Source organism: Narcine bancroftii, chromosome 11 (genome assembly GCF_036971445.1).
Source record: "Narcine bancroftii isolate sNarBan1 chromosome 11, sNarBan1.hap1, whole genome shotgun sequence".
Lineage (NCBI taxonomy): Eukaryota > Metazoa > Chordata > Chondrichthyes > Torpediniformes > Narcinidae > Narcine > Narcine bancroftii.
The window spans coordinates 95342143-95630500 of NC_091479.1; the positions used below are offsets into that span (position 1 = coordinate 95342143).

General features: G+C 40.4%; 1 protein-coding gene and 1 long non-coding RNA gene across 6 annotated transcripts; one reads left to right on the top strand and one right to left on the bottom strand.

Annotated features, from left to right (window-relative positions):
- Positions 1-209: 209 nt before the first annotated feature.
- On the top strand, positions 210-220319 carry tmem117 (transmembrane protein 117). 5 transcript variants are annotated; one of them, XM_069904123.1, is made up of 8 exons: positions 210-265; positions 1297-1605; positions 49720-49852; positions 91477-91576; positions 149205-149302; positions 170823-170982; positions 216145-216274; positions 218835-220319. In XM_069904123.1, exons 2-8 carry the CDS (start codon positions 1326-1328, stop codon positions 219524-219526), a joined length of 1593 nt encoding a protein of 530 aa, XP_069760224.1. In that variant the 5' UTR covers positions 210-265; positions 1297-1325; the 3' UTR covers positions 219527-220319. The 5 variants fall into 5 exon arrangements, with proteins under 5 accessions (XP_069760224.1, XP_069760222.1, XP_069760221.1 ...); XM_069904121.1 differs by lacking the exon at positions 210-265 and adding an exon at positions 478-615; XM_069904120.1 differs by lacking the exon at positions 210-265 and adding an exon at positions 1041-1157.
- Positions 129152-130054, bottom strand: LOC138745726 (uncharacterized). The gene is made up of 2 exons (XR_011346452.1): positions 129936-130054; positions 129152-129314 (listed from the first exon to the last, which is right to left on the bottom strand). It is a non-coding gene; the product is annotated as an uncharacterized lncRNA (long non-coding RNA).
- Positions 220320-288358: the final 68039 nt, after the last annotated feature.

Below are 288358 nucleotides of genomic sequence, written 5' to 3' on the forward strand. Positions count from 1 at the left end.
ATTTTCTTTCAGTCACAAATTTTAAAAGTTTTCTGAAAATATCACAACTTGATGAAGTGGATTTGTTGGTTAAATGACATTATTAAGTAAAACATTTTGTATCTTTAGCCTCCTGCATGAATTTGAGTTGACTGGATGTACAGGACATCAGCTATATTTACACTGTATAAATACATATCAGATAACCACACTTTATTTTTGTAGCTGTGGTGCAGAGATTCGGCAGCAGCTTTTGGAATAGTTTGAAACTGGGTCAAATTTGCTGGTAAAACTTTAACTTATCAATGACATAAAATTTGCTTTACATTTCACTTTGAAATTGTTTTTAAAGGCTATTCATGGGTGAAAAACACTGACATTGTTTGAACCCCTGTAACCAATGCTCGTAAAACCTGCTGAGCTGCTTTCTCTACAGATAGGTATAGTTTTGTCCATGCAGATGAGGCAGCGCCTGATTTTGTTTTCTCTTGAGTGCCTGCTTGACTCCCGGTTTTAAAGCATTTACACATCATGCCATCTCGAATTGTACATTGTGTGCCGTGCTTTTCATTTTAGAGTGTGCTTCTCATTTGAGTCTGCAGCAAACATGAGGACAAGATGGAAACGTATAACTGGGTAAGATTGGCAGTAAACAGAGAAAACTTCAGACAGTGGGAGTAATGCTTAACCTACCATTTGGTCTTTCCAATGTATTTGTGCAATTTCAAATGTAAAATTACAAATTGCTCTCGACACCAAGACATTTGCTGAGGCAGATAATTTGGAGATCACATTCTGCTGTGTTGTTTGTTTGACTGGTGAATAGCATTCAAATTCATGATTAGTGCCTGATTTTAAAACAAAACAGCTTTGTTGTGGTGCTTGCTATTTGAGCTATGTGGAATGCAGGCAATCAACGGGTGTAGACCTTCAGGGGTGTAGACCTTCAGTGAAATTGGAAAAAAACTGGAATTTTCCACCCAAGAAAAGCTCAGTAATTGGTTACTTTAACTTCCTGTCAGAATTGTCTTTCTGTTCCTGAATGTTTTGTGTGACGTGAAGGTTCTAAAGCAGTCTGCTTTCATCTGCTGTCAATTGCCACAGAGCACTCAATATGTTATAATCTGTTGTTTATCAACATTGAGGCAATTGCTAAACAGAAGTACAACCCAAAAATGGTATCTAACAAAATACTGATCAATTTAAACCTTAAATTTGGTTGTGATGCAGTTTGATTGACAGCATTGAAGGTAATGAAGTCATTGTTTTCTCAGAATTAGCTGATAATCATTACATTTTTTTCTCTTTTTCATACAGAGTGCAAGTTGAAGGGACTGCCCGTATGCATGAGGATGGTTAAAGCTTTTCGTTATTATTTCCAACATCCATGGAGTCGACTGATTGTGGCTTACTTGGTGACTTTTTTCAATTTCCTCATTTTTGCTGAAGACCCCATTTCTCACAGCCAGACTCCAGCCAACGTAATTGTTGTTGGAAATTGCTTCTCCTTCATAGCAAACAAATACCCCGGAGGAGGATGGAACTTCCTGAAGGTGCTGCTGTGGTTGCTGGCTATTGCCACTGGTCTCTTTGCAGGAAAATTCCTCTTCCATCAGCTCATGTTTGGTAAGTCAAAGGCAAGTCATCTTGAAAGCTCTACAGTTGTTATGGAGACCAAACTGGGACCCAACAGGTCTTCTTTTATGAAGGAAATTCTAAAAAAGAGAACGGCAGTTGCTGCACTAAAATAAAAGCACAATGTTAGTGAAACTCAGAGGTCAACAATTTTAAAAATAAGGGTGCAAATCAATCCTAAAATGTGAGTTGAATTTGGTAAATACACAAAAATGCTGGAGAAACTCAGCAGGTCCCTGTAGAGCTCGTCAAAAGAATCAAAGGCTTGTTGATCCAAACCAAGGCTTTTATTAGCAAAAGACAGGAGCTCTTCACAGGTGGCCGACCAGTCCGGAATGATCCGACCTGGCTAGGGACACAACCCTTTAAGGCCCAGACAGTAGGCGTGGCTTAGCTCTCAGCCAATCGCTGTACTATCACAGTCCCGCAGCATCCATAGGAGATAAAGATATATAACCAACATTTTGGACTGAGCACTTCGTCAAGGTATGGTAAGAGACCCAACCAGTCCCCCTCCACCACCACCTTCCTTTACCTAGCAGAACTTGTTCTCACCCTTCATAACTTCTCCTTTGACTCATCCCTGATGAGTTTTCCCAGCATTGTGTTTTAAATTCCTTCACGGTGCCTGTAGACTTTCTTGTTTTACTGCAGTTGCTGGACATCAGGAATAAAAATAGAAATTGCTGGCAATACTCAGTAGGTCAGGCAGCATCCAACCCCCTTTTAAACTGCAGCACCTGGGTAGCCCTCCTGAGACCTGAGTGCCATTACTGGGGCAAAGGTGCTGCAAAAGTCACTTTATATTCGGCAAACAAGTTGATCCCTTTTTTATGGCTGTCCAGGCCTTCCAACAACAACCCCAAATTTTTTAAAAACACACCAATTGCAAAATAACAAAGCTGTAAATTACCGTAAGCAAGTTTTAAAAAAAACTTCAGCCTACCGGGCAGGAGCGGGAACCTCGGCCTATGTAGTAGGAGTGGCAGCCTTGTTCTCTGGAGCAGGAGTTGGAACCTCGGACCTATGTGGCAGGAGTGGCGGCCTCGTTCTGTGGAGTAGGAGCAGTGGCCTCGTTCTCCCGGCAGGAGTTGGAACCTTGGACCTACATGGCAGGAACAGTGAGCTCATTCGCTGGAGCAAGAATGGCGGCCTTGTTCTCTGGAGCAGGAGTTGGAACCTCGGACCTACATGGCAGGAACAGTGAGCTCATTCGCTGGAGCAAGAGTGGCGGCCTTGTTCTCTGGAGCAGGAGTTGGAAACTCGGACCTATGTGTCAGGAGTGCGGCCTCGTTCTGTGGAGTAGGAGCAGCAGCCTCATTTGCCCAGCAGGAGTTGGAACCTTGGACCTACATGGCAGGAGCAGCGACCTCATTCTCTGGAGCAGGAGCAGTGACCTCGTTCTCCTGGCAGAAGAGGCAACCTTGGGCTCCAGGATAGGAGCGGAGCCCTCAGGTTCTATAATTGTAGAATGTCGGGGTGGTTATGGTAGCGCCTGTCACATTTGTGGCCCGAAATGTGAAGTTAATGAAACATTAAACACAAGTTTTATCAGGTAAACTTCTGAGTGTCTTTATTCTCCCGTTTCCTTTGTTCTCCTGCTTGTGTTCTTATCTCTCTCTCATACCACGTGACTTCCGGTACATCTCATACATATTCATTATCATGACATCCCTCCTTTAATCAGAAATAAACTTTACTTTCATTTACCAATATCCCTCGGAAACTTACAAACATCGTAACTAATGGTAATACTATAACTCAACTACATAAAATTTACTTCCTACAGCACTCATACATGCACTTTAGGATATAAGATTAAAATACTGTCCCAAAGTTCTTATTAAAACTATGGCACAAAGTCTTCGTATCGTTTGGGCACTTTCCGGTTTCGTTTCGGCCTGCCTGCGATATTGTCGTCGCTTCTCGGTTGTTCACTCTCAGCGTCGGAAATACTGCTCGCATCGGCTTCGGGTGTTTCTGGCGCTCTAGTCACTTCATCAGGAGTGCTGGTAACTGCCTCTGGAACATCATCAGGTCTCTCAGTTTCAGCATCTCGTATTGGCCTTTCAACCTCTTCACTCGATGTATCTCTGGACTGGTACCTTTTTACACTTGATACATTTCTCTTATACAGGACTCCAGTCGGAGACTTGACTGTCACCATACTGCCACTTCTGGATACGACAGTATAGGGTTGATGGTAATAAGGTGTGTCTAGCTTACCACCAGTTTCATGCCTCACTAGAACATTATCTCCTGGCATGATGTCTGAGTACTTGGCTCCACGTTTCGAATCTGTGTACAGCTTTGCTGCACCTTTCTTTTCAGCATCGTGGTCCCTCATCTCCTGGTCGTCTCGGATTTCCTTTATTTCTGGCATTTTTGTGTGGATTTTTCTCCCAAAAAATGCTTCTGCAGGACTTTTTCCAGTGGTTGCATGAGGCGTTGCTCGATAGACAGCCACATAAGATAGCAATGCTTCTCGCCAATTTTGTCCTTCTGCGTGTGCAATCTTCAATCGTTTTTCAATGGATTGATTTTGTCTCTCTACTTCTCCGTTGGCTTGCGGCCATTTCGGAGTTACTTTATGATGGTGGATACCTGTGGTCCTCATGTATTCCGCAAATGTCTCTGAAATGAATTGTGGACCATTGTCAGAGTATAATGTAACAGGTAATCCATATCTTGCGAATATCTCTGCTAATGCTTGTATTGTTTTTTCAGTGGTTGTGGACTTCAACACCACGTACTCATAGTATCTGCTGTAGTAATCTATCACTACCATAGTTGATTCACCCGTCGGTAAAGGTCCAAGAAAATCAACAGCTACGTCGATCCATGGTCCTGTCGGAAGTTGCGTACTCCAGATCGGATCTGGCGGATTACTCCTACTTGTGATTTGACATCCGTGACAAGTTTTAACAAATCTCTCTGCGTCTTTATCACAACCTGGCCACCATACCTTGGTCCTGAGGTTTTGCTTGGTACCAACAATACCTAGGTGTCCTTCATGCGCTAAGGATACGATCTTCGGTCTCAATCTTTGCGGAATCACCAATCTGCAACCTCTTAATACACACTGTCCGATGCAACAAAGTTCGTCTCTAATGGGAATGTAAGCCTTGTGAGTACACTTGTCCCATTGTCCACTCTGTATGCATTCTATTACTTCCATGAGTTCTGGATCACGTTCGGATTCTCTCTCGACTTCCTTCGTAGTCACAGCTTTCGGTGTCGCCTGAATAGCTACGAAGCGTACAAAGCTCTCTGTTTCTGTTCCCAATTCTGACTTGGATTGTGGACCACCAACCTTCACCAATCTGGACAGCGGATCAGCAATGTTTGCTTTCCCTGCAATGTGGATTACTTTATATTTATAGGGTTGTAGTCTGAGTACCCATCTTTCTATTCTGGCACATGGTTTGGATCTAGGTGCATAGATCACCTCTAATGGCTTATGATCTGTGATGAGTTCAAATTCAATAAATATGCATGGATCCTCTCACAGGCCCATACAAGTCCGAGTGCTTCTTTCTCTGTCTGAGAGTATCTTCTTTCCACATCTGATAACGATCTGCTGGCATAGGCAATGATTCTTGGTCCTCCATCATGCATCTGGACCAACACGGCTCCTAAACCAACCGGGCTGGCATCCGCTATGACTTTGGTTGATGCCGCCGGATCGTAATATCCAAGAGTTTTTGCATCTGTCAGGCTTTGCTTCAGCGCTGTGAACGCTTTCTTCTGCTCAGATCCAAAATGAAATGGTACACCTTTCCTGGTTAGTTTCCTTAGTGGTTCTGCCACTGTAGCGAAATTAGGAATGAACTTTGCACAAAAATTGACTAATCCCAGGAAACTCCTCACCTCCGTTGCGTTCTGAGGTGCACGTGCCTCTTTAATAGCTTTCACCTTGGTCTCTGCAGGGTTTAGTCCTTTCCGTGTAAGTCTGTGTCCCACGAAGTCCACTTCTGACACACCAAACTGGCACTTGTTTCCATTCACGGTAAGGCCTGCTTCCTGTAGTCTAGATAGTACACACCTCAACCGTTTGTCATGCTCTCCCTTCGTTGGTGCATGGACTATGATGTCGTCAGAAATGTTGGCAACTCCAGGAATGCCTTGAATCACTCGATGGATTTCATACTGGTAGATCTCCGAAGCTGCATTAATTCCAAATGATAGTCTCTTGTAATGATACAAACCACAGTGAGTCACAAATGTAGTTACATCTCGGGAACCTGGATCCAGCTCTAATTGATGATAGCCCCATTTCAGATCAATTTTTGAGAATACCTTGCTGGTAGTTAGTTCTTGAAGTATTTCCTCCACTGTTGGTATAGGGTGCCGTTCTCTAATTATAGCTTCATTGGCCATTCTCATGTCAACACATAGTCTTATGTTACCCTTTGGTTTGGGCACAATCACTACGGGACTGACCCATTGTGTCGAATGTTCCACCGGTTCAATAATGTCTTGTTCGATCAATTCTTTAATTTTGGCTTCGACTTTCCCACGAAGTCCAAATGGAGTTCGGCGCATTGGTTGTGCCTTGGGTTTGACCTTTTCATCTACCGCTAGCTTCAATTGTCGACCTTTCAGCTTTCCTACTCCTTGGAAGACTGCGGGGAATTCTTGCTTCATATCCTCGTATGACTGAATTGAATTGACACAAGCTCCAATATGAAGTATTGCCAGGTCTTGCGCTGTGCTTCTACTCAGCAATGGTTCTCCCCTCTCTTCTATGACCATAAACTCTGCTTCGGTGTACTTATCTCCAGCTTCAACAGTTGCAGTAAAACATCCAATGGTCTGCAATGGCTTGGTTGCTGTGTATGGATACAGTTTCTTGGAACACTTCTTTGAGGTACAGATGATCTTTTTCCTTTTCAACTTCTCCCATAAATGTCGATCAATCACATTACTGTCACTGCCTGAGTCTACAATGACCTGCACTGTCACTCCACCAATGATCACTGGGACCTTCTCATGATGTACTTCATTCAACGTAAATTGGTAACAACTCTGTCCCTCCTGGGTATCATCATCGTCACCGTCTATCTGGCGAATGGTATCTTTCTTTCCAGGATACTTTCCTTTCCCCCAGGCTTTGCCTTTGGAAGTTGTACTCTTCCTCTTCTGGTCTGCATTGGACTTGCTTTTGCACTTCTTTGCAAAGTGGTCCTTACCTCCACACTTTCTGCAAACTTTGCCTTTGGCCGGGCAACATGGGTCTTTTCCAAAGTGACCTCGGTTTCCACATCGATAACACTCCACGTCCTGTGTCGGTGTATATCTTGGCTGGTTATGGCGATGTGAGAGCCTCTTAATTTGCTGGCTTGAGTTGTCTTTCAGGGTCATGGTATGAAATTGCCCTTCAACAGCCTCTAATGCAGCAGCAATGGTTAAAGCATCGGTGAGTTCCAACTCACTCCCTCTTTCCAGTAGACGTCTTCTGAGTTTATCTGATCTGCAGTGCTGTACAACTTGATCCAATAATTGGTTGTCCAAATCAGTTGGCATGTAATTGCATCCAACAGCTAGCTGGCGTAGTCTCGTCATGTACTGAGCAATTGTCTGGCCATCTTCTTGTCTCGTTCTCCGAAACAAATGGCATTGAAATGTAGCATTTGGTGTCACTACATAGTGTGCATTTAATGCATCTACCGCTTTCCGGTACTCATCCTTTCTTCCAGTATTTAAAAGTGTCTTAAATGTTGCTCGAACAGCGGGTCCTGCAGTGAAAAGAAGTAACGCCCTTCTCTGCGCTTTTTGTTCAACTGTACCGGTATCTAGAAATAGGCCATGACTGTCGGCGTAGGATTCAAATTCTTCCAGCCATGCTTTCCACTTCACACTTACAGTACTTGCATCACCAGTCGGGTCAAAATGAGCAATCCCACTATGTGTTAGAAAGTCACTGTCTGCACTAGCCATGAGGAAATATTCCAGCCCCAAAAGTACTGAGACAAAGAGAAAATTCTTATCACCTTGAAGTTGTCTGTAATCCTCTGTAATCTTGTTTAGTCTTTAATTTTCTTCAAGCTTCTTTCATCCTCGTCGCCAATGTCACATTTGTGGCCTGAAATGTGAAGTTAATGAAACATTAAACACAAGTTTTATCAGGTAAACTTTTCCAAGTCTTTTTATTTTCCAGTTTCCCTTTGTTCTCTTGCTTGTGTTCTTATCTCTCTCTCATACCACGTGACTTCCGGTACATCTCATACATATTCATTATCATGACAGCGCCTGGCAGTGGGGAGGAGTCAGGGAAAGGGAGGTGCTTCCAGGGTCGACTAATATACCAAATTGGCGATTCTAGGGTCAATTCATACACTGAATTGGCGATTCCAAGGTTGACATACACTGCATTGGAGTCAAACAGTTTTTGACCTGAATTTAAGGTCTTAAAAGTATACCTGGCATACAAGTCGACCCTCATTTTTTTGGAGTGATTTTTGAGGGTTTTACGTCTCGAGTTATATGGTGAAATATTTGGTAATTTAAAATTGCTTCAATTAAAATGGTTAGTTGTCAATTAAGAAGTAAAAGAGAAAATCTGTAGACACAGTGGTTGAAGTAAAAAAACACAAAGCTGGAGAAACTCAATAGGTCAAATAGTGTCCTTTATGTAGCAAAGGTAAAAATACAGAACTGGTTTTCAATTAATTTGTTAATTGAAAAGAAAGCCTGTAAGTTGTTAGTTATTCTGAGAACTGCATGGAAGCTATACCATGTTCAATTACCCAGTGTTGGTGGTGTGAGTTTTAAACATGTACCAACTTTTGAACTTCTGTGTTTATTCCATTACATTTCTAAGTGGGCCTGCATTTGTATAAATCAGTTTGATATCAACAAATCATATATATTTTTTATATTTTTTGCAAACATCCATTTGGTTCATTGATGCTTGAGGAAAGAAAATGTATCATAATTTAAAAATCTGTAGATACTGGAAATTTCAAATTAAAACAGAAATGTGATACAGCATCAGTGGTAAAATAAATGGAGACGTGTGAAAAGGTATGGAACTCTTGCTTCTTTTTGAGTTGGAGTCAGGAGGGTGCAATTGAGTTAATTGATAAGGGCTGGGGAGCAATTGAGATAATAGATGAAGACATATAAAAAGAGGGACAGCTGTTAAAGCAGCCAGTGATGGAATGGCTCAGAGAGGAGTGTTGTGGCTCTGTTGAGTTGTGGCTCTGTTGAGTTGTGGCTCTGTTGAGTTGTGGCTCTGTTGAGTTGTGGCTCTGTTGAGTTGTGGCTCTGTTGAGTTGTGGCTCTGTTGAGTTGTGGCTCTGTTGAGTTGTGGCTCTGTTGAGTTGTGGCTCTGTTGAGTTGTGGCTCTGTTGAGTTGTGGCTCTGTTGAGTTGTGGCTCTGTTGAGTTGTGGCTCTGTTGAGTTGTGGCTCTGTTGAGTTGTGGCTCTGTTGAGTTGTGGCTCTGTTGAGTTGTGGCTCTGTTGAGTTGTGGCTCTGTTGAGTTGTGGCTCTGTTGAGTTGTGGCTCTGTTGAGTTGTGGCTCTGTTGAGTTGTGGCTCTGTTGAGTTGTGGCTGAGGAGGTGTTCACTCCCAGTAAGAGTGGTAAGTTTCTTTAATTAACTGAGAAATTGGGTAATGGTGGCAAGTCAGGGACAACACATTTGCTGCAGCTGGATGAACTTTGGATCATTTGGCAGACAGAGACCGAGATAGAGAGGAGTTTTAGGGAGATAGTCATGCTTAAGAGCCAAGAGGCAGGCAACTAGGCAGGTGACTGTCAGGAGAGGCAAGGGGAAGAGGCAGAAGAAAAAGGAGTAGAGCACCCCTTGTGTCTGTTAGTAGTAGGTAAATTATTGGAAGGAGTTCTGAGAAACAGGATCTTTAGGTACTTGGACAGCCATGGGATGATTAAGGACAGTCAGCATAGCTTTGTGCATGGTAAGTCATGTTTAACAAATCTGGCAGAGTTTTTCAAGGAAGTTAACAAGAAGGTGGATGAAAGAAAGGCTGTGGATGTTGACTACATGGACTTTAGTAAGGCCTTTAACAAGGTCCCACGTGGGAGGTTGTGGTAGTGGATGCTTGTTTCTCAGACTGGAGGCCTGTGATGAGTGGTGTGCCTCAGGGATCTGTGTTGGGACCATTGTTGTTTGTCTATATCAATGATCTTTGCTGATGACGCAAAGGTAGGTGTAGTGGACAGTGAGGAAGGTTTTCAAAGTGTGCAGAGGGATCTGGACCAGCTGGGAGAATGGGCCAGTAAATGGATGATGGCATTTAATACAGACAAGTATGAGGTCTTGCATTTTGCAAGAGCGAATCAAGGAAGGATGTGCACTGCAAATGGTAGGGCATTGAGGAGTGTGGAGGAGCAGAGAGACCTGGGAATAGAGGTACTTTGTTCCCTGAAGGTGGTGTTATAGGTGGATAGGGTTGTAAAGAAGGCTTTTGACATCTTGTCCTTTAAAAATCAGAGTATTGAGTATCAGAGTTGGGATGTTATGGCGAGGTTGTATAAGACATTGGTGAGGCCAAATTTGGAATATTGTGTGCAGTTCTGGTTGCCTAGTTACAATAAAATTGAGAGAGTGCAGAGATTTATTATGATGTTGCTGGATCTTCAGGAGTGGAGTTACAGGGAAAGATTAAACAAGTTAGGACTCTATTCCTTGGAATGAAGAAGAATAAAAGGAGATTTGATAGAGGTTTACAAAATTGAGAGGTGGAGACAGTAAATGTGAGTAAGCTCTTTCCATTGAGATTGGGAGAGAAATATGAGAGGACATGGTTTTAAGGGGAAAGGTTTAGGGGAACATTAGAGGGAACTTCTTCACAGAGAGTGGTGGGCGTGTGGCACAAGCTGCCATCTGATGTGGGTGCAAACTTGATCTTGAGTCTTAAGAATAAATTGGATAAATACATGGATGAGAGGTCTGGAGGGTTGTGGAGTGGGAGCAGGTTATTGGGACTAGCTGAACAATCTTCAGTACAGACTAGAAGGGCTGAATGGCCTGGCTTCTGTGCAGTAGCATTCCATGGCTCTAAGTCAGAAACCTGATTTAAGTTGTCTTTTCCCACAGATGCTGCCTGACGTGCTGAGTACTTCCAGCATTTTGTTTCTTTCAAATTTCTAGCACATGCAGTTTATATATTTTATTTTCAAAGAAATCTACAATCCTTCCCCATTGTGGGCTAATTCTGCAACTGGCAGACTGACAAGAAACAACAAAACCATTTGCCATCTTTACGCATTCTGACTTGGATACAAGTTTGTCAGTGTAGTTTATTCAGTACAGAGGGACCTGGGGAAGGAGGCAATTGTCAGTTTTGTCTGCAGAATCACTGAAAAGAACAGCATTGCTGGATTTTGTGTGTGTTAAATGGACAATTCTGAATTCATCACTGTGTTTGAATGAGCTCATTGTTGTCGACAGAACTAGAAATGGGTCCTTCAGCACAACATGTCTGTGATGCCCATCTACACTAAACCTCATTTGCCTGCATTAGGCTCTATTCCTTTCCTATTGATACCTGTTCAAATGCCTTTTTTTTGTGTTAAAGTGGACTTTTGGTTGTTTGAAAACAAACACGAATACACTTACACAAACAGATTTGTAATCACCTTAAAGCGCAAGAACTTCTTTGCAGCATGAAGCACTAACCATTAGCAGCTTGTTTCACTGTCCACGTAGTTTGCCTCATGGTTTACAAATCATGTGTTTTTGTACCTTCAGACTCCTAGGGTTCTAGAGTATTCATACAGACTGCTCCATATCAGTACATATTCCTTGGAATTCTCTTGGGATTTGTTAATCAGGATTGTGTCCCTTACCCATTGGTTAAGTCTTTTACTATCTTACCAAATAAGGAGTTTCAGCTGATAACAAGAAAGAATGGATTGCAGCCTTCATCTGCGTTCCAGTCAGTATTTTAAGTTATATCCTCACTTGTATCTGCCTCCACAACTTCCTATGGGAGCTTGTTCTAATTGACCATCACCCTCTGCGTGGCTTTCAAGATCTTTAGATTCCTCCCCCCCCCTCCCCCCAATCCCCGCCTCAACCTCAGGAAAGAACTCTGGCTATTTGTCCTATCCATACCCCTCATAATTTTATAAACCTTCAGGAGGTCACCTCTTGCCCTCCTACATTCCAGATACTGGGAGAAACTTTCAGATTAGAATAAAAAATGTTCAATTAATTCAGAGTTAAAATGCAATCACTCTCTCGCCACCATATCCCTTGCCTGGTCTTTTTTTAATCACATTTCTATGGTTATCAAATATTTTGTTTGAGGTGCTATGTGCAGATTAGAAATGTATGGATTTGTTGTTTACTGTTTAGAATGGAAACTTCTAGATATGCTTGCATTGTTGTAATATAGCTCCCCCAATTTCTGGCCGTATTATTGTTTAACAGTGTTAAAGGCAGGAGACATGCAATTGTATAAATTTATAATTGCAGTATTAATATTTGCCTAATAATTGGTAGATTTTGTCCAAAAAATTAATACCATGGGTAAATAGTACAGTGCTGGAAACATCAAACCCTTTTCGATTGGACAGTATTGCTAGAGAGACTGAGTTTGTGTTTCAGGCTATTGGTCTTTCATCAGAACTGGAGATGTTGGATGTTGGGGCAGGCTTCAAGCAAGAGCAATGCCAGAGTAAAGTTTCAGTGAAGAACCGATCTAAAGGGAATTTTTGTGATGGGTTGAAATATTCTGGTTGACCTGATAAAGATCCTCCTTGGAGTACAAGTGCTCAACTTGTGGACAACCCATACATATAAATGAGCATTTAGGAGCCTGGTGGATTGGGATTCATTTGCTGGTTGGTTTAGAACATCTTCTGCCAGTTGGCGAGGGGGAATTTTGCTGTAGCTTTACTGATCTGGTGCCGGATTCCAGTGGAGGACAGCTGGGATGACTGATGGCTCATTCAGTGAGGCCAGTTAGCAGGCACTCATCCTGTGCCTGTTCATTCTCCCATCACAGTTGCTCCTGTGAACCTTTCATGTGCACGTTTTGTTCATTTCTGACTTGTGAACAGTTCCTGGGAACAGAATCCTATCATAATCTGGGGACTTCTGGTAATTACTCAAGATTTTTTTATTGTCACATAATAAAACAGATCTAATGTTACACAAAATTTCCTTTATCCTAATGTAAGGCAGACAAAGATTCGCCATCAGTAGAGATTGCCCTGCCCCCCCTTACAGTCAGAGAAATAGAGGCAAAAGAGTTCCCCCACCCCCCTCAACGGTAACTGAGCCGCAGAGACTTCAGTCCAAGCCATCAGCAATCCGAGCTCCAGATCCAAACCTTTGTCAGTAAGCCCATTCCAAATTTCCTGGTGTCAAATTGTGGTCTGTGGATTGCTGTTCATTAAATGGATTCTCCTGGTGTAGTACAAATCTGCAAGGATCCTACCTGAGGGAAAATGCACTTTGGGGTCTTCCATGGGCCAAAGAAAATAATGGATGCCTTGAGCTCACCACTGGACTGGACAGGAACCTGAGCAGCTACAAAGGTTATGATAATGCAGGAGATGGCAGAAGGAGTTCATTCTGGATAAGTGTCGATGATGCATTTTAGAAGGTCTCACCAGAAGGCTGAATATAGGGTTAATGGTTGGATATTTAATAACGGGGACCTTGGGGGGGGGGGGGGGGGTCCAAATCCATACATCAAGATTGCCACGCAGGTCGGCCTCTGCTACTGGATGAAATGTTTTTTTTTTTTGCAGAGATGTCATTGATTTGTGCTTTTGAACATGATTCTGGGTGGAGGGAAGTGATTTAAACAAAACCTGCTGTCAGTTGCTCATTTAGCTTGGTAGATTTTCATGGTTGTGCTCTATTTGTTCTGAGGCCGCAATAAAAATCATCAGGAGCACATAACTGAGCCAATTGGCATCCCACTCATCCACTTTATAGGTTGCCATGACAGTGACAAAGGTTGTTCTTTCGAATGCCTTGAGGTACCTGCTGTTCTGGGAATTGATCACAATAATTCTGCATTGAACAATTCTAACGTGACACCTGCAGCAGGTTTGCCCATTACAATAGGTTCTGGATTGTACTTGATGTATTGTTACACAAAAATGTAATCGAGAACAATTATTTAATCCTTGAATTGCAATTTAATTTAAAAAATCTTGCATAATTGTGCAGATAATGAAAAATTTATCGTATACTCGTGTAAAAGTTATCTCTCCCCCTGCCCCCTTATTTTTGGCCAGCCCTACATCTCATGTCAAAGGTCGACTCTAGTCTCTTGCCCTGGCCACCTGCCCAACAGAGCTCCCAATGCCTTGGTTGTGAAATCACACCTTAGCTGCCCACTGATCAGAATTCCCAACATCTCGGATGCTGGTACTTAGCGCCGTTCCCTCTCTGTGGTAGGATGTGTGTGTTTTGATGCACAGATTATTATTGCTTTAATTCATTGTGTTTTTGTTCTTTATTCTTTGAGATAATTTGGACTTCTACTGATGTGGTGTTTGGATTCTAGTCTGAATTTCAGCCCTTCTAAAGTAACATAATGAGTCAATTATGATTAAGTGGTTTTCAAACTTTCTTTCCACTCACATACCATCTTAAGCAATCCCTTACTAATCACAGAGCACCTATGGCATAGGGAATACTTAAAATGGTATGTGAGTGGAAAGAAAATGGTTGAGAACCACTGGGCCTGTTGCTTAATTGCGCAGGCCACAAGTTCTTACTCTGGTTAATGTGTGCTTTCCATTAATAAAAATGACTTTTGCTTAGATTGTGAAATTCCAGCAAAATACTAATTTGGTTGATTTATGGTTTTGTACCCTTGTATTGATGTTTGCTCTGCAGGATCACCTGGTTGCTTCCAAACTAATTGCAGGTCATTCTGACTAATTTGCATCTGAGGAATCGATTGATAAATGATTTGAGTTCACTCTTTTGCTGATATTATCATATCGATTACGGCAATAATTCTAAAGGAGATAGATGGAACTGAATGTTTCCCCTTGGGAGTATTGTGTTTCATTATCCAGTGACTTGTTTGTGGACAAGTTGAGACCTGTTGAAATGCTATGAGGGTAATTGATGGGTATATTTAGAATGTTAACTGTAACTTCTGGGGTGAAGTTTCTTTCCTTTGTTCCTCACTTAAAATATTCTGGGCTCTGCAAAATATCTGTTGTGCCTAAAATTAAAGAACTTTGGAATTGAGTGTAATAGTATTTAATGACATTGCTTGCATAAACCAAATAGAGACTTCTTATAAACTAACAATCCAGGGTCGGCTCCAGAACAAATGTTATGGGTTGGGGGGGTGGGGGGCACAGTGCAATGCTTGTAAACTCACTTTTGCGGGGGTGGGGGGGTGAAAATGCTGGTCCTACCTGCTGACAAAAGTTGACGTCCTCTGTCCCTCTGATGGAGCAGATCAAAGCTTGGATTTATTGCGTCAAACATCACAAGCTTTAGATGCTAGTGACGGAGCCGGGGGCAGGTCTGATAGTTGTGACTTTGGGGGTGGCGGGTGGGGGCAATGCCTGTGGATGCCCTCCTTTGGGGCTGACCCTGTTACAATCCACTTGTTTTAGGAACCATTATAGATTGGATGCAGGCCCTTCAGCCCAATATGTCCATGATGACTAATTTGCCTTTTTGAGCATTTGCCAGTACTTGGCCCAAATGGCTTTCATCCTTTTTTAAGTGTACCTGTCCAAATCTCTCAACGTTGTAATTGTAGACACCTTTCTTCCATAAATTCATCACCTTCTGTGGAAAAGTTTCTCTTTGTGTCTTTTTTTTTGCCTCATGTGCCTCACCTTAAACCTGTGTCCTCTCGAACTAGACTTTCCTAACCTAGGGAAAGGACCATTACTCCTCTGGCTGTTGAGATGCATCAATTGAATTGGAACTGAAATCGAGGAGATGTTGAATACATTCCCAGAACTGATGGAATGTATATTTAAACCTATTGAAATTGGTGAGAACTATTTCAGATATGCTGATTCTTATCTGACTTGAGTGCAATTTTAATTCCAGGAGATTTTTTTCCTGATTTCTTTCAGGAGAGAGGATCAGGGCATTTTCTTGTGGAATGGATGATGAACATTTGGGTCTTCCCTGTGCCATTTGGGAGATCAGGATTCTCTGAGAGACCGTTGATGGTGGAATTTGGAGCAAAAATCATTCTGCTGCAGGAACTCAGTGGGTTGAGCAGCATTTGGTGGGTTGGGGGTAGGGTGGAGTGCAGTCAACATTTCAGCCCGACTATATTAACAATCGTGTTTCCCACCTCACTGCTGTGCAACCTGCTGAACTCTTCCAGCAGATTGATTTTTGTTTCTTCCTTCCAAGATTTCATCTCCCTCATTTTGATCAGCAGCTGTTTCTCTCTCAAATTGGTGCTTCTGTCAACTGGCTGAGGTACAATTCCTGATGGGCTTAAGCCAGTGTCTAATCTTGAATGTAAAAAAAAAAGTCTCTGTTGGATTGAGCACGTGAATTTGTTGTTCGTCACGATTTGAACGTGCACTGAAGTTAAACGGAGGCCTGTAATTGCTGCTCCATGGAAATTAAAGTGCAAGCACTATGTACAGAAAGTTTGTTGCTCATTATTTTTTTGAAACCAATTGTTTTTTTGTTAACCAGTACCAAGGCGCAAACTCAGTCTGACCATCTGCTGAGGACCCTTTATGGAAATGGGAAGCTTGCCAATTTTTAAACCTCTGTGTACTCTGGCTATTGGGCACTGCCTTGTGCACCCTGATATGTTAGTGATAACACCAAAGGTAGTTGGCATTTTAAATCTATGCTTCCAAACCAACAGATGGTACTGATAATTTTACAATTTGAAGTTGCTTGAGCATTTTAACGCACGTTTAATTTAACTGCATGAGAGATGGCTTTGTTACCATGTCAGACTCGTTTGATGAAGGTTATAAAAGACAATGGAAATTGAATCCCATTGTATGCAAGACTGACAAACATCTTTGGGGTCAGAAATGTTCTATTAATACTTTATTTACTATTTCTGATTTATTTGAAATTGGTATAACCTCACAAATGTTAGCATTTATTTTTTAAAAAAAACCAAGCATATCATAAAGATAAATGACATTTGATGATGTGCTACTTTGACTTTAAATAAGAACATCTATAATTCTCCAGCTACTGTGAAAGACAGCTAGCTGTTCATTGTTCAGCAAGCATCTCTTGCTAATTTTAGGAGAATTTATAAAGAAATCTCCCTTGTGTGTTGATACTTCAATTTCCCCATATTTCAACCAGTACCAGCTGGTGCCCTGACACTTTCATCTGGTGACCAAATGCTGCGTAGAATCTGTTTAAGCTCGTCACTGCTTTCCAACCAATACCTTAAAGATGTGTATGTGTTGCATTGTTATGTAAGCATTTTTAGCCCAATGATTAATGAAACCTATATTGCATGCAAGCTTTTATGATCAACTTAACTGGCTTTTAAAAAAAAAAAATCTGGAATTCAAGCAACTGACACCCTCAAGTAACCAGCAAAAAAAAATGCTGAAAATAAATAAGTAAAAAGTATGGTGAACTTACAGCAAGGTATGCCAATTTTAAACCCAATCAAGCAACACAAAAATTCATGTACCCAGCATCTACCAGATACCAGGGTTTTTTTTACTGTAAGTGCAATATTTGTAGGTTTAAAAAAAAAATGGTATCAACAGCGTTGGTGAAATTCTGGGATGTATTATCAGCGAAGCTTATGTTCCTCCAACAACCATCCAACTATGCTGTTCTCATTATCAAGGTATACCCTGCTTTACGAATACTTATGAAAATTCGCTTTTATGATGAAGCCTGTGTTTGCTTTTCCGAATGGATTTAAATGGGTTTTTACTCTTGAAAAATAACCTCCAATAGTAGTGAATGGATCTTTGCTTTGTGCCATTTCGGCTTGTGAAAGGTTTCCAAGGAACGCTTATGGTTTCATAAAGCAGGGTATACCAGTAAACTGGTATCGACAACCTCCCTCATGCCATTTATAAAAGCTCCAAAAGAAATGAGTTGTTGCCTACTTGAAAATAGTAAATACACAAATACTCAGCAGATCCCACAGCATCCATATGAGGCGAAGATGGATATGTAACCAATGTTTCGAGCCAAGGGTGTGATTCATAAATCAGTCATGCAATATCTTTTTATGGCTACAGTTAAATTTTTGAAATGAATCTAAACAAAATGGTTGTTGACAGGAGGCAATTAATCTACAGACATCTTTGAGATACAGAGAAAGACCATATCATATCAGAGAATATATGCAAACGCTACACACAGTATCTGAGGTCAAAAATCAAACTAGGTCCTGGATCTGGGAGGTAGCAGCACCAACTTCTTCACCACGGCACTAAACTATAGAGGAAATGACTAGTCAGACTACAAACCAGTAACGCTGATTCACATGCAGGGAATGCTTGTATGTACTGTTGATATGCTGCAGAGGCTTCTCCCACAGGGTGAGGGAAACTTGTTCACGGAGAACAGGGTGTGAAAGGGTCGCCCTACTTATGAATTCTTGGCAGAAAATAGCCTGGGAGGTTTCTGTAAGAGCATGAATGGCCATGAAGAAAACCTTTTTGGAATCCTGCACTGCATCCAGCTGTCCCTTCCAAGAGCGATTGCAATTTGTAGCATAAATCAAAAATGGAAGGTTACACACTTGCTCAGGTGAACTAGTTTGAAACCTACAAACAGAAGTCTGAAATTCCAGACTACTCGGGGATGGGTTGATCTGGATTCTCATGCAGTACTTTTAAAATTCAAATTTGAAGAGTAAAGAATGAATGAACAGATAAAATTTTGATAGTTTATTCATTAGCAAATACAGCATGCTTAATTTATCAAAATGAGGAGTTTTGATAAAGTTGTCGCTGTGCATCTGTGGCACTTGTGTACACACACACACACACCTGTTAAATTGAAAAAGTTTGAGAGTTTTCGAGAAGTCAGGATTCTCAGGTGGTCTGGATTTCTGGCATCTGGATTTTTGGACTTCCACTGTACAAAGTGTAGTTTATATACAATACATCCTGAGAGGAATCTGAGGCAAGCCTTCTGAAGATGGTGAGGCTTTCTTAAACTTTTTAAAGAAAGATATGTGGGCACTTGTATGAGTCACCATTATCTCCAGGTGTTTTGTCCTTAAAAAATTAGTGGGCTGAAATACCATAGGAAATCTGGGAAACAAAGAGGTGGTACTAAAAACTTTTCTAGTCAGAGTTAACACCTGTGCCCACACCTCATCCCTCTTCACCATTCAGGGCCTTAAGCAGTCCTTCTGAGTGAAGCAATATTTCACTTGTGAAGCTGCAGGGGTCATCTACAGCATCCAGTCGGTGCTCCTGTTGTGGTCTCCTTTACTTTGGAGAAACTGGGCGCAGACTGGGAGATTGCTTTGCTGAGCCCCTCTGATCTGCCACAATAGCATGGATCTCTCAATGGCCACCCATTTCGATTTTCCCCCGTGCCATTCCCTTGCTGACATGTATGTCTGTGGTATCATGCTCTGCCAGACTGAGGACACCCAGGAATTGGAGGAGTAGCACTTCTGTCTGGGAGCCCTCCAACTGGATGGAATTAACATCAGCTTCTCTGGTTTCTGTTAACCCTCTCCCCTCTTCTTCCCCTGTTACCTTTCCTGTTTTTTCTCTCTCTTCAATTTTCCCTGTTTCTTTTCACAGAACCAAAATCAGTTCTCACCTCTTCTATCCAATTAAGACCTTTTGTTGGTCTGGACTCCTCCCCCTGTCATTCTGATACCTTTCTGTTCTTTGCTTGTATCTTGAAGAGCTCAGGCCCAAAACATCAGTAATATATCTGCCTCCTATGGAAGCTGCAAGACTGGCTTAGTTTCTCAAGCATTTACTGTGTTTTTACTACAGTCACAGCGACTGGAGACTTCATTGGTAGGCATTCTGTAATCAACACCTTCTGCAGCTATAATTAGAGCTGGAGGAACTCGGTGGATAATGCAGCATCAGCGGGAGAAAAAGAATTGCCACTGTTGTGGGCTGGACGGTCAACAATTCTTTCTCTGACACCGACCCGCTTGACTTGCTGAGTTCCTCCAGCTGATTGGTTGTTGCTCCAGATTCCATCATCTGCAGTCTCCTACGTGATTTCTTTTTGCAAAGCTGCTTCTCAGCTAAGGAGCTCAAAACTGCATACAACATTCCAGATGTAATCTCACTGAAACCTGACTTAGTTCTCCAGATCTGAGGCAATTGGAGATGGACAATAAATGCTGGTGTTTCCATCACATGCACCTCTTTAAGTACTTTTTCACTAACATTGGTAGAAAGTGTTGAGAATATAATTATCTATTCAGTGAATGACTTGGGATTTATTCCAAATTCAGTTTTAGTGACTGGATTAAAATGAATGAATCAAGTGTGCTCAAATGATTACCTGTGAATCATTTCCTGTGGGTGGCATTCTTAGTGTAGCGATTTGGGCAACAGTATTACAGTACCATCCAAATGTGTTCAAATCACGCGCTGTCTGTCAGGAGTTTGTATGTTCTCCCTGTGTCTGCGTGGGTTTCCTCTGGGTGCTCCGGTTTCCTCCTGTCCTTAAACATACAGGAGGGTGTAGGTTAATTGGGATATTTGGACAGCATGGACCAGAAGGACCTGTTAAATATTAATGGCATATTTTCATTGATGTGCAGAGAGTTCTAATGCCCTGACTGATGTTCATCACTTAATTTAGTTTTGATAAAATTATGTAGCATCTGTTTCACTGCTTTGCACAACCATGCTGTGCACAGGTTGGCTTCAATGTTTGCACACTGAGCCAAAGAATTTAAATATCCAATTAATTAATTTGTATTGAGCAATTTCAGATGCCATGTGAATATGAAAGGTGTTTTGGCAATGTAATGCATTTTCACTTATGTTTCAGGGTTACAAACTGAATTGAGCCTTTTGATTATTTATTACCAACAGATGAAATTATTCAGATGATATTATTGAATGAGTTTGGGCGGGGTGGATTTGGTTAGGGCAGTTGAATAGGATAGAAGAAGGAATATGAAGATGGTGTAGTGTTGATAGCTTAAAGTCCAGCTAAACAAAATAATTTGGTAAAGTGCTTACATCGCTCATATCTGACAATCTAGTGAATATGGGCACAGTGGAACTTGTCGTGCCAGAGATAAATATATAAGTTAACCCAATTACAAGCAACATCTAAGATCTCCACTGTAGAGTTTTATAAAATGAATGAACTGGCACAATGTTCTTTACTGTAAAATTAAATTTGCAGCCTTAAACTGTATGTAGGCCAAAAAGTATTGTATTTGTTCCTGTAATGAAAGTAAATTAGTATTGTTAGTACTTGCATTTTTTGATGTTTTGCTGCAAATTCAGTCTTTTTTTTAGAAAGATAGTGTTCATCCGATAGAAAATGAATTTAAATTAGTTCATTGGGGGGAAATTAAAAAAAAAAAAAATGTCTTAATGGAGCAGAGACGCTGGCCACATTAGCGTTTATTTTCAATCCCTAATTGCTTTGATGTAAAGGAGTTGGTGGATCTGAGCTGCAGGCCAGATCAAGTAAAGACATTAGAAATAATAGTGAATCCAGTGATTATATTAAAAAAAAATTATTGAATAGTTTCATGACTTATTTCTGAGTTTTCCGAATGCTAGTTCAGTATTTTTCCCCAAAGCCACCCGCAGGAATGGTCTCGTAGCATCCATGGGAGGTCAAACTATATTACTGACGTTTCAGGACTGAGCTCTTCTTTGAGGTATAAGCAAAAATCAGGCCTGAAACATTGGTAATGTAGCTTGACCTCCTCTAGATTCTGCAAGATCTGCTGAATCCCTCCACCATTTCTGTGTTTTGACTCCAATCACAGCATTTGCAGACTTTCACGTTTCACCCCTAAGTCACTCATCAGACTTCAGTGGCTAATGAAGTTTTGCTTTTTTAAAAAAAAAATCTTTGTACACTTCTCCTGTACAGTCATTCTTTCAGGAACCGCTCACTTGCAATACATTCACTAGTAATTTCACTAATTTATTAACAGACAGGAAAGCTAAGTCAGGAAGGAGATATTTTATTTGGATTGCAGTCATTTTGTGCTTTTAGATGTTTCATGAGTTTGCAAACATTTATTTTTGCAGTTCTAAAATCTAAACTTTCTCACTAACGTAAATGTTATTTGATGCATGTTGTATTCATGAGGAAGTTAAAATAAACATCATTCCCTTTAACTTAAAAAATGAATATCAGTACAAGGACAAAGATATGTGTTGGAATAACAAAAAAACCCTAATTCTTCATTATTTGTAGACACAGCTTGTGTAACAGTCAACTGATCTATCTGACTGTTATTAAATTATTATTGTATTGAATTATTGCCAACAACTGAGTCACACCACAGAGAAGAGGTGGAAAAAGTCATGAAGTGGTGTGACAGAAACAACCTGAATTTCAGCATTGGCAAGACAGAGGAGATGATCACTGACTTCAGGAGGACCAGGAACAACCACGCTCCACTACACATCAACAACTTTGTAGTGGATAGAGTGGAGAGCGCCAAGTTTCTCGGAGTTCACTTAACGAGAGACCGCTCATGGACACACAACATCTCCTCACTTGTCAGGAAGGCGTAACAGCAACTGCACTTCCTAAGAAGACTGATGCGGGCAAGGCTACTGGCAACTATCATGTAAACCTTCTACAAGAGCTCTTTTGAGAATATCCTGGCCAGCTGCATCACAGTTTGGTATGGGTACTGCTGAGAAATTGATCGGAGATCCACAGGACCATAAGAGCGGCAGAGTGGATCATGGGAGTCTCCCTCCCTCCTATTGACATGATCCACTGGGATCATTGTCTGAAGAGGGTACACAAAATCATTGAGGATCCCTTCCAACCCACACAAAGCATCTTTTAGCTGCTCCCATTGGGAAAGAGATGCAGGAGGATCAGAGCCAGTACCACCAGGCTGAGGAACAGCTTCTTCTCACGGGCAGCAAGGATGCTGAACGACCAAAAGAACTGCTCACATTTACCATCCAAGAGTTTCATGTTTTTGAAACGTTATTTATATTAATATTTGACCTGCATATGTATTGCTTGTCTGTATGAATGCTATGTCTAGTTGTGTGTCTGCGCATTTGCACCGAGGATCGGAGAACAGTTTTGTTGGGTTGTACTTGTGCAACCAGATGACAATAAACTTGAGATGCAGCTGACAATCTCAATCAGAATGCATTCTTTCCATTGCATCTCTAAAATGTATGTCAGAGAATTACTTTGACACAATAATGTTCTGTGACATTTAAAGGAAGAATTTCTTGCTCTCCAAATAATGAAGTGAAATATTTGCCATCCAGATTTTTTTTTTTGTCTGATTATGGTAATCACCAGATTGCAACAGGGCTTTTCACAAAAACATGGAAGATGAAGTCCTTTGACATCAGTATGTCATAGGCACCAACAGTTGGGTTTGTCAAGGGATCTTGGTGGAATGTTGGACTTGAAGCCTGTGTTTATTATGCTGAAGCAGATGAAATGAAGGGCTGACAACAGGCTAATCCCTAAACCAGATGGTCTCAGTGTGAGCATGCAAAAGAAAGCTACGGAGGACATCTGTTGTGTACTGATGAGAGTAATGAAAGATTTATTACGTTCCAATAAGTTTCTACTGCTATCAGAATTATGAATCTGAGGGAAACTGAACTTGACTAGATTGGGGTCAATGTAGAATGTCTTAAAAGCATCAATTTGATGGTAGCTTGACTTCTTGAAGACATCAGAAATAAAACAAGTCTCTGCCAAAATGCTTATGTGGATAAACTCCGTGTGAAAGATTAATCATTAAACTGTAGTCCTGGGATATGTCGCATTTAGACAAGGCAATGGTTCAGCCATAATGAAAGTACAGCCTGTCGTTGTGGCTGACGTGTTGTACATTGCTCAGGAGTTTTGTGGAGAGAGTTTAAACATCTCTGCTCATCAGAGGTTATGAGGCGTCCATGTGGATGACATGAAGAGGGCAATGGAATGACTTGACTTGATTTCCCAGTTGGCATGGCAAAGATGTGGCAGCTGCTGTCTTGAGAACAATCACTTGCATTGTAGAGAGACAAATTTCATGTTTTATTTTTGATGTCCCCCTGATTTGGTGTCAGCATGGAAATGTAGCGGCCGTTTAGTACGACAACAAAAAAAAAAGCTACAAATGCTAGACTGTGAAGTTTGTTTGCTTTTTCATACTTGTTTAGTAACACTAAAGGCTGGTCGTCGTCTTTTTCAAAATGACCAAATTTAAGCTTTAACCATTGGCTGAGAAGCAGGATTGGAGGAGCAATCTTCTGGAATGTAATGGAACACTTTTAGATGAACGACCGAGGCAGAAATGACTGGATCACTTGAAGAAGAGACCAAATATTTAGGCTTCCGGAAGAGAACAGACTGTTCGGTTAATTTTGGATTATTTGGATTTTAATGTGCCAAATGGTTGCCTTTTGTTTTGAACGTAGAAGTCTGAAAATCCGAGGATTGGATTGGGTTGGTTTGGATTCTTGGGCAGTACTTTTAAAATTCAAATTTAAGGAGGAATAAAGAAGAGATGAGCAGGTAAATGTTGATAGTTTATTCATTAGCAAGCACAGCATGCATCATTTATCAACATGAGCAGTTTTAAAGAAAGTTAGTCAACAAGTGCTGTCGCTTGTTGCCGCTGTGCATCTGTGGCGCTTGCGTGTCCACGCATGTAAAAGCCCACTAAATTTTTTTTTTTCTTTTTAATTGAGAGTTTGTGAAAAGTTGATTCTCAGGTGGTCCAGATTTCTGGTATCTAGATTTTTGGACTTCTACTGTAGAACTCAGTCTCCTTGATTTCCCCAGTGACTGGGCACCACGAATAAAATGGAGATATTCATAAAAAGAAAAAAACCCTTTTAATGTTTAAAAATAATGATCTAAATACAAAGGGCCCAGAAGCATCTAAAGGGGGAAGTAACACCAGGATTAGAATCTGTCCCATTAATTAATTTTACATTATTTATTTAGAACCTTGCCACTAATCTTGGTGTTGGAGAAATTGCAGATGTCAGTGAATCTGATTTATTGGGTTTTATTACTGAGCTACCAGTTCCAGGATTAATGTTTCATCAAAAATAAGAATAAAAATAGATGAAAAATCAGGTAAAATAGGGATAACTCACTGTGACAGCAACACTACTGAATTTATTTTTCAAGTTTAGGATGACCAGAAACTCATTAGCTTTGGAGGCGCCATGAATATATTAACAAGGTGAGCCCTGTATCTCGGTCGTCCGTGAATGATTATTGTATGTGCCAAGGTACACACTTCAAACACATTTTTCAGCCATTTTGGCAGGAAGTTTTAATATTTAACCTGATGAAACAGTTGAATTCACTAGGAGATCAAAGCATGCAATTGTCCATTAATTCCACTCATACTAAATGCTTCCATATTTTTTTTATTGTTACTAATACAGATTGATCCACTGCTTTGCTTCCCTTTGAACTATAAGGGGAGGAAACTTTTCAACTGGGTCAACTTGGTTGATCCAGCCATTCTATGGGATGAAAATCAAAAAAAAGTTTCCATCAATTGTGTTGGCAAAGTGGAGGTCAGATTTAAAAAAAAAAATGAAGCAGCAAAATTTGAACAAAGCGCAGCTTGCTGGACCGTTACATTGTCAGCAAATTTTAAGGGTATGGAGTACATCTGATTGAGCTGCAGCCTCAGACTTCCAATAGCCCAGGTTCAATCCAGACCTCCTGGTGTTGTCTATGTGGTTTACATGCTTTCCCTGATATTTCACTGTTTCCTCTGGCTGCTCCAGTTTCCTCCCACACCCCAAACACATGCAGGTCAGTTGGATAGTTGGCAACTATGTGCTTTACAGCTCTGTGGAAATAATACCACTGTTTATATGGGGAGAGATGAAGTACTGAGCTACAAAATAATGTGAAAGGATTATTCGCCGAAAGCCAGGGTTCAGCTGGAAGATGTCTGGATTACTTAATTTTAGGTTTAAAATGTTAGTAGAATTTTATTTTGCATATTTAGATAGAAATCTGTGACTATGATTCTAATACAAGTTTCTAAGATTTACCAGAACAATACCAGGAAATGAAAGGGTTAACACATGAGGAACACTTGTTGGCTCTTGGAATGTACTCGGAGTACAGAAGGATAAAGGGGAACCTTGTAGAGGCTTTTCAAATGCTGAATGGCCTGGAACAGAGCAGATGTGACCAGGATGTTTCCCAGGGTAGGGGAGTCTAGGACAAGAGACTGCAACTTCAGGATAAAATGGTATCAATTTAAAACAGATGTGGAAACATTTCTTTAGTCGGGTGGGGTGGGGGGGGGGGGGTCATGAGTCTGTGGAACGTTGCCACAGGTGTGGAAGCAAGGTCATTGGGTAGATTTTAGGCAGAGATAGGCAGGTATTTGATTAGCCAGGGCATCAAAGGTTATGGGGAGAAGGCCAGCAAATGGGTGCACGGATCAGCTCATGATTAGGATGGAGGAGCAGACTCGATGAGCTGACTTCTATAATCTTGTCAGTTAAACAGCACAGAAACAGGCCCTTTGGCCCAAATAGTTAATGTTTGTCAAATTGCCTGCCTGAACTAGTCTCTACCCTTTGATACCAGTATTAGATTTCCAGTTAACTGAGGAGTAGTGAAAATAAGGTTTTAATAACATTTCTACTCAAGCAAATCTGGCCAATTCTCTCAATGACTTTGCTGAAGGGTGTCTCATACCATGGTATAATTCACCCAAGCCATGAGAACTTTGAGTATGAAGTTTTGACTCTTGGCTCTCGAGGTAAGATGTAGACAAGGCCCTTCAAATTTCTTGAAACGAAGGTACTCTGCTGATGTCACTTGATTGTGGTGTTAACATTGAGATCTGTTTAAACTATAACTTTAGCATTTTGGATTTGCTCCAATGTAATCTAGTTAAAACATCATGATCTGACCTTGCAATGAATTGGAATGAATCAAGCATTTTAAATTCCCTCTCTTTGAAGACCATGCAAATCACACTGTGATTCAGAAACAAAATGATGAAGTGAACAGTTTAATTAAATTAATGGACGGATAACAATGAGCTGACACGAACAGAAATTGATAGCCATTCACTTTTAATCATTGAAAATTTAAGACACACAAGATGGCATTTGGCTGATTGTTTCCTCGCCATTCAACAAAAAGTGACTCCACCAAGCCCATCTCTCCGCACTTCGTCTGCATCCTTGCTAGTCCTGATATTTCAGAAACCCCTTGGGGCACTCGTAAAACGACTCCATCATCCTTCCTAGGCTGAGTCCCGAATGCTGAACACTGGGTATAAACCTTTTCCTCATTTCTCCTGTGATCTTTCTAACAATTAGAACAAACATTTTATGAGGAAAATAGAACAAAATAATTAAAGTTATACAAATAATTGAGAAATAAAGACACTTTATCCTTTGAAGGAGTTGCAGGAGACTTAGTGAAAACACGATGCTGGAGAAACTCAGTTGGTCAAATAGTATCCTTTATATAGCAAAGATAAAGATACATAACCAACGTTTCAGGCTTGAGCCCTTCATCAAGGAATTCATCAAGACTCAAGCCTGAAACGTTGGTTATGTATCTTTATCTTTGCTATATAAAGGACACTGTTTGACCAGCTGAGTTTCTCCAGTGTTGTGTTTTTACTTCAACCATGGTGTCTGCAGACTTGCGGAATTTACTGCAGGAGTCTTAATTTAATTGAATTCCTTGTTGTGCTTGGATGATTCCAATTCTTCGAGAATGAAAACAAATGTAGATCTGTAGAACGTTTTGTTTCAATATTTTAATTCTATGCTGCATTTCTTCATTTGCTAGAATGTAGAGGATTGGGTCCAAACAGGCATTGATGCTGCAAACCATTTCAGATAGTTCATAGACCGTAAGAAATGCGTTGAGATTTTCAGGTCTCAAGACGTGGCCCAGTCGCGAAGCAATCATTACGAAAGACATAATATGGTACAGGACAAAAGAGATAATCAGAACAGCTGTTGCAGTTGACATCAACAATAAACTTCTCGCTGATTTCGGTCGTCTCTTGCGGTTTTTACTGAATTTTCTGATTGTGCAACACGTTCGAAAATAGCAGGCCAACAGAATGGACAGTGGAAGAATGAACCCAGAGAATAACCTGAATGTGGAAAATGAAACAAAATGGCCCAAGGGATCCTGATTCATCTCTGTGCAGCTGATTGAATTCATTGATTTTTTTTCAATGTGACAAGCTAAAGGAAGCCCGACAGAGATTCGATTACTACGAAGATCCAAGCACAGATCGAAATGGGTTTTACTTTTCTCAATGTCCACCATGTCGTGGATGCAATGGGATGAACTGTGTTTATATAGCGATCAATGCTGACGAGTGTTAAGAAGAGAATGCGGCCGTGTAGATTCACATAGAAAACAAATCTTTTAACATGGCAGAATGCTGCCAAACTGTTGCCTCTCATTTTGTATGAATGCAGGTAGATTGTAATTGGAGCAATGAAGGTCCATGCAAGAACACACAACACAAGGTTGAACAAAAATATATTACTCCGGGGTCCATGATTTTCTGTAACAGATGTAACTTAGAAATGCTGACCTGTTTCCAATGAAGGCGAAGGCCAGGCAGCAGCTGCACAGGATATCCAGCAGATGGCAGTACCATTCCAGAGCATTGTCGTTCCTGCAGTCGTTTAAATTGTAGGAAGGATTCTCTGTCATCTTTATCATCTCTGTAAAGTGGACATGCTATTCGTTTGTAAGTAGTCCCTGTCAATAGTTCCATTACAATGCAGTACAATGAAAGCATGCATTTAGACTAATTTTGAATTAAAATGTATTCAAGCTCATTGAAATTGGGGTGAGAGGGATGAAGGTTCATGAAGGAACATCAATTTCTTCATAATGACATCAGGAAATGTTGAATTATTTGTCCAATTATGCTGCAAAATAAAGGGCTATGCTTTAGATTTCAGGTTGAGATGAAATATTACTTCTGACTCAAAATAACCAAATATTCTTCTGTGGTTTCAATGTCTAGAAGATCTGTCCACGTTGTCTATATGCAAACATTTCCAGAGACTCTGACCTTGACCAGCCACTTTGATACAAAGGTCAGGAAAGTGTGCCAATACCTCTGCTTTCTCCAGGTTCACCGGCAAAGGCATACTTCCTGGATGCATCACAGCATTGGGATGAGAACTGCTCTGCTCAAGATTGGAAGATGTTTCAGAAGATGGTGAAGGCAACTCAGAACACCAGGCCAACACCTCCTCTTCATGGACTCCATCTGCATTTCCCACTGCCTCGGAAAGGCAGCCAACACATTGAGGGACCCATCCCAGCCATGTCCTCCCATTGAGAAGAAGGCTCGTGTGAAATCATGCACTAACAGACTTAGTTCCTTTCACACCGCCATCAATGAACCCAGCAACAGTGTCTCATGCTGTCCTTTCTTGTTGCTAATTGATCTTTACTTCATTGTATGTCTATACTGTGTAGGTAGGAAATTTCAGGATTTAAACTCCCAGTAATAATGAAGTAAAGGTGATCTGTTTCCAAATTAAGGGGCTGTCTGAATCTTGGGGTGTCATGCGGACAGGAGCAGGACCTGCAGATTGCAAAATTCATATTCCTTCTTGTGGGTTGAAGTTATGGGTTTGTGAGAGGGTTTCAGAATAGCCTTTGTGGAAAATCTGCAGTGCACGTTAGCACTGCAGCCATGATGTGCTGGTGGTAGCAGTTCAACTTGGCAATCGAATCAGAATTTCATTCTTTTCAATGGAAGTCTTCTGGCATGGGCTCAAGAGAAGAGGACCTTCTGTGTGAATCACATTAGAATGTATTGTCAAATCTATTTTGGTAGGATTGATAATGCGTGTGATAGCAATGTGGAAATATGCTCCACCTGTTCCTTTAGTTAATAACTTGAATGCGATTTCTCTGTGAAATCCGCTTCACTCATCCAAAATTTCTCTTAAGGTAGTCGGTCAAAAAAATTGTTAAATGTTTAAAAAAAAAAATCCCTTGAAAATAATGCCCTAGAATCCCTGAGTCAAAGGTTCTTGACACCATTTTTAATCCCATTAAGGCTCACCTCTTATTTATGATGATTTGTCTGATCAAAGACTCGCCCCCCCTCAGTTAAAATCCAGAATGCCTGGGAACAGGAATGTAATCTTTCATTGTCCAATGAGCTTGGTACTCCATTTTTAATTTAATTAAATCTTTTTGTTTGCTGGAATTTAAAGTGGTACACAGAGCACATATGTCTAAAGTTAAATTGTCTCATTTCTATTAAGACATAAATCCTCTGTGAGAAATGTAATATAGGTGATGTTTTTTTTTAGTTCATATGTTCTGGACTTGCCATGACTTAGTGTTTGAAAAACATCTTTCCAATATTCTTCTATCGGTAATTCTTAAGTTAAAGTGGGAATCTTGTCCTTTAATTGCTGGATTACCTCAATGTTGATGTATAACAGACTTCAATACAAAGCCGAATTTTATCTCTTACATTGTTAGCCAGATGGACAATTTTCACTCCACCTACACATGCACAATGGTTAAGGGATATTATGTCTTGTTTAACTCTAGAAAAAAAAATAGATATGCTATCAAGGATTCAAATGTAAAGTTCCAAAAGACATGATGCCCATTTGTGGACTATTATCATAATGTTAAGATTTAATGTTGTTCTGGAATTTTGGCACCGTGTTGTCCATCTCCAAGTTGATGTCACTTGATTCATACACGTCAACGTTCAAACTTGGAGGAAGGGGCTTTGAAATTTTGGGGTTATTTTTGTTGTTAAATCTTATTATTGATTGTCCTCTGAATTTCCTTATTGGAATATTGTATAATGTTTTACATTTTCTTTCTAATCTTAATTAGGTCTTGTCTACAAAAACTTTCTTTCCTGTTCTGGTGTTTTAGGTTTCATAAGGAAGTAGGTTCTTTTATACATTCTACATGGTCAACTGGTATGGACTCGAAAGGCCGACATGGCCTGTTTCCGCGCCGTAAATGGTTATATGGTTATAAATTGTATAATTGTACTGTTTAATTGTTTATATTGTAAAACATCACAAAAAAGGGAAAATAATATCCCTGCCTGAGCAAGGACCATTCTTGTCTTTGATCTCCAGGTTGTTGGAGACTGATAAATTGATATTATTTAATTAGTTTCTGGCACTATCTACTCTCCAATGAGAAGCAATGATATCTATCAATAAGATCTTGTTTGTGGAACTCCAAAACCAATAATACATGATAAATTAAACCTTTTAAATCATTTTACTTGGTTAAGTTATCTGGATCTAGGAAATTGGGCCAGTAAATGGCTGATGGAATTTAATGCAGATAAGTGTGAGGTGTTGCACTTTGGAAGAGCAAATTGGGGCAGGACCTACACAGTAAATGATAGGCCATTAAGGACTGCAGAGGAGCAAAGGTCTGGGAATTCATGTATATTGTTCCCTGAAGGTGGTGTTACATGTAGACAGGGTTGTAAGGAAAGCTTTTGGCATCTTAACCTTTTATAAATCAAAGCATTGAGCATAGAAGTTGGAATGTTTTGTTGAAGTAATTCAAGTCATTGTGAGGCTGCACTTAGAATATCGTGTGCAGTTCTGGTCACCCAGCAACAGAAAAGATCTCAATAAGATTGAGAGAGTGCAGAGAAAATTTACTAAGACGTTGCCAGGTCGTCATGAGTTGAGATACTGGGATAGGTTAAACAGGTTCAGATTATACACCTTGAAACGAAGAAGAAAGAGGGGAGACTTGATAGAGGTTTATAAGATTGAGGGGTATAGACAGAGTAGATATGAGTAGGATGTTTCCACTTAGATTGGGGGAGATAAATATGAGAGGGTCATAGCTTTAGGCTGAAAGGGGACAGGTGCAAGTGAAACATTAGGGGAAAGTTTTCCACAGAGTGGTGGGAGTGTGGAATGAGCTGGAGAGTAGGTCATTCGGATTAGCTAATTTTATTGGTCAGCATAGTCTGGAAGGGTCAAATGGCCTGTTTTTCTGTGCTGAAATGTTCTATGGTTCTATTTTGTATCGTAAGTATCAGCACTGGAAACTTGTTAACTGTTGGAGACACTGGAGACTGAAACTGGTGGTCATTGATATTAATGTGTAAATTCTTAATGTTTTCACCCATCATTCATAAATTTTATTTTTAAAATGAAGGCATTGCTACATTTGTCTAAGATTGCAGGTGATACAAAGGTTCATGGAGGGACAAGTAGTTAGGTTGAAATGGAGAGGCTTCAGAGTGATTTAGATTAGGAGAATGGGTAAAGAAGTTCCACATGAAATCCAATATTGGGAAGTGAGTGGTCCTTCACTTTGGTAGAAGGAATAAAAGGGGAGACTAATATTTGAATGGGGAGAAAATTCAGAATTTGGAGGTGCAAAGGCACTTGGGAGACCTCATGCAGGATAACCTCCAGGTTGAGTTGGCTAATGCAATGCTGGAATTTGTATCTCGAGGAATAAGATACAAGAGCAGGGTTGTGATGTGGCTTTTTAAGGAACTGGTAAGGGCTCATTTAGATGTGGGGTATATTTTTGGGCTTGTGTATGAAAGAATATGCTGGCATTGGTAAAAGTTCAGAAGATTCACAAGAATGATTCTTGGAATTGAGGGATTAGCATATTGGGAATGTTTGATGGCTCTTGGACTGTACTCCTTGTTCAGAAGAATGAGGGGGTGGGACCTTGTAGAAGAATTTGGAATGTTAAAAGGCCTAGACAGAGTAGATGTGGAAAAGTTGTTTCTCGTGGTCGGGAAACCAAGGGCAAGAAGGGCATCCATTTTTGAAGGGCGCCCATTTCTTTAGCCATAAAAAGGTGAACATCTGAAATTTGCCATTATGGACAGATGTGGAGGCCAAATTGTTGGTTATATTTAAGGAAGAGGTTGATAAGTATCTGAATAGTCAGGGTATCAAAGGTTACAGGGAGAAAGCGGGAGAGCAGAGTTGAGTGTGGGGAGAAAAGGATGGAATGTCAGAGTGGACATGATGGACTGAATAGTCTAGTTCTTCTCCTATATCTCATGGTCTTGTGCTCTTAAAAGATGTTCATCGCAGATATTCCTGTGCTCTTCTGTTTTCTCTATTCTATGTAAAAGATGGTCCGACGCTTACCCTTGACCACCATTGATCATAGATCTAATTGGACCTGTTGTGTAAATATCAAGACAACTAGAATAGGTCAGAGGATTGGTAACTCACCTCCAAGACCCTTGAATATTTTCACCCTTTCCATCATGGAAGATGAGGACTTGATGGTATCTCCACCTGCCTGGATGAGTGCAGTTAAGGACACTTCCTAGAAAAGAACAGGTACATAATTTGCAACTAAGCACTAATCTGAATCCTCTTTCCCTTTATCCACAGTAAATTGAAATGTCTAAGAATGTATTGTCTACAAATGCACAGCAGCCACTCACCTAGGCTGCTTTGACCTCTCAAATGCAAGATGATCATCACCAGCAAGGACAAGCAGATGAGGCCACCAATGCCTACAGTTGTTCCTCCTTGTCACACATCATTTTAACTTGGAAATATTTTGCCCCATATTTTTCACTGAGTTCAAATCGTGAAATTCTTTTGTGGTCACCAGAACGACCTGTCCTTCAGAAAGGCACCTCACTACCATCTTCTCAACTGGCAAATCAGGATCAGAGATAAATGATAGGATTTATTAGTGATGATTTCATTCCATAAATGAATTCCATAAATGTGGATTATATTGACATTCCTTAAAGAGATGACAGGCTGAATAGCTTTTGATTCTTGCCTTCCCCTTTTCTGAACAACTGTGGGAAACATGTCAACAGGAAATGCTTCCTAATACATCAATCATGAGGTACATTATTAAGGACCCCCAATCATCCTGGTCAGAACCTCTTGTCATTGGTATCTTTAGGTAGAAGGCATCTCTAGGTTCAAGAGCAGTTTCTTTCCAACAGTTGTTTCCAATAGCTTCCTTTGCTATTTTAATGGTTGCTCCAACACCACAGAAAGATTGTCTGCTCTATTGCAAAGTTGCTTTTTGCACAATGGTAACTGAATAATTCCTGTCTTTCTTTTGGGGTTGTCCCTTTTTAATCCAATTAAGTATACTATTGTAATTTTTTTTTTACAAAGTACCTATTAAGTAAGAATTTTGATGCATATGTACATTTTCATTAATGTCAAATCCTGTTGCAGCGGGTATCTATCTGTGCTGTCAAGAGCAATAGTCAATTGGTAGCGAAAGGAGAAGGAATGCTGGAAATCATCCCAATGTGGCACTGACCAAGACTAATTCCATTCTTTTGGTTAAGCGATCTAATCTGAGACCTGCTGTAGTGAATTACTCAATCAACTGGTTGGGACGATTGCGCACACAGTTAAACACAAAAAAACCAATGTATTTTGCTTTGTTTTGAACTTTATTGAGCAATTTAATTGCTGTAATCAAATTTAACATCCAACATTCTGAAGATGCTGTATTTATTCATTTTAAATTCTCTTTCACATAATTAGTGAATAGTTGGAAAGCAAGTGCAATAATTACTGGATATGCACATTAAATACATATTACAGGATTGTATCTTCATTGAAATGACAGCCCTGATACAGAATTATATTCATAATTATGCTAAACACCACATATCCTAATTGATTCACTGTTTTCATTAAAGTGAAAGATGCAGAAATATTTTACATTATGATTTTCATGTGATTTGAATCTGTTCAATACTGAAAGATAAGATGGCAGCCATGTTTTTCCAAGGCAATTAACTTTTTGGAAAAATGTTTTTCAATTAATTGCACTTGTAACTTGAAATTTAGGGTTTAAATTTGATACAGACTTCTCACATGCTGTTTTTACAAGCCTATGAATTTAGGATGTCATGCTCATTTAAATGGACTAGGTAGACAAATAAAATAAGTCTCCTTATACTGATTACATTCTCTGTCTATCTACTCTGCTGTTTCAGATATGAAAGACTGGGGAAATGTTTAGACTTTGGGTACAGACAACATTTTATTGATTTGACAAGATGATGAGAGAGAGTTTATTGTCATACATAACACCAATTCTTTCAAATAGTTTGCTTCCTGGGGAAAAAAAATTGGGGATTATGATGTTCAATTTCAAGCTGAACACAAATTTAATTTCAGGTTTGTTGCATCACGTTGAAAGTAGGAGAAATATTAAATGAATTTTTATATTTAATTTAGCATGTTTAATTGCATAATGATGGTGATACATTACGCTAGTTCAACTGACCTAAAAATGTTATGCCGTTGATTTTCATTTGTACTCAGAATCTGATGCCTCTCATGACGATGTCTAAAAATAGTTGGTCAGCATTGATGGATTTCAGTTGCCCTGATACCACTTTTCATGGTTGTGATGCCCTGGTGAAACCTTTCACCATGTTCGTCACTGACCAAGATCAGTAGGGAAGAAGTCCAAGTGCGAATACAGAAAATGAATTTTTAATGACACATTGGACTTCATGGTTTTGTCTGCCTGAAGCATGATGTCAATCAGCTGGATGTAGTTTAGTTGCCAAGAAAATTCTCAACAACATCTTTAAATGCCTTCAATGCTATTTCTTGTGTTTTTATTTGATCTATAGATCTGAATAACATTAATGAACTTTACACTTTAATCACCTTTGTTTCATCTTGCTGAATTTAAATCCAAGATAGTCTCGGCTAAGAGTAGCAAAGAACCAAGTGGATCAGTGATGGTGCACTTCTCAAAATTGACACTGGCTCTGAACCTAACTTTCAATCTAATGCAGCACATTTCCTTTGAGGCAAAATTTCCTATGGAAGCCTTTTCTCAATTCAATTATATTTGAATGAAATTCATAGGAAATAGCAGGAGGAATACATCATCCAATCCCTTATGCCTGTTCTGTCTTTCAGTAAGATTATGACTAATCTTTTGCTTCAATCCACTTTCGATAAGCCTCGATTTCATTTATGTCCAAAATCTATCAATCTTTGTCTTAAATATGCTCGGTGACTTGAGCTTTACAACCCTCTCTGGGAGTAAGTTCCAAAGACTCCCTCTGCTTTGAGTGAAGAAATTTCTCCTGATCTCTGTGAAATGGCTGGCTGACCTTTAATACTGCAATCCTTGATTCAAGACACTCCAGCAATGGGGTGGAGAAATGCACAGCAAATGAAAATCATCTGTCGGGTTAAAATGTATTTAATGCTTGCAAGCAATCTGCTTGTGGTTTTGTTTAACATTTTTATTCTCTCTCCAAACAACATCTTTGAGCCAGGGTCATAGCTCATTTCTCGGCTTGTAAGTTTCTTCTGAGAAATAGAAGAGCTGCAGAGAATGTTCTGACATTTCCTATTGACCATATAGTAACATTTTAATAGCTTGTAACAACATTTAGCAACTTGTAATAATGTTTAATATAATTTCATAAACTTTGAAAAACTCAACTTAACTTTGGTACTAATTTGTTTGAATATGTTATAGATAACAAGAAGATTCTTTTTATCCTCCAAGCAGCTATAAAGGAAAGTAGTTGCAGCAATTAAGTCAATAGGAAGTTGGAAATTGGATTTGAAATTTGGAATGGCTGTTTGGAGCATTTTGAACTCTGAGTCACAATTGTCAACAATAGCATCCAGGCCATTGCGAGCAGTAAGCCTTACTTATGGATTCCTTCTGTGTGTTTATTGCAAGTTTGGAGAAATAGCTGCTTGTCCTTTGAGGACTGTTTTGGTTTTGGAGTTATTGTTGAGAGGTGGTCAGCTGGATGGATAAGAATAATATGGCAGCCGCCGCAGAGGCTGTTGCCACTGAGAGGGTGATGTATCAAAGAGATGAAGGTCAAGGAACCTGGAGAGGAATTGCAACATCGGGACTTAGATGCAAGTAGAAACAAAAATGCTCTTCAAAAAGACTGAAAGAGGTAAGAGAAGGCTGATGGGAATAATTGCAAAAAAGCATCAACAGAATTGAAAATCAGCCACATGAAAATGGCTGAAGGTGTGTCGCAAGATGTTGATGTGGAGGATGGTCAAGAAAGACTGGAGACCGATATTAAGGCAAAATCTGACATACTGGATGATATAAAACAAAGTGATGGTGTGTCAAATACTAGAAACAAAAGAATTAAAAGTTCTAGAGCAAGCTCTGGAGCTTCCCACGCTTCAAATATTGCATCTGCACGTTTAAAGTTCAGGCCGACGTGGCTGCTCTTGAAGCAAAATAAGTTGGCCTTTAGAAAAGGAGAAGGAGCAGCAGCTGAGGAGGATAAAGGTGCAGCAATGGAATGAAGAGGAACCAAAAGGATCAGCTATGGAGAGAAGAGGGGAAGGTGCAGATAGAAGAGGAGAACCTAAGGAGGGAGGATGTGCAGCTAAATTGGGGACAGGATCGGCTGAAACTGGAAACAAAAAAAATTGCTGTTAATCAGGCCAGGGCAGAGGCACTAGAGCCTCCAAGCTAATTTAAAGTAAATTATCAAAAGCGTTGAATGTTATGGAGTCATATTTTGAGGAAAGGCAGCAGAAAAATGAAATAATTAAAACTAAGGCAGAGCCAGTGACATGGTTATGAGACTTGTATGCACCTGAACAAATTCTGTTAAGGCACAGTAGGGACAAACTTCAAGCCCCAGCGTTGACCAAAATGGACAGAATACCTTCATTCAATGCAGAATACTTGATGCCTCTGTCAGGTAACAGAAATCTGGGTGAACAAAGTAATGTGAGCTCGGGCATGAGAAGGCAAGATGAAATGGCTGCATCGTTAATCCAGTTACAGTCTCTTTCTTCTCTGCCCAAGGGAGATTCAAGCTTTTCAGTTCCCAGCGTTCATGAGAAACTTTGAACGCAATATTGAAAGTAAGAGCCGAAACTTGGAGGATTCTCTACATTATTTGAAACTGTTCATGAGCAGACAACCACAAGAAATTGTAAGGAGTTGCCATTATCTGCCCCCGAACAAAGGATTCGAAAAGACTAAGTCTTTAGTAAAGAAGCATTTTGGCAATCAGCAGAAAAATGCTGCAGCTGATATACAGAAGGCTCTTTCATGGTTGTCCATAAAACAGGATGACACAAGTTCTACAAGCTTATGCCTTTTTAAGAGGACGTTGCAATGTTATGGCTGAGATGGCCATCAACAAGAGCTTGACATGCCTACTAATATGCTAATCATTTAAAATAAATTACCCTACCGGATGAGAGAACTATGGAGAAGTTCAGTTGTTGAATACCAGAAAAAAATAGGATCAAACAGGAACTTTTATGGATTTGGTGGTCATTGAAGGGCAAGTGGACACTGTCTCCAATCCAGGAACAAACAGCAAGGAAAGAATCAGATGAAAGCAGTGTTGTTGCCTCAGTACAGACAAACGGCCTTACAGCTGCAAACTTTTCAAACTGTTCAAGTCCAGGCTAAGAAAGGAAGTGCAATTTGTGCATTTCTTTACCCAGGGAGCACTTTATACTCTGGGGCCTAATGAATAAGCTTAATCTTCAAGGAAGAAGGTTTAAAAATTCTATTGAGAACTATAGGTCAAGTTAAAATAATTGAAACCAGTGTTGGTTTGGGCTTGGGGATTGTTGGACTGGATAGGAACAATTTTTGTGACCTTGCAGGTGTAAACACTCAGAAAACTAGGCCTGTGCACAATGTAAACCTCTGTGCTCAAATACATCAACAATAAAACCTCAAAGTTTTGAACCTTTGTGGCTAACAGAATCACTGAAATTGCTAAAATCTCATCTCCACTCCAGTACAGCTATATTGACTCAGTTAACAATCCTACCAATCCGACTTCCCGAGGTTTGAAAGTAGAGTCTTTTCTGAAGAAAGAAATGTGTCCAGATCTTGACTGAGAATATTAATGTTCTGCTCATCAACATGTGACTTTTTCTTTATAATGGTAATTATTTTATTTAAACATAATAATTAAGGGTTGGTATTGTAGGGGTTAAAATGTTTCATGCTTGCAAGCAATCTGTTTATGGTGATGTTTAACATTTTTATGCTGTCTCCTAGCAACATCTTTGAGTTAAGGTCATAGCTCGTGATTCTCAGCTTGTTAGAGAGCTAAGGGTTAGTTTCTTTTGTTCTGCGAAACAGGAGCCACAGAACGTTCTGACATTTCCTATTGACTGTCTAACATCATTTTAATGGGCTGTACAACTTATAATAATAACAATGTGTAATGCACTTCAGAAAAACTCAACTTTAATACTAATTTGTTTGAATGAGTCATAGACAATAACAAAATCCTTTTTATCCTCCAAGCGATTATAAAGGAAAGTAGTTGCTACACCAGTTATGACTCTTTCAATGAAGTCCTCTTTCATTCTTCTAAACTTTAGGCGAATGGTTCTAGACCTACAATTACATACAGAACACCTTTACTTCAGGCTACTTTTAACAAACCCAAGGACCACAACATGCTTGAGCTCCTCCCAGACCACCAACAGGATTTCGTTTTAAAGGATTTTTGTTTTATCATATTTGCATTCCTGATGTACACATTACTTATTTATAATATCAGTAATATTTGTCTTAGTTGTATTGTAGTGGATCACCAGTCATCTGTGAACCACCGGTTTAGAAATGGAGGTTAAGAAAGTATAGTCTCATTCTACTTTCCTCATGGGACAATGCACTCTGGACATATCAATGGTCAGATAATCCAACAGTTCAGATAGAACTTGGTTGTCTAAAATGGTGGTGTGAACTTGTGCACCCCCCCCCCCCCCATTAGTACAGTTGACCCAACATATGTCTTTACTGTAATGAAGCAAAGGAATATATTGATGTTGTTAATTGAATACATTCCTTTGAGCAGGGGTGTCAAACTCAAATTCACAGAGGGTCAAAATTAAAAACTTGGACTAAGTCGTGGGCCAAACTAAATATTTATTGAAAATTTTCAACAACATCTGCATGTTTTCTTTCAACATATGTAATGTTAAACTTTTTCTTATTAAAATAAATGTTTAATAATAGTTTTGGTTAAACTCTTTCCAGAAGAAGCATTAACAAATGAGAAATAAAATATTCAATAAATAATATTTCTCTATAGCCTTTAAGCTCCTTTTAAATGTATTTTTTTTCCACAAGCCAACAAGTCAAAAAAAATAACAACTTGCTTCAATGACGAACAGGTTTGTCTTTTAAAATGATGAACATAGAGTCTGCCTCCCACCTGTCTTGAAAGGTCCTGTTTTCTGTCTTTCGTTAGCCATTTTTCGTAAGGGGTTTATTACATGTGAATTGGGCGACAGGTCGCAGATGCTAATAAAAGTAAATAGAGGAGGTGGGGGCGATTAGCGGGCTGATGGGCTGGCGCCAACGCATTTGCAAAGCATTCTGGGATTTGTAGTATTAGCTGTGCTGGCGCGGCGGCCAGCGGGCCAGCTCTAATACATATTTGATATGATCTTGCGGGCCAAATAAAATTATATCACGGGCCAAATTTGGCTCGTGAGCCTGAGTTTGACATGTGTGCCTTTGAGTATAGTCAAAATTACATCAGGCACTGATTTATAATCTGTTAGTGTGACAAATGGTGAATTTTTCTTCAGATTGCCTTGTTCATTCTAAAACAAAATTACGTATGGAACTTAACGGTCTCTTCTACTGCAATGTTATTAAGCTAAATCTTGTTACTCAATACTGGCATGCAGTGAATGTTCAGCATTCTGGTGATGCAAGCAGCACATCTGCTTCTAAGTGCCATAGTTCTGAACTTGCTGACAGATTTCTTCTGCAAATCTATCTATTCCCATTTTTGCCATCGATGCATAAACCTATTCATTTCGATGGAACTTTACTGATCTGAGGAAAAAAGTGCTTTCCCAAATTATTTGCATTTGCAATTTTTTTTTAAATAGCTGGCACTATTATGTTTTCCTTACCTCAGCAAAATACAGCTTTCGATGACTCAGCTTTGCACAAGGAAAATATTCCAGAGTTACTTGCAACTTGCGTTCATTTGTGCACCTGAGCTGCTTTCCATGGTCTAGCATAGAGAGACACTGTTTCTCTTGATGTTTGCAGTATTGTGCAAGTCAGGGTTTTGACATCATTGTAAATCCTGTGAATAAAACATCCTGATTTGACTGATTATTGGCTGGCCTGACTTTTAATAGCTCTGGAAACACAAAGGATGTGTCAACACGGTTCTGAAAACAAATACAGCTGTCAAGCAGAGGTTGCTATAATAATGAAATAGTGGATATATTATAGAATTTTCATGTTGTGTCCCTAATATATCAGTCCTGCTTCTGAGGAGGGAAAAATAAATTTACAGTGAGACTTTCTTTGTATCTTTTGTTAGCTTGATTCATTAATTTTTGCTTCATCTCCCACAATAGAATGTTTGAGCAAAATCTGCATGGTAAATCCCTCCCTTTGCAACTTGAGGTGGGCTGAGCTTTGCTAATTCTATCTGGAGCTGCTGCATTACAGCTGTCACTGCCTATTGACCAAACCTGGTTTCAATGTAGACTCAAGAGACTGCAGATGATGCAATCCTGAGCAAAAAAAAACAAACCACTAAACTAACTCAGCAGGTCAGGCAGCATCCATGGAGGAAAATGGCCAGTCGCCATTTTGGATTGAAACCCTGCTTTAGGTCTGAAAAAGGGGAAGGTTATCACAAGAAGTACCTCATTTGCACTGGCACTTCCTCCCTTACCATTCTGCAGAGTCCAAACATTCCTTCATAGTGAAGCAGCACTTCTGAATCTGTCGGGATTATTTACTGCTCCCGATGCAGCCTCTAAGCTTTGGGGAGACTGGATGCAGACTGAGCACCTTTGCTTTGTTCACTGCATCTGCAAGGACTTAGTGGCCAACCACTTAAATTCCACACACCATTGCCATGTGGACATGTCTGTCCTTGGCCTTGGGCACTGCCAAATTGAGGTCACCTGCAAATTGGAGGAACAACACTCTTATTCCATCTCGGCAGTCTCCAACCAGACGGCATAATTATTCAATTTCTGTTTACACCTTCCCCACTCTATCTTTCCCTCATTCCCCCTGACTCCCTTCCACCAACTCCCCTTCACAGGCTTCTATCAGTTGTACTTCATCCTCTGCTCTCTCCCCCATCACTTCTCAGTTTCTCTCTCTGCTACCCTCTGACCTGTATCCACCTATTCTTACCTATTAGCCTGTGATCCTGCCCTTGTCTCCAACACCTTTTCATGCAAGCGTCAGTCTGTTTCTCCCCCCCCCCCCCCCACCCCTCACTCTCAATGAAGGGCTCTGGTTTGAAATGTCAAAAGCCTTTTGCGTCCTATGGATTCTGCATGACCTGCAGAGTTTCTCCGGCACATTTGTGTACTCTGCCTGTGCTGAGCTTCTTCTGATGAGGAATGTGGCATGTGTGATAAAGGAGAAGGTGCAAGCCCACAGGTGATGAGGCAGTGACAACTGTTTTGTGTCTGTGATTAGGAATCATGACCTGTGGAGATTCTTCAGCTTTGAGTTGGTGTTGTCAGGCAAGACCCATTCTGGAGCTTCAATTGCTTTGCTCCTCCTGACCCAAACATTCACAGAACTCTCAATATGGAAGCAGGAACTAAAAGGGACTCAAGCTGATATCAGCCTCCCCATACCCTATCTATAAACTACTCGAGCACCATCAAAAGATCTGTCTGCACTATTGAAATATCACTTTTTTCTAGCATTATAAAAATTTCTGCACACACCACTTCAGCCCCATGGGTCCATGCCACCCAATTAACTTACACCCCTGGTATGTTTTTAAGGGTGGGAGGAAACTGGAGCCCCTGGGGGAATCACACACAGATATGGGAGAATGTTTAAAAATTTCTTACGGACAGTGTGGTATTTGAAACCTGCTCCAGATCGCTGGTGCTGTAACGGCATTACGCTAATGGCTACGCCAACCAAGCTGCCCTATCCTTTTTGTTTTTTTTTTTGTCTTGGTAATTTAATTTATACCATTGTGGCTGCTGTATCTTGCATAGCTGTGTGGCTGAAGCAAATAAGAATTTTGGTGCATCTCAAGTTCAAGTTTATTATCATCCAATAGTCCAAATACAACCTGATGCAACAGTAATCTCCAGTCCTCAGTGCAAAAAATATGCAAACATGCAACACACACACTGACAAGTGATACGTATGTACAGGTAGTACCAGTATAGAAAAATAAATAAATATGATAGTAGTTAGAGGGTTAGTATGAGCAGATCATTCAGTAATTTCACTGTCTGTAGGCAGAAACTGTTCCTCAGCCTGGTGGTACTCTTGTATCTATTTTCCAATGGGAAGAGCTGAAAAATGCTGTGTGCGGGGTGATAGGGGTCCTCAATGATTAGATCATGTCGATTGGAGGGGGGGGGGAAAGAAAGACACCGGGGATCCCCTCTGCTGCTTTATCGTCTTGTGGATTGACCTCTGTACCACACTGTCATGCAGCTGGCCAGGACACTCGTGATGGAGCTCCTGAAGAAAGTTGACAGGATGGTGGCCTGCCTCGGTCTTCTCAGGAAGTGCCATCGCTGTTGTGCCTTTCCGATAAGCGAGGAGATGTGTGTCCAGCATAGGCCACTTGTTAAGTTGATTCTGAGGAACTTGGTGCTCTCTACATTCTCCGCTACCGAGTTATTAATGTGTAGTGGAGGGTGGTTGATCTTGGTCCTCTTGAAATCCATGATCACCTCCTTTGTCTTGTCCACATTGAGACTCTGGTTGTTATTCTCACTCTGTACCACGAGATTTTACACCTTTTCTCTGTAGTGCGACTCATCGTTGTTACTGGTGAGTTCAATTACTGCAGACTTGGTGACTGGAGCTGGAACTTGTGCATACAGCAATAAAATCTCATCATTCTGATAATTACAGTAGTTACCAGTTCAAATACTGTGTGTATTTTCACCATTTCAACTTGTCCAGAGCTCCAAAACAATTGCCATTTTTGAGCATGTAATGAGCCCTTCAGTATCATCTCTTGCTGTGCACTACTGTAGATATAATTCTGTCAATTTCTCATTGTCAGCAGACCATTCCCTATTGACCAATACCTCCAAATCGAAGGCCTATTGTTTCAAACAATTGCCACCCTAGTGACTTCTACTTTTATCAATATTGTGCCACTACATCTGCAGATACCCCAGGATGCCAGTGGCTTGAACAAGTTACATTTCCTAATGATCCCAAACATTGACAATGATCAGTTTAGCTGTGACCATGTTCTGTAATTTATGACGTAAGTCTTAACAATCCTGCAATTCATATTCTTCCCTCCTTGCTCATTCTCTTGCCTTCTCCAACCAAACATTTTGTCATCGTTTGGCCATCCGAGCCTTTCCCGATGCCTACAACTGATAAGAGACCAACGTTGAATCTCAATACATGACTATATTTTATTGCTAAGAATAACAATTTGATGGCCCAGCTTTATTACTGCAGCACTTGACTCCATTCAGAATGCTGGGATCTGAAAATTCCTAATAACGTGGGACAACAATGAATATTAATGTTCTGCTCATCACTCATAATAGTCAACATGGTATAATTTTTAATAAATGATTGTTTTTGCAAAAAAAAATCTAAAGTAGAAGAACCGGTCAGCTAAGAATGTAAAACTATCACGGATAGGAACTATACCATACATGGAGGCTGGCCACTTCTAGTGTAGAAGGAGGCCATTCAGCCAATTGTGCTCTACTTACCCTTTGAAATATCAGTCATTCCCATAACTTTTGGATGAAGCCTGTAACCTTCTGAACCTCGCTCTTACGATTACCTCTTACATCGGCTCCCATAAGTCAGCGACTCCTTTTATTTGCAAAAAAAATCATTTCCTTATCTCCTCCCTAGACCATCTGGCTATATTTTAGTTATGGACTCGCTTGGCAGAGGACGTCGATTGTTCTCTATCTAATAAAAAGCCTCTCTTCGTTATGATAATATGGTGTTGAGGCTTTTCTTAAGAAAGATAATTCTTTCCTGCTATTTCCTTATTTATTGGAAGATGCCATTGGGTTCTTTCTAAAGCAGAGTGCCAAGAACTGTGCAGCTAATCAATGATTATTAAGTACCAACACAATACTTGATTAGGCCTGAGGTCGCATAAACCTCTATTCAGCAGAGAATCACCAACTATGACCTTGTCATAAATTAGCTCGTGTAAAAGTTCACAGTGTAGAGGTTGTGAATGCATTAGAGTGTACCGCTGGATCCTGTAATGTGACCAGTGGATCAACTTGGATATGCTTGTTATCTGCCTGTTTAGTTTTATACCAACCATTACTCTGGGTCCATTGAGAAATGGCTTTTGCCAGAGCATTACTGTATATACTTGTGTAATTGTCGATGCCATGTAAAAGTCACCCTCTGTCTTTTTTAGCCCCAAAATCTGGAGTTTATGTATGACCCCTTTAAAAGTGACAGTGCTGCCGGACCCACTGTAATGGCAGCACTGCCGCTGGTGCGGACCTATGGGGAGCAAGGAGCGCAGATGTCACGCTCCCGCGGGGTCCAACCGCCCAGTCAACTGCTGCACAGGCTTTAAATAGCCCGTTAAAGGAGCCGATGCCAGTTTTAATTAAAATCTTGTGACTGCGGGGTCTGCATCCAAGATGGCCGTGCCTCTGATCAGCCATGAGGGTTGCAGACTCCAGGGGAGTGGAGGACTGGATGGAGCAGGGCACTAGAAAATGGGAAGACCATCCCCTGTCTGAGGAGGAGATGACCCACAGGATGGCGACCACAGCGGCGGACCAGTGAGGAGGCTCTGTGGCTGAAAGACTAATGCAAACAGCAGGCTGCTGGAGGTTGGCTCGAAACTGGCTGAAGGGGTTCCAGGATATGAAGGGGTGCTGAAGGGTTCCTGACCATGACAAAGGTTCAGATCTGGACTCTGTGGAAGTGCTGAAGGCGAATCTACGGACACTCAGTGATTCGGTGGGAGAGGGGGTGTGATGCGTGTCAAAAGAACCAAAGACTTGTTGATCCAAACCAAGGGTTTTATTAACTAAAAGACTGGAGCCTATCACAAGTAGGTCGACCAGTCCAGAATGACCTGGTCTGGCTGGGAGCAATCCTTTAAGGCCTGCCAGTATGTGTGGCTATGCTCTCACCCAATCAGTCATTCTACACTACCATCTGTACATATGTACATATACACATTGGTGATAGAATCTGTACTATCACAGGGGGGGAATCTCTCTTTTGATTCTCGTTCTTTGATTGTAAGAAGCACTTCAGACAATTTCTACTGAGGTCAAATCTGTTTGCCTTATAGCAGGCAAAAAAATTTTTATGTAATGTACTGATTTATTACAGTGACAATAAATTGAATCTTGAAGTCTGGCCCTCCCCCCCCCCCCCCACTTATTTTTGGCCCTGACTGCCTGCCCATCCGAGCTGCCAATGCCCCAACAGTGGACTCTGCTCCTGACGCCCAGGCCATCCGCCCATCCCAGCTCCTGACTGTGGATCCTCATCCTGGGGCTGCCTGCCCATCTGAGCTCCCAATAGTGGATTCTCACTCTGGCCTGCCCGTTTGAGCTCACCATGCCCTGCCCATCTGAACTCCCCCTCACCATGGCTCCTGACCATGCATCCTCTCCCTGACAGCCTGCTCATTTGAGCTCCTGACTGCGAATCCTCACTCTGGCTGCTCACTCATCCAAACTCCCGACACCCTGGCTGCCCGGCCATCCGAGCTCCCGACTGTGGATCCTTGCCCCAGCTTCCCACCCTTCTGAGTTCCAAATGCCCAGACACCCGCCCAACTGAGCTGTAGATGTTCCGACCACTGACTTACTTACTACCTGGTCCCAGCCTTCTGAGCTCTTGAAGCCTTGATCAACGCAGGTACTTAGGTCAAAAGTATGACCCTTGTAAAAATTGATTTAGCCCCTTCCTTGGCCTAAAAAGTGGTCCAAAAGATTCAATGATTTCTCGAGTATATATGGTATGTGTTGCCTTCCTTTCGTTAAATGCATGATTAATCTTCATCCACTCCTCTGTAAATGTCCAAAGCAAATCTCATTACCTCAAACATATTGGATTGACATCTTCCCTTAACCGAAATAAATTCCTTGCATTAAATTCCAGCTGCCAAGTATTCATCCATTGGATAATCTGTCTGTGTCTTTTTGACCATGTGCCTCAATTCAGAGTTTTGGGTGATCTGCCAACTTTGAGGTCATTAATGTGGATCAATGAAAGCAGTGGACCCAACACTAATGCTCTTTACGACGTGCATATTTTCTACGCTTGGGAACATTAAAGAAAAATTGTGATTTGATTGTTTTGAAATTGATAAGCCTTGGATGTAACTGTTGATAATTATTCTCACATCTAGAATTCTGATATAGTTGTGTAGCAACTGTCAAAAGCTTTTACAAATGATCTATGTATTTCATATAGTTTGCAGGTAGAACACCATTTGTTCAAGGTTTGATCTGAATTTGCTCCAGGCATTTGTATTAAAAGAAGTAAATCCATTTCTCCAGGTTGATTGCTGATGGTCAAAAGAGAAATAAGAGGAATCGTCATCAGGTTCTATGTCAAGAAATCAAGAAGTATTAAAATATCCCTCATCCACAGGGTTTGATGATTAATTTTTTTTTGGTGTGTCCCAGTTGTAATTTTTGTCTACAGGACAGTCTCAGGTTTGTGCAGTTAATTTTCTGCAACAGTGAATGAGTGCATGTCTGAATAATGCGTTCTTGATGAATTGGTTTGAATGGTCAATAATGATGAGGTCACAGAGAACACTGCACTTTAGACTGTTCTGTCTGCAAGATTGTTCCAGCTATGGCTTCAGTCTGGATTTTGATTATTCACCATCAGATTTCTATTGAATCCGTGCAACTCAATATTGGTCAACAGTGTAAGTGGCTCTCTCTGAGAATCCGATCCGAATGCTTGTACTTTAAATAAACAACAACTCTTTATCGCTCATGTTTAATTCAATTGTGCAATGTTGTGGACTTGTGAAAAATATTTGAAGAAATGCCACATGATAGACTTGTTAGTAAAATTAAAGGCCATTTAGTTAAAAGATAGTGCATCTGGGGAAAGGATGGAATCAGTGAGTTGTGATAATTGGAGGGAAATGTGCTGTTGCATCTCCCATGTGTTACCATTGGAACCATTTTTTGGTGAAATTGCATTGCCAGATGAGTCAAACTTGCAAAATATAGAAAGCAGGCAATTTAGATAGAGTCTTCAGGGAGACATAGACTGGTGAACTTGGAGATCATATTGCAGATGAAATGTGATTCAATCAAATGATTAACTTTGGTTGGAAGAATAGGAAGAGGAACCAGGACACTGATTGCCCACCATCAGCAAGTGTTTGAGATGATTGATCTTGAAGCCATGCAGCTTTGCAGATACATTGCTGGTTTCATTTGTGCATTATCAGCTCCTATGGGACCCAAAACTTCCTTTTAGCTTGTCAAGCGCATTGCCTCATCCAATGTGTTCAAGAGGTAATAATGTTTTCCATGCTGCTAAACCATAAGGATGACCTAAAATAGAAATTTAGTAGAAATTTTGAGCAGGAGGTAAATAGTCATGGTCTTTCTCCCAGGGTTGGGGAATCTAAAGTTGGTGGCCATAGATTTATGGTGAGCGAGGAAAAATTTAAAATGGACATGAGAGGTAGCTTTTTCACACAGAGGATGATGCGTAAATGGAAAGAGCCACCAGAGGATGTGGTAGATTTAACGTTAATTTAATGTTCAAAAGACATTTAGACCGATACATGGAAAGGGAAACTTTAGTGCGACATTTAGTGGTTGGGTTGGGGTAGATCAGTTGGACTGTATGTCCTGTATCAGTGCTGTAAAATTCTATGACTGGCAAACAACTTTTATCCAAAAATTCGCGATATTCAACAGAAGCAGTTTCACATGTCGCCAGTCAAAATTGCTTTTCTGGTATCTACTGGATAAACATTTGAAGAGCAAAATGTTCCAGTACAACAAAAAGAATTGGAGATTGCCCAAAATTGGCTTTCAATGTCGAATGTTTTAATTTTTATTTTGTAACAAGTGTATTGTCATCTGATGGTACAAATACAACCCAACGAAACAGTATTCTCCAATCCTCAATGCAAAATTCGTAGACAAACAACCAGAAATAACACGCATACAGACAAACAATACATATGCAGGACAAGTATTCATGGGTACAAATAAATAAATATTGTTTCATGAATATGAGGGTCAGGGAGGGCCAGTGTGAACAGTTTTTTTGGTCGTTCAGCATTCTCACTCCCCCTGGGTACATGAACATATTTAAAAATAGTCAGTGATAGGAAATCAGGGCCGTGGTGAGGATGGGTCCTTAGGTTCATCCCTGAGGCCAAGCCATGCCATATACCAGATTCCACCTCGCAGAGAGATGACTCAATGGAGTTCTATAGAACTATAGATTCCATGGGTGCCACTCCAGGTGAGAATAGTCATAGGATTAGTTTGGGGGCAGATTAATGGTGGGTTAGGACTGAATATGATCTGGGCCATTGTATCAACAAAAATAGAGGACCTGTTAAAGGGATTAAATGACTTGACTCATCTATCCCCTAAACTAGAGGGGTGATCAAACAACCTCATGTCCTGGGGATCTGTTGCGTTAACAGCAGATCATCCTACACATCGAGTGCTTGTTAAATTTACTTTTATTTGATATTAATTTTAGTTCTTTTTGAGCTGCCTTTTATTGCAACAATGTTATCAGCAAAAGGGTTCATGAAAGACCATTTAAAAAAAAGTAAACAAGGAGAATGCATGTGCTGGGGAACTACTGCAATATGCAAAATTGCTGGAGAAACTCAGCAGGCCGTGCTGCATCAATGGAAAGCAATAGGCAGTCATCAACTACTGCATGGCTTGCTGAGTTCTTCCAGCACTTGCGTGTAAATTTCTTTTCAAAACTTGAGGCAGATCACCATGGTGTTGTATGAAGGAGTAACTTTGTTAGACTGAAATGAAGTAAGCTTGCCTTAAATTTTTCTTGCACCAGGTCAGTTACTTCGTCTAAAGATGTTCCGAAAAGATCACGGCTCCTGGATGGTGATGTTTTTTTCCACTATTCTCTTCCTGTTCATCTTCTCTCATATTTACAACCTGTGCCTCTTAATCGCTGGAAATATGAGGTAAGTTTGGCAGTTTTATATCCGATTCAATCACCCTCACGGTACTCAAACTTCAGTGTCGGATCAATAGCATTGAGTAGAAACACCTCTGCAAATGGAGACCCTCGCTGGTACAAACCCAAACTTGGGTTGGGGCAATAAAACCTTTTTGTTTTAACTGGGAATTGCACTAGTTGTTAAGTTTAAAAATCAAGTTCTGGCTAATTCCAGAACAAGGGCCGACAAGTCTTCAGAAAAATGAATAAGCCAGTTAGGACTGTGATGAGGAGAAGCTTCCTCTCTCGGAGAGTTGTGAATTTGTACAAGTCCTACCACAGAATTCTGTTGAGGTTAGTTCATTAAATAAATTCAACAAAGACCTTGGATGTGGCCTTCATGGCTAAAGGGATCAAGGGATATGAAGGAAAAGGGTTCTGAAGTGTCATGATCAGCCATGATCATGGTGCTTGAAAGACTGGGTGACATTCTCTCTTTTATGAAAAGCAACTGTAGGAATTGAAAAACAGAAAAAAAACACCCCCATTGGAAGCAGCTACCTGCTTGCATCTGACATTTCAATTTTCTTTGCAAACTTTTATCTTTAACCAGTTTTCTCTATGGGAAACAGGTACTTAGAAAGATGTTTTATTGAGATTATTTTTCTTGTATGTGGGAATATATTTTGAGCTAAATATCATAATCAGTCTTGCCCCAATCTGAGAAAGGACTGCAGAAGGGAAGTTGTGTCGCTTTGCTACTCTACTGTTGAGAGGAACACCGATAATAGAGCTTTATAATTCGGGGTTTGTGGTCCTAATTGTGTTGCGGCTTGATTTTAATGGTCATATAATGGAGAACCTTGCTGTTAGTCTTCCTCTGCCACTTTAAACCTCCAACTGAGTCACGAAGTGTAATTTGACAGCTAAACTGTGACAACTTTTCAGTTTTACATCAGCTGGGCTTTGCTACTGTTGTTGATTAACAGCTACTGAATACATTTGGTTTTAAAGCAGCTAATTACTTGGATTTTGCAGCCTGGTTTCCGCTTTTAAAAAAAATTTATCGAGCAGTAATCCAAGACGGTGATAAATGTTTCTTGGCATGTATTATACCGCATTGCAGGATTATTGAACCAACTTCAGTGACTCTGACTACAGATCCCCTCCTTTTCATTGGAATAAACTAATCCCATTAGAGTAAGATGGATTTAACAATGCCATTGATCTTGCTTTGAGCTAAACAAGAAATTCTGCAGATGCTGTGATTGCAGTTTAATACACAAAAGTGCTGGAGAAACTCAGCAGGTCGTGCAGCATTCTTTATGTAGCAAAGAGACCTAACCAATGTCTCAGGCCTGAGTCCTTCAGCACAGTCTCACAGGCAAGAGGTCATAGCTGGATATGGGCAAGGGGGCAGAAGAGAAAAAAGATGGGAAGTGATGGAGAAAGGTCCTAGCTGTGCTATGTTGAACAATCCACACTGCAAGCCTACACAGGCAAGGCTCCTCAACTCTTCTTCCACTATGTTGAATACCACACTTAGTGCTGCCTCATGCATCCATGATGAGCTCGTCAACTTTATCCACTTTGCCGCTAACTTTCACCCTGACCTCAAATTCACTTGGCCCATCTCTGACAACACTTTCCCCTTTCTCAATCTTTCTGTATCCATCTTGGGAGACAAACTCTACAGACATTTTCGAATCTTCCTTAGTATCCTTGACTACACCTCTCCCCTGTAAGGATTCTAATCCTTTCTCTCATTTCCTCCACCTCCATTGCATCTTCTTCCAGGATGATGTTTTCCACTCCAGATCATTGGAGATATTGTCCTTCTTCAAATACTGTGGCTTCTCCTGTACTACCATCAACTCGGCCCTTACTCGCATCTCCTCTCTTTCCTGCATCTCTCCTATCTCACATATCTGTCCTGGTTCCCTCCGCCCCTAAACACAACGATGACCTTGTCCTCACCTACTACCCCACCAGCCTTCGCATTCAACATATTATCTTCCACATTTTTCTCCACCTACAATGTGATCCCACCACTAGACACATCTTCCCCTCTCTTCCCTGCTCTGTCTTCCATAGGGACCACTCCCTCAGCAACTCCCTTGTCCACTCATCCATTCCCATTAATTGCCCCCTTGATACCTATTCCTATGACTGGACTTGCATCCTCACCTCCTCCCTCACCACCATTTGGGGCTCCAAACAGTCATTCCAAGCGAAGCATCACTTCACTTTTGAATGTGTAGGGGTCATTTACTTTATCTGGTGCTCTCATGGTGATTGGATGCAGATTGGGAGATTGTTTAATTGAGCACCTCCTTTCAGTCCGCTGCAATAGAGGGAACTTCCTTGTAACCAACCATTTCCATACCGCTGCACAATCCCATGTCGACTTACCTGTCCACGGTCTCATGCATGGTCAAAATGAAGCCACCCTCAAATTGGAGGAACAATACCTAATATTTATTTTCCACAATTTTCTGATTGCTTGAGGCTGCCGGTTGGTTGAATTCCAGATAATGGGCATTTTGCTGTATTTATGGAAGAGTAAATATTAGTCCTAAAATCTGAAAAAATTACACTTTGAGGTATTTTAGTCTCCTTGAATGAGCAAACTGGACCTGTTTACTATTATAATTATAATACTTTAAAGATTATAGTCACAGTCAGACAGAATGGATGCAAGTTATTTAGCCCACCATATGAAAGCTGACCCGTGGGCACCCAGCCATATCAATCCCATCTTGCAACACTTAGTCCATATGCTTTTATGCCTCGGCAATTCCAGGACTTGTCTGGGCACTTCTTCAATGCTTTCAGGCAGTGCAATCCAGGTACTCACCAGTCTCTGAGTGATAATGATCCTCCTCAGATTTTCTCAAACCATTGTCCTCTAATTTTATTTACCTCTGACATAGGGATATGTTTCCTGCAGTCTATCACATCTTTTCCCCTTGTCATTTTATGTACCTCATTCATGTCTCCTCTTAACCTCCCTGCTCCAGGGAGACAGTCCCAGCCTCTCCAGTCTCTCCTTATAACTGAAATCCTGCACCCCAGGCAGCATCCTGGAGAACCTCCTTTGCACCCTATCCAGTGCTATCACGTCCTTCCAGCGGGGTGGTGACCAGATCTACGTTCAGTACTCCAGCTGAGGTCTGGCAAATGTTTCATTAAAAATTTGAACAGAACATCCTAACTCTAGTATACAGCATTCTGACCAATGAAGGCCAGCATTCCACATGATCTACCAGTGATGTCACCTTTAAGGATCCATGGATGTATACCAAAATCCCTCTGATGCTCAATACTCCCTGTGCTGTTTCCAATTTGGAGAAACGGAACAATAACTAACGCTTCTGGCCCAAGCCACCCGCATGCACCCATTTGACCAATTAACTTTCTAATCCCATATATCTTTGGAATATGGGAAGAAACCAGGGCACCTGGAGGAAATGCACATGGACATGGTGAAAAGGTGCAAACTCCTTAGAGACAACGCCGGATTCGAACCTGGGACACTGTAATGGCTAACTGCTACACTAACCATGCCACCCTTGTCCAGTATCTTCAGAAAGCAGTCTCTATCCTCAAAGACCTTCACCACCCAGGCCATGCCCTCTTCACATTGCTACCATCAGGAAGGAGGCACAAGGGCCTGAAGATGAACACCCAGCAGCGGAAGGACAGCTTCTTCCCCTCTGCCATCAGATTTCTGAATGGACAATGACTCACAGACACTATCTCACATTTTCTCTTCCTTTTGCTCTAATTTATTTATTTTTTAAAATGTAATTCATAGCAATATTTGCACCTGTGATGCTGCCGCAAAGCAACGAATTTCATGACGTGTTCATGACAATAAATTCTGATTCTGATTCTTGTCCCAGCTCAATTAGTTCTCCGAAAATGCATCTCACATTTCTTAGGATTTAACATCTAATTCTCAGCCCATTTCATGATGATATTACACTGTAGTGTAAGAAGACCTTACACCAGTGTTTCTCAACCTTTGTCTTTTCACTCGCATACCACTTTAAGTAATCCCTATGCCACCGGTGATTAGTGAGGGATTGCTTAAGGTGGGATGCGAGTGGGAAGGGAAGGTTGAGAATCCCTGCTCAAGATCCAATTGTGACTGAAATATCTTGCTTGAGAAAAATTGTCATTGACCCATTTCCTTTGGAGTTCTGAAACCATGCACATAACAAGTCAATGAGGTACAATTCAAACAGTGGTTTTCAAATGTTTTCTTTTCACCCACATACCACCTTAAGCAATCCCTTATTAATCACAGGGCACTGATGGAAAAGGGAATATTTAAAGTGGAATGTAAGTGGAAAGAAAATGATTGAGATCCACTGCCTTACACACTATCAACAACTCCACCAACCTGATCTGCTGCAAACTTACTGATCGTGCCTCTAACAGCCTTATCCAAATCATTCACATATATGACAGCCAGTACGAATTCCAGCAATGATTCTGGCGGAACATCTCTAGTCATAGGCATCCAATCACAAAAATGACCATCTCTTATCACCCAAATACATTCTGATCCAATTTACTAACTTGTCCGGGATGCCTAACCTTTGAGACCAATCTCCCATGCAGAACCTTGTCAAAGCCTTGTGTTACATCCACAAAAAAATACATTTAGATCATTCAGGATCTGACCGTGACAAGGCTATCTCAAATTAGTTCCTGACTTTTCAAGTGAATATTAATCCACCCCCCCTCAGAATTTTTGCCATAACTTCACTAATATTGATATTAGACTTACCAATGTATGATTACCACACCTTTCCCTGATTCCCTTCTTGCAAAGATGGGGGCCACATTTGCTGCCATCTAGTCATCTGGTACCTCACTATGTCCAGCAAAGATTAAAAAATCTCAGCCAGAGCCCCAGAAATCTCTTCCCTTGCCTGCTATAGCAGCCTGGAGGAAACCTCAGCCAGCCTTGGGATGCATCCACCTCTAAGTTTGCTAAGACTTCGGTCACCTCCTCTATTTACAGAGACCTGCACTAGACTTTCACCTACACCACTGAATTTTTCAACTATAAAATCTGTTCCTTTTATGAATACTGATTTAAAAAAAAATATTAATTTAAGCCCTTGCCTGCACATTCTGACTTCACACATAGATTGTCCCAAATGGACCCTACTCTTTTTCTGGTTAATCTTTTTCCCCCTTTAATTCTTTGCCCCTCACCAGCCTCCTGGTTTTATGCTTACCAGGTCTCCTTCCCAAATTAGTCTCAACAAGTAATCCCAACCCAAGGTATTGACTGACCATTTCTCTATTTTGATGCTGTCTAACCCATTAAGTCCCTCCAGTTTCTCATTCCCTTAATCCCATCTACTTGTGATGTTTTGTGATCCCTCTTTACATTCTCAATTTTCAAGTTCCTCCCTACACTCTGAACACTTGTTGAGCCTCCCCTGTCTTTACCCCTTTACCTGCCATGCACATTCTTTTTTCTCCTTATCCAACCCTTGACATCCAGGGTTGCTTGTACTTGTTACCCCTGGTTTCCCCTTTTACTCCTTTGAATGCGTCCCATATACAGATGCAGGTAAACCTGAAAGAAGATGCTTCCATTCTGAATTGTAATGAGATTTACCGTACATATGCGTGTAATAGTCGAATTTTGTGGACCAATTTTTAGGGTAAAATTTAGGGGGGGTCAACTTCATGACTTTTGACCCTGTAAGAACCTGCATCATTGTTTTGGGCAGATGGGCAGGCGCCTGGGGCCTAAGTGTGAGACGATGGTTGGGGCATTGTGATCTTGGATGGGGGGGGGTGTGGCCAGGGTGATGGGAGTCTGGATGGTTGGGCGGCTGGGGTTAGGCAAGAGTCCATGGACGAGGCATTGGGAGTTTGGATGGGCAGGCTGTTGGGGCCTAGGCAAGTTTGTGGATGGGGTGTCAGGAGCTTGGATGGGTGGGTGGCCAGGCCAAAAAGTAGAGGTGGGGTGTTGACTTTTCCACGCTATATATATATATATATATATATATATATATAATATATATAGAAATACCAGATATTTTGGCCAAAAAGTAAGAGCATCAACTTTTACGTGGTATCAACTATTACACACCTATATACAGTATCTTCCCTCAATTTATGTGTTGAATCCATTTAGTTTAAGATGAGAATTTGGAGAAAATTTGTGTAGAAGAAAATGATTTTATGGAGGGAAAATTTAAACAGGAAGTTAGGTGAATGACCCTCCTTGCATTTTTAATTCTACTTCCTTATCATTGTTTAGAGCATGCAGTTTCAAACAACACCACGAGATGGTAGTAAAACATCTGGTTTAATATTCCTTTGTCATAAGACACCTTCAGTATGCAATAAGATTGGAAGAGGCTATAGACTTTTTTGGACTCCTAACAATTAAGTTTCAATGACCATACATTAGACATTCTGTTTTATTTTGCGGTGTTAGTTTGGAATCATTATAAAGAGAGGTTTTCAGAAGGGGGTTATGTTTTAATGAGTTCACAATGTGAATTCCTCATTCCAAGGCACACAGGAGAGGGCAAGTATTTGAATCTTGGAGCACACAGGATCTGCTGAAGGAAAACAGTGGGGCAGGCGTTGGGAGAAAAAGTATGATCAGCATTTTGGGAGAGAACCCTTCAAGACTGAAATGGGCAGTATATTGTGGACTGGGTGGGAAATGTTGGACAGGGACCAGTGGGTTTGGTGAACCAAGGAAGGGTGAAGGATGATGGACAGAGGCAGTTGATTGGCAGGTGGAAAAACACCCCCTATTCCACCTGGATGGCCCAATAGTATAAATATTGAATTTTCCAATATCGCATTGCAAGCCCCCTCTCTCTTCTTCTTAGCCAGGTACTTCCATTCTTCCCTCTTTCCCCTCCCCATTTTATCTCCTTTCCCAAAAGTCAAGACCATTGTCATCTGATTGCACAAGCACAACCGGTCCTTGGTGCAAAACACGCAGACCCACAACCAGACATAACATGCATACAGACAAACAATACATATGCAGGACAAATATTCATTTGTACAAATAAATAAATATTGTTTCTTAAAGTGTGAGCAGTTCCTTTGGTCCCTCAGCATTCTCACTGCCTGTGGGAAGAAACTGCTTCTAATCCTGGTGGTGCTGGATCTGATATTCCTATATCTCTTTCCCATGGGAGTAGCTGAAAGATGTTTGTGGGGTGGAAGGGGTCCTCAATGATTTTGCATGCCTCTTCAGGCAACGATCTTGGTAGATCACATTGATGGGGGGTAGGAAGATTCTAGTGATCCCCTCTGCCAATCTTATGATCCTGTGGATTGATGTTTGATCCATTTCTCTGCAGCAACCGTACCACACACTCTGATGCAGCCAGCCAGGACACTCTTGAAAGAGCTCCGATAGAAGATGGACATGATGGTGTCCACTTCATTCTTCTCAGGAAGTGCAGTCACTGTTGTGCCTTCCTGACAAGTGAGACATTGTGTGTCCAGGATAGGTCACTTCTTAGGTGGACTCCAAGTACTTGGTGCTCCCTTCTCTCTCCATTACAGAATAATTGATGTATAGTTCCTGGTCCTCCTGAAGTCCATGATCATCTCCTTTGTCTTTTCTACATTGAAACTCAGGTTGTTGTTCTTGCACCACATCACCAGATTTTCCACCTCTTCACTGTAGTGCGACTCATCATGATGCTGATGAAGCGAACGACTGTTGTGTCATCTGCCCACTGTTGGAGCTGGTTCTGGCGATGCTGTCATGGGTCAGTAGCGTGAACCCAGAGTAGGCTAAGCACACAGTCCTGAGGTGCACCAGGACTGATGGTGCTTGACATTCTGTTGTGTTGCTTATCTGGACAGACTGTGGTCTTTCCATTAGGAAGTCCAGAATCCTGTTACAAAGATGGGTGTTTGAGTCCCAGCGAGGATAGCTTCCCCACCAACATCTCGGGATTGATCGTATTAAAAGCCAAGTTGAAGTCGGTGAATAGCAGCCTGCCGTTGTTCTCCAGGTGGGTCAGGACGGAGTGAAGGGACAAGTCTAGACATCAACAGTGGAATGGTTTCTTCTATAGGTGAATTGAAATGGGTTCTGTGTCTCTGGGAGCTGATCTTTGATGCTTTCTGTCTCCAGGTGGTCAAAGCATTCCATAATGGTGTGCTACGGGACTGTTATCATTGAGGCCTGTCATTGTTTCCCTCTTTGGTATCGGGATGATGGGGGTGGGGGGGGGGGGTGTCTTGAAACCTGCAGGGACAATGAACTGCTGTAGTGAAGTGTTGAAGATGTCCATGAAGACCTCCATCAGTTGGTCTGTGCAGTCCTTCAGTACCCGACCAACTATGTTGTCTGGTCTTGCTGCCTTGTGTGGGTTCATCAATGGTAGGGTTATCCTTATCTCCACCATGGCTATGCCCATTCATCAGGGGGGCACAGAGATTTCTTTGGTGTCATCAAAACATGCATAGAAGTTCAGTGTTCAGCCACCTGCCCATTCTCTTTCCCCATTCTTCTCTGGTTCCATCCTCATCTACTAATATTTCCCTACAGAACTCTTCTCCCCTCTTTAGGACCATCTGTCCTTCGCGAACACCTGTTCCCTTAACGTTGGTTACCCTTTGTTTCCTATGGATGCCCTATGATCTGCTTTTTCTCGCAATTTGTGTATTGCTTGCTCTTCCCTAATAGCTCCAATTAACAGTTCAAGATGCCTTTTTTTTGTCATGTAATAATACACAAAATTGCCTTCTGCCTGCAAAGAGTCACCAGTGCCCCTACAATAACTGGAGAAAGAGAAGCAAATGCAATCCCTTCAGAGTCATTGAGTGACCGTTGATTCATCTTCAGTGCTCCCGCAGCCTCTGCAGTCACACAGATTCCTGTTTGATTCATTGGCCACCCAAGCTCCAAATCCAAACCTCCAATATGACCAGGAAGCCTTAAGCGGCAAAGCCCTTCGAGAGTCCCTTCTTGCTCTTCGCACCACCTTGAATGTCAGCTCCAATACCTGGCTCCCACAAGCCAGTCTCCAGCACCCCGCAGCATATGTGGGACAATCAGCCGCTGAGCCCCCTCGCTGGATCGCCGCTGTGGTCACCTTCCCTGCAGGGTCGCCTCCTCTGCTTCTCCTTCTCATTGGTGGGGTTGTGGGGGGGTGAGTTTTTCCTGTTTATGATGCCTGGTCCGCTGCTCCCCCATAGCCAACTCCTTGTGGCTGCTGCCATCTTGAGCACTGACCTCTGCAGTTGCAGCCCTTCAGAGCAGCTCGATGTCTCTGCTCCCCGCTTTCCTGGGCTGCTGTTACAGCAACGTTGCCATTTTTCAATTATAACCAGGGTCCTTCCCTTATTAGGAGTCCAGCACCAGCAGCTTTTGTCTCCATTTAGCTTTGCAATTCCCTCACAAAACCTCAACACACTAGTTTGCTGTGATTTTTTTCCTGCAATAAGGAAAGGCAATGGATGCTTGTAGTGTAATTTTGTTGTGGAACTATTGCTTCAATTCCAACAATACACCATTACGGTTTTAAAAGTACAAATGGTCAGGGAATGGCGTTTAGAATAAAATCGATGCATTCCTACTGGGACAGACAAATGTTTTTGGCAATCACCTCAATTTTAAGTGTGAATCTTATCTCAAAGACGAAAGGAAAATCTGGCCAAGCCAATCTTCCATCTTCAGGCAATGTCTGAAGATTCATTAAAATTGAGTCACTGCTCCATTAAAAAAAAATTAAGTATTCCACGTGCTTAATGCCAATTTTTCTGATGCCATTTTGTGTTAGTTCTCCAATGTAACATCTCTTCCTGGTGATATTTATCTAATAATGGAAAGAGATATTTCTAAATTTATCATGTACCTGACGAAGGGCACAGGCCTGAAACATTGCTTACCGTTTTCTTCCTCTTGATGCTATGTGACTTGCTGAGTTTCTACAGAACATTCATGCACTCGACCCCATGTTCTTGTTTAACTTTCTAAATTCTTATTCTTATACAAAATATGGTGGAAGCTATTTGCTTTTGATACATATTATTTTATTTTAAATTTACAACTGTCTTTGGCCATTTAAACCCCTGCTGCCAATTACACCCAAATTAACTAAAAACACCGTGCGCACATTTTGGAGGGTGGGAGGAAACCCAAATGGACACAGGGAGAATGTGCAAACTCCCTACAGACAGTGCTGGATTCCAACCCCCGGTCGTTGGCGTTGAATAAGCGACGCACTATCCGCTACACCCTATTGCAGCTTTGTGACAGCTCCGCTAAGAATGTTCTCAATTCCCTGTTAAACTTACAAGAACAGTTACAATAATAGCAGAAGGGTGGCTCGCAGGTAATAATTATGGTTTGTTTGGCCATTTGCTCATGTTGATCTACTGCGCTCCTTGATTCTTCTGCAGTTTTTGCTGCCCAGGGTCACTATGTTAACAAGATTATTCCGTACAACAAAACTCTGATGTGAGAAACTTAGATGCAATGAGATTAATGATGGATTCAAATGCAGCTGTGTGCTCCACATTTGATGTGTGCAGGAATCAGACAAACTCTGCTTATTTAGAGTCATGAATAGTCATTGGAAAAGAGGTGTCATGCCACCTTAGTATGGATTGGATTTAAATCCAGGTTCACTAGAAGAAAAGAATGTTTAAGTGCACTAAAACACTTCTGTCCTCCACTGTTTTGGGTTAACAACATGGATGGATGGCAAAATGGAAGGGTCACAACGCTGACCATAACCTGAGGCAACTTTCGCTGTCACTTTGAAGTGTTTCTTTATGAGATATAAAGACTGTGATACAATTACTGCAGGTTATCTTCAAGACTGTGTACAGCTTAGTGGCTGCTCATCTTTTAAAACTGTAACTGAGGTCCTTGTTTGCCTCACCTCCCTGTCTCAATGAAAAATGATTCTTTACACCGTATGTGTAGAATAAATAGAATATGAATTCCTTCTTTGGCAGAAGATGGGACTTTTTCCTAGAAAAAAAAATTGAAGTTGTTCCATTTATATCAAATCTAGGGGTGGGGGGTGGGGTTCTCTTTCTACTGAATCCACTTTACAAAATGCAAATTTCCAAAAAAATACAAACTTTTTTCTAAATGTAAACTTATTAGGGATAAAGCAGGAATTTCCTTTCCTCTTGAGACAAAAACACATCAGCACCATTTTTAGCTTTACATATTACTTTGATTAGAAATCCTATTTCCAACACCTCTAAGTACCTTTATCTGCATAAATCATTCACTAATTAACCACTGTTCTTTAATTAGGGTCATCCTGTTGTCGACTAGTCATTAATCACACCTAATTTAGAGGAGGATTATTTTTCAAGGATTTTTTTGCTGCATCTTTTTGAGAATCACTTCACACAGTCTGTCACAGCTGCACCTTGCCCTTGTGTTCTGTCTTTGTGTGGTTATTGTAGTCGAGTGTAACAACGCAGGGGAACAGATGACTAGGGTCATTGGTATTGAACCAGGAATCGGCTTAGACAGTTAATTGGGCTTCAAGCAAGAAAGAAGCAGTTTGTATTCATCTTACTGATGTTAAAGAAGAAGTTGAGCAGCTGCAGTGATTTTTTTTGCTGGTCCTGTAATTACTTGTATTCCTTTAGATTTGAACAAGGTACTTGTGTTGGTAGCACTTGGCTAACTAAACCCTCTTAGTGAATATAAATTGATGCGAATAGAAATGATGCAAATTTTAAAAGGTGACAAATAAAATGAAAGCATTGATAATTGCTTCTTCAGCAATAATAAATCAGTGGAGATTATTTTCTCGGCTCAATTTCTACTGTGCAGATTACACTATAAAATACAGGAAATTGAAATTCAATGCATTTCTACCCCTGCACTTTTGTGTCCTCCATTTTAATATCAAACATATTCAAAACTCTCTTACTTGCTGGGTCAGTGTTTATTTCCCATAAAGGCTTATAAAATATCTTGAGGTTTTTTTTGAGAATTTTATTTTCCATTTGCATCAAATACAAACATATATTCCTTCGTCTTGAATAATGCATTATAATAAAAGTGATGCAAAATGATACATAATTTTGTTTTTATCCCTCCTCCCCCCAAAAAAAAAGAGAGAAAGCACACCTTAATATATTATATATCATTCACTTGAACATATTAATTGGGATGAGCGGGTGTAACGGATGAATCGGATGGACTTTTATCAGTGAAATCCATAAATGGTTTCCAGAAATATCTTTAGTGATGCTCGGACCATGAAAATGCACATTTTTGTCAAGAGTTCGAGGGTGGGTGAAATGTGCCTTCAGTCTTTAGTCACTGATCAGTAGTTTTTTCATTTGTACTGATCATGGTGAATATTTACGTCCCAGACAAAGTGGCAACACTGCTAGACAGGGTGGTGAGGATGTATTTGACACACATGCCTTCATTGGTCAGGCCATTGAGTACAGGAGAAGAGACATCATGTTCCAAATACAGGTAGTCCCGATTTATGACCTATATGACCAAAATAAAATGCACAAATTTTAAAGAAATATATGTAAATATAAAAATTACACTTTGGGGTGAAAGTAGGGGCCTATCTATAGAAGATAGCGCCTGTGGCAGGGATGGGCAACCTCTCGCGAGAGCTGGCCTTGGTGGCTGCCATGTTATATTTGACGAACAATAAAACTGATACAGTGAAAATCCAACTTATGTCCATTTCGAGATACGACCAGTTGGTCAGAACAGAACTCGGTTTTAAGTCGGAGACTACCTGTATACAAGATGTTGGTGAGATCGCACTTGGAGTTCTATGTACAGTTCTGATCATTCAGCTGTAGAAAAGATATCATTAGGCTGGAAAGGGTGCAGGAAAGATTCACAAAAATGTGACCAGGAGTGGAGGGCTTGAATTACAAGAGGAGGCTGGTTGGGGCGGTTTATAAAATCATGAGGGACGTAGATAAAGTTGGTGTTTCTTTCCCCAAGTAGGTATAAAATAAGAGGGGAAAGGTTCCAAATGGACATGATGGGCACCTTTTTAATTCAGAGAATAGTGGATATATGGAACTAACTGCGAGGAAATGGTAGAGATAGGTACAACTATTACATAACTAACTGCGAGGAAGTGGTAGAGATAGGTACAACTATTACATTCAAAAGACATACATGGGTAGAAAAGGTTTAGAAGGATATGGGCCATCCATAGGGTAATGGGACTACTTTGGGTAGACATCTTAGTAGGCATGAGTGTGGGCTGAAGGGCATTTTTCTGTTATGTAAAATTCTATGACCCTGCAATTCTTTCTATGCAACCATAATGTTATGAGCAGAATCCCATTGAGGATTGCCAAGGTACAAATTGATTATAAATGCCAGAGAATTTTGCTTCTGTGCACATTATTGTCTGCCCATTAATGCCAGGAGATTGAAGAGAGCAGGGCTTAAGCCCAGGCTGTGTGCTTAGTGCCCTGCTCCATTTCCTGTACTTTCATGACAACGTAGCCAAATTCAGTTCCAACTCAACCCAAAAATTTGCTGGTGACACCACTGTTGTTGGCCAAATAACTGAAAACTATGAGGAAGAACAGAATGGAGATTAAGAATATAGAAAAGGGGTCCCAGACAATAATCCTGCTCTCACTAAGACCATTGTTGACCTGAGGAGGGACCACCACACCTGTCCATATGGATGGGATGGAGGTGGAAAGGGTTAGTATCATGGGATGTCCACACTTCAGAAGACATCTCCCAGAGCCAGCACACTGAGGCAACTGTGAAGAAAGCATATCATCACCTCTACTTTCTAAGATGTCTGAGGAGATTTTACATGTTGTTCAATATTCAATCAAACTTACAGGTGCCCTGTGGAAAGTATGCAGATTGGTTACATGACAACCTAGTTTGGGAATTCCAATGCCCAAGAACACAGAAGGTAACACACATAATCAGGTCCCTTGCAGGCCCTGGTCTCCCTTTCACTTAGAACATCTAGTGAGGCGCTGCCTCAAGAAGGCAGCCAACATCATAAAGTTGCCCATCACCCTGATCACATATTCTCACTGACTTTCGGGCAGAAGGTACAGAAATCTAAATACCAGCAAATTACCTGTACCATTGTCTTTTTTTTAAAGTACCTTTTTGGCTGCAGCAAGTAAGAAATTTGGTGTATTTGTGTATTGTGCAATGTGTGTGACCACAAACTTGTTATCATTAAGAAATTTATTTGATAAAACAAATTCACTTCCTTTCACTGACTTCTGTGCTGCAGAATTTGTCCCATATAATTTTCTTGGGATTGAAACAGCATTGAAATTATCTGTGAAAATTGCCTAAAGGTCAAAAATATTAACCAGTTGTTTGCTTTTCTCGTGTAATCCTGTGTAATGCCGCGTCAGTATCAGGACACCAATCCTACTGACGTATTGAAAATTCTCTCAGTTGTTACAGTGTAGCCACTGTATGGTACAATTTTTTACGTGCTATTTTCACAGAGATGCACCATCAAAGTGTCATTATTTGCAGCTAGACAGGAAATTGGATGCTTCATTGATGAGAGAGGATTAATGCAGTGCTCCAAGGGATTAAAACAACATGGAGATGATCGTGAGCAGAGAGATTTCTGTAAGGGTATAGTTATACAAGTTGGCACAACGTCATGGGCTGAAGGGCCTGTACTGTGCTATGATGTTTTATGATGAGTAGCATGGATTAAATGAAAATGGGGTTATTTGTAAGCTGCCATTTACTGACTTAGAATCACACAGCAAGTAAATTTTCACTGCACGTGACTCTGTAACTGGATCCTTGACTTTCTCATCAGAAGACCACAGTCAGTGGTAACGATGCCTCCTTCTTAATGGCAATCAACCTCAAGGATATGGGCATAGGCCAGTGCTCTACTCTCTACACCCATGATTGTGTGGCTAGGCATAATTCAAATGCCATCTATGAATTTGTCGAGGACACCACGATTGTCAGCAGAATCACAGATGGCAATGAGGAAGTGTACAGGAGGGAGACAGACAGCAATTTTGCTCTGTAATGCAGTGTAATGTTGCTGCAAAACAACGAATTTCATGACACATGTTCTTGACAATACATTCTGCTTTAGACAGAGAGATGAAAGAACAGCAATTTTTTTTTGTAAGGCAGTAACTTGGAGGAGAAGCCAGAGTGTTTGCATTTCCATGCCCCTGTGGCCCTGTCCTTCTTGCTAGGAGATGTTTTCAGAGCAGCCTGTAGGATCTTCTGCTGAACATTTTTGTTAATGGCGAATGTTAAGGGTCGTGTTTCGAGTGTTAGTCGTGCAGACTGCTTTGTTGGACGTGATGGGAAGCTCCTTTAGTGATGTGGAGCTATATTCATCAGACATTGGGAATGGGAGGGAAGAAGGGGCAGGTAAGTGTGCTAATATACAGCTGCCTTGTGCAAACAAAAAGAAGCTAGAGAGTCTCAGCAGCTCGGGCAGGACCCAGGGAGGGAAGTGGGTGGTCAATGTCCCTGGGAGTGACCCCTTTTCAAGACCCCAGCTGCCGGAGAGACTTTGAGGAAAATAAGGAGGTAAAGAAGTCTCTGATCAACTCTTGATACTTATATGGTTGATCCAATTGGGTTTCTGGACTTAGATGACCCATGGGATATTTACGGCCTATAGAATTGGTGATTGTAATGTCATTATATATGGCGTGCTAATCTGGTACCAATCGCCAGTATTCATGAAAAAAATCACATCAAAGCTTGAAAAGATGTGAGAAATTCCATTTCTTGATAGCAACTTTTTCTTTGGCTGTAATGTAAATGCGTAAATTTGAAGCCCACCTAAAAATTCAGTTTGACATCCATTCTTTGCTGTACCTCAGCACGCTTCATAAAACAATTTTAAAAGTTGACAAAACTCTTTAAATAGGGCCTTTCGGCCTATGAGCCCGTGATGCCCAATTACCTCCGTACATTTTGAACGGTGGATTGAAACAGCAGCATCCAGAGGAAACGAACTTGGATATGTCGGGATTATATAAACTCCTTACAGACAGCACTGGGATTCGAACCCTGGTCGGTCACTGCTGCTACAGCAATAGTATTGTCCAAATGCATTTCTTCTGGAATCTTTCTTTTGGGCCTTTGAGACCTGACTCTAGTTGCCATGACTAGTCTTTGTTCAGAATTCAACTGTTCTGAGGTGGCCTGTTTTTAAAAGATTTAATGATACAACCTATGAAATTCATACAACCCAATTAACCTACAACCCCATACACTTATGGAGGGCAAGAGGAAACTAGAAGACCTGGAGAAAACCCACTCAGGTCACAGAGAGAAAGCACAAACTCCTTACAGAGAGCGTCAGATTTGAACTTGGGTCACAGATGCTGTAATGGCACTTCGCTAACCACTAAGCTAACCTTGCACTGGTATGCCTGCTTGTTAAGAGCCTGAAATCTCCCCATTAAACAACAGTACAAGCAAACAATGAGAAAGATCTCCTATATTAAGGCGGCATTGGATGTGCTCCTACCCTTTGCTGCATTAGAAAGTGGGTAATACACAGGAATTTAATTATTCAAATGTGACCAGAGATTACAGTTAATGTGACATCGGTTTCCTCAGGCCTAAAGTTGTTAATGTGTTGTTTCACTGCCCGTTATATATTGCAGTGTGTGATGCCGTGATCACAGATAACGTTGTCATCTATGAATTGATTGTTTCAACTGTATCTTTTGCTCTCACCACATCTGGCATCAGAGTTGTGCTAAACACAAATAAATATTAATATCCTTGCATTTAGTGTGACATTAAGTGGAATCTTGCAGCTGGCACCTCCTGCATGCTACACGCTCTTCACATAAACCTGTCACGAGTTCTCCCATCACATATAATTCTGGTAACGTGTGGGGAAAAAAAATTAACATAAGCAGGAGAATATTATGGCCCTAGATTGAAGCAGCATAACTAAAGAATTAAATATTCCTTCACACTCCTTCATATCTTTCAAAAATGTTAAGAGTAAGTAATCAATGCATCTTGAGGAAATTGAAATCGGTGAATCCAGATTAACATAATGGACGCTAGTTTTAACAGTTGAAGTAGGAGATCGCAATAATTTTAAATTTAACTACCGCGGTTCTTGTATTTTTAATCAGCTTCAACTCAGGTATTTTGTATAAATTATGTCCCAGTGTGATGTTGCAAACACACTTGCCCTCATATTTTATCTAAAGACGTTTCGAGAATGCGATTAATGGCTTTCTATCTTTTCTGATGGATTTAAAGTCTCTGGCGTAAACCTTCATTAAAAATGCAGCAAAAATATTCCGCAGAAATTGCTGCCATGTGTGACACAAACTACATACTTTCTATGGGGCCTATAGAGAGAAAGTTTCTAATTGAGCAAGGGGATCAAGTTGGTCTTCAATTAGGATTGGTTGGTTTGTATTCGGTTGAGCATAAGTGATTTTGAGACAGCGAAGCAGATGACATTTACAGCACCAAGCAAATTGACAAATGTTTATGTGGCATATGAAATATAATGAAACCATTGGCAATTATGGATGACATCCTCTGGATAACCTCAAGTGGTGACCATCATTTTTGAGACACTTTTTTTTTTTACCTTGGTCTATAGTTGCATATTTGCAATCAGACAATTCACTTGTGATTAAAGTTCATATTCCAGATTTTATTAAAGGGTACATTTTGGATTGACCATGGAGAAATGACAGCATTTTTTATACATAATCCCCTCATTTCAGGGCACCGTAATATTTGGGACATGGCAATAAAGTAGTCATGTTTAGTACTTTGTTGGATATCCCTTAAAACAAAGACGGCTTGAAATCTGTGATTCAGCGACATCACCAGGTGCTGAGTATCTTTTCTGGTGATTCTCTGCAGGACCTCTGTTGCAGCCCTCTTCAGCTCTTGCTTGTTTTGGTGGTATGTCCCCTTAAGTTTTCTCTTCAGCATATGGAAGGCATGCTCAATTGGATTTAGACCAGGTGACTGATTTGTTGTTTGACCAGTACGTTTGGGATCATTGGTCTTGCTGTAGGATGAAGCAACATCCAATGAATTTGGAGGCATTTGGTCAAACTTGGGCAGATAAAATGTTTCTATAGACCTCAGAATTAATTTTGCTACTGCCATCAGCAGATACCTCATCCATGATGCTGATTATTGAGGACATCATGGAGGGCGCGAGATTGCTCTGGGTGTTGGTGTAACATTTTAAAAAAGCATGCCTATTGATCAGATTTGTTGAAGCTTCTGAACTTTTGATGAAGTAACAAAAATAAAACTATGCAAGGTGTATTAATACCTTAGCATTTCCTTTCCCAAAATAATTCAATTCAGAAACAGATAAGTATGCCTAAAACAGAGGGGAGATAGAGCTCAGTTCAACAGACTCTCATCTTAGAACATGCATCTTAAATTTGGGGAGGTGATGTTTACAGATTTATAAGATGTATAGGTTCAGCTCTGCATGGGGTCTCTCCAGAACACGTTTTATTTCACTGAAGTTCTGGATCAATTCTGGCTCAACCTTGGCTTCTGTCATTTCTGGAACACCACCGCCTCCTCACTGACTATCGACGCAGGGGCACCCCCGGGCTACGTGCTTAGATCCCTGTACACTCATGACTGCATTGCCAAGTTCATCTTCAACACAACCTACAAATTCGCTGACTGCACCACCATTGTTATCAGAATAACCAGGAATGCTGAGTCAGAATACAGAATGGAGCACAGAGATATGATTGAGTGGTGCCAGAACAGCGATCTTGCTTTCAACGTCTCAAAGACCAAGGAGGCTACTGTTGATTTAAGGAAGAGGATGGTGAGGGATTATGCACGAATGCTACTTGATGGGATGTAGCTGGAGAGAGTTAGTACCTTCAAGTTCCTGGGAGTTCATAATTCACATCCTATTTGGGTAACTTCACATTTCTCAATATGATTCTCCAATTGTCATATTCATTCCTATTCACTTGGCTTGTCCCATATATCCCTGCATTCTCTGACTATTCTCAATCTTGCCTTGCTTTGTATTATTAGCAAACTTGGAGATCTGACATTTAGTTCCTTCAGTCAAATAAGTGATATGATGTGAATAGCTGAGATCCAAGCCCAGTCCAGCTGCCCAAGAAAGGTCTTTTTACTTTACCCATACTTTGCCTTCTGCCTAGTAATCAATTATAAATCTATGTCAGTTTCTTTTTTATCTCCAACTCCCTGCGCTCTAACCTTGTTGACCAACCACCTTGACCACTATCAATAACTCCACAAGACTGGAAGTTATGTAAATCTGATAGGCTTTTATTCATAATAGAATAGAGGCAAGTCCATGCTAGTTGACTGTCCTGAACTGGGGAGGGGGCTGTGGAACAGTTATTCAGGAGTCTATTGGAGGGGGTCACAGGTAAAATCAGCCAATGGGCATGCCCTGATAGTTAAATATAGAAGCAGTGGTTACATAGACCAGCAGCAATATAAATTCACAAAGACAAGGTATATCTTCAAAATAATCATTTTTATTAATTGCTATTAACAATATAAAAATCTTACTTAACTCTAAACTTAATCCCATTATGCACAAATATATGTGTATGTGTGTGCCAGGTCCCAAACCATTACAGTTTAGGCATGATTATGAAAAGTCAATTTTAAAGTTCAATCTTAGAAATCTTTCGTGTTGAAACTCAGAATCTTTACTGTTCTTAAAACTCATGACTTATTGTAGAGTTGTTTTCAGACAATTGTTTCTTCATGTGAATTATTTCCTCCCTTGCATGGAGATTATGGAACTTATTTTACATGTTGATTTCACACTGAGGCAAGGGTTACATAAAGAAACAGTAAAGTGGCACATTCTCTTTGAAACCTCTGATTCTGTGTACCTCCCATGACAAGGAGAATACAATACAACACAACAGTACCTCTCTTGCTGAAGGCTACTGCATCTCTGACTTCAGTTGATGACTGGTGCAACATTAAAGATGCCTTCTTGGAAGTGTAATCACATGACATCACTCCTGGATCTGTTTGAAGTCTCCTCTCTACCAAAAGTATGAGTTGATCTGATTTGTCTGCTCGGGTCACATGCAGATGGCTTTGTGTGTACACAGATCATTGAAGCAAAAGCCATCTTGTTTGAACAGATCCCATCTCTCAGCAAACACCATTGTCTTTAGTTTCAATGAAGAATTACTTCTGACTTTTATGGTTCTTTATACAGCTTCAATTGAACAATGAATTAACAGACATTTTGTTTCTCAAAATTGTTTCTTAACATAGCCTCTGCTATTTACAAGATTTCAAAAATGTCCTGTGTGTGTCTTTCCTCCCTTTACTAAAATATTTATATATATATATATATATATATATAGTTTTATAACTAAAGATTAATAATAGCATAATTCCATCACAACTTACGCTGAACAAACTTCACTTGCATGACCTTAAAGCAGTTACTTTAAGTCACATTTTTTGAAGACATTTAACCATCGCTACATCTGGAGGTTCCTCCCCCTCCACGGAGTCTCTCGAAAGAAGAACAATAATATTATAGATAATTAACCCCCACCCCCCCAAAGTTTAGCGATTAAAATCTCTATCTGGGATGATTCTGACTCTTACTAAGCAAGGATAAGTAGACACTTTAAGAGAATCATCCCAATGGTGTTTACGTGTTACTTCAGAGAACATTTACTTCTACAATTTTAAACATGTATTTTTTTAACCTATTATTCTTATTTATTTTGATTTTTAAAAATTTATTTTCCTCAATTTTGTTTGGCTGGTTGCTTGAGGCTGCTGGTTACTTAAATTCCAGATAGTGTGGATTTTACTCTGGTGTATACAGGAAAACTAAAGCCAAGCACAATCTTCAGGAGAAACTCATCAGGTCGAGAAGCATCAGCAGGAGAGAAAGAATGGACAATGTTTCGAACCAAAACCCTTTGTCAACACCTCAAGAAATTAAAGATAGTTTTCAATTGGGTGAATTACAGTTTAGCTAATGTCATAGACATCCCTCATCCAAGACTATCAAACCAAATGATCTGATTAACACATTGCTGGCTAGTGACCTGGCTTTGAAGAAATTGAGTTCCGTTTTTCACAACATTATAATAACTACACTTCCAAAATACATGATGGACTCTGGCATGGTTTCGGACCTCACAAGGATATGAAAGTTATAAAAATGTTATATAAAAGTTATTTCCTCCTTTGAACCCATTTTATGAAAGAGCAAATGTGAATTATTCAGTGGTAATTAGAAAGGGACAAATCCAAATGGTGTATTGTTCTGTTTGAAAAAAGGAATGCTAGAAGTAAACGTTAATGAAAATGGGTACAAAGTAAGCATTTTCTCACTAGCTCAGCATCCTACAGCTTCTGTTAATAGCTGATTATATCCTTGAATATCAATAGACAAGGACTTCTATTAAAAGATTGGTGGATAAAGCAATGTCAAAAACCTGTTACATGCACAAACTAGGCTGGTTCTTTTGTATTGTATTTCAGCACAGCTCCAGTACGGCCACTAGTTTCTCATTCCCACCAATCTGGTTATTTTAATGATGTAGAATTATGATTAATCTCTAATGTTGCTAGTGATTCTTATCTGCTGCAGGCTTTAGGTGTTGTTGCACAATGACAGGGTCTTCACAGAATAGCTGACTAGCGATGAAAAATGATGCAGGATATCACAACACATTTGTTTCTTTCAGAAGGTAAATGGCAAAATAACTCTCCATCCTCCATATAATATAATTCCTTGAAAATGAGTAATGTTCTTTCTCTTCTGCAAAGAAATTAAGAATATTTCTTGAAATATAGTTTTGCGGGGAATTCTGAGATAGATCTGATTTTGCAGTGCAGATTATAACCGGCAACTTTGCCAGGCACTGTGGATATTGCTTTTGTCTCTCATGCTAATAAATACCTAGAAAGAATAGCATAGACCAACAAATATCTTTGATGCATTGTTTCACTATGGGCATTTCCAGATTTTATGCACCAGGTCCAATTAAAGAATTTGCAATGTTCGACTATGAATTGTTTATTTACAGTAAAGGGTACATAATTTTAATCAATACCGCAGATTGTGCACAATTTTTAATTCCAATTTTAAGAGAGTCCTCTACATGTGATAAATGCATAACCGAGGAAGGCATGTTGTATCAAATATTTTGGCTATGTCCTACTCTCTTTAATTTCTGGCAAGAGGTATTTCGAACCTTATTGTTAGTTCTTAATATTAATTTGACTCCTAGCCCTTTCATGGCTATTTTTGCAGTGAGTGGGGTCAATGGATATAGCATTGACATCCTCACAATCCCACGTAGAGAGGCTTTTGCTTCCCTCATTGCTCGAAGGACCATTTTGCAGAGATGGAAAGATGCCGTCCCTCCCACTCATACTCAATGGTTGTCGGATGTGATGGCATATCTTTCTCTAGAAAGAAATGAGATGTTTTACTACTACAATAGATCTTAACTTTCTTTTTGGAGTCCTTAATTACTTTCAAAATTTGTAGATGATTTTTTTTTCTTATGACCCCATAGTTATTATTATTAGTAGTGGATTCTTTAAATTGGCCAGCAATCCTCATAGGGTAGGGTTAGATTCTTAGTTTAGGAATATATGGTTTTTCTCTTTTACTTTTTTCCATGTAATGGCAAGGGTTCAGATGAACCTTGTTCATTGTTATTTGATTCTTGTAACTTGATATTAATTTATTTTATTATTAACATATGTACCTATGTATTTTGCATATGTTAAAACCAATAAAAAGATTGAAAAAGAGTGTAGAAAGGAAATTCATTTTTATTATTTGTTACTGATGGTCCTGAAAATGGAAAGAAAAGGCCCAATTTTTTTTGTATAGACTAATAGGGCCATTTTACGCATATTTGATTATTCTTCCTTGTTTGAAAAAGATTTGGTTTCAAGATTTTGGAAAGTGTTTGTTTCAGCCCTTCCAGCACCATCCACCTCTTCCCTGACCTCGTATCCCAAACTTTCTCCTGTCCTACAAACCTGTAGGTTTTGACATTGCTTTATCCACCAATCTTTTAATAGAAGTCCTTGTCTATTGATATTCAAGGATATGTCCACACATACCCCATTCTCCTGACAGTAATTGTTCTGCCATTGTTGACACTGGTTTTAGTGATCTCAAGAATTCCTTCCCTAAAATTTGCCTCCTCTATCTCTGTTTTATGAACATGCTTCTTTTTGACCAGGCTTTGATCTGATGTCTTAAATTTAAACATACAGCATGGAAACAGTTCCTTTCGGCCCATGTGCCTGTGCTACCCAATTGACCTGCACCCCTGGTACTACTTTGAACGGTGGGAGGAAATCCATGCAGAATGGGAGGAATGTATAAACTCCTTACAGACAGTGCAGGATTGATTTTTTTTTTCCCTGAGGACCACCAGCAGCACTACCTGTTAAGCCACTGTGTCTATTCTGGGTCATAATTTTTTTTTAAATTAAAAAAAATTAGACATACTGCAACATAACAGGCCCTTCTGACCCACTGGATAATTATATGGAGGGGAGAGGATTGGAGGGGTATGGACAAGGTGCTGGTCAGTGGGACGAGGAGGGTGGGGATTTGTTCTGGCGTGGACTAGTAGGGCCAAACTGGCCTGTTCTGTGCTGTATATGGTGATATGGAAGAGCCAGTGCCACACAAAATACCCTAATTAACCTACAACCCCTGTATGTTTTGAAAGGAGAAAATCTTGTGCACCTAGAGGATGCCAACAGAGATCTGGGGGAAATGTATAGACTCCTTACAGCCAACGCTGGATTCAAACCCGGATCACTGGCGCTGTAATAGCGTTGTGCTAACCGTGCCGTGTTAGGTACTTTGAAAATACTGAATGTCACGAAGGCACTGTTGAACTAACATTGGTGAGTTCCTGCAGTGGGGAGGAAAAAAATATAGAGACAGGGAAGGTGCCATTCAAATGAGCTGCTTTGTCCTTGAGTGTTTCTGATAACACTTATCCAGAAGTATGCTGAATGTTTTATCACGCTCTTCTGTCATGTCAATCTGTAAAAATCTATTGGCTTGTTGCCTAATTGTTGTGATTTTAATTAATAGCATTTCCAGCAGCTTAGAAGGTATAATTTTTCACTGCTGTGATATTCACTGCAAAAGAAAAATTCCTAAGTTACAAATTAACATTTGGAGCACTAATAATATTAATGTGGCCAGCAGTGACTGAATAAAAGAGTACAGATTTCACACACAGAGAATGTGACCATTCTTCCCAGGTTCTTGAAGTCGGATGAAACTTTTCATACAGAATTGTGTGGCATCAGTATAACGATGGCTGTTTGATCTGGTGTCAGAAAAATAATTTCATAAAAGCTACTACAGGTAACTTATTTTTTTTGAAGTCTAGTAATTTTTCTCATCCCTATCCCAGTAATCTACCAAAACATTCATGGTTCATTTTTGTTTTTGAGACTGCCAAGTATAGAAGTTACAGCAAAGACAAACCAAATAGTGCAGTAATTATAATTTACAGTTGGAACACTGAAACACTATTTTGCATTCCTGTCTGAAAATGCTGGAAATTATCTATACTAAATGTCATAACATATTAAAAGCAAAATATAAAGTGGGGATGTATGGCAGGTGCTCATCTCTCTGAGGATGCATGAAATGATTTAAGAGGAAATCAGAACCTGACTGTCAGCTTTGCAGAAGTGCTGGGCCGATCCTCCTGAGGGTTAGGGTGAGTGATATTTAGAAGATAGGATCACGGGAGGAGATTTCAGAAAAGCAGCAAACCCCTGACCTCCACCTTTGAACCCTGTGCATCAATATACATCGCCAGCTGAACAATCTGCTCTTCATAATAAGTAGAACGCAGCAGAAAGGATACCTCTGGTCAAAAAGGGGTGGGGGGGGGGAATGTTGGGAGAGAGAGGGAAGAAGGACTATTCCTCCGTGACAGCCATTCACAGTGCTAAGCCCCTGTGGATCAGTTTCGAGTCTTGGAATTTTCTGGGAAAGTCTAGAATTGGTCCCCCATAAAATTGTGAAGCAGGTTTAGTCGTTAAAACAATTCTTCCAGACTGCCATGCATCTGTCAGTGACAGCTAATCTGTATAATGCAAAGAGCCCTTGCTCAGGTATTCATTCCTGCCACCAGCTGGTACCCTCCAAGATGATTCTTCATCTGATGCCCTCCAGGAGTCATACTGACAGGCTCATAGGGAGATAATGGATGTAGAGACAGCTCACATTTGCAGCAGGCAAATAAAGTTCAAATTCAAAACACGTGGAAGATGCTGCAACTGCACCGCAAATGAGGCACAGCTTTGCAGTTTGCTTTGATTACCTCTTTATGAACTATATTTGGCTCCTAGATTCTGAGATAATTTCAGGAATGATGCATCAGTCTGCAAACATAACAGAGCATTCTGAAAATACTCACCAACTAAAAGACATTATACTTCAGCTCAGAATCAGAATTTATTTCATGAACATGTCACAAAGTTTGTTGTTCCGTGGCAGCATCACAGTGCGAACATTTATATAAGCCACCGTACAAAATAAATAAAAATAGTGCAAGAAAAAGAAAAAAGTCAAAGTGAGGCTGTGTCCGTGATTCATTGTTCATTCAGAGATCTGATGGCGGAGGGGAAGAAACTGTCTTTGTGTCGCTGAGCGCTTGTCTTCAGGCTCCTATACCTTTTTCCCCAATGGTAGCAGAGTGAAGAGGGCATGGACTGGGAGGTGGGGGTCTTTGAGGAGAGAGGCTGCTTTTTTAAGACACCGCCTCATGTAGATATCCTCAGTGGAGTGAAGTCTGGTGCCCGTGATGTCGCAGGCCGAGTTAACAACCCTCTGGAGGTTTTTTCTTGTCCTGAGTATTTGACTCCTCTGTACCAGACAGTGATTCAACTAGCCAGAATGCTCTCCACGGTACACCTGCACAAGTTTTGCGAGAATCTTGGGTGACGTACCGAATCTCCTCAAACTCCTCACAAAGTTGGCGAGTTTTCTTTGTGATTGCATTGACATGGAGGCTCCAGGACAGATCCTCGGAGATGTTGACTCCCAGGAATTAGAAGTTTTTGACCCTTTCCACGGGTGACCCCGTCATGAGGACTGGTTCACGTTCTCCTGCTTTCCTCCTGAAGTCCACAATCAGCTCCTTGGTTTTGCAAACGATGTACAAGATTCCAGAATTCTGGGCAGTGTTGAAAGTGATTTATCAGCTCAGCCTATGTAATAATTAAGAAACATCATGGTTGAACAAAGGTTCCATTAACTTGTTTAATCATGATTGCTCAGTGTTGTTGAATCAATTAGTAAGTCAATTTATAAATTTATGCATCAGCCTCGAAGTGAAGCCAAAGAATAATTGAAAAGATGTTTAATTTTATGTAAAACCACCTGAAAATGTGCCAGGACTGGTTGTACAGATTGTACCTTGACAGATAAAAGGCAGGCTCATGACTTTATGTGCGCTGAGAAGCTGAAAGCATGACAGCTGCCAGTGTAATATACAGCGAATGGTTAAAGTACTAGTTAATGTTACCATGCATTCTCTAGACTCATCTCTAGACTATTATCCAGGGGAACTTCTACCCCAAATACAGCTGCCTGTCCTTGTTTCTGCCAAGAGTCTCCTTGTTAATGGGTTGTTGCATTGAGACGTCATGAATGTTCTATTTTTCTAATGCCCATCTGTTACTATATACACGCACGTAAATACCCTGTAGTTGAATTTTGTGGACCAATTTTTTGGGTAAAGTTTAAGTGATTAACCATAACAGGCATACTACTTTTGACCGGGGTAAGTACCTGTGTCGTTCGGGGCGTCAGGAGTTCAAATGGGCGCGTGAGCGGCTGGGGCAGGGTGGTAAGTCTGTGTTCAGGGCATCAGGAGCTTGGATGGGCAGGCGGCCGGGGTGTCGGTATCTTGAATGGGGGGGGGGGGGGGGAGGGGGCACGACCTGGGCTGATACGAAAGTCCACGGTGAAGGGATCAGATGGGTGGGTGGCCTTGGCCAAAATAGAACGGGGGGGGGTGACTTTTGCTCACAACTGCGGTCTTTTCTGGGCTGGCATATGTTTGTATGTACAGTATGTGTCAGAGACCATGAGTGCTTGAAATAGACATTTAAGTGTGCTATGATGTACATTGGGAAAAGCAACACAGAGGTGAGTCTAATCTAAACAATAAAATTTTTAGATGTTGCTATGCTTTCAAGAGCTAAAACATCTACTAATACACTACCTTTATTACAGTAAATGAACGTCAAGTGTTTCTCAGAATTGTAATAAAACAGAATTTGCCTCTGTGATGTGTCAGGAGATATTGAAATAGTTGATCAATAGCTTTGTTAAGGGTACACTTTAAGGCACATTTTAAAGGGGAAGAGTGAGTAATAATGCAGAGGTTTACTTTAGTACTTAAGTAGGTAAAGCCTTCAATAAATTGCTGAATGAATTTCAAAAGATTCTAATTAATGTTCAACTAATAAAAATCAATCAGGTTTGAAGCAAATGATTACAAGAATTAAAATCAGCCAACATTTTTAAAATGGTTGTGACTTGAAACACAGGTAGCACCGTGGTTAGCGTAACATTGTTTACAGCGCCAGCGACTGAGGTTCGGATCCCACACTCTCTGTAAGGAATTAGTACATTCTCCCCGTGTCTGCGTGGTTTTCCTCGGGTTACCTTCCACATCTTATAAAAAAAAATATAAGGATTGTAGGGTGGCAATTGGGTGGTGTGGGCCGAAAGGGCCTGTGGTGTGCTCTATGTCTAAAAAAATATTGGTTGTGTTCAACTAATTGTTGTCCATTCTTTGCAAACTGCAAGATGTAGAAAGTGGTTTCTTTCTTTGAAGATAAAAGATAATGTAGATGTACTGTGAAAATTGATGCCAATATTAGAAGTGAATGTGTGTACAGTCTTTGATTCTAATTGTCCATAAGTGAGAGCTGTATTGCTTGCTAACCACACCGGGGATTAACTGGCTCTAACCCTACTCGTATCCCTGGTGTTTGCTGACACCAGCATGCTGATAAAACCACTGAAGAAGGGACAGCAAAATGTTAAAGGTAGAACACTCCAACCCCCGGGGATGAGTGTGTTCAGTGGAACAACAATTGGTGTCGCTGTTGAGGGTGGCCCAGTGGAAATGGCACAAAGGGCTTCCTATCGCAGGACACTGCACAGCCAATTAACTGGGAAGCCAGTGGAAAAATGGCTACTGTATTGATTGCAACTATTAACGTTCTTCTGACATTCTAACTGTAACACATCTGCTTGTGCTCAGTCAAATGCAGATATCTGAAACTCACTGACAGATTTGATCGCCCAATCTATCATTTGGCTCTGCCGCTCATTCAACAGTGGAGACCAGTTATGCAGAGGGATCACCTCAAGCTGCTTTTGATTTAAATGATGATTGTAAGGCAAAGGATTAGAAGGTGAAAGGGAGGAGAGTTACATTAAAAAATATATTTTGCTCTGCTTTAATATTTTTAATCATTCGCTAGCCTTTAAAGTATTTTCTGCTCAGTTCATTATTATTTTAACAATTTTGGCAGATTTCAATTCTTGTAATTATCTGCTTCAAACCTAATTGCTTTTAAATGATACAGAATGTAAGTGCCATTTAAAAATCATTAAATATCAATTACAGCTTTTACAGCCTAGAAAGCGCTGTCCCCAGCTTTGTGCAGGCTGTCAGGTGGGCTTTGGGGGTGAGTCGCTTTATAGTGCCACTGGAAGCCCTGTCGCAGTCTCTTATCATGCCACTGGAGTGTCAGTGCTGGGTAGCAGGACTCGAAGCGAGTCTGTGCTTCGCCAATGAAGTACTGAATGACCTCAAGATTATGGAAAGTAGGATGCAGGGAGCCAATCAAAATGTATTGAAATGTCCAAGCCCATGCATAGTGAAGATGCACTTGAGGGTTTCAGTAGGAAGCGAGTTGTGAACCAATAAAATCAAATGATGTCACAGAGGTGGCAGTGATGCATAATGGATATGTGATCCTTAGTTCATCTCAAGGTAACAGCTGAGCAGACAAATGATATTCTGAGCAAAGGATGTTTTAAAACATTGGATTTGATTTTTTCCAAGAGATAAACAGTCAATATTTTGATATTATTTATAATTATGGATTTGGGACCACAAACACATTAGTAATATCCATAAATTATTGATGGTGTATTTCCGAAATGTAATTAAAAATCTACTGAATTATTTCATTCTGAAAGTTTGTAATATCCATAAATTATTGATGGTGTATTTCCGAAATGTAATTAAAAATCTACTGAATTATTTCATTCTGAAAGTTTGGATCTATAAACCAATTTATGGGTTCCTGGAAAGACATTTGTGATTTCATTAACTGTCGTTGTTTGTAGTACGACAGGTGTTTGGCCAGGCTGGACCTACAGTGCTGAGAGCCTCTCATCTGTGGTGGGGAAACTATTGAGGAGGGACAGGAAAGGCATGGTCAGATTAGGGACAGTCAGCATGACTTTGTGCAGGGTAGGTCATCTCTTACATATTTGATTGAGTTTTTTGAGGAGGTGACAAAAGTGGATGGTGAGGTGGGGACAGTGTATTTTGTCAACCTGAACTTTAGTAAGCCACTTATGGTAGGCCCATCCAGGAGATGTAGATGCATGGGATCCATAGTGAATTGGTAGTTTGGATTTGGAATTGCTGGCCCATAGAAGACAGAGGGTAGTGGTGAAAGGGTGTTATTCAGGCTGGAGGCCCGTGACCAGTGGTGGTCCGCAAGGATTCATGTTGGGCCCCACGTTGTTTGTGATTTATATAAATTACTTGGATAAAAACAAATAGGTGCGTAGATTAATAAGTTTACAGATGATACTAAGATTGGAGGAGCTGTGGGCAGTATAAAAGGGCAAGAAAGAATACAAAAGGATATAATGTAGGTCAGTTACTGATATGGGCAGATAAATGGCAAATTGAGTTTAATCCAGACAAGTCTGAGGTGTGACACTTTGGGAGCTCAAATGTAATGGAACAGAATGCAGTAAATGGCAGGATGCTTAAAAGAGAGGAGTGCAACACGAATGAGAATGAATACAACACAGATGAGAAAGTCTGCAGTTCCCATGGTTGAAGTAAAAACACAATGCTGGAGAAACTAAGCAGGTCAAACAACGTTCTTTATATAGCAAAGATAAAAATGCATAACCAACTTTTCGGACCTGAGCCCTTCATCAAGGTATGAGCAAAATGTTCTTTGAAAATTGTCATGCAAATCAATTAGGTGGTAAAGAAGGCGGATGGCATCCTTGCCTTCATTGAGCATAAAAGTAAGGATGCCATATTGCAGCTATACAAGTCTTTGGCTAGGCCGCCCTTGGCATTTCTGGCCACCCCATTCCAGGAAGGATGTGAAGTCATTGGAAGAGAGTTCCCAGTATGTTGCATGGATTAAAGGAGAGGTTGGACATACCTGCGTAGTTTTCACAGAAGCGTTGGAGGCTGATAAAATGCTATCAAGTGATGAGGTATTGATAGGATGGGCAGTCAGAATAATTTTTCAGAGGTAAAAAAAAATCTATCACATACTAGAAGACATGCATTTGAGTTTGTGGTGGTACAGCACCAGCCTATTGCAGGGAGCGACCTCTGTACCTGCAGAAGAGCACGGGGACAAAGCAACACCTGGCCGGCTGTCAATCAGCCGACCTGAATGGACCAAGCCCCCACCCAGTCGGCTGTCAATCACCTTCAGGATATAAGTCAGATCTGGCCGTTCGAAGACCATCTCAGAGTTTGCCACAGCATTCCTCACAGCCAGCTCTGTGGAAATTTATGTCGAATAAAGCCTGTAGAAGAGACTTTATGTTTTGTGTGTTTGCTTCTGTTCGATAGAGCACCACAGAGTTGAAATGAGGTAAGTTGATTTACTCAGAGGGTGGTAAGTCACTGGAGTGAGCTGTCAGGGGTAGTGGTGGAAGCAGGCTTTCAAGATAGAAGAGGCTTCATGACAGAAACATGACTATGCAGAGAATAGAAGGATATACTGTATATCAGATACAAGCAGCAAAACTTTAGTTTACACTGGGCATCATGTTTGGTGCAGACATGACCCGAATGGCTTATTTCTGTGCTGGTCTCTACTATGTTCAGCCTGTCAACCAACACTTGTATAATTATGAACTGCTTGGTGATAGAGTGATGCCTCAGCTGGAAGTTGCAAAATTATCAATAACTTTTCCTGAATGGTTGAAATGGTTTTTAGGATTAGGTCTAATAACTATTGGGAAAGTTATTTTAAATTAAAAACTGTGAAGATGTAGAATGTGAAATCGCTGTAACTGTTTGTAATGCTGTCGGTCTTTCTGACAATGGGAAATGTTTCATGGGTTAGATCTGAATGATCTAATAAATTATTTGCATTTTAAATAAATAGTATTTACATTAGATACACATTTTCAGGCTTATTGAAAGCTATAAATCTGTGTTTGATTTGCAAATAATTCCTGTAAAATTCATTGGTAGGTCTAGTAAAAAAACCAGTCACTGAGTATCTTCTTATTAACCAGAACTATATTCAAGTGGGTTATCAGCTCTCAGGAAAGTGTGGCCTTTGGATCAATTCTTGACTACAATTGCTAAGTCTCCTAAACTATTTGTAACTTTCCTGAGTATTTTCCCCCAACACACCCATGCCAAAATTCCTTACTTCATCCCCATTTTATCTCCATTCTCCATACTTTCAGATGTATGTTGGTTCCCATTCTTGCAATACCCCCATTTAAAATCGCACCATGGCTCTGCCCCTCCCTATCCCGGTAAATTGGACCATCCTCTCAGAACGTCACCACCTCCGGTTCCTGTCCTGTGCTTGCACTTTATTTTGATTGTTTCACCACATTAGTTGTACTTTCCAAAATGACACAGCCTGAAACTTTGTAATTCCTACCTCTGAATTTCTCCTCATTTGAGACTCCCAAAAACCAGTCTTCCTAATCTGTCCATTAATATTTGCATGGCACTTGTATTTGTATCTAATTTAGAACATAGAACATAGCAGCACAGTGCAGACCTTTCAGCCCATGATGTTGTGGCGACCTAAATAAACCTACTCAACAGCAGTCTAATCTTTCCTTACCTCACATGCATAGCTCTCAATTTATCTCACATCAATGTGTCTAAGAGGCTTTTATATGTCCCTATTGTACCAAACCATACCAGCATCCCTGGCAATGAGTCTAGGCATGCGCCTCTTTTTTGTGTTTAAAAAAAAATGACCTCTGACCTCCACCCTAAACTTTCCTCCACTCATCTTAGACAGATATTCTCTGATTTGTTATATGATCTCTCTGAGAATGCTTTACTGTGTTAAAGGTGACAGCAGATTATCAGGGTGTTCCTTTTCAGAGTTTGGAGAAGGAGCAGACCGTTGTCAGAGTTCCCGATCAATAACACAGAAAATCCTTGACTGTGGCTGGGGAATACCTCTTTCTCTAACGTCTCCTCCAGAATCTCCATCAGCACCGGAGCACCACAGGTCTGATAACTGACCCACCTGCTCTACTCACTTTACACCAGTGGCTCTCAACCTTTTTCTTTCCACTCACGTACCACTTTAAGTATTTCCTATGCCATCGGTGCTCTGTGATTAGTAAGGGATTGCTTAAGGTGGTATGTGGGTGGAAAGAAAAAGTTTGAAAAACACTATTTTAATCATCCCCAATTGACTCGTTAAGTGCACGGTTTCATAACTCCAAAGGAAAAGGGCCAATGACCATTTTTCTCAAGCCAAATATTTCAGTAACAATTGGGCCTAGAGCAGTGGTTCTCAACCTTCCCTTCCCACTCACTTACCACCTTAAGCAATCCCTTACTAATCACAGAGCGCCGATGGCATAGAGTTTGTGAGTGAAAATACACCTTTGACTGTGCTTTACACCTTTGACTTGGTTTGGTAAGTCAACACCATATATTTACTGGAAATACAACAGTAGTAGGCTGTATTTAAAAAAAGAGCGTTTAAGGACTTTGACTTTGCACATTATTTATTACTGAATATTTATTTTTTCTGTATTTGCAGTTTGTTTGCATTTCTTTCATTGTGTATCTTGTTCTTGAGTACAGTTTACTACCAATAAATAGAAATTCTGTCTGGAAAAAGAATCTTAGGGTTGTATGCGATGTCACGCCTGTACTCTGACAATGAAATTGATGTAATATTATTTCTGTGTTACTTCCACACAAATATCTCCAAAGCATGTTGTTTTGTTTGAAATTATATTACTTTTACAAATAGGCTGTTTACCATGGATTATTTCTGAGAGGTTCCCTAATTAATGCAGTGGTGGCACCCAAGAGGTACAGGAAAAACTCTCCCCACCCTGAAAAAAATTTGCATGGAACGCTGCTGTCAGAGCAGCAGCAAACATCAAGGATCCACACCACCCATGACATTCTCCGTTCTCGCTGCTGCCATCAGGAAAAAGGTATAGGTGCCACAAGATTTGTACCACCAGGTTCAGGAATATTTGCTATCCCTCTCCCCTCAGGCTCATTTAAGGACTTTGACTTTGCACATTATTACTGTATATTAATTCTGTGTGTTTTTACCGTCAATTTTTTTGCTTTTCTTACTTTGTTTACATTTCTCTTTTTTGTCTATTTATCATTTTTCTTTTATTTTGAAACTTTTATTTATCACTTGTATCAATACCAAACAATTATTCAATTATGTATAGATAATACAGCATTATTCAATATAAGATGATACAAAAAAATTATATTTTTGGGGGGAAAATGTATCTTTTTTTCTTGAGTACAGGTTACAGTTACTGAAAAGTAGAAATTCTGTCTGGGCAGCAGGGAAAAGAATCTCAGGGTTGTTTGTGATGTCATTTAGGTAGAGTGGCAATAAATCTGAATTTTGAACCCATCCAAAAGACGAGGTGAATGCAGGAGAAAGTTCAGTTACTCACACGAGTGTAGAGTGTCAGGCAATACTGCTCCAAGAGAGGGTGCAGTTTAATAAAATAAAAATTGAAAGCCAAATCATTCTTCCAGGTCCATGAAGTGTAAGCTGTCCTACCCTTGATGGTTTCATTTTAAATGAGAAATTATATGTTCTGGAGAGAGAGAGAGAGAGAGAAAGATGTTTTGTTATATCTGTTTCCTGCTGTCAGTCTTTATTTAATAATTTTTTTGGACAGTGTCTCAAGAGTAAACATTGCCTCCTTTCATCCGGCTGTGCCAACATTCCCAGTCTCTAAATGTATCAGTATCAGTTCCCCTCAGCTAATCCTTAACATGATGAAGGCATTCAATAAAACAACACACGAGTGTTCTTCTGTCCACTGACTGAAATGCTGACATGGAATCTTATGCTTATCTTTTTTTCCCCAGGAAATAAGTCTAATTTCATTATCCATGCATTCTCCTCAATGTTCCATCTTGAAGGCTTGTGTTGCAGAACAATTTACCTCCATTTTAATCTTTGGAGTCCAGGGAACACATTGTCAAACTGTGATCAGGAGATTGTTCTTGATAGGATCCTACCACCAATTCTGCTCCATTGTATTCAGAATTAGAAGAGTCCTTGATTTTCTTCCATGGGTAGGCTTGGGCCAGTTTCAGAAATGGTTTTCCTTTGAGTTTTTTCTTTTCATTACTCTTCATCTGATTTGTTCCCTTGTAGAATGTTAATAATGCTGCAATTTTAATATCCAAAATATGAATAAGAGTTTGACAGCAGAGCACAAAAGCTACAGTATGTTTTGAATAATGGTTTTACTCCCTTGTCAGAAGCACCTTTTCTCTCTTCCTTTGCAATGTGTCTCTCTTTCTTTGCTCTCATTTTTACATCACATTTCTTAGTTTGAGCATTTCTATATTTGTACATTGATGCTGGTTGGAATACATATTTAACTAAATAGTTCTTCTTGTATTATTTCCTACATCATTACCAGAGGACTTGAACACACTAGGGTTGAACTCACTACCTGATGTCGCAATTAACGGAAGTTGAAGCTTCCAAAGTTGCACCTGAATTAACTCTGGAAATCTGAATGGTGTTGAATGAGTGGCATAATGAAGACACAAGAGACTGTAGCGACTGGAATTTGGAGTAAAAGAATCAAATAAAAGCAGGACTTCTATAGGCACATGAACAATTCCTTCCTCCCCACCCCCCCCCACCCCCTACCACTGACAGATTCTGCTTGATTGCTGAGTTCCTCCAGCAGTTTGAATTTTGCTTGGTATTCTGAATCGATTTGTTGATTTCTAAGAATTGTTCTTTCTTCTTAACCACCCTAATAAAGACACGAGTCTTGATTATTTTTCTCTGAAACCAATATTTCAAAGAATAATCATTTTTGTTTTGACATTTTTGAGGGGCATAGATTTATATCAAAACCTTTAAGTTAATTTTAATGATAAGATTTATTTTCTTCACATTTAATGAATACTTCTGCAATATTTCTGTTTTGCAGTTCAGGCACATCTTTGCTGCAGTTTGAGATGTGCATGTGGGTCATAAGAATTATTGATCATAATTACATGGAAGTACAACTCCCATCGGATCATTTTAAATGTTGGATTGAATCCAAGTCACTGCACTTCTAGATGAGTTAATGCTGATATAAATCCCTTTTCTCATCAAGATGACTGTTTCAAGATAGTGGAAGAGATCAGTCACTGCATCTCTCACAATTCCATTAATGAAAGCAATCTCAAAAATTTATCATTGAACATCATTGATGGTTGATATTTTATGATTTCTGTAAGATCTCTTACTCAGTTGTTCAATAACGTGCTCTAATAACGTTATAATGATGGTGCATGAATCAGAAATAATTGGTATTAAAATGTTCTTTTCAAACACATCGGGATCAGCCCGTTCTCTTCTTCACTTTTAATATTTGAACACATTCATTAGATTTTATTCTGGAACAAAAATGCTCAGAGCTGGGGGTAGAATAGAAAGCATTATAGGATTTAAAATGACTGATTTTGAGAAAATGAAACTCTCTTGGGCACCAATAGCTTGCACCATTGTAGCTTTCTTTCCAAGTCACATTAAGTTGTCCTATATTTTGTTTCATACATTAATACTAATTGTGCTGACCGGCTACATCACAGTCTGGTACGAGGGCACCTATATCCCTGAGCATAAAGCTCCGCAAAAGGTCATGGATACAGCCCAGGACATCATGGTTAAAACCCTCCTCACCATTGAGAACCTCTACAAGGAACGCTGCCGTCGGAGAGCAGTAGGAATCATCAAGGATCCACATCACCCAGCACACTCACTGTTCTCGCTGCTACCATCAAGAAAGAGGTATAGGTGTCACAAGACTCACACCACCAGGTTCAGGAACAGCTGCTCCTCCTCCACCAACAGACTCCTCAATGACAAACTCAATCAGGGACTCATTTAAGGACTCTTGCACTTTATTGAATTTTTTAACTCTCTGTATTGCACAGTTTGTTCATATTTCTTTATTTGTTTACATGTGTATATTGAGTACAGTTTTTTTTATGTCCTACCAATAAGTGGTAATTCTGCCTCGCCCGCAGGAGAAAGAATCTCAGGGTTGTATGTGATATCATGTAAGTACTCTGACAATAAATCTGAATCTGTTTTAGAGTTCATACTAAAGACTGTAAATGGAATAGCTACATAACAATTGTTAATAATTTTTCACATCAAATTGAACATCTGTCTGGTCCCACAGGAAATGGATTCATTCTGGCTGAGATACTTTAGTAGGCCTTGATCCTGATAAACGTTACTGATGTGTGTGCTCACTGCTCAGAAGTGGAATGGGTAGTGTGGCATAATACCTATCTCAGCATTGTTAACTATGACTTTAATATGAGTGTGTGTATGTAGGGTGGACAAAGACAATGATTTAGATTTAATGTTGAACAAATTGTCAGATACTGCTCTGCTCTCACAATGCAATTAGTGAGAGTATATATCCTTTCTTAATACATTCATTAAAAATGGTAAATTTACCTCTTTCACTTTCTCTTTGAGCTGAAATGAGTTCCAGTCATTGCACAACTATGAAACCAGTGCCCTTAATAGACATATAGGAAGATCAACAGCATGTTTAACGTCCAGTTATCAGAATGAACAAACCATAGAAAGGATAGTTTCCCTGGAACCAAAACATTATGAAGGTTGTCAATGGGGTGAATATTAACTAAACTATCCTATCAACATCAAGTGTAATTCATGAGGCCAATGAGATCTCAAGAGGCTTTCACATTTGGAAAGTATGCAGAGAGATTCAAACTCGAGGAAAAAATGTCAAGTGGATAATACCAATTGTCCCTCTGCACTATTTTTAATTGTCTAATTAATGTAAGAAGAAATAATAAGCTTGTAAGGTAAAGTAATGCAACCATAAAATGGAAGCAATTCATGCTGAGTGAAACAAAGAGCCAGACTTGACACGCTGTGATCTGATTTATATTTGAGGAAGGTCAGATCCTTGGCAAATGAGCAGATGAGGAAATATTTTCACAGATGGGCAGACAGCTGTGGGAACATCAACTCCTTTCATCAGTGCGAATGAAATATTATTACTGATAACTCTGACGGGACACCATGCTTTTTGTGTATTATTTAGAGTGAATTTTTAACAGAAGTGTAAAGTAATTACACTGCATTGTTGCGATAGATACGAGCTGAAGAATGTTGTACATTAGAGAGGAATTGAGGAGGGTTGGAGCCTAATATCTGTCTGGTCCCACAGGAAATGGATTCATTCTGGCTGAGATACTTTAGTAGGCCTTGATCCTGATAAACGTTACTGATGTGTGTGCTCACTGCTCAGAAGTGGAATGGGTAGTGTGGCATAATACCTATCTCAGCATTGTTAACTATGACTTTAATATGAGTGTGTGTATGTATGTATGTAGGGTGGACAAAGACAATGATTTACATTTAATGTTGAACAAATTGTCAGATGCTGCTCTGCTCTTTAACCTGACCATCAACCTGAACAAGACTGAAGTACTCCATCAGTCTGTGCCAAACACCAACACCGTGGAACCAAAAATCACTGCTGATGACACCCAGTGGACAAATGTAAACAGCTTCATATACTTGCATCACCTTGAATGATGGATCTTTGAACAAAGAAATTGACTCCAGGATCAGCAAGGCTAGCCAGACTCTGGGGAGACTGCATACCAAAGTGCTCAATCAAGACAACGCCTGCATCTCCTCAAAGTTGAAAGTCTACAGAGCTATGGTCATCCCTTCTGATGTGAAACCTTGACTCTGTACCAACGTCACATCAAAGAAATGGAGAAACTTCACATGGGCACCCTCCATTCCATCCTTGGCATCCATTGGAAAGTTTGTGCCTCCAACCTGGGAGGTGTTGGGTCGTGCAAAGTCCACCATCATTGCGTCTCTGATCCTCAGAGCTCAGATTCGGTGGTGGGACATGTCATCAGGCTGGATGTCCTGCATACACCTCGCCAGCTGCTCTATGGTGAACTGGAGACCTTAAGATCATCTACGTAGGCACTATAATGATGCTACTGTGATATCCAGCCAAGAGAACTAGAAGCTGTAGCTGTTGACAGAACCCGCGGATGAGCCCTCTGCTAGAAAGCCTACATCAGTTTTGAAGAGGGGCACTGCCAAAAACTGATGGAAACCTGTGAACAGTATCACAAAGCAGCCTCCATAGTTATTACAACAATGGACTTTCAGTCCCCCCATTAGACTCTATGCTTCCAAACTAGGACTGCAGCTTCACCTTTGTGTCCACAGATGAAGGACTAACAATATAACATAATATAATTTTAATGTTATGTGAACACATAAGCCCTACTGAGCTTAATGACAGATGCAATATTGAAGCATTGCACCTATCAGAAGATTACATATCACATAAGCTTAACTGCCAATTGTCTAATACTGTTGAAAATGACAGTCACAATTGTTAAGAAGTTTAGAGGAATAGCTTCCCTTTGTCTCTCTTCGGCAGTAATCTGGGATCAAGAATAATTTGCATCTGCTCTCATTTTGTGGGATACACTTGCCTTCCACGATATCTTCTCTCTATAATTGTTATTTCTATGGGCCAGAAAAGCATGAGCAGTTGAAAAAAATTTTTTACCCCAAATACAGATGGAGATAATCTTGCAAATGTAATTAGGCTGTTTTTTTTTCTCAGCTTCCAAAGTGATCCAATTAAAATAATGGATATTTCATAGACACCGTCTAAGCCCTTCAGTGTTTAAAATATTATCACATACAATTAATCAAACCATTCCAATATTAGTATTTTTCTGGAGTAAAATGCCTCAACTCTCAATTTATCCTTGTAATTTATTTGAAAAAACTATGCATTAATATAGTAGGTTTTCGATGAACCATTTTCCCCACTACTAATGAATGTCTTCATGTGCGTCTCTATTCCTGGGACATGTATTCTAAATACTTAACCATCTGGATGGACACAATGATCATTTTGTTTTTTTTAGTGCAAACAATAGATTATAAGAGCCTTAGTTTATACTATAACATTTTCACATTATACTAATCCGCCTGAGGTTGCGTTGAAACACAAGTTGAAAAATTAGCAGCTGAAAAAACCTGTTCAATCATTTTCCTGTTTTGCCTACATTTTTCACTGCAAACCTTCACAAGTTCCATGGAAAGAACTTTTCCATGCTTAAAATGGGTAACATTTTAATTCCTGCCATTAATTCTTTTATTTTAAAATCTGGCAGGTGCTCATCTTGTTTTCTACCATCCTCAAATAAAAGTGGATTGAATTATTATATTCATTATCATTATATTTTGGCAACATTCTGACATGCAAATTAGTGAAAACTTTATTATCTTAATGGCAGTAAAGGGTTTTCAGAGCATCCTGAGGATGTAAAAGCTCCTTTATAAATGTCATTTGGTTTTTCTTTATTTACTGACATTTTTATTTGCATCCAAATAATGTGTGAAATTCCAGAGAACATTCTATGACTTCTTGAGAGTCAGGACAAGTTTATTGTCACCTGACAAGTACAATCTGACGAAACAGTGTTCTCCGGTCCTTGGTCAAAACATAGCCAGACATAACACACATACAGACAAACAGTACATATGCAGACCAAGCATTCATATACAGATCAATAAATATTGTTTTGTAATTATGGAAGTGTTGGATGAGTTAGTGTTTCGTCAGATTGTACTTGTCAGATGACAGCCTTGCCCACTTCAGTCTTCTCAGGAAGTGCAGTTGCCGTTGTGCCTTCCTGACAAGTGAGATGTTGTGCATCCACAATAGGTCGCTAGTTAAGTGAACTCCAAGGAATTTGGTGCTCTCCACTCTTCCCACTACAGAGTTATTGATGTGTAGTGGAGAAAGGTCGTTCTCCTTCCACTATTGATGCGTAGTGGAGAGGTACTGCAATGCACAGGCAATTAGAAAACTGTTTAAAAATTGAAATAAAAAGCATTTTAAAATAATAAAGATGTTAGAATTTTATAAAAATTATACTTGCTGATTTTGAATTATTACTAATTAAATGTAAAGGCCACATTTGCAAATACATTGATGACTGAAAATTATTCACATATTCTACCAGCAATAGGCTATGTGTGCAAATGGAAATATGACTCTGTACCCGACTGCTACAATGAAACACATATATTCGCAGTGTGGGAGGTTTAGCTCTGAGATTTAATGAGGCCGGAAAGGCTCCTTTTATACAGTTGGTGTTCCTGCCGTTTGTTTCAGTTGGCTGACATCAGCTGCATGAATAACAATAGCGGGCGAGAACATTCTTGCCTGTGAATACCCTTCTTCCCCAGCCTGTTATTGATCTGTTAGCTGGGCAGCTTGGCCAGTGCCATTTTAGGGCTGCTGGTCTTCTGCTGCTCCAACTTTCAACCGCGCCGGTTCACAGCGTTAAGGGACGTGTTACAGTGTTATGCTGCTGTTTACTACCGTGCGACATGCCGGCTCGATCCCAATGGTGGCAGGCCGCCACAACTCCTTTTGAACATGAGAAGGTGTTTAATGATTGTTTGCCAGAGTATGGTGTGAGAGTTTATTGTCATATACAGATGCATCAAAATTCTTAATTGCTGCTGCCATCCAGGGTGCACCCCATTCCCATGTACCCTCCTACTGCCACACAAGGTGCACCCCATTAACCACATACCCACCTACTGCCACACAAGGTGCACCCCATTCCCACATACCCACCTCCTGCCACACGGTACACTGCAATTCCCACATACCCACCTCCTACCACATGGTACACTGCAATTCCCACATACCCACCTCCTGCCACACGGTACACTGCAATTCCCACATACCCACCTCCTGCCACACGGTACACTGCAATTCCCACATACCCACCTCCTGCCACACGGTACACTGCAATTCCCACATACCCACCTCCTGCCACACGGTATACTGCAATTCGCACATACCCACCTCCTGCCACACGGTACACTGCAGTTCCCACATACCCACCTCCTGCCACACGGTACACCGTAATTCCCACTGAGATTGGCGTATTGCTGTTCCCTGACCTGTGGTGGGGATCTTTTTCTATTTTTGGGTATCTGAAATCCTACTAATAATCTATATTTTTATTCTACAGTTCTGTCATCATTAATGAATATATGGGTATCAGAAATGAAAACTTCATGAAGTTAGCAGGAGTTGGAACCTGGTTGGGAGATTTTGTCACTGCCTGGATGGTGAGAATAATCTTTCTTATCCTTTTAGTGTTTGACCATGATTTATGTCCCATGTTGTAACAAATGTGTCACTATGCATGCAGAAGCATTTACCTGCCTACAGCGATACCTATATTTATTTCAGCATGAACAAACTTACTGAGTTTCAATATCCTGGTAAAATGTTCACCACTGTTTTCAATCACCAAATATGTGACGTGACATTGACACATGATATTGTTCTTATAGACTGTTTGAATAACATGGCCTGTTTCTGCTCCGTAAATGGTTATATGGTTATATATGGTTAATAGAACACATTCGTAAAATGTATCATAGCTATTGCATGTGAAGTAAGCATTTCAAGAATTACTTTATAACCCTGAGCAAAGGTCTTGAATGCTGCAGTAGAAATTACTGAATACATTAGTCTTGACAGTAATAGTTTTCATTTTATCACAACCACCAAAATTATTGCTTTGCCCCAGCAAGTTAAATTCATGGCAGAATTAGAGTGCATTTTCCATTTGCAAAAATGTGCCCCCTATTGCACTCACTATATGGATTTCCCTGCTGGGTTGTGGCTATTGATCTTTCATGTATTATATTGAATGTTGATGAATATTATGATATGGTATCATATAGTTGTGTCCCTACTAAGGTCACAAAATATCATGCTGTCAAGTTAAGGCTATTGTGCTAAAGCTCTTTGGTTGATTTTATTTATGGGTCAAGATTCAACAAGATACTGAATTTTCACTTTCAAAACAATAAATTTATTGCATGGACAAACTGTATATTTTCGGGAGAGAATATATCCATGTTCTAGTCTGATCAATCTTGTGCATCAGTCAAATTTATCTAATTGTGAACCATCAAATTGTTACGATATAGTTAAAGAATGCAAATCTTAGATCATCCACTGAGTTCAGATGTGCCATCTAACTGGAGAAGTATTGACAATTTTGGTTTATGTCTTTAGTATCAGAGCAATTTCTTTAAATTCATTTATTCATTGGAGCGACTTCATCCCTAACATCGAAGTACTCGAGATGGCAGAGGCCGACAGCATCGAATCCACACTGTTGAAGATCCAACTGCGCTGGGTAGGTCACGTCTCCAGAATGGAGGACCATCGCCTTCCCAAGATTGTGTTATATGGCGAGCTCTCCACTGGCCGCCGTGTCAGAGGTGCACCAAAGAAGAGGTACAAGGACTGCCTAAAGAAATCTCTTGGTGCCTGCCACATTGACCACTGCCAATGGGCTGATATCACCTCAAACCGTGCATCTTGGCGCCTCACAGTTCGGCGGGAAGCAACCTCCTTTGAAGAAGACCGCAGAGCCCACCTCACTGACAAAAGACAAAGGAGGAAAAACCCAACACCCAACCCCAACCAACCAATTTTCCCCTGCAACCGAGTCTGTCTGTCTGCATCGGACTTGTCAGCCACAAACGAGCCTGCAGCTGACGTGGACATTTACCCCTCCATAAATCTTCGTCCGCGAAGCCAAGCCAAAGAATTTCTTTAAATGTAAATGGAGAGGCTGACAGATCGCACAATTTAGGAGGCAAGTTTTAGAATGAATACTATACATTTCCATTGAAAGTTTAGCATCAAAAATGTAAAATGATCCATTCGGTCATCTGCCAATCTGCATGTATTAACTTCTCAGATAAGTTGAGTTGTCAAGAATCTCTTCTGCTTAATTAGCTTTTGAATGAAAGCATTGAACCAAGACATAAAAGTTATCGGGGAAGAATAAAACAACCTAAATGCTGAAAAGAGTCTTTCATATCACCAGTGTCCATTGGAGAGAGAAACAGAGTGAATGCACCTGATGTATAATATCCATTGTGGAATGGCGTGATGCTAAAACATCTGCAGTCACCATGACAGAAGAACAACTATTTTTCTGTCAATATATCATACTGGATCTTTGTATTGCACTGTCAGTGAAAAGATTAATGTCTTTAATGAATGGACATGAAAAAAACCACTCAATATGCTCCTCTTTTGTTTGGATCTATGGAATGCGCCTTGAGTAAAGGAAGTCAACATTGTAGATAAGTAGTGTTAATTTAAATTTCATTTGATTTGTTGGATCAATGTCCTCTGATTGTCACATAATCATTTCTTATCTTGGGAATAACTTCAGTGCAAACTCAATTCAGGCTAAGTGCTAGTGACCAAGGGATGAATTTCTTTGATCATGTATTTGTTATTTTGTAGTCACACAGGAATATTCCAAAAATGGAGAGATCTTCACTGCAGATTAAGGAAACTAAATGGTGAAATTCGCTACACACTAAAACAAACCCACTGGAAGACCTCTCAACACACAAACTATGAAGATTTCAGAATATTATACAATAAATCAAAACCTGAGCATCAGCCAAGTGGAATATGCTGTCCAGATCTCAGAGTCCATTTTATTGATTGGGTAACATTTTTAGGATTGTGAACAACAATTTGCATAAAAAAATACAATACTTTCCATTTTGCCCTCATATAATCACAGAATATTAATTTAATCAGTTTATTTCTCCCACTTATTTTGTGAGTTAGATTCATGACCATTTGCAATTATTTCAGTAAATTGAAAAAAATTGTTATTTCAAATCAGAACAATGTCTTTTTTCAGATCAGATAAATGTCTAAAACTGCAGAACTTTGAAAAATGATACTTTGTTTAAATGAGGAGATTGAGATCTGGGAGTACTGCTTTATCACAATTCAATGTAATGATATTTCATGGCTAGTGCAATCTATCCGTTTTTCATTAAATTTTACACTCATGAGATTTAATGTTTGCGAATGGATCACTTTTGGTTTTCAGCAATCATGGTTTTTAACCAGCATTGTAAAATTGATTAATTACAGATGAAAGGTTCTCAGATTCAGAGTAATCCCTTCTTCGGAAGGACATGTAACATAAATGTCGGACTGAAGGAGCGCTGTTTTATTAAGTGATTTGTTCAATCTCGGACACTAATCTCAGATCCAGCCAGTCTGTTTCAATGAGATAAATAATCATAATTATTATTTGAAAAGGAGAGAATTTAGCAAAATCAGAATCATGACTTGGCTTCGGGACCAAGTTTAGGAAGGATCATAGATCAGGGCATGTCCTTCGAGCCTACACAATGGATTTTTTAGGTGGAGTGCAGTACTGGTCCCACCCTTTACATCCAGGGTATATCTGCCATGTCCAAGCATGGTGACAGCCAGGTCCTTGGGTCGTAGGTGTTACATCAGGCCTCGATGGATGGCCCGACGAAGCTAATCAGCCCCATCTGCCCAGATTTGAAATCAGAGTTTTACTTCTCTTAGGCTGGCTGGCAACCAAGGATATCGAGTCTAGCCCACCCATCCAGTTATACTGCTGGATGCTCGGACACTGCATGACGTAGTGAAATCAGTAAAAACGGGGGGACACTAACAAGAAGGTGTTGCTGCAGGAGCAGTAATGTAGGAGAAGCCATTTACAAGCCAGATGGTGATCACACGGCAATCTCTACACTGAGAAAGGAGAGGCAATGTATTATGCATGCACTTTCCGTGTGAGAGTGGCACATCAGGCCCAGACCTTGCCCATCCCCCTTTAGCAGCATATGTAGCTAATAATCTTCTCAAGGTTGAAGTCCATCTCTCAACCAGCATCATCAAAGCCAATTAGCCACTTTATATGTAACCAGTTTCTTCACTTCAGAAATATTAAACATGCCGCAAAGTGTTCCGAGGATCTGGAATTCATTCACTTTTATGAAAGGATTATATCAAGTGAGTTCTGATTTGGCCTTTAGTTGTAATTCACCAGACCTTCAGAAAGGTATATAGGAATTAAAACAGTGAATTCTAGAAATACTCAGCAGATCAGGCAGAAAGTGTGAAGAAAAGAATTTCCAACTGTTCAATATGGATTCTGTTCCTTCTCCTCACAGATGCCAGCATCTGCTGTATTTTCTTCTAAGGGACAGTTTTAACTTAGCCCACCCTCAACTGTCTGATGTGCTATTGTGAATCCATTAGTTTCTCACTTGGTAGGTAATATTAACATTGTACTTTGAGTAAATTTAGCTTTTTATACAAATGCACCACAAAATTGGAGAACAACATTAATTAATTGTGATTTAGCATATTATCACATATTTAAAGCAATTTAAACACATCAACAAAGATTACCAATTAGTAGATCATTAGGTGCAGTTGTCAACTAGGACTATTTATGGCTATATTTCAAGTACTTAGACTCAATAAGGTCCATGAAAGCAAGCAAGTAAAATGACTTCTCCACATTCCTATTAACCTGTTTATCCGTCTTCAGGGAGTTATGAACTGCATCCCAAGGTCCCTCTGCCTATCAATAGTAGTAGTTGTTGACCGCATATGTTTGGGCTGTATTAGATGAATTCATAATGCCTCCACCTGACATTTGTTGACCCGCTGATTTCCTCCTGCAGGGAGTGAAACATGCAAGTCTGCAGATGCTGTGATTGTAGTAAAACACAAAACTGCTGAAGGAATTCAGCAGGTTTAGCAGCGCCCATAGGAGGTAAAGATATCTAACCAATGTTTCAGGCCTTAGCCCTTCATCAAGGTATATGAGCAAAAAGCAGACAGGCTCCTGAATAAAAAGGCTGGGGGAGGAGAAGCACAGGCCAACAGGCAAAAGACACGATTTGGACATGGATAGAACAGGAGAGGAAAGGTGACAATTGATCAGGGGAGCAGAGTGGTTCTGTGAATACAGATCTGGAGGAAAGGAGATAGAGGAAAGGACGCACAGGAAAAGGGAAAGAGAGAGATGGAGCGATGTCTAATGGAAACTGGAGGTTGATATTAATGCCATCTGGCTAGAGGTTTCCAAAATGGAATGAGGTGTTGTTCCTCCAATTTGCTTGCGGTCTCAGTCTGGCAGTGCATGAGACCATGGATTGAGATGTCGGCATAGGAATGTGGTGGGCAATTGAAATGGGCTGCAACCGGGAGACCTACAATCTTGCAGCAGACAGAGCAAAGGTGCTCAGCAAAGTGATCTCCCTGTCTGCGTCCAGTCTCTCCGATGTAGAGGAGGCCACAATGAGAATACCAGATGCTACAGATTCACAAGTGAAGTGTCGCTTCACTTGGAAGAACTCCTTGTTCCTCTAGTCGTACTTATTTTGGTTGTCTCACACTTGTCTGCATTAAATTCTATTGGGCATTGTCCCTAATAAAGACAATAAGTCCTTACACATTTATTCCCGAGTCAGAAGATTTTGGGTTCAAGTCCCAAAAAATTTGAGGAAAAAGGCTCCAATCCAAAACATTGACTGTCTATTTACCTCCAGAAATGTTGCTGAGTCTATCCAACTTTTCTTTGTTCAAGATTCCAGCTTCAAGTAGTGAAAGAGTACAACAATTTTGGATTTCACTCCTAGAACAAAAGGTGGAGATGTGGAAAAGGACTGTGCCCATTGCAATAAGGCACGGATAACTGCTCTCCTTTGGGTCGTTGCCTTTTAATGCTATTGGCACCTTCTACTCAACATTCTCCAATCTCCAACCATTCTTGTGAGTCAACCCTTTGGACTCCATGCCCCTGCTTGAAGAGCAATGGATCGAAGGTCAATCCACAGGACCATAAGAGTGGCAGAGAGGATCACTGGAGTCTCCCCCACCCCCTATTGACGTGATCTACTGGGATCGTTGTCTGAGAGGGCGTGCAAAATCATTGAGGACCCACCCTGCACACAGCAACTTTCAGCTGCTTCTGTTGGGGAAGAGATACAGGAGCCAGTATCATCAGGCTGAGGACTAGCTTCTTCCCACGGGCAATGAAAATGCTGAACAAGCAAAGGAACAGCTCACACTCACCGTGACTCTAATATGTACAAAGCAATATTTATTTATTTGTATGGATGAAAAACTTATTGTGCATATGTATTGTTTGCTATGTATACTCAATGTGTGCTATGTCTGCTTGTGTGTCTGCATGTTTTGCACCAAGAAGTGGAGAACACTGTTGCGTTGGGATGACCATAACCTTGACTTGTTTTCAGACCCTACCAACAAGTCCATATATTCCGTGTCCCCATTTTTACGGGACTGGTTTTGAATCCAACCACTAGCTGGTTCATACCCATGGACCCAGTCTGGAGTTTATATTATGAAAGGTTAAAAATGGCCAGAGTCCTTCACTTTTACCAGGCCACCTCAATGTTTATGAAACAATACTTTGATGCTATGGGCTCCCTCACCCCACAATGGAACTTGTGTAAGGAACATTGCTATGATGAGGTCTGGAGCTCAGGTGTCAGAGAAAATCTAAGCTGGGAATCAGTGGGTAGGTGGTAAGTGCTCTGTGTGCACTGTTGGCCACAGCTTCCAACGCTTTGTTGGATTGTATGTAGAGATTGTAGCGGTAGTTCGCTGGGTTTGATTTGTCCTGCTGTTTCAAAATAATGTGCAAGAGCTAGGAAGAGGTTACAAAAAGATCAAATACATAAAAGATTGAGTATACTTGGCAAAATTTCAGAAAATAAAGGGATAAAATGAAAACTGATATTTTTTTTCCATAAAGATACAAGAAGAAGAGAATTTTAAAGGAAACTGCGTTTCCTATTTCATACTATTAATGTCACAGTTGGAAATATTCCCTGGACATTGGAGTACCCATTCAACACAAGTGTTTTATTTTCTTATTTTGATAACTAATGGTTAAAATTCATAAGCTTAAAATTTTACCCATTTTGCACATCATTTAACACGCAAGTTGCCAAAGAAAATTCTTGTATGTTCATTAGTTTACTCTGGAGTTCAGTTCTGAGTTGATTAGCATTTGCCTGGGGAGATCTGGGCACATTTCCTTTTAACTTCATATCAGTCACATATTAAAAGATGTCAGTTAATGCACTGCAGCCACTTTCACAGATAAGGATTGCCAAACACACACGTTTCATGCCATAAGGGAGGAACGGTTAGTGTAGCAGTTAGTGCCACACTGTTACAGCGCCAGCGACCCAGATTTGAATCCAGTGCTGTCTGCCTGAGTCTCCTCCAGGTGCTCTGGTTTCCCCTCACCCTTCAAAATGTACTGGGGATGTAGATCAATTGGGCAGCAAGGGCTTGTGGGCCAAACAGGCCAGATACCATGCTGCATGACTAGATTTATTTTAATACTTAAAAAATTTAAACTCAACAATATTTCACTAAATATACTAGAAGCAGGCATTCTGGAAAATATTACATTATTCAGATTAAATAAAAGGAAAGATTAGGAATGATTACAGGGTATGGGAGGTTGGTGATTGAATTGCTGTGTTGCAATCTAGTGAACTGATCAATTGAACTGAAGGAAGGAGCCGGATTCCATCTGGGCAGCTGGCGCACTTAAATTAGGTAATTAAATAAATCTGGGACAACTGATAAACATCAGTAACTGTGACTATGTATAACTGGTATATTGCTGAAAAATATCTGTCTGATTCTCTCAGAGAATTAAATCTGCAATTCTCACCTTGTGCTCTCAGTTGAGGCTAATTTGTTGTGTTTAAATGTTTCCATTTGGCCTTGGAAAGGAAAAGAAAAAAACAAACATTAAGAAGATATTTTAAGGTCTCTTGTTTATTTTTTAAAAATTAGTCCATAAATATTCAATTTGATATCAGATCTATTCCTATAATGTCTTCTCATTTTTTTCTGAGTTTGTTAAACACCTCAGCATAGCGTGGCTCTCCTAGTGGCCACCCTTTTCAATTCCCTGTCCCATTCCCTTGCTGACATGCCTGTCCATGCCAGACTGACACCACCTGCAAATTGGAGGAACACACCTCATCTTCTGTCTAGGCACTATCCAACCAGATGGCATAAATGTCAACTTTTCCCGTTTACATTAGAAACTACCTCTCCACTTCTCCTGCATCTTCATCTCCCTCTCCTTTCTCTCTCACTCACTCTCTCCTCTTTTCCCTCTGTCTCCTTTCACAGAGCCAAAATCAATTCTTTCCTCAAGTCCAATGAACACCTTTTGGTCTGGACTCCTCCCCCTCCCATACTTCCCTCTTTCCCTCTCCAGACTCCAGTTTTTATTCAGATGCTTTTTGCTTCTACCTTGAAGTAGGGATCAGGGCCAAAACGTCGATAATATATCTTAACCTCCAGTGGTCACTGCGAGACCAGCTGAGTTCCTCCAGCATTTCTGTGTGTTTTTACTACAATCAGAGTGTCTGCAGACTTTCATGTTTCACCCCAGATTCACATATACTCATTAGTTTGGGAAGTTTACGGTGTTTTGAGAAATTCTTTGTTCTCACTGCAGATGTTTTAGACCCAATGTGGGATTTTGCTCCTTCTGCATTGATTCTTAAGCTCTGCGACTGTCCTCAGAACTCCTGTACACTCTCAGTGAGCCCTGTACACTCTCAGTGAGCCTTCATTATTAATGCCATTGTTAATTGACTTTGCTTGATTCACTAGTTAGAATTGCCCACATAAGTAAACACACCATGCAATTACCTTTCCCATTTCACTGTTGGTCGACCTGTCACTGCAATTTGCGAAGAAGAAATTCTATACAATTTAGACAGGGATGTTCAAAATGTAACCTTTGAGGGACAGAGCAGAATGAATAAAATTACTATAATAAAGATGGATAGTTTCATCGTGAGAGAGGACCACACAAAGAGAAAAGAAAAGAACTTGAGAAATTGGAGCAGGAGTCGGCCGGTCAAGCCTGCTCTGCCATTCGATGAGATCATGGCTGATCTGATGATCGGCTCATCTCCACCGATCTACCTTTTCCCCATTTCCCTTAATTTCCTGAGTATGTAAACATCTATCCATCCTTGTCTTAAATATATTCACTGAGGAGCTGTCAGGCAGCAGGGTGGTGGGGCTGTCAGGTAGCGGGGTGGTGGGGCTGTCAGGCAGCAAGGCCAGTGGCCTGGGGAGGGGGGGGGGGAACTGTCACAGAGTGGCTACTGCTGTGCTACACATCCTGCCCCCCTTTTGCCCCGAGGCTACATAAAAAGACTGTGCAATCTGCCTTTTCCATCCTCTGCACAAAGGTAAATTTGTCTCTTTTTTTAAACTTGTAAGCAGGCGATAATATGGCTTTTGTGCATTAAAAAAAAACCCTGCCAACTCCTGTTTCTGGATATCAACTCTTTCTGAGGTTTTAATTTGCTTTCTTCATTTAAATATATATGAATAAACATTGGCAAGCATAAATGTAATTTATACAAATGCCATTACAATTCACAGGTCAAAGTTCCTAAAGCTGAAATTAGATAACAAGCTATCAATCTAAAATTAATAAAGCAGTAGCATATGAGAAAATTAATCTCTCAGTTTGATCATTACTTAATGACCACCTTATTATCCATAATTGGGATTACTTTGGTCCTGATGAGAGGACCTTCATGCTCCTTTTGTCCTTTGTTCCTTTCAGTCTCCACTTTAATATGTTCAGTAGTTGTCATTTATACAAAGCCCAGAATTCAGTTTTGTCAACTGTAGAATATATTTTAACCTCATGAATTAGAAAATGAACTTTTTTACTCCCAAACTGCAGTGTTACAAATCTTTTCGCTGCAAACTATGCAGTGAAGCTGCATTAAGACATAGACATTCAAAGAGACGCATTTTGCATTTATTTTTGAGTTAGATGTATTGGTTGGTTCACTGGCAGTTTAGGAAAATGTGAGACGGATCCAATTGCTGAGCTACTTATGCAGTTCATAAAGATCAGAAAAGCTGATAGATTTTTTTTCCCTCCATGTTTCTTCGTTGCAAAATGGAAATTCAAGAATTTTTGTTTCATTTATTTTTTTTCTGGGATATAGACAAGACTGGCAAAGCCAGCAATTTTTGAATGTTTCCTGGAATGAGGGGATTAGTTTGTGAGGAACATTTGATGGCTCTTTGACTGTGCTCCTTGGAGTTCAGAAGAATAAGGAGGGACTTCATAGAAGCAATTTCAATGTTGAAAGGCTTGGACAGAGAAGATGTGGCAAAGTTGTTTACCATGTTAAGACAAGAGGGCACAACTTCTGGATTGAAGAGTGCCTATTTAAAACAGAGATGTGGAGGAATTTCTTTAGCCAGAGTGTGACGAATCTCTGCTACCACGGACACATTGGAACTGGAGGAAGCAGAGGTGAATGGAAGCAAAGCTGTAAACAGGAACAGGGCATATCCATAGAACCATAAAAAAATACAGGACAGAAAATGGGCTATTCAGGCCTTCTAGTCTGTGCTGAAACATCATTTCTCTAATACCACTGCCCTGCACCCATTCCATAACCCTCCAGACCTCTCTCATCCATATACCTATTGTATTTATTCTTAGAACATGAGAGTCCACATTTACCACGTCAGATGACAGCTCTTTCTACACTCCCGCCACTCCATTAATTTGCCCACTACTGACGTCAAGCTCACAGGCCTGTAATTTCCTGGTTTACTTTTGGAGGCTTTTTTGAATGACGGAACAACATGAGCTCTTCTTGCATAACGTACAGCTCAAAGCCCTATTGCTCTGTTCTTGTGAGACAACTCAATCAAAAGAACCAAGGAAAGTAGACAAAAGCAGAAGAAGGTAGTTGGGGAAAGTGGGAGACTGGATATGGAAGACAAAGTGAAAATTGAAACAGGCCGATGGAAAAAATGAAGTCACATTGCACAATAGCGTACCAATTCGACTTGTTTAATATAAAGGCGGAAAGCTATGAATGATTACAGGAAAAGGTGGCATTAAAAGTAGATTAGTATGGCACTTTATCAAATGGAGCTTAATAGTGATTTAAGAAATGATAATGAAGCATCTGTTTGGGATTCTGAGATATCATTTATTATATAGAGTTTTTTTGAAAGATTGCATGTCTTAAAATGTATGACAGCAATCTTATTACATCCGAAAGAAAAAAAAAGCGGTTGTCGGGCACCTAATTGGCTAAGACAAGAAGACTCATTATGAATAATTAACACGTTTTTATCTGTTTGGAGGTTATAGTGAGGAAATTAAATTGTGAAATTTGTAATTAACAAATATTTTCAGGGCATTTTGTGATCTTTCATTTTAAGATTTAAAAAAAAATTAGCTTTGTGGCCAGCTGGTTTGGCCATTAAACTCTTCATGCAATTTGAGGCTGTCGTTTACAAAAATATCAAGATTTCAGGATTCCTTTATTGTCATGGATTAATACGCAAAATGTACTAATGCACAAAGTTTGTCAACTCCTGGGTACTATAAAGCCATGCAAGGAGGTGCCACTAACTTTGCCTGGTGCCCCCAACAATAAGAGAAAGGGAAGCAAAAGAGAGCACCTTCAGAGGCGCCGAGTGTCCGTGGATTCACCTCCAGCCATCCCATAGCCTCTGCAGTCTCTTCCTTGATCTATGGTTGAGCTTGACTTCCTGGTTTTGAAACCAGCCCCTTCAGGAGCTCTTCTTGCCCTTGGCATCCTCTCTATTCCCGATCCCATTATGTTCTTCTCACGAACCAGCCTCCAGCTGCCCAGAGCGCGGTGCGAGTCCTTCGGCCGTCAGTCTCCAGTAGCCCCCAACCTGTGCTGGTTCTTCAGCTGTTGAGCCCTCACTGGTTCGCTGACTTGGTCACCTTCCCTGTTGGGTCATCTGCACAGCTCCCTTTTGGTAATCTGCTAAGTAGCGATAGGGGGAAGGGGTTGCTTTCTGAATGGAGAGGGAAGGAGATGGGGATCTGGAGAAAGAAAAAGACGTGGGTTGAGGAAAGAGAGAGACTCAGGGAAGATGGAAACTGGTTGCAGAGTGTCCAGACATAATATGAGGTGTTGTTCCTCCAATTTGCAGATAGTCTCAGTTTGGCGGTGCATGAGGCCATGGATAGGTGTGTCAGTGCGGGAACGGTGTGTGGAATTAAAATGGTTGGCTACTGGGATGTCCATTATTGCAGTGGACACAGTGAAGGTACTCAATGAAACAATCACTCAGTCTGCATCGAGCCTCTCTGATGCAGAGGAGGCAACAACAGGAACCAGATGCAATGGATGACCCCAGCAAATTCACAAATAAAGTGTTGCTTTGCTTGGAAGGACGGTTTGGGGCCCTGAATAGTGGCGAGGGAGGAGCTGTGAGTGCAAGTTTAGCATTGCTTGCAGTCACAGGAGTAGGTACTGAATGGGTGACTTGTGGGAAGGGATGAGTGGACGAGGGAGTCCTGGAGGGAGCATTCCCTGTGGAGAGCGGAGGAGAGGGGATATCTTGCCTGGCTGCGGGGGGGGGGAGGGGGGGGGCGGAGAGCGGAGATCTTATTGTAGTTGGCAGAAATTCCAGGGATTCCTCCAGTTCTCCACCACTTCCCTCCCCATTCAGAAAGCTACCACTCCTCAGCTTTTTCCCCTTCGACCACCCTACCCTCATCCACTGATGATCTTTTGCTTATTGACCTGCATTCCACTGCACGCCCCCCCACCCGCTTCCTCTTCCCTCCGCTCACCTTTTTATTCAGGAGATTGCTTGTTTTTTTCTCAATACCCTTGATGAAGAACTCAGACCTAAAATGGTGGTTACCCTTTACTTCCAACAGATGCTGTGTGATTTGTTCAGTTTCTCCCACACTTTTACATATTGCACTTTGACCGATCAAGGTATTTTTCTGCACCCATCATTGGATAGAGCTTGGTTCAGCCCTAAGATCCTATTAGCTTAATATTCAAAACCTCTAGCAGTGACTGTGACCTGACTAATGGTGATTGATGTGGTTTTTATCTTTGGGTAACTGCACAAAATTTGGTGGTTGAGTGGTGAACCATAGATGAGAAATTTGGAGCTGACAGGCTTACTAATATTTGTATTGTAAATTGGGCATGGTGGTAAATGATTGCTATTAGAACATTTTTTTCCTAGATGGTAGTGACTCATTGTAGCCATATCTTGTAAACTTAATTTCAAATTGAATAAGATTCTGATAAAGCACAAGATAAGGCTGTTCTAATTCCCTGTAACCTGACAATGTTGCGCATTAAATAGTTTGCTTTATCGTACAGCTTCAGGTCATCAATAAGATTATAACACGGATTTCGCAATCAAATGCAACATAACAGTGCATGTCATTTAGCCCACATAGACAGAATCTCCAAGGCGTGACATCCACTTTTAGCCATTCATTGGTATCAGTCACAGAGATAACATTATTGAATGAGCAACCAATCATCATGTAGAATTCTCATTGAACTTGGAAAGCAATATGCAATTTTTAGCTTAGGTTGTAAATATTTTGCCAAGGTTGAAAGGGGGGCGTGGCAAGATGGCGTAAGGATCAGACGTGCCTTCCAGTCCTCTCCTGACTCTATCTTATTGTTTTGTCTAGAAATGCCCGTTAAAATTCTTTAAAAGTTTAGATAATTTCAGTGCTGTTAAGCAGCTGAAATATCTTTGTCTCCTTCAACGCTGAAAAGACCAGCTGAGTTCTTCCAGCATTTTGGTGAGTTTTCACTACAATCACAGCGTCTGCAGACTTTCGTGTTTCACCATCCTTTCGGGCCTGAGCTCTTCTTGAAGAAGTGCTCAGGTCCAAAACACAGTTATAAATTCGCTCATACCTTGAAGAAGGGCACAGGCCTGAAACATTGGCTAACTGTGAGGGTGGCATGGCTAGGTCAGTGATTAGCGCAATGCTAATACAGCGCCAGCCACCCCGGTTTAAATTTGGCGCTGTCTGTAAGGAGTCTGTACATTCTCCCCGTGTGTTTCTTCTGGTGCTCTAATTTCATCTCACCCTTAAAAATGTATGGGAGTTGTAGGTTAATTGGGGTATTTGGGCTGCACGGGCTTGTGGGCTGGAAGGGTGTGTATGTCTAAATTTAATTTTAATATCTTTACCTCTAATGGACCTCTCAGCGTAACCTGCTGAGTTTCTCCAGCATTTTTGTGTACCTATAAACACATATGGATAAAGTTTTGTTCATTTATATATTAAGTAAATGTGGATGTCACTCACAATACCAGCACTTATTGACCATTCCTATTCACTCATCAACTAAAGAGACAGTTATGTATCATCTACACTGGTGATTCTAAAGTTACATGAATGCCAAACTTGGAAGGATGACAGATTTCCCTCGAATGGGGAACATTAGTGAATCAGTGTTGATGGAAGATCTTTCACCTGAAATATTAACTGTTTCTGCAAATTCTGATTTATTGGCAAGAATATTTACTTTACCAGAACGAGTGTGCTATAATTACACAGAGGAGATGCATTTATTATTTCAGCCTCAAGAGGCCAGGCATTTCATATTCTCAATGGGTGTTGCAGTATGGCTTGGAGTGCCCACAATGAGGAAACCCGACACAAAGCGGTCGAAGTTTCTCTGCAATGATGCAAAGAAGCATTGCTAGCCCCGATGCAGAGATCACATCAGAGTTGCAAAGGTGCCTTATGGCAGGAACTGCCCCGTTGAATTTTCAGTTTGGCGCATGTGGTCATGGAGATAGAAGTGACTTAAAGCAAATTATTTTAAAATATCCTGGAGGAAAATAAGAGTTGCTATAGTTATAATATACACAATCAAACACTTCAGGGCATTTAAATTAAAATTAGTTTGCAAATACCTGTGATTATCATGAATTTCTCACCAGATCATTGAATTTTCATAATTGTGGAGCAGGGAATCACCACCAGTCATTTCTGTATTTCCATGTTTAACACTGCATGTGAATTTATTATGGATAAATAAACATTTCTCTCAGTTTTGTGGTGCAATTATAACAAGTTGACAATTTCAACACCAATACATGGGAAGGATAGTCCATTTTTTCAAAAGCTGGTTAAAATGAGCAGAATAAGTAGTATATTAGGTTTTTTTTTCACGTAACATTCTTGTACTCTAGTTCTCAATGTACAATAGTTTAAATGGATGTAAAACGTCGCATGTTGATTTTAAACAACAATAACGGTCCCTGGTTATCTTGGTTATGATCTGATTTCAAGCAAACAAATAGAATACTAGAGTGCGACAAGAAACTGTACCTATCATCAAGTCAGTGAAATTCGTTAAATGAAAAGTACACATCAGCCTTTCTCCAAAAATAAATAAATTAGTTGAATTACGCTGTCTGTAAGGAGTTTGTACGTTCTCCCCTTGCCTGTGTGGGTTTTCTCCGGGATTTCCGTTTTCCTCCCACCATTCAAAACTCACTGGGGGTGCAGTTTGATGGGGTGTAAATTGGGCAGCACTGACTCATGGGCCAAAATGTTACATTTTTTTTTAAAGAATCTGCCAATAACTTCGTAATTTAGGACATTCCAAAAGTGAGGCTTCACAAATTTTACACTTTTCACAAAATGGATCAACATCTGCATAGAAACAGGAATATTTAAGTTTAGGCATAAGTATTCTATGTATCACCTTAAATTATAATAAACAATGCCTTGCACAAAGTGAAGATACATTGATCAAACTAAGAGTGGAATACCAATCCTTATCTGGAAAAGTTATAGTAAGATCACATTCCCAATCATTTTTAATCTTAGCCATTGAGGCTAATCTTAAATCCAGTAAATCAATATAAATTAATGATATAAATCCACTATGAACAAATTGTAGATCAAAAAGTAAATCCAGAATATTTGAAACTGCAATTTGAGGAAAAATGTTCAATTTAGACCTAATAAAGTTCCTAACTTGCAAATGTTTATTAGAAAGCTTGAATTTAACAGTCAATTGTTCAAAAGAAGCAAAGTTATTTCTAATAACTAAATCTTTGAAAGTTTTAATACCAAATCTGTACCATTTCTTAAAGCTTTCATCTAATAATGAAAGCAGAAAAAATGGTATCTATAATAGAACTGGCCAGAGAATAATTATAATAACCAAAAAATTACAAAGTTATTGGTAGAATATTTTTAATTCATTGTGAATGATTTTTAAGATTAAATTAGATTCTTGCCCTGTACTGTTTGTTTTTCACGTGAACTAGATAAATTTTTATTGCCATCTCAAGAGAAAGTTTTAGCTTTTAGCACGTTGATAGCCAGATGAACAGTTTTAATAAAGTGGAAAGATGAACTCTCACTGACTCATGCACGGTGGCTACACGATGTAATCTCATATTTAAGCAGAGAAAATTAGGTATTGTAGCATTTTCAGTGGCTATAATATGGTTTTACAGATAAAATGTTCTAGTTTGACAAGGTATGGGGCCCATTTATTGAATATTATCATAATTACCAGTTTTAAAGGATTTGGGTGCTGTAGGGCTGTTCCGTCCATCTTCTGGAGGTTGCAACCTAATCCATCTTTGTATTTTTCTTGATTAGACGGTTAGTTTTAATTTTAGCTTTTTGTTGGTTTAATTATAATTATCCTGTATAATTTCCCTTTTCTTTAGATCTTAAGATATATTGTGATTTGTTGTAATAGTAATTGATTGATTTATATGTATAATTGCTTTAACAGATAATTGCAATTAATATTAAGGGATGAAAGGTATACTGTATTATTTTGCCTTGCCTTTTAATATTTTATATATGAATGGTTATGTTAAATTCAATAAAATATTTTTTTTAAAAAGAATCTGAGGCATTAGATAAATAGTTGGAACTTTATTCCAAGTTAAGAACTGACTTTTGACAAAAAGCATTAGTCCATTTAGCTCTAGACTTATCCTATAATTTTGATAAAAGGAATGGAATCTCCGTACATCTTTATTCTCATTATATTAATGAATTAAATGAATAAGTTAGTGATATAAGACATTTATTCCTTCAGAGAAAGAAAGAAACATTCATTCAGAGTGTAATACACCTTTGGGTTGAGGCCATGTTTTCCTCAAATACATTCAGTTGGAGATCTGACATAAACGATCATGGCAAAGTTTTCTGAAAATTAAACAATCACTTAAAATAGCTGATAGTAGCCTCCTTATTAGAGTGGAGTGGGGAATAGGTAAAAAATGTGGTGACAAACCAGAATGACATAAAATTTAATTAATTAACATTAAGTGATCAATATGTAATTTGAAAAAAGTACTATACTAATGGGTTCAGGCAAATTAACAAAATAAATGTTGTCATGTACTCAGATGAGAGGTGAGATTCAAGCAGTGATGAACAAGAGGAAAATGAAAGATAAATTAATTTGCACTAAAGTCATTGCATTTTGAATATGTCCTGAAAAAAGACATTACATTAATTTACATTGTTTGAACTTGTGTTATTGAGCAGGGATATGTTTGATTAAATTGGGAATCCACTGTAAATCAAACTATGTTTTTAATCAATTAGACAAATTAACAGTATTTTAATATTTCTAAAGACTGAAAACCTTTTGACAAATCTATTTACGGCAAGTTGTGATACTAAGCAAATTGATTCTATCCAAACTTATTACTGTAAGCAAGTTAAAATGCATCTGGGACATTTGAAATGAAGAAATATTTTCTAAAATATCAGAGATAAATGTATGAATTAAAGTCTTTGAATTGTCTTTTGAGAAACAACACCCGAGTAATTAAAACTGTTGCAAATTATTGTCTTCATTTTCCAATTTGCTACTTTATAATTCCAATACCTTTCATATTGGACATGTTTAATGTAAGAAAATGCTTTAGAAAGTGATTGTTGTGTGAGATTCACCCAACTCTTCATGTGAGTAAATTCTGTACAGGCTCAAGAATTTCACCTAGAGTTAGTAGAATTGCTATATATTCACAAGGTTGGAGAATTTGGTCACTATGAAAGCTGTTTCCCAGTTAGAATCAGAATCAAAATTTATTGCCATGAAGAAATCATGAAATTTGGTGTTTTACAGCAGCGTCACAGTGCAAACATTCATATTATAACCATCTTACAACATTACTATAAATAATAAAACAATAAAAATAATAGTGTATGAAAAGTGAGGCAGTGTCTTTGGTTCATTGATTATTCAGGAATCTGAAGGCAGCGGGGAAGAAGCTGTCCTTGTGCCACTGAGTGGTCGTCTTTAGACTCATGTACTGTTTTCCTAATGGTAGCAGAGTGAAGAGGGCATGGCCTGGGTGGTGGGAGACTTTGAGGATTGAGGCTACTTTTTTAAGACACTGCCTCATGTTGATGTCTTCAAGGGAGTGGAATCTGGAGCCTATGATGTCGCAGGCCAAGTTAACAACCCTCTGGAATGTATCCTTGTCCTGATAACCCTCTATACCAGGCAGTGATGAAAACCAGCCAGAGTACTTTCCATGTTACACCTGTAGAAGCTTTTGAGAGTTTTCGGTTTCTATGAATTCCAATATTTTTATTGTAATTTTAAAGCGGACATCAAATATCATCCATTAAAAATGAAGCCACTGATATTTTGTTAAGATTATGTAGATTATAGGAAGATAGAGTACACACTTCTTCCCCCATCGCCTTCCTCCAGATCTGTCTCTCTCCATTTTCCCTGTCTCCTTCCACACAAACATAATAAATTCTTACCTAGTCCCTTATAATATTCAATTATCACTTTTTGTTGGTCTGGATTCCTCCCTCAGCCAGCATTGTTTGAATTCTGAGACTTCCTGCTTCTTATTCCTTGAAAAAAGGGCTCAGACCAGAAACGTTGGCAATATACAGTATCATTGCTTTTTTTGGACGTTGAAAAGACCGGCTGAGTCCCTCCAGAATTTTTGTGTTTTTACTACAATCACAGTGACTGCAGGCTTTCGTGTTCCACTATAGAGTACACAACGCTGAATTTGAAGAAAATGAGTAAAATTTGTCAGGATGTCACAAGACATAACATAAAAATGGAAAAATATCCACAGAGAAGGAATCATTCATTTTGGCTAATATTGTACCAAGGCAGTTCTAATATCCTTGATGATTTCCCTGACATCATCCAGCAGTATTGATCAGATCAAAGTAATGTCAAGAACTTTTTTATTGAATCCAACCATTCTCAAACAAAATAATAGTGATCAGGTAACAATAAGGCTGAATAACCTATTTCTGCTCTAATGTCCTTATGATCTATAAAAGCAGAGATGTGATGTTGAGGCATTATAAGGCATTGGTGAGACCTCACTTGGAGGACTGAGAGCAGTTTTGGGCCCCTCATTAAGAAAAGATGCGCTGACAATGGAGAAGGGTGAGAGGATGATTTGGGGAATTAAAGGATTATCCTATGAGGAACATTTGACAGCACCTGGCCTACACTCATTGGAATTCAGGAGAATGAGGGGGGGGGGGGGATCTTATTGCAACATTTCAAATGTTGAAACGCATGGACAGAGTAGATGTAGAAAGGGTGTTTCCCATGGTGGGTGAGTCTAGGACAAGAACTTCAGGATTCAAGGGCATCCTCTTAAATGTGGAGGGATTTCTTCAGTCAGAGGGTGGTAAATTTGTGGAATTTGATGGCATAGGCGCTTGTGGAGGCCAAGCAGCGATCGATAGGTTCTTCATTAGCCAGGGAATCAAAGATTATGGGGAGAAGGCCAGGCAGTGGGGATTAATGGGAAATGGATTAGATTGTGGCGCTCTGAGGAGCTGAAGTAAATCACTGCCACCACATTGATGGTCGTTAACCACTGTTTTTATTCAAATTCAGCACACCCCTTTAAGAGCAGCGTGAGCTCAGTCACCTGGTGCATTGCGACATCATAATCACTTCCCAGGGCGCGGGCTGGAAAGGATGCTGAAGTCGAGAAGAAACCCCTGATGACGCCATCTCCTAATGGCTGACCCACCACGTGGCGATACAAGCGGGGCCAGTTCGCTATTGGGCTGTGCACCGCCACAAGATCATGATTAAATGGTGGGGCAGTCGCGATAGACTGAATAGTCTATTTCTGCTTGTATGTCCTCTGGTCTTATCGAGGCCATATCATGTATTAGGCAAAGTTCTCCAAGGTCTTGTCTATTCTGCTAAAGATGAACATTTATCAATATAAAAATTAGTACCGAGCATTCCCTCTAATATTGAACATTTACAAATTAATTATTGCTGGAGTTTTAAAATAAAATATTATTTTTAAACAATACATTTCGGTCTTTATTTTAACCTTCCTTCATCCTCTTATTTCTTTCCTCTTTATATTTTCTTTTGCATATAATATATCATAGAAGTAAATATTATAATTCACATTTCTGAGTTCAATTTTTGGTTTTCTGATTAATGATAAGATAAGGAGATAAGCAGTTGCTTTCCCCATTGGCACAGAATTCAGATTCTCTGTTTATTTAGAGCTTTGTCACCTGCTTATTGCATCATTTGTTCACTTGCAATGGTGTTTTCAAGTAACAAAAGATAGGATTTGATGGGATTCTTACTAAGCAGTTCATGGTTTTGATTGATATTGCAGTGTTTCAACAGAAACCATTGCAATATCTATCAATATTTCAGTCAGTGTTGAACCATTGCAATATCAACCAAATCACTATCAGTTCCAGTTCAAAAGCTCCTAGAAATTCCACGAGCAAGTGTAAGAACAGAGAGAATAGTTGACAGTTTTTACTTAAAAACAAAATTGAGACCATCAATCATAGAAGAATGTTGACCTTTCTTGTGTGTGAGTTAATTCTGCACATGGAGGCCCACACATCCACAAACAAGAATAGATGAACGGAGGATGTGATCCTTTTTTTTTCAAATATTCAAAGAGCAAAAGAGAGGCAAGGGGAGAGGTGGGGGGGTGGGGGGACACACACACATAGGATTGTTGGAAAATGATGCTTTGGCTTGCATTGGTTTTTGCTGTGGAAGACAACAGCAGTATGCCAGAAGTTTGAGAGTGTCAAGGAGCAGAACTGGGTGTAGTCGCTATTGCTAAAGAGAAGATCCTGGGGAAATTGAGAAGTCTGCATTTGGATAAATCACCTGGACCAGATGGACGACAGCCCAGGGTTCTTAAAGAGGTAGCTAGGAAAATTATGGAGGTTTTAGAAGTGAACTTTCAAGAACCACTAGATTTTAGAATGGTTCCCGAGGACTGGAAAATTGCAAATGTTACTCTATACCAGAGGTTCTCAACCTTTTTCTTTCCACTCACATCCCACTTTAAGTCATCCCTATGCCACCGGTGCTCTGTGATTAGTAAGGGATTGCTTGAGGTGGGATGTGAGAGGGAAGGGAAGGTTGAAAATCACTGCTCTAGACCCAATTGTTACTGAAATATTTTGCTTGAGAAAAGTTGTCATTGGCCCATTTCCTTTAACGATATGAAACCATGCACATAATAAGTCAATTAGGTACAACTAAAACAGTGGTTTTCAAACCTTTTCTTTCCACCCACATACCACCTTAAGTCATCCCTTACTAATCACAGAACACCTATGCCATAGGGATGACTTAAAGTGGCATGTGAGTGGAAAGAAAAGGGTTGAGAACCATTGGTTTATAACTTATGAAGGGAGGTAGGCAAAAGACAGAAAATTATAGGCCAGTTAGTTAGACTTTGGTGGTTGATAAGGATGTTATTAAGGATGAGGTTTTGGGTTACTTGGAGCAACACTGTAAAATAGGCCAAAGTCGACATGGTTTCCTCAAAGGGAAATCTTGCCTGACAAACCTTTTGGAATTCTTTGAGGAAATAACAGGTTGGACAGACAAAGGAGAGTCAGTGGATGTTGTTCACTTGAGTTTTCAGAAGGGCTTTGACACATGATGCTGCTCAGCAGGATAGAGGCTCATGGTTTTGCAGGAAAGGAAAGGAATTAGTATAGGCCAAGATTGGCAGGAGGCAGGGAGTGGGGATAAAAGGGGCTTTTTCTGGTTGGCTACCAGTGGCCAATAGTGTTCCACGGGGTTCAGTGCTAGGACTGCCTCTTTTCACATTGAATGTCAGTGATTTGATAGACAGAATTTATGGCCAAACCGAAGAAAAATACAAAGATCAGAGGAGGGACAGGTAGTGTTGAGGAATCATTGAATTTGCAGAAGGACTTAGGGTTAGGATATTTGGCAAGGAAATGGCAGATGAAGTACAGTGTAGAGAAGTGTATGATCATGCACTTGGTAGAAGGAATAAAGACAGAAACTATTTTCTAAACTGGCAATCACTTCAGAAATCAGAGGAATATAGGGACTCGTGAATGCTCGTGCAAAATTCCCAGAAGGTTAACTTGTAGGTAGAATTAATGAAGGCAAATGCAATGTTAGTGTTCATTTTGAGAAAGGATGGAACACAAAAACAGCGATTTACACTTAAGGCTTTAATAAAGCACTGGTCAAACTGTACTTGGAGTATTGTGGGCAGTTTGAGTTCCTTTTATCCCAGGAAGGATGTATTGGAAAGGGAGAAGTCCATGAGGAGGACCCCTGGAATGAAATGGTTATCATATAAGGAACATTTGATAGGTCCTAGAGTTCATGGAGTTTAGAAGGATGAGGGGAGATCTCACCCTCTCCACATTCACGCTATCTAGGTATTTCATTATTCGATAGGTTTCAATGTTTCCAGTAGGTGGAGGGGCAGAGGACACAGTGTCAGAATACAAACTGTCCCTTTGGAACCGAGATGAGGAGGCACTTCTTTACCCCGAGGGTGGTAAATCTGTGTAATTTGTGACCACAGACTGCTGTGGAAGCCATCATTGAGTATAGTTAAGATGGAGATACACAAGTTCTTCATTAGGAAGGGAATCAAAGGTTACGAGGAGAAGGCAGGAGAGTGGGGTTGAAAAAGATAGTATTCGCTGGACAATAAATATTTTCAAAAGTTTTGCTTCCTGAAAAACATTTTTGGGGATTATGATAGACAACCTTCAGCTGAATACAAAGATAATTTCAGGTTTGCTGAAATATGAAAGGAACGATTGAATTTAGCATTTTTTATTGCATAATGACACTGAAAATCCATGAGTTCAACTGACCTAAAAATGTTTTGCCGCCGATTTTTGTTTGTACTCAGCATCTGTGATGACTCTCATGCAAGTGTCCAACATTAGTCAGTTTCATGTTGCCCTGATACTGCTTTTCCATTGTCGCAATATCCTGGTGAAAACTTTCACCATGTTCGTCACTGACTGCACTAAGATCTGAAGGGATGATATCCAAGTGCGAATTCTATTGTTAACTCCACACACTCTGCGATTGCCTGAAGAACATGTGCATCAACATGTGTTCAATCTATAGCAATGTAACGTTCAGCATCTGTATATCTGCACTCCTTTTATATCCTGTCTGCACCTATCCTGACTAAGTATGCCCAGGCTGAAGACAACATTTGCATAGCAGCTGTGCTGAGTGCTTGCCCAGGCATGCTTGGACTGACAAAATTAGCTTGCTTTCTGGGCAGTATTCTAATCGACTTAAAATATGCAGGAAATCACAAAGTAGGTTATATCCAAAAAAAAGATACGTGATAGGAACATTTTAAAGTGTTCAGGAAGCAAAATCTTTGTTGTTCAGTAAATGGTGCGTAGATTCAAGGGTCTGAATGGCCTAATTCTGCCCCTATACACCTAAGGTCTGGATTGAATCATCTATCAATGCAGGATAAGAATTCTGTCAAATTCTATCAAAGTTTTTTTTTTCTGCTTGAAACCACTACTGTAGATGAACAAATCATGTCATAAACAGATGCCAAAGCTTTCAATAAACACAAGGGGCTTTTGTTTGCCAAAGAAGAATCAGTGGTGCCAAAACACTGCAACATACCTAAAATCAATTAAATAAATCTATTGGAAGTAATACAAAAAGAGCTATGAGCAAACTTTAGTACATGGGTTACAGAAGGAGAATAATAGTAAGGCTGCTTTCAGAGAACCATGCTGTTTGACAGGAGTTCAGCACCCTGTTGTTCTGCTCTTGCTCATTTGTCAGAATGAAGATGAAATTCAGTCTTTTGGGAGTTTGGACCTATCCTAGGTAGAAGACATTCTGACATAACTTGGCGAGCTGTTTGACAGGCCTGCGCAAAACACTTATTGGTATGCTCAGTGGAAAATATGTCTGAAGCTGACTTCACTTGATGAGTTTTTTTTCAGGATATTTTGTTACTGTCAATTTTTCATTGGGACTTGTAGAATTAGGGAGATGGGAAAATCAAATTGGTGGATCAATCAATGATCCAGTGCAGGTGGAAACTGTGATAAGGCAAGTGGTGAACAAGCAACAGTTCATTAATCTATTTTCCCCTTCCCTTCTCATAGAAAAGGAAAATTGCACATCTTTGCCTTGTAATGATATAATGAAGGGTGACCATTACTGAAATGATTAGGAGGTGAGTTCCTCACTGCAGATTTCATAGCCTCTGACCTGCTATGTGTACAGATAGTCCAGTTCAATTATTTGGTGATGGTGGATGGGAAGTTTGTCATAAAGTTATGGAACTTACTGTATTGAAACAGGTCATTACTAGAAAAGGTCAATTCTGATCAAAATTGATGATTATTTAAGGGATGAATAAAATAATTTCCATAATGATCTACCTAAAATATGCAATTTTCCTTTTCTCTGAGAACTGAAGAGTCAAATCCACCATTAATGGCATCGTGAAGAAAGCACTTCAGGAGTTTGCAGAGGTTTGGAATGACATCAGAAACTCTGTAAAACTTCTACGGATGTGTGGTGGCAAGTGTGCTGACCAGCTGCATCATGGACACCAATACTCATGAGTGTAAAGCCCTACCAAAAAATAGGGAAAAAATAGCCAGGACATCACAGGCAAAACCCTCCCCACCATCAAGAATACCTACCTGTGTGGAGAGCAGCAGCAACCATCAAGGATCCATATCACCCAGCACACGCTCTGTTCTCGCTGCTACCAGCAGGAAAGAGGGGTCGGTGCAACAAGACTTGCACCACCAGGTTCAGGAACAGCTGCTCCCCCTCCACCATCAGACTCCTCAACAACAAACTCAATCACGGACTCATTTAAGGATCCTTACTTGTGCACTTAATTGATTTTTTTTACTCTCTCTGAATTGCACATTTGTTTACATTTATCTGTTTACAATACTTTATTTGTTTATAAGTGTACCTTGTGTACAGTTTTTTACAGTACAAATAAGTGATAATTCTGCCTAACTGCAGGAAAAAAGAATGTATGTATGACAATAAATCTGAAATCTGATATATACTAATCCCATTTGTTAGCAGTTGGTCTGAAACCTGCATGTTGGTGAAGATGATTTAAAACATGAGAGCACCGGTGCTCACGGCTATCTCAGGGTAAAGAACAATTTTACTAAACCTTCAAGGTTTTTTCAAGTTAAGAATACATTTAAAATGGGACTGGATGAAACCTGGGAAAAGAATGGAATCTCAACCTGAAACGTCGATAATTTCTTTGCTCCTGTGGTACACTGTCGGTCAGAAGCAAACACAAAACCAAAAGACTGTACAACAGGCTTTATTCGATGCAAACTTCCACAGAGCCAGCTGTGAGATTGTGCTGATGTAAACTCTGAGAGTGTCTTCGAAGGGTCGGCTCAGGCTTATATCCCGGAGGGTGATTGACACCCGACCAGGTGGGGCTTGGTCTATGCAGGTCGGCTGATTGACAGCCGGCCAGGTGTTGTCTTGTCACCATGCTCTTCTGCAGATGCAGAGGTTTCCCCCTGCAGTCTCTCTTTGGCTTGGCTTCACGGACGAAGATTTATGGAGGGGTAAGTGTCCATGTCAGCTGCAGGCTCGTTTATGGCTGACAAGTCCGATGTGGGACAGGCAGGCACGGTTGCAGCGGTTGTAGGGGAAAATTGGTGGGTTGGGGTTGGGTGTTGGGTTTTTTCTCCTTTGTCTTTTGTCAGTGAGGTGGGCTCTGCGGTCTTCTTCAAAGGAGGTTGCTGCCCGCCGAGCTGTGAGGCGCAAAGATGCACAGTTTGAGGCGATATCAGCCCACTGGCGGTGGTCAATGTGGCAGGCACCAAGAGCTTTCTTTAGGCAGTCCTTGTACCTCTTCTTTGGTGCACCTCTGTCACGGTGGCCAGTGGAGAGCTCGCCATATAACACAATCTTGGGAAGGCGATGGTCCTCCATTCTGGAGACGTGACCTACCCAGCGCAGTTGGATCTTCAGCAGCGTGGATTCGATGCTGTCGGCCTCTTCCATCTCGAGTACTTCAATGTTAGGGATGAAGTCGCTCCAATGAATGTTGAGGATGGAGCGGAGACAACGCTGGTGGAAGCGTTCTAGGAGCCGTAGATGATGCCGGTAGAGGACCCATGATTTGGAGCTGAACAGGAGTGTCGGTATGACAACGGCTCTGTATACGCTAATCTTTGTGAGGTTTTTCAGTTGGTTGTTTTTCCAGACTCTTTTGTGTTGTCTTCCAAAGGCGCTATTTGCCTTGGCGAGTCTGTTGTCTATCAACAGACTCGAGATAGCCCCCTGCAATAGGCCAGTGGTATACCACCACAGCTCCACAGACACTTATCAAGTTGCTCCTGGAGTTCATTGTTTGCTTGAAATTTAACCATGATAGAACCTGATTATGTCAGTTTGTATTTTTTTGCATCAACATTTTAAGGAATGGCTTCAGATTGTTAACATTTTTTACTTTATCCTTATGATTCCTCCAGGGTAATAGTTTATGATCTTTTTTCCACATTCGTTGACCCAAAATTCTCAATTAGGACATAGATCCAACAAAAACAGAGTCAATGAAAACATACATCAATGCCATTTAAAAAAAAAATTCTCCTCACATTCTCGGCAACTTTGTACAGATTTTTTCCATGCACCTCTGCACTAGGGGGCAACCTGAAGTGCCAAAATAATTACCCAACATCCATGCCATTATGGCATTAGAGAGAATTCTTGCACCTCCAGAAAACCCATGGGGTCATACGGAGAACTTGGAAACTCCGCACAGATGACACTGGAAATCAGGAATGAATCTTGGTCGCCGTACCCCTGTGCCACCCCATAACCCCTCCCTACTTCATAAATACTGATTATTTTAACATAATAAAGATTGTGATTATGTGCAGGAGAAGCTCTTCCCAAATGTGTCGGTCTTGCTGCTAGACTACGCTCTTTCTGTTGATGATTGTACCTTGTGATCCAATTATAGTGATTCATCAAGTGCGACAAGCTTAGTATTCTGGACATTAGATTACAATCAATAGTGATGTGTTTTTGGTTCAACCACTAGCCTTTGATATCATAGTAGACACTGTATTTCTCACCCAGCTAGAAACAGATTAATTTTAAATGTCAGCCATCAGTTGGTATCAATGGCAAACAAAGGAAATATATTTGAGCTGAAATCACTTTTAGCTGGTTCCTCAATAGCAACCTTCATTAAAGAATTTAAAGATAGAACGTGATTAAACCATAGTTTGTCCATGCAGTTAACATTGCAATCTCACCTGCTTTGCAAAAACGCCATCCCTTGTAATTAATGTGTACAGTCACTTTTTAAAATTGTCCAAAACATTATCCTGTCCTCATCAGCCTACCTCCACATGGTTTTGAGAGAGCAGATAATTGGCCTCCGTTCAAGTTGTTGGCAATACCCCCTGTGCCTGTTTGTAAGAGGTATGAAGATGCCACAGAATGATTGTCAATCCTTGCTGTTAGCAGATAACTCGGATTCCTTTGGCATCCTCTTATGGAATACTTCTAATCAGTCATTGAACTACCTTTAAATCTAATTGCAACCCCCCCCACCCCCATTACGTTGAACACTAGTGCAATGAGAGACGTCCACATTATTGAAATCTTTTTATCGTGAATGTTCACTCACATTCTATCCTCATTGTTACATAACCGTTCAGAGCTACTGGTATTTCCATTTTATAATCTGATTCATTCAAAATATTACAGAACCTCTTGTGATCTCTAAATGTCCGGGTGTGCCTGTAGAATATAAAACTGATTTAAAGCCCAGTTACTACTTTAGTGTAAGGAAGCTGTGACAAACATCATTGAAATAAATGGCCAAATTATCTATTTATCTGAAGCACAAGCATTAGGCAAAACAATTGGAAAGTTCTGCTGCCTTCTTTCCTTTCTTTGTATTCACCAAAAACCTGACATCCAATCTGAAGGACAAGCTCTCTGATAGCGCCATGCTTTTGCGTGTGGATTGAATTACCAGCTCAAATTAGATTCCCAGCCTTACAGAAGCTCTTTGAATACGAGAGCTAGGCAATCATTTTGCAACTTTATAATGTGCTGTCTCGGCCACTCCTAGAGTATTGTGTGTATTTCTGTTCATCGCACTGTACAAAGGATGTAATTGCGCTGGAGAAGGTGCAGAGGAGATGCATCAGGATGTTGCCCGGATTGGAGCATCACAGTTCGAAGGAGAGAATGGATAGATTGTATTTGTTTTCCCTGGAGTGGAGGAGGCTGAGAACTGACCTAAAATTAAGAGGTGGATAGTTAGTGTGGATTGTAGACATTTTTGTTTCCCCTATGGTAGGGGTGTGAAAGATAAGAGGGCAAGATGAGAGGTAGGTGGTTTTGAGTGGATCTGAGTTGGAATTTTTACACATGCAGGAGGTAGTTAGAGTTCTGAAATGGGCTGAAGGGATGATGGAGACACAAATTCCCAGGATTTTATCTTGACAAATGCTGGAACTCCTAAGGTATAGAAAACTACTGTCTAATGTGGGTAAACAGGACATGCTAGGCTGAAGTGCCTGTTTCTATGCTATAATGGCCCTATGAATATCAGGCACTGTGACATCCTGAACAATCTTGGGATAGGTTGTAAGTCAGATGATGCCACAATAATAGGGTGTTTGGCCACTGAATCTTGGTTGCCGAGGAATTGTAGATCAGGAACCACGATCTGAGAAAGTCCAATGTCTGCAATCAAAGAAATGCATCCATTTTTAATATTCTTTCCATTTTGCTCAGTCCATCCCAAGTACCACAGTAATGCTTTTAAGTGATCTCAGATTCTTTAAAACAGTAAACTTGGCAGCCATTTTAAACAGCAATCTCTTGCAATAACAGTGGCACGGGCAGCAAATTAATTCTATTTGGTGATGCTGGTTGAATCTCTAGAGTAGAACAGTTGTCTATTGCTCTGGATATTTTATTTGCACCTGAGAAAGAAGATGTGGACCAATGTAAGAAAATACGGAGGTAGAATATATTATCAACAGTAGACCATTTTGAACAAATTTAATTAAGGTGGTCTCTCAACTTGAGATTGTTTTTGCTTTTCATTTTCAATATGATACAAAATTGTGGCTGAGGAATCACAAACTGCTGATGCATTGTTTCTGGAGCAGACTGTAAAAATCTAATATCATTCAACAGCAAACAGTCATTTTGGCCAATTTTCAAATTGAAAGCTTTTGTAATTTACTTCTAATGGTTGTTGAACAGAAATGACAGTTTTAAAAGCTAGAGAAAGATGCTGAAGACATTACAATTTAAAAATAGACTGATCATTTACCTTCAACTATCCTTGAAAATTGAGCAGTCCTGGGAGTAAATGACATGAAGATATTCTTGAATCAACAAGGTCACAAACAAATTCTTTGTTGAGAAGCCAGTAAATAATCAAAAAATAGGAATGATCTACCTAACTCACTGTTCTACAGTTTTGAAAGTCTCGGCGCCTATGGGGATTGATAGAGGCCAGATAAGTGAACTTCTTGGTTTCTTGAAACTGCATGTTGCAGGATTGGTGAACTAATAGCAAAGTGTGCCAATTTTACACTTCTGTATTTTTTTTTAACCAACTTATTTTCTGTGATTTCGTTTTTGCCGGTTGCTTGAGGCTGCTGATTGCATGAATTGAAGATAACAGGGATTTTACCGTGTCGTTTCTAACTGAGGAAGGAACATGGTTAGAATTATTTAGTCTTGGTTTCATAACAGATAGATTCCATGGGAAGTAATGGGAGAGTACATTTTGGTTTATTTATCCAATACAATTTAAAAATTACTGATATGTTTTTGTACTATGCAGTAATTTGAAAGAATCTAATGGATGGAAATTTTGCCAAGTTTGTTTGTCTGAAACAACAATGAACAATTTTTGGGATTTCCATTTCCTTGCTGTACCCACAGGTGGTGAAACACGTCAAATAGCTGCTTATCCATCTAACGTTTTCCTCTAGAAACAATGTAAACAAAATATCTTGATAGAGATTATTTTAGGCAAAATGGGATTAACAACAGCAGAGAACAAAACAGGAACCTTTTATCCAGAGCCGCAACTGTAGAATCCTTGCGGAGATACTCTTCTGTCTTCTTAAGGAGAATGCTCTCCAATATGTTGTGTGGGTTTGCTGAATGGAATGGATTTGTAATGTAATCATGCACTCAAAACTGAGGCCCTTTGAACCATTGCAGCAGCAAATGAACACCATCATCAAATGTAACCTCATGGTTCAGCATATTCCTTATTCTACCTCCATTTTGAATCTGGATCCATCAGAAGTACTGGTACATGCTGGGAGGAGTATCAAGTTTGCCTCCAGCACGATGAGCTGTCAGCCCAGTGAACAGATAACACTGGACAACAATTTTTTTCAAAAGGTTTGCTTCCTGAGAAAGAAAATTGAAGATTATGACAGACAACTTCAATTTGAACTTGAAGGTAATCTCAGATTATCAGGCAGGAAGTTGGGGAAACATAACATGTTTGGTCACATAATAATGCTGACACATTGCATTAGCTAAACTGACCTAAAACTGTTTTGCCCCCGATTTTTGTTTGTACTCAGCATCTGATGCTTTTCGTGTGTGTCCAAGGATAGTTGGCCTGCATGGATGGATTCCAGTTGCCCTGATACCACTATTGCATGGTCACAATGTCCTGGTGAAACCTTTCCATGTTTGCCACTGACTGCACCACGATCAGACGTCCAAGTGCGGATGCAGAAAATGAATTTTCAATGACACATTGCACCTCATTGTTTTTATTTAATGCGTGAGGCATGTTAAAAATATTACAAGAAATCACAAAATAAGATTATATCTAAAAAATGGTACATGATAGGAAGATTTTGTGATCAGCAGCTCAAAATCCATAAATTACACCTAAAAGTGTTCAGGAAGCAAAATCTTCTTGTCTGGTGTAATAAATAGGAGGAAGAGGAGACTTATTCATATCCCCAATTATAGCGGGGTCAAGCATGTGATAACAAAAGAAAAATTTGAACTATTTTCAGCCATGTTAGCTCAGAGATGCCAAATAGATGATCCATTTCTTCCTGAGTTATCCACCCCTCACAAAAGCCAGTCTTCAGTCAATTTTGTTGGTGATTTCAATAAAGATCTGTGAGCACTGGACACAGCAAAGGCTGTCGTAAGAATCCTATTAGAGGAACAAAAAGGACTCAGCAGATTGGCACAGGTAAGGGCAGATTTTGTATAACATTTTTTCCCCCTTTAGTTATAGATAGTGGATATGGCAGCCAAGGCAGGGGAATGCTCCTTTTGCAGAACGTGGGTCATCAGGGAAGCCAGCGGTCTCCCCGACGACCTCATCTGTGAGAAGTGCATCCAACAGCAGCTCCTGACAAACCGAGCTAAGGAATTGGAGCTGGAATTGGCTGAAGAGGCGATGGGGGGGGTGGGGGGGTGATAGACATGAGTTTCAGGGACACTATCTCACCTCGGAGGCAGGGGGAGGGTGGATAGGTGACAGTCAGGAGAGGAGAAGGGAGCAGGCAAGCAGGGCAGGGCACCCTTGTGACCATTCCCTTCAATAACAAGTATACAATTTACAGGTGTGGATGTAGAATAACTGTTTCCATTTCTAGCTGTTTCCAAAAGGAGGGTTGATAAATAAAGGAGCACCTGAAGGGCAGGGGTCTTCCATCTAATCTTAATATTTATCCTTCAATCTGCTCTCAAAAGTAGATTTTCGGACCATTGTAGGATCTTTCTTTCTGATATTAATTATGTAAAGATCTAATACAACTCTGCCTCTACTTCAAAAATATAGTTAATTGGGTAGGTCAAGGTGAGAGAAGTAGCTTTAGGGATGTAACTTTTTTTCTATCCTTTTAATAAGGCAAATAAAGAGCTCCGATAGTAATCTGTTGAAAAGTTGTTAAATTATTCCAGTTAAATCTCTGGAAGTGGAATTAAGCTCTGTGTCAGATTTGGCACAAGGATACCCTTGTGAAGGGTTGATTAAAGTTGAAATGTTGAACTGTGCAACTTGCTCTCCCACGGCACGTTTGTCTTGGGTAAACTTGTACCTCTCACTTTGTTCGTTTTGGATTGGTCACAGTGTTTGAACTACCGAAAGAAAATAGACACACACACCGAGAGCAGTTCAGATTATACAAATGTTTATTACAAATTCAAAAGCTGATTTCACACTACAATATGCAAGCCCTTCCCAACTATACTTATCTGGACTGGTCCCAACTGCCGAAGCGAGGCAACGACTGCACACTTGTAGTAGGTTGTCGGGGCGCCAGTAGCAGCTTCTCCACCTCCCCTGACCGGGACGTTGGCTGGACTCCAGAAGTTCTTCTTCTTCTTGCTGAGAGATGTTGCCACCTCTCGGAGAGTCTCAAACTTCAGCAGCAGGACCTTGCCTTTTATTACCCAAAAACTGCTTACCCAAGCACCTATTCCCAGCACAGCATGAAAGTTAATCAAGCAAGCTAGCATGCTAGGTTAATTAACAAATAACATAATTTTCAGCTTATCATTTTTAATACCATGGTTTATTCTACATCAAGGCTAGGCTCTGACAGTCTGTGACCAAAACAAGCAGGAAGATTAAATGTTCTCGGTACACAGATGTCCTTTCTTCAGATAACAGCATCTCTGGCCCCTCGGTGGAATTTTGCTTATGTCTGCTGAGTCTAAAAACAATTAGGTTCTCAGCCCTGCAGAACCCAGAGCTGCAAGTTTTTTAAAAAAGGGTTCTCAGCTCTACAGAACCAAGAACTGGAAATTAAGAAAAAACAGGTTAACTAAAATAGGTTAAAATCTTCCATTACAACATTTGAAGCAGTTATGACTGATTCAATTAAAAGGAGGTGTAAGGATTTGGAAGTGAGATCAGGTGTAGTGAAGTAGGTGGAGAGAATTCTCAAATTATAAGCAGAAATGCAAATAATTGGAAATATGAATTACAGTCATAATGATGAGTCAGGTGCAGTCAATTTTGGCAGGGCTAGGTAGACTGGATACAGGATATTTCCCTTGAATATGGTCTAGAATGAGAGTCACAGATTCAGAACATTAAGGTTTGAAAAGCAGAGGAAGTTCTTCACTCAGAGGATGGTGGATCTAGATTTCTCTCTCATTATGGGTGGTGGAGACCAAATCACAGAAAATAATAAAAAAAAGGAAAGAGCATTTCTGGATACAAAATGCATGAAGAAATATGGAGAGAGCATGGAAATTGTTAAGTATTAATCTAGGGGATTGATCAAGCTCATGAATGGTATGACACGTTCAATGGGCAAAATAGTCTTCACGTGTTCCATCTTTCCATGTTTCATTTGTTGTAGTGTATTGCTACCAGTATCAATAGCTATCATAACAATCTTTGATCTTCAATGGAAACATAAAAGAAAACACATTAAGTATTTATTTATATAATGTTTTATTGTGTTTTTCCAAGCTTTTCATGTTGAATTATTTGTTACTGCATTAGGCAATTTGATCCACTGTAATGAATAGTAATTCAAGGAAACATTAAAAGGACAGTTTTGTATGGTGTTGATTTCGGGAAAATGTAGCTCAGGAAACCAGATACATTTTCAAATTGTGGCAAACGTCTTTAATATTTGTGGCACAGGCAGCTGGGGTCTCAAATTAACATCTCCATTAAGGAATGTCACCTCTGGCAATACAACCTCTCCTTACTACACTGAAGTGTTGGTTTCTTTCTCTCTCTCTCTCTCTCTCTCTCTCTCTCTCTCTCTCTCTCTCTCCCTCCCTCCCTTTCTTTCCCCCTCTCTGTCACTCATTCTCACTCACACAAGTCCTGCATGCTTTTTTTGGAAAATGTTAAGGTTACGTTTATAAGAGTAACATTTATGACATTTCTTTACATAGAATATCTAAATTTGATTTTAGTTTGACTGCTGTGCTAATTTAAAAAATTAACTAAAAGCATAGTCTTTGTTGTTTTAATCTAAAGTTTTTTTTCAAATAACCAATTGATTCCCATCAACTAACACTCTCCTCTGCTTGGCGGAATGTCCTCACTTTTAACAACTTTTCCTTCAACTCGTCCCATTTCCACCAAATCCAAGATGTAACCATGTGCACATCTATAGGCCCCAGCCACACCAGTCTTTTTGGGTATGTGGAACAGTCGCTGTTCCAATCCTACTCAGGGACCACTCTCCAACTCTTCCTCCGCTATCTACTGTACCCGTGCAGAACTTGACAATTTCATTAACTTCACTTTCAACGTTCACCTGGCCTTTAAATTTACCTGGCCTGTTTCTGAGACTTCTCTTTCCTTCCTTGATCTCTCTGTCTCCATCTCAGGCAACAAACTATCCATCGACTTCTCGTACAAACTTGCTGACTCTCATAGCTACCTGGATTAGATCTCTTTTTGCCCTGACCCTTTCTCATAATTCTTCTTCCTCTATTGCAAATGCTCCCAGGAGGAAGCTTTCTACACTGGATTTCTGAGAAATCCATTTTCTTTTAGAAATGTGGATTCCATATTACCGTGGTTGATGGAGCCCACATCTGTACCCCCTTCATTTCTTGTGCTTCTCTCCTCCCCTTGGGAAGAACATGGTCAGAGTCCCTCTGGTCCTCACTTACCACCCCACGAACTTCCACATACTTTGCATTATTCTCAGACACTTCTGTCAAATTCAGCGTCATCTTACTACCACCCCTATCCACTTTTCACAGTAATATTGTATGTCTCTCTGAAACTCCCTCGTCCACTCTTCTCCATTAGATGGTGTATATAATTTTACCACCTTCCCTCTTGCCTTGATAAATCGTCTGGACCTAAAATGCTGACTGGCCATTTCTACCCATGAATGGTGTCTAACCTGCTGAGTTCCTCCTGCAATACTTTGCTCAAGATTCCAAAATCCGTAGATCTTGCTGAAGATTTGAGCAATTGGTTTGTCAAATTCATAACTGTACTAATGCTGAATGATTTAAATTATTCCATTTCTAGTTGTTTCTTTTCTCATAGAAAATACAATCAACATCTGTATTGACATAATCACACACCATTCAAAAAGCCTCCAGGGCATTTTTGCTGGTTGCTACTTAGATGAAATGCATGTTTAAAAGAAGATGATTTCACAGTGTTGAGTGCAATTTTGGAGTCATTTTTTTTTTGATTGTTGCTAGCTGAGCCGTCCAAACAGATCCTAACACACATTAACCAGAAAACAAGAAATGTTCATTAAATGAAAAACAATGAACTCATGAAATACTAAACTGGTCAAGTGATATCTGTGAAGGGGAAAAGTTAACTGCAGTAAAATCCCCTGTATCAAGAATTCAAGCAACCAGAAATCCAAGGACTGGCAAAAAAAAAAGTCAATCACGTAAATAAATAAATCTGAAAATAAATGAAAATTTTAAGCAAAGTTTAAAATTCTAAGTCTTCTCCAAACCAACGCACAGCCCCTTGGTGAAGATGGGAGCAAACATTCAGTCAATGGAGCGCACCAGTCATGCCTCGCCCACAGCAGCTAGTTGAATAAAATAGTGGTGCCCAGAATGAAGGGCCAGCCTATGCTGTTCACTGTGGGGGAAAATCTCCCAAAGTGTCTCGCTATCCCTGCCTAGTAATAGTTTTTCTTTATTAGTATTAAGTATGGTAGTACAGCCCTATCTGTAAACTTGGGGGAGGGGGTTAATTATGATGGTGACACGGTTAGCGTAGCACCTAGCACAGCGCTGTTATAGCACCAGTGACTGGGGGTTTGAATTTAAATATAAATTTTGTAAGTTACAGAAATTACTTGATTGAAGTGAATTTCACATAATTAAGACTGCAATTATACTAATTTTTTTTTCAAATCACTTTATATTTTGCACTGTCTTATGTCTTTTAAACTGTTTATGCTTAATGCAGGTGTTTTAATTAGGCGTTTTAAGCCTACGTCTCAGGCAACCAGAAAATTCGCAAATGTGACATCTGCAATCCCCCTAGGTGTCAGATACCGGGGATTTTACTGTATCCAGATCCATCATCTTTCACCGGAGCACGGAAACCTTTTGTAGTTTAAAGCAAGAATGGAGATGGGGATTGGGGAAGAAGAGTAAAGTATTAAAGGGAAAGTCTTTGAATGGATGGAAGGTGGAAGAGGTTAAATGCTTACATATTTTGTTAGCAGGATTGATGGGGGGGGGGTGGAAGTCACCAGGGAAATCATAGCTTTAATTACTGATGAACCATGCATTCACAGATCTGTATCAAAAATGATCAAAGAAGCTAAATTTGTGGAACCTCTCAAAAGCTGAGGCATTGTGGAGCAAGTTTCATGTTAGCTGAGAGAATTCTTGGGATTGAGTGAACAAACCTCTTCATAGCATCAGCGTTCTTTTCAACTTCAAGTGGAGTTGAGTACTAAGAAAAAAAATGAATTTCTTTAATTCTGCCAGAGGGATTCAGTGGTTCAGTCACTGAATTTGTTCAAAATTTGACATCAGTAGCTATTTGGACTCTTGGGATCAAGTGCAAAAATGGATTTAAGGGAATAGGATTAAGTTTGATCTTGTTGAGGGACGGAACAGGTATTGATTGCAGTAATGCAACTATTAGTGCTATTTTCTGTGATATTTTTGCAGTTGCTTGTGGCTGCTAGTTGCTTGAATTCTGGATAACGGGGATTTTACAGTATATCCCCTTCCATGTCTTGTGTAAATTTGAAGGGCTGTATGGTTGTAATCCTGCTTCTATTTCTTCATAGAATCATAAGAATGGAAACATACCTTTCAGTCCATCTTGTCCATGTCGACCAAGTTCTCTATCTGCGTTTGTTCCAATTGCCTGCATTTGGCTGATGGAGGAGGTAGTTGAGGGAGGTTAAGAAAAATTTGGACGGATACAGGGATAGGATAAGATTAGCAGGATATGGGCTAAATGCAGTCAGGTGAGGCTAGCGTGGATGCGATGTCTTGGTTGGTGTGGGCAGGTTGGGGCTAAGGGGTTGTTTCCCTACTATGTGATTATCACCATTATCTCAGGAAGATCTTTAGTTAATCTTTTCACAGCAAAGAACTCCTAGTTTCACTTTCATCATTTGGAGCTGCTGCAGTCTTCACCTGATGCCGGACATATCCTATTAAATTTTAATGCTTTTAGGTTGGCAAAAACATTTGAATGGGTCTATTTTGTAAAAAAAAACGGAAGAAACCTATTCTTAATGGAACATAATGTAGGTTGGTGCTATAATTAAGAGGCACCCATATCTGCACAGGACACTCTGAGCCCAAGGAGAATTTGTCTTTCAGTTATTTTAGTCTTTAACAGATGCTCATGCAATTCTTCTTCAGCCCTTATTGATTTGGTCTTGTTGAGTGATCATGTGGCAAGTGTTATGAGGCAGCTTTTAGTGAAAATCCTAAGTGCCTGAATAACAGTTTTTTTTAGGGACCATTAGTATCCCATTTCCCAAAGGACACACAGTTTGTTCCACTTACTTTAATCAACTCCAGGCCATTCTTTACAAATGACCAACTGCCAGAAGGCCTGCTTTTCAATGCACCACCATCCTGATCTTGCAGCCTGGAAGGGCTTCACCATGGCAACAATAAAGCAAAGCACGCAAAATGATCTGAAGTTTGACAAGTTTAAAACAGTGAAGTAGAAGATTTCACCTTAGCGTGCATGTTCTTCAATTTGTTGATCTCTGGCTCCCTCAAAATATTTGCCGTTCGGTCAGGAAGAGCAGATGAATTTCAGTCTTCCTTCAGCTTCTACTCTCATATTGGAATGGCTCTTTTTTTTGGAACATTTTATTAAAGAATTTAAAAAAAAAACATTGGTATATACATAATCAATAAAACCCCAACAATTACAAATGTGGTAGAAAAAAAAACCCAAAAATACTTTTATCCCTCCCATCGACCCTCCCTCCCCATCCCCCACCCACCAACCCTACCCTAAATATAAAGGGGAAAAACTAGGAGGCTGCCAAAAAGAAATAGGATTCTCATTGCAAACAATGAAGGAGTTAAGGGTTACCAACGGAACGGGCTTTCAAGAGTCCTTCACACTTTCAAACCCACATATTTTAAATATGGCCTCCATATTTTCAAGAAAAAAATGATATTTATTACATAAATTATGTTATTCCATGAAAGAGTTGAATTTGATAGATCTCTTGGAATGGCTCTTTACTGAATCTCACTTTGTTCCCCCAAGCCACGATGGGGTGGGGGGGAGGGGAATCTCATCAGATGCATTCAGTAACACTTTATGTTTGAGGATTTATTTTGCAATGATATTACCTAATATGGACCGATTGACAACATTCACCAGAAGTGTTGCTTAAACAGGGCTCAAAGAATTATTGAGGCCCTTTGCACCCATCGCACGGTATCTTTGACTTATTCTCACCAGGAAGGAGTATCAAAATCAGGATTGCCAGGCTTCTTCCCCCAAGCTGTGAGATGGATCAACAGTATCCTGTAAATGAGGGAATTATTTCAAATATTTAATATGTATTTATATCATATGTTGAGGTGTCTAAGTGAATATGAGATGTGTATTGTGTGTGTATATGTACACCGTGGTTCATCTGGTTATTTATGCACAGTCAAGATTATAATAAATTTGAACTTGAATCGTTTCAGAGCACATTATGATGAATGAAATGTATGTACAATCAATATTTGTAATATTACAAAGTTATTCTTAATTGTTCTTCCTCCAATCAGCTTCTAGCTGCTGCCTTGCACTTTTAACTGTAACTGTACATTTAAGTTGAGGGAAGCTTGGAAAGTTTTTTCATTCTCACAACAATTTACTCAACTTAATTGTAGTTAATTGTTGTAAGAACTTTGTCATATTACATTATTTTATTCTGGAAGTTCACTAATTTTGTGAGAATTTTTCCTTTCACTCATTTTGCTTCCTTAAAAGACAACTTCCATTCAATGGTGGAAATGTTTTTCAGAATTCCCTTTTTTTTAATCATTCACAAAATATGGATGTTAGTAAATATATCAGCATTTAATTCTCATCCCTAAGTTCCTCCAAGACAATGGTCTTGCTCCACTGTTTCAAAGAGCAGTTAAGAGTATAGTACAGAAGGATTCAGATGTCAGACATTGGTGAATTACATGAGTGCATCAGATGGCATTTTATAAAAATCCAGTGGCTTTGTCCTTATCTTCGTTGGTGCCATGTTTTCATTCCAGAAATTATTTAATTAACTGGATTTAAATTTCCTGCAGTATAATCTAATGCTGAGCCATCAACTCAGGCCACAACATTGCTGTGAAGTATGTCGTAATGTCAATCAATAATGTTTCAGTCAGAAAGAGCACATGTTGTTTACCATATCATTGCCAAATTGATGCCACCCACAAATTGGAGGAGCAACACCTAATATTCTATTTGGGTACTCTCCAACCCGATGGCATTAACATCCTTATCCAGTTTCCATTAGGCCACCCTCCTGTCTCCCTCTTCCCCATCCCTCTGCCTCCTTTTCTCTAACTCTCAACCCCCTTCCCTCTCCATTCAGAGAGCTATTCCCTCCCCATTCCTCAGCTTTTTTCTCTTCTGCCCTCCCATCCATATCTACCTATGACCTCTTGCCTGTGGCCTGTGCTCCTTCCCCTGCCCCTCCTCCCATCATTTTCCAATGCCTGGCTGCTTTTTGCTCATACCTTGATGAACATTGGTTATGTATCTTTATCTTTACCACCTTAAGAACGCTGTGTGACTTGCTGAGTTTCTTCAGGATTTTTGTATAAACTACAATCACAGCATCTGCAGATTTCTTTGTTTAGCTCACTATTCAAGTTACCTGTTATTTGTCAGCTCATACCCAAAAATGACACCGTCTGGTTTTTGAGAAACTCATGTTATTCACAGCTGTATTTTAGATCAAGGGAACTCATGTTTTATGGTGTTGTTAAGGAGCCGAGGGTATATCCACAAAATAATTTCTATTTGTATACAGCACACTCTTACTGATCCATGTTAACATGACAGAATCCTGCAAAGAAGAATATGCAAAATACAGTTTTAACCATTGCAATTCACAGTCATTAGGCATCTTGAGAGGGTTCTGGACCAGAAACCACGGTGTTTATTCGATTAAATCATAAACAAATAGTTCAATATTTGTGACATCAAATCATAGAACAATTTTTTTCCAAACTTGCAAGTTCACTGGCATTTTTTTTTACACAGAAACTGCAGAATTATTCCAAACAAAATGAACATACTTACCTCCAGTGTGTCCCAATGTGGTCATTTACATAGGGGCACTTTTACACAGCCTTCCTCTGTTGCGGAGTTTGTCGGAGGGGGAACGTCGTATTCATTAGGCCTGTTTCATATGGAGTGGGTCAATTTATGCTGCAGCCGCTCCGTAAAAATTTGTAGGGATATGAGTGAAAATATTTGCATAAAAAATTCCAACCCAACATTTTTTATACTGCCACTGGAGCAGAAATTTTCCACTGTTCAGTGGCTGTGTAAAAGTGCCTACTGACACATTCCATTCTCCAGTGTGGCTGCCTCTCATCCAATTAAGTATGTGAAAAGAAGAAAAATTATTGTGGTCTTTTATTGAGGTTTCATGCTGCGCAATGTGGCTAATGGTAATTAGTTGAGTACATACCAACTGATATCCAAATGTTGATTGCACTGATTATTGAATTGTGTTACGCTTGTTTCTATTCAGGATTTTGAGATAAATATAAATAAAACTATTATCAATTCACTTTTAAAACTTACCATTCCCAATGTTAATCACTTATATTTCAAGGTTTGAGTTACAGGGAAAGGCTGTGCAGACTGGGGCTTTTTTCTCTGGAGCGTAGAAGATTGAGAGGGGACTTGATCGAGGTGCTTAAGATTTTAAAAGGGACAGACAGAGTAAATGTGGATAGGCTTTTTCAATTAAGAGTGGGGGAGATTCAAACTAGAGGGCATGGTTTAAGATTGAAGGGGGAAAATTATAAGGGGAACATGAGGGGAAATTTCTTTATGCAAAGGGTGGTAGGGATGTGGAATGAGCTTCCAACAGACGTGGTCGAGGCGGGATCATTGGTTATATTTAAGGAAAGACTAGATAGTTACATGGATAGGAGAGGACTGGAGGGGTATGGACCGGGTGCTGATCAGTGGGAGGGTGGGGATTTGTTACGGCATGGACTAGTAGGGCCGAACTGGCCTGTTCTGTGCTGTAAGTGGTTATATGGTTATATGGTTATAACCTTTGCAAATATATGGACCAATTAATGTATACTTTGCACGAGTATATATTTGTTGAGTGAAACTGCCATTTGGTATGCCCATTTATTGGAGCGATGTTACAACAATGGAGTAAATGCAACTTGAGGTCTGTGTTGCTGATGTCAGGACTCATGGTGCCATTTTGTTTTATTACCATTGAGGCCACTGTTTACTGCCATCATAGAAACAAATCAATTTAAAGACACAGGTAAAAAATAATTTAAATAAAAACATTTATTACAAGTTTTAGTCATTACTATCTATTTCTTCCGTGGAACCCCAGCTTGGGAAACATTTATTTAGAGTCTGGCGGAGCAGGAGAGACCGATGAAAAAAGGAAAGGATCTATATTTCTGCACGTGATGGGTGAAGCTGGCTTGGACGTCTATAATAGTTTTCAAATTGATGAGGCAGCTTTCACGTTGGACACTGATGACAAAATTTGAGGAGTATTTTGTTCCAAGTAAAAGGATCATGACTGAGAGATTCAGGTTTTTCTCCTGTGACCAGAGGCAAGATATGAACTTCAACCAAATACGTAGCCAAGCTTCACACACTGAGTAAATTGTGTGAATTTGGAGATTTGAAAAACTCACTCATCAGAGACCGATAATGGACTTGGATAAAAGACTGTTGCGTGAAAAAGCAGAGACCACATGAGCACAAGCTAAGGAGCTGCATAAGATAGACATAACAGTGCTATGCAGGGAAAACAAAAAGCAGAGCACCAGGAGTTTCCCAAAGCTACAGCAAAGCAAAGTAGCAAATGCAGCAGGAGTGGAGGTAGACGTATTCCAAAGATGTGTCCTGCCTATGGCAACTCCTGCTATAAATGTGGGAAGAAGAATCATTTTGCAAAGTACTGCAAAGCAGGGAATACCAAGAGAAAGATGTAGCGTAGAGTGGATGAAGGAATTCTTCGTGGATTCACTACAGACTGATGCTGGTAAAACAGAATGGGTTGTTCCAGTGACTATATATCAAGCCTGACAATGGCACCCAGGTGAAACTGTTATCTATGGATAATTACAAGACCCTCACCAGAAAGAGCAAGATTTATCCAGTGAAATTAAAAGTGACAGGCTACACTGGAGAGAATGCTTCTGTAAAAGGGCAGCATCTGAAATCACAGTTACTGATTGTAGAAAAGAGAGTACAGCTAATATTAGGTCTGTGTGCATGTGAAAAGAGTTTTCATAGTGGCTTCACCAACTGAAGGTGAGCACATAACACTCATGGAGGAGTACGCATATGTCTTTGAGCGGCTTGGATGTTTACCTGGTGTACACAAGATCCCTGTTGTCCATACATGCAGGAATGGACATGGAGTCAAACTCAAGCAAGAACTAGCATGCATGGAATGGATGAAAGTCATCCAGAAAATTGAAGAACCCACAGACTGGATCAGCTCACGGGTCATCGTGCAAAAGAAAAATGGAGCATTGCATATATATCTGGTCCCAAGAAATCTCAATAAAGCCATCAAGAGCCAACATTTGAAATTGCTGTAAAATCATCCACATGATCTTTGAAAATATAACTGGAGTTGAGACCATGATGGATGATATCATTGTATGGGGGTCCACCAAGAATGAACATGATTCACGACTAAAGCAAGTGCTTGACTTGACATGGAATTTCAATTTGAAATTAAGTAAAGAGAAATGTGAATTTGGCGTAAAGACACTGAACTCATAGGAGGTGTCATATCTGAACAGGGAGTGAAGCTGATCCAAGGAAGACATAAGCTATTGAGAATTTTGATAGGCCCCAAAACAAAGAGGAGGTGAGACATTTCTTGGGGACGCTGACGTACCTGGCTAAGTTCATCCCTCCTCTGTCAACTGTGTCAAAACCACTTAAGTCATTGCTTGAGCTGAAAATGAGTGGATCTGGTCACACGAGCAAGAAGAGTGCTTCCAGGCACTCTCAAAAGTTCTAACAGAAGATCCTGTACTAAGGTTTTATGATCCGGATAGATGTACCAGGATTTTGGTTGATGTATCCCAACATGGACTTAGAGCAGTACTACTGCAGCAACATGAGGACACCTGGAAGTCTGTGGCTTGTGCATCAAAGGCTTCAACAAGTGAAGAAGCCACTATGCACAGAGAGAGAAAGAGCTTCTTGCCAGGACTTATGCATGTGAAAGGGTCCATCAGTACATTTATGGACAAGCTCTTGAAGTGGAGACAGACCATAAACCACTGGTCTCAATTATGTCCAAACCACTGAATGACTGTCGCATGAGAGTACAGCGCATGTTGATAAGGCTGCAGAAATACGATATGAAAATTATCTACACGCGAGGAAAATACATGTTTGCAGTTGATGCTCCTCCTCGAGCAGTTGACAAACAGGAAAAGAATGACTAAGTGGTTAATGTAGAGATACAGGCCTATGTTAACATGATTATCACCTCAATTCCATTATCCCAGGGTAGAAACAGAGAAGATCAGAAAAGCAACAGAGACAGATGAAATAATGAAAGAGCTCAAAGATAAAATACAGAAAGGATGGCCGGCAGCTAAGAATGACTGGCCAATGGATTATAGGGCATGCAGAGGTGAACTGTCAGTTGTGAAAGATATTGTCTCCAAAGGGAACAGGTTTGTGATTCCAATGCTGCTACACAAGGAAATGCTCCAGAAGATACATGAAGGACATCTTGGTGAGGAAAAATGTAGAGCTCGAGAGGTGATGCAGTGGCCAAGAATGAACATAACCCAGATCACTGCTTCATGCAAGATATGCCTTACCAAAGCAGCAAGTAGAACTGCTTGCACCACATGCTGTACCTAAAGGAGCACACAAGGTCAAACAGGCTAAAGTGGAAGAGAAAGTAAAACAGAAACATGTCATGATAAAACTACGAAAAGCCGACCAATCCTGAAGCCTGGAATTCCAGTACGAATTTGAGCTCACAATTCTGGCAAGTGTTCCATGCAAGGATGTGTGCAAGAGAAAATAGATCCACATTCCTATCAGATCCAGACAGAGGGAGGGACACCTCTGAGAAGGAACCACGTGGATCTACGACCACAAGCTCCAAACCATGGTTGTGACCGCATCCCCTGTCAGTACACAAAAGGGGCCAGCGCATCTAGAAAAGGAACATGTTGTTAAGAGTTCACAAAAAGACACACATACTAACGCAGAAAATGCAAGCAATTCACCAGTGGAAAAAAGGACTGTTAAACCAGCTCAGAGACTGATTGAAAGTTGCTGAGTGGAAAGAGAGTGGCCACGGAATGTATTTGTTTTTTTTTCAAAAGGGGAAAGATGTGTTATTATGTGTGTACATTTCCCAGTATGCAATGAGAGTGGGTTGGCACAGGAACCAAAAGTAGACCACGACAGAAGTCGAGTACATTGTTTGTTCAAGCAGCTCGAAAAATAAAGTTGTTCAAGTGTTAAAACCTTGCAAAGTTGTTCTTCTTGAAGAAACAAATATAACAGGAAGGATCTCAGCTCAGATATCAAAAAGTAGAATGTTTGGACAGAGCTAAGTAAAAACAAAGTTCAGAAAACATTGGTGAGTGTTGTGTGTTGGCCTATTTTTTTAAAAAAGTGATACTGCAGAGGACAGAATAAATCAAGAAATTAGGACTGAATGTATCAAGAATAATACAGCAATTGTGGAGGACATCAAGTACATATCAACCAAATTATCAGTAGTAGAACGGAGGATGAATTCATGGAGCGAGCATATCGGAGATGGCTTTTTAGATCACTATGTTAAAATAATGAGGGAACAAACTGTTTTAGATCCAGTGTTATGTAATGAGAGGGGGTTTGTTAATTATAGTTAAAAAGGCTTTGGGGATCAGGATTATAAAGGTAGAATCTTATGTAACTGTTCAAAGTGATGTAGTTCAATCTAATACCAGGATTTGATGATAATGGAGCATGAATTAGCTATGTTAGGCAGGGAAACTACATAGAAAAGTGTACTGTACAAGTAACAACTAACATTTTAAAGGATTAATGCATAGTTTGCAATCAATACACAGGTCTTTAAATGTTAAAAAAAAACTGCGGAAAATTGGTCAAGCTATGACTATTAAGAGAAGTTGTTTGGGTTTAGTTCAAAGGAAAAACGCAGGATTTTATAAGAAAGAGAAGTAAAGCCTGAGGAATTGGGAAAATAAAGATTCAGGGGCATTGATGCATGAATCAGGAGAAGTAAGAAGAATACAAGAGTATTCTGGTGGGAACCATAATCACAAACTGTAAAATTTTCCATAAAATGTACAACCAAAAAGATCAACTTTTTTTTTCTTACCATATTCACTTTTTGAGATCCAGGTATGATGAGGAAGGGCAGATTTTCTCCTCGCTCTTGAGAAAAGGCAGGTGAACTGACTTTGGGAACGAGTGAAGCAGTGCTGGGGAGGGAGTTCTGCCACTTAGACTTAGACACAATGACGGGATTACAAAATGTGGTGTGACTTGAAAGGGAATGCTCAAGATGTGCCATCCAATGCACCTGCTGCTCTTGTCATTCTTAGTGGTAGAGGCCATAGAGATGTTGTCCATGTAGTCTTGCCGAGTAAAATCAATACATTAAATGAGCCAATCAATACACAGGTACCAGCAGTGGAGGGATAGTCTACCAATCAAACTAACCAGCTTGACCTGGATGGTATGTTTTTTGGAAATGCATACATCCAGACATGTGGAAAATATTCCACCAGACTCTAAACTTGTTCCTTGTGAATGGTGGACAATCTTTGGATATCAGCAATGAGTCAATGTTGAACAAGGTGAATCCAATACTGGCATTCATTTCTAGAGGAATAGCATATACGAGCAGGGATGTAATGCTGAGACTACATAAAGCAGTAGTAAGTGCTCACTTGGAGTTCAGTGTACAGTTTTGGTGTCCTTATTTGATTAAAAAAGTGCTGGAGTTGGAGAGGGTTCAGAGAAGGTTTATTAGAATTATACCAGGAATGAAAGGGTTAGCGAATGGGGAATGTTTGTCGGCTGTTGGACTGTACTTGTTGGAATACAGAAGGATGAGGGCGTAATCTCATAGAGGCATTTTGAGTGCTGAAAAGCCTGGACAGAGTAGATGTGGCAAAGATGTTTCCAATGGTCGGGGAGTCTTGGTCAAGAGGGGAAAACTTCAGGATAAAAGGGAGTCAATTTAAAACAGAGATGCAGAAATATTTCTTTACTCAGAGGATTGTTAATCTGTGGAAGTTGTTGCCACGGGCTGCAAGGTTGTTGGGAGTATTTAAAGCAGAGATTGACAAGATATTTGATTAGTCAAGGCATCTAGGATTATAGGGAAAAAGCCAGGGAGTGGGAAAATGGATCAGCTCATCATTAGAATGGCGGAGCAGACTTGATGGGCCATTCGGCCTACTTCTTCTCCTACATCTTGTGACCTCGTGAGTCACCTGTGGCAGGATACACAGCCTGGGTTTCTAGCCATGGTACTTGTGTTACTGGTCCAGCTGAGTTTCTGTCAAAGGCAACCTCACAAAATGTTAATAGCGAAAAACAGATTTAATAAATGGACGTGAATATGGCAGATTGAATGTAACATGTTAAAATATGAGATGATTTTGTAAAATGATGGAAGTATAGAGTATTTTTTCAAATGGTGAAAAACTGAAAGGCATTCAAAAGGACCTTGTTTGTATTTATACACAAATTGCTAAAAGTTAACACGCATATGCACCAGGCAATTAGAAAGGCAAATGGCATGTTGACCTTTAATGCAAGAAGGTTTGAGTACAAGAGTAGAGATGGCTTGCTACAATTACTTAGGGCCTTAGATAGTCAAAATATATTATTAAGTACAATGTAAACATATTGAAGAAGATATAAAATCCTTACTGGGCTTGACAGGTATTGTTTACTTAACTCTAGTATGAACTATGCTCTGAATTGGATTTAATTAGGGAGTTTTAGGTAAAATAACCATGTTCACTCTATGATAGAGTTCACTCTGCATTTTGAGAGAGAGGAGCTAAAATGGGATGTGATGATATTACTGATGAGGAAATGTAACCACGCAGGAGCTAGCTAAAGTTGACTGGAAGGGGGACTCTAGCAGAGAGGGCAACAGAGCATCAATGGCAGGTGTTTCTGACCATAATCCAAAAGACGCAGGATTGTTTAATTCCAAATAAGAAGCATTCTAAAGAGTGAAGGAACCGTGGCTGACCGGGGAAGTCAAACACGGCATAAAAGCAAATGAGAGGTCATACGATATTGGAAAAATTAGCGTTACTGTAGGATTGGATGGCTTGTAAAGACCAAAAGAAGGCCAAAAAAAAAAGCAATAAAGGAAGTAAAGAAGAAATATGAAGACCAGCCAATAACTTAAAGGAGCACACCGAGAGTTTTGGGGTCCACATAAAAACAAGGCAAGACCAAACTGACCCTATAATCTACGTACCCTTAGGATTTTCTCTGCATTTCGATGCCTAGACTTGAAAATCATGCCTTCATTGAAAACACCTTTGAACAGAGTAATAATAAAGCAAAATAAATTAGTCTATAACTAACCACCAGATGGAGGCTGTGTGCTTTTGTGAAAATTGTAAAATTGTTAGTCATCTTGCGTTATGTTAATGTATGAATTTAGTTTCCAACAGTACATGCAAAAGTATTAGTCCTCAAGACAAATGTATATAATACAATCTGACTATAATGATTTTTATTGGAGATACAAGAGACTGCCAGATGCTGGAAACTGGAGCAAAAAACAAGCGGCTGGTGGAACTCAGCAGGCCAAGCAACATTTGTGGAGGGAAAGGGGTTTTTAATGCTTCGGATCGGGACACTGTGTCAGGACTGAGAGTGTACATGGGGAGATAACCAATATGAGGAGGTGAGAGTGGGACAAGAGCTGGCAAGTGATAGGTAGATCCTGGTGTTCTATGTTCAAGTCAAGTTTATTGTCAACTGATTGTACAAGTACAACCTGATGACACAGCATTCTCCAGTCCTCGGTGAAAAAAACATGCAGATACACAACCAGATATAACACACATGTTCTATGAAACAATAAATATAAAAGATAGATAATTAATATCATTGGAGCATAGAAGGTTGAGGGGAGATTTGAAATTATGAGGGGAATAGATAGAGAAGATGTGAATAGGCTCTTCCTCTTGAGGGTAGGTGAGATTGGAACAAAGGGTCATAAGTTAAGAGTTGGGGGCAAAAGTTTAGAAGTAACATGAGAGGGAGCTCATTTAAGAGAAGATTGGATAAGTGCATGGATGTGAGGGGATTGGAGGGTCATGGACAGGGAGCAGATAGGTGGGACTAGAGGAGATCACTTAAATCGGTGCGGACTAGAGGGGCCGAGAGGGCCTGTTTCCGGACTGTATGGTTATAATATTCACAGTCACCTCAGTACAAAAGAAAAATGATCATTACCATCAAGCAAGACAGTCTTTTTGTAGTGTTGGAGTCATTGATTAGTGTAGCAAGGGCAGGTTGAAGAGCTTTGGGAATGAAACTGTTCTTGAAATGAGAGGTGTTGATGTACAAGAAGCTGGTTTTGGAGGAGCACAGAGCAGGAAAGGGTGAAAGAAAACTACAATAAGGAGAATAAAAGCCATGGAGGGATTTGAAGTCATGGATAAAAATTGCCAAATGCTGGCTGTGATTGACTGAGGCAATTTTAGCCAATGCGCCCAAGAATAATGAGTTAGGATAAAGGCAGCAGAGCTTTAAATGATCTCATTTTATTTGAATTTAATTTTCTATATGTTAAAAGTTTCTTTTAGTGTTTATCAAAACCCTGATATTTCAGTATCGTAACAATTAAACTTCATATCATCCAATTCCCAATCTTCTTTTGGACCTGCTTCAATATTATTTAATAGGTGGTGAAATACTTGATAATCAGTTCCTTATCTTGCTTTTCTGGTTTTAACGTGACAGACGATCGAAAGAAAGAGCCCTCAGCATAAATGTGTTTCCTCACATATTCCCAGTTGCACATTTGCATTGAGCATTTATTAATTAAATTAAATTAAAAACTTTTAAATTTAATAGGCAGTGAGCTTATTGTTTCCCTACTTATTTCCATTCATAATTTTTCCCATATTTCTTGGCATCACAAGTACTCTATGAAGTCATTAACAGCACACACATCAGAAGATTCTGATGGATTTCCCTTCCATGCAGACAGAAAATTCTATGCACAACATCTCAGTAGCTTTCCAACTGCACGACCCGTACGTTTGAGGCTGAATGCCTGGAAGTCCCTAAGTTTTGATATTTTGTGTGTATGGGCCTTTCTTCAAAGAAAAAAATCTTTTGCTTCACTTTTGTCATTATCTGGGCATTTTTTCTCATCAGCTGGAGATACATTTGGATGAGCTTGCACAATTGTCTAAGAAAATTGCTGTCTGTGTGCCTGAAGTTAGGAGACCGAGCATTCTTTCTGCAAAAAGCGTGTTTTGTCACAACCTAATAAAGTAACAAAAGCTTAGTACTTTTAATTTTATCCTAAGCATGTAGGTATTGTCCTTATGAACAAGAGTTAATTTCTCCAGCTGATTTTATTTCTTCCTTCAACAATGTGGCATCAAGGGGTTGGGGTTACCTCACATACATCCTAGAGTTATCAGTCAATGTGTTTTTATTAGTTGCAAGCCACAGTTTGTGAGCAGACATCTGGGGCACGAGATAAACGTGTAACACAGCTGCATCAGTGTCTGGAGAACTGATGAACACACTTGGATGATTTGAAAGCTGTCTTCTCATTTGCTTCAAGGGGCAGACTTTTGCCAGCCACTTCAATGCTTTCACAGCTGCTTTAGACAAAGGGAAGCCACCAATAGGTACTGTGGAAACTTAACTTTTCTCTGAAAACTTATCTCCAAGGCTTTCTTTCATTGAATATTGCAGCATAGTACAGCCCCTTCGGCCCATGATGTTTGTGCTAATGTATAAAAGAAAATGACACCCACATCTCACAACTCTTTTTATTTCATCCAGGTGGCTGTCTGAGTCTTTTAAATGCCCCTCTTGGTCCAGTCTTCACTGCTACCCCAGCATGTATTCCAGGCACCCTCAACTCTAGTAAAAAAAAGTACCCCTGATGTCTCACTTAAATTTTCCTGCCTTTGTACAGATGTCCTCTGGTGTTTGGTAATCCCACCTGGGGAAAAATTGCTGACTGTCTCCCTTCTCTATGCCTCTTATAAGCCTTTAGTCCTCTATTGTCACTTCTCTTCCTTCTTCGCTCCAAATAAATAAGCTTGCCTCATAACACATGTTTTCCAATCCAGGCAACATCCTGGTAAATCTCCTCTGCACCCTCTCCATAGCTTCCACATTCTTCCTATAATGAGGTGACCAGAACTTAACACAATATTCAAAGTGTGGTCTCACCAGAGATTTTTCGAGCTGCAATATCACCTCATGGTACCTGAACTCAATCCATCGACTAACGATAGGCCTTCATAACTATCCTATCAACTGAAAGAGAATTACATTTTAAAGTGATTGGCCTAGAAAATTTAATTCGGCCATTCTGCACCTTTTCAGAATAACAAGGATCCAAAATGAATTGGCAAGATGAAATAGCAACAGCTATTTTTTTTTTAAACTCATGTAACTCTGTTCCAAAACTTCAGTTGAATGTTTCTGGATATGTTTCACCCTTTCAGTGATCTTATGGTTAGATTCTTTGGTGATGCCATTCTAGAGATTATATTGGATCACATGCCCAGATGCATATATAATGCCCAGATGCATCTCCACAAAGGACGACGCAGTTGGCATAGCGGTTAGTCTAACGCCTTTGCAGCATCAGCGATCAGGACCAGACCTGGGTTCAAATCCCATGCTGTCTGTAAGGAGTTTGTACGTTCTCCCCGTGCATGCGTGGGTTTTCTCCAGGGTCTCCTGTTTCCTCCCATCCTTCAAAAATGTCGGTTAATGGGGTGTAAATTGCGTGGCTCCCAGTTGTAGTGCTGAATTGGCCTGCTACAGTCTACATTTTTTTAAAAATCATGAATTGGCCAACAGCCTGTTTTGAAATGACTCAGAAGAGCTATCTGTGCAATTGCCAATTGCATCTTATCCAATTTTGTTTATTCCCTGTTACTGCTGCAAAAAGAAATGCAAACTTAAAAGAGCAATCCCCACAGCAGTAACACACTCTTCTGCTTTGTGTTTGGTGTCGATGAAATTAAGGTTATGGAAGGGTGATATAGCATCCAATGAGTGATGTGTATAATGATATCGTTCCCTGTGCATCCCTTGCTGAGGATATGCTAGCTGAACTAACATGAACAGCACATGGAAGAGCACAGTTCAAGGTTTCATCTGGTTTGATTTCCACCCAGAAATTATCTCCAGCATTGGACCAGGTAGTTTCTAAGGAACTACGGTGACTGTTTACAGTTCCTTTGGTCGTTCAGCATTCTCATTGCCCGTGGGAAGAAACTGCTCCTCAGCTTAGTGGTGCCAGCTCTGATCCTCCTGTATCTCTTTCCCAATGGAGGCAGCTGAAAGATGCTGTGTGCAGGGTGGAAGGGGTCCTCAATGATTTTGCGTGCTGTCTTCAGACAACAATCCTGGTAGATCACGTCAATGGGGGAGGGGGGTGGGAGGGAGACTCTAGTGATCCTCTCTGCCACTCTTAGAGACCTGTTGATTGACCTCCGATCCATTTCTCTGCAGCAACCATACCATACTGTGATGTGTACCACACAGTATGCTCTCGATAAAGGACCTGTAGAAGGTTGACATAATGGTGGTCAGTCACCCACATCAATCTTCGCAGGAAGTGCAGTGGCTGTTGTGCCTTCCTGACAAAGGAGGAGATGTGTGTCCATGGTAGGTCACTAGTTAAGTGAATTCCAAGGAACTAAGTGCTCTCCATTCTCTCGACTGAAAAGTTGTTGATGTGGTCTTTCTTGGTCCTCTTGAAGTCCACGATCATCTCCTTCGTCTTGCCCATGTTGAAACTTGGGTTGTTACTGTCACACCATATCATGAGATTTTCCACCTCTTCTCTGTAATGCAACTCATGGTTCTTGCTGATGAGGCCGACGACTGTTGTGTCATCTGCAAGCTTGATGATATTGTTGGAGGTGAACCTGGCCATGCATTCGTGGGTCAACGCTATCACTCGCTGATCAAATCATTTGTAAATTCCTTCAACTTCCTCCTGACCTTACTTTCTGGTAATCAAACAAATTCCTTAACGCTTTATACACAAGACATAAACCATATCTCTTAGATCCTTTTTATAAATTGAGATGGCAGCACTAACTCATTTATTTAGGCATCTTGTTAAATTTTGTTGAAAAGCTATTCCTTTAATTTTTCCAGAAAGCTATTTGTACACATCTGGTGGGGACTTTTAATTAAAATTCAGTTTTAGGTAATTGCATTTTTTTAGTTTTAATGAAGGTAAGTGACTGACAAGGTGCAAATCAAAATATCTTGTCTCTGGAACACTCTTAATAGCACTTTCTCACACCAGGAAAGCATTGGAACAAGGCGAAGGATAAATTTTGATCATTAATGTGAATTATTGCCAAATCATTTAAAGTGTCTGAAATACACACAATGTTATGAAATGTTAAATTATTTCAAGTTGGCAGTAGACAGGCCTTTAAATTTAAAAACATCAACAGTATATACTTATATTGTGTTCCATTTATGCTGGTTTGTCATTGCTTTTCACCACCCCTTCCACAGAGGTTGCAGACCTAAACCATGTAATGTCGGAGATTCCTTCATCTCTGTGAAACTGATGCACAGTTTTGGGAACTCAAGGCTTACACCATAGAAATTTGTGATGTTGGAGTAGGGGTGGTAAGAAGGAGTTGGATGGATTTGAAACATTTAGGGGAGGCAACTGGAAGCATCCCAGTAATATTTTGAGGTAAAAACACAGAGAGGCTGGAGTTACTCAGCCAGTCTTGTAGGAGGTAAAGAAATATTATCAACGTTTCTGGCCTGAGCCCTTCCTCAAGTTATGAGCAAAAAGCAGGCAAGGCGCCTATATTAAAAAGCTGGTGAAAAGGGGAGTGTGAGGAGTATCGCTGTAAGTCATCAATGTCTCAGTAATTTAAGTGGTCCTGTCTCACAGCTCCTGTGGTCAGAGTGTCACCCTGATTTCTGGTGCTGTCATTCTCCCATGTTTTCTTCTGGGTGCTTCAGTTTCCTCCCATATTCCAGGGATGGACAGATTGGTTAATAGGTCACTGTAAACTTCTCCCAGTGTGTAGGCAAGTGGTAAAATCTGGGAGTGCTTGACAGGAATAAAATGGGATACCTGGAACTTGGTGGGCTGAAGGGCCTGTTTCCAATCTGTATGTCATTGACTCCTCTTTAAATACTGTTTTTGGTTGGCGAGAAAGATCTTTTGAATGTCCTTAAAGGGAAATGATACATGTTTTTCCTTTTGATACTCAACTGTTTGAAGAGAATGATTTTATTATTCTGAAGTATTTTTTTTTATCAAAAATGCCTTATAAAATTGAATTTCTTCACATTCTGATTGATTTTTTTTGGCTCCTGAGATCTCACAAGAAAATCATGCCACATTTACTGAAAATATATTGAGAGCAGAGCTAGTCTCAGCTACGTCCAATATCTAAAGAATGGTTAATGATAATAAACTGACCAGGTATCAATCATACTGTTCCGGAGGCAAAAAAGGATACAGGAGATGAATATTCCCCAACAGGATAAATCTAAATCAACTGCCAAATACCAATCGACAAGAAAATACAAGTGTGTATTTAGATTGCAGGAGTCCAGATGAAGCACCAATATTGCAGTGGTCGATGCTGCAATATTAATTTTTCAAATGGATGATGGTGAAACAGGTTTTATGATATTAATCTTATATTTGATACAAGCATGGGCTTCATCAGTTCAAGGATTTATTCTGAGCTCCAGCTTATCTAATTTTCTCAAGAAACCCTAGAGATTCTCTTTGAAAAATGTTTAATTGGCCTTTTTCGTTATTAAATCCAGCCCAAAACTGCATCCAGCTCCAAGACTTTTTTTTTCCTTTGGCTGTGACTAGCCTAACATTGATCTAATGCTACAACTGGAAACTAAAAGCTCCAAGCAGTCTGAGAGAAAGCAAACAGCTGTCTGAGACCAGGAGCCTGCTCAGAGCTGGCAACCGCCACCGTTCTGAAGGGCTGCTCCTCATGAATATCAGCTCAATAATGCACATTCTCATCAAAGGTTTGTCAGGAAATGCATGCACCTCCATCCCAGGAGTTGAGAACCACTGCCTGCTTTTTCTTATTACGTCTACTTTTCAAGCAAGCTATTCGAAAATGCCACTGAAATATTGTTTCTATTTATACTGAATCAAATGGACTTTGCAACACAGGTATTAATTTGTTGTAAACCCATGTCGCAGTTCCTGTTCCGAAAGAAATGTTAAAAATGCAACCATGCATTTTTGGCAAATAAGCTCAATGTTTTAAAAAAAAGATAATTATTAACTGAATAGTGGAATTATATGCTCTATAAAATCATGCAATACAGTCACAAAAATAAAAGTATTGTGTGCAACTGGATGAACAGGAAGTCACTGGCTATATGCAAATACAATTTTGGTTTTTACCTTACAGAAGTGATCTTGAGTATTCGTACTTTATAACATTGAAATGTCCAATCCAAATACAGTAAAAACCACTGTTATGTTATCCCAAATTCAAACAACTGGTTAAAAAAAAAATCGAGGAAAATAAATAAGTAAAAAATACTGAAGTTTAAAATTGGTGAGCCTCGCTGTTAGTTTGCCAATCATACAACACACAATCTCAAGTAACCAGAAAATTCACGTGCCCGGCATCTACCAATCCCCTTAGATGCTGGATACCAGGTGTTTTATTATAATTATCCTAATATTAGATTTGAATCATATGATCTACTCAGATGATTTTGTTTTATTTATAAATTATTAAAGGTATCGCACATCATTTTTATTTCTTGTAAGTGTCCCATATATTTGATTATTGTCGCTGTTTGTTCTCCTACTTTGCTCACAAGTTTATATGAATCATGTCAGACTGACCTGGTTATCACTGTGCACACATCTGTAACCAATCCAACAATTATTGCACGTTGATCACAGGGAAGTGAAAACATTAGCTGCTAAAGGAAGTTTCCACGTAGTAAAACAGGACAGCTGTATTAAATGATTATGTTGGGGTCAACAATGTGTGTGTGTGTGTGTGTGTGTGTGTGTGTGTGTGTGCGCGTGTGTGTGTTGGCTTGTGCACACACCGTGGCCCATGCCACCAGATTCAAGGACAACTCCTTTTCTGCTGTTAACATATTTTTAAATAGTTCTCTCATTGGAAAAACTGTACATAGATCATAGAATATTATAGCACAGTCCATGGTCTTCAGTCCATGATGTTGTGTCGACCCGTATTCACCTACCATTCTCTATTCCCTGCACTTTTTCTTTGTAATTCTATAACCTGCTCCACTTATCTTGCTGTAACACTTTTGTTCTATTATAACACTACCTGCTGCAAAATATGAGTTGCCTTCCCTGGAGTGGATGCAAAACAAAGCTTTTCTCCGTACCTCAGTGTAAGTGACAATAAACCATTCAATTCAGGTCACTGCAGGTACAGGCTCATCAAGTGCCAAGTGTTTGCAGCCTGCTACTCAGCTGTAATTTGTACAAAGTGGTTGTGCTGGGTGAGATGCATGAAATTTCTATTGTCCTGAACGTCGAAAACTGAAGCCAGTAGATACTGTGTATGAGATGTCAATGCCACAGTCTAGACATTTTATTTGATATCTCATTGCTATCTGTGCATGAGAACGTTAAGGAATCTGGTTTCTAGGGTAGATTTCTTGCAGCTTGGCTGTTGCTTGTAAAATTGCAAGCAACCAACACTCTGTGAGAATTCAATGGAAATAAAAGTCAGGAGAGACGTAGCCTGTCTACTGACCTACTTTGGCTCCTGATGTTGCAAAATCCTCAATTCTAAATAACCTTGGTTTTAACCAAGCCCACTGCCATCCGTGGGGCCCTCAATCTCACCCCAAGAATTTTCTGCTTCTCCATCTCTGGTCCTGCACTCTCCTTAGCATTTTCTCCACTCCCAACCACTCTCTCTTTCTATTAACTTTCATTCATTAACTAAGATCCCTGGAATTTTTTCCCCTTAGCTGCATCCTCTCTTTTAACTCAACATCTTCACCTTTGTTAGAATTTTATCTGTGTTCCCTTGAAATAATGTCCTGAAATGGGCCTGTGTCCTCTCACACAGAAAATCAGTGGGATGTCAGAGCCTGGCATTCCTGTATTCATTTGCAGCTGTGGGTTTACAATCTGATTTTATTCCCAGAAACCGCACGGACGACGGACTAAATGGCATCCTGCTATATAGAATAAAGAATATAGCACACAGTACACACCTGGAATAAGCTCTTTGGCCCACAATGCTGGGGCAGAACACGATGCCAAAATTACACCAAAACTTTGCTGCTTCTCCCTCTATTCCTTGCATATCTATCCGGAAGCTTCCTCATAGCTGTTATTGTATCTGCTTCCAGCTCCATCCCTGGCAGCTGTTCCAGGCTCCTACCAGTCTCTATGTAAAAAAAACTTTACTTTGCTCATCTCCTTTAAACACTACACTCTCCCCCCCCCCCCCCCACCCATGACCTTAAACGTGGCATTTTTACCTGGGAATAAAGGTTCTGACGGTCTACCCTACCTCTACTCATAATTTTAGAAAACTTCCTTCAGGTCTCCCCACAGCCTCTGATGCTCCAGAGTAAACAAACCAAATTTGTTTGACCTCTCCCCATAGCTCGCACCCTCTAATCCACCCAACATCCTTGTAGATCTCTTCCAGGCCCAGAAATGCACACAATACTCTAAATGTGGACTAACCAAAATTTTAAGTAGCTGCAATGTGACTTCCTTATCTTTATTTTCAAAGTCCTGACTAATGAATGTCATATGCCTTTCCCACAGGCGCCAGAGCTGTTTCTGTTGGGAAACGTAATGGACATAAGACTTCTGATGACAGTCAATTCTAAATAACCTTGGTTTTAACCAAGCCCACTGCCATCCGTGGGGCCCTCAATCTCACCCCAAGAATTTTCTGCTTCTCTATCTCTGGTCCTGCACTCTCCTTAGCATTTTCTCCACTCCCAACCCTATTGACTTTCATTCATTAACTAAGATCCCTGGAATTTCTTCCCCTTAGCTGCATCCTCTCTTTTAACTCAACATCTTCACCTTTGTTGAAAGTCAATAGAAAGACCCCAACATACTTTTCTCTGGACGTGGATTTCCAAATAACTCGATGGTTGTATAAATGTATGCAGATCTGTCACCTCCAAGAACAATGCCCATACATAAAACAGGAGAAATAGTGCAATGTTGTAATGTTTATTCAATTTTATTTGACAAAGGTCACCGACATGATGCTGCAAGATGATTCATACCCAGCTTGGGGAAAGACTGCTCGAGCCTTCTGGAGAAAGGGACATAACAGGATTGTCTTGTTCTGGTAAGGATCAGGTTTCATCACCAATTAGACAGTTCTTATTTGTAATTCCTTTTACTAATTAAATTTAAAGATATTTCCTCAGGTGATCCAATTTGAGGCCTATTAGTGTGTTCAGTCTACTTTTGTTGAGCTATTGTTGCACAGCTTGCTATGTTTTCAATGTTAATGTGATTATTAATTCAAACAGAACTTATACTAATTAGATTTTCTGCAATAAATCATTATCCTAAAGTTACAACTATTAAATTATTGTTCCATTATAGATTTCTCAAACATGCTTTATACTGAAATGGAATTTCCTTTTTCCATCATGAAAGCTTAGCTTACACATTGATTTGCTGATTCTATGTAATCTCGGAAGAACTTGACCTTAATAACCATGTACTAAAATTAACTTAAACGCTCAGCTTTTTTTGATATTGAGGAATCGATTTCAACTGCACTGTTTCACTTTGCAGTAAGTGCAGTTAGCTCGACTTGTAAGATTATTTGATCTTGTAACTTTACATGACAAGAGAAGCACAAGAATTAATAAATGGTTGGAAGATGAAGATGTTCATCATTGCAGGGGTGGAAAAAAAGTTCTGGCGATCTCATTTCAGTCTCTCACCCAGAACAGACAGCATCTGCCTGATTTTCATCACTGTGGATGAAGGGCTTAGGAAATGTCGACTGCCTTTACTTCCTATGGGTGCTGTGTGACCTGCTAAGTTACTTCAGCACTTTTGTGTCACTGCCTGCCCTTTTCCCTCCATTGCAATATGTGCATACCAGATTCCTGAAACAGGAATAACACATTTGACCAGACTACTTTTTGGGTTGTACTAACTCTTTAAAGAGTTGGGGGGCATATTTTTTGTTGATTTCAAAAGGCAGTAGGTGAATTGGCTTAACACCTCATCCAAAAGGTGTATCTTTGACAGAGGAATAGTCTCAGAATGTTCAGATAGATCATGAGTGGAATTTTCTCATGACCTGCTGAGTGCTGTAACTGTATCAAAATTGATGTTACCTTTTTGTTGGATATAGTTTTATTTTTTACTTAAAGTGATCAAAAAGATTTGAGAGATTTTAAATAACAAATTTATTCTATCTGTTGGAAAATTCAAATCCAATAAAAACACCTGCTATCCAGCACCTATGGGGATTGGTAGATAAGTGAATTTTCCAGTTGCTTGAGATTGAATGTCACATGACTGGTGAACTAACGATGAAGCACGTCAATTTTAAACTTCTGTATTTATTTTCCCTGATTTATTTTTTTGTCGGTTGCTTGAGGCTGCCTGTTGCTTGGATTCGGATAATGGGTGTTTTATTATACATTCTCCTTGGTGGTTTTACCTGGATTAATATCTCAAGAAATGATGATTGCCACACCACTTGATAATCAGGATGGAGACTGAAGTCTGTGGTGCGAATGAACAAAAATTAGTGGATCAACAAAGCAATCATTCATCAATTATTAGAGTAGAATCTTTTCTGTTACAGCTGAGACCTTGGACTGGGGGCAAAAATTCAAACTTCATTTTATGAATCCGGTCCATTTGGTGCGGAGACACGTGGAGAATGGGGGGCCCAGAGATGCAGCGCCCTCCCTCAGGGTTCATTTGCCCAGTCCGACTGCCATTGGCTCCGTGCAGGCTTTAAATGGCCTGCTAAAGGAGGCGCTGGTGGTTTATTTTGAAATCCAGTGTCTGGGCCAAAGATGGTGCCACCTATGTTTGGCAGCGGCCTCAAAGGGAAGCAGATGCTGGGGAAGAAGAGGACTGGCACAGGGCACCAGAAAATGGCGAGAGCACACCCCTGTTTGAGAAGAAGAAGCAGAAGAGACGACCCACATAGGTGAGCATGGCGGTGGACCAGCGAGGGGCTCTGATGCTGAAGTACATAGAGGCGACAGGCTGCTGGTGACTCGAGGTTAGGAACCCATGCAGGCTGTGGGCTGCTGGCAAGTGCAATCAAGGGTCTTGCACCAGGCTGCAGAGTGCTGCAGTCTGGCTTAAGACTGGCTGAAGGGGTGTAAATAAGGATGACATTTCCCAGCATACAATGCACGCAGTTGGGTGTTTTAAGTGGTATAGGTTGAGAGTCGTGGGAAGTCAGTTGAAGCACCTCAAGGAAAATAAGGTCGGTTAAGTCTTAAACCCATGTAAAGTCGTTCTTCTTGAAAGAACAAGCATAACATGGTGTCAGAAGTGTCTGAGTGAGAAAGAGAAGACAATAGTTTGTAAGCATGGATAAGCTAAGTCCTCCCACACCAGTGCAGTTTACTGAAAATTTAACCAATAATTGGAAATGCTTCAAACAGCAATTCAACATTTATTTAGAACCTGGTGGAATGGGAGAGACCGATGGAAAATGGAAAGTCTCTATGGTTCTGCATATGATGGGTGAAGATGCCTTGGACATCTGTAACAGTTTTCGAATTGATGAGACAGCTTCAACGTTGGACACTCTGATGACAAAATTTGAGGAGTATTTTGTTCCAAGTAAAAGCGTCACGTTTGAGAGATTCAAATTTTTCTCCTGTGACCTGAAACAAGGTATGAGCTTTGACCAATACTTAGCAGGACAAGTATTCATATATACAAATAAATACATAAATGTACTTTCATGACTGATGGTTAGTGCAAGCACTTGCTTTGGTCATTCGGCATTCTCACTACCCGTGGGAAGAACCTGTTCCTCAGCCTGGTGATGCTGCCTCGGATACCCCTATATCTCTTTCTCGACAGGAGCAGCTGAATAACGATGTGTGTGAGGTGGAAAGGGTCATCGATGATTTTGCGTGAATGAATATGAAGGGCAGAGAGGGATAGCTGTTCCTGCAAGCTGTGTGGATCAGAGGAGTCGTGTGCTAGACCACCCTTCAATGGTAGAGTGAAAAGGGTGGGGTGAGCTGCATTGCAGGGTGTATGCGAATATGCCACTCACCTTTCCTACTCCATTAATCATTTTACAGCTTTGAATCTCTAAGCAAACATCACTCTCCTTCCACATTGACAATCTGCCATGTTTATGTATATTTTATATTTTGCCAATAGGCTTTTCTTCTTGGTAAAAGAATTTCCAGTTGCTTGAGATTGAATGTCACATGACTGGTGAACTAACGATGAAGCACGTCAATTTTAAACTTCTGTATTTATTTTCCCTGAACAATGCACAGGGATTATCATCTTGAAGTCTAGGCTCTATTTATCCTTATCCTTTGTGGATCTAAAACCCAGCCAAACTGTATGTTCAGAGTGATTCCTCAATTATGGTGTTGAGATTGTATCACATGAATTGTCAGCAGGTTTCATGCTAAATTGGTTAATGCTGGGATAATACATTTATGATTAAACCAATTGCTGACTCAATGCACTTCCACACACTGCACAGATTTGAATGTCTGAATTCAAAAATGTTTGGCATTTAAGAGCCAGTGTAACTAATAAGACAGCAAGGAGTGCCCATAAGTAATGATCTAACAGAGACTTTCCTCACTGCATATCTAAAATGGTACTGAACAGGAAACATTAGAGTTTAAGCAACCAGCATCCTCAAGGAACTGACAAAAAAAGTTGTGGAAAATAAATAGGGAAGAAATATGAAAGTTTAAAATTGGCGCCCCCTAGCAGTTAGGTCGCCAATCTCGCAACATGCAATCTCAAAGAACTGGACAATTCACTTATCTGTCATCTACCAAATCCAAGAGGTGCCAGATACTGTTTTTTTTTACTGTATATGAATTGATCATTAAGATTATCTTTATTGGGTCTTGTGGTTTGGCTCCTATTTTTGATGTACAGCAGTTGCAAACAGAAGTTTCACTCTTCAAACCCCTCTCAGAATGACAATTATGAACCAGGCCCATTCTCTGGGCCAATGGTCAAGTCATATATCACAATTGAAAGGGCTAATCCCCTCATCTTTGTCAAGATGATTCATGTATAAATCATGAGAGTGGAATCTAGCTGTGCGATGTTGCAGACAGCAACTCATATCAGAAAAAAAGAAGCAGCGGATGTCACAGGGATTTTTAAATATTTATGTGCAGCTTCCTTTGAGGTCAGGAGTAAATTCTGCCCCCGTGTCACTGACTGCACAATCTGGTCCAACCTGTTCTCTTCAGAATGGATAATTTCCCAAATTTTCAGTGGAGGAGAATTATCGAATGAAGCTTAATTTTTAATCAGCTCCTATGCAATGTCATATGACAGTCTATGATAAAACTTTCTAATTTGAATTTTACACTTATATTTCATTCTCCTACTCTTTGGATTTCATTACTGACACTTAGATTTTTTTTCTCTGCTGGAGGCTTGACTACTTTTCCTTGCATTGAGTTGCTTTGTTTCTGTAGCATAACCTTATTTTGTTACACAGATACTTAATTTTACACATAGTGTCCCAGTCTGAAAAAAGGATCTTGACCCGATGAGTTGACTGTCCATTTCTATCCATGTATACTATCTGTTCTGCTGAGTCTTGCCAACTGCAAACAATCAACAAGAACTTTAACTCGAGTTTTTGAAAGGCTAGCAATTGGGGAGCTCACAGCTTTTTTAGGGTTAACAGCTATCTCATGTAAATTGACAAGTGCATTTAGGTGAAAATTGATTAGGTTTGTAACTTCACTGTCTTGTTAGTAATGTAAACAATCAGATCACACATTATTAAAGGCAATCATATTTGTGTGGCATTGATTTTTATGTGAAGATTAAAATATATTACCATGTGTAAAGACAATGTTCAGTGCCCTCCATAATGTTTTGGCAACAACAGCTTTTTCTTTGATTTGTCCCTGTGCTCCACAGTTTTTAATTTGTAATCAAACAAGTCACATTTACTTAAAGGGCACATTGCAGGTTTTATTCAAGGTTATTTGTCTACTCTTAGGCTTGATCATGTAGAAATGACAACACCTTTTATACATAGTTCCTCCATTTCAAGGCACCATAATGCTTAGGACATTTGGCTTCACAGGTGTTTGTGTGTCCTCAGGTATGTTCAATGGCTTCATTGGTGCAGGTATATGAGAGCTAGGCTTATTCCTAAGCTTTTGATCCCCTTTGGAGTCAGTAGTTGCTATTTTTCAACATGAGGACCAGATTTGTGCCAATGTAAGTCGAAGAAGCCATTATGAGGCTGAAAAACAAGAATAGAATGTCAAGAGACATTGCCCAAACCTTAGGATTACCTAAAATTAACTGATTGGAAAGAGGAAAGCGTGTACTGGTAAGTTCAGTAATTGCAAAGGGACTGGTAGGCCAAGGAAGAGCTCCACTGCTGATGCCTGAAGAATTCTCATCATAATGAAGAAAAATCCCCAAAACATCGGTCTGGCAGATCAGAAACACTCTTCAGGAGGTAGGTGTGGATGTGACTACTGTCACCAGAAGACTTCATGAACAGAAATGCAGAGGTGACACTGCAAGTTGCAAGCTGCTAGTTAGCCACAGAAACTAGATGACCAGATTGCAGTTTGCCAAGAGGTATTTAAAAGAACCTGAATAATTCTGGAAAAACAGATCATGTGGACAGATGAGACCAAGATTAACCTGTATCAGAGTGATGTCAAGAGCAAAGTGTGGAGGCGAAAAAGGAACTGCCAAAGATCTAAAGCATACCCCCTCATCTGTGAAACTTGGTGGTGGGGGTGTTATAGCTTGGGCATGAATGGCTGCCACAGTTACTGGCGCATTTATCTTCATTGATTCTGTAACTGCTGAATTCCTTTGGGTAAGTGGGAGAGGAGGGTGGGTAGTTAATACCATGTAATCGTTGTAATCTTAAACTTAACTAAGTACTGACTCTGTGCAATATATAATTACATCGATGGAAAATATAAAATAAATTATTAAAAAGAAAAGAAGCGTCTTATCTGCTTGTGTTCGAGAAAATGTCTCCAACCTCATTGGATGGCTCTTCATCCTACAGGAAGACAGTTATCACAAACATTCTTCCAAAACAACAAAGGAATTTTTCAAAGCTAAAAACTGGAAAATTTTGAATGGCTAAGTCAGACACCTGATCTAAAACCAGTTGAGCATGCCTTCCATATGCTGGAAAAGGCGGCATGGTTGGCTTTGCAGCTAGTGCAATGTTGTTACAGCACCAATGATCAGGACCAGGTTCCGAATCCCATGTAGATAGTTTGTACGTTCTCCCTGCGTCTGCATGGTATGTCTAAATTTAAATGTAAAACTTAAGGGGACGAATCCCCGAGACAAGGAGGAGTTAAAGATGGCTGCAGTACAGGCCTGGCGGAGCATCACCAGAGAAGATACTCAGCACCTGGTGATGTCTACGAATCACAGACTTCAAGCAGTCATTGCGTCAAGGGATATTCAATGAAGTGCTAAATATGACAACTTTAATATTGCTGTCCCAAATATTATCGTGCCCTAAAATGAGGCGATTATGTATAAAACGTGCTTTAATTTATACATGGCAAACCAAAATGCACACAAATAACTCTGAATAAAATATGGAATGTGCACTTTTAATCACATGCGAATTGTTTGATTACAAATTTAAAAACCATGGAGCTCAGGAGAAAATAAAGAAAAAATGTGCTTTTGTCCCAAACATTATGGAGGACACTGTATTTATGACAGTTCAGGTGCACATTAAGTATTTTTTTAATGTGAATACTTACCAAAATCATCTTGATTAAAAATACAGCATCCTTGAAAAATCCTAGCTGACCTATAGGTGCTATATTGAGGGAGTATAACTCTTTTTGATACCACTTTAAAGTGACGAAGGCCTTCTCTTAGGTGTATTTCAGATATTGTACCATTTTGAAGGATATCTGTGCTTGTTTGGCAAATTGTTTGGTCGTTTTTATATTCATGTTTTGTTTGAGCTTCTCATGTGCTACTTTTCTCTGGTATTTCCGATATTACAACAGTAGTTCTGACTGTGAAGTGCCAAGCATTGTATTATAGGATGCCATAAGTGCTCTGTGGTTGGTAAGGGAGTGTGAAAGAAAAGATTGAGTACCACTGGGCTATGACATTTTCTTTTAAAAGGGAATAACCTAATTTGTAATTTTTTTAAATGTAGAAATGTGCCTTTTTGACTTCTGAGCAAAAGTTTCCATCTGCCAAGACTGAAGTGTTGCAGTATGGTAATCCTGGACATGATCTGGCTTCAGATTATGATTAGAATTCTGGACTCTGTAAGCTTGCAGATGCTTCTCAAGCATCATGTATCTGATATTTCTTCATGAGATAGAAAGGTACAGTTTATCCATCATTTCTGTGGCAGATCTCACCACAACCCTTTTGTTCTTGTTTCCTCTAACCTACTCTCCCAAACATGCCCATTATAAATCACCCCCTCCCCCCACCTCTGCTTTTTCTCCCAAGCACCTGCCTAACTGGTCATTTATAGTGAGCTATTAACCTGTAAAAATCTTTGGGATGTAGAATGAAACTAGAACACCTGGGTAAAAACCCACCTCACAGAGAGAATTTTCTAAAGGTGTACCATGGAGAGCATTCTGACTGGCTGTACCACTGGTATGGAGGTGCCAGTGCACAGGACAAGAAAAATCTATAGAGTTATGAACTTGACCAGCGCCATCACGACCATCAGTCTTCACTCCATTGAGGACATTTACAAAATGTGGTGTCTATCCTCTTGGGCACTCACCACTCAGCCATTCCCCCTCCATACTGCTACCATCAGGAAGGAAGTACAGGAGCTTGAAGACTAACACTTCTTCCCCTCTGCCATCAGATTTCTGAATGGACAATGAACCACAGGCACCTCCTCGCTTTCTCCTATTTTCTTGCACTAATTTATTTACTTTGAAATGTAATTTTATAGCAATATTTGCACTCTTATACTTCTGGAAAATGGTTAGCGTAAGTGGTCAGAATCAGATCCAGCTCAATGAAGCCGTGGGGCAGCAGTACTACCTGCTGCACCACTGCGCCACCCATGTGATTTCAACTGTTGTGCAACTGTGAATATTATTTAAAAGGTAATTTGTTTAGGCAAAAGATATGCTTTGCAATTAGATTTTTTTTAACCTTTTATCTCTGAATCGGGTTTAAAATGATTTCTATTGAAGTATAGCTTTCACTTAATGAATTAAGTTTTGAAATCCATCTTGCAGTGAGATGCTAGAACCATTGAAGAGAATCAGAGATTGGTCTGTAATGAGTTTTACTTGAGACACAATCAATGAACAGTCATTGAAAGTAATAGAAACACAGAAGGGCTGGAGAAACCCAGCAGGTCCCGCAGCATCCATGGGAGGCCAAGATATATAAACTATGTTTATATAATTCTTCAAATTATGAGTTAAAAAGCAGGCCGACATCTGAATTAAAAGAAAGGCCAGGGGAGGAGTACAAATCCACAGATAAGAGATGTTCATTGTAAATGGAAAGGAGGTCAGGAGAGAGGAAAGGTGAGAATTGATCCAGGTGGGGTAGTGGGGGGTGAGAGTTGGTTCTGTGAATGCAGAGCTTGGGTAGACAGAGGGAAAAGGGAAGAGAGAGAGAGACAGAGACAGAGTGGAAGGAAAGGTGTCACAAGGAAAGATGGGAGAGGGTGGGCTAATGGAAAGTGGAGGTCGATGTTAATGCCATCCGGTTGGAGGGTGCCCATATGGAAATTGAGATGTTGTTTCTCCAAGTTGCGGGTGGTCTCAGTCTGGCAGTGCATGAAACCTTGGACAAATATGTCAGCAAGGGATTTTGGCAGGGAATTAAAATGGGTGGCCACTGGGAGATCCCCACTTTTGCGGCAGACAGAGCTAAGATGCTCATTGAAGTGACCTTCCACCCTGCATCCAGACTCCCCAATGTAGAGGAAACCACAACGGGAGCATCAGATGCAAATTCCTCCTATGGATGCTGTGAGACCTGCTGAGTTCTTCCAGCATTTTTGTGATTTTTACTACAATCATAGCATCTGCAGACTTTCGCGTTTCAGTCATTTGAAAGTATAACCTGTAATAATCGGAGACGGAATATAAATTATGTGTTGTTTTCAGATACTTCAGAACTGAACTCTTCAATGTGCAGAACAGAGAGCCAGTGTCAGCTGGCTAATTAGCAGGTTCACTAACCAATTCCTTGACATTCATTCAGTTCCTTTCACTTCCTGTGGTTAGGAAGCAAAAGAATGTGACACAAATTCAGGGTCAGTTTCTTCTGAGGCTTGGTTGAGGAAAAGATGAGGCAAAAAGAGACACACCAGTTTGCTTTCATAAAAGTGAGCACGAAACGAGAATATTTGGAACTTGCAGGAATATAAAATTGCTCAGCAAAGAATGAGCTAGTCAGCTAACAAATGCCAATGCCAACTTTCTCAAAGTGTTGTTCATTTAGTCTCTCTTGTCAGTCATTTCACGCAGCCTTGTCAATGTTCCTCTTCTGGTATATATATCCACATTATATCAAACCTGTTCAGAGACTATTGAATCTTTGGAATTCTCCATACAAGAGGGCTGTGAAGGCTCAATCCAAAATAATATGTTTTTGGGAGATGAATTGGGAAAGGTTTGTTAGAGAAGGTTACATACAAACACTGTAAAACAGATCTTAAAATACTTGAGCTCTCCCCCATGCTAGATATGTCTGGGCCAACAGTTTTTGCAAGAGCTTTGGAGAGTGTCCAAGAGACTTCACTAATGGATTGTTGTTTACATAATGCAACAGATAAAAGAGCTTTTCGGAGCTGCCTTCTGTCTGGAAGGGTACTTACTGTTCTAAGAGGGCGATGTGGTTTTGCAAGCAGAGAGAGTCAAACAGGCTTTCTCTCTAAGAGAGAGAGAGACTTCTACAGTGTTACAGTCAGTAAGATCAACTGGGACTGGAACAGGACAAGCTGGCAAGGTTGTGGAAAGCCCCACTTTGGAAGACGGGTTTGTAAGTGCATTGTTCAATCTGGTCAAAGCCTTTGTGGTTCATGCAAGAGGAGAGGACTGGCTGTCTAATGTTTCACTTGGAATAAGAGAAACAAAAAGGAAACCCTGTGGTGACCTGAAAGAAAGAGGTTATCATCTGGAGATCCCTGAAGGGGGAAGTTTCATCAGCAAGACACTGAAGTTATCATCAGTTGTGGATGTCCTGGAACAACAAATCTCTCTCTGAAAACCAACAAGAACCTTCCTGAGCGGTAACCATTTACCTTTCACGCACCAAAGCCTGGAGAACTTTATAAATGTTGAAATCTGTGCACAGTATAAGAATTGCCCGCAACCAGTGAACTTGGAGGAATGAGAAGTGAGATTAGACTGTGAACTTTTCTGAACTTACACACACACATTACATACATGTGTGCTTAGAATTAGAAGAGGGTTAATTTAGGTTTAGTAAGTCAATAAGTTAAAATTTGATTCTATTTTGATGTTTAAAGATAATTAAAAGCAACTTTTAAGTAACCATTTGTCTTGGTGAATATCTATTGCTGCTGGGTTTTGGGGTCCTCTGGGCTCGTAACAGTCAAGATAGACTTTTTACATGAACACAATTGAGTGATGTGGGCTTATTGCAGGAAAGTGGCTGTGAGGTTAAAAAAAAACAGCCATTAATTTATTGAACAGCAAAACAAATATGAGGTGCCAAATAATCTTTAACTGCTTCTATTTCTTAGAATCATAGAAAATTACAGCACAGAAACATGCTCTTCTAGTCTGTGCCGATCCATTTTTCTGTCTAGTCTCACTGATCTGCATCCATTCCATAGCCCTCCATTCTCTTCACATCCATGTACCCATCCAAATTCTTCTTAAATGTTAAAATTGAGTCCGCGTTCACCACTTCAGCTGGAAGCTCATTCCATACTCCCACTACTCTCTGTATGAAGAAGCACCCCCAATGTTCACCCTAAACCTTTCCCCTTTCTCCCTTAACCCTTTGGTTTATATCTCACCTACCCTCAGTGGAAAAAAGCCTACCTTTATTTATTCTGTCTATCCCTCTCATAATTTTAAATACCTCTTTTAAATTCCCCCTCATTCTTCTATTCTCCAGGGAATTAAGTCCAAACCTGTTTAACCTTTCCTTGTAACTCAATTCCTGAAGTCTTGGTAACATCCTAGTAAATCTTCTCTGCACTCTTTCTATCTTATTGATATCTTTCCTGTAATTAGGGACCAAAACTGTACACATTACTCCAAATTTGGCCTCACCAATGTGTTATACAACTTTACCATAACATATCAACTCCTATACTCGATAGTTTGGTTTATGAAGGCCAATATGCTAAAAGGTCTCTTTACAACCCTGTCTATCTATGACGCCACTTTCAGGAAATTATGTATCTGTATTCCCAGATCCCTCTATCCTATCATACTTCTCTGTGCCCTACCATTTACTGTATTTGGTATTTCCTTTTTTGGTTTGTCCTTCCAAAATGCAAGACCACATACTCATCTGCATTAAATTCCATCTGCCATTTTTCCAGCCAGTCCAGATCCCTCTGCAAGCTTTGAAAACCTTCCTTGCTGACCACATCATCTCCTACTTAGTGTCATCTGCAAACTTCCTGATCCAATTTACCATAACCATAACCATATAACCATTTACGGAGCGGAAACAGGCCATGTTGGCCTTTCGAGTCCGCACCGGGTCACTGATTTTGTGCGCCCTCTTCAGGCATTGGTCCCGGTAGATCTTCATTCAATAACGATCTTAAGATGAGAGAAACAAGGCCCAACCCCAACATGTACGTGAAATCATGGAGGAAGGAGAAACCGCAAATCTCAACTGGCTAACTGGAAACATCTCTGGGTTTTAATCTTATCATCCAGATCATATTTTTATTAGTAAGTTGTTTTATTGGGAGGGATGCACATGTACATAACCTTACTGATGGTGAGTTACACAACACAATTCTTTGGACCTGGAGTTTAATGTAATAGCAGACAATGAGGACCTGGAGGAACACAGCAGATTGGGCAGTATTTTTTGGTTAAAATTGGTGAGTCAACATTTCCAGCCAGGAACCTGCATCAGACAGAAGTTAAAAAGTCTTGATTAATGGTCCTGACCCAAAATGTTCCTCATTTCTATCCTTGGATGCAGTCGGACATACTGGTATTCTCCAGTTTCTCATTGTTTGCTAAAAGATCCAGAATCTGAAATTTCTATGTTCTCTCTTGTGTCATTGGATCGCAGGTGAGCTATACTAGGAATCTTATGGAAGAGGGCTAGTATTGTTAACCAAAGGGAATTTCTAAGTCAAACCAAAAACCTGTTCCAACTTGATGCAATAGCAAATGCACAAGAGGTTGCTGGACATAGAGAGTTGTGGGAGCCTGGAATGCATGGTCAGGGTGGCTGTGAAGTCTGGAACAACAGGGGTATTTAAGAGACTCTCTAGGCCTTTTTATAGTGACAAAAAGCGAATGAGAAGATGGATATTCTCTGCCTTTACATCGCTTCACTTACCTTGTTGAAAGCTCTGACGGCAGATTCAGGAGGGGAACTCTGATCCGCCTGGGGTGGGCGGGACTATCTCCACCTCCTCCATGAAGGCAATGAGGCCGTAGGCGGCTGCGAAGGGGCGGGCTGATGACATAATCATGATGACATCATCAGCCCACAACCCAGGAGTGCAAATTTTAAAGTGCTCAGTTTGGTCAGATATTTAATTTAAGGTATATTATTGTAGATTTATTTTTACAAAGTACCTGTTTGACTGCAGTAAGTAAGAAATTTTGTTCTTTTGGGTGGGAGGGAATATTTCTATTAATTTTTCACTTGTTGGCATGTATGAGTGATGACACGAAGATGCACAATTCGCCCCACCTCCCATAGCTCCAGAAGACGGCTCCAGAGCCTTTTAGGCCTTCTCCATCTAAAAGGTAAAATCAACCTTTTTTTTCATTGAGTTGCACCATAAAAAGACCTTTAGACAGGCACATGGTTGAAAGAAGAGGGCTATGAGGTTGGGATGGCTGAGTTTTTTTTGGTAGGTATATATAGGTCGGCCCAATATCATGGGCCGAAGGGTCTGCACTACTCTGTAATGTTCGATGTTCTATGTATCAAATACTTACCCTGACTCAAAATGTTGACTAACCATTTCTGTCCATGAATATTTCTCCGGATTTTCTTTTGTTCAGCCCCTTTGATTTGCCAGCATACACTAGGAAACCTTAAACATGAAAATTACTTTAGTATGAATTGCATTCTGTGATTTTAATAGCTTAGATAATTCTCATAAAGTGACACCACACAATTTCTTTCATGACCAGCATGACTGCTAATTGCACTCACTCAAATGGATTGGTCTACTGTTGGATATTTAATGATTTAGGTTTGAATACCTGAATCAGCACTCTGTTTGTCATATTGGAGTTTCAACCTGTTGAACTGCCATGTAAGTACTTGCTGCTTTCTTTGTTAGCTTAGTTTATGGTTCAATTAAGTGTTATAAACAATAAACTGTCAAAATTGCTTTCAACCCCATTTATCACCAACGTTACAACTGCAGTATCTTGTGCTGCAGCCTGAAATGTTGGCCCCTGAGAGCTTTGGTGAAGGTTAAACGAGATTGGTGTTTCTCGAGGAAAATACTCCATAAATATCCAGATTTTATCGGTACCTTAAGCCTTTAATAGGTATCTTAAGCCATTGATTTACTTTGGCGCGTATACATTAAGCACCCCTTGGGAAACATTGTCGGTGTACACCTATCTTCTGGGGATCAGAAACTGTGCTGTAATTATCGCAAAGAAGATGCTTAGCACTTAATAAGCTCAGACACATTGCATGGTTTCCTTGTTAATGAAAATATCAAGCTTGTTTTAACTTTCACATCCTTAATTAGTGTTCCCTTCTCTTAACTTTGAAGATGCTTATGGATTCATTCATTTTAACATTCCAAATGAGCATTGTGCAAGCTGTTTAATAGAATGGAATTAATGTCTGGAATGATTCCAAAACTCTGCATTGTCTTGAGGGAGGAATTAAATATTTATGATGAGTGTTCGGCAGCTTCAATATTTCGTTTAATTTATTTCTTTGTTATTCTACACACCGTTGCCTTGCAGTACACAAGATTTTACTTGATTGATGGGGACAAAATTATATTTCGTAATCTCAGGACCTAAAAACATAATTGTATTTGTCAGTGGAAATGTTACAGGAAAATTAAAATACAATGCACATGCTGAGAAGGAAGGGGCAGCCTCGGTCACATTTATAATATAAACCAACTGGCTGAATTGATCAGTGGAGGATATGGTTTTGCTTTGGTACAGCTCGGTAATTGCACCAAAACTAAATGCCGTCTTCCACTGGGTCTTAACAACATGTTCAGCTCTATTAGTCTGGAAGTCTTTTTGGATTTAATAAAAATGATACTCGTACTTCACTTCATGTGACCCTTTGTTCTCATTCAACAGCCACAGCACTCATTAAACGTTGATGAATGCAGATTGCTTTTATATTTTTAAAGAACGGGGAGACTTTTTTTTGTGTTTGTATAACAAAGTAAGCAATTTTAAGGTTTAAGTTCTTGCACATTGAAGTAAAATGGCTTCTTGCATGATGACTAAAGGAGATTTATTATTCAAGCCACACCTGTAAATAACTTTATTCTTCGTCTATAAATGTGCATTCAAGGAAATACAGGGCTTTCTGTTTTCTTTAAGGATATTGTTCCCCACGTTTCTGCACATTCATTTTATTCCATTTAATGACATGGTTCTATTTATTAGTTTGAAAAGAGCCTGATGAAGATTGTGCACTGATGAGGCTACAGTTCAGTCAACAATGATACTTCATGGGAATCAGTCAGTAATAGGCCACAATTATTTTCAGTTTGGTAAGCTTATAACAAGGATAAATGTTATTAAAGAGTGTAAGGGCTGAAGCCTGAAGCATTGACCATTCTTGTTTTCCCATTGACGTTGCTCGAAGCTTTATTTGTACCATTGGTTTGTTGAGGAGTTAATTGAGGAAGAATGAAGGATCCATGGTTCATTCTACTACTTACAGTGTTGCAGAGGTTAATTTTTGAAACACAAACAATGAAAATGTATTTTCATTAAATAATTTGAATGTTTTTTGGATATAAATCCACACAAACAAAATATCCAAGGGTTCAAAATTGAACCTATTAAAGCCCTACCATCATTGCAAACTCTTTGAATTCTTAAGTAAAAATATATGTGAAATCTGTGTTAATCCTAGAACCTATACATGGAGCTGCATGTATGAAGTAAGACCCACTTTGTTGGAGAATGAATGACAGAAGTGACAATTAATTTAGGGAGCTCCGATCTGTTGAATAAAATCCCACTTTTCCTCACCCAGAAAATTTATTTCTGATAGAACTTTTTCTTCTTCTATGTTCATAAGTGATTACTTTTATCATCCTTTATCATTAACCATTAAGAATGCACAAAGACTCATGTCTCATGAGTATAATGATTCAATCAAGGTAGGCAATAATCAGAAAAATGGAACATTTGCTTTCCTCGTGTTTTGAAGAGAGCTCGAAGGAGAATCGGGTTGTTGTGGCCTTGGGAAGAGATACAGAATCTTTTGTAAATATTTTAGCCTATTTCTACAAATGGCGGATTAATCTAAACCAACCCCATACTTGTTTGAGAGATCTCTTCTGCTCCATTTCTAGCATTTTGCCCACATTCTAATTTAATCACCTGTAGATGTTGCTTTCACTTGCCCAGGGCCTGAGCATGAAATCATGAAATAGCTCTCCAATCAACTATCTGTCCATCCATCCATCCAACCATATGTATATTTCCTTCTCCCGCTCCTCTCTCATTCTCTCCCTCTCTCAAGTAAAAGCTTTGATAGCTATTGCAAAGAACATAGAACAACACAGCACAGGAATACACCACTCGGCCCACGTTTCTACACTGAACATGATGTCCAAGTTGAACTAAAACAGCTGCTTGCGTATTTCATGTATTCCTTTATTCTCTGCATATTCCCGTGTCTTAGAAGCCCTCTTAAATGTTAATATTGCGTCTGTTTCCATTTCTATGCACCTACCACTCCCTATGTTAAAAAAAAACATGCCCTGCACATCTTCCCCACTCCCCTCACCTTAAACGCATTTTTACCCTGCAATGGAATTATTCTGGAGAGGCCTAGGATGTCTCAGTATTCATGATACTTTCCTGTATGGTGCACAAGATTACCACCAAGACGGTTCAAATCTTGCCAACAGCTAAACAGCGAGTAACTGTGGTGCAGGAGGAGAAGGAAGCCAAGAAGATGCATGGAGAAATCAACCTGGACAGCATCTCTTTGGATATTATGATCTCCAATGACTGAGATAACAGTAAGCACCTTTGCCTTTCCTCAAACAAGATTTTGAAATCAAGAAAGAGATGGTGTTGGTCTTTTGAGCATTAAGATGGATAATTCCACAGGGCCTGATGAGATGAATGTTTCAAGACTCGACTTGTACGCCGAAATATACGGTATCTCAGGTATGCATTATCACACTTCATGACTGCTTCCAAGCCATATATTTTGTGCATTTTGCCTGTAGTGCTATGTCATCAGCAGGATGACCTTATTACCCAGCAGCCACTCTTTGGTTCATTGTGATGGCTGAGGCGAAAATGATACAGCAAACTGACATAGAATGAAGATATCATGGCTACTGCCAAGTTACCTGGCATTGAACTGTAGAATATGGTGCTCCTGGTCTTTGAGGAAGTGGACGTTTGTTTGATTGTCTCTGAGTTCAGATGTCACACTACGAAGTAGTGTGAGTGTAGTCAGTGATACTCTGAGCCAAGTAGTAACCCAAATGCTGACTTGGGTGGAGGGAGCGCGAGGGAAACAAGTTTGCACTGATTCCTTAAAATCCAAGTCCTTCAGCTCCTGTCTTGCCACACACTTAAGACTTTGACAAACATGGAGAACACTCTAAAGCCTTGAGGAGTCACAGTGAAAGCTGTTAGAAATCAGTCAGAAAATCACCTACAATTAGTTGCTGTTCCCTTGAACGTCGTTGCAGGACTTTTCTTGTTTTGAAAATGTTTTCTTTGGTTTGGCATCTGTGCCCCGACAACAGGTGCAATGGAAATGAATTTAGCAGTTAATGAACCTAATTCTTTTTTAATGAAGCCAAACTGAATTACACTGTGCCAAATTTCTAACCACATTTTCTCTGATCATGGTTCCCTCAGGAAATAGGTTGATTAGAGTTATGTTGCGTCGTTCCTTCTGCAATGCAGTTGTTTGTGCCATGTGTGTCTATAATAAAATTTTAATAGATTAATGCCGTGAATCAAATCTGTTTTAGTCTTTATTTCTTCTAAAGAGGAAATGGTAGAAATATAGGAGCAGTGCCTCAAAGTTTAAATTTAAATTAAATTTTAAATTTAGACATAACACATGATAACAGGCCATTTCGGCCCACCAGCCCAATTATACCTAATTAACCCACACCCCTGGTATATTTCAAACAGTGAGAGGAAACCAGAGCCCCTGGGGAAAACAGACACAGGGAGAACATACTAACTCCTTACAGACAGCGTGGGATTCGAATCCAATTCCTGATTGCTGGCGCTGTAATGACGTGGCACTAACTGCTACGCCAACTGTGCCACCCAGTGAAGAAACTTCAATTTATCTCCCGGACAGAGCAGTCAGTATTGCGCACATTGCATTTGTTCTTCAATATCCAGAGTAATTTGTTTTCACATTATGTGCTTCTTGAATGGCATCCACATTTTGATGGGATTTGTGTGGTCTTAATCCTCAACTGTTGAAGGTTGGTTGCAGCAGGTAATTGTTTGACTAAACAAAGAAGACACAGGAATGTGACGATCAGATAAACAAAGAGATATGTTAGAAATTCTGTGATGCAGTGCTATGATTTTACGCATGCTATGATTTCATAACCATGGAAAGACCACCCCTAAATGTATTTCTGTATTGCCGTTAAACAAGGAAATCTGCAGATGTTGGAGGTCAAGTGCAATGCAAGAAAGTGCTGGAAAAACTCAGCAGGTCATGCAGCATCCACAGAAAGTTGATAATAAGGGTGACAATAACAGGCCTCAATGACTCCCGCCCTGTGCCACTGACCTCCATTACGCTTCGAGTATTTGGTGATAGAACGCATCAAAGCACACCTCCCAGAGATGCTGGATTCATTTCAATTTGCGTATATATAAAAAAATGTTCCACAGGCAATGCTTCACTCCGACCTGGCCCAGCTAGAGAACGATGCTTTATATGCCAGGCTGCTGTTCGTCGACTTCAGCCCGGTGTTTAATACAATTATTCCCCAGCATCTAGTGGATAAGCTGTCCTCGCTGGGACTCAACAACCTTCTATGTAACTGGATTCTGGACTTCCTAACGGAAAGACTGCAGTGTTTTTGGGTTGGTGGCAGAATATCGAGCACTGTCACACTGAGCACTGGTGCACCTCATGGCTGTGTGTTCGGCCCACTCCCGTTCATGCTACTGACCCACCACAACAATGCCAGATCCAGCTCTAACAGTGTCATCAAGTTTGCAGATGACACAACAGTAGTTGGCCTCATCTGCAACAGAGAAGAGGTGGAAAATCTCGTAATAGGGTGCGAGAATAACAACTTGTGTCTCAATGTGGAGAAGACAGAAGAGGTGATTGAGGACTTCAGGAGGATCACCCTCCACTACACATCAATAACTTTGCAGTGGAGAGAGTGGAGAGCACCATGTCCCATGGACTTCGCTTAACTAGTGACCTATCGTGAACACACAACATCTCCTCACTTGTGAGAAAGGTGCAATAGTGACTGCACTTCTTGAGAAGACTGAAGCGGGCAAGGCTACTGGCTACCATTCTTGATGCAGCAATATTTATTTATTTATGTGTACATATAAATACTTGTCCTGCATATGTAATGTTTCGTATGTGTGTTATGTCTGGATGAGTGTCTGTGTGCTTTGCACCGAGGACCGGAGAACGTTAGGTTGTATTTATGTAATTAGATGACAATAAACTTGACTTGACTAATGTTTCAAGCCTGAGTTCTTCACCAGGATTGGAAAAAATGTAGTTTATTATTCCATGTATTTGATTTGCTCGTGTATTAAAACGACTGACTGTGCAGTAGATATGTCATCAATGTGTATCGCAGTTTCACATTGTTACTGCATCTTGTCAATGTACATCACCTGAAGATGCTGGGAATGCAACAAGAATGGGCTGGAGTGAATACCCAGGGTGAAATAGGGGATGTGGGAGAGACACTCCCCTCTTAGACACTGAAAAGAACCTCTTTATCAGCTGTTCCCCTAACACTAATGGCCTCTTTTGTGCGTGGCAGCAAAAAGCTCTATGAAGCATGGGTACACAAACACTAAGGGCCACTGTGCAGTAAGGTTCTACATATTCCTGCTGTTACAAAGAATGGCCTGGCGTCACTGCCTTGCAATGTTCCATTTGTTTGGACTGTTCTGCGCCATTTGTTTCTGCAGAAAAATATTTCTGACCATAGGTCAATCAGACAGGAAATGAATCCTGTTGGATGATTCTCCAAGTCGTCTGTCAAAGTAGTTTTGTAGAATGCCTCAACAGAACACTCAAACAAATATTAAGACCTTGTTTGGCTGACGGTAAGGGAAGTTCTCCCTGTCATATCCTCCATGGACAGACAAAGTCTCTACCCAACCACATGATGCACTCAAAATTGCTGCAGTGTGGATGAAACTGTCATCTACCTGCTTGTGGACTATTTATTTTCAAAGAAGGTCTGGAAAGGTCTTTGTCAAAGTTAATCCCAAACAGTTGCATAAAACATGTGGTCTATGGAATGCAAATTAAGGTAAATAATTAATGGTGCAACGAGATTTTTTACCTTACTAAAAGATGCATTTTGCCTCAATTTTTTATTTTAAATTTTATTTATTTACAGTGCAGTTGGAGCTGATTCTAACTATTTAAACCCATGCTGTTGAATTATAGCCAAATTAACCCCTTACATTTTGGAGGGTAGGAGGAAACCAGAGCAGCTGGGGAAAACCCACATAGAGAATGTACAAACTCCATCCAGACAGCGCCAGATTCGAATCCAAGTTGCTGGTGCTATAATAGCATCATGTTCACTGCTATGTTAAATGTGTCACCCATTGGTTGGTCTTCCATTGCTAAGAGATGATTGCAAGCAAATGCTGCAGACTAGCACATAGTGAAGTGTAGGAATATGTGCTGAGATTGCACTGAATTTGGCTCCGTGGAGAAATACCACTGTATAGGGTCATCCCCAACTGGATACCAAGGAACGTTGTACTAACTTCTGTCACTTTTCATTGATGGAATGTTTAGGAATGAAACATAACTAGCACATTAACTTATTGTGGATTTTAAAGCAAGTTTACGCGGTTGGGCGGTACAGTTGCCATAGCAGTTAGCGCAACGCCTTGACAGTGCCAAGTGATTGGTACCATGATGCCTGTAAGGGATTTCACCAGTTTCCTCCCACCGTTCAAAATGTACTGGGGGGGTGCAGGCTAATTAGGTGTAAATTGGGTGCCACAGACTCATGGAGGGAAATTTCCCGTTACTGTGCTGTATGTCTAAATTTAAATGTAAGTTTAGTGTACTGATTAGCACAATGTACTTACAGTGCCAGTGGTTCAGGTTGAAATTTATAAGGAGTTTTCATATGCTCCCCGTGTTTGCCTGGACTTCCTCTGGGTATTCCGGTTTCCTCCCAAGTTCCAGGGTTAGTCATGGGAGTGAATTTGGGCAATGTGGGCTCACGGATGGAAAGGTCTGTTACCTACTGTAGATCTAAATTTAAAAAAATAAAGATGCAATGCTATGTATGCTATAGTGCCAATGCAAAGTCCCACACCATATTTCCTGTGAATTAGCTTTATATTTAGAATAAAAGACTGCACCATGCCTACATGTTGAAATAGCAGGCTAGGTCTTGAATACTGAAGCAGATCTTAACAAGACAACACTGTCAAAGGTATCTGATCTTACTGGATCCAGCAGTGAAGCAAGACCTTGATACTTCACAAATGGTTCACACAAGTAAAACCTTCTAGCGTTAGCAGCAGTGTTGAGATTGGGGTGGGTATGGGGGAAGGCTCATGACAATTCTTGCTCCAGATGACCGCCGCAGACAATATCCACTGTCCTTTAGAAATGAGAGGTGTCTGTTCCCATCTGTCGAAGCAAAAACTCTTGAAGCAAGAGTTTCTCTTTTAAACTACCAACTGAAGAGCTTCTGCCACGTGAGAGATACTGTCATCAAGTTTGTGCTTTTTGTGCATTTTGTAGGTGTATGGAATTGCAGCATGTATTGCATTGATCAGGAATTCACAGCGCCTATGAATATGGTACATATGTGGAAAGTATTGTGATTCCTCAAGGTTACACCCAAACTCTTACTGTCCCATCTAGCACTTATTTCTCAGCCCAATGCATATGACCAAATGGACTACTTCTATGGAAAAATCTTGGACATGAAAAATGTAAACAGTTAAGTTTAAGAATTGCTGATAAGTTTGGCACATTCCTAATTATATCTTCTGAAGTTAGAAAGTCTCGCTCTTTTCTACTCGCAGGTCAGTCCTGATCACTCTGACAAGTGTCGTGGTACTTGTCATCACCACTGACTGGATCAGCTGGGACAAGTTGAACCGTGGATTTTTACCAAGTGACGAGGTCTCCCGAGCCTTTTTGGCCTCTTTTATCCTTGTTTTTGACCTTCTTATTGTCATGCAGGTACTGAACAATCTCTTGTTAACATGCTGAAAGCTAGAATTTGTTTTCTACAGTTGTATATTATGCAGTTACTAAACATAACAAAAGCGATAAAATTAAATCTCTAAGTCAGCCTACAGTATTTTGAATTGCAATGACCAGGTTACCATCAACATGAATGATTAGTTGTCCTAGTTCTATTCCCCTATTTCTACCCGTTTAGGAATTTGTGCAAGTATTTAGTTCATAGTTGGTGAAGGCTGTAGCAAAATGTATCTTCACATTTTTGTAAAATTCTTCTGTTAATCCAAGAATTGTAATACCATGGAATGAATTTAGAAGGGATTTTATTGCTCAAATTGACCAGATACTGAACATGGATCTTATTTTTTAAGGTATAAGGAACATAATTTGTCATGAAATTTCATAAAAATAATGTTTTCTTACTATGTTTGCAAACATTGAAAAATTGTTAGTCGAATTAAATGTTATTACATTTAATGTGTTCTATTGGAGAAGGTTCCTTTCTTCCCAGCTTCTGAACCAAGCTTTTGGTGTGAATTTATTTTAATTGTTTTTCCTCATGCTATTATCAAATGATGAGCATAAGAAATCTTATTTAACTAGAATATTTACTAAATGATATTTGCATTATAATGGGATTGGATATTAACTGGAGTCGTAACATTCCATTAAATATGATGTTCTAGGCACCTGTGATGGTTCTACTTTTCAATGTGTTGCTGGAGGAACAACATAAGGCTCTCTCAATAGAGTAAATATTACTTTAAGCTCCAATGAAAGGTGTGCAAAGTTCAGATTTATTGTCACTGGTCGAACTTGCAAAGGCTCAGGCACACGGGGGAAGGGCATGTGTCATAGGACTCAGTTTCCTCATGGTCATCACTGTTGTGTCTATCCTGTGCAGTTCCATAGCTTGTGCTCATATGGTCATATGGTCTCTGCTGCCCTACACATATTCACAGCTTTCCTTAGTTCACATATTTTCTAGTGTTTAAAAGATGCATATTAATGAGTAAAATTACATGGTGCTGAAATTCAGTTAATTCCATTTTTCACGAATGTTTAACATGAGTGACATCTACCTTTGTTTTTCTTTAACATCATGTTTAAGGATTGAAAGTTAATATGTCTTGATCTTGGTTTTGATGAAGTCTCTTTCCCGAAACATTGACCATTCTTTCTCTCCTACTGATGATGCTTGACCTGCAGACTTCCTCCAGCAGATATATTTTTTTGCTTTTGGCTGGACTTTACAGAGTGGGTGCAAGGAGGACATTTCCTCATCTGAGGAAATCTAGAGCCAGGGCGCAGTCTTGGAATAAGGGGACTACTTAACATAAAAGTGAGGAGAAACTTTTTTATTCGGAGGGTGGTGAATCTTTAGGTGAATAAGGGGACTACTTAACATAAAAGTGAGGAGAAACTTTTTTATTCGGAGGGTGGTGAATCTTTAGAATTCTCTACCCTGGGTGACTGTGTGCTGACATGTAATAACAGCATTAGAGGTGGAGCAGGCTTAAAGGGGCAGAGGGCCAACTCCTGCATCAAATTCTGACATTCTTTTCTCCGGGAGGGAATGTAAATTTCCCACTGGGGCACAGAGAAAGACTCCTGTCCATTGCCCTGCCTTTCTGGCAACTGTGCCCCGTCAACTGACAGCTGGAGATGAACTGAGGCACATTTAAACCGGGTCTTATTAGCAGAATGGAATCCTGTCTCATACAGATACATGAAGTACTGATTGCGTCCAGTGGGGCTGAAGGTCCTTAGCCGCTATCCTAACTCCACTAAACATCAACATTCTGGCTGTCAGTGAGAAGCTCAGCAATTGGTTTGGAAGGGTACTTGGAAACTGCAGACAGGGGCAGGGTCAGCACCAAGGAGGGGGGGCATTCATGGGCATAAGGTATTATGACCCCCTCAACTGCAGCCTAGTGTCACTAGTGTCTGACATCACTAATCTGCACACGACATAAGCAAGGTCTATTACATTAGAGGGAAGGGGAAGGGGGACCACGGCAGCACCTGGAAGAGGTTGATAGTAGGCAGGTAGACAGCAGCCACCCTCCACCCAGCCCCCCAATTCTTGCTGTGCGAGTTTTCAAACATCAGATTGTGCCCCCTGGGCTTACCCTAATGCCCTCCTGGATGTTCTGGAGCCGACCCTGGTCAAGGGGAGGCATTTAAGAGGCTTCTAGATAGACACATGAATAGGCAGGGAAGAGAGCATATGTTTCATGTGCAAACAGCAGAGTTTGGGTTTAATTTTGATATCGTGTTTTGATATAGGTTTAAAGACTTGTTCCCTGCTGTAGGTGCCCACCCTCACCTCACTTTCATATTACCTCATTCTCATCAACTTCCCAAAGAGCTGAAAATGCTTCACACCAAACAGGGGTCCTTGATAGTTGCTTGGAGACAATGGGCTGAAGTGTCTGTTTTTGAGCAAAGGAGGGGAAATGGATGGATATTATAGGATATGATATCGAATTTTAGGACTTGTTCATGATAATAAGTTCTGATTCTCTCTTTTCTCTTTGGCTTGGCTTCGCGGACGAAGATTTATGGAGGGGGTAAAAAGTCCACGTCAGCTGCAGGCTCGTTTGTGGCTGACCAGTCCGATGCGGGACAGGCAGACACGATTGCAGCGGTTGCAAGGGAAAATTGGTTGGTTGGGGTTGGGTGTTGGGTTTTTCCTCCTTTGCCTTTTGTCAGTGAGGTGGGCTCTGCGGTCTTCTTCAAAGGAGGCTGCTGCCCGCCAAACTGTGAGGCGCCAAGATGCACGGTTTGAGGCGTTATCAGCCCACTGGCGGTGGTCAATGTGGCAGGCACCAAGAGATTTCTTTAGGCAGTCCTTGTACCTTTTCTTTGGTGCACCTCTGTCACGGTGGCCAGTGGAGAGCTCGCCATATAATACGATCTTGGGAAGGCGATGGTCCTCCATTCTGGAGACGTGACCCATCCAGCGCAGCTGGATCTTCAGCAGCGTGGACTCGATGCTGTCGACCTCTGCCATCTCGAGTACCTCGACGTTAGGGGTGTGAGCGCTCCAATGGATGTTGAGGATGGAGCGGAGACAACGCTGGTGGAAGCGTTCTAGGAGCCGTAGGTGGTGCCGGTAGAGGACCCATGATTCGGAGCCGAACAGGAGTGTGGGTATGACAACGGCTCTGTATACGCTTATCTTTGTGAGGTTTTTCAGTTGGTTGTTTTTCCAGACTCTTTTGTGTAGTCTTCCAAAGGCGCTATTTGCCTTGGCGAGTCTGTTGTCTATCTCATTGTCGATCCTTGCATCTGATGAAATGGTGCAGCCGAGATAGGTAAACTGGTTGACCGTTTTGAGTTTTGTGTGCCCGATGGAGATGTGGGGGGGCTGGCTGATGGAGGACCTCAGTTTTCTTCAGGCTGACTTCCAGGCCAAACATTTTGGCAGTTTCCGCAAAGCAGGACGTCAAGCAAACCAAAACCACACAGTTTAAACATAAATGACTATGGTTTTTAGAAAATTGAGACATTTTCTCTGTGAGAGATGGCAGTACATTTTATAATTGAGCTGAGTATTAAAGAGAACAGGTAATAAGGAAAAACAATGCATGCAGAAATTTTATGTAGGTGGAAACAATTTGGCATGCTTGAGTGAGTTATCCATTTTTAAGCCAAACAGGTTGGAGAAAGGTTTTACATTTTAAGGAAAGAATCATATTTTCTCCTCTTCTGACATGATCAGCAACTTGCAGTTCTCTTTTGTCATGTAACATAAACCTTAGTTTGAAATGTAACTGTCCTGAAGCTGACAAAGCAATAAATGAAAAACAGACTTGCAGAGTTGGAAGTGAACCAAAATTCAAATAAATTGAAAAAACTAGGGGAATGGATTGGTACATGGCTGCCTTTGTAGTTCCTAGTTCGCTCGTGTTCTGCAAGATGCCAAAGGCTTGAAAGAAGGACCACTTGAAAAGCCTTGGAAGTCAAAGGTCGTTAGCAAACAGTGAGACACTGTGGTGAATGTCTGCCAGGCTGCCTGTCTCCCCTCTGGCGAGCCTTGCTCTACTAACATTGGCTGTGCATTATCTCTACTTATACCCCTTGGGTATAACTGTATATGCACCTATTGTCTTTCATTATTGTACCATGAGTTTCTGATAATAAAAGCCTTGATTATTGTTTGACCGCATCATCTTTGTCTACTTCATCAACTGGCACTTCAATTTTATGAGCAGAAATGGATGCAGCACTCAAGCCAGAGCGGCTGATAATCGACCAGTCTGCCCTGAGGGCCAGAGAAATTTTCAACCACTGGATTGCTTGTTTCGATTACTACATGGCTCAAAACAACATGGTCGATGAGGCCATACAGTGGGGCCACCTGAACTCTCTGCTGGGTGAGGTCCCTTTCGCCGTAACGCAAGGAGCTACCACTCTGGCTATAGCCCGGGAACGTCTGTCTGCTTACTGTGCAGCTCCATGGAATGTGGTGCTTGCTCGACACCAGTTGCTGACTAGACGCCAGAAACCCGGGGAAAGTGATCTGCCCTTAACCTACGACCGGGCAGCCATTCTAGCCAAAACACTGAGAAGTGCCATGCGGTCTAGTGAAATGCTAGAAACTGAAAAGGAAACTGACTAAAAGCTGTCCCGTTTGCAAGCAAGCAATCGAAATATAATGAGATGTTTTATGAATATGTCAGCCTATCAGGTTGTTTACAAATTCTGGTGCTTCTTCTCAAAACAGGTGGCTTCTTTGCAACCTTGGAAACTGGTACAGTTCCTGGGTCTGTAGTGTGGGAAGGACTGACTTCTGGAGCCGCTCCAGAATCACCAGCGTGAGGCAGTGGAGCCTCAGCATGGCCATCTGAAAGCTTACTAGGGGTCACAGGTTGGGGGTCACAGAATGCAAACCGCAATACTTCAAAGCTCTGGAAGCCACTCTCATCAAGGCATTCCGACCTTTTGAGAGGATTAGCTTAGATTTTAAAGGCCCATTACCTTCCAACATCAAAAATGTATATTTCCTTACTGTAATTAACGAATATTCCAGGTTTCCCTTTGCGATACCCTGCCCTGACATCTCGTCAGCGTCTGTCATTAAGTCACTTGACAGAATTTTCAGCATTTTTGGTTTTCCCAATTACATTCATACGATAGGGCTTCAGCATTCATGAGCGCTGAACTGCGGCGAGTCCTGCTACGGAAGGGGATTGCCACCATCCGTACCACGAGCTACAACCCGCAGGTCAATGGGCAGGCTGAAAGGGCTAATGCTACAGTCTGGAAGACTATTAATCTTGCCTTAAAAACACATGATTACCCTGTTACCCGGTGGCAACATTCTATTCGGTCATTATTGTGTACTGCAACAAATCAAACACTTCATGAACGTATGTTTGCCTTTCCTAGGAAATCAGGAACTGTGATGGACTGGCCAGCCTGTTTATCTGAGCCTGGAACCATGCTGCTGAAGAGCCACGCTCGGGGGCGTAAAACAGACCCCCTCGTCCAACCAGTTCATCTACTGCATACCAACCCCAACTATGCTCATGTTAAATTCCCAGATGGGAGTACTGACACTGTACCCCTAAGAGATCTGGCCTCGCCTGATTCGCCTCTTCCTCACACCCCTACTCAGAGTGAGCCTGAGAAATTGGGCTCAGCCCCCCCCCCCCCCCCACCCCCAGCCTGTGACCCCTAGAAAGCTTTCAGATGGCCACGCTGAGGCTCCACTGCCTCACGCTGGCGATTCTAGAGCGGCTCCAGAAGTCAGTCCTTCCCACACTACAGACCCAGGAACTGTATCAGTTTCCAAGGTTGCAAAGAAGCCACCTGTTTTGAGAAGAAGCACCAGAATTTGTAAACAACCTGATAGGCTGACATATTCATAAAACATCTCATTATATTTCGATTGCTTGCTAGATACTGGCGTATTTTGGCTGTTAGAGTATTCTCAATGCCAAACATGGTATCCATGTAACGCTTGCTTCAGGCCCAGCAGTTGTCCTTTTGATTTTAACCCTTCTTCTGCCGGGGGGGCGGGGTGGAGACTCTGGTGAATGTCTGCCAAGCTGCCTGTCTCCCCTCTGGCGAGCCTTGTTCTACTAACATCGGCTGTGCATTATCTCTACTGTTAAGGACACTCCCCTTGGGTATAACTGTATATGCACCTATTGTCTTTCATTATTGTACCATGATTTTCTGATAATAAACGCCATGATTATTCTTTGACCACATCGGCTTTGTCTACTTCATCAACTGGCACTTCAGACACTGTAGAATCTTTATGGGTCAGGCAGCATCTGTGGAGAGAGATGGTCAATAAACATTTCAGGTTTGGATGCTTATCAAGACTAAAAGGGAGATTGTTGTTCAGGTGCCTTGCCGTTTGGCGTGGGCGATCATGTCTCTCCATCCATCGTGGTCTCTGATCCTCTGAATTGTAGTTGTTGCCTCCCCTGTTTCTAACCACGATGTTAATCCATCGATCATTTTTATTCTGTCTGTCTCGGCTTCTTTTTCCTTCCAGCTTTCCAGATGTAACTCAATATTCTAATGTATCTCTTCACATGATGTGTCCAAAGAATTTTGATTGTAGTTTACTGATTCTTTTGAGTAATGTATGTTTTGTTTTCGCTCTTTGTAGAACTTCTTCATTTGTTATCCTGTCCTTATGTGATCTGCGTGGCATTCTTCTGAGAAACCACATCTCTGCTACATTGATTCTTTTTTCCATTGCACTTATGATACAATATAGGAAGAATATAGCAGCTGAGAGTTCTAAGGCAGATGTCCATTGTTATTTCCTTATTTGTTAGGATGTTTCTCATTCAATAAATGCTCTTCTTGCCATTGTTATTCTTGCTTTTATATCTGTATTGCATTTGCCATCAGATGTTACCCATGATCCAATGTATTTGAAGTTGTGAACTTGATTCAGGATTTCATTTTCCAATGTGATCCTACAATTTGGAATACCAGGTTTCTTTGATATTACCATTTCTTCAGTTTGCTTTTTGTTTAAAGTTAGGCCAAGTATTTTGTTCGCTGTGTAGATGATAGATTCTAATTTCTGTAAATTTTCTTCACTGTTTGCTCTCAGTACTGTATCATCTGCATTGCGGAGTTGCTGATATTGTGTCCTCCTATACTTATTCCAGGTAGGTCTTAGAAGCCAGACCACAGACAACTCCCCATGTCCGACTCCTTGCTTTTGTTATGTCTCTTGAGATACTTTGGAGATTTCTTAAATAACTTAGAGATGCAAGATTTCATTAACAGAAAAGACTTTACTTACTCATGCCTTCCACCATCTAAGGAAAACCTGTTAATACATTTATACATATACCACACAGTGTTGCATTACAGTTACTACAGTGAGAAGAGTGTATTCTTACGTGGTTATGAAATAGTTCACATTATCCTGACTAGATAACAGCTTTATTGGCTGATATTCCCCAATCTTGTCCAACCCTATGGCTGCACTTTGTTGCCAGCAGAGATTCCTGAGACTAAGGGGGAGATAGTAAGCATAAAAAGGGGGTGGGGATGTGACTGCGGAGGAGGCAAGAGGATATAAGGTACAGGCTGGCACAGTTAGTGCAGCGGTTAGCATAAGGGGTTCGAATCTGGCTCTGCCTGTAAGAAGTTTGTACATCCTCCCCGTGTCCGCATGGATTTCATCCGGGTGCTCCTCTCCTATTCCAAAGATGTATGGGGTTAGAGGATTAATTGGCCAAATGGGTGAATTTGGGCAGTACAAGCTTATGGGCTGGATGGGCCTGTTACCATGCTATATTCCTCAATGAAAAGGCATCATTCATTTATCAAGCTTCCTAGATGAGGAAATATAACTGATGCAGCTAGGCCAGCGGACGCCACCATGATTTCAATTAGACCCATTTGATAATGAGTACAATCATTTCACCTGTGGCTATGTTTTAACTGAAATTTATACCAAAGCCACAGAAATTTAATCAGAAAAATCAATCGGCAGTCTGACTTTATAATGAACACTCTCATGGTTCTTGCATTTTACATCCTAACACAATGCTTTTTCAGTTATTCATAATGCAATAGGGAGATGTCTGTGTGGCTGTGGTCTGGCCTCTAGGCCTTTCAGTTGAATGGAAACAGATAGCCTTGAGATACTTCAATCTGCTCCCATAGCTAGTTGAGAGAACAGGTTAAGATTTCTGGCAGTGAGATGTGAGTGAGGAATGTGCCAGATGAGGGAGTACATCTGCGATCTGGACCTGCCCATTAGGGGAATGCTTGGGCAATGATGGTGCTATGGTAGGGCAATGCTTTGACAGCTCCATCACTGCAGACTCAAAGCTGATCCAGTTTCAGACTCCCAAACATAAGCATCTGGCATCTGTTATCTTCAGTCCTCTTCTCTGAGCCATTTCTGTTCACAGCAAAAACGATCTGCTTCAGTGTGTGAGTGGATCGGACATATATCTCCTCTTCCATAGGAGGAATGATTTCATGAGTTGGATTCTCTTCTTTTGGAGAGGGCTTTGAAGGACAATGGGCAGTTCATATAAACCAACCCTCTGAGGAGAGGTAAATGCTCATGGGGTGTAGAGTGCAAATGGCAAACTGCACACAAATGGCTTCTGATTACTCCAAGAGAACAATCTGGTGATTGTGAGTAATGGGAGAGTTCTGAGGAGGTGAGATTGAAATACGAGAGGGGGGTGGTAAAGGAATGTTCTGAGATCTCTCTGCCCCACATGGATGGAGACCAAGTTGTTCTTTGGTGGCAAAGAACTCCACCAGTTGGGAGAGATCAGACACCCAGATGGAAAAAAAGGTTGCGTTCCGACTTAATGTGGTTCTCTGCCCCTCCACTCTAATTGATACTTGCCCCAGGTACATGAAGGAACTGTCTCTGAGGTCTTTTCAGGAACATGTAGCTTCCACAAAGGCAAGCCTGGCATCCTTGCTCTGTACAATCCATCACATGTTTTGTGAAGTAATCTTTCATGGTCCAGGTTACCTTTTACTCTTGCATCTGGTCCAAACAGCTTGCTTATGGTCATTATCTGCATCCACACTTTTCAAGAAGGCACCCAATTGTCAATCTCACCTGATGCCTTGGGAATGTCTTCTTCATAAGCAGTCCTCCCCAGGACTAAAACTGACTTGTTTCCAATCTGATATTTTGAGATCTGAGGCGGTGACTGAGGGGTATGTGGCAATGGAACCTTCCTTCAAAGCTGAGTTTGGACTCTTCTTTCATCATTTCTTCTGTGTGCTCTCATTGCATGAACTCCAAGTTCTTCATCCCAAATGCTCCTTCTCCACTTTGATTGTGTACAAACCAAAGAAAGTTTTTAGTGCATTTTTGAATCCCCTCCATTTGAATCTATTCTCATTACAGAGCACAGAAAATAATGCAGATGCTTGTACTCCCCCCTCCCCCCTCCGCTTTCTACTTCATTTGTTCTTCCTCTTCTAAAGAGGGGTGCTAATCAATACCATGCTATGCCATGGAGGTGCAGGGCTTAAATGATATGTCTTAATGTAGATGCTGACCCACAGATGTTTCTGATGTGGTGCATTGATTCAAAATTCAATGAGGATTAAAAATGCATTGGATACATAAGGTGCTATGTCAGTGGAGGGGAAAAAAAAGATGAGAACCACTGATTTAATGGTTCCATGAGCATCATCTGCCAGGTTTTGCTTTCTTTCTGTCTTATGTTTATCTGGACAGATACATGAATGGGAAAAACATAGAGGTATACAACTGGAAGCAGGCAAATGAGTTTAATGTACAAAGGCACCACATCTGGCAAAGACAAAGTGGGATGAATGGACCTATTTCTGTGCTGTACAACTCTATATTTCTATGCTAAAGTTTACATTCATTGTCAGAATACATTCATAACATCACAAACAGCCCTGAGATTCATTTTCCTGTGGGCTGTGCAAAATTTCTAATTACCAATAACTGTAAACTGTACTCAACAAGAAAGAAATGTTAACTCAAGAAAGAATTATAAACTGTGTAAATACAAAAGTATAAATCTCCAGTAATAAATAATGAGTAATGTATGAGTCAAATGAGCCTCTAAATGAGTCTGTTGTTCAGGAGGCTGAAGATTGAGAGGTAGCAACTATTCCTTAACCTGGTAGCACGAGTTCTGTGGCACCTGTACCTCCTTACTCATGGCTGCAGCGAGAACAGAGGTTGTCCTGGGCAGTGTGGATCCTTGATAATTTCCGCTGCTCTCTGACGACAGTGTTCCCGATAGTGGGAAGGGTTTTGACTGTGACGTTTTGGGCTTTTGCAGGGCTCTTCACTCAAAGAGGCATTGGCGCCCCCATACTGGATCGCAATGCAGCCGGTCAGCACACTTTCCACCACACATCTGTAGAAGGTTGCCAAGGTATCTGATGACATACCGAATCCCTGCAAACTCCCGAGGAAGCGCACAGGCACTTTCGTGCTTTTTTTGCAATAACAGGTCCTCTGAGATAGTGACTCTCAGGAATTTAAAGTTGCTCACACTCTCTACCTCTGATCCCCCAATCATGACTGGACTGTAAACCTCTGGTTTTCCTTTCCTAAAGTCTTGGTGACATTGAGTGAGACATTGTTGTTGGTTCATCATTCAGCCAAGAATTCAATCTCCCTCCTGAATGCTGAATAATTGCCCTCTTTTATACAGCCCACTATGGTGGTATTGTCATCAAATGTGTTGATGATGCTGTTGTCGTACCAAGCCTCACAGTCATAGATGTAAAGTGAGATAAATCAGATCAGTAATGGTGATGTTGTTTGTCCAGGAATTTAAGTCCTGCTCCAGCAATTATTCCATTAACGTCCACTGAATTCAGTGAAAATACTCATTTTGTGACTGATGTACAGTAGATGGACGGCTATATTCCACTGTTCTGTGACTGGGTTAGTGAATCCTGACACATAATTTCCCACTTAATGGAGTTGGACTCATCATGAGGGAGTTAGAGCATCTTATTCATCTGCCACTGGAACCTGCTGTGTAGAATGACCATGGGACATCATTTCCTGCATTCCCATTAAACTTGGATTCTCTGTCTCATATCTCCTCCCCATTCCATGGTGTCAGAGGTGTACAGAACAGATGCCAAAGGTAGTGATGTGACTAGAGTGGGGGATAATAATGTGTGGTTGGGGAAGGGGATGGGGTGAATGGAAAAGGGAGAGAATCAAGATGGAGGAGGGAGAGGGGAAAGGGTGTGGATGTGATCATCTCCATCCACGTGTATAGTTGGAATTTTGTGTGTGTGTGTGTGTGTGTGTGTGTGTGTGTATATATATATATACATATATATATATATATATATATACAGCAGCCTGGCTTTCAATCTTCTTGAACCCCATTGTCACTTGAACTTGATTTTGCTCTGTTAAAACCACATGGTAGGTTGACATCCAGAGGCATCCCATGATGAGAGAATTCAAGCTCAGATCTCTTCCACTTCTAAGAACTGGAGACATTCTCAATCATAAGGAAGTGCTCTACTCGCTCTATACCTATGACTGTATGGCGAAGCACAATTCAAATGTTATCTACAAATTTGTTGATGACACCACGGTTGTCAGCAGAATCACATTTGGCAATGAGGAAGCGTGCAGGAATGAAATAGATCAGCTCATTGAGTGGTGTCACAATAATAATCTTCCACTCAATGTTAGGAAAACGAAGGAACTGATTGTGGACTTCAGGAAGGGAAAACAAGGGGAACACAAACCAGTTCTCATCAAGGGGTCAGCAATGGAAAGGGTAAAGAACTTCAAATTCCTGGGTGTCAATATATCTGAAGATCTATTCTGGTGCCTCCATGTCGATGCAATCATGAAGAAGACTCATCAGCCAGCTAGACTTTGGTAAGAGTTTGAGGAGATTCAGTTGTCACCAAAGACTTGCAAATTTCTACAGAGGTACTGAGGAGAGCATTCTGACTGGTTGCATCACTCTCTGGTATGAAGGTGCCCATGCATAGGACAGAAAAAGACTACAGAGAGTTGTGAACTCAGCCAGGGCATCAGTCTTCACTTCATCAAAGACATCTACAAGAAAGCAGCCTCTGTCCTCAAGGACATTCATCACTCTGGCCATATTCTCTTCACACTGTGCAACCATCAGGAAGGAGGTGCATGAGCCAGGAAGCTGAAGATGAATACCCAATAGTACAAAAACAACTTCTTCCTCTCTGCCATCAGATTTTTTGAATGGACAACAAACCACAGACACTATCTCACTTTCTCTTCTTTGCACTAATTTATTTGCTGCAAAACAAGAAATTTCATGTTATGTTCATGACAATAAATTATGATTCTGATTCTCAACTGCTTAGCAAAAAGAAGACATGTTAGGTAACCAAAGTGAATCCCTCTCCACCATGTCAATTAAGCAGAATTAAAATCTCTGGAATTGTGTACGAGCTGGGATGTTCTACACTCACGTGAACAATCCAACCTTGTATTCCGTTCTTAATTCATCATCCAAAATTGATTTTCCTCAGTGATGGTGATTTGTAAACTGTGCCAGAACAAGCAATAGATTGTTGAGATACTGTCTCTTTGCAGAAGTGTGCACTTTGCCCACAAGTCAAACAGAATTAATGGTTGTTCCGAAGATAGAAATGATCCTGCTTATTCAACTTGCCTTTGCCATTGGACAAGTCATATTGATGGGTGGAAATGGGAATCTGATGAAGAAAACTAACGGGTTCAATAAAAATAAATTTAATCAAAAGTATACATTGGTACAACTGATCCAAAAGTGGGCATCTACTCACTGTGCTGGCTTTAACGGTATTTCACTTCTTGCAATTACCATCATTATAGTAAAACAATTGAGAAAAGCATTGCAAAAGCACCTTTGCATTTGCCGTAGCTGTGGACAGTGAGTTTTTAATAAATGTTTCCTGCTTCAGGAGCTCAGACTGTCTGAAGCATCCATAGAAAGGGTGAAAAACATTTGCCCCCGTCTCATCAGTTCTAAACAGTGAAATGCTCTAAGCACCATACGTCGTGCAGAAAAGATTTACTGCTTTGAGAGAGCAGAAAGTACACTTCTTTCAATCTGCATGCAATAAGTCTGCCTCTGTAGTCTAGCCTGACAAGTCAGGGATGTAGTTAATCTATCACTGGGTGGCAGGATACCTAATACAGCAAATATTTTCAGACAGGTTAAATTGAATTTTTAGCCAAACTCTGCCCACTTAGCAATCGAAGTGTGCTTTTCCGTTTTAAGATCATTTTGAAGGGGAAAATAGGAAGGAGTTCACACATAAAATCAAAATAATGCCAAATACAAAGGTGATGTGCAAAATGTAAGCAACTAGTTATTACTGACCTGGGAAAGGCAGTCAACAAATTGGAGGATCCACCACTCACTGAACTCCTCTCCTCCCATCCTCCCAAATGAGATTATACAAGGAAAACAGAAAAACAAAAAGCCCTTTATAAACATAATGGAAAACATAGATAGTGTATGTTGGAATAATAAACCTCTGCAAGTACTCCTAAATTTAGGAGCTTCTGATATATGAATTTTCTGCATTATGCCATTGATTCTTTAGAAATACATGTGTGATTTTCAAAGGTTTTTTTTACACTTATACCAAACAGAATGCCACACTCTTGTGTATAGGAACACAGAAGACCAAAATTCTCCCATTTCATCCGACCTTTTCAAGCTTCAGAATTTTGCTTTATGGACCTTTCTGTAAAATTAAAGAACTTTGTGATCCTCCAACTGACAAAGATGTCAAAAACACAACAGAAAACCAATAGTTATCATTATTAAGGGGAAAGTAATGGAGAAAATAAGGAGTCTGATTGCTTTAAGAATGTCTCCAGTTCTTAGAAGTGGAAGAGATCTGAGCTTGAATTCTCTCATCATGGGATGCCTTTGGTGATGGTCATTGAAAATTCCACAAATCCTGATTTTCCCAGCAGATTGGAAAATGACACTTGTACCTAGAGACGTGTGTCAATTGTTTGAAAAATGCTGGGATTTGATGGTAATAAGAGAATTAAAATGGCTTTACGATCATATTTGATAAAGATAATGACTCTTTTAAAGAATCTGGCTATCAGGATAGATAAGTGGAAACCAGTAAATTTAAAAGGTAATTGATAGGGTTCATAAATAAAACATAAAGTAAGACCTCAAGGGATCAGGGTAAAGGTGGTGTATTATTAAAGGCCAGAAAATGGAGAGTAGTGTAATATCTTAAACCAGCAAACAACAGAAGATGGAATTCAAAAGGGTTAAATTTTAACTTTATATTTATTAATCACTATTAACAATATAATGTTTTAACACAATTAACCCCACTCTAAGTATCTATTTTTTCTTTCTTTGGCTTGGCTTTGCGGACAAAGATTTAGGGAGGGTCCACGTCAGCTGCAGGCTCGTTTGTGGCTGACAAGCCCGATGTGGGACAGGCAGACACGGTTGCAGCGGTTGCAAGGGAAAATTGGTGGGTTGGGGTTGGGTGTTGGGTTTTTCCTCCTTTGTCTTTTGACAGTGAGGTGGGCCCTGCGGTCTTCTTCAAAGGAGGTTGCTGCCCGCCAAACTGTGAGGCACCAAGATGCACGGTTTGAGGCGAGATCAGCCCACTGGCGGTGGTCAATGTGGCAGGCACCAAGAGATTTCTTTAGGCAGTCCTTGTACCTTTTCTTTGGTGCACCTCTGTCACGGTGGCCAGTGGAGAGCTCGCCATATAATACGATCTTGGGAAGGCGATGGTCCTCCATTCTGGAGACGTGACCTAGCAAATATACATATATCATATATTTATAAACACTTTGTATGTGGAAAAACCCAGACCATTATAGTCTCTGGCCAATATTCAGAAAGGAAAAATTCCCCCAAACCCCAGGTCAGTCAGTCAAGTAAGCCAGTCCAAAAAGAATTCAATCTCAAAGTTCAATGTCCAAGTTCAGTTCATTAATAACAAAGGACGTCGTATTGAACGTTGCAGAGAGAAATGACTGATGTTGGATTGCAGTGAACTTACGAATCATCAATTATGAGGCACGTGCTTTTCACACCACTCTCCAGCCTGCCCTCTGCCGCTCCATCTACCGCTCTCTGCTTCACAGCTGGATAGATAAGTGGAAACGCTTTCTTCTCGAAAGTTCCAAGCCAATGGCGAGTCGGCCTCAGCAGTACCACAAGTTGCACAGAGTTTTTAGTAGAAATCCATCCTTTATAATGACAAACCTCAGACCAAAAGGTCAATCCATGGTCCATAACAGTAGGAAGAAACAGATCTTTTTCAAATTGACAGGATCTTTTTGTGTAGCATATTAATACTTGGATGTTAACAAATACATTTTAATAATTTTTATATTGCAGCCTATATTTTCATTAACATTTGGTGATGATACAGAAATGATCCACAAAGACAATGTATCTATTTGTAGTTGAAGATAAAAATATGTAGATGAGAGTGTAGCAGATAGGTTATAATTGGGGAGATGCAAGTTTATTCCCTTTGGTTTGAAAAATAGAACAGAACAAATTTTAAATGATAAGAAGCAAGCCTATGTTCCTGTAAAGTAATACCTTGGTGTTCACAGTGTACAGAAAATTAACTTGCAGGTGTAGTGATCAATTTGGAATGCAATTATAAAAGGTGATTATGAAATAGTAAGGAAATCTGTAAATGGATTTTGCAGAGTTTTGGTTCCCACCTATCATTCAGTTCATTATTGGGATGATAGAGGCATGAAATATGGAGGGACTGAGGGTCTGGACCTTAGTTCTTTGGAATTTGGAAGGATGAGAAGTGATCTCATTTCAATGATTCTGACCCAATATTAAGATGCTGTTACTTTTGCCTGCAGGATGGTCTTGAATAAGCCATGTCAAAGGAGACTCATGCATGCAAAAGTTTTGGATGTTCTATGGAAAATACAGTCCTGTCAGTAAGAGTGGCTGCTTTATTGACTTTTTCTTCTTTCTTTGGCTTGGCTTCGCGGACAAAGATTTACGGAGGGGGTAAATGTCCACATCAGCTGCAGGCTCGTTTGTGGCTGACAAGTCCGATGCGGGACAGGCAGACACGGTTGCAGCGGTTGCAGGGGAAAATTGGTTGGTTGGGGTTGGGTGTTGGGTTTTTCCTCCTTTGTCTTTTGTCACACCAGATAATTGGGTTTTTATAGACATTTTGTTCCAGACTATAATTTGGCCAAAAATACCTGCTCAAAATATCTTTTGTCCCAAGAATATGTCCTTATTCTCGAAGGGATGCGAAAATATTATTTCCTTTCAGCTTATGCAGTGACTCATTAATGACAGAATGTCAGTAAAGCTGTTGCAATGGTATGCAAATTGGCCAAAAACATGATAAGAAGATCAACGTGACCTTACAAAACTCTGAATCATATTTGAATTGATTTAAATTCTATTTCTATCATAATTTCAAATGACTTTTGACATGATAGGCAGGTAGAACTGTAATTGTCTCATAATTCCCCATTGGCCTCCTCCTCCTCCAAAATCATTGCAGATATTAAAAAATGTTTAAATATAGTTAACACGGTAATGTAACATGTAATGGATTAAAATCTATAGCAAACTAATCACAAGCATGCTGGAACTCGCTCTCAAAATTAAAGGTATCAGTTCCATTATTGCCTTGCTATTTATGTTCTCTTTTAATCTGGAAAAATCCAATTTAAAAGAAGCCTCCATCTCTTTAGAACATTAGAACTTTTCATATGAAGTGGTCTAGACAGTAAGTACTGGGAAATGTACATTATGTAATGCACCCAATCATGGAGCATTTATGAATAAAGATATGATATAAATCTTTAACATCTAATTTCACTCACTGCTTCCCCTTTCCTCATGTTTTAAGGATATGGGTGTCAAGCCACATGCTCATTCTTAAATTGTGAGATTTAATCCAGCACTTCAAATTGGTGTAGAAAATATTCTTCATTGTCTTCTGAGTCAGTCCCTTTGGATTGAGGATGACTACTTCCATTCTGGTTTTTTTTGATTCTGAGAGATGATGAGAGAGGCATGGTGAGAACTGTAGACTCTTCCACAAAGGGACAGGAGGTTCTTGATGAAGTAGTTGGGCAGTTTATGAGATGGGGCACCTCCTTACTGTTAACACGACACTTCTGTAGGCATGGATTTGAGATTTGGAATATTGTCTGGGTTGTTCCTTCACCATTGGAGTGATCATGGGCCAGAAATTTCCCAGAGTCAGGGGAATGTTGCAATTTTTTAAGGAGACTTTTGAGGTTTGTTTCCTTTCACTGCCTGGCTAAAGTTCACCCTTGAGATAACTTTGAATAGAGTTTGGGAGTACCATGATAGACATGCAACTGAGGTGTAATAAGGTCCCTGTGCAGAAATGCTATCCAAGGAGAGGACACTTACAAATAAAATATTAAAGGGCCAATGTATTTAAATCATTAGTGAGAATCTTCAAGATCATATGTGACTTTGAAAGTGGACATATGTTCAGCTCTCAGCAGAGATGAATCAGAATTTGTTGTCATGAAATTTGGAGCTTTGTAGCAATATCATAGTGCAAACATACATATTATAGGCATCTTACAACAATACTATCAATAAAATAAAAATAGTAGTGAATGAAAAGTAAGGCAGTGTCTTTGTTTCATTGATCATTCAGGAATCTGTGCCAGTGGGGAAGAAGCTGTCCTTGTGTTGCTGAGTGCTTGTCTTTAGACTCCTGTACCTTTTTCTTGATGGCAGCAGATTGAAGAGGGCATAGCCTGGGTGGTGGGGGTCTTTGAGGATAGAGGCTGCTTTCTTAAGACACCGCCTCTTGTAGATGTGTGAAGTCTGGTGCCCGTGATGTCGTAGGCTGAGTTCCCAACCCTCTGGAGTTTTTTTCTTCTCCTGAGAGTTGATCCCTCCATACCAGGCAGTGATGCCACAATGCTTTCCACGGTGCACCTGTAGAAGTTTTTGAGAGTTTTCGGTGACATACCAAATCTTCTCAGACACCTCACAAACTATAGTCACTGATGAGCCTTCCTTGTGATTGCATCAACATGGAGGCTCCATGACAGATCCTTCAAGATATTGACACCCGGGAACTTGAAGTTCTTGACCCTCTCCGTTACTGAGCCCTCAATGAGGACTGGGCCGTGTTCCCCTGACTTCCTTCTGAAATCCACATTCATCTCCTTGGTTTTGCTAACGTTGAGGTCGTCGTTACACCATTACATAGCAACACACAATCACCACTAACCACTAAGCAATCAAGGTTCTTTGCTGGGTGGTCCTGAAAGATCTGATAAGTTGCTATACTAATGAGGTTTATTTTCTTTAAAACAAGGCAGTGACACACTTTCAATGACAACAAATTCTGATTCATCTCTGCTGATAGGCTGAGAGCTGAACATATGTCCACTTTCAAAGTCACATATGAACTTGAAGATTCTCACTACTGATTTAAATACATTGGCCCTTTAATATTTTATTTGTAAGTGACCTCTCCTTGGATAGCATTTCTGCACAGGGACCTTATTACACTTGCCACCTCAGTTGCATGTCCATCATGGTACTCCCAAACTCTATTCAAAGTTATCTCAAGGGTGAACTTTAGCCAGGCAGTGAAAGGAAACAAAACTGAGTCTCCTTAAAAAATTGCAACATTCCCCTGTTCTGTTACCAGAAGTCTCCAGAAGATTTAAATACTGAAGAAGGTGGATCCATAATTGTAGAGAAATCTTTCTTTTTTCTTCTTTGGCTTGGCTTCGTGGACGAAGATTTATGGAGGAGTAATGTCCACGTCAGCTGCAGGCTCGTTTGTGGCTGACAAGTCCGATGCGGGACAGGCAGACACGGTTGCAGCGGTTGCAAGGGAAAATTGGTTGGTTGGGGTTGGGTGTTGGGTTTTTTGACAGTGAGGTGGGCTCTGCAGTCTTCTTCAAAGGAGGTTGCTGCCCGCCAAACTGTGAGGCGCCAAGATGCACGGTTTGAGGCAATATCAGCCCACTGGCGGTGGTCAATGTGGCAGGCACCAAGAGATTTCTTTAGGCAGTCCTTGTACCTCTTCTTTGGTGCACCTCTGTCTCAGTGGCCAGTGGAGAGCTCGCCATATAACACGATCTTGGGAAGGCGATGGTCCTCCATTCTGGAGACGTGACCCACCCAGCGCAGTTGGATCTTCAGCAGCGTGGATTCGATGCTGTCGGCCTCTGCCATCTCGAGTACTTCGATGTTGGTGATTAAGTCGCTCCAATGAATGTTGAGAATGGAGCGGAGACAACGCTGGTGGAAGCGTTCTAGGAGCCGTAGGTGATGCCGATAGAGGACCCATGATTCGGAGCCGAACAGGAGTGTGGGCATGACAACGGCTCTGTATACGCTAATCTTTGTGAGGTTTTTCAGTTGGTTGTTTTTCTGGACTCTTTTGTGTAATTTTCCAAAGGTGCTATTTGCCTTGGCGAGTCTGTTGTCTATCTCGTTATCGATCCTTGCATCCGATGAAATGGTGCAGCCGAGATAGTTAAACTGGTTGACCGTTTTGAGTTTTGTGTGCCCGATGGAGATGTGGGGGGGATGGTAGTCATGGTGGGGAGCTGGCTGATGGAGGACCTCAGTTTTCTTCAGGCTGACTTCCTGGCCAAACATTTTGGCAGTTTCCGCAAAACAGAGCGTCAAGCGCTGAAGAGCTGGCTCTGAATGGGCAACTAAACCGGCATCGTCTGCAAAGAGTAGTTCACGGACAAGTTGCTCTTGTGTCTTGGTGTGAGCTTGCAAGCGCCTCAGATTGAAGAGACTACCATCCGTATGGTACCAGATGTAAACAGTGTCTTCATTGTTGAGGTCTTTCATGGCTTGTTTCAGCATCATGCTGAAGAAGATTGAAAAGAGGATTGGTGCGAGAATGCAGCCTTGCTTCACGCCATTGTTAATGGAGAAGGGTTCAGAGAGCTCATTGCTGTATCTGACCCAACCTTGTTGGTTTTCGTGCAGTTGGATAACCATGTTGAGGAACTTTGGGGGGCATCCGAGGCGCTCTAGTATTTGCCAAAGCCGTTTCCTACTCACGGTGTTGAAGGCTTTGGTGAAGTCAACAAAGGTGATGTAGAGTCCTTTGTTTTGTTCTCTGCACTTTTCTTGGAGCTGTCTGAGGGCAAAGACCATGTCAGTAGTTCCTCTGTTTGCGCGAAAGCCGCACTGTGATTCTGGGAGAACTTTTTTCGGTGACACTAGGTATTATTCTATTTAGGAGAATCCTAGTGAAGATTTTGCCTGCAATGGAGAGCAGCGTGATTTCCCTGTAGTTTGAGCAGTCTGATTTCTCGCCTTTGTTTTTGTACAGGGTGATGATGATGGCATCACGAAGGTCCTGAGGCAGCTTTCCTTGGTCCCAGCAGAGCTTGAAAAACTCATGCAGTTTGGCATGCAGAGTTTTGCCGCCAGCCTTCCAGACCTCTGGGGGGGGATTCCATCCATACCTGCTGCTTTGCCACTTTTCAGTTGTTCAATTGCCTTATATGTCTCTTCCCGGGTGAGGACCTCATCCAGCTCTAGCCTTAAGGGCTGTTGAGGGAGCTGGAGCAGGGCAGATTCTTGGACTGAGCAGTTGGCACTGAAAAGAGATTGGAAGTGTTCTGACCATCGGTTGAGGATGGAGATCTTTTCGCTGAAGAGGACTTTGCCGTCTGAGCTGCGCAGCGGGCTTTGGACTTGGGGTGAGGCCGTACACAGCCTTTAGAGCCTTGTAAAAACCCCTTAAGTCGCCAATGTCCGCGCTGAGCTGGGTTCGCTTGGTGAGGCTAGTCCACCACTCATTTTGGATCTCCCAGAGTTTGCGCTGAAGATGGCTGCATGCGTGACGGAAGGCTCGTTTCTTCTCTGGCCAGGACGGCTTTGCAAGGTGAGCCTGGTGGGCAGATTGCTTCTTTGCCAGCAGCTCCTGGATTTCCTGGTTATTTTCGTCGAACCAGTCTTTGTTTTTCCTGGAGGAGAAGCCCAGTACCTCTTCAGTGGATTGCAGTATGGCAGTCTTCAGCTGATCCCAGAGGGTTTCAGGGGACGAGTCCATGAGGCAGATTGCATCCTCGAGCTTTGCTTTGAGGTTTGCCTGGAAGTTTCCTCTCACTTCGTCTGACTGCAAGTTTCCAACATTGAACCTCTTTCTGGGGGCTTTACTGTTCCTGGACTTTGGCTTGAAGTGAAGGTTGAGCTTTCAGCGAACCAGCTGGTGGTCAGTGTGGCATTCCGCGCTGGGCATGACCCTGGTGTGGAGCACATCTCGTTTGTCTCTTTCTCGCACCAGGACGTAGTCCAGGAGGTGCCAGTGTTTGGATCGGGGATGCATCCAGGTAGTCTTAAGGCTGTCCCTCTGCTGAAAAAGGGTGTTTGTAATGACAAGCCGCTGTTCTGCGCAGAGCTCCAACAGGAGGCGCCCATTGTCGTTGCACTTGCCGACACCATGCTTGCCCAGGATTCCTGGTCAGGTTTCTGAGTCTTTGCCGACGCGATCGTTGAAGTCGCCAAGGCTGACAACCTTGTCGGCTGTAGGGGTAGTTAAGATGGCTTATGATATGCTGGCCTTAATTAGTTGGGGTATTGAGTTGAAGAGTCATAAGGTAATGTTGCAGATCTATAAAACTCTGGGTCAGGTCTGGTCACTTTATTACAGAAAAGAAATGGAAGGTTTGGATCTGCAGCTTGGGTTGCTGATGGTTTGAACTGGAGTCTGTGAGGCTACAGAGACTGCGAGAGCAATGGAAGCAAATCCAAGGACATTCAGTGCCTTTGTGAAGGGACTCCATTGTGCTTGTCTTTCTCTCATCATTAGGGCACTAGGGAATGCTAATGGCGACTCTTTGTTTGCTTTACGGCAGACAAAATTGAAGTTTATCATGTATATTACATTTTTAATGTATTATTATGTGACAATGAAAGGAACCTTTGGAAGCTTTGGAGAAGGTGCAGGGGAGATTTACCAGAATGTGGCCTGGATTGGAGATTGGTGCAAAGAAGGATGAGATGTGACTTAATAAAGATCTATAAAATTTTAACCCCCTCCATAAATCTTCGTCCGCGAAGCCAAGCCAAAGAAAGAATAAAATTATGACAGGCATAATTACAGTGAACAGCCAGCACCATTTTCCTGGGCAACAGTAGCAAATACCAGAGGTCATCTGTACAAGGTGAAGTGAGGAAAGTTGAGGGGAGTCGTCAGGGTCATGTTTTTTATACACAGAGAGTGGGTGCCTTGAAGACAGGGGTGGTGGTGGGAGATGATGCAATAGAGACATTTAAAAGACTCTTAGACAGGCACATGGATGCAAGAAAAATAGAGGGTATGGGTCTGAGGTCGGGATAGTTTAGATGTGAGTAGATTTATTCAGACCAGCACAGCAATGTGGGCTGCATCATGCTGTAATGTTCTATTTAAAAGTTCAAAGTTCAGATTTTATTGTCAGAGTACAGACATGTCATCACATTCTTTTCCTGCAGGTAAGGCAGAATTACCACTTATTGGTAGTGAAAAAAAAACTATATTCAAGAACGTGTAAACAAAGAAAGAAATGTAAACAAACTGACTGTAATACAGAGATTAAACTACAAAAGAAATAGTCTCTGATTGAGGGTGTTATTGAAGATTCTGATGGTGGATGGGCAGCAACAGTTCCTGGACCTGCTGGTGCAATTGTTGTGGCACCTCTACCTCTTTCCTGATGCTAGCAGCGAGAACAGAGCGTGTGCTGAGTGGTGTGGATCCTTGATGATTGCTGCTGCTCTCCGACAGCAGCACTCCCTGTAGATATTCTCGATGGTGGGGAGGGTTTTGCCTGTGATGTCCTGGGCTTGTGTCCACTACCTTTTGTTGTATGAAGTGCTGAGTCCAGAGAGTTGACGATGACTCATGTATCTGTGAAGCAGAGCACGCAGCAATTCCTCATCTTCCTTTAGCCCTTTTTCCCTTTGCGAGGTATCTAGAAATTTTGGGAGGCCACTGGAATAATACAATTCAAAGAGACATATCATGAAAACAAAGGAAATGGCAAACAATTGGTCATTTTGGGAGCTTCTCTAAAGCTTTAGAATCCTTTGTCAGTTTGCAGAATGTTGTACTGATATCACTGTTCACAGTGCATTACTTACATCTGGTAATTTTGTAGACATTAGGTATTAGCTCTTTCCAGGGCATAACTGACCTTTACTGCTGAGAGTTAATGTTAACAAAAGGTGCTAAAGCACAAAAAGTATTTACTGTACATGGAATGTGGCTTTTATCTTCTTGTGATAGAGTGTTTTGGGAATGAACTCAGCATGTGAAATGTGTCACCAATATGATAACCTTGTGAGTCATTTATCATTTTATTAGTTCTCATTTGGGATACGGGACAAATGCCAAGCTTTTCAATGCCTGCATCCCTGACTCCCTCCCACACCTCTGCATTTGTGCAACATTTCTGATTGTTAATGCCATGAAAGGCTATCAATCAAGGGACTCAGTTAGTTGACTACTTCTCTCCCTTTACAAAAGGAAGCATTACACCTGGGCATTACAGCACGAGAATGCTTTTGGCTTCAATCTAAATCTTACAAATATTCAATACTTCTGTAGACGTATATGCCATCTATGAACTTAATTCAGGTTCTCGAAGAATAAAACAAGAAATGATTCTCAAGAGAACTTTACAATCCTAATGAACAACTGATGAGGACATTTTCTTTTCCTCTTCTCAGTTCTTAACTGATGAATGCACATGTCTAATCTATTAGTTCACATCAATTGAGTTGATGAAATTTTTAAAAAATGTTGCACTCATCAATTGTTTTTAATGACTGACCGCTGTTTCGATCAGTAGCCTCCCTATTAGCAGACACTAACTAAATTTCACATCTGTGAAAGGACGTATTCATGAAAGAATACAAAGATTTATGAAATTTGGACAAAAAATAGTTTGGAGTTCTTTTGGTACTTATCCTAAACAAACCAGTGCAACTTGATAATCATTCTGCCCCAGGAGCCTATTCAGATGTGCAGTCAAAGGGTTTCTGGAGGACTCTTCAACAGTCAGGCAGCAATCCATGGGAAGAAATAGTCGGTTAATGTATCAGGTCTGAACTCTTTATCAAGACTAAAGTAAAATAGATAAATTTACACACATTATATATATATATAAGGGGAGAAAGTTAACAGTTAGAACAACACTATTACAGCGCCAGCAATCTGAATGGATTTTTATAAGATCTCTGTTTGAGCTGCATGGTTTTTTTTCTCCTGTTGCTTTGGTTTCCTCCCACCCTCCAAATAAGTTAATTAGGTGTATTTGGGCAGCAGGGGTTTCAGTGGCTGGAATTGGCTTCTTCTGTATTGTAAATCAATTTGAAGTTTAGAAAGAAACCAGGGGAGAGTTGTGTAGAGAAGAGTATCAGATTCAGTGAGTTCACAGAGAGATGAGTCTGGGCACAAGGGTTGCAATCACACATAACCTTTATTAACGCACATGCACAATTTCTAGAAGAGCGTGGGAAAATCGTAATGGGAATAAACCATGCCCACGCAATTTATAGAAGAGTGTGGTAAACAAACAGGGGAGAATGTTAAACGGTACACAGTTACTAATTCATGTAAATGACAATACTGACATTCACACACTATACACACATTCCTGGACCCCAAATCAGTGGGAGATGTGGCCCTACTACAAGTATTGCTACTTTCGCAATACTACGGCTCAGCTTCAGGGCAGTGCGCACCTTACCTGCAACCTTTCCAAGCAACATCCACAGCAGTGACCTGCCATAGAGTGGTGTCTGGGGCTTGGACCATGAGGCAGAGAGAGCAAATGTGCTGTGCCCTCCTGTTAAATACAGGGCTAATACGTGTGCCAAGCCAATAATGATGCTAGGTGATTTGAATTAGCCAATGGCAAGGTGTGCCGGAGTCCACCCTTGACTGACAGGTGATGTGACTTCTGAATAAGTTTCAGGTGGGGAGGTCACATGACCACCCACAATATACATGTTCCAGACAGTCAGAGAGGTCAGGTTTCCTCCACACGCAACAGGGAGGGGCTTAGAGGTGATGCAGACTGTAGGGAGCAGTGTGTGAGAACTTCACAATGCTCCCTTCAAAGAGAAGAAGAAAACTTCTTCAATACAGGCAGACCTTGAAATTTCACCGGAGATTTGAACAACATAAATTCAAAAACTTCAGTTGTTGTAATTTTGAGCACCAAAGAAATTGCTACAATGGTTAGTCAATGTTTAAGGTAAAATAGGTAAAATTATACATATATATATAAGTGGAAAGAAGCTAAAGGATGGCACTCTGTGAGTTTTCTTCCTCTCTCTGAAGGGCATTCTCTGAAGCTCTCTCACTGCTTGTTATCACCTCTGGGTGCAGCAATTCTTTGTCTGCTCCAGATGCCAGCATCTGCAGTTTTTGTGTTTACTTCATATTTTTTAGATAGAATTTGTGTGATTTTTACCAGTCCGAAGAGTGTCAGAGTTCTCTCCATTGGCTGTTCACACACAAACGACCAAAACTTGAAATCTCCGTTTCCTTGCATGCATTTAGACAGCCTACTGGAAGTGCAGTATTCATTAGTTCATTGTTCACAGAATGCCTGCACTTAACCTTAGACTGCAGGCATTCCAAGAAATTTACGAGGGGTTGAGGAGGTAAAATATCGGAACGGAAATTACTTCTTATTCCCATTGCAGTCTTTTTACACAGACTGTATTCTGGGAAATTGGGAATAATTTCCAGGAATGCAGAGCTGTGCAAAAAATCGTAATATTAAGCTATTCTGTTTGACTTGATTGCAATGAATCCTCCTCCACAGGTTTTCTGAACTCAAGCTTCAGACAGTATGAATAGAGGTTTCCCAGCATATTAAAATAAATATATTTTATGGCATTTCCAAATTTCAACAGAGTTTAGTAACACTAGAAATAACACTCTGTCCAAACTGATCTTGCTTTAAAAGAAATAAACAGCGTGATTTGTATTTCTGAACCACCTATGTGTGTGTAATCTGCTTCTGGTAAACATTACCGGTTAAGTGTCGGTGGTAGTTGAACTGATGTCTCTTTGTTCTCTTGGAATATTTTGAGTTCAAATCCCAGCCAGGGATGAGAAACAACATGGGTCTACATAGATATGCTGCCCTTTGGAAGAGATATTGAGATCCCATCTGTTCTACAAGTGGATTTTAAAGATAACATTATATTTTCCTTCTCCTTAATACTCCCTTCTTTTCAATGTTTTTGCTTTTCTTTCTGGACCTAATATCAGATACTAATATTTATTGGCATAGTCAGGGTAGCATTCTGGTTAAATTCAAACCTACAAAGCAGGTGGGGAATTTAAATTTAAATAATTTTAAAAATCCCAGATAGAAAACTAGCAAGTCAGTCATAATGTCTGCTAAACTACTGAGGAAGTGTAAAAAAAAATACAATGGAACTCGTTAATATTCTTCAAGGAAGTGAATCTGCCATTCTGGCCTTGGCCAAACTGTATGTGACTCCAGATCCACTGATGTGATTGAATCTTAAATAGCTCCTCATTAAGGCACATTTGGGCATCAAATGCTGGCCTCCACTTACTTCCTTCCCTGATCTGCATATCCAATTGATTAAAGAGACTAACAGATCAGCTTTAGCCTCCCACTGATATCCACCTATGACCTCTTACTTATTATCCTGTATTCCTCCCCCTGCCCCGTCCACACTCCTCTCCTTCCTCCACCTTTTTTGTTCAGACACCTGCCTGCTTTTTGCTCAGCGAAGGGCTCAGGCCCGAAACGTTGGGTACCCTTTACTTCTTATAGATGCTGTGCGACCCTCTGAGTTTCTCCAACATCTTGTGCAATGCAGTACAAACACTGCGTTTGCAGACTTTGTTTAACTCCTGCTTTTAACTTGTATCCTCATATATCTGGCATCAAATGGCATTAAGTTTCCGAATTGAATGGTGGCAGACAGAGTCTATGTGAAGACCCACAATGTGATATCAAACTCCAGCAGTACCTGGGCTGTTATATCAATAAATACATATTTTTCAAGCAGATCTTAACTTGAATACTGAAAGTCAATCCACTGCCTTTGTATCACCGGTACCAACATGACTTCACGTTGCATGAAATCATGGGAAATGTGAAAAGATATTAGCCAGAACGTTTTGGTCGTCATGACAATAGAACTGTCAGCACACACATTCATGATCCAGTGATACTGATGGCAACTTCTGGAGTCTGCACAAGTATTGTTAAACATTAAAATCTAGTAATCGCTGTCAGTGATTCCTCCTCTTGTTGGCAAGATGCACTGTTGAAGACTTTGCGGTTAGAAATCTTTTTGAGATTACTGATTTGATGATTTTCACTTTCCACATCCTATTCTCATTGCACAATCCCTTGAAGAGTTTTGGCCTTAATTAATATTATACAGCCAGATACTGTTTGCATTTAATGATAGGGAACAATGGTATCCAATTAATTAATTAAGGAACAGATATATGTCAGTAAAATTCCCACTCTAAAAATCAACCGTTATGCATGGGGAAACAATCCCCTTTCATAAATTATTTCAAAATTCCAACTGTTTTAAAATTGTCCAAAATACATTTGTTTTTAAATATTTATGGTATTTCACCTTCGGCTTTAATTCCATTTATACATCTTAGTTTTTATATTTTGCCCTTGAAAATTTTTAAAAATGAAAGCCTTCCTGGTTCACTGTCTCTGAGAGTTCTTGCATTTGATTGGTTGCTCAGCTTGCCTGATGATAGAAGTGTCGTCGGTTGTCAGAAATCCTGCACAGTTGATACTCGGAATAAATTACTGTAGGGAGAAATAAAATTTACTGCCCAGTAATTACATCTGTGCAGTTTACTCAAGATCAACAAGCAATGTTGTTTCACTGTAAAATTTGGCCCAATATATACTTTTTATGAGAAAAAGATTTAAAAAATTGACAGACTAAAAGCAATCACTGCCATTTCTATTACTACTTTACGTTAAATTAATTCCTCCTGGATCACTGTTTTCCTTTGTATGCTTCCAACACTTCTTCATTTACAAATGGTTCATAAAATCAAATATTTTCTCAATAGTAATTATGCAGGAATTTAATGCATAAGCAAAATACAGGATTTGGTTTGTAATTTTTTTTATGAGAGACCTTAATTTTATTGAAACATATTACTCTGGAGGGGCTTGAGAAGGCAGTCGCTGTGAGATTGTTTCTCTATGTAGGTAGATTTTCAACGATGGAGCAAAGTTTCAGGATAAGTGGTCAACACTAAATTGAGAAGTACTTTGTTATCTCAGTGGATGGGTAATGTTTGGAATTATCCTAAGGGCAGAATAGTGAAATACTGAGATGGACAAATTTTGGTCTAGAGTGGACTTGAGAATTCTGAGAATATCCAAGAAAGTGGAACTAAGACCAAAATCAGATCAGCCTTGATCTATAGAAGAGTGGAGCTGATTTGAGGGTTGCATGGATTACTCATAGTCCTATTTCTTAAGTTCTTATGTCACATGACCAATAAGTAGGAAAAAAACCAAATGTAACATTTTGAATCAAGAAAAAAAAACTCACCAAGCCAGGCAGGTCCCATGGAGAAACATAATTAACATTCCAAGTTAAAACATACCTTAATTCAGGGCTCAAGGCCGAAACATCGGTTATGCATCTTTATATTTGTTATGTAAAGGACACTGTTTTACTGGCTTTTGTGTTTTACTCCTACCGTTTCAAGTTGATCATATTTCAGAATTTTTCTGATGAAATGTCTCCATAAATGTTTCAGATTTTAGATTTATTGTCATGACATCATATACAACCCTGAGATTCCTTTTTCCTGCAGGCACAATATAATTATCACTAATTGGTAGTGCAACAAGTAAACTGTACACAGTGTAAACATGTAAACAAAGAACTGCTAACAGGTAATAAATGTAAACAACTGTGCAATACAGAGAGAGCACAATAAAATGCATAAGTAAGAGTCCTTAAATGAATCTCTGATTGACTTTGTCATTGAAGAGTCTGATGGTGGAGGGGTAGCAGGTGTTCAAGTCTTGTGGCACCTATAGCTCTTTTCCAGATGGTAGCAATGAAAACAGAGTAGGTGCTGGGTGGTGTGGGTCTTTGATGATTGCTGCTGTCCTCTAACAGCAGCCCTCCTTGTAGATGTACTCAATTGTGAGGAGGGTTTTGCCTGTAATGCCCTACCTTTTGGAGGGCTTTACACTCAGGGGTATTGGTGTTCCCATACCAGACCATGATGCAGCCGGTCAGCACACTGTCCACTGTCCACCACACATAATGTAGAAATTTGTCAGGGTTTCTAGTGTCATACCAAAGCTCTGCAAACTCCTGAGGAATTAAAGGTTCTGACGTGCTTTCTTCATGAAGCTATTACTTTGCTGGGTCCAGGAAAGATCCTCCAAGATAGTGATTTCCAACAATCTAAATGTGCTCACCCTCTCCACCTCTGATCCCCCATTGACCACTGGATTATACACCTCTGGCTTTCATGAAGTCAACAATCAGCTCCTTAGTTTTGATGACATTGAGTGTAAGGTTGTTGTTGGGGCACCATTCAGCCAAGTTTTCAATCTCCATCCTGTGTGCTGACTCATCGCTTTCCTTTATACAACCCACTACTGTGGTATTGTCAGCAAATTTGGAGATGGTGTTATTGTCATACCGAGCTACACAGTCATAGGTGTAAAGTGAGTAGGGTAGGGGGCTAAGAACACAGCCCTGTGGTGCTCTGGTACTGATGGAGATTGTGGAGGAGAAGTTCTTACCAGTCTTTACTGATTGTGGAAATGTTGCCTGACTTGCTGAATACTTGCAACATTCTCTGTTTTTATTCCAGATGACCAACCGTTTTCTTGCCTTTTGGTCACAATAAATCCTGAAGGTGACATTAAAAGCCTTCATGATTCTATTGGTTAATATCCTCTGGAGGACTGATAATCACACAAAATGAAAAGCCTTTGTAAAGAGGAACTCCGGATGTTAATTGTGAACTGCAAGTCTTTTGTTTTCACTTTGTCGTTTCATGCACTCAACATCAATATGATGCCATCGAATCAATGCCTTGTTTGTAACTTTTCTAATGCAAAGACCAATTTCTGTTGAGTCTACTGAGGAAAATTGGATAAAATTCTCCAGAGTAAAAAGCAAAATCTAGAGCAGTGATTGGAAGATGTTCATTGACTGAGAACTATTAGGTTTTATTGAAGGTCATAAGGTAACATAATTCATTGATTCAGAGCAAATGATGGCTGACTATTTACCAGCTTAGATTGTATCTCTCATTGAATATATGGATCTGAAGACTTGTATGAACAATATAATTCAAACGTATCTTGAGAACCTAAAAACTGCACGAGATCATCTCTTTGAGCAATGCCAGGTTGGATCACATTTGAAAGGCCCACTGCCCAGAACTGCTGCCTGCAGTCCCCATATCCTGTACTTGGCAGCACCAGCAGATGCAGACAGCTACTCTGGTTGGCTTTCCATATACGTGAGTTAAAGCTGCTAGGCTTAAATGAAGACAGTCTCTCATAATGGAAGGCAGAACTTGGGGGTGAGGCTTTGCCAGCTGTGGACGCACAAACTGTTTTTTTAACAGTTTTTAGGTGTTTCTGGCAGAGGCACTTAAAAACCATGATATTTAATGTAAACATTTAAAAAAAAATTAATTAAAGCATAAAAAGAAAAATTAAAATTATTAAACTAAAGCAAAATAATTTTAGAAATAACCCACCTTCCCCTCTGCCTCCTACCTGCAATCATGAACCTCCATTGCAATTAAAGGGATCTCACGTCTGCTCAGGTCTGATATTGTTAAATGTAATGAGTGCAGTAGCATTGGTCAATCCGTAATTCCCAGGAACACTGGCAGCACATTTGGGACATATAACTAGTTGAGTGGCTGAGGGCAGGTGGCTAAGATTGGAGGCAGATTCATAAAGCAGCAAAAATTTGGCATAATATTTAGCCAAATTTCCGGAAATGGATGAAGAACAATGATGGCATTTTTGATGATGTACCAACAATTCTTTATTACCTTGATGAAGGGTTCAAACCCAGTACGTTGGTTATGTATGTTTATCATTGTTTTCTATCCATATTAAGTTCACAGTTTAACCTGCTGAGTTTCCCCAGCATTGCGTTTTTACTTCAATCACGGTGTCTAAAGACTTCAGTGTTTTACTCCCAACATTTCTTTGGAAGTCATTTTATTTGAAATAATTTGGAATTCCAATATTTTGGTAAGTCAAAGAGCGTAAAAAGGAGAGGTTAGAATGTGACTGAAGAACTCCACAGAGATATTATGGCAAGTGGAAGGACTGACATAGAAAGAAATGGAAAGTCATGACCCGAAACATTGTCCATTTCTCTTCATGCTGATCTGTTGAGCCTCTCCAGAGCCTCTTTGTTTGCTCACAAAAAGAAATGGGATTGGAAGAGGTTGGGAGATGCATTTAAATGCTGAGAGAAATAAACGAGTGGCTGTCGATTTGAGAACTGTTGCTCAGTGGTAGGAATCATCCATCTGAATTAGAAGCTTGAGTTTAATTCCCATTCCAGGGATAACATGACAAAAATCAAGGTTGTTGCCTTTGTCCCAACTACTGAAGTGGCTGAAATGCCTTTTTAGTGAGATGTTAAACTGAAACCTTGATGGTGGAATGAAAATCTCATGATGTAAGTTTGAATGTAAGTAGAGAAACTATAATGAGTTCCATATCCAAGGCTACTCATCAGATTTTGCATGCTTTTTGGAAATTACTGTCACAAAATCACTACCATGTTTCTGACTTTACGATAGTGACAGTTCTTCAACACCTCACGGGTAAATTGAAGTATCTATTTGAGGTCATAAAAGAATTTTGTAAGTGTATGACTTTTTTTAAAATCATCTTGTTGATCACACTGAGCACCTCAGGGCTGTGTGCTTATCCCGCTCCAGTTCACGCGACTGACCCACGACTGCAACGCCAGATCCAGCTCCAACAGAGTCATCAAGTTTGCAGGTGACACGATGGTCGTTGGCCCCATCAGCAACAACGATGAGTCGCACTACAGAGAAGAGGTGGAATATCTCGTGCTATGGTGCGAGAAAAACAACCTGAGTCATAACATGGACAAGATAAAGGAGATGATTATGGACTTCAGGAGGACTAGGGATGATCACCCTCCACTACACATTAATAGATTGGTAGTGGAGAGAGTAGAGAGCACCAAGTTCTTTGGGGTCAACTTAAGAATTGGCGTAACCTCCTCAGTTGTCAGGAAGACGCAACAGTGACTGAATTTTCTGAGAAGGCAAGGCTACAAGCCACCATCCTGTCAACTTTCGACAAGATCTCTATCGAGAGCACCCAGGTCGGATACATCAGAATGTGGTAGGTTGCTGCAGAGAAATGGATCGGAGGTCAAACCACAGGACCATAATGGTGACAGAAAAGATCGCTGGGGACTCCCTCCCCACCACTGACATGACTGAGGGTACACAAAATCATTGAGGATCCCTACCATCTTCCAGCTTCTCCTGTCGGAAAAGAGATACAGGAGTATCTGAGCCAGAACCACCAGGCTGATTCATCCCATGTCCAGTGAGAATGTGAACAACTGAATGAACTGCTCATACTAACCCTCCAAGACTCTCTATTTATTTAACAATATTTATTTATTTTTATATTTATATTTATGTACTGCCCACAGTGCCCTCATAATATTTGGGACAAAGACACTTTTTTTTCCCTCAATTTGACCCTGTGCTCCACAGTTTTAAATTTGTAATCAAACAATTCATGTGTAATTAAAGTGCACATTTCAGATTTTATTTAAGATTATTATATACATTTGGCTTGACCATGCCAAAATTACAGTACTTTTTATACATAGTCCCCTCATTTCAGGGCACCATAATGTTTGGAACATTTGGCTTCACGGGTGTTTGTGAGTACTCAGGTATGTTTAATTGTTTCATTGGTGCAGGTATAAGAGAGCTAGGCTTGCGTCTAAGCTTTTGATCACCTTTGGAGTCTGTAGTTGCCGTTTTTCAACATGAGGACCACAGTTGTACCAATGAAAGGCAAAGAAACCATTATGAGGCTGAAAAACAAGTACATGTATAAAATAGTACGAGACATCACCCAAACCTTGGGACGACCAAAATCAACAGTTTGGAACATCATTAAGAAGAGTGTTCTGATGAGCTCAGTTATCACAAAGCAATTGGAATTCTAAAGAAGACCTCCACTGTTGATGAGAGTGAAATTCTCATCATAACGAAGAAAAATCCCCAACCTTGTGTCCAGCAGACCAGAAGCATTCTTCAGGAGGCAGATGTGGATACTTCAATGACCACTGTCTGCAGAACACTTCATGAACAAAAATGCAGAGGCTACACTGTGAGATGCAAACCACAGAAAGGATGGCCAGTTTACAGTTTGCCAAGAAAAATTAAAAAGCCTGCAGAATTCTGGAAAAAGGTCTTGTGGACAGATGAGGCCAAGATTAACCTGCATCAGAGTGATGGCAAGATCAAAGTGAGGTGTCAGGGAAAGGTATCCAAAGGATACCACCTTTGCCGTGGTTTGCATCTTGCAGTGTAGCCTCTGCATTTTTGTTCATGAAGTGTTCATTCATTAAGTCTTCTGTGGACAGTAGTCATTGATATATCCACACCTGCTTCCTGAAGTGTGTTTCTGATCTGTCGGACATGCATTTGTGGATTTTGCTTCATTTTGATGAGAATTCTTCCGTCATTAATAGTGGAGGTCTTGCTTGGAATACTAGACCCTTTGCTATTACTGAGCTCACCAGTACACTCTTCCTTAACGATGTTCCAAACTGTTGAGTTTGGTAATCCTAATGTTTAGCTGATGGCTCTTACTGTTTTATTCTTGTTTTTCAGCCTCAAACTGGCTTATTTGGCTTTCATTTGCATAACTCTGTCCTAATGTTGAAAAATGGCAACTACAGACTCCAAAGGGGATCAAAAGCTTAGAGGCAAGCCTAGGTCTCTTATACCTGCACCAATGAAGCAATTGAACATGCCTGGATACTCCAGACACCCGTGAAGCCAAATGTCCAAAACATTATGGTTCTCTGAAATGAGGGAACTATGTATAAAAAGTACTGTAATTTCTGCACGCTGAAACCAAAATATATGCAAAATTACCTTATATAAAATCTGGAATGTCCATTTCAATTGTGTGTGAATTGTTTGATTACAATTTTAAAACTGTGAAGCACAGGGGCAAACAAAGGAAAAAACTTAACTTTGTCCCAAACATTATGGTGCACACTGTATTGTTCGTACGTTTCATGTGTCTAGCTGTACATTTGCATGTTTTTGTGCAAAGGTCAGGAGAATGCTGTTTTGTCATCTAATTTGATGACAATAAACTTGAACTTGATTAGAATGGCCATCTAATGAAGACATGGGCTGCTTTTTTGTAGATTGCTGAGGTAAGTCCAGATGGACTTTGGTCTTTTGTTTTTATTTTTGTAATCTACATTAATTAACCATATAACAATTACAGCACGGAAATGGCAATATAGATTCCATCATTACTATGAATCAATATTCTAGAATTGACTGCTTAATATTGGGGCATCATTTTGCCTACAAGATCCACAGCAGTACAAGGAAAAAAGCCACCCTACCAATCCAGACACTTTATGACTGCCAAGCCTCTAGGATTGTATTGGAGGTCTTAGGAATTAAAGTGTGCTCTCCAAAGTACCGCTATGAATATTCCGAAAGAAAAAAATTGTAGGGACACTAAATATAGAGCAGGCATTGACAACACTGTTTAAATTTTAAATGTAGACATATAGCACAGTAACAGGCCATTTTGGCTTACAAGTCCATGCCGTCCATTTTACACCCAATTATCCTACAACCCATGTACATTTCAAACAGTGAGAGGAAGACGGAGGCCTCAGGGAAAACCCATGCAGACACGAGGAGAACATACAAAATCCTAACAGACAGCACAGGATTTGGACCCCAGCCCCAATTGCTGGCGCTGTAAAGGCGTCACGCTAACCACTAAGACAACCTTGCTGCCCTCAGGCTTTTGAACACTGTAATCCAAATATAATGCATCAAACGAAGTCAGTTTACAACCAAAAAATTGTCTATAAACCTGTGAAATGAAAACTGCATAACTTCCAATGTAAGCGGCAGTCCTTTGTCCAAAAGTACAGTGAATAGCTAGTACGATTGACAGTTAGGCAGGACGATTATTTCACCAGAGATTGATAGTTAAGTGCAGCCTTGGTAGGAATGTCTGTGATCCAAGACTGTAGACTCATAGGTAAAGCATAATGAAGACTATAAGACAATATATAATATACTGCAAAGTTTGGTCCACAATTTAGGAGTCTTTTGATTCAAATTTGATTACAATTAATTTCAAAATATAACATATGTTCCAATGCATGCAACCATATGCAAAATAAAGATTGATTAAAAAATACAAAGTCCACTATATCTGATGATAAATGTTGCCAGTATCCCCCCAGAAACGGCAAAATGGCTTTCAGCTGGATGAAACCAATACAAACATAAGCAGGTAAAAGGATCAACTATGAATTAGGAAACTTTACAATGGCATTTCCATTCAATCTAATTAACAAGTGCAATGATTGCAATTCAGTAATTGGGAAGCTGAATAAAAATCGAAGGAGGATCGTGAAGAGTACTGAATTGTTTTCAAGTAATGAAATCCAAGGTGTCAGTTTTAATAAATCCAACCACCCCATTACAGTGAAGATTAAATAACATGCACCTACAAAATAAATCAAATAGCTCAGCTTCAAACCAAAGGACAAGGAGACCTTACATTAAATCTTGTGGCTTTTGTACCATTCTGGTATGCAATGGTAAGCAGTTTTTTGAGCCCTGTAAGTTTTTCATTTTGCTGAGAATGTAAAAATAAGAGTTTAATCATTATGACATCTAACAGCATCCGGTTAACATACACACAGAAGTAAATCTGTGAAATATTGATCTGTTTCCATGGCTACCAGGTGCTGCATTTATACAAATGGCATTGCCATGTGATTGTAATATTCTATGCACAAGAATGGGTTTTGACGGCCAAGAACAAAGGCAAGGCCCTAGAAGATAAAGGCAAATGTTTCTCTGAGTCACACATGCACATTGTTAATTAATTTTAAATTAGTTAGATTTCTTTGTGATATAGGGAACAAAGTTTGCTAATGCTTGGAGTTAATGTTTATTCTACCAGATTAATAAAATAGCAAATGCCAGAAATACTTATGAGGTTAGGCAGCATCTGAAGAAGAGAAGAATAATAAGTACTTCAGCTCAATATTGTTGCAAGCATCTACTGTTGATTTATTCTTCAAATGAAGTAAACCAAGAAAAATCTACATTTCTGAATTAACTGTAATTCTACTGACTTTGGGACTTCAGAGAACATCCTGGCCAGCTGCATCACAGTAGATGTCCTCAGTGGAGTAAAGTTTGGTGCCCGTGATGCAGAGAAATGGATTGGAGGTCAATCCACAGGACCACGAGTGTCAGAGAGGATTACTCAAGTCTTCCTCCCTGCTATCGATATAATCTACCAGGATCGTTGTTTGAAGAGGGCGCTAAATCATTGAGGACCCCTTCCACCCCACCTGCAGCATCTTTAAGCTGCTCCCAATGGGGAAGAGATATAGGAGGATCAGAGCCAGCACCACCAGGCTGAGGAACAGCTTCTTCCCACGGGCAGTGAGAATGTTGAACATATGTGTTTTATGTCTGGTTATGTGCCAGCATGTTTTGCACCGAGGACCGGAGAACACTGTTCCATTAGTTTTATTTACAATAAGCTTGACTCGAGTTTTCAACATGGCAATAGTGTTGCCTAAAGAGTATATCATGTACAGCAATAAGGCTATGCAATATAAATATTTTGATGAAGATTAGAATTACTGCTATGTTATGTTTTCTTGCTTTCATTGTGTAGAAATTTTTGTTGAAACAGCCCTGACGCTGTTAAGCTTTCCATCCCACTAGATTACATTTTAAAATCCAGTGACCCTGGGTTGAAACCCCCATGCTCGACTCAACTTAAGCTACAATTTTCTATCTGAGGTAAGTTAGATAAAGCTACCTGGAAATTGGTGTTGGATGAGAAAGAAGAAGGGAGCTTATTATTTCTGGTAACTGTCTGAACTTGCCCTTCTCCACTTTCTGCATTTGTCTCCCAAAGAAGGCATTATGTTGTCCAGTTGTCAAGTTTTTTATCAACTGATTTCACAAGTATAACCTGACAAAATAGCGTTCTCCTATCCTCGATGCAAAACATATAGACACAACACACATCCAGACAAACAATGCATATGCAGGACATGTTTTTCACATCTACAAATAAACAAATATTATTTCATGAATATGAGAGTCTTGGATGGTTAGTGCGAGCAGTTCCTTTGGTCATTCAGCATTCTCACTGCCCATGGGAAGAAGCTGTTCCTCAGCCTGGTGGTGCTGGGTCTGATCCTCCTGTATCTCTTTCCCTTTGGGGGCAGCTGAAAGATGCTGTGTGCAGAATGGAAGGGGTCCGTAATGATTTTATGTGCCCTCTTCAGACAATGATTCCAGAAGATCAGATCGATGGGGGGAGGGAGAGGGAGTGGAGACCCCAGCGATGAGATCAGAGGATTATTGTAGGGTTCTCCTCTTTTCCTACAACAGAAATGTTATTAACAATATTCAATAATATTTAAGTCAAGATGCAGGCCTCCATTATGTCAACCTTCTACAGGAGCGGCCTGGCTGGTACACTTGCTGCAGAAAAATGAATTGGAGGTCATTCCACAGGACCATAAGAGTGGCAGGGAGGATCACTGGGGTGTCCCTCCCTCTCATATTCCAAAAGACAGATGGGTTTAGTAGGTTAATTGATCACATGGGTGTAATTGGGCAGTGAAGGCTTGTGTGATGGATCTCTAAATTTAAAATTACATTTAATATAAGTAAATAAAATGATCGGAGGTAAGGAATGGAGAGGGTGGGACATGGAAAGTTATTTCATTTGGTGGAAAAGTCAAGAACTAAAGGCTACAGGAATAAAACAAAGGAAAAAAAAATAATTCGAGGTGACATGAGGGGAAAGCTTTTGTACAATATGTGGTTGAATGCACAGCCTGCAAATGTGTTGCAAGCATATTCCATTATGTCTTTCAAGGCAGAAATGGATGAATATATGAAGAAAAATGTGCAAAGCTAGTGGATGGAACTTGGTTGAAAACCAGTGGAGATATGAGGGACCACGTGGCTTCCTTTTGTGTGGTACCTAATTTATGATTCAGTCCATAAAATGCAGAAAGGTTTATGAGTGGGGGAGGATAATAGAAAAAAAAAATGTTAAAGGGGCAAAGTGCACCCATTTTCATATAAAATATAAAAGTTGAAAATTTTTTTCTGCGATTATTATGGTGCTTCATTGGGACATAATATTGGTTCATCCACTTCATTTGTTCTGATACGACCATTAAATTTCTCCTCTCATTGCACTGGATGGAGAAAGGAATATTCCTACTATGTAACAACAAGTGGGGAAAGACGTTCCACACATTTTTTTTTGAAGTCCAGGGCACTTTATAGCCAATAATTAAAGCTTAGCTGGTCATTAAAAGCTCACTCACCTCCTGAAATAAAGCATTTATTTTAGACAGTTTATAGGAATTATCAGAACATTATTTTCTAAAGAGTATGCTGGCGAGAATAGGAATAATTTCTGCATCTTCTGGGTATCTCCACGTCACTACATAGTATTTCGTAATTCAAAGTGTAAAGATGGCAAACGATGGGTGCTTTGGCATGTTTACAACTCGAAAACCTGGGCCTGCTGTTTCCTGTTTCTAGCTTAATAATTGATACGCAAGGTCTTCCAGCTTATAGGCCCTCCTCCTGAAATGTGATCTGGGTATTTCTTTTGTGGTTCTCTTCATGCTTATGGTCTGACTTTGCTTATAGACCGATCTGAGGACAATATTTGCTAGCTGCAAATATTCTGATACGGATCTATCGGGATGGGGAAAAACAAATCAATTTCAGTCGAGAAAATTCTGTCAGAATTTCTTTTTGGAGGGAAATACACGATGAAGGTTCTCTTGGCCATTTCTGATATGGCAATGGCAGATGGCAGGGAAGGAAAAATACATCAAATGGTATTGCAGAAAGCAATTACAGAGGCTGTTGCTCACTGAATACAGGGGAATTTAAGGAATTCTGCACAGTTCCCAGATTCAGTCAAATCACAACTATTTGCACTAGTCCTAGATCTATTGATAGGGGCCTGTAGAATCACAATTTTGAATTGTTAGAATCATCCTTCACTTTATTTTACATTCTCAGTACTGATGTTTAGATTAAACCCCTCCAGAATGATGATTGTGGAGCAGGTTCACTTCAGATTCCTTTCTACTATTCCAACATTGGAAGTGAGCTATTTCTTTTAAATGAGTTAATGATGCCATGAAACAATGGAGAGAGAAACTCAGAACAAGCTTTTGCAGAATAATATTCCTTGGGGTTACTTCCAGAATATATTGCAAAGTAGACGTGACACATCGAGGTAGGCTTTAGGTCAGGATGTCACGTTATTAATGTGCTGGGGTACAATAACATATCTTGTTATGTTCGTTTTGCTTATTCTGTCTATTTTCTTTACCTGACTATTCCATTTGTTGAAGATTGGTCTTGAGGCTCCTTGCCTAAGCTGGCATAATTTGTCAGTAAACCATTGCTTCTCTTCCTGTTTGGGAAGTATATGCCAATGGAGATTGCCATCACGCAGACCCGATTGTGCCAGTTTCATGACTGCCTGGAACCACTGCACCTTGTGGAGCTGAGGGGAGGAATTCAAATGCCACATCTAATTGTAACTACAGATAATGTAGTTAGGAGGGAAGAATTAGAAAAAAAACACAGCAGGAAATCAAACTTGTGGGTTGGAATCCTCACATTTGTAATGCTTGTAATTGTGTAAAGAAAAAGGACCCAGCCTTTAATCAAATAAACCATGTGGTGGGATCACTAAATTCATTAGATTCTAAAATTTAATGATGGCCTAACCCTTCTGATGCCAAAAGCCAACCACCTTCATAACTCTTCATTGACAATATTGTAGCAGCCAACCAACACGTTTGCACGTGTTAAAGGGAGCACAAAAGCACGAGAGACTCTCCCCACATAGAGTCAATCTATCAGAATTAGAATTTGTCACAAATATGTCACCACATTTGTTGTTTCGCAGCAGTGTTACAGTGCAAATGTTGCTATAAATTACATTTCAAAATGAATAAATATTCCACAATTTAGGAAAAAGTGAGGTGGTTCTCTGGTTCATTGTCCATTCAGATATCTGATGGCAAAGGGGAAGAAGCTGTCTTTGTCTTTAGACTCGTGTACCACCTTGGTAGCTGTGTGAAGATGGCATGACCTGGGTGGTGGGGGTCCTTGAGGATAGAAGGTGCTTTCTTAAGATACTGCCTGTTGTAGATGTCCTCTATGCACTAAAGATTGGTGCCTGTGATGTTGCTCACAGAGTTAACAACTATCTGGAGTTTTTTCCTGTCTTGTGCATCGGCACCTCCATTGCAGACTATGCTGGAATCAGTCAGAATGCTCTCCACAGTACACCTGTAGAAAATTTTGAGAGTCTTTGGTGACATACCAAATCTCTTCCAACTTCTCACAAAGTATAGCTGTGGGTGGGCCTTTCTTGGGATTGCATCCACATGGAGGCCACATATTCTCCTGATTTCTGCCTGAAGTCCACCATCATCTCCTCGGTTTTGCTATCGCTGAGTGCAAGGTTGTTGGCATGACACTACTCAACTAGCTGATTTTTCTCCCTCCTGAACACTTCGTCATTGGTGTCTGATTCTGCCAGCAATCATGGTGTCATCAGCACATGAGTAGATGCCACTTGAATTGCGTCGAGCCACCCAGTCTTGGGTCTAGAGTAAGCAGAGCAGTGGGTTAAGCACACGTTCTTGACGTGCACCTGTGTTGATGGTCAGTGAGGAGGAGATGCTGTTTCCAATTCTTACTGACCGTGGTCTTCTGATGAGGAAGTCAAGAATTCAGTGCTGAGCAGGGTGTAGAGGTACTAGTTTTAGAGCTTGCTAACCAGCACTGAGGGAATGATGGTGTTGAGGGCTGAGCTGTAGTCAATGAAGAGTAGCTGGATATATATGTGTGTTATTGCTGCCTCACTAATCCCGAGTAGAATGCCAGTGATATTGCATCTGCTGTGGAGCGATTGTGATGGTAAGCTAATTGCAATGGTTCCAGATCTTTGCTTGAGTGCATGTTAATTCTGGCCACTCTCTCAAAGCATTTTGTCACAGTGGATGTGAGTGCTACTGGGCGATAGTCATTGAGGCAGCTCATTTCAGCTCTTCTTGGGTTGATTGATATAAAAACACCAAAAATGTTGGAGGAACTCAACTGGTCTTCTCAGCATCTATAGGAGATAAAGATATATTGCCAATGTTTCAAGCCTGAGCTCTTCTTCAAGGAAAAAAAATCCGAAAAGGCAGGAGCAGGATATATCAGAAAGAATTCAAACAATGGGGGAGGAATCCAGACCAACAAAAGGTGTTAATTGGATGTGATAAGGGACTAGGTAGAATTTATCATGCCTGTGTGAAAGGAGACAGAGAATGGAGAGGCAACGGGCTGAAGAACGGCGGGGGGGGGGGTGTGGAGGAGGGTTGGTTTAACGAAAGCCAAAGAAGTTGATATTAATGCCATCCAGTTGGAGGATGTGCTGTGGCCCCATGCAGAATGGCTGATCCGGAATGCAGCTAATCATATGGACATCAGGAGAAATTAATCAGCAATTAACATGCAAGTTGTTGATTATTGTTCAAAATAGCATTGGGGGAATCCATGAATAACATGGATTAATCCTCAAATCGCTGATGCTTTCTCTTAATTAAGGCTGACATTGGAGATGCAATATACCACTCCCGCTTGTGAACCAACTGTCTGAGCAAAAGATACAAACCACAACTCCAGCACTAAGCTTACGGTCTATCACAGTGGGGTCTCATCCATTTTCTTTCCATTCACATCCCATGTTAAGTATTCCCTATGTCATAGGTGCTCTGATATTAAGGGATTGCTTAAGGTGGTATATGGGTGGAAAGAAAAAGTCTGAAAACTAGTTTTAATTGTCCTTAATTGACTCGTTATGTGCACGGTTTCAGATCTCCTAAGGAAATGGGCCAATGACGATTTTTCTCAAACAAAATAGTTAAGTAACAATTAGATCTAGAGCAGTGGTTCTCAACCTTCCCTTCCCACCCACATAACACCTTAAGCGATCCCTTACTGATCACAGAGCACCGATGGCGTAGGGATTACTTAACATGGGATGTGAGTGGAAGGAAAAAGGTTGGGAACCACTGGTCTACCAGGTAACAGTTATTCCTAGCCTCCTGTATGTTTAAGAGACATGAAGAGCTTACAGCACCCACCTCAAAATGGTTGAGAATGACTATCACTATTGCCTCTAAAAAGTCTTCCAAGTCCACTGGCAGAGACGGATAGACTTAGTGTCTTCTTCCGGAACAGCACCCACTGCATTGAGGTTCTGCTCATGCTCAATCAAGCTGAGTCACATTATCCACCCTGCTTCCAAAGGAAGCTCTTTATTCAATTGCATTGAGGAATTTCCAATGAGACACCCTCTAAGCATTCATGAAAAATGTAATATGCTAATTAATTTATGGGAATTACTAACCCAATAAAGGGCATCTGGGGAAGCATCAAGTATTTCGGATCTCCTTGATAGGAGGATATGGAGGGAAAGTGCAATGCGTGGAAGGAGAGTACAACTAGCTAAAGAACCCAACTACTAGCTGTATCAAGCTCCACCTGCCTTACCTATGGTACAATCTGCATATCCTACATACTCAACAGCCACCTCAGAACCCAAGAAAGCATCATCAGAAATATTCCTTCCTTGCACATGAGGAACTGAGAAGAAGCTGGGCATCTTCCTGCTTGTGCAAATACACAAAAATGCTGGAGGAACTCATGCAGTCTCACAGTTACATCCAGAGGAGGTAAAGATATGCCATCAACACCTCAGGCCTGAACCCTTCTTCAAGGTAGGGATGTTGCGATACTGACTGAATTCCTCCAACATCTCTGTGTGTTTTTACTACAATCATAGGATCTCGGAGGATCTTTCCTGGACCCAACACGCCAGTGGCATCGGGAAGGAAGCATGTCAGTGCCTCGACATCCTTGGGTGTTTGCAGAGAATGGGCATGACATCAAAAACCCTGGCAAATTTCCACAGAGGTGTGGTGGAATGTATGGTGACTGGATGCGTCACAGTCTCACCAATACCCCTGAATGTAATCCCTTCCAAAAGGTAGTGGACATCACAAGAAAATCCCTCCCCACTATTGAGTACATCTACAGGGAATGCTGCCGTGGGAGGACAGCAGCAATGATCAAAGACCCGCAGCCCCCAGCACATGGTCTGTTCTCATTGCTACCATCAGGAAAGAGGTATCGGTGCCACAAGACTCGCGCCACCAGGTTCAGGAACAGCTGTTCCCCCTCCACCATCAGACTCCTCAATGACAAATTCAATCAGACTCATTTAATGACTCTTTCTTGTACATTTTATTGACTTCCTTTTTTATTCTCTCTTTTTATTCTCAATTTGTTTACATTCATTTTCTGTTTACAGTTCTTTGTTTGTTTACAGGCTTACAGATTTTTTTTGCACTACCAATTAGTAATTCTGCCTGGCCCACAGGAAAAAGAATCTCAGGGCTGTATTTGAATCTGATCTGCAGACCTCCGTGTGTTGAACTGTACATGATTGGTGGAGGGTATCAGCTGGAATGATAGCAGTATTGGCATCAAACTCACCACTGCATGATGGCTGCCTCCTCTATGTGCTTCTGTTGTGATTCGTCACACAAATTTAGGTCCCATTTTGGAATTGTAATGGCACTCATTATGTCTCAAAACATAGGGCACAGATCTGAAAGTTGTTAGATTAGATTTATTCTGACCAGCTGCAGAAAAAAAAGAAAAATGATTATACTGATTTCTATTGATTCATAGTTGTAAATGATGATAAAAGTGTGTGTTAATGCAATTTGTGATTTTGATTTTTTTTAGCACAATTAATATAAAAAAACAAATTATTTTGCAATAATTGACACTATTATATTGTCTGAAATAAAAAAAATGTGAAGAGTAATTGGTGCAGTAAATTTGTAACAACTTATGCCAGAGATATTGTCGTTACAGGTAAACTGCTTGTTTGCTTCATACTTCATTGTAAAATAAAATGTTAAGAATATAAGAAATAGGAGCAGGAGTCGGCCACCCTGCCCTCCAAGCTCTGCCATTCAGTGAGATCATGGCTGATCTGATGATCGGCTCATCTCCTCCTACCTGCTTTTTCCCCTTAATTGCTTAATTCCCGCACTTTGTAAAAATCTACCCAACCTTTCCTTTAATAACCTTTCTCATTGCCACCCAATGAGAAAAGCAGTTTACCTGTAAATCTACTACCCTGAATCTTGAAGCTATGCCCTCTGGTTCTGGTCTCCCCTACCAGTGGAAACAACTTTCCTACCTCTGACTTATCCATGCCTTTCATAATTTTAGATGCTTCTGTAAGATCCCCTCTCATCCTTCTAAATTCTGGTGAGTACATTTCCAAACGACTCAATCTCTCCTTATAGACTAACCCCTTCATCCCTGGAGTCAACCTGGTGAATCTCCTCTGCACCTCCTCCAAAGCCAAGAAATGAGACAGGAACTGCATGCAGTACTCCAGATGCGGTCTCACCAGTACCTGCTACAGTTGCAGCATAAGCTCCCTGCTCTTCAATTCAATCCCTCTCATAATGAAGGCCAACATTCCATTTGTCCATTTAACCAGCATGAAATTCAGGAACTAGGAAGAGTAGAGGTGTCACAATAAATGGGCATCTCATAGTTTAATATGTTTAGTGGAAGCACATTTTGAAACAAGGTTTTTAAGGCATTTCATGACGCTCCTCATTTATCACATATACTAAATTATTAAGTAGCTTGGTAACAAATGTATGTGTTTTGTTTCCTTAGGACTGGGAGTTTCCACAATTTATGGGAAATTTGGAAATCAACCTTCCTGGTCTTCCCACCTCACATATTCAATTAAGGTTGCCTCACTTCCAGAGGATATTCAAGAAGGAATATACCATTTGTATCACAGGTACAAACCAAGTATATAGAAAAGAATGGAGATAAAATGGTAATGCTTAAACTTGAATTATAGCTGTGGGCTTTAGTCCAATAGTTTCGTAGCCTTCTGACTGTCCTGATTTACTGTGTTTGGTCCCATGAAATACAAAAATTGGTGGAGTTGTGGAAGGTTGTCAAATGCCACAGCAGGATAGAGAACAGTTAGAAATTTTGGTGGAGAAAGGGCAGATGGAGTTTATTTTGGACAGTGTAAGGTGTTGTGCTTTGGGAGGTCAAATGCAAGAGTATGCAGTAAATGGCAAGAAATAAACTTGGATTTTGGGTGTGTCCATAGTTCCCTGGAAGGGGCAACACAAATATATAGGATAGTGAAGAAGGTGCAGGGCAGTGGTTCTAAACCTTTTGCTTCACCTCACAGACCACCTTAATTAATCCCTTACTAATTAAAGAGCACCTATGGCATCCTATGCCGTAAGCGCTCCGTGGTTAGTAAGGGATTACTTAAGGTGAAATGTGAGTGGGGGATAAAAAGGTTGAGAACCACTGGTATAGGGCATGCTTGCCTTCTTCTTCATGTTGCAGCTGTATCAAACTTTAATCAGGCTATATTTGGAGAATTGTGTGCAATACTGATCAACACATTCTAGAAAGAATGTGGAGGCTTTTGAGAGGGTGCAAAAGGGTTCAGCAGGATGTTGCCTGGATTGAAGTTTATGAGCTGGAAGGCTGAGGAGTGACTCGATAGAAGTATATAAGATTATGAAGGGCATAGATAAAGCAAATAGTCTTTCTTTTTAGCAGGACATAGGTTTAAGGAGATATGGAAAAGTTTAAAGGAGATTTACAATGCAAGTTTTTCACATGGAGAATGGCAGGTAACAGGAGAAGTGGTGAAAAAAAGACATGGTACCTATGTTTAAGAGGCATTTAGAGAGATGCATGAACAGGCAGGGACTTGAGGGAATATGGACCATGTTCAAGTTTAAAATTGGCACGCCTCGCCATTAGTTCACTAATCACATAACAAGCAAATCTCAAGCAATCGGAAAAATTCACTTATCTGGCATTTATCGATCCCCATAGGTGCTGGATACCATGGGTTTTGCTGTAGTATAGTATAGTGTTTCAGTAATTTAGTTTGACCTTATTGCATTTATGGTTATTTCAAGGAGATTGGGAGACTTGAATTAGTTACTTCACAATTCACTGTAATATTTAAACAGTCTCAAAAACGCATTGTCCAAAATCTAATGAGGGAGTGCTTTCTCCCTGCATTTAGTTGCTGAGACCCTCAGGAAATATTTGGCGACACAGCTAGCAGCATTTATTGCCTTGATTAACTCATCTGAATGGGTTAGGGACTTTGGGACAAGAAGGAAAGGCACGTTCATTCCAAGACTCTACAGCCCCAGCAGCTGCAGCAGATTTATACTATGGCTTATTGCTCACTGTTGCATCAGAAGGATCACACAGGCTCTGTATTTTGTTTCATCTTCTTCAATGAGGAGCAGATGGCATCTTGAACTTCCCAGAAGTGCGGGCTGACGTTGAGTGCCACATAACCAGGTGCTGAAGGAGCTTGCATTTCTCAACATTTTGGCTCTGTAGAGAGGGGTAGATCCAACAGAACAAAGCCTATTCCCTGCTTTCCAGACTCTATTCACCAACATGCTCTCAATCACAGATTCTCTGGTTTTTAAACCATGACAGTTTTTGGAACCTTGCTGGATACAAAGTAGCTGATGCATGTCTTACCAGTGACCATAATTCAATCTGGTGAGACCACATTTAGACTATTGTGTTCAGTTCTGGCCACCTCATTATTGGAAAGATGTGGAAGCTATTGAGAGGGTGCCAAGAAGATTTGCCTGGATTGGAAAATAAGTCTTTTAAGGCAAGGTTAGTAGAGTTGGACTTTTCTCTTTGGAGTGAAGAAAGATGTCTGCATGATTCTGAGAGGCATAGAGAGGGAAGACAGCTAGCACTGTTTTTCCCAGGATGAGAGTAGCAAGCGCTAGAGGACATCTGAAGAGAGGAAAGTTTAGGGGTAAGTTTTTCACACATAGAGTTGTGTGTGCCTGTAATGCCTTGCCAGGGATGGTGATGGAGGCAGAAGCACTAGGAGACTCTTTGGTAGGTACATGGATGAAAAAAATAGAGGGTTACGAGGTAGGAAAGGTTTAGTATTTTTTTGGGTAGGAAAGTATAGGTTGGCACAACATTGAGGGTCGAAGGGCCTGTGTGGTGCTGTAATGTTCTATGACTGTAGATATATGATTTACTTAAAAATAACAAAAACCCCAAAATAACAAAATAAAGATAAATTTCTGCATACACTGCTAATCTGAAATTAAACCTTGCATAAAATTCTCAATAGGCATTCATGACTTGGTTGCAAAATATATGTATAATATTTAATTTCATGAGGGACATTCCATATTTTGGACATAGAAGTTACCGTTCCCCTTTTCAAATGCCTGTAGTAGATTTTGTAGTGAATTTCGAAGAAAAAAAGTGTAACTGATATTTCCTAAGAGAATCCTACTCTTCCTTATCATATTTATTTGCAGGTAAATGGTTTAACTATGGCATCATCTTCCTTGTCTTGATTTTGGACCTGAATATGTGGAAGAATCAGATATTTTACCAGCCTCCTGAATATGGTCAGTATGTGGGACCTGGGGAAAAGATCTATACAGTGGAAGATATGGAGACATTAATGGATTTAAACCAAACTACTCTAAATTGGGAATGGAGGTCAACTAATATTAACCCACAAACTAACAGAACCTATGTCGATGGTGACATGTTTTTGCACAGCAGGTATGTAGGGGCCAAACTTGGGGTCAAATGTCTTGCTTTTGTCCCAAGTATCTTGGCATTTATCTTCTTTGGTTTCTTCATCTGGTTTTTTGGGAGATTTCAGAAGAGTGAATTAATTAAAGACAAACAAGATAACTTGTATGTAAAAATCAAAAGGAAGTCACCATCTGAATTTAGTAAAGATTTAAATGAACCCGAAGACGATGCACATAAGCCTGCAACTGTAAGTGATAAATCGTACATGCCCAAAGAGACAGAAGTGGCCGCAGTCATTGTACACAGCATTACCCCTGCATTACCTGCTGAAGACCAGGAAATCCTCAAGGATTCACAGAACAACAGTGCAGTTGACACAAAGCTACCTTCTGACCCCAAGCCCTCTTCAATTTTGCCTGATCGACTGGCAAAAACAATATCTGACCAAAATGCTGAGATGTAAACTAAAAACAAGCACATGCCTTTGGGATTTTACCTTTTCATTTTTACACATTTATAGATCTTTGCACCTTTTGTGTTACAGTGTCACTTTGATGCTTTACAATTACTGACCTAGATTTTAAAATTAAACAGAGCAATTAGATTATGTAGGTGATGGTTCTGCAATGGAACAAAAGTCGCTTTTATTTTTTAAGAAAAGCATAATACTGTGCCTATGCCTAGACATTCCTTTTGCAGTTACACGGGGGTTTGTCTCAGCGGTGTATTAAATTGTACTGTAATAGGTGTCCATCTCTCATTGAGATTAAAATGATCTGTACATTGTGCCTCGAGAAAATACATTTTGTATTCTATTGTCTCAAGGATTTTTAAAAAAATTACTAGATGTCCACTTGCCCAGATATATAAAAAAAAACAAGCAGTTCTTCAATCTCTAAAGAGGTTGTTTCTGAGACTAGTGGAGATTTCCTCAGGCTTTGCTGTGTTCTTCTGAGGCAGAAATGATTGCTGGGAAGTGTTAGTTATAATCACTGCTTAATTGGTAATGGTGCAGATAATATTGACAGCTGAACATCTCGTGAAAAAAAGATATGTAATCTTACTGAACTGGTAAACCTATCATAAAATGCAGTGATGCTGGCAGAGGAGGTATTACTCCCCTGTGTGGTCAAGAGTAAATGAAAATATACATGAAGAATAGCATTGCACCTCTGTATACTAAAGTACAACAGCTGTCTGTATTGATATATATGTATAGATACTAAGCACAAATGTGGAATAAACAGTGAAATCTCTTCAGCTTGTGTTAATTGTCAATTGAAGCTGATCAGGGCTTCACTCATTAAAAATGTGGCCTTTTCTGGTGTGTGATGATGTTAGATCATCATCCCCATTATTCTTCTATTTTTCGGTTGTACCACTTTTCCTAAAATCGCCCTTGGTTCCCAGTTAAATTCAAGCGTTGGCCGAGTTTCAGTCTACTTTAAATTTTGATTGTCTCTCTCTCTTTCTTTGGCTTGGCTTCGCGGACAAAGATTTATGGAGGGGTTCGTCCACGTCTGCTGCAGGCTCGTTGGTGACTGACAAGTCCGATGCGGGACAGGCAGCCACGGTTGCAGCGGTTGCAAGGGAAAATTGGTGGGTTGGGTTTTTCCTCCTTTGTCTTTTGTCAGTGAGGTGGGCTCTGCGGTCTTCTTCAAAGGAGGTTGCTGCCCGCCGAACTGTGAGGCCCCAAGATGCACGGTTGGAGGCGAGATCAGCTCACCGGCGGTGGTCAATGTGGCAGGCACCAAGAGATTTCTTTAAGCAGTCCATGTACCTCTTCTTTGGTGCACCAAAGAAGAGGTACCAAATTTTGATTGTAAAGAGAACATAAAGTGGCTCATCATACTTCATTTTATATGACGTAGTTTTCTTCCCCCCCCATCATTACATGTGCATAACTAGCATCTGCCAAAAATCATCTATCAGTTTTGATAAGAGAACATTGACATAAATAAAATTTTAAACAGACCTACTAATTTAATTCAGAGAGAATTTATTAGACAATAGGCTGGATTACTGACCTGGAGATTTCAGTTCAGAATCTGAATCTGAATTTATTGTCATGAACAAGTCATGAAATTCGGTCTTTTGCGACAGCATCACAGTGTAAACATTCATATTATAACCATCTTACAACAATAATTAAAAACAGTGCACAAAAATTCAAAGTAGGGCAATGTCTTTGGTTCAGCGGGGAAGAAGCTGTCCTTGTGCCGCTGAGTGCTCGTCTTTAGGTTCCTGTACCTTTTTCCCAATGGTAGCAGAGTGAAGGGTGAATGGCCTAGGTGGTGGGGGTCCTTGAGGAGAGAGGCTGCTTTCTTAAGACACCACCTCTCGTAGATGTCCTCTATGTCTGGTGCCTGTGATATTGCAGGCTGAGTTAACAATTCTCTGGAGTTTTTTTCTTGACCTGTGTATTGGCACCTCCATCCCATACCATGATACAGCCGGACAGGATACTCTCCATGGTACACCTGTGGAAGTTTTCGAGAATCTTCAATGACATACCGACTCTCCTCAAACACCTCATGAAGTATAGCCACTGGCGAGCCTTCTTCATGATTGCATTGACAAGGATGCTCCAGGATAGATCCTCGGAGATGTTGATACCGGGATTTTGACATGCTTGACCCTCTCCACTGCTGAGCCCTTGATGAGGACTGGATCTTGTTCTCCTGAAGTCCACAGTCCTGAAGTCCTTGGTTTTGCTAATGTTGAGCACAAGGTTGTGGCGTGACACCCCTCAATGAGCTGTCTCCCTCCTATACCCTTCCTCATTGCTGTTTATGATGCTGCCATTCAAGTCTTACCTTGGCAGCTAGAGATTTTAAAGCAATAATATAGTAGAATAAATTGCTAATATTCGTAAAAGTGGCCATGAAACTCTGGAATTATAGTCAAAGGCTATCTGTTTGATTAATATCTCAGAGAAGGAAATTTGCTACCCTTTCTAGAGTGGGCCTGTACGTGACTCTAGACCCATCAAATGCTTGACTCTCATTGAAGTGTTACTCATTTTGAAAGAGGGTAGGGATGGACAATAAATGCTTTATAGACATTGTCCGCCTCCTATGAAAAGTTAAAAAGATTGAATTTTTGGCCAGTAATAGGAAAATGATTGATGTTTTTCATAATACAATTATCATTCAACATTGGTTTATCTGGGTTTAGGGATTACTACCTTTTGGTAGTTTTTTTTTAACTTTTTTTTTTCATTTTCATTTTATTTAGTCTTTAATTTGTGGTTTATTTTTCTCCTATTGGAGGGCCTATTTACATTGTTTAGAGTTTTCATATATCGATATTATTAGTTCTTAGTAATATTAGTAGATATGTCAAAGTTGAGGTTTGCTACTTTTAATGTTCGAGGTTTAAACAGTCTGATTAAGTGTAAACGCATTTTGGCATATATTAAGAAAATGAAAGTTGATGTCGCTTTTTCACAAGAAACACACCTGAATGTCAAGGAAGGTATGAAATGGAAGAGGGATTGGGTAGGGCATGTATATTCTTCTTCATTTAACTCTAGGGCTAAAGGTGTAGCAATTTTGATACATAAAAATTTGTCTTTTGAATTACAATCAATGGAGGAAAAGGCAGGATGTTTTCTTAAATTGAATTGTTAGATTTTTTAGTGAATTTTGGACTTTACTTAATATTTATGCCCCAAATGAAGATGATGAAACATTTATTTCTGATGCATTTTTATATCTGGGTCAGGCTAATGAGAATGTTTTAGTAAAGCTCTGGGATTAGATAAATTTCAACTTGCATTATATATTTAGCATTATCTGTAGCGAAAAAATGTATTGCTAGTACGTATTTTTATTACGTATAGTACGTATATTTAGCATTATCTGTATCTATTGCTAGTACGTAGAAAGATACGAATATGATTGATATTAATAGATGGCATAATGAGATGAAATACTGTTTAATAATGGAAAAAATCACATATGTTTTGTGTGATAACTATAGTTTTTTTTATTAATAAGTGGTTGTTATATTCAGAATATTTACATTTTAATCTACATTGATTAGATCTTAATATGAATCCTTAATTTTTCTTTAATTTTTTTTCTCTTTATGGCTCTCCTTAGGAGAGTTGGCTGAAAGGGGGGGGGTTTCCTTTTTTTTCCTCATTTTCTTTTCTTTCTTTTTTCTTTTATATATATAAAATATATTGTTCATGCTTAGTTTATTGTTATATATGTTACTTATTATCTATATTTTGAACGAATAAATAAAGTTTAAAAAAAACTTTGGTTTATCCGGATCAGCAAAAAAATGCAAAACCAAAATTTCATTCTTTATTCCTAATTTATCTTTAATTGAGAAATAAATCAAAGGTTTAGCCATCTTCCAACCATGTAGTCATGGTTATTAATGATATTTCAATTTTCGTTGATATATCTTGAACTTCAGATTATATGTGACTGAATAGAATGGTGGACTAGTGTTCATTAGCAGTGGCGTTGAAGCTTGTAGCGTCGAATTGTATTTTGGATCATATTGGAAATGTTGTACCTTCATGGTTTAAGGAATTAATTGAAAACTAACTGAGCAACTCTGAAGCAGGAAAATGTTGGAATTTGACGGCATCAATTGACAACAACAATTAGCTCTCATCTGAATAGTAACTGATTGTTTGGCCCCAGCATCAAGTGGAGGTTGTTTGTCGTTCAGCTGCTCAGACTCGTTAAGTAGATAATTTCCTAGGATTGGATAGTTCATTACTTTCACATGGTTTGGCTCTATTTCATCAACATACTTATCTTCAATTTGAGCTGCATAGGGAGCCCTTTTTAATTTTCCATATGAGTAGCCAGTCTGAGTGAGATTGGAATTCCATTTGTTTTTATATACATTTTGTTTTGATGTATATACAGTTTCATTTTATATACAGTTTCCATGAACTGGAAACTGTTGTAATTATCCCAGCTTCTCCTTAGTGAACCATATTTAAATACATATTCAATTTGAACAAAACAACAACAATTTTTATTTCTTATAGAACATTATTGACACAAATGTCCCAGAATTCTTCCCAAGAGTATATGGCACAGACTTTATCAATGAAATAGTATAGGATCAGGCCAGAGGACAATGCAGTAAGGTAAGGGTTTGTATCACAAGCTCAATACTCATCAGTGGATTATGATATAATTATCAGCTGATGTTATTGGTTGCTTTTTATTTTTTAAACATGCAGTAACCAGCCCTTCCCACCCACAAGCCTGTGCCATCCAATTGCACCCAATTAATCTACAACCCTGGTACGTTTTGAATGACGGGAGGAAACCCACATGGGCACGTGGAGAACGTACAAATTCCTTATAGACAGCATGAGATTCAAACCCTAGTCATGGGCGATGTAACACACTTCGCTAACCATGCCTCCTTGTGAGTAAGAATGTGTAAGGTTAATGAAGATTTCTAAAACTTCCCATTCATTAGTAGATGCATTTCGGATACGCCAAGATAAACCATATGCAGTGGAAATTTGTTTCATGTCCACCGTCCCATTAAATTTAATTATGTTTGAATGCCCTTTTGATAAGAATATATGTTAAAATTTGTAGCCAGGAAAGAAATAGAGGAATGGATCAGCCCCCAATCTCAGTAATTATCTCAGATAATCATGATTATCTCCTCTACCTTTGCAATATCGGACTAGCTTAATAAGCAGGAAATGAACAACTTAATTGGCATTCTTGTATTGTCTAGAGCAGGCATTCTCAACGGGGGCCATACCACATTTAAGTAAAAGCCTTGTTCTCTTTTCACCTCATGTAACATAAATATTTGGGCTTTTTTTAACGCAGTCGGTAGGAGAGGACTACAGAAGAAACCAAAACTTGACTTCTTCACAGTGAAGGGGGCCCATAAACTTTGAGCAGAATCCTAAGGGGACCAGATTTCAAAAAAGCTTGAGAATGGATGGTCTAGAGCAGTGGCTCTCAACCTTTTACTTTCCACTCACATACCGCTTTAAGTATTCCCTATGCCATAGGTGCTCTGTGATTAGTAAGGGATTGCTTAAGGTGGTATGTGAGTAAAAAGAAAAAGTTTGAAATCCACTGTTTTAATCGCACCTAATTGACTAGTTATGTGCACGGTTTCATCACTCCAAAGGAAATGGGCCAATCACAATTTTTCTCAAGCAAAATATTTCAGTTACAATTGGATTTAGAGCAGGGATTCTCATATATTCCTTTCCACCCACATACCATCTTAAACAATCCCTTACAAATCACAGAGCATTGATGACATAGGGATTACTTAAAGTGGTTGTGAGTGGAAAGAAAAAGGGTGAGAACCACTGGTGCAGAGGTTTAATGAAAGTCTGGGTATCCTACCTACAACTTTATCTGTACCCAAAACTTCATGGGACATGTCTACCACTGATGCTGCTCAACCACAGAGTTTCTCCAGTGTATTTAGCTTCAGATTCCAGCATCTGCTGTCTCCTTAAGAAAGAAAACCATTAATTACTTCCTTTGCAAAAAATTTTTTTCCTAGTTGCTGAATATCTCCAGCTTTTCTTTTTAACAGCAGTTCTTCAGTCCTATTCTCATTTCTTAACTTAGATGAAGCAGCATGTGTCCACAAGACATGAGCATTGCAGAAGATTCACTCTTTTTTAATATTTAGAGGTTTTACCATCTCCAAATTGCAAATTGAATAATGCACAGGCTCTTCGTATTTTTATAATCTAGCACTTCTAAGTCTGTTACTTGCAGTACAATTTGCAGACTCCTGTAACAATTCAGATAAGAAAACACATTCAAATACCATTAATAATAAATATAACTATCAATTGTGCATGTTATTTATTTAGAAGGACAGATAGAAACCACTTGCCCATTATATTCGGGTCAGTTGTGCAAAAAAGCTATTTATTTACAGTAAAACCCCTGAATCTAGAATTTAAACAACCAGCAAAAAAAAAATCAAAATCAATTTTAAAACTTAAAATAAATAAGAAGATAATAAAAGGTTAAAAATATGTAACTTTTGTGATAGTACAGATCTATCACCAATGTATATAGTGTATATAGTTACTGTATCTAGACTGTGCTTACAGCGATTGGCTGAGAGCTTAGCCACGCCTATTGTCTGGGCCTTAAAGGGTTGTGTCCCTAGCCAGGTCGGATCATTCCGGACTGGTCGGCCACCTGTGAAGAGTTCCTGTCTTTTGCTAATAAAAGCCTTGGTTTGGATCAACAAGTCTTTGATTCTTTCGACGAGCTCTACAACTTTAAAATTGTAAAAGTAAATGTTCTCTGAAAAACTCATAAACCTTTGGTGAAGTATTCAGCCAGCAGAGGGCCTTGGTTGTGCTTTGTTCATAGCTGCTGTTTGAATAAAGTTGTGTGAAACTGCAATGGCGTCGGCCAGGATGGAAGAACAATAGTAAGAGTCACCTAGGTTGGTGGCTTTATCTGTAAAGCTGGGGGAGAGGGGATAATTATCTATAATGCTCTTGTTTGTATTTCGGACGGCTCTGTGGAGGGGGAGGAACCTGCAGATGCAACAGTGGTTAAATTTTTTTTCAAAGAATGTGACTGAAAATAAAGTAAAATGATTATATATTCATGCAAGTAAAGTTTGATCAGTGTAAGTATAGTATTTTTTTGTCTTTTAAATTGATAATTCTTAATTCAGGTGCATTGTAAAAGTAAGTTTCAAGCAACCAAAAGATACACTTATCTAGCATCTACCAATCCCCATAGGTGCCGGATACCAGGGGTTTTACTGTATTTTAGTTTCCCCTTCACAGCAAATAGTAATGTATATTAATCTGTGCATTGCAATTTTGAGATAAAAAAAATCTATTAGGATCTTGCATTGATGTTACAGTCAGTGTATTGAAATCAAAGCGCCATTATCTACTGAACATTAAAGTATTTATTTAGTCTTTTAATTATATTCACAAGCATAACTAACCCCATATTCTTTCCATGATATTGTTACTTTCTGTTTAAATTAATGATCACTTTCCATTTTTAGGAGGCTTCTAATCAAATTAGAGGTGTAGCACAATGCAGTAACAGAAAGCAAATCCCATAAAATTAGATAATCGTAGGCTTATTTGGTTCAAAAAGCATCCAAATTAATTTGAGTATGCATTCTTTTTCCTGTACACTGCTTTGAGCAGCAGACAGGGAAAGGAATACTATCAGTTTTACAGTTGAAACTCACAGGAGAGCCGGCCTGTTAGTAATGCCAAAAGCAATCTCGATCAGTTCTGCAAGTGCGACCAACTGGAATCTGCAGGTTTAATCCTCGCTAACCTGGTTAATCAGTTTTTTTTTCTGAGTTCACCATGATAATGGGCAAATTTCTGCCTGATTTGAGACAATTTACAAGGTCATAGGATGCTTCCCCTGGCACCTGCAGTCAGGGTGCTAAACTCTGCCTAAACCAGTGGTTCTCAACTCTTCTTTCCACTCACATCCCACTTTAAGTAATCCTTATGCCATCCGTGCTCTGTGATCAGTAAGGGATTGCTTAAGGTGGGATGTGGGTGGAAAGAAAAAATTTGAAAACCACTGTTTTAATCGTACCTAATTGACTCGTTATGTGCACGGTTTCAGAAATGGGCCAATCACAATTTTTTTCAAGCAAAATATTTCAGTCACAATTGGGCCTAGAGCATTGATTTTCAGCCTTCCCTTCCTACTCACGTGCCTCCTTAAGCAAGCCCTTACTAATCACAGAGTACCAATGGCATAGGGATTATTTAAAATGGTACGTGAGTGGAAAGAAAAATGTTGAGAACCACTGATCCAGATCACTGATATAAATGACAAACAGCAATGGCCCCAGCACCTATCCCTGAAGCAACACCACTAGTCACAGGCCTCCAATCTGAGAAGTAATCATTCACCACCACTCTCTGGCTTCTCCCGCATAGCCAATGTCATATCCAGTTTATTACCTCACTATGAATACCAAGTATCTAAACCTTCCTGATTAACTTCCCATGTGGGACCTTGTCAAAGGCCTTACTAAAGTCCATGTGGACAACATCCACAATCTTTCCTTCATCAACTTTCCTAGTAACCTCTCCTCGAAAAACACTATCAGATTGGTTAAACATGACGTATCCCACACACAAAGTGGGTAAGGGTTACCTAAAGCTGGACAAATGGCCGTCTAGGAGGATATGATGTGGACTTCCACAAGTTATATTTGGCCTCACCCTGCTAATAGATGAGGCTGAGGTCAAGCAAATCATGATTGGAATGATTATGGGAGTTAAACGGTTGGCTCCAGGAAGCTCAAGACCAGACAATGGCATTTAGTATCCTGCAAGAATTGGCAGTAAAGACTTCGCTTGTCATTCTGTATAAATGACTTAAATTGGGAAGAGAAATGCACAAGTCAAAACTTGCAGATGATTAGTAGTTTAGTTTATTTATTTATATAACACATTTAAAACAACTCACGTTGACCAAAGTGCTGTACAGATCAGAAAGACATCACAATGAGGTAACTGTTTAAAGTTCGGAATAAAATGAATATGAGTGGTTGGAACACAAGGCGCGTGGGGACGACTCAAACCCTAGTGAATAAAAGTACGACTTCAATCTGGATATAAAAGAGTTGATGGAAAGGGCTGATTTGGCAGAAGAAGGAATGTCGTTCCTTCGCAGTAGCGAAGGTGCGATCTCCCCTGAGTTTACGATTTGAGCGCGGAAAAGCCAAGTGCCCCGAGTTAGCCGACCTGAGGGGTCTTGAAGTGGAATAAGGAGTTAGGAGATCTGTGATATATGAGGGGCCTGGCCCATTCAGGGCTTTATAGGCAAACAGGAGAACTTTTAAATCAACACTGGCAGCCAATGGAGGAAGGCCAGAATAGGAGTGATAGGGTCCTCCTTCTTGGCTGGCTGCAGCATTCTGATCCAATTGTGGACGGAATAATGAAGATGACTAACTCTATAGAGGGTTAGAATAGTCTAAACGGGAGAATGTAAAGTCATGGATAACTTTCTCAAGATCTTTAAATGAAAGGAATAATTTGATTTTGGCAATAGTGTGAAACTGAAAAAAAGCTAGCTTTTACTATTGCATTATCTTGTTTGTTGAACTTGAAAGGTGGAATCAAATATCACACAAGGGATTTGACATGGGGTTTAATGAGGGTGGATAAGTTACCAAGACTATTCGAGATAATCTTGGCCGAATTAGGGGGATCAAATAGGATTACCTCAATTTTGCTTTCTTTTAGCTGTAACAAGTTTTGAGCCATCCAACACTTTATGTCCTCTGGACAGTTAGTGAGACTGGCCATCTTTGATTGGTCATTAGGTTTAAAGAGGAGATAGAGCTGAGTATTAGGAGTGGAAAGAGATGCTGTGTTTTTGAATGATATGGACCAAGGAGAAGCATGTATAAAGAAAAGAGAATGGGGCCAAGAATAGACCCTTATGAGTCCCCACAGGAAAGGGTAGCTGAGGAAGACAAAAATTTGCCCATATTAAGTGAGAAAGTCCCATCATTAAGATATGATTTAAACCAGTTCCAGGCCACGCCATTGACACTGACCCCATACTGGAGATGGTCTATTAAAATAGGGTGATCCACAATATCAAACACTGCGCTAAAGTCCAGGAGAATTAGAATGGAAGAGCCACCTGAGTCATTAGAAAGGAACAGGTCACTATACACTTTTAATAAGGCTGTCTCTATGTGGTAGAGCCAGTAGCCATGATATCTTAATTTTAGTTTTATATTTTGTCATTAATTGTTGGTCTTTCTTTGAAGCACTTTGAAAAATTCCTGAAAGATCTAACACACACATGTCAAACTCTGGCCCGCGGGCCAAATTTGGCCCGCGATATAATTATATTTGGCCCGCAAGATCATTTCAAAAATGTATTAGAGGTGGCCTGCTGGCCGCCGCGCCAGTATAGCGCATGCACAGTAATACAACAAATCCCAGAATGCATTGGCGTCAGCCTGCTAATCGCCCCCACCTCCTCTGTTTACGTTGCAGGGTCTCACCGTGGACTCTGGTTTTGGGGCCTGGCCGGTGTCAGGGGAAGCCAAGGCCGCTTCCCAACGCCCGGAACTGGAGGCCTCGGGCCTGACCTCGCCAGGACCATTGCCCACTCCCCCTCCCTGCCGCAGGCCGATCTGCGACTCACGGTGACGGGGTCGCTGATCCGCCGAGATGCCGCCCTGCAGCGAGAGCCGATGCCCCCACACTGTCGTTGTCCAACCCGATCGCCCGCAAACCCCCGCCCTCCCGCACACAGGCCTGAGTAAGTATTATGAACTTTAATCTCAGGATAAAACGATCTTCCAATAGTTTCATGTCACAGTGATAAATATATTCCTGGTTAAAAATGGTCCTGCACCTGGATACAAGCTCATTCGGCATAAAACTTGAAAAGTGTGTAAATCAAAGGATATCTGTACCAATGGAAAAAGGGCAAGGCAAATAGCCCTGCTAGAGTTCATGCCCACAATCAGTCACCCATTTGATTGTTTCAGGAATCATGTTATTCTCCCACATTCTCAATAGCCCTCAGATTTTACTATTCGACAGCACACTAGCAACATTTGACAAATCCTCTATAGAGAAATATTATTTATTGAATATTTTATTTCTCATTTGTTAATGCTTCTGGAAAGAGTTTATCCAAAACTATTATTAAACATTTATTTTAATAAGAAAAAGTTTAACATTACATATGTTGAAAGAAGAGAAAACATGCAGATGTTGTTGAAAATTTTCAATAAATATTTAGTTCGGCCCTCGACTTAGTCCAAGTTTTTAATTTTGGCCCTCCGTGAATTTGAGTTTGACACCCCTGATCTAACAGATGGCCATTATTTCTACACAATGAAGACTACTAGGCCCCTTCTTGCAGTGAAAAAGCCCCACTGTAAAGGTAGAAATTCTCTGCCTTATGTCGGGAGACTTGCCTCTATGGCTGGCTCCAAGGCACTGACTTCAATCCCTCTTGAGGAAGGATCATCAGCGAAGCGCTGTGCTCTGCCACCCAGCATGAACATAATACCACTGCAAGCGGCTGGCTAGGGTGGGCCAATGACATCACGATGATGCCGTCATCCAGCGACCCATCTCCCCTCTCTCTCCCATCCACTTACCCCTCTCCCTCCATGACTCCCTCAGGGCAGGGGAGGCCTGTGGGAGCCATCAGGTCAAGGTGGGGAGGCAGCAGAAGCTGTCAGGGCAGGGGCTGTCAGGGCAGGGGGGTGCGTAGCAGGGGCTATTAGGGCAGGAGCTGTCAGAGCAGGGGCTGTCAGGATGGGGGGGCAGCAAATGTCAAGGCAGGTGGGCCGTCAGGGCATGGGGGGTCAGTGGGAGCTGTCAGGTCAGGGCTGTCAGAGGGGGGGGGCGGGGGGGCCGGCAGATGGGAGTTGTCAGGGCAGGTGCTGTTAGGGCAGGAGATGTCAGGGCGGGGGGCTGTCGGTGCAGGCTGTGACAGCCCCGTCGGCTGCTTCGGCACCTCATTGGACGACTTTGGCCTTCGGGGCTACTGGTCAATGGCTCAAAATGCAGCAAGCAATGCCTGTCTTTCCCACCCATAATCTCCCACGCAGCTGGAACTAGTCTTGGAAACACAGAGTGGTTCCAGCTGCGTGGGGGATTATGGATCGGGAAGACGGCTGTTGCTCTACTGCGTATTCATGATGAGCGGCGCCACGGCACCAGTCACCCCACCTCCATTGGCCCCGGAGGGCGCTATGAGATGCCGCTCCACATGAATGTGACGCAAGAGCAGCCTTTTAGGGCTGCTCCGTGAAAGGTAAGTTTATATTTTTCCTTCTGCGCTTACAGCCACTCTCCAGGCAGAGGCTTTCACGAAAGTAATTGAGTCGGTGGAAGTACAAGAGACTGCAGATGCTGGAATCGGGCAAAATCAAACTGCTGCAGGTCAGGCAACATCTGTAGAGAGAAAGAGATCTTTAGCGTTTCAGGTTAAGGCCCTGTATACATTTTTTTAAAAATTCCAGTATGTGGTATTTTAAAAAGTACTACGTGCTGTTTTCATCTAATAGTGACCATTGGACTTGGAAGTATATTATTAAATATGAAGCACCTTGATTTTTGATGGGATGGTATATCAATGCAAATATTGTAATAGTTTAGTCTATGAAAAGTTTCATTATTAAAATGAGATATGTAATGTTAAGAAAGGAAAACATTCAACTTCCTACTTGTCATACTGTCGTAAATGCTTTCTCAAAAGGAATTATTTGAACATTGTTTGTCAGCACCACTGACAAGATAACTACTTTCAGAAGCAAAAAATATGCTAATAGATTTTTATGCCCTGGAAATGGGATTTAATAACTTCAGTGGCTAAACTTGCTCATTTATATCTTCAGTAGCGTCGGAAATGTATTCCCTGCTCAAGCAAACCAAAACATCAAAGATGTTCAGATCTGACAGATTTATTGATGAATTTTACAGAATGAAAATCATAAATTAGATGAGCAAACAAACTTGTTTTAATGAGTGCGACTCTGCAATGCTGTCACAGAATTGGATTCAAATGTTGTCTGTTCATACATTTCAACCTTTCAAATCTTGAATATGGAACGCAGTGATGAGCACACATTTTGTATGGAAAATTGATGTTTAAATTAAAGCTCTCATGTTTTTGTTAGAACTTATTACTACTGGTTGATGGACAAAAAAAGTCTATTCATTTTTGAATTAAAATTCAACGTTTTAAATGGGAGAAAAGGGTCTGATTAAATGCAAATGACTGAAGATTCGAGCTGCATTTGTCTGAGGAGAAGGAGTTGTTGGCATCTTGAGTGGTAACTCTGGATCAGGATGGAGAGTAGAGAGTAAAGATAAACCACATAAAGAGGAAACAGGAAGGGGTGAGGCAGGCACCAATAGGTCTAGGTGGACTGAAGAGAAGTGAAGGTTGATGGGCAGATGAGTTGGGTGGGGAAGGGGGAGGGGTGGAGTTGGGAGACAGGTGGATGATAGGTGGAAGCAGACAAAGAAAATAATGCAGGTGGAGCCAGCTTTTGGGCAGGGGGGAGCATGTGGAGGGTGCGGAGGGGAGGGTGAATGTGACAACATTTACTGGAGGCTGATGAGCACCAAGGCTGAAGGAATCTGAGAAGTAAGGAAGGTGATAATGGCAACTAAAAGGGGAGAGGTAAAGAGCATATGGAACGAGATTGGGGAAGAGGATCTGGTGGGCGAAGGAGATGGACATGAAAATGGATGATGGGGGAGGGAGGTTCAGAGATGGGGTATGGGAAAGGGAACAAAACCTGGTGGACTTGATGTGGACTGGAAGGAGAGATATGGAAGAAAACAGGAGTTAAAGATTACTTGAAATTGGAGAATTCAATATTCATCCTATTGGGTTGCAGACTACAAACATGGAAAATGAAGTGTTGCTCTTCTAGTTTGAGTTGGGATGAATATATTGGTGTGGGAATGGCATTTGGAATGGCTCACAACCAGGAGCACAGGATAGCGATTTAGATCGAGCCAGGTGCTCTGGATGCCAATAGCCTGGTCTTCACTTGGTCTCCTGTCACATTGGGGAGCACAAAATACAATGGACAAGTTTGGAGGAGATGCATGTGAACCTTTGCCTCACCTCAATGGGCTGTTTACATCCCTGGATGTTGATAAGGGAAATGTGTAAGCACATGTAGCATCTCCTGCGTCTGTAGGGGAAAATGTCAAAGAGGAGTGGCTGGGGAGGGTTAAGAGAAAGTGAAAACTTGAAGACACCATTTCAGAATGATGATTTTTAATATAAGGTGTTGCGTTACACCAAACAATGAGCATGCCTTCTGTTGCTTGGGCATGGTCTACCAAAATTAAAAACTTAAAATAATATTAAACATAACAGAAGTACAGCTACTTTCTGAAATGGATGGCATCCTTTAAAAGACAGATCAAATGCCCTGAAGACTTTGATTTAATACGTTCCTGCTCTTGTGAACGCCCTCAATATTTTTGAAACCAAGTATTGTATTGTTCTGTGGTGACTGATAGCTTGGTTTGGGTATTTTCAAGCCCAGCAGGCAAACAGTTGTGTGAAAACTGATTGAATTACTCTAGACTGTGAATTTAAACTTTTCTGATCTGAGTCTCTGATCTGTGACTGGAGTAGAGAAAGAAAGAACTCTTTATCATTAACCTCCTAAGTTAGAACTTCATGACAAAATCAACATCAAAACTTCATTCCATTAGGAAAAAATCAAATTATCTCTGAAAGCAAATGAAGATAAATCATAAATGCAAATTTAGAGGCAAGATTTTGACAGGTTAGTGATATTTTATAAAAATAAATGATTCTAAAAGAAGTTGGAGATATCAGATGAATTTCAAATACAAATTAAAAAACCCATTTCTGCTGGGTAGATCATCATATCTCGTGTTTACAGATATATATATTACATATATATCTTTGGCTTGGCTTCGCGGACGAAGATTTATGGAGGGGTAAAGTCCACATCAGCTGCAGGCTCGTTTGTGGCTGGCAAGTCCGATGCGGGACAGGCAGACACGGTTGCAGCGGTTGCAAGGGAAAATTGGTTGGTTGAGGTTGGGTGTTGGGTTTTTCCTCCTTTGTCTTTTGTCAGTGAGGTGGGCTCTGCGGTCTTCTTCCAAGGAGGTTGCTGCCCGCCGAACTGTGAGGCGCCAAGATGCACGGTTGGAGGCGACATCAGCCCACAGGCGGTGGTCCATGTGGCAGGCACCAAAAGATTTTTTTTAAGCAGTCCTTGTACCTCTTCTTTGGTGCACCTCTGTCTCGGTGGCCAGAGGAGAGCTCGCCATATAACACGATCTTGGGAAGGCGATGGTCCTCCATTCTGGAGACGTGACCTACCCAGCGCAGTTTGATCTTCAGCAGCTTGGATTCGATGCTGTCGGCCTCTGCCATCTCAAGTACTTCGATGTTGGAGATGAAGTTGCTCCAATGAATGTTGAGGATGGAGCGGAGACAACGCTGGCGGAAGCGTTCTAGGAGCCGTAGGTGATGGCGGTAAAGGACCCATGATTCAGAGCCGAACAGGAGTGTGGGTATGACATTATATATATATGTATGTATTTAAAAAAATATTTTTCTCTATCTATGGCACACATCCATGGAAGCTGTTTCTCCTTCCACAGATGCTTCTAACCTGCTGAATGTTTCCAGCATTTTCTGTTTCCAGTTTCCAGCTTTATGTATTTCTTTGGGTTTACTAAATTTATTTAAATGTTTTTTTTTGCACGCCTTTCATTTTGAAACAATGCTCTTTGTTCTCAGTTTCGTTTGTTTTATTTAATTCTGTAAGTGAGCAATATTCTTACTGAAAGGTCCCATATGAGAAAATTCCCAATATGATATACCAGTGAGAGCTTCAGGTTGTGTCATGACAGGAATATTCAATTGAACAGGGTGTCTTATCTTGCCTTTCACAGTTTAAATCAATCTGCAATTCCACACAGCAACTATTAATTGTTTGTGGACAGCTTGTTGAACTAGATTTTAAAGGAAAGGTAGCTCATTTTAAGAAGCTTGTTTTTAATTGTTTTGTTTTGCAGTTTGTACATAACTAAATTTAATCACTGACTCCTTACACTTTGATTCCAACTTATTCCAACTGGTTGTTCACCTTTTCAAAAAGTTGCTTGCCTTCATTTGGATAGATTTGCAAGGTGTCAGTGCTAATAAAGTCTGATAAAACCTGGGCTTTTTTCTGTGGACATGCTGGTTTCCAGTATCCTGTGGCTATGAGATGATAGTGATATTTTATAATGGCTGTGACTGCTCTGTCCTCTGCAGTCGACCCCTCATGGAGTAACATGATCTTCCACAGAATCACAGGCTGGTAAATCTGCCTGCTGAACCTTTGTTTGGTTAAACCAAACCCATTCAAATAGATGAGAGGCATTAACTGGTGGGAGAAAGGTAAATAATGGTGATTTCATTATTTATTTTTCAAACAGCGACAAATATTTTAATTTTTTTAAGTGGCTTTAAGAAACACACAAATTGGAAAGGCATAAACAGATAAAGATCTCAAGTGGACAAATGGGTTGGCATGATGTAGTGGACTGAATGGCCTGTTTCTTGGGTGTGTGTTTAAAACTACATGAATGAATTTTTGGTTTTTTAGATGTAAACAAAATTTAGCAATTTTTTAACTTGTTCTGAGTGTTATTGAAAACGTGGTTGGATGCAAAGATCCAGGTACTTCTCTGAGCTTGTGATGCTGCCTTCAAGACAGGAGGCAAGATGGCTCTAAGATCAGCCAGGGATGAATTCTTCTGTGCAATCCATAGATCCATAGGCAGCTGTGTGACACCGGTGACCACAAGACCATCATGCGATTCAAGGACAACGACACCTCCCTCTTCCGGATAGATTTAACATCTGCTTTGCACAGTTTGACGAGAAGACCAGGTTGACATCGAAGAAAGCTCTGTGTCCCCCTGATAAATGGGCCTCCTGTGTAGCTGAGGCTGAGGTGAGGAGATCCCTATCCAAGTTAAACCCATACAAGGTAGCGGGACCAGACAACACACTTGGTTGGGTATTGAACGACTGCACAGACCAACTTAAGGACATCTTAAACATGCTACTCCATCATCTCCACGGGTTTCAAGACAGCCTGAAAAATACCCTACAGGGCTTGGACAAATTTCAGGCACCTGCAGCGGTCGTCTGTCACTAAGACTAAGCCTACCTCCTATCTGCTAATTGGAAGCCTAAGCCACAAGGCTGAAAGTGGAGTATATCGTGTGGATGTAGCCTACCAGGCAACCATGGCCAAAGAAGGTCAATTATATTTGTTTAAGTTTGATGCAGGATTGTGGGTGAAAGGTCAAAGGTGACAATCTGGTGAAAATGAATTGCCTGCTTGGGTTATGATCTGGAAATGGAAATGATGATCAAGAACTAACACACCCCATAATGATTCTTGTAACTTCTGTTTGCCATCCAGAAATAAATTAAATGGGGCTCTGAACATAATTTATTGCTGTAGATTTTTTTTCTGTGATATTGCTTGGTGCAGTGAAATTAATTTCTGAATCTTGCTGGTAATATTTCATGGTGATTTTATTGTTATTTTATTACTGCTGATGCCACACAGCCCTCCCACGCTCCCTCATGTTGCAACATAAAGAGCAGATTGAATCCACTAAATTTGTAAGGTTTCATACATCTTCATCACCTCACGTTGATGTACATATTTCAAGTGATTCTTTTGATAAAGATTTTCTCAAATTTTTTTTTTCAAAAGATTGCTTTCATTTGAGCCCTCCTTATGTCACTTGAGTTGTGTCAACCGTTAATAACTGATTATGGGAGTTGCTTTAATTTATGGATGATTAATTTGACCATTAAATGATATTTGGATGTTTAGGTGCAATTATCACCTCTTTGCATTGGTCATCTGAACAAAACTTAAAGCTATCGAAAAGGGAGTAAATCAAATAGCCCCTTAAGCCTAGCATAAAACGTAAAAACCCAACGCTGATGAATCTCAGCTGGTCAAACAGTGTACCAAGCAAAAAAGATAAATAACCAACGTTCTGTGCTTGTGCCCTTCATCAAGGTATAGATTTAGTTAACATAAATCTGTCAAATCTATGATGTCACAAGAGTTCTAAAGATATAAATAGGGCAATGGAGCACTGCTAAAGGCAGAGCTGCTAAAATAAACGCTGTCCACACCAAGCAAGTCAACCAGTACCTGCCGTTTATTCAAATCACGCACGTTCCTTTTTAGGGGAAACTTTTTTTTTCCAGAAGGGTTTAGCTCTAATTTTCCATAATCCTTCAGATACCTCACGTCCTGGTCTCCCCAACCAATAGAAACAACTTCCTTTCTCTTTATATCAGGACTTTTAATTTGTGTATGCCATTTCTGTCCTTTTTTTAACTTTATTTGTGCATCTGCCCCCTCAACACGACACCGTAGTCACCCATCCTTTGCAACATAAGCAACACATTACATGGACTAAGAACTTAACTCAATGGCCATAGTGAAACACGAAAGTCTGCAGACACTGTGATTGTGATTGTAGTAAAAGCACACAGAAATGCTGCAGGAACTCAATTAGTCTCGCAGTATCTACAGGAGGTGAAGATATATGATCGAGGTTTTGGGCCTGAGGCCTTCTACAAGGTATAAGCCAAAAAACAGGAAGGCATCCGAATGGACACTGGAGAGAGAACGGGTTAAGAATGGGAGGGGGAGGAGTCCAGAACAAAAGGTGTTGATTGGACATGATAAGAGGAAAGGGTGAGCATTGATTTTGGCTCTGTGAAAGGAGACAGATGGAAAAGAGAGAGACAGAGCTGGAGGAAAGGCGCCAGGGGGAAGAATAACTGGGGGAGGGGGTTAACACAAACGGTTAATGCATCAACAGCTATATCAGATTTCCTCATTACGAAATTCCCTTTCTTCTACCCATTATCTTCCCTCCCTCCACACCCCCCCCCCCCCCACTTTCTCTGCTCCTTAGACCAATTTGCTTTCATTCTTTCTCAGTTCTGACCAGAAGTATTAACACATTAACTGGTTTCCTTTCCTACAGATGCTCTTGATAGGTTGGATTTTTTCAGCATTTCTGTTTCTCCTTCCAGTTACAACATCTGCATTTTTGTTTAATTTTTCACCCGCTGTTTGCCTTGAGCAATGATTGACCCAGCAATGGGTCAGAATGGAACAAATCTTTGCTCTTCAAGACAGAAATTGATTTAATCTCTCTCCTCTTCAAGGTCAGATACAATGGTGCCAATTCCTTTGATGTCTGGTTAATACAGTTTTGTGCTGCTGGCAGATACTTGTAAGGAAGTGGCTTGAGATTTGCATAATTCATTTCACATAGGATTCTGCTTGTCAACAGGACGTAGAGACTTCCATCCATCAATCTGGCTGCTCCTCACTCCATCTCAGAGACAAGAAGCCCATCCCTAAACCTCTGAAGCACTGAGACCTCCTGAATCCTAAAACAACACCAAAACCACTGGTATTTCAGCTGATCCAGAGGAAGATTACTGACCAATTCAATGGATGCAATATTTAGCTGTTGCTCATTAACAGTACTTTTATTACAGATCATTCCAATTTCCTTTGGTTCCATCCATTGCTTTCTCAATGAATAATGTCAATACATCTCCATAAATAGTTGCAGGCAGGTGTTTTCCCGTGAGATGGATCGGATCAATTTTCATCAATGCAATTAACATTGCATCTGGAAGCTACACCTGAACACTTTCACTAATTATGCTCATAAATGGGAAAAAAATGAAATTGAATAAACATACATTTGGAATTGATCAAACCCGATTGCCTCAAAATTCATCCCAGCTCAATAAATATAAGCTCACACATTCAGTCTATTATATTCTGACTTCAAAATTTATTCCGTTGACTTTTATGGGACGAATTTCAGAGACAAAGTGTATTGTTCAACTGAGCAGTTGTACAACTGCATTTAGCACTATTCATATGGTGACCAATTTCAAGGTAACCACCTCTGTCTGTAATGCAATTGATATGGAATTTTGGTTATTAATGTCTGTCATAAAAGCTTCCTGACTAGAAGGAAGAAAGAGTCTCTTTCCTGACCATTTACTAATTATTAGGTTGGAGGGTGTGAATAACTTAATTTATACAATCATACTTTTTCCTCTCCTTGATGTTGTAAATTAATTTTCTTTGAATTTCACGCATATGAACTGAATGCCTAGTACAGAGGTTCTCAACCTTTTTCTTACCGCCCGCATACCACTTTAAGTACTCCCTATGCCATAGGTGCTCTGTGATTAGTAAGGGATTGCTTAAGGTGGTACGTGGGTGGAAAGAAAAAGTTTGAAAACTACTGTTTGAATCGTACCAAATTGATTCGTTATATGCACCGTTTCATAACTCCAAAGGAAAAGGGCCAATGACAATTTTTCTCAAGCAAAATATTTCAGTAACAAATGGGCCTAGAGCTGTGATTCTCAACCTTCCCTTCCCACTCACATACCACCTTAAATAATCCTTTACAGAGTCCTTATGAGATAGCTATGCGAGTGGAAAGATAAAGGTTGAGAACCACTGTATTACAGCCTCGTTTGGAAACTCAAGTGCCCAGAAGGCTACACAAAGTGGCACTGACCTCCCATCCATTGAAGACATCTATGAGGCACAGCCTCAAAAAGACAACCAAAATAATTAAGGATCCCTATCATCCCTTCCATTTCTATTTTAATATAGAAGGTATTGAAGCATTGTCTGACAGCTCTAAATTTAAGAACAGTTTTTAAAAAAATTTCCAACATGCATTGGGCTCTTGAACCTTCCAGTAGTATTCTAACCGTAACACTAACCAGCACCACCATAGATCTGCACCATTGATCTATTGTAACATCACATTTTTTGTACTAATGACAACCTTCCCTTCCCGCTCACGTACCACCCGCTGAGTTCCTCCAGTAGATTGTTGCTTAATAAGTTCAATTCCATCCAGAGCAAATGTTCATCCACCACTTAAATATTCACTAGAGACATACAGCAAATAAGTAGGCCCTTCAGCCCATCACATCCATCATGACCATTGTACATATCTGTACTGATCTCATTTATTCATATTTGTTACATTGCACTGGCAATTTAAGTGGTTGTCTAGATTCTCCTTAAATGTTGTGAGTACCTGCCACCCTCTAAGGTTACATTCTGGAAATTAACCACTCAGTATGATACCCTAAGTGGAAAGCCCTGCAAAAGGTAGTGGGCTCAGTGATGCACCATCAATTACTCAGGAGACTATTGTGGAGAAACTAATAGGCTTTAATTCACTTGAGAACGTAGGATATCCTTACTGTTTGGTTGTCCTGCACCAAGTTGCAGGGGGCTGTTTAACAGTCACCTTTATACAGGAGCCTGTGGGGAGGGGGCAAAAGGTACAACTGGCCAATAAGTATGCTTGACCAGTGGTTTACCACACACAGCCCAGGACATCACAGGCAAAACCCTCCCCACCATCGAGAACATCTACAGGAGATGCTGCCGTCGCAGAGCAGCAGTTAACATCAAGGATCCACACCACCCAGCACACGCTCTGTTCTCACTGCTACCATTAAGAAAGACATGAGTAGACTCTTTCCCCTGAGGGCAAGAGAGGTTGGAACAAGAGGGCATAAGTTAAGAGTAAGGGGGAAAAACTTCCAGAGAAATGTTAGAGGATGCTTCTTCACTCAGAGAGTGGTGGCAGAATGGAATGATCTTCCAGAGGAGATAGTTGCGGCAGGGACCTTTCTGTCATTTAAGCGAAGGTTGGATGTGTACATGGATATGAGGGGGTTTGAGGGTTATGGGCAGAGAGAGGAAGGGGGAAACTAATGGAATTGTTCAAATGAACTGGTGCGGACTCGAAGGGCCAATATGGCCTGTTTCCATGCTGTAATGTAAACAGTTACATGGTTATAAGACTCGCACCACCAGGTACAGGAACAGTTGCTACTCCTCCACCATCAGAATCCTCAACCACAAACTCAATCAGGGACTAATTTTAGGACCCTTACTTTTGCACTTTATTGATTTTTTTTTCCCTCCAACTCTGTATTGCACAGTCAGTTTGTTTATATATTTTTTATTTATTTACATGTGTACATTGAGTCAGTTTTTGTTGACTATCAATAAGTGGTCATTCTGCCTCACCTGCAGGAAAAGGAATCTCAGGGTTGTATGTGATGTGGTGACAATACTCTGAAAAAAATTGGACATCTGAAATTTTTCCTTAGATCCATCTAAACATACCTCTTATCTTAAACCTCTTTAACATCACCACCATGGGGGAAAAAAAGCTTCTTACCATCTCTTCTCCTCATAATTTTGTACAACACTATCAGGTCTCCCCTCAGTTTCCTTCACCTACAGGAAAATGCACGCAGTCTCCAATCTCTACTTATATCTGAAAGGTTCCAAAGTCATTCAATTAGAAGGGTGTGAAAAGGAGTCATGAGGGTTTTACCAGGACTCGACTGCTTGAGTTATAGGAAGAGGTTGGACTTTTCCCCCTGGAGCAGAAGTGGCTGAGAGGTAACCTCATTAAAGTATACAAAATCTTCAGGGGAATAGAGAAGGTGAATAGACACAGGCCCTTCCCCCGGGGAAGGGGAGTCTAAAATGAGAGGGCGTAGGTTTAAGGTGAGAGTGGAAAATTTTTAACTGAGACATGTTTTCACACAAAGAGTGACTGGTTTATATGGATGAGCAGTCCGGCGAAGCAGGTAGAAGGGGGTATAAGTTCAACACTCTAAAGACATTTTGGCAGGTACATTGAGAGGCAGATTTAGAGGGATACAGACCAAGTGCAGTAAAATAGGACACATTTTTCTTCCTTTCGGAATGAAATGGTGAATGAGAAGGAGGAAGCGGTGGGGGATTGTGAAATGTAATGAAATTGTGACCTTTCTTTTTACATAGCAAATAAATATCATCCTTATCCAAGTTTGCATTGTATGATCTTGAAGAATGAACAATTTGCATATAACATAATTTTTTATGTTAGAATCAACAAATAAAATTGAAGATCCAATTATGGAACCAATTATGGCACAAGAATCGTAATGAATAAAATATGCAATGTTTTTACAATTCATTGCCATCCAAAATATTGCTTTGCAAACTGAGAATTGTTGAGAATAGGTAGCTTAGTGCCATTTGGCATGTTAAATTGCATGTTAGCATATATCTTTTCGATATAGTCACATTTTGTAGAGATCTTAAACTTTCTAATCTTCATAGAGAAATGCTTTTAAACTGTTGTTATAAAGAACCATCTTGAAGAGATTCCAAGCTTGGTAAACTGTTCCCAGGTTGGACATTTTCTTCTCTATTAATAGTTTAGGCTGTCCTAAGTCTCTTAAATCTCTTCCCTTCTTGTCTTCTTAATCACACAATTGTGTCCAGAGCCATGACGTGCAAATGTCAATTTGAGCATTTTATATCAGCAAACATAATTTTCAGAGAATGGACAGTTAGCACGCATTTACCATTTGATATAATGATACAAAAGACATGTGAAAGGGTAAAGTGGAATAAATTAATTCTGGAGAGCAGTTGAAAGATACTAATATCAATAAAACAGAATTAATCTACAGATTATTGATGATGCAATTGTTACTCCACAAATGGAATGCACAAGGTGATCCCAAGTCAATTTTGACCACATGTTCAAAATTACATCAATTTAGCCACTGGGTCCTGTTTAGTTTAGCCCTTCTGAATTTAAAGCCTAAATGGTAACTTCGTTCTTCTCAATTCTACAGAATTATCTCAAGACCCCACTAGATCTCTGATTCATGCTGGTATTCCAACCAACGCTGTGGCCCAGACTGCAAGCAGCCTCGAGGTATCTGTACAGCTTTCATAAAATAAGTCAAAAAAAAATTTTTTAAATGCCCTTGCCTCAAAGGCCAAAAATTAAAATCCAGATGACTAAATAAAATGGAATAGAGGAGAAAGACCACAAGATGGTTATTGCATCCAGTTCAATTGAGCTGCTTAAAACATTCACCTCAATGCCAAATAAGAGTCTTAAAGTCATTTATTGAAGACTTTTAGTGCAGTTTCTGAGTAGTTTCAAGTCAGAAGGGCGAGGTGTAGCACCCGTGATATGGTGACGCTTGCGAGAAGAAAGGAACACGTCTGCACCGAGCTGAGTGAACCAGTAACTGTCGCTTTATTCAAACAGACTGTGCTACAAAAGCAATAATGCAAACCCCCCCCCCATCCATCGCGCTGGCTCATGGGAGTGACGTCAGTGCACAGTCTCAGGAGTGGCGCTTGGTCCCCTCAGTCCGCTCTTTTAACCCTGGCGCTTCTCTTCAGTGAGGAGGCGGACTCCACGACGTTGTGTGTAGGCTGTGTGGCTGTGGCAATTTGGTCCCTTGTATACTGGGCCGGAGTGGACCGCTACAAAGGTACTTCAAGTAATTGAGTATGAAAGCATTTTGGTCCAATTGTACTGAATTCATGTTGTTTATCAAAGGACAAACATTTGAGAATTGGAAATAATTTTTTTTAATCATATCTTCCACTCATTTCAAACAAAGCTGAGATTTTCATGTCTGCATAAAATCATTTTATTTCCATCAGTGAAAAATGAATGAGCTGAGAGATCCTGTGCCAAGTCTAAGCTCATGAAGCATGTGAGAACAGGCTTCCCTATGTAAATGCTGAGGATTTCAGTTACCTTCTGCTCCTGCATTGGCCCAAAGGGGGTTGGTACCAAGAAATGGCCAGCAAAGATTGGCCAATGAACTAAGAATATGTCTGTTCGTACAAGAACCACAAGAAATGCTTTGTGGAACTAGCAGTAAAACCCTACAAAATCTGAGCCAGTGCAAAGGGCAAATAAAAACAGTTGACAGGGAAGTGTCTCTACAGGTGCTGCTCGACCTGCTGAGTTTTCCCAGCAGATTTTTTTTGCTCCGGACTTTGTGTTATAATTTCAAAGGTTTAATTTTCATGTGGATCAGGTATCCAGTTATCCACTATCTATGCTTTATAGCTTTCCTTTGTTTTCTTATATTCCACGTCTTTTGGTAAGTGTTTCATATTTGTGACAGAAACAGGAATACCTTCCATCCTTATTTCTAAGCCGTGTGATTAACATGGTACACTAGTTAACGCACAAGTTCAATCCCACCTCTCATCAACAGGTGAGATTGCTGCTAAATAAGGCAGGTGATAACAGGGAAACTATATCTAGAATTTTGAACAGTGGAAAGCGAAAACCAGCCTATTATAAATGTGTGCAATATTTTCTCAGAACATGGTAGATATTTGTTAGCAAGTGTTATTAACAAAGAATGCTTCTTTTTTTATTTTGATAGCTCAAAGTGCAATACATTTTGCAAGTGAATATTAAAGAATAAATGCAGAAAATTAAGAATAATTCCTCAAGCAAATATGATCTCCTTATTTTCAGACGATTTATAGGTTTTGTTTAGATGAAGTCAATTCACCTGAAGTGAAAAGTAATTTTAGTATAAGGTATCAGTGAAAAAGAAACACCTCTCTAATAGCGACAATACAGTTGTTGAGCCCGCACAGGCCGCTGGACACTGGCTCATGAAAACCAGGGATCGGACCTGGGATTTGAGAGATGTGGAGTTCAAGAAGTGCTCCCAGAAGGGCCTCGGGTACTGAAGGCTTCTTGATAATGTCGGAGGGTTGGATCCAGAGATCGGGAGTCTGTGCAGCTGTAGAAGCTGGAGGCATATCCTTGGACACTTGGTGATTCTGAAGGGAATCTCTTTTGCTTCTCTTTCTTTCTTACCGTAAGCTAACGTGTGAATAACTTTGATGTGTTCAGGAAACAAAGTAATCATTTAACAAGATCCATCAAGATGCAAGATATTTAATTAGGTCACAAACACTTTATTTGAGAATGGCATTAAAATTGTGAACTGTTTTGTGAATTTGTTTCTTCACACTTTATTTGAGAAGAACTATTTAAACTTACATTTAGAAAGTAACCATTTAACCATTACAGTATGGAAACAGGCCATTTCGACCTTTCTAGTCCACACCAATTTAAGTGAAACTCCACTACCCCCACCTACCTGCTCCCTGTCCATAACCCTCCAATCCCTTCACATCCATGCACTCATCCAACCTTCTCTTAAATGACAAAATTGATCCTGCTGCAACCACCTCCTCCGGAAGGTCATTTGACTCAGCCACCACTCTCCGAGTGAAGAAGCTTCCTCTTATGCTACTTCTAAAGTTAAAGAATATGACTTATTCTTTAACTTTTGTCTACCGTAAGGCAGACAGAAAGTTTTCACTTTGTCCAGTACCCCTCAAAGAAATCTGGTGTTCCTAGGCAGTCTCCCCTCTATCACCTCTTATCGTTCTATGCTGTGTTTCACTGGATTGTATATGTATATATTCTATACTTTAGGAGAAATATTAGAGGTGGCTTTTTCACTCAGCGAGTGGTGGCAGAATGGAATGAACTTCCGAATGAGATAGTTGCGTCAGGGTCCCTTCTGTCATTAAAAAGAAGGTGGGATGTGTACATGGAGGTGAGGGGGTTGGAGGGTTATTGGCGGTGAGCGGGAGGTTTTGAACCGGTGCAGACTCGAAAGGCCGACATGGCCTGTTTCCGCTCCGTAAATGGTTATATGGTAAATACTGGCCTGTGTAGCTGCCAAGATCAGATAATCCCAGGCATATTCATTTTAAGCCATGAAGTGGATTTTTCTGCAAATATTTTAATGTTTTCTTTTTTTAACTGTTGATCATATTTTTCTTCAGGTGCCAGGTGGTAGTACAATACAGGTGAATGACAATTTCACCTTACATGAAGTAGGAAATTGGTACTCTATTGAAAAAAAAATCACTGGAACCTGTAATTCACATCTTTTTTTTAAACTACACATCTCAACTCATTCCAAACAACCATTCACATGCTCTTGGAATTGAAGATGCATGGTTGAAGCTGAATTAAATTACTGTTAAATATGAGACTGATTTATGTTGTGCATTTGCATCCAATGAGAATTCAGCTGAGATTGCAAAAACCTTATTAGCTGTGACCTTTATTGCTGTTGGTAAAAAATGACTTTCATTGCCTTACTTGGGGCCCAAGGGCATAGGATAGTAATCGGCCAGTACTCATTACCGAGTCACATTTGGTTCAAATTTCATGTTTACACCATATTAAATTTTCTTACCAAAGGTTTTAATATTCTGTGTATCAGAATTAAAATGATCTTTAAAAGAATATAATTTGAAAAAAAATTTTCATATCCGTTGCAAATAATTTATTTTCAAAATAAATCCTGAAAGGAAGGATATAAATGCATAGATATTGATAATCTGTCTTGAGTCATCTGCTATTTCACATAATTATACAAAGCAGTTTTCAGTAACTTCTCGGAGTACCTGAATTATAACCAAGTCAGCAAAGTTTATTTATATGGATCCAGATCAATCTTATTGGACATACTCTCTCCATAAGCACTTAGAGTGGAAGAGTCTTGTTCCAATTATTTCAGAGATGTTTGCCTGAGAACCATCATTAAATTTTGAATGTAATTGGTAGGTTACGGTGTCAGGAAATTCTCAACTTTGTACCACGTTCGTATAAACTTTTAGGCAATTCCTATATGTCAGACGATGGACAAATTGCATTGGTAACGAAGAACTAAAACAACAGACCCTTTATATTCTGTATATGCTTCATGTCATAACGCTCTAAGCAACACAAAACTGCCTTCATAAAGTTATGTCAGTTTTGTTGATCTTTATTCATAATTTGATGTTTGTTATAAATTTTGATTGAACCTTTATAGTTATACAACAATTAAAGAGGACATTCAGCCCAACTCATACAGGCCAGCCAAGTATCCTCCTTTACCAGTCCTGTTTCCTCCATTTAGCCCATATCCATCTAACCATTTCCTAACAATGGACCTGTCTGCATATCTTTTAATCGTTGTAATTGCACTGCCTCTACCACTTCCACTGGCAGCTCTTTCAAGCGCAGCACGGTTGGCGTAGCGGGTAGTGACACGCCTTTTCAGTGCCAGCGATCAGGTTGGGACCAGGGTTCGAATCCTTTGCTGTCTGTAAGGAGTTTGTATGTTCTTCCCGTGTCTGCATGGGTTTTCTCTGGGGGCTCCAGTTTCCTCCCACAATTGAAAACGTACGTGGTGTCGATTAATGGGGTGTAAATTAGGTGGCACGGACTCGTGTGCCAAAATGGCCTGTTACCATGCTGTAAGTCTAAATTTAAAAAAAAATTCAAGATTCTTTTGTTGTCATGTAATAAAACATAAAATATAATATTACGTGAAATTTCCTTCAGTCTACCATAAGATTCGCCATCATTAGAAATTGCCAGGGCCTCTTACGTTCAAAGAAAGAGAAGCAAAGGAGAGTTCTCCCAAAGTCATACTGAGTATCTATGGATTTGCCTCCAGTGCTTTGCAGCCACACAGCCTTCAGTCTGAATTATCGGCAACCCGACCTCCAGATCCAAACCTTTGACACTATCAAGAATCATTAGCTCTCTTGGCACCTACTTTCATCTCGGTTCCAATTCCTGATACCCCTTTAAGCAGTCTCAAGTCAGCCTCCTGCAGTCCACAGCCTGGTGTGAGTCCCTCGACCACAGTCACCAGCAGCCCGTAGCCTGCGTGGGTTCCTCACTTCAAGTCACCAAATGCCCTCTATCTTTAAAGAACCCCACCACCCAGGCCATGCCCTCTTCACTCTGATACCATCGGGAAAAAGGTCCAGGAGCCTAAAGACAAGCACTCAACAGAACCAAGACACTGCCTTACTTTTCGTGCATTGTTTTTTTATATATAGTAATAAGGTGGTTGTGATCTGAATGTTTGCTCTATGGCGCTGCTTCAAAACACCAAATTTCATGACTTGTTCATGACAATAAAATTCTGATTCTGACAATTATTTCTGGTTGAATTTGTGCCTATTCGGAATTACCCAAGACATTTCCTGAATGGGTTGGCTGGCGTTATCCAAGCATCAGATATGTTTCATGTCAACTATTGCACATTTTCTCCACTCCTGGCAAAAATTGGACATGTGGATGCAACCTAGAACCTTTGTTAATCACTTGCAAAAGAACTACGCAGATGAGCACCTGAATCACCAAGAAGGGTCAAGAGTTGGTCAGTGGTATATGGATGGAGTGTCTGTGCTGCGTGACCCTATGATTTTTAGACTTGGAGCAAATTGAACAGGGATGGCCAATGAGATTATTAATAATTGGTCCACTGTGACATTGGCATCTTACATGCACTATCTCTGAGCCTTGTGTTTTCAATACTTGAGAACATACAAATTACATCAGTAGCTTATCCCTCCATTGATAGCAGCCTTTTTCTTTCAAATCACGTCAGAGCAGTGTATTGCCTCCACTGAGCTCTTGATCATACTGCAGTAGATTACCAGGTGAGGACTCTTGCAGTTTCCAGGCAGGTTACAAGGTGTGGGCTGCTCACACACACAGGATGTTGCCAAATTGCCACCCCTATCACTCCAACCAGCATTCCCCTCACATCTACACAAGTGCACAACCTCTCCCCTTCACTGAAGCCTCTTCTGCATTTGTTCCATGGCTCTCCCATGGGAAGTGAAGAATATTTCAAGTTCTGATGTATTTTCCATTGATCCGAGGGTAGGACATATTTTCTATGGTGGATGAGCAGAGAAGGTTCACCATATTGATTCAGGAATGAGGAGAGGGAAGATGCATTGATCTATGAAGAGAGGTCAAGGTGCCTTTGTATGTACTCTCTTGAGTCTAGGAGAATGTGAGGTGATCTCATTAAAACACAACAGATGTACAGATGATTTATCTTGGATGTGATTTCTTGAACTCAGGGTCACCATCTCAAAACAAGGGATGAGAAGAAATTTCTTTATTTAGAGAGTAGCGAGTCTTTATGTCTTTACTCATGAGCGCTGCGGCAGACCATTCACTCAGTATATTCAAGGCAAAGATCAAGAAGTTTTTGGATGCTGAGGGATTCAAGGTTTCAAGGCCATTAATCCCATAATGCAGGAGGTTTAAAAAAATGATCTCACTGAATGGTAGAGGAGATCTGAGATGATGAATGGACTGCCCCTACTTAAAAAAATGGCAGAGCTGCTAGAATGACAGCACTGCCATTGGGTTGGACCCGCAGAGAGTGGGGAACAGTCTCAGTGTCTCCTGTGGGGTCCAACTGCCCAGTCTGACTGCCATCAGCACCGTATAGGCCTTATTTATTTTTCAGAAAAGGCATCAAAAATATTATATTTAAAACCCACCTAACCTACTCTATTAAATACAAGAAAACTAGCCAATAAAAAACCATCTGAGCAGCGTATCCTGAGAGTTAAATAGATTTTATAGCTTTTGATTCTTACCGTGAATCAAAAGAACAAAGGTAAGACTATATCTTATCTGGAAGAGTGATTAAAAATCACATTAAAAACATGTACATCAAATGAAAATAAGACATAAAAGGTTGCCGTGTATCTTCAAATTTCACCGATGAATTAAATACCTGATACCTAATTTTTTTCTAAACTGAAACAGGACCTAATATGAGAAAACCACTGGAGGTCTGGATTCTTTCCATTTGAATAAAATGGCTCTTCTAGCCAACAACGTAGAGAAGGCGACAAGCTGTTGCGCAGGTACAGAAAAATTCCCTCTGGTTCAATTACTCCAAAAAGAACAGTTATTGAATTAGGTCATAACTCCACCTGAAATACAGTTGAAAAGATTTTGATTTTCCATATAGAAGAAGATTGATCAATTATTGATGGGTGAAAAAAATAATCATGAGAGATAACACTAGATAAAACAAAGTTTTTTAAATTAAAAATAATTCATAAATCGGAACCAGATTTGCAATGTATGTTTGAGTATTGGATTAGATAGATCCTTATTGATCTTGGAAAAGCTAAATGGAAGAGAGGTACCCAATAAAGAGGCCACTGAATATTGCTGTATAAATTTCAATTCTAAATCTTTCCAATATGGATGATCCAATTTGTCAGAATAAAAACTCCAAAAAGTTAGATAATGAATATTAGTAGCCCAGTAATACAATCTAAAATTAGGTAGGGCAATACCTCCATATTTTTTCAATTTTTGTAAATTAAATTTACCAATTTTAAAGTTTTAGTTTTTCCAAATAAAGGAAGAAACTTTCGAGTCAATATATAAAAAAAGACTTTGGGATGAAACTGGAATCGCTTGAAATAAATATAAAAACTTAGGTAATAGTATAGTTTTAACTGCATCAATACGACCTATTAAAGATAAAGGAGACCATCTAGAAAAAAAATCTCACGTACTCGAATAGTGGAGAAAAATTGAGTTTATATAAATCTTTAAATCATTTAGTAATTTTAACCCCTAAGTATGTGAAATTATCTCTGACTACCTTTAATGGAACTTGATTGTAGATAGGGACCTGCATATTAATCAGAAAAAGTTCACTCTTATGAAGGTTTAATTTATATCCAGAGAAAGAGCTGAATTGAGAAAACACAGATAACATAGCTAAGGTAGATCTTTCGGGATTCAAAATATAAATAGGTCATCTTCATACAAATAAACCTTATGAGGTACTCCATTTCTTATAATCCCTTGAACCTCATGATTGTCTCTAAGGGCTATTGCTAGAGGTTCTAAAGCTAGATTAAATAGCAAAGAGCTAAGGGGACATTCCTGTCTAGTTCCTCTAAACAGCCTAAATAAGGAGGATTTGTTATTAGGAACCAGCATAGCTAAGGGGGTACTATAAATTAATTTAATACATGATAGAAAGCCCATACCAAAATTAAATCTAATGTTTCAAATAAATAGTTCCACTCCACTCTGTCAGAAGCCTTTTCAGCATCTAGAGAAACTACACATTGGAATTATATTTGACGGGGAATAAATAATATTCAATAATCTACAGATGTTAAAGTATGAAGAGTGACCTTTAATAAATCCATTCTGATCTTTAGATATAACAGAGGGAGGGATATTTTCTAACCTGTCTCCCAAAATATTAGAAAGAGCCTTAAAATCTAAATTCTGCAAATAAATTGCGAATAGGAAGTACATTCAGTCAGATCTTTATCCTTTTTTTATGAATCAATAAAATTGACACTTCATAAAAAGCTGCTGGTAAGGTCCCAGAAAAAAAAACTGAATTTTCAAATACTTTACATAGATGAGGGGCAAGAAAATTAGTAAATGATTTTTTTAAATTCTACCATAAAGCCATCTGGACCTGTGGCCTTGTCAGATTGAAGAGAAGAAATAGCTTGGGAAACTTCCAACAGGTTTTGATCTTCTAATAATATTTTGGGAGTATTCAATCATGCAAGAATATATTCACTGAAATCTATCCATGAAACAGCCTGTTAAAGGAGCCAACAGTGGTTTATTTTAAAATTCTGCAACTGCAGGGTCTGGCCTAAGATGGCAGGGCTAATGACAGACAATGATCATGGGGGGTTTTAGACTCTGGGGAATGGAGGGGTGGCGCAGAGCACCATAAAACAGGGAGACCATCCTTTCCCCATTTGAGAAAGAGGAAAGGAATGGCCCAAGGGAAGGTGACCTTGGTGACCAGCCTGTGAGGGGCTCTAGCTGAAGAACACACAGGTGGAGAGCTGATGAGACTCGAGGCGAGGTACCCACCCCACGTAGGATGCAGGATGCTGGCAACTGCGGTCAAAGGACTCACACCAGGCTGTGGACGACTGGAGACTGGCTCGAGACTGGCTGAAGGGGGTAACCAGGTATCAAAACTGGTTTGCGAGAGGGTGCTGGAGGCTTCCTGATCTTATCAGAGGGGTGCATCTGGATCTCAGGTGGCTGATAGTTTGGACTGAAGGCTGAGTGGCTGCAGAAGCAATAGAGGCAAAGCCATGGATATTCAGTGACTGTGGGGAACTCTCTTTTGCTTCTCTTTCTCTGGATGTAAAAGACACTGGGAAATTTCTGCTGATAGCGAATCTTTGTCTGCCTTACAGTAGACCAAAAAAAGTTTCATGTAATATATTTTCTGTTTTATTGCATGATAATAAAATAATCTTGAAATCTTCTGAACAAGGTGGCACTGGTGTGGCATTTTCCACTGTTTAATGCTCCCAACATAAACTGTATGATCCCCATGTTAGTTCATGATTCCATGTACAAAATACTACACTGCTTCTTCGAATGTATATTGCCCATTTTTGTTTGCACATGAGCATTATTCTTACATTTCATATATACTTCATATGGCAAAGTTGTGTAAAATCCAATTTCTCGTCAGTACCTGTACAAATGTGATTGATAAAGTTGTTTGTTTCCTGAACCCAACGCACTAATGGCATCATGAAGAAGTTTGCAGAGGTTTGGTATGACATCAGAAACCTTGGCAAATTTCTACAGATGTGTAGTGGAAAGTGTACTGACTGGCTGTATCACAGTCTGGTATTGGGACACCAACACCCCCGAGCATAAAGCCCTCCAAAAGGTTATGGACACAGCTCAGGACATCACGGGCAAAACCCACCCCACCATCGAGAATATCTACAGAAAACACTGTCATTGGAGAGCAGCAGCAACCATCAAGGATCCACACCGCCCAGCACATGCTCTGTTATTGCTGCTACCATCAGGAAAGAGGTATCGGCACCAGAAGACTCACACCACCAAGTTCAGGAACAGCTGCTTCCCCTCCACCATTAGACTCCTCAATAACACCCTCAATTAGAGACTCATTTAAGGACTTTTGTAGTTTATTGATTTTTTTTCTCTCTGTTTTACAGTCAGTTTGTTTACATTTCTTTATTTGTTTACATGTGTGCATTGAGTCTGTTTTCGTTGCACTGCCAATGAGTGGTAATTCTGCCTCACCCTACAGGAAAAAGGATCTTAGGGTTGTATGTGATATCATGTATGTACTCTGACAATAAATCTGAAATCTGCAAATCTATTTGTGCTCAGTACAAGAGATGGATATCAGCACCGATCAATAAATGTAAAACAATGTCAAATGTCCACAGAAATTGTCAAAAGATTATATTCAATTATGTATAATTTAAAGATATCCTTACAAACTATAATTCAAATCCAATCCTCACTATGTTGGATTCCCCTAATCTATATTCCGAGCACAACTCTACATTAATATTCACTGTCAAATTGCAGAGACATTAAGCACAGCAGTGCTTTATATTCTTACTTAGTGAGTTAGTGTTTACGATTATGATGAAGTCAGAATGATTAAGCCTGAAACAAAAGCACTCTAATAAGTGCCACAAAGTAAATGTCAGTTTGTAAAGTGTGGATCGGGCCTTATCTCTCTCTCTGTCTCTGTCTCTCTCTCTTTCTCTCTCTCTCGGATACAAGGTCTTTCCTGAAGCTTGTGTTAACTTCACAAGTCACTGCCATGTGAGAAATGAGCTATTGATTTTTCTACTTGGCAATAAACAAAGAAGGAACGATATTTTCAGCGAACGTAAAATTTGCACTGGAGCTAAGTACGTAGGTATGAGGGACCCATTGTGGAGCTAGGTACGTAGGCATGAGGGACCCATTATGGAGCTAAGTACATAGGCATGAGGGACCCATTGTGGAGCTAAGTACGTAGGCATGAGGGACCCATTGTGGAGCTAAGTACGTAGGCATGAGGGACCCATTGTGGAGCTAAGTACGTAGGCATGAGGGACCCATTGTGGAGCTAAGTATGTAGGCATGAGGGACCCATTGTGGACCTAAGTACGTAGGCATGAGGGACCCATTGTGGAGCTAAGTACGTAGGCATGAGGGACCCATTGTGGAGCTAAGTACGTAGGCATGAGGGACCCATTGTGGAGCTAAGTACGTAGGCATGAGGGACCCATTGTGGAGCTACGTACGTAGGCATGAGGGACCCATTGTGGAGCTAAGTACGTAGGCATGAGGGACCCATTGTGGAGCTAAGTACGTAGGCATGAGGGACCCATTGTGGAGCTAAGTACGTAGGCATGAGGGACCCATTGTGGAGCTAAGTACGTAGGCATGAGGGACCCATTGTGGAGCTAAGTACGTAGGCATGAGGGACCCATTGTGGAGCTAAGTACGTAGGCATGAGGGACCAATTGTGGAGCTAAGTACGTAGGCATGAGGGACCCATTGTGGTTGAATTTGATGCCATGCAGAGACCCAAAAAATTAAGCAATCAATTTTTAAACCATCAGGTCTTATGCCATTTGCTGACCTCGCATTCAATATCTCTGGGCACTTGGTAGAAATCCAGCCTCTATTGTGACAAGAGGTCAACGATAAGGAAGCCATACCCAGTACAGGGTAAGTAAATTGATGGGTCATATCAGGGACATGGCTTATTACTGTCGACGGTGCTTCTTTTTGGTGCCTGAGAAAGAATTCTGAGCCCCCTTGATACTGGATTTTTTTAAAAAAATCCTACCTTACCGTGCTGATGCAGGCAGTGAGTTCCAGATTGCAAGCAGTCATTGCATTTTTAAACAGATCTTCATGTGCCTTTTGGCCAAATGTTTAAATCATCTTTCCAGGATTCCTGAACACCTCCTTCTGGGAGCAGCTTCCCTTGGTTATTACCAACCTATTTATGACCTTGTACCTATTTATGACCTTAACAGCAGCTAATTGGCATCTTAGAAGAGGATCCCTCTGCCTTTGGGAAGTGTTGGGCATGTTCTTCCCATTGGTAGTTTAAGATTGCATTCAGCTCAATGAAGCAAGAAAACCCCTCTTCATTCTAAACCCTGCCAGTGGTTTTCTGCTGTCTGGTGAGGAGAAGACAGGGAAGAATTACATTTGAGGCCATAATTCTTCTTCAACACTGTTGGATGAAATTACATCATTGATTATCTATGACCAGGAAATCTTTGTGTAAATTTATTACCTGATAAAATGAGACCTTTTCCCTTGTACTACATCAGCTTCATCACATATCTGGAGTTCTTGGGGGAGAGTGGAAAAAAAAACCAGGTTATAAAATAAAAAGATATTAGAATTAGCTGCATTTTAAAGGATACCCTTTTATTTATAGAGGATAGCAAAGTTAGAGTTTTGCAAGTTCAGAATCCCAATCAGAATGATAAGAATCAAGATATTTGATTTTAAAAGCTTGAATATTTTAGAAGAGAGTAAATTCAAATATGTAGCATGCATTTCTTATCCAACACATTGTGGAAATGAGGTGTAAAATCAGCTGCTCAGTATTGTCAGCATTTACTTATCATTATAATTGTTCGCGTGTGAATGTGATGCATGAGGATGGCAGGCCATAATGTCGTCACACCAGTCAAGGCAACATCTCATTAATTATATAGAAAATAATATGGGACATGGGCAAGAAAATAACGCAGGCCTTCTTTTGCACTCCTTAAAGCAATAGTACTTTCCCAATCAGCTTGTAAGGACTCTGCTGTGGAAGAGAATGATAAATCATTTCTCAACATTTTGTCACTGAGACCACCTGCATTGAGGAGGGGTTCTCGACCACACTGCTCCTCTTCCCAGATGCCCATTTTGCTGCCTCAATATCGAATTGAATGAATGTGGTGTGCCTGATCCCTTGTTCATCCTGCTATTCATTTTGTAAACTACTCCACACCATTCCATAAGATCCTGCAGTAGGTCCACTTGCGAACATCTGCATTAAAATCCCATGTTGTGAAGGAATGTTCATGGTCATTTGTGACCAAATGTCCAGACCTACGGTTCCTCTCATATTGAACTGGATTACAATCGCAACAACACATATTGTCATAAGAATTAAACTAAGTCAAAGTACAAAATTCAGATTTATTATCAGAATACATACATGACATCATATACCACTATGAGATGCTTTTCAGTGCACACCCTTACGTGACATACATTTGCACTGGGAACATCTATGGGTTGTGATAGAAATTTACATGGTTCACTTCCACCCACAATGTTGTTCATGTGATGACAATAGACAATAGGAGCTGGAGTAGGCCCTTCGGCCCATTGAGCCAGCACCGCCATTTTACAGATCCTGGCTGATCACTACCATCAGTACCCCATTCCAGCCTTATCCCCATAACCCTTAACTCCTTTGCCCACTATTGTTAAACAGTAGGCGGCCTGGGCAACTTGAGCAAGGGGCATCACAATTAATTTTGATTTAACAATTCAAATTAGAATAGTATGTTTTGGGATTTAAAAAAAACAAAAAGAAAATATCCTGTTGCAATTGTACCAATAATCTAGAGAGCGTGAAGTTGCAGATGAAGGTGAGGGTTAAAACACACACCGTATCATCAAATTTTTTTTTGTAGTATTTAAGATTTTATGGGAGAAATTAAGACCTTCCTTAAACATTTAAAAAGTCCACTTATATATATAACCATATAACAATTACAGTATGGAAACAGGCCATCTCGGCCCCTCCAGTCCGCGCCGATTTAAGTGATCTCCTCTAGACCCACCTACCTGCTCCCTGTCCATGACCCTCCAATCCCCTCATAACCATGCACTTATCCAACCTTCTCTTAAATGACAAAATTGACCCTGCTGCAATCATCTCTTCCGGAAGGTCATTCCACTCAGCCACCACTCCCCGAGTGAAGAAGCCCCTTCTTATGTTACTTCTAAACGTATGCCCCCTAACCCTTAAGTTATGACCCCTTATTCCAATCTCAAAACAGATCAAAGTTTTCCCATTTAATAGATCTGCAATTGTGGTCTTAATTAAAAATTAGTTATTAGTTATTTGTGTTACCATAAACAACAGAGAGGTGCCAGGTTTAATTTCAATCTTTTCTGGATATAGAGCTCTCTCTACACATAAAGATCTGTGCATTGACCTTGCTTGCTCTTTGTAACTTATCATTTGGTCTTTACTTGTAATGAAAACCATCCCAATGACTCAACAGAAAATGCACGATCTAGTGATTTCTTCCAGCAGTTTTATTTTCTTGATAAGCAAATCAATCTTGGTAAATAGTAAGTAAATATCCCTTTCTCCAGCTCCTTTTAACTTCAATAATGTGCACGCCATCGAAAATTCACCGTAAATTAAGTCATTGCAGGGCTCCCTTTGTCCTTGAAATATCACAAATCACATTGAATTTCCTGCCAATTTTTTGGCTAAACTTAAATCTTTGGATATGCAAGTTGGTTGCATTATGTTGGAATATGAAGCATTCAATTTGTATCCAACCGGGCTCTATCAACAAGCAACCTGAAATAAATGCTGAGAAAATGTGGTCTTGTTAAATAACAAATGCTGATACCTGGCTTTCTGCAACATGTGAGTTGGAATCATTTTCCCCACATGAACAAACTTCAATTTAACAATTTAACCTTTAGGTGAGATCCTGACAGAGATGTTCAACCATAATCCCAGAGATGTTAGCTTCTCACCATTGGTTCCTCAGCCAAGCACATGCACCAAATGTCCAAACCTACGGTTCCTCTCATATTGAACTGGATTACAATCGCAACAACACATATGGTCATAAGAATTAAACTAAGTCAAAGTACAAAATTCAGGTTTATTATCAGAATACATACATGACATCATATACCACTATGAGATTCTTTTTCCTGCGGGCCAAGCCGAATTTCTACTTATTGGTAACTGTAAATTGTACTTAAGGAAAAGATACATATAGAAAAGAGAGAAATGTAAACAAAGAATTGCTACTGTGCCCTGTGAGGTGTTGAAGATGTCCGTGAATACATTGGCCAGTTGTCAGCACAGATTTTCAATACCTCTCCTGAAGACAGCCCGAACATCATCTTCGGATACTGACAATAAAGGATCATCAGAGAGCAGTGGTTTATCTTTGTTCTCGTGCTCAAATTGGGCACGCAAGGTACTGAGTTCATCTGAGATTGAAGATTTGCTGTCTTCTATTGCATTGGATTTGGTTTTGTAGCAGTTTATGTCATTTAGGCCCGGCCACAGCTGTTGGGAATCCTTCATTGTTTCCATTCTCGCCTAGAATCTCCACTTATCGCAGGAGATGGGTTTTTGTAGGTCATATTGGATTTTATTGTTCATCCAAGGCTTCTGGTTGGGGAAACCCCCAAGCCATTTGATAGGAACACACTCATCCACAGCTATTTTGATAAAGTCTGTAATGGCCCTGGCAAAATCATTCAGATCCTCGAAGCAGTCCTGTAACCAGCCTACTACGGCTACCTGCTGGCTGTCCTGATCTCTGGAGCTTCTCATTATAGCCTCTGTCTGTAGGCAGGCAGAAGGAAACCTGCCATGTGATCCAACATGCCAAAATGCAGTCTCAGGGAAGAACAGTAGGCCTTCCTTATCTTGATGTAGCAGTGATCTCAGCATCGCGGGAGTTTTAAACAGCCAGCGAGCGGGCCATTTAAACTTCGTGAGAGTTGCAAACAGCAGATGCTCAGTACATTTAAACGTGAAGGGAGATTTATCGGGACATTGCATGGACCATATAAATACCACGGGAACTACCAGCTGTGGACCCATGGGCCATGTAAAGAAGCCCCAACCATATGGACTCAGGTGATAAGCTACAGGCTAAGCTGAAATGCCAGGCCCTGGAGCTTCTGCTCCCGACCATTCTTCTAGTCAACGTACAATCCTTGGAGAACAAACTTGATGAACTCCAAGCCAGCCTTCAAAATCAAAGAGACATCAGGGAGTGCTGTGTGATGTGCTTTACAGATACATGGCTAAATGCAGACATTCCAGGCATGGCACTACAGCCCATGGGCTATACCCTCCATCACACTGACTGGACTCCGGCATCAGGAAAATAAACAGAGGAGGCACTGTTTGTGTCATCATCAGTTCATCGTGGTGCCCAGACATGACGGTTAAGTCCCAGTCCTGCTCGCCCAACCTGGAACACCTGGTGATCAAGTGCTGCCCATTCTACCTACCGAGCACTGCCATCATTCTGGACACAGTGTACATTCCACCCCAGGCTAATGGCAGGCTGACACTGGAGGGACTGAGCACTGTGATTAACAACCATGAGACAGCGCATCCTGATGGCTTCACGATCATTGTAGGGGATTTCAATCAGGCCATCCTGAAGAAGTGTCTCACCAACTACCATCAACATGTCACATGTGAGACCAAAGGAGACAACACACTCGACCACTGCTAAACCATCACGAAGAACATATACCAAGCCATACCACGACTGCACTTCGGCAAGTCTGATCACCTGGTCATACTTCTACTCCCAGCGTACAAGCAGAGACTGAGGACCACACCACCAGTGGTGAAGGTAATGAAAGTATGGTTGAGGGAGGTGGAGAAGCATCTGCAGGACTGCCTTGAATCAATAGACTGGAACATATTCAAGAACTCATCCAAAGACTTGAATCAATATGCAACAGGTGTCACCAAATTCATCAAGATCTGCATTGATGAGTGTGTGCCCACATGCATGTACCATGTGTTCCTCAACCAGAAGCCCTGGATGAATCAGAGAATTCGCAATCTGCTGAGGATGAGAACAAGGGCGTTTAAGGCTGGGGATTTGGATCTTCACCAGAAGTTGAGGTATGACCTGCGGAAGGCCATCTCTGAGGCAAAGTGGCAATTCTGGAGGAAGCTAGGGACAGAGATAGATACATGCCAGCTATGGCAGGGACTGCAGAACATTACAACCTACTATGTGAGGGCAAACACTATAGATGGCTGTGATCCTTCATTATCCAATGAGCTAAACACCTTCTATGCCCGCTTTGAGAAGAAGAACCAAACAGTGCCTACTAGAATCCCTGCAAAGGCTGAGGACCCTGCGATATCTATCTCTGAGGATGTTGTTGGAACATCATTCAAGAGGGTGAACCCTCGCAAGATGTCAGGCCTGGATGGTGTAACTGGCATGGTACTGAAAATATGTGCCAACCAACTAGCCAGAGAATTCACAGATATTTTCAACCTCTCCTTGATGAAGTCAGAGGTTCCCACCTGCTTCAAAAGGGCATCAATCATCCCAGTGGCCAAGAAGAGCAGAGTGAGCTGCCTCATTGACTATCACCCAGTAGCACTAATTTATACTGAGATGAAATAATTTGAGAAGCGGGTCATACCCAGAATTAATATGGACCTAACAAAGATCTGGACCTACTGCAATTCGTCTATTGTCACAATCACTTCACAGCAGATGCAATATCACTGGCTCTCTACTCAGCTCTGGATCTCCTAAAAATAGTAACTCATGCATTCAGCTGCTTTTATTCGATTACAATACCATTATTGCCTCAGTGCTGGTCAAGAACCGTACCCCACTCTACAAATGGATCCTTGACCTTCTCATCGGAAGACCACAGTCATTATGAATTGGAAACAATGTCTCCTCCTCTCTGATTATCAACACAGGTGCACCCCAAGGATATGTGCTTAGCCCACTGCTCTACTCATTATACACCCACGACTATGTGGCCAGGCACAATTCTAATGCTATCTATGTTTGCCGACAATTGTTGGCAGAATCACAAACGATAATGAGAAAGTGTACAGGAGGGAAATAGATCAGCTCCTTGAATGGTGTAATGACAACAACCTTGTGCTCAACATTAGCAAAACCAAGGAGATGATTGCGCATTTCAGGAGGAAGTCAGGGGAACACGACCCAATCCTCATCGAGGGCTCAGTAGTGGAGAGGGTCAAGAACTTCAAATTCCTGGGTGTCAACATCTCCAAGGATCTGTTCTGGAGCCTCAATGTTGATGTAATCATGAAGAAGGCTCGCCAGCAGCTATACTTTGTGAGGTGTCCGAGGAGATTTGGTACATCACCGAATACTCTCATAGCATTCTGGCTGGTTGTATCACTGCCTGGTATGGAGGCACCGAATCTCAGGACAAGAATAAACTCCAGAGGATTGTTAACACGGCCTGCGACATCACAGGCACCAGTTTTCACTCCTTCGAGGACGTCTACATGAGGTAGTGTTTCATCCAGCCTCTATCCTAAAAGACCCCCTCCACCCAGGCCAAGCCCTCTTCACTCTGCTACCATCAGGAAGGAGGTCTAGGAGCCTAAAGATAAGCACTTAGCGGCACAAGGTCAGCTTCTTCCCCGCTGCCATCAGATTCCCAAATAATCAATGAGCCAAAGCCGCTGCCTCACTTATCATGCGCCACTATTGTTACTTTTTAAATATATATTATTGTTGTAAGATGGCTCATAATATGAATGTTGGCGCTGTGACGCTGCTTCAAAAAGACCGAATTTTGTGACTTGTTATTTTTTTAAATTTATTTTTCACACTATGAACCATATTGACCAAAATACCATAAGCATTTCCTTCTTGAATATACACACTGTGTCATTTTCTCCCCTTTATCCACCCTCCCTTCCCTCCCTCCTCCCCACCCACTAAACGTTCAACATATACGATACAATAAGCCCATTAAACAACGTCCTCACACAATGAACATAAACAAGAAAATTGTGTCATCTACTTTTACACACTGGATCAGTTCATTTCGTCTTCTTCTCATTCTGTCATTTTAGGGGGTGGAGGTCCGCGGTAGGACCTCTCTGTTGTGTTCCATGTACAGTTCCCAAATTTGTTCGAATACTGTGATGTTATTTCTTAAATTATATGTTATTTTTTCCAATGGAATACATTGATTCATTTCTATGTACCATTGCTGTATTCTCAGGCTATCTTCTGATTTCCAGGTTGACATTATATATTTTTTTGCTACAGTTAAGGCTATTATAATAAATCTTTTTTGTGCTTCATCCAAATCGAGGCCAAGTTCTTTACTTCTTATATTACTTAGAAGAAAGATCTCTGGGTTTTTTTGGTATGTTGCTTTTTGTGATTTTATTTAATACCTGATTTAGATCTTCCCAAAACTTCTCCATTTTCTCACATGCCCAAATTGCATGTACTGTTGTTCCCGTTTCCTTCTTACAGCGAAAACATCTGTCTGATACTGTTGGGTCCCATTTATTTAACTTTGGGGCGTGGTGTATAGCCTGTGTAACCAATTATATTGTATCATGCGTAACCTCGTGTTTATTATATTTCTCATAGTTCCGGAGCATAGCTTTTCCCATGTTTCATTCTTTATCTTTATGTTTAGATCTTATTCCCACTTTCGTTTGGTTTTACAGCTTATTTCATCATTCTCTTTCTCTTGCAGTTTGATGAGTTTGATGAACATGTTTGTTATAAATCTTTTAATTATCATTATGTCTGTAATCACATATTCAAAACTGCTTCCTTCTGGTAACCTCAACCTGCTTCCCAATTTGTCCTTCAAGTAGGTTTTCAGTTGGTGGTATGCAAACATTGTACCGTGAGTTATACCATATTTGTACTTCACTTGTTCAAAAGATAATAATTTATTTCCCAAAAACAATTTTCTATTCTTTTGATCCCTTTTCTCTCCCATTCTCTAAAGGAAAGGTTATCTATTGTGAAAGGGATTAGTTGATTTTGTGTCAATATCAATTTTGGTAGTTGATAATTTGTTTTTTTCCTTTCTACGTGAATCTTCTTCCAAATGCAGTACTGGTGAATTCCTATGTTCCTATGTTGCACCAGCTTTTCATCCCTCTTATTTAGTATATGTTCAGGTACCTTCTCCCCTATTTTATCTAGCTCTAATCTGGTCCAATCTGGTTTTTCCCTTGTTTGATAAGAATCTGATAGGTATCTTAATTGTGCTGCTCTATAATAATTCTTAAAGTTTGGTAGCTGTAAGCCCCCTTGGTTGTACTATTCTGTTAAGTTATCTAGTGCTATCCTCGGTTTCCCCCCTTTCCATAAGAATTTCCTTATTATTTTCTTTAGCTCCTTGAAGAATTTCTCTGTTAGGTGAATTAGTAATGATCGAAAAAAAGTATTGTATCCTTGGGAAGATATTCATTTTAATGCAATTTACCCTTCCTATCACTGTTAGTGGTAAATCTTTCTAATGTTCTAAGTCATCTTAATTTCTTCATTAATGGCTGATAATTTAATTTGTATAGATGGTGTAGATTATTATTTAGTTGAATACCTAGGTATCAGATTGCTTGTGTTTGCCATTTAGATGGTGATTCTTTCTTAAATTTTGTGAAGTCCGCATTATTCATTGGCATCGCTTCACTTTTATTTGCATTGATCTTGTACCCCGATACTTTTCCATATTCCTTCAATTTCTTATGTAATTCTTTTATTAATATTTCTGGTTCTCTTAAGTATACTATGACATCATCTGCAAATAGACTGATTTTATATTCCTTCTCTTTTATTTTTATCCCTCTTATTTTATTTTCTCTTCTTATCAGTTCTGCCAAGGGTTCTATAGCTAACAATAACAGTGAGGGAGATAGTGGACATCCCTGCCTAGCTGACCTGCTTAATTTAAATTGGTTTGATATATATCCATTTACTGTCACCTTCACCAATGGTCCCCTATATAATGCTTTAATCCAATTAATATATTTTTCTGGTAGGTTTAACCTCTGTAGTACTTTGAATAAATAATTCCATTCTACTCTGTCAAAGGCTTTCTCTGCGTCTAAGGCAACTGCCACCATTGGCGTCTTGTTTCCTTGTACTGCATGGATTAAGTTCATGAACTTACGGATATTGTCCGTTGTTCGTCTTTTCTTAATAAATCCAGTTTGATCTAGTTTTACTATTTTTGGTGCACAGTCAGCCAATCTGTTTGCTAATAGTTTAGCTATTATCTTATAATCTGAGTTGAGTAGAGATATTGGTCTATACGATGCTGGTGTTAGTGGATCTTTCCCCGTCTTTGGTATTACTGTAATTATTGCTGTTTTGCATGAATCTGGCATGTTTTGTGTTTCTTCATTCTGGTTCATTACTTCCAGGAGAGGAGGAATTAATAAGTCTTTAAATGTAATTTTGTGACTTGTTCATGACAATAAATTCTGATTCTGATTCTGATCAAGTGTGCTGGGACCTCTGGTATAGCAGGTTACATGCTGGTTATAATTGGACAGGGTCTTCTTAAAACTGTCCTGGTTACAGTCACTGACTATGACTGAGGTGGCCGTTTCTTGTTTACTAACCACATCATGCAGCTCTGCATGTGGCTGTTTGTAATCGGCATCAGGAGGGATATAAACTCCGGTTAGATTCAAAGATGAGAACTCTCGGGGTAGATAGAAAGGTCTGCATTAATCGAGATTTGCTCTAAGGCAGTAGAGCAAGAGGTCTAGATATCCCCGATGTCTGGACACCAGCCAGCATCAAGTCTGTGAATGGTAAAATCCTCTGGTTGGATCACCACATCCGGTCTGTTCTCTGTTAGTCAGGGTTGTCTCACCTGTCTCTGATAAAACTACTCATGTAATTATGGATCTAGGGCATAGTATCAGTCCTTCTTGGACTCCACCTCTGAGTCTGGTAAATTGGAGCAAGGCAGTCTGGGTCATAGTAATTTAAAGCTGTCTTTCAATTGGTTGTAGCAGGGAAGAAAATCTGATTTTGTGTTTCCTTTGGTATTTATGTATTAATTTCTAGAATAATGAACAATGCCTAGTTCAGAAAAAAAAGGAAGTACTTGGCCCTTCACCATATTACTTGTGCAGATGTTACAAGTAGTGAACAACAATAGAGGAGAAAAAAATTGCCATTACAATCATCAATTAATGTTCATGGAAAGCCACATGACAACCTAAATTAGATTAGGTCATTCAAAGCCAAGGCAGTGGTTAATTGATTACAAGGGGTATAATTTTCATCATCACTGCTTGTGCGATAACCTGAGGGAACGGATGGGACACAACTGATTTTCACCTTATTGAATTCAATAGAATGAAAATGGACCTATCCAGTAATGGGTCTTCGATCTGTTCCACCAGCTCAGTGCTCAAGCGCTGAAGCTGAAATTTAAACAACCAACATTATATTTTGATTGTACTCATGCTTGTCCACAGAAAATGCCTTCATCAGATGATGATGAACTTGTGCTCAGTTCTATTAACTACACTTCATTACAGCCAGAAGAGGAAGTACTAACTTTGAGGACATTTGGCTGGACTTATTTACTATGGAAATGGATTGAATAAGAGGAGATTTAATTGAATTTAACTGACTTTCTAATAGAAAGACCACAGTCTGTCTGGGTCGGTAGCAGAACATCGAGCACCGTAACACTGAGCACTGGTACGCCTCAGGTCTGTGTCCTCAGCCCACTCCTGTGCGTGCTACTGATCCATGACTGCATCACCAGATCCAGCTCCCATAGTGTCAGATGACACAACAGTCATTGGCCTCATCAGCAACAACCATGAGTCTCACTACAGGCAAGAGGTGGAAAATCTCGTGGTACGATGCGAGAGTAACAACCTGAGTCTCAACGTGGACAAGACAAAGGAGATGATCGTGGACTTCAGGAGGTCCAGGGATGACCACCCTCTACTACACATCCACAACTCTGTAGAAGAGTGAGTAGAGAGTGCTAAGTTCCTTGGAGTTTATTTAACTAGTAATCTATCATGGATGCACAACATCTCCTCACTTGTCAATAGAATGAAGCACCACCACCATTATGTCAACCTTCTACAAGTGCTCTACTGAGAGCATCCTGCCCGGCTGCATCACAATGTCGTACGGTTGCTGCAGAGAAAATGATCGGAGATCAATCCACAGGACCATAAGAGTAGTAGAGAGGATCTCTGGAGGTTCCGCTCCCCCCACCCCCCCCCCCCCCATCCCACCAATTGACGTGATTTACCAGGATCATTGTCTGAAGTGGGTGCACAAAATCATTGAGGATCCCTTCCACCCTTCACACAGTATCTTTCAGCTGCTCCCATTGAGAAAGAGCTACAGGATGATCAGAGCCAACACCACCGGGCTGAGGAACAGCTTCTTCCCATGGGCAGTGAGAATGTTGAACGACCAAAGGAACGGCTCACACTAACCATCTGAGATTCTCATAATTTATGAGACAATATTTATTTATTTGTATATATCAATACTTGTCCTGCATTGTTTGTCTGTATGTGGGTTGTGTCTGGTTGTGCGTCTACATATTTTGAACCAAGAACCAGAGAACATTGTGTTGTGCTTGTGCAATCAGATGACAATAAACTTGACTTGAAATTATAAGGCGCTTAAGTGGAACAAGTAAGAAAGACTATTTCCCAGCAATGGGGAAAAAGCAGGAAGGTAAGAATATAAAGGAATTGATAGAAGGAAGATGAGAATTTTATCTTTCACACAGGGAGATATGGATTCGAAATCTACTTATTAAAAATTTGGGAGAGGCATTAGAATGTAGTAGTAGTAATGGACTGAATCAAAGTGGATTAATGCAACAGAGATTAGATTTTACAAATCTGTTAAAGTCTAATGAAGTTGTAGCTAGCAGTATAGATAGGACAAATCAGTAAATGAGCTATATTCAGGCATGTTGAAGATGGTCTTGTGGTGCACAAGATGTTTTTCAATAAAATAAGAGCTCATGGGACTGAGGTTAATATATTGATATGAATTATGGTTTGATCAGCAAGTACAGAACTGAGAGAAGAGATAGAAGTGTTGTTTTTGGATTGGGAGGTGGGCACAAGTAGACCCTCACAGGGATTAGAGCTAGGACCCCAAGGTGTTCTCAATCTCCATCGATAATTCAAATGAGGGTGGCCAGGTTTCCTGATGATCCAGGATTGTGTGGCAATGTATGTACTCTTTGACAATAAATCTGAACTTTGAACGGGCATTATAAGGAAGGTGCACAAAGGCTACAGAGAGGCATAGTAAGTGCACAGGGAGAACAGGATTGATGGAACGTTATGCGGAGTATTCTAAAGTCATAATTTTTAATCAATTTAGACATACAGAACGGTAACAGGTTCTTCCAGTCTATGAGCCTCCCAAAGTGCACCCACATGACCAATTAACCTACTATACCTTTGGAACATGGGAGGAAACCAGAACACCTGGAGGAAACCCACACAGACACGGTGAGAATGTACCAACTCGGTACAGTGGTGGAGAAGTACCCAGTCGCTGGTACTAGAAAAGCCTTGTGTCAACTACCGGACTAACTGTGCTTCCTTTTTTTTTAAATAAAAAAAAGTGAGAAATTGTAAAATCCTAAAGTTCATAACACCTGAGTGTCATTGGGAATGAATTAGTGAGATGTGGCTTGGTTAGCATAGCAACTAGTGCTACGTTGTTACAGTGTCAGCGACTGGGATTCAAATCCAGCGCCATCTGTAAGGAGTTATGGACACGAGTTCTTGGGCTAAAAGGGCCTGTTACCAGACTGTATGTCTAAATTTAAATTTAATGTTAACACTTCGCTCCAATCATCACCAAAGGTTTCTTTGTTAAATTTTTCAAATTTATATTTAGCCATAACGGGCCCTTTCGGCCCATCAGCCTGTCCCTCCAAGTTATGCCCAATTGACCTACAACCCCAGTACATTTTGAACGGTGGGAGGAAACCGGAGCAGCCGGAGGAAACAACACAGACACAGGGAGAATGTACAAACTCTTTACAGATAGTACAGGATTTGAACCCCAGTTGCTAGCACTGTAACACCTTTGCACTTAGCGTGTCACTCAGAATTACTTCAGAGAACATTTACTTTTACAATTTTAAACTTTCATTTGTTTATTTATTATTTCATTCTTATTTATTTTAATTTTTAAGATATATTTTCCTCAATTTTTTTTGCCGATTGTTTGAATTCTAGATTCCAAGGGTTTTACTTTATGTAATTACTTAGTGTTTTTTTTTCCTTATTCCTTTCAACTTGGAAAAAATCTCTTCAGATAGGAAATGATAGTCCTTGAAATCATGAGGCTTTATTCTCTGTCCTTCTTGGTCTATTAAGCAACAGGCAATTGTTTGAAAGAGAGGAAACAATTCTTTACAAGTAGTTTTTTAATTATATAGCAAGAAGCCTGCAGTTTAAATCAGTGCCAGTAATTATATGCCAACCAAAGATGCAGTGAAAGGTTTTTCTATTGCTTTTACTGTGCCTTATAGTGGTCGTGCTTGCGTGATTGATAGTGAAGGACACTCCAACAACATACTCTGCCAAGTTAATCAATAGCACATCTAAAAGGAACAACTCAAGCATCCACTCTTTATGCTCATAGTTCAGTTCTGTCTGCAATATGCTTCCATAGGATTCATTAAAATTAATTCAGGTTAAGGCCTTCTTTTCAGTCATAAACCATTCAGAATCATTCACAAGATGCTGTTTTGACAAAAGATGGCAATTAAAAGAAAGGTACTTTGATTAAAATAGACTTGGATCTATAAAGGACCTTTTTTTTTGCTCCTGAGATATACCTAAACTCATTTGTGTGGATTTTAAAAAGGAATTGTTGGATAATCTTTATCCAAGTACACTTTTCGGTGTACTTTACGGATGTTGGGCTGCAGATCACGAAAATCAACTTTCCCATCATGTACTGTTTTAAGATATAACCTACTCTTGTGATTTCATATTTTAAGTCGACATGACTGGGCATGCACTTAGTGCAGGTGCTGGGATAAATGCAAACAGGCTACAAACACAGCTCACACACACAGATGCTGTGCATTGCATTGATATAGATTGAGCGCATGTTGATGCAGAGTCTACTAACAATAGCATTTATGTCTTCAGGAAGATTCAATTCAGCGTCAATGTCTTGTCAATGTCACATCAGCTGTGATACATTCTGTTACTTTTGTGGCGAGTATACTCTTAATGCTCAAAGAAGCAGCATGACTGCACTTATTAAGAAAGCCTATGAGCTCTACTTGGGTTGTAAAATTGGTGACCAAGACAAACCCTGGGCTCCTCACATTTGTTGTGCAACATGTGCAATCAGCCTGAATTTGACTCGGAGTCAATGTCATTTGCAGTCCCAATAATATGGCGAGAACAGAAGGATCATAGTACGGTCTGTTATTTCTCTCTGGCTTCTCTGCTAAAAATAAGAAATCCATTGAATACCCCAAACTGCCTTCAGCTGTGGGACCAGTGTGCATGGTGACAGTTTGCCAGTTCCAAAGCCCCCTGAGAAGGTGGTGGATTTTGCTATTTGAGACATGTTGCAAGATTAAGGAAAGCATTTTCGTTGGTCCACAGACACGTTATCAATGACAGGTGGTTTAAAGATCTGCTAGTGAGGTCAGAGAAAATAGCATGGAAGGCATTTAAAGATGTTGTTGAAAATTTTCTTGACAACTACAGAGCATCAAACTACATCCAGCTGATTGACAATGTGCTTCAAGCAGACAAAACCATGAGGTGCAGCGTATCATTGAAAATTCATTTTCTGCATCCACACTTGGACGTCTTCCCGGCTGATCTTGGTGCAGTCAGTTACAAACATGGTGAAAGGTTTCACCCGGACATTGGGACCATGGAAAAGTGGTATCAGGGCAACTAGAATCCATCAACGCTGGGTGACTATTGTTGGCCACTGACACGAAAGGCATCAGATGCTGAGTACAAACAAAAATCAGCCGCAAAAATGTTTAGGTCATTTGAACTAATGCAACATGTCAGCATCATTAGGTGATTAAACATGCTAATTTCAATAAAAGTTAATTTAATATTTCTCCAACTTCCTACGTGATACAGCAAATCAAAGGTAACTTTGTGTTCAGCTTGAAGTTGCCTATCATAATCCCCTTTTTTCAGGAAGCAAATCTTTTGAGAAATATTGTTGTCCAGTGATATTAATGGGACAATGATAGACAACTTCTTTTCTGAAGACACAAGTGAATGCAGATAGTGAAATTTGGACAAAAATTGCCATCTGCTGGAGCCTTGATGCAGGGCTCAAACCTGAAACATCTGGATTTCTTTTCTCCTGATGCTGTTCACCCAGATGGAGCTCCTCCAACTGACTGTTTTAACATCTGTTCGGTGATATTGACGAATTGGATATGGGCAGGACATGAGATATCCTGCATGGCCCTTTTCAAATGTTCCAAGGTGTGTTTATATGGGCCTTAGAGAACTGAAAGAGCCCTCTAAGAGGTGGCATATAACTTCTGGCTATAATTACCCCAACAACCCCTAACCCCAGTTACCTACTCACTTCTCCTCCCCACCTTCCTCAACTTGCCATCAATATATTTCTGCATTCAGCTTATCTGTCTGGCCTGGACCCCAACCAGGACATGTATCTGCCCCTTTCCCTGTATCCTGGATTGATTGTGAAACCCACTCCTTGAGACTGTCACATTCCAAGTTGCTATGATCATCATCTGATTCCCACCCCCCCGCCCCCTTCCCCCCACCACCCCGCTTCACAACCACAAGGCCTGACCAACTCTATAACACATCAACGCTGAGGGAGTGTTGCATTCCCTCATTGCGTGCTGTACTGAAAGACTGACTTTCATATTAACGATCAAATCACTGGAGGCAAGATAAAAGACCACTGAGTGAGAATGATGAGATTAAGGAAAAGCTACTGAGTACATTTTAACTGCTGTAATAAACAGCAATATTATTCATCCATGTGTGGATGTGGTATAAGTATGCATATAATGTACCTTTATGAATTATTTAAATCCCAGTTAAATAAACTTTTGCTCATTAGATGAATGTCGTGACTGGTTTGGTTCCACATGAAACCAATAAACATTCTCTAAATTGGAGATTCGATCAATGTTTATCAATAATCTCCTGGAAAGATTATTGGCTAGAAATAGTTTTGCAACATTTTTTTTTGCATGACACAAAACATAATTCTATTTGTTCTTTGTGCATACTCAGAACATTTCCTTAAATTTGACCCAGACCCTTTGTACAAGCAAAGTGTGTATTTTGAGACACTTGTGCAAAATTACTTTGTGTATCGAAGGCTCACCAATTGATTCAACCAATCATAAAGAAGCAAGCTGTTAGCTGTAAAATTGAGCTCTGCTATGTCGACTGTTAAAGTAGGTCCAGGTTAACATATTGTGACAGGGAGTTTGGGAGAATGACCTTGTTGCAGATTAGTCTATAGTCAGATGTTCACTTCTTGTAATAATTACTGCAACAACCCAACTCCCCACCCACTTCTTCCCCTCCTCCTCCTCCTCCTCCTCCTCCTCCTCCTCCTCCTCCTCAATTTGCTATCAATTATTTTCAGGATTCAGCTTATCTGCCTGACCAGGACCCCTACCAGGTCGTGTTTCTGCTCTTTTCCCTGTCTCCTGCCTTGAATGGGAACCCCATTCCTTGTTATTGCTCCATTCTGAGTTGTTATGAACATCACCTGACCCTCCTCTCAGCTCTAAGACCTGAGACCATAACACCGACACCAATCTTCATTTTTTGCTCTCACCACTCCACACCACCTCTAGTAACTTACTTCTACATTCTTTCATGATTCAGTATTCAGTGCTCACTCTTGTCAAGACTGTGGTAGCTGGTCTGCAAAGCCACCCTATGCTGAAAGAATTCATGCACCAGGATCTTCCACTCTTCAGAACGAGAGTGAAAGGAACTGTTGAAAAAATAAAAAGTAATTGCATGATTATATTACTCTTCACCCTTCCCTTTATAGACAGAATAGACAAGGTATTTTACTGAGTGTAATGGTATGGATTATATGTACTCGTTGGCCAGTAAAGGCTTGGGCTGGCCCGTCCTCTGATGACACTCTCCCCTGGACTCCTCACCTGTGACCCAGGCCATAAAGGTCGAGCCACCTCTCCCTTCCCTGCATTTCCCTAACTTGGATCCAGGCCAGCTCAAGTCTTATGTACAATAAAGCCCATTGTTCCCCTCAGACTTTGTCCTTGTGATTATTGTGGCAACTGGTAGCGCCCAACACTGAGACAATATAATCTTTAAAAATTAAGACCACCTAAAATGGTAGAGATTTTCATGACTGTTCAAAAGTATTTGCACTTGTGTTTGAATCACCAAGTCATGAAAGGCTATAGATGAAAACATACAGAACTTAGCTGGTCTTGCAGCTTCCATAGGAGGTAAAGATACATTGCCGACATTTGGGGCCTTCTTCAAGGTATAAGCAAAGAACAGGAAGGTGTCAGAATAAAGATTGAAAAATGGGAGGGGGTGGAGTCCAGACCAACAAAAAGGGTTAATTGGATATGTTGCGAGGAGAGGTGAAAATTGATTTTGGCTCTGTGAAAGGAGACAGAGGGAAAAGGGAAGGGGGGTAGGGGTAGAGAAATAGAGCTGGGGAAAGGCAACAGGGGGAAGAAGAAGTGTGGGGGGGAGGTGTTAATGTAAACCGGAGAAGTTGATGTTAATACCATCAGGTTGGAGGGTGCCCAGATGAAAGATGAAGTGTTATTCCTCCATTTTTCAGGTGGTCTCAGTCAGTATATTATATTACGCCGGTAATGTATCATTACTGCTTAAGGACGCAGCGAGACTGGATGAGTTCTTCCAGCATTTCTGTGTGTTTTTACGACAATCGCAGCGTCAGCAGACTTTCTTTCTTTTTCAATCTTTTTATTAACATTTTATAATAAACACAGCATAAGAAGAGTAAAAATAAAATGAGATGTGCAAATCTACGTGGTGTAAGTATCATGTAAATTCCAAAGAGTGAAATGTGACATATTAGAAATAATTCTCCTAACAAAGAAAACAGAGATAAAGAAATAATTAGAATATTACATATAAAAAAACAACTAATCTACTTAAAAAATATATAATAAAAATACAAAAAAAAACTGAGTGGCCTATCCCAAGGATCTTTTGAATAGTTTAAAACATAGCTCCACACCTACAGATAACAAAAACGGCAAGAATTATATTAGGTCGGGAAAGGAAGAGTTAATTCATAGAATAACGTCAGTTTTATCCCTAAAAGTCATCAATAAATGGTTTCCACGTTTCTTCAAATTTAGTTGTTGTATCTAAAGTACGACCTCAGATTTTTTTTTAGATTTAAGAAAGACATAACATGAGAAAGCCATCGAAATAATATAGGAGAATCAGTATTTCCATTTTAGTAAAATGGCTCTTCTAGCTAATAGTGTAGAAAAAGCTGTAACTCGATATGCAGAATTGGTAAACAACCTACATCTGTAGTTCCAAAAAGAGCAGTTAAGGGTTTAGATTGTAATTGACTTTCGTGTTTCACTCTGGTGAATGGGTTTAGTACAGCTGGGCAACATGATCACTATGGACTTGAGCGCTGGTTTCTGTGATCATTCTATGATTTGAGTGCAATTTTATCATCAGGGTTCACTTCCTGGGATTAAGCTGATGCTATGATATTGAGGATTCAAATTATGCCACTGACATTTCACAGCAATCAAATGTAAACATCAAAATGAATACCTGATGAGCTCAGATCACAAACAAAAAAGGACAACCTGATTCTATCAGTTTCCAGCATCAAACATCATCATTAACTCACACTTGAACAATTTCTAATTTGAAGCAGTTTGCATTATTCAGAACTGTGATGTGAAGTGTGCTGACCGGTCTAGTATGGGGACCCCAATACCTCTGAATGTAAAACCCTCCAAAGGGTAGTGGACACAGCCCAGGCAAAACCCTCCCCACCACTGACAAATTCTTCTACAGGGAACGCTGATGTTGGAGAGCAGCAGTAATCATCAAGGATCTACACCACCTAGCACATGTTCTGTTTACATTTTTTGAACTTTTTTCACTTCAACATAGAGACAGAAAGATAGACTTCGATGTTTCTTTTTTTCATGTGAAGTGGCTCGAATATATTCTATAATCAGAGTGTCACTGAATAATCTTCCTATTACAGAAGAAAAACAAAAGGGGCGCACAGTTAGCATCGTGGTCAGCGCAATGCTGTTACAACTCCAGAGACCTGGACAGAGGTTCGAATCTGGTGCTGTCTGTAAAGAGTTTTTACGTTCTCCCCATGTCTGCGTGGGTTTCCTCCGGGTGCTCCAGCTCGAAATGTACCAGGGTGAGGATCAATTGGGTGTAATTGGCCAGCACAGGCTCATGGGGCAAAAATGTCTGTTACTGTACTGTGCTGTATGTTAAAAAAAAACTAGCTTCATGGAAGGATGTCGTAATTTAAATTTTATAAAAATTCTGCAAAATATGATCAAGTTTAACCCATTATCAAATTACATTTATGACAATTGCAAAGGTGAAGATGATGGCTTGGATATGAGTTTTGTAATGATACGAGTCTGTAAATTTTATGTGTGTGATCTTAATATAACTGACTGTTCAAGCTCTTCAATCCACATTATGAGCATTTGTTAAGCGTACGTAGATCTGCACTGAGAGTGCTTTGGACCATAAAGATAATAATCCTGCTTAGTTATGCTCCAAGCAGCCTCAACTAATGGAAAAGCACACATTTTCTGATATAGCTTAAAGGACTACACACTTTTTTGATTGGGACACCTGCTCCTCAGCATTATAAATCAGACAAAAATACAGCAAGTCCTCTTCATCCAATTCTTGATCACCCATCACAAAAGGCCAATTACAACTGACACTGGGAATCTGACACCTGAATAGAAAACATTTTAAATACTCCCAGGTCCTGCAGCATCAGTCTTGACAGAAACAGATCTAACCCACCAGTGATCCTTTATTGGAAAGTTGACGTGTATTTTATTCTTTACGGGTTTCAAGAGTTTGACAAGTAGATATTTAAAGCAAAGACTGGGAAACATAAGAATAATTGAAGGTGATAATGCGGCACTTATGGAGTTCTGGCGACCCTTGAATGGTTTAATGTTACCATTCTTATGGTGAAATATTGTATGCTACCGTTGCAGTTCAATAAAAAAATTTGATGAAGAGATTTGGCGGACAGTTTAATTTGTCATTAATTTTTCAGCTGAAATGTCCTAGTGACAAATTGCATGATACTAAAAAGTCTCAACATTAGTTTGAAAAGTTCTGTCATTAAAATGGTTGACAACCATGGATTTCAGATCCGGATTTTATAACCAACACTGTTTTATTTTCAGTGTATAAATGAAATACTTCTTTATGTTAGTGGTAACATCTTCCAGATAACATGGACTGAATCTTTTGAGATTTTTGAGAGGCTGATAAAGGAAGGTGCGAAGAAATTTAGAGAGGCAACTCCAGAAATCAGTAAATATTTACCTTCAATGCAAATTGTGTGGTTAAGTGAAGTCTGCATGTGTGATAGTACAGACCTATCACCAATGTATATGGTTACAGTATCTAGAGTATGTAATGACTGTGCTTACAGCGATTGGCTGCACCTACTGTCTGGGTCTTAAAGGGTTGTGTCCCTAGCCAGGTCGGATCATTCCTGACTGGTCAGCCACCTGTGAAGAGCTCCTGTCTTTGGATCAACAAGTCTTTGGTTCTTTCGACGAGCTCTACAGCATGTCCATCAGTATTTGCATTTTAATGATAATGTTTAGTGTCACCTACAATGTCTATACACACCAAAATTTCTATGTTGCAGCTGGACAGAGAAAAATCAATTACAAAATCAATTGCAACAGTATACTTAAATGAATTAAAAGCAGATAGTAAATACAAAAAAATGGATAGATAACATAATATTCACTTATCTTAATGCAAAAAGACTTAGCAATGGTGCAGACAAACCTTTCGTGATGCCAGAGCGGTCCCTGATTAGTGTAACAAAGGGAGGGTCAAGTGCCTAATAGCTGTTAGAAAGAAACTGTCCTTGAATCTAAAGGAGCTGGTCTTCAGGTGCCTATATCTTCTGCCCAAACTTAGCGGTGATGGAGGTCCTTTATGATGTTGGCTGCCTTCTTGAGGCAGCGCCTTCACATAGATGAGTTCAGTGGATGGGAGGTCGGAGGCTGTGATAGGCCTAATTATGTTGATTACCTTCTGTGGCCTTCTGCGTTGAATATGATACAACCAGTCAGCACTTTCCACAATGCACCCGCAGAAGTTCGATAGAGTATCTGAAGACATGCCAAATATCCTGAGACTCCTTAGAAAGTAAAGAAGTGGGTGTGCCTTCTTCACAGTGGCTCCAGGAGAGGACTTCTGAAACATGGACTCCTAATAATAAACTTCACTGCAAAGTTTATGTTAATATGTACTTTATTCCAAACACCTCAATATTTGGATGTGTACATGGATATGAGGGGGTTTGAGGGTTATAGGGAGAGAGAGGAAGGAGGAAACTAGCGGAATTGTTCAAGTGAACCAGTGTGGACTCGAAGGGCCGATATGGCCTGTTTCCACGCTGTAAACGGTTATATGGTTATATGGTTATATGCTATTGTAGTGAGCTCCACTGATACACAAGCAAATTGGATCATGGAGGTGCAGGCTCGCACTGGGCTAACATCACAATGGTCACGGTGGTGGGGGGGGGTGCAAAGGATCATGGGTGTGGTGCTGATAAGCTCTCGGAGAGTTCCAGTAAAGTCAGTTGATTGGTTCAACTCACTCGCAGTTTCTTTGCGGTTTTTTTCTTTTGTTCACTGCACAGAACACCAACCACAGTGGTGACTGCAATGTTCCAAAATGGCATTTTGGACCCCACAATGAACGACACGAGCGCACAGAATGCAATCTCATTGAAGCTGCTGACTTTTTGGACCTCCCAGCTGCTAGTCTGGTTCGAACATCTGAGGCCTAATTTCAGGTCAGAAAGATCACACAGACTCCACAAGATACTACTACATAGTCAGTTCGGTTGACCAAGAGACTGCCAGATAGATCATCGACTTCTTATATCAGCCACCAGCCACTGACAGGTATGAGGCAATTAAGGCATTCCTTATTTGTACCTTCGGCCTTTCCCGCGGTGAACGTGCAGCATGGCTACTCCACATGGACGGCCTGGGTGACTAGCCGTCCGCCCTTATGAACGATATGCTGGCATTAATGGACAGCCACCGGCCCTGCTTACTGTTTGAGAAATATTTGCCAGAAGACATCTGCCTACTCTTTGTGGATGACGACTTCAATGACCCATGCAGGTTAGCAGCCCATGCAGATGACCTGTGGAACACCAAGCAATATCCATTGACCCAGTGGTTGCATCCTGCCCAGCGACTTGTCTCTATCCCACTCCACCGAGGAGGCCGTCTACAGGCAGGTAGAGACTCAAACTCGGAGCAGTGGTGTTCCAGAAATGTGGTTCTGGAGCCCGCCACTGCCATCCACCCTGCTCCCATCTGGGAAATACCAGGCCCAGCCGTAGCTGTTGGTTACGATTGTTGGCCGCCGAGACAGCCTTCTTTTATCTACAGGACTGGGATTCAAGGCAGCATTCCTCATGGACACAGGGGCAGAAGCTAGTGTTTTGCCCCCCTTGAATCAAGACACTCACGCAAGGAAGTCAGGACTGTCCCTCACCACTGCCAACAATAGCAGAATATACACATATGGGGTATGGAGCATCTCGCTCGAGTTCGGCTCCTACCGTTTTACCTGGACCTTCACTTTGGCTGACGTGTCTCAGCCCCTACTAGGTGCAGACTTCCTTTGAGCCCACTGCCTCCTTGTGGACCTGAAAGGGCACCGTCTGGTCAATTCCAGTACCTTCACTCTTTGAGAAGCCAAGTTCCCGGCCCCCCCCCACCTCAACTCGGTAACCTAATTGGGCAACGAGTTTGCCAGAAACCTGCCAGGATTGCCAGCCATTATAACACTACTGTTCTCCACCATGGTCCTGAAACATGGAATCCTGCACCACATCCTCATGTAGGGACTGCTGCTACATGCCCAGGCATGCAGGCTTCCTCCTGACAAGCTGCAGCTCACCAAGGAAGAATTCAAGAAGATGGAGGAGATGGAATCGTTCAGCACTCAGACAGCCCATGGGACTCTCCTCTGCACATGGTGCTGAAGTCTTCTGGGGGATGGAGACCTTGTGGGGACTACAGCCGGCTCAATGATGCCACAACAGCTGACCAGTACCCGGTTCCCCACATCCAGGAGTTAACAATGAATCTACACAGAGTGAAGATCTTCTCAAAAATCAACCTGGTACGGGGATACCACCAGATCTCCATGCACCACAGCGAAATACCCAAGACAGCCCTCATCACTCTGTTCAGCCTTTTTAAGTTCTTCCACATGCCATTCAGCCTCAAAAAACACACCACAGATTTTCCAAAGACTCAGGGCGTGGCCTGGATTTCATTATCTACCTAGACAACATCCTCATCACCAGTCGTTCATGACAGGAGCACCTAACACACCTGCGGCTGTTCTGCCAGTGGCTGAGCAATTATGGTCTAGCCATCAACATAGAAAAATGTCAGTTCGGCCAGACGGCCATCAATTTCCTTGGGTACCACGTCGATCAACATGGGATGGTCTCTCTTCTGTCAAAGCTTGAGCCCATTCATAAGTTCACCAAATCAACAATGGTCAAAGGTTTTCGGGAGTTAATTGGGATGGTCAACTTCTACCATCAGTTGCCAGGGTCATGTGACCTCCTTTCAAGCTGTTGTCCAGTCAGACCAAAGAACTCAGCTGGGATGTGGAGTCTTTGGCAGCTTTTGACCAGGTCAAACACGCTCTAGTGCATCCATTGCCCTCACAGTCAACATATCCAACACAGCCATTGGCTGCCTAGAGCAGCTGACTGATGGATATTGGAGATCACTCGCTTTCTTCACCAGACACCTATGGCCCCCAGAGCAGAAGTATAGTGCATTTGACATGGAGTTGCTAGTCCTCTACCTCACTGTATGTCATTTCCGCTATTCTTTGAAGGATGGGACTTCATAATCTTCACCGTTCACAAGCCCCTCACTTTTGTCTGTGGTCGGCAAGGCAGCAACATCACCACTCTTATATCTCAGAGTACATAATGGCAATCAAGCACATTTCTGGCAAGAACAACCTTGTGGGTGACGCTCTGTCCCATATGTCTGTCCTATCTGTAAACTCCCTGTTCCGTGGAATTGATAATACAGCGCTCGCAGCAGCCCAGCGGCAGGATGATGATTTAACAGCCTACTGCACTGCAGTTTCAGGGCTACAGCTGAAAGACGTGCATTTCAGGCCATCTAAAGCCATGCTTCTCTGTGAAGTGTCCACTGGCCAATCTAGGGCCATCGTTCCTGCCATGTGGAGGCGTTTCGTCTTCGACATGCTATATGGGTTGTCCCACCCATCCATCTGGGTGACAACTCAACTTGTCGCAGACAGATTCATGTGGCATGGGCCGTATAAACGGGTTGGCCACTGGGCCAGAACTTGCCTGCACTGTCAAACATCCAAGGTGCAGAGGCACATGAAACCCCCCTCTCCCATCCTTCCCATTGAAACACAGACGATTTGACCACATCTACATGGATATTGTCAGACCACTGCTGGTTTCCAGAGGCGCCACATACCTGTTCACGATGGTGGACAGGTTCACGATGGCTGGAAGCTGTCCTGCTTTCAGACACTTCCATGACATCCTGATTCAGGCTTTAGCCTGTTTTGGCTTTCCTTCCAATATCATGTTGGACAGGGGGGCACAGTTCATGTCTGGCCTATGGCCAGTGCTGGCACAGTTCCTAGGAACCCAGTTACATCACATCATGGCCTACCACCCACGGTTTAATGGCCTAGTGGAAAGGTTCCATTAACATTTGAAGATGGCACTCATGGCACAGATCTGAGGCCTGGATTTGGTGGATGTTGCCTTGGGTGCTCCTTGGCATCCACACAGCACCAAAGGACGATTTAGCCTCATTCTCCGCTGAGCTTGTCTATGGGACCCCACTAATAATCCTGGGAGAATTTGTGCCAGTGGCTAGCGGCCAGAAGGAAACACCTACGGCGCTGCTAACGTGACTTTGCGAGAAGGTGGGCCATGGTCAAGCTTCATCCAACATCCTGAAGGATCCTGAAGACTGCGAATACATCTTCATAAGAAGAGGTGTGGACCTGACACCTCAAGGGTCCATACAAGGTGTAACAACGCAATGGGATTACGTGACATTTGGACATTAGGTTAGGCAGGAAATGTTCATGGTCGACTGCCTCAAACCGGCACACTCTGACTTCGACCAACCAGTAACTGTTCTAGCCCCACAGTGGAGAGGTCGGCCTCCCAAACATATGAACTGCTTATGAACTATAGACTCGGCACCTCCAAACACCAATTCTGGGGTGGGGGGGGGGTGGGTGGTCATGTAGTGAGCTGAACTGATCCACAAGTGAGCTGGGTCAGGGAGGTGCAGGCTCACACTGGGCTGACATCACAATGGTCCTGGTGGGAGGGGCCCAAAATGATCTTGGGAGTGGTGCTGATAAGCACTTTGAGAGTTCCAGTAAAGTAATTTGGTTGGTTCAACTCACTCACAGCTTCTGTGTGGTTTTTTTCTTTCATCTGCTGCACAGGACACCAACCACACTATAATATATAATGCTTTATTTATTGTTTTATACAGTGTGAGCCTGTCAAAAATAATTGCTTGGTGTGTAAATGTGTCTGCGGAGTTTTCGCCCAACTAATGCCAGCTGAATAAAAGGTATTCCATTAACTATATTTAAAAAATCCCCAAAGAAATTGAGCCCAGTCCTTGAACTTTCCCAATCGTTTTGAATGGTTACAATAAAACATAAGCATGAATTCCTTCTATTTTTATTTGAGGGGGATTTGAGTTATAATAGCATGTTATTACACAGAGTGGCAACAACAGTTAGGATATTCACTTCCTTTTTAAAATGAATATAAAAGCAAAATCTAGTCTACATCCTCAAAAAATGTAGTTTATTTATTTGCCTCTGCACTGAATATTTTGAAAATTAAATTAAAAATTATTCTCATTTGAAAAAAGTATGATGATTGTAAGTAATATCTATCTGTGCACAGGAGATAAAAGATTTTCCTAATTATTTAATCTACTTGTGAAAACAGCAATTATTGTCATTTCTTCCAGTCTACATTTCTTTAATGTTATGTAAATGATTTGAATAAATGCAGTACACAAAGAAATTAATTATTTTTATGAGTTTAAATTAACAACATTTTGTAAGATGTATTCCCATTATCAAGACCATTTGCCTCCTGATTTCACCAGGCCTACTTGGATCTGCAGTTCATAAGTTTGCCATTGATATAAAAATTGGCTGAGTTGTTATTAGTGAGGAAGATAAGTGAAGAATTCGGTGGAATATAAACCATTTTGATGTATGGGCAGAGAATGGAACTCAATATGGACAGTATTTTGAAGGCATGGGATCATGGGCTTGAAGGGCCTGTTTTCGTGCTGTATGTCTAAATTTAATATATACAGTACATCTCCGATAATCCGAAAACCACTTTACCGAAATTTTCAGTTATCCGCAAAAATTTTCGGCGATGACATGATGTCGCAAGTTGAAAAAAAGTTGATTTTTTTTTGCCTGCCATGCTCAAGTGGGACTCTGACGTGCTGTTAGCGCCATTTTGAATCCAACAGAGTTCTCGTGTTCTCAAGGTAAGAATTAAACTTTATTTCATGCTTGAAAAACCTTCCCTTGTTCTTTGTTGTTGTTTTATGCTAATGCTACTGGGTTGGGATTGGGCCGGGGAGTCTCTCGGGCAGGTTCTGCAATGGTGGTGTGTAAGTCTCAGGGATGTGTGTGTGTGTGTGTGTGTGTGTGTGTGTGTGTGTGTGTGTGTGTGTGTGTGTGTGTGTGTGTGTGTGTGTGTGTGACATAACATCCATTCAGGCAACATCCAACCACATATCGCATATATACCCGTTCAGGAATCCCGATAGGAGGAGGGGATGTAGCGGATGTATCTCTTGTAATTGAACTTGCATAATTCACTCAGTGATCCTCTCAGTCACAACCACTGCTTGTCATTACTGCAAAATGCTTCTTGTCGCATACATGACAGAATTGCTGCCACAAGACTGAAGAACTCCAGGCATCCAGCAGAAGTGTTGCAGAAAATGGACCAAAGTCTATTTCTCCAGGCACAATGTTCCAGTACAAAATGAATGATATTCGAAGCTGTGGCCTAGCTGTAACAATAATTATAATGCAGGAATACCACAGCACCAAATGTTGCAATCATGGAATGGTTTAATTACCCTGGCACCCATTGCCACTTCTAATCACCTGTCATTCGTAGATAATATGGTGTAAGCATCACATGACTCTGTGTGTGTGTGTGTGTGTGTGTGTGTGTGCGTGCGCGTGCGCGCATGTTACCTCCCTGTAAAATGTTTGCAGTCAGCCAGCCAAACATGACTATTCATTTGGCCAACGACAGCATAGTATGTCATTGGCACAGTTAATAAAAGGATAGCACTTAATCACCTCTTTGAGAGCTGATTCAATTAGGATGCTTGCTCTCCAGAACTCATCCTCAGTGCCAAGTAACGTATCAGTGTAAATATATAACCAACCGTGGACTCTTTCAAGTCACTAAGTACTCCTCAGTGGAATGTTAGCATGTCAATGTTTTGCAGACTAGGTGGAGAAGATAGGCTGCAGACAATGTGATTGTAGTAAACAAACCAAAATGCTGGAGGAACTCTGCAAGTGTTTTCAGCATCTGCAGGAGACAAAGATATATTACTGACATTTCGGGCCCGAGCCCTTCTTCAAGGGAAGATCAGAAAAGGCAGAAGCAAGATATATCAGAAAGTCTCAGAATTCAAACAATTGGGGAAGAATCCAGACCAACAAAAGGTGTAATTGGATATGATTAGGCAATAGGTGAGAATTTATCATGTCTGTGTGAAAGGAGACAGGGAAAGGAGAGATGATGGTGGGGTGGGAGGGTTAACGAAAGCCAGAGAAGTCGATATTAATGCCATCCTGTTGAAGAGTGCCCAGTTGGAAGGGGAGGTGTTGTCTCAGTATGGCAGCACATGAGACCATGGACAGACCTGTCGGCAAGAGAATGGGATGGAGAATTGAAATGGGTGGCCTCTGGGAGATCCAGGCTATTGCAGCAGACAGAGCCGCAATAGGAGAAGATACACTGGAATGGTACTGTGCACTTCAGTTATGTGGAAAGGATGGACAATCTGTGATACCCCAGGGATTGAAGGAATTTCACTAATCTAGTTTTGAATGACTTGTTCTATTCTAGGAAGGTTCAATAGCAAAGAACATATTTTAAAGAGTGTGGAAAAGAACAAGAGGGTTGCGCAGAATAATTTCATGCAACAAGTTATGATGATGAGTCATGAATTGACGATGGAAGCAGACTCCACTTTCAATAGGGAATTGGATTGAACCAAAGCACTACAACATAGAATACTGTTCAGTCTGTCATGTCCATACTTGCCCAATGCAAGAGCCATCTGGCTAGTCTCCCTCCACATCTTCTCTTCACATCTTTCCTATTCATACTTACCATACCCTCTATTGAACATTATATTTGAATTCAGCTCCATTACTATCCTCTGGCAGTTCATTCCAGAACTAAGCCATATAGTAAGAACAAAAAAAAATGCAAATAAATAAAGGAAGAGACTGAGACTAAATGGTTATTTGCCAAAAAGTAGAACTTGGTTCAATGGATCAATTAGAAGCAAAGAGATTTAGCTTCCTAAATATATTCCCCTCATTGCCTGATCAAAGATGCAACTTCTTTTTCCCTTTATAACTCTATACCATTGATTAGCAACATTATGTCCATCCTAGATTAAAAATTAACAATTAAGCCAAAATTCATTGACACTGCAGGATATTCCACTATTTGTCTGTAGGAGGATTTAAATATTTTGCTTCTGTATGGTAATCTTGGTTGTTTATTTTAGACAATGTCTACTAATCTCAGATTCCCAAGCTATCAGAAGCAGCTTTTCTCCAAACAACATAACAAAAAAAAAGAATATTGAAAGGTCATGGTCATTCATGCACAAAAAACTAATAGCAAAAAGAGTTGACAAGGAGAATCACGAGTCTAGCTTATTAAAAACTGAAGGAAGATAAGCATAGAAGTTACCAGTAACAAAATATATTTTTCCTTAAACAAAAGAATTGGTTGAAAGTGGAAAAGAACCATGCCATCCATATAACCATATAACAATTTACAGTACGGAAACAGGCCATATCTGCCCTTCTAGTCCGCACCGATTTATGTGAAACTCCACTAATTCCACCTGCCCACTCCCATGCCCATTACCCTCCAACCCCCTCACATCCATGTACTCATCTTCTTTGGCTTGGCTTCGCGGACGAAGATTTATGGAGGGGGTAAATGTCCACGTCAGCTGCAGGCTCGTTTGTGGCTGACAAGTCCGATGCGGGACAGGCAGACACGGTTGCAGCGGTTGCAGGGGAAAATTGGTGGGTTGGGGTTGGGTGTTGGGTTTTTCCTCCTTTGCCTTTTGTCAGTGAGGTGGGCTCTGCGGTCTTCTTCAAAGGAGGTTGCTGCCCGCCAAACTGTGAGGCGCCAAGATGCACGGTTTGAGGCGATATCAGCCCACTGGCAGTGGTCAATGTGGCAGGCACCAAGAGATTTCTTTAGGCAGTCCTTGTACCTTTTCTTTGGTGCACCTCTGTCACGGTGGCCAGTGGAGAGCTCGCCATATAACATGATCTTGGGAAGGCGATGGTCCTCCATTCTGGAGACGTGACCCACCCAGCGCAGCTGGATCTTCAGCAGTGTGGACTCGATGCTGTCGACCTCTGCCATCTCGAGTACTTCGACGTTAGGGATGAAAGCGCTCCAATGAATGTTGAGGATGGAGCGGAGACAACGGTGGTGGAAGCGTTCTAGGAGCCGTAGGTGATGCTGGTAGAGGACCCATGATTCGGAGCCGAACAGGAGTGTGGGTATGACAACAGCTCTGTATACGCTTATATTTGTGAGGTTTTTCAGTTGGTTGTTTTTCCAGACTCTTTTGTGTAGTCTTCCAAAGGCGCTATTTGCCTTGGCGAGTCTGTTGTCTATCTCGTTGTTGATCCTTGCATCTGATGAATGACAGAATTGACACTGCCGCAACTATTTCTTCCGGAAGATCATTCCACTCAGCCACCACTGAGTGAAGAAGCATTCTCTTATATTACTCTAAAGTTTTGGCCCCTAACTCTTAACTTATGACCCCTTGTTCCAATTTCCCCTACCATCAGGGGAAAGAGCCTATTCACATCTACTCTATCTATTCCCTTCATAATTTTAAATACCTCTATCAAATCCTCTCTCAACCTTCTACGCTCCAATGAATAAAGTCCCAGTCTACTCAATCTTTCTCCATATTCAAGATACTGAAATCCAGGAAACATTTTTGTAAATCTTCTTTACTTATTTATAACCTTGCTTTAATTTGGAGACCAGAACTGCACACAATACTCCAAACTTGGCCTCACCAATGCTTTAAACAGTCTCAACATCATCTCCCAGCTCCTTAATAAATTAGTCAATGTTCAAAACTGATGGGAATTTAATCCAGGACCTTATCTCAATAACTGACAGCTGTCAATATACATGATCCTTTGCCATTCTTAACAGGTAGATCAATAAAGTGAAAAGATTAATTAATCTGCCATATTTAAAACTAAAATGTTGCCCAGCAGAGTGACATGGTGGCAGGCTCACACTTCAAGCAACTCAGGCACAACTTTGCTGCATGGTATAGATATATCCCATAAAGAGAGAAGTAAATCACAAAAATCTGTAGACACCATGGTTGAAGTAAAAACACTAAATGCTGGAGAAGCTCAACAGGTCAAACCGTGTCCTTTAAAAATACATAACCAACATTTCAGGCTTGAGCCCTTCATCAAGGTATGAGAGAATGCCAGCAGGCATCCAAACAAATAGGTGATGGGGGGGGGGGTGGTGGTGTGGCAAAGACAGGAGATGATAGGTAGATGAGTGGAGGGAGTGGTCAGCAGCAATGAGAGGAGGAGGGATGGCTGGGTGGGTAAAGGGGAAGGGAGGGAAGAACTGGAAAGACAGGAAAGAGGGAGGGGAAAGAAAAGGTGAGTAAGAGCAACACTTTATCATCCATCTGAATAAGTTAATTCGGAAGTTTCTTAGGAATGGTAACACAGTCAGAATCTCCATGTAAAAACAAACTTGGAAATATCATATGGGAGGTTTACAACTCCCAAATTTCAAATATTACTATTGGACGGCCTGGATGAAATTTGTTACTTCCTTCTTTGATGGAAGAGACAAGCCTTCTTGGGTGGAAATTGAACTGCACAAAGTCAGAGAGAGAGAGCAGCAGAAGATTTTATACACAAATGGGACACTAAATCCATTTCTGCTCATAAGGAAGCACCATTAACAAAGCATATTTTGAATATTTGGCACAAATTGAACAACTTCATTGGATCAAGAAAAAAAAAGCTCCAAAAGCATCCTTGATTTAATTATCCTTTAACAATGGATAATTTAATTCTACTTGCCTGGCCCCGTAAAGGGGCCAAATCTTCCAAATATGCGGAAGATTGCCATGTACAAGGGCAATTAATGTCGATTGAACACTTAAAAATAAATACAATATTCATAATAACGCAATCTTCTGCTACTTTCAATTAAGAGCTTTCTTCAGAGATAAATTAGGACTGATAATGATTTTACCAGAGTGCAGTGAAAGGGGATCATAAAGAAATTGCTCTCAGTAATATAACATCAATACTAATATTCAAGTCTGATTCCCAACTTTGTTTTGGCTTATGGGAATCAGACTTGAATATTAGTATTGATGTTAAGACCTGGTCTGATTTATGTCATGACTGCATGACCTAATACAATTAATGTAAGATATAGAATATAACTTCTTGCATCAGCTAAACCTTACCCCGCAGAAGTTGCATAAATTAAATTCTAATATACCCGATATGTGTTTTAGATGTGGGGAAGAAGCAAGCACCTTTTCACATTCAACTTGGTCATGCTCTAAACTGAAACCCTCCTCGAAAAATGTAAGAATTTTATTAAATCAAATTATTGGGAAGCAATTGCCACAAAGTCCATCAATGGCTGTCTAAGTTCCAATCAGAAATTTAAAAAATCGCATTGGTGATGGCCAGGAAATGTATTGCGGTTTCCTGGAAGTCCGATTCACTTCTGGACATATCCCGATGGAATGAGGAAATGCAGAATTGTGTTCCCCTGGAGAAAATTACTTACTTACAATCTAAGGAAGACATATAGCATGTTTTTGCAGGTATGGCAGCTGTACTTGCAGAACGCAGGGTTGAGTACTTAATACTTAAGACACTTATTCTATTTTTGAAATTTCTGCCTTATTTTTTTCCCATATTTGAGATCAAGGTAAGAAACAGTTGGATTTTCTAAATTGGAATCCAGATCCCGACAGTTCCTTTTTCTTTCTTTCTTCTTCTATCGTTCTATTTCCTTATTCACTTTTTCTTTCTATTTCTTTCCTTTCAATTTCTTTTTTTCTTTTTCTTATCAGGGAGTTTTTGTTTGAGGGAGAGGAGGTATGGAGTTGTTTGTTTTTGGAATTTGGACAGCCCTGTAACAATGATTCCTTTTCATTTATTTTATGTATTTGTGATGGTTAATTCTTGATACTTGTTTGGCCAGAAAATTAAAATATTCAAAAAACATTGTTCCACCTGCAGATTGGAGGAAGAACACTTTATCTTCCATCCTTGCACTCTCAAACCTGATGGCCTTAGCACTGACTTCTCTGCTTTCTGTTAAACTTTTTCGCCTTTTATCTCCCTTCCCCCTTTGCAGTTTTTCCAGTTCTCCTCTCCCTTCCCCTTCCCCACCAGCCATCCCTCCTCTCCCTCATTGCTGCTGTCCCCTCCCTCCCCCCATCCACCTATCCACCCTTTTCCACCCCCTCCCCTCCCCTTACCTTTTTGTCCGATGCCTGCTGGCATTCCATTTGACCTGCTGAGCTTCTTGAGCATTTTGTGTTTTTACCCCATGCAAGAGGGACTGTGTGTGGGAGTGGGATGTTTGCGAAGAGGGGGCCACCATCAGAGAGAGGTTTGGCAGAAAGGATCAAATGCTG

Bases quoted from the DNA above. Each gene is read 5' to 3' on its own strand.
- tmem117 (XM_069904123.1), top strand. From the start codon at position 1,326: ATGAGGATGGTTAAAGCTTTTCGTTATTATTTCCAACATCCATGGAGT. The intron at 1,606-49,719 runs GTAAGTCAAAGG...TTCTTGCACCAG, and splicing joins CTTCCATCAGCTCATGTTTG to GTCAGTTACTTCGTCTAAAG. The intron at 170,983-216,144 runs GTACTGAACAAT...TTGTTTCCTTAG, and splicing joins ACCTTCTTATTGTCATGCAG to GACTGGGAGTTTCCACAATT.